This window comes from Macaca nemestrina, chromosome 6 (genome assembly GCF_043159975.1).
Source record: "Macaca nemestrina isolate mMacNem1 chromosome 6, mMacNem.hap1, whole genome shotgun sequence".
In the NCBI taxonomy this organism is placed as follows: Eukaryota; Metazoa; Chordata; class Mammalia; order Primates; family Cercopithecidae; genus Macaca; species Macaca nemestrina.
Window position 1 is genome coordinate 20400073 of NC_092130.1, and position 223982 is coordinate 20624054.

At 43.6% G+C, this 223982-nt stretch overlaps 1 protein-coding gene, 2 long non-coding RNA genes and 1 pseudogene across 5 annotated transcripts; 3 read left to right on the forward strand and 1 right to left on the reverse strand.

Annotated features, from left to right (window-relative positions):
- Positions 1-34048: 34048 nt before the first annotated feature.
- LOC105482341 (adrenoceptor alpha 1B) lies at positions 34049-91112 on the reverse strand. Of its 2 annotated transcripts, XM_024792980.2 has the most exons (3): positions 89713-91112; positions 81938-82045; positions 34528-35177 (listed from the first exon to the last, which is right to left on the reverse strand). In XM_024792980.2, the coding sequence occupies exons 1-3, from the start codon at positions 90659-90661 to the stop codon at positions 34570-34572; spliced, it is 1665 nt and encodes a 554-aa protein (XP_024648748.1). In that variant the 5' UTR covers positions 90662-91112; the 3' UTR covers positions 34528-34569. The 2 variants fall into 2 exon arrangements, with proteins under 2 accessions (XP_011740673.1, XP_024648748.1); XM_011742371.3 differs by lacking the exon at positions 81938-82045 and having other exon boundaries at positions 34049-35177; positions 89713-91106.
- LOC112426758 (glyceraldehyde-3-phosphate dehydrogenase pseudogene) lies at positions 55419-56403 on the forward strand (annotated as a pseudogene).
- Positions 69639-71400, forward strand: LOC105482345 (uncharacterized). The gene is made up of 3 exons (XR_987552.3): positions 69639-69839; positions 70197-70354; positions 71210-71400. It is a non-coding gene; the product is annotated as an uncharacterized lncRNA (long non-coding RNA).
- Positions 91113-103672: 12560 nt separating the features above from the next.
- On the forward strand, positions 103673-150601 carry LOC105482340 (uncharacterized). Of its 2 annotated transcripts, none has more exons than XR_011624513.1 (6): positions 103673-103903; positions 119787-119873; positions 120562-120660; positions 137442-137637; positions 139720-139927; positions 144061-150601. It is a non-coding gene; the product is annotated as an uncharacterized lncRNA (long non-coding RNA). The 2 variants fall into 2 exon arrangements; XR_011624512.1 differs by lacking the exon at positions 103673-103903 and adding an exon at positions 111713-112658.
- The last annotated feature ends 73381 nt before the right edge of the window (positions 150602-223982 follow it).

Genomic DNA, 223982 nt, shown 5'->3' on the forward strand with positions numbered 1-223982 from the left:
ATGTCTATCACTCAATCAGTAAGGTGTTGCCCACTTATTTTGTGGCCAGCTCTGTGCTGGAAACAGGATAGGGATTAGGAAGAAATGAGCAGGTCTCAGCGTAACTGGTAATAATGAAGGATAAAAGAGAAGGAGTCTCTTCCTCAAGGGTGGTCTTTTGGGTCACTAGCATGACAACTGGGTTGCTGTCTAGTATGGTTGTTAAGAGCATAGATTCTGGAATCAGACTGTCTATTACCACATATGTGATCTTGGACAAGCCATCAAATCTCGGTAATATAGTATGGATGTAAATAGTGATACTTATGCCTCATAAAGTTTCTTGAGGCTTAAAAGAGATAACAAACCTGAGGCTGGGCACAGTGACTCACACCTGTAATCCCAGCACTTTGGCAGGCCAAGGTGGGTGGATCACCTGAGGTCAGGAGTTCGAGACCAGCCTGGCCAACATGGTGAAACCCCGTCTCTACTAAAAATACAAAAATTAACAGGGCATGGTGGCACGTGCCTATAATCCCAGCTGCTTGGGAGGCTGAGGAAGGAGAATCGCTTGAACCTGGGAGGTGGAGGCTGCAGTGAGCCGAGATCGTGCCACTGCACTACAGCCTAGGTGACAAGAGCAAGACTCCATCTCTAAATAAATAAATAAAAGAGATAACAAACCTAAAACACTTAGTGCAGGCCCTGGCACGTGTCTTTAACTTAAAATAAATTGCTTTGCAGGAAGTCTGCAGGCAGAGACAGAAATCACTCCTGCCTCCCTAGTGACTTATGCATATACTGTGCAAACTTTTGGGAAACTCTGTGCAACTATATTCCCTGGAGTTAGCGATTTACACTTATGCTAGACTGACTCAGTCCTTTCCATGCTCAAAGTAGATATACTACTACCATAGGATATTGAGCCCAGTTGGTTTTGGGGATAAAACCTTACATTCTGGGACCCTCTAAGTCCTGAGATCCATTCTCTCTATTTCCCCTGGGGTTGCGCTTCTTGAGTTTGCCAAAAGAGGGTCTAAAATCCAGGAACAGTCAGGCATGCTAAAATAACTCCTTGAGAGTGAGATGTACATAAAAATAAATAAAGACGGGCATGGCGGCTTATGTCTGTAATCCAGCACTTTGGGAGGCGGAGGCAGTAGTATTGCTTGAGGCCAGGAGTTCAAGACCAGCCTGGCCAACATAGTGGAACCCTGCCTCTACTAAAATTACAAAAATTAGCTGGATGTGGTGACGCAGGCCTATAATCCCAGCTACTCGGGAGGCTGAGGCACAAGAATCACTTGAACCTGGGAGGCAGAAGTTTCAGTCAATTGAGACCACGCGACTGCCCTCCAGCCTGGGCAACAGAGTGAGACTCTGTCTCAAACAAAATATAAAATAAAATAAAATAAAAATAAATAAATAATTAAGATGTAGATTATGCATTCCTGCAGTGTTTCCAAAAGATGCTTTTGTTTCCCAGTTCCAATCTTTGAATTAAAATTTCTGATGAGACATAATCAAGAATTAGCATTCTGTGCATTTATATGTCTACATTTTTGTTTTCCCTTAGATCAGCATGCCCAATAGAAATACAATGTGAACCACATATGTTATTTATTTATTTATTAGAGATAGGATCTCACTGTGTCACCCAGGCTGAGTGCAATGGCATAATTCTAGCTCACTGCAGCCTCAAACTCCTGGCCTCAAGTGATCCTCTCATGTCAGCCTCCCAAAATGCTGTGATTACATGCATGAGCCACTGTACTGGGCCACACATGTTTTATTACTTTATCTGTATTTTGTGACAGGGTCTTACTCTGTCACCCAGGCTGTAGTGCAGTGGCACAGTCATAGCTCACTGCAGCCTCGACATCCTGGGTTCAAGCTATCCTCTCACTTCAGCCTCCCAAGCAACTGGGACTACAGGCGAATGCCGTCGTGCCTCTTTTCCTTTTTCTTTTTTTCTTTTTTTTGTAGAGAGAGGGGCTTGCTATTTTTACCAGGTTGGTCTTGATTTCCTGGCCTCAAGGTATCCTCCAGCCTTGGCCTCCCAAAGTGCTGGGCTTATAGGTGTGAGCCATTATACCTGGTCGAATTTTAAATTTTCTAGTATCGGCATTAAAAACAGTAAAATAAGTAAAATTAATTTAATATTTACTATTATTAAATGCAATTAATGTTTTATTTAAGAGAATATGTCTAAAATATCCCTTGGGCATGTGATCAGTGTAAAAATGTTATCAAGTTTTCTTTTTTTTTTTTTTTGAGATGGAGTCTCACTCATTCTGTCACCCAGACTGGAGGGCAGTGGCACGATCTTGGCTCACTGCAACCTCCAGCTCCTGGGTTCAAGTGATTCTCCTGTCTCAGCCTCCCGAGTAGCTGGGATTACATGCATGCACCACCATTCCCGGCTAACTTTTTGTATTTTTAGTAGAGACAGGGTTTCGCCATGTTGGCCAGGCTGCTCTTGAACTCCTGACCTCAGGTGATCTGCCCGCCTCAGCCTCCCAAAGTGCTAGGATTACTGGCGTGAGCCACCATGCCCAGCTGAAACAAGTTATTTTACATTCTCTTTTTCTTACTAAGTCTTTGGGGTCATGTGCGTATTTTATAGTATATCTCAATTTGGACATCAAATTTTCTTCCAAAATACTTGAGTCTGTGTTCACATTTCATAAAATCTGTACTTTAAAAAATTGATTCATATATCTAAGTTTTTTCAAACATGCTTCCCAGTAACTGAATTGAGTATCAGTTTTTAAATTTAAATTAATTAAAATTAAATAAAACGAGAAATTTAAGACTTTGGTTGCACTAGCCACATTCCAGATGCTTAGTAATCACATGTGGTGAATGGCTGGTATACTGGACAGGACAGGCTTAGACTTTCCAGAACAACTAACTATCATTCAGAGAATTTACATGCATCGGGGCTGTGCTCATTACTTTACATTTGTAACTTCAGGTAATCTTTACAATAACCGTGGCCTCTCTTGTTTCTTATAATCTTTTCACAAAGCAACAAAACCAATCTTTTCAAGACATGAATCACGGCTGGGCATGGTGGCTCATGCCTGTAATCTCAGCACCTTGGGAGGCTCAGGCAGGAGGATTGTCTGAGGCCAGAAGTTTGAGACCAGCCTGGGTAGCATAGTGAGACCTTATTTCTAAAAATTAAAAATAGCCAGGTGCCATTGCACATGCCTGTAGTCCCAGCTACTCGGAAGGCTGAGTGAGGAGGATTCCTTGCCCCCAGGAGGTGAAGGCTGCAGGAAGCCATGATCACACCACAGCACTCCAGCGTGGGTGACAGAGCCAGACCCTGTCTCAGAGATTAAAAAAAAAAAAAAAAAAAAAAAAAAAAAGGAAAAGAAAATATGAACTCTGTACAATTCTTTTACTGACTTCCCACCCTGATTAGAACAAAATCTAAAGTCCTTACCATGATGCATGAAGCCCATGCAATTGGGCCTCTGCCTCCCTCCCCGACCTCATCTCATGCCACCTTGCCTCTTGACACTATGCTACTGTCTGTTCCTAAAACAACTTTTTTTTTCTTTGTTTTTTGAGATGGAGTCTTGCTCTGTTGCCCAGGCTGGAGTGTAGTGGCGCAGTCTCGGTTCACCCACCACAACCTCCTGGGTTCAAGCAATTCTCCCACCTCAGCTTCCCAAGTATCTGGGATTACAGGCGCACACCACCATACCCGGCTAATTTTTGTACTTTTTTTTTTTTTTAGTAGAGACGGGGTTTCACCATGTTGGCCAGGCTGGTCTTGTACTCCTGACCTCAAGTGATCTGCCTGCCTTGGCCTCCCAAAGAGTTGGTATTACAGGTATGAGCCACCGCGCCTGGCCTTAAAACAACACTTCTTTTCCCATCCCCATACCTTTGTACTCAATGTTCCCGCAGCTTGATACCATTAACAGCTCTTCCCATGGCTATTGCTCATTCTCATACTTCAGGTCTTCCCTTAATGTCACTTAAGTGGCTCACTCTATTACATCACCCTCTATATCCCCTTCATATCATTTATCATCATCTGTAACAATCTTGAGTATTTATTTACTTGATTATTGCAGTGCCTTCTATTAGATGGTAAGATGCACAAGGATAAGGATCTTGTCTGTCTTATTTGCTGTGAAATTTATAGCTCTTCACAGTGCCTGGCATACAATAGGCACTCAAATATTTGTTATACAGGTGGATGAAATTGGTAAGTACTGTTATTGCAAATGATAAGACTGAGGCTCAGAGAGGTTAAAAGTTTTTCTCAAGGTCACACAGTTAGTAGAATGGATCAGAGACTTAAAGCCCAGTCTAACCATGAAGTCTATGTTCTTCTAAAGAACAAAAGTGCTGGGCAGATTTAGTAACCTTAACTGCAGAGAGGAGAAGTGGCTTGAAGGTGATCTATGTCTATAAAAAAATGTGGATATATATTTGGCAGGAAAACTCAGCTGTTTTTCAGTGTCAGGCAAATGGCTCAGAGCCTGGTTAAAGATTAGGCTTTTAATGCTGGTGTTGGATGGGTGGAGGGACCAAAACTGACAGTCTTGGAAAGAGTCATCCAGAGGCTGCCCAGGCAAGCATTCTGCTCCCACTCACTTGAGTACTCATTCCCCTTTTGCCCTCCACCTTGGTCTTCTGGACAAAGGAAGATAATTCACTGCCTCAACTACAATGGAATGGCTGACCTGGCTGACCTAGCACATTCCCCTCACTGCACCCCCCACCCCCGCACTCATCAGCTGGACCCAAACAGTTTATTCTGAGTTGTGAAACTTACTTCCAACCTTCACTTTGTTATATGAAATGTCAATGTCGGTTTTAAAGCATAAAGCATTGTGTCCATGATATACAAACCTTTGCAAGTTCAGGCAGGTGGCCAATTTTGGTCCAGCAGGTGGCAAGGGCAGGTGTCGGAAGGAAGGGGACGTTTGCTGAGTGTTGACTGGGTGCCAAGCACCACACAGAACACCTTCAGCTGTCATTCCCCTCGCTGAACTCTTCTAGACTCATTTTGAAGGGGAAGGAAATATTTTCACGCCAGAAAGGAGATAGGTTTCTTTGTCATCCTCTGTTCAGGTCAAAGCAGAGATAGTGGGTATTTGGGGAGCTGACTAAACTACAAATTTCTCAGCAACAAGCTCACTCTGGGGATTGAGATCTCAGTTTGGAAGTTCCCACTCTGGGGGCTCACATTTTAAAGAGGATGACTCTACCCTCCACCACTCCAGTTATCCACAACTGCTCAAATGCTGTTGTCACACAAAAGCAGCCACATACACCATGTAAATGAACAACAGTGCCTGTGTTCCAATAAAACTTTATTTATAAAAAGAGGCATCAGGCCAGACTTGGCCTATGGTCTGCAGTGTGCTGACTCCTGTTGTAGAGATGAACTGTGGTATCAGACTGGCCAAGACTGAATCCCAGCTCTGCTCCAACAAGTCCTATCACCTTCGACAAGCTCCTTAATTTAAGTAAGCTTCAGATTCTCTGTTCGTAACATGGAGATAATAACAGTATTTTCATCCCAGGGCTACTGGGATGCATAAATGAATTAACATATATAGAATACTCAGAACCTGTCTTTTAAAAAGTAACAGCTGGGTTTGGTGGCACATGCCTGTAGTCCCAGCTACTCAGGAGGCTGAGGCGGGAGGATCACTTGAGCCCAGGAGTTCAAGGCTGCAGTGAGCCATGAATGAGCCACTGCACTCCAGCCTGGACAACAGAGCGAGACCCTGTGTAAGGAAAATAAAAATAAGTGATCCACATGCCTCAGCCTCCCAAAGTGCTGGGATTATAGGTGTGAGCCACTGCCCCCAGCATAATCAGTTGATTTTAAAAAAAATATATATATATAAAAGTGGGCTTTTCAGGCCAGGACAGTGGTTCATGCCTGTAATTCCAGCACTTTGAGAGGCTGATGCGGGCAAATCACTTGAGGCCAGGAGTTTGAGACTAGCCTGGCCAATATGGTAAAATCCCATCTCCTCTAAAAATATGAAAATTAGTTGGGTGTGTTGGCAGGCGCATGTAGTCTCAGCTACTCGGGAGGCTAAGGCAAGAGACTTGCTTCAACCTGGGAGGTGGAGGTTGCAGTGAGCCAAGATTGCACCATTGGACTCCAGCCTGGATGACAGAGGGATGCACGGTCTCAAAAAAAAAAAAAAAAAAAAAAAAAAAAAAAAAAAAGAAAGAAAAAAAAAAGTGGGCTTTTCTTTTTTCTTTTTTAGTAGCATAGAAATTTCCTCAAGCCTGACTTTTAGCTGAATTGTTTATATGACTCAGACCCCAACATTATCCTGAAATTCTCTTAAAACGAGAAAAAAAAGAATAGCTTCCAGTGTGCAAATCAAACATCCTCCCCAACATAAATATCTCAGAGTATTTCTATAAATATTTGAAGAAACTGTATCAAAATAGTAGCTTGTTTAGGAACTATCTTGCTTGTCCATGTAGACTACCTTACTCACAGTACCCTGTGTCTTTTAGTTAAAGACTATGAAAGCATTCAGCAGTACTTCAAACATAATTTGAAGTACTTCCTTAAACATAATTTAACGAATGAGATACTCATAGCCTGGGCATGGTGGCTCGTCCCCCTAATTCCAGCAGTTTTGGAGGCTGAGGTGGGAGGATCACTTGAGGCCGGGAGTTCAAGACAAGCCTGGGCAACATAGACCCCATCTTTACAAAAAATGAAAAATTAGCGAAGTGTGGAGGCATGTGCCTGTAGTCCCAGCTACTTGGGTGGCTGAGGTGGGAGGATCACTTGAGCCCAGGAGATTGAAGCTGCAACGAACTTTTGATGTGGTTTGGATCTGTGTCCTCACCTAGATCTTGTGTTGAAGTGTAATCCCCAATGCTGGTGGTGGGTCCTGATAGGAGGTGATTGGATCATGGGGTCAGTTTCTCATAGTTTAACACCATCCCCCTTTGGTGTTGTGGTCACAATAGTAAGTTCTTGTGAGATCTGGTTGTTTAAAAGTGTGTGGCATATGCGCTTTTTTTTTTTTTTTTTTTTAAATGGCAAATCCACACTGTCAGATGAGACCCATGGCCTTTCTAGTGTTTTCCTGCACTGTCCTTAAAATGTGGCCATAATGTCCTTCTTCCAGGCAGGAAGAAAAGTGACAAAGGCAAAAGGATACATACATACAGGGCCAGGTGTGGTGACTCACACCTGTAATCCCAGCCACTCAGGAGACCAGGGTGGGAGGACTGCTTGAGCCCAGGAGTTTGAGACCAGCCTGGGCAACACAGCAAGATCCCCTCCTACAAAGGTAGAGAGAGTAAGGTATTTCTTTATAGCAGTACCAGAACAGATTAATACAGCTGTGTTCACATCACTAAACCCCAGCCTGGGTGATGGAGCAAGACCCTGTCCGTCCTAAAAACAAACAAACAAAAGATATTTGTAGATCTTTACTTGGCTATTTGAAACACTAATTATGGCCACCTAACCCGACTTTTAGATGAATATTTAATAAGTATTCACAGATATCCAAAGACACAGATTATGAACAAGATAAACCAACTTTCCTTATTTTTCTGTCCTTTGTCCAGTTATCCCTGTTTAGAAGTTGTAGACAAAATGACTGTGTTTGATCTGTAACTTAAAATCACAATACATTGACCCAAACTTTTCAAAGAGCCTAAGATAATTGGAGCTACAAGACCCATTGGCGAAATCTCGTTTTATCTTCTATTTTCTTAACTAGTTCCATCCAAGTGCACTTAAGATGCATTTCCCCCTTTATTATTGAATTGTATATGAATTCAGTCCTAAACTGGCACTGAAAGAAATACATCATTGTAGCAGGACATTCACATGGAAGTGACAGAAAAACATCAGCATCTCTGGGAAATAGGTCTAAAGTTGAACAATGTAGTAACACTCAGCATTCACTCAGCACTACAGAAGCCGACCCTGAATTGAATATGCATAAGCTCTGCATTTGTGTGTGGTTACATGTAGATTACTTCTGAGCTAGGCAAGGCAAATATTACTCCCGTTTTACAGAAGAGAAAACTGAGGAAATCAAGAACTGAGAGGACTTGTTCAGGAGGACCACGATAGCTTATGACAGAGTTATATTTATAGCCAGAGGGACAAAGAGATCTCTGTCCAGTTCTTTATCTCATTTGTTCTATGAACTCCTGTGGTGGGCTGCTAGAGCCTCTGGATCCCTTCTCAGAGAAATTTTTTTCTAAATGCATAAAACAAAATATACTGGAATATGAAGGAAATAAATTATATTGAAATACAGTTCCTATAATACTAACAATAAAATTAGCAAGATCTATATATCTGCATATCTATATTCTATCTGTCTACACACACATGCACACTCCTCCTTATTAACACATTAAATATAGCAGGTGTAATAACTACCACAATTTTGAAGTAGTGATGAGTATATTCAATATTTCAAGTCATCTGAAACAACTTAATATGCTCTGAAATATCTGATATTCTTTTGGTGACAAAGTCAAAAGCTCTGCTAATATTACTATGGCCTATTGGCTAAATTCATAAAAGAAGGAAAAGCTAAATTTCAGTTAAAAGTTAGAGGCCAGGCACGGTGGCTCATGCCTGTAATCCTAGCACTTTGGGAGCCCGAGGCAGGAGGATCACCTGAGGTTGGCAGTTCGAGACCAGTCTGGCCAACGTGATGAAACCCCATCTCTACTAAAAATACAAAAATTAGCCTGGTGTGGTGGTGGTCATCTGTAATCCTGGCTACTCGGGAGGCTGAGGCAGGAGAATTGCTTAAAACTGGGAGGCGGAGGTTGCAGTGAGCCGAGATTGCGCCAGTGCACTCCAGCCTGGGTGACAGTGCAAGACTCCGTCTCAAAAAAAAAAAAAAAAAAAAAAAAAAGTTAGTGAAGATAAGAATGTAATTTTTCCCCTGTCTAAAGTCATGACCCTTCCCTCTGAATTTTATCCATTGTCCTTTTAGGGGTTTGTAGACCCCAAGTTAAGATCTCCTTATCTAGTCCAATCTCTCATAAAACAGATGAACAAATGAGGTCCAGAGAGGGAATGTGATTTATCTAAGACATTTTAGCCACATAGCAGGGAGTAAACTAAAACCTAGAGGCGGATAATTCCTTCTCTACAAGGCTGTTATGAGGAATAAATGTAATAATATATGTAAAATCTTAGCACAGTACCAGTGACACAATGGGCATTTGTAGAAAACTGGCCACACAACACAGTAGAAGCAGAGAGATGAGACTTTCTGGAAATCTCTGTAACAGGGCAAACTCAGCTGTATGTGTCTTTTTGTTTGTTTTTATTTATTTTTTATTTGATTTTAAAAATTCTTTTTGCCACACTGGAGGAGAATGTTTGTTTGTTTTTAGACAGTCTCACTTTGTCACCTAGGCTGGAGTGCAACGGCACGATCTCGGCTCACTGCAACCTCTGCCTCCTGGGTTCAAGTGATTCTCCTGCCTCAGCCTCATGAGTAGCTGGGATTACAGGCACCTGCTACCATGCCCGGCTGATTTTTGTTTTTTAGTAGAGACGGGGTTTCACCGTGTTGGCCAGGCTCGTCTCGAACTCCTGACCTCAGGTGATCCACTGACCTCGGCCTCCCAAAGTGCTGGGATTACAGGCATGAGCCACCACACCTGGCCAGTTTGTTTGTTGCCCAGCCTGGAGTGCAGTGGTGCAATCACAGCTCACAGCAACCTGCAGCTCCTGGGCTCAAGTGATCCCCTTGCCTCAGTCTCCTAAGTAGCTGGGACTATAGGGGCGTACCACCAAGCCTGGATAATTTTTTGTTTTTAAATTTCTTTGTAGAGGGATCTTGCTATGTTGCCCAGGCTGGTCTCAAACTCCTGGGCTCAAGCAGCCCTCCCACTCTGGTCTCCTGAGTGGCTGGGATTACAGGTATGAGCCACCACACCTGGCCCTGTATGTGCCTTTTGTCTTTGTCACATTTATTCCTGCCTGGAAGAGGGACATTATGGCCACATTTAAAGGACAGAGTAGGGAAACTCTAGAAGGGCCATGGGCCTCTCCTGACAGTGTGAATTTGCCATACTGTCCCCACTGTCCCCAGACTGCCTACTTCCAGACTTCTCATATGAGAGAAAAAATAAACAGCTCTTTTTGATTTGTTCAAGCCACTGTTATGTGTGTTCTGTTATGTGCAGCCAAACTCACTCCCCTAACTGATACACAGCTCTTCCTGGCTGGATGACTTACTCTCTCTGAGCCCTGAGTCCTTCATTTAAGGTTTTTTGGTGAGGATTAGAAGATACAGAGGACTTAGGCAGTGCCTGGCACAGCAAGAAGCAGCTATTATTATTATTACTGTTTCAGTGGATTGCAGTTCAGTGCTCTTTCTACCAAATTGACTCACAGCTTAAAAATCACTCACACCGACTCAATATCCCATTAAGCCCTCCCCAGCCCCAGCCCCCCTTCTCCAGCTGCAGCTCTGGTCCACTGCCTCAAAGTCAGCCTGAGGAAATGCTTATAATGTCCCAGAGAGAGGAACAGTTTATGAAAATGCTGACACAGAGGAAACACCTAATAATTAGTGGCTGACGACCACAGACATGGAGGCAATTAGGAAGGTTGTATAAATTGAGGGGACTAAAGCAACTTCTCATTTATTCCTCAGATGTTTTGCCTAAGCCTCCGAGATATTTCTTCTGCCAGCAGTACTGACTTTACAGGAAGAAAGTGGGATGAGAAGTGGTGGAGAGTTTGTAGGAGCTGTGAAGAAGCTTTAGACTCCAGATGCCTTTCCTGTTCCAGTGGCCACTCTGCTAGGCTTTCTCCCATATGAGCTGGGGCCACGTGGGTTGTGCTGGGCATGCGTGAGCCCATAGGACTTACAAGGGCTCAAAGGGCAAGGATGGCCTGTGGTTCCCAAAGGCACACTTGGCCTACAGTTCTGTCGAAGGATGGTGCCATTTATCTACCTGGCTCTTTTGTTTTCTTTGACACTACTTCCTTAGCACTAATGGTTTAGGGACCACCGAAGATGCTAATACCTGCCAAAGTGGCTTCCTTCCATGTGGGGCTAAGAAGTGAGGCACATGTCTCTCTATACTGGGGGCTGGTTGGGTCCCCAGAAGTATACTGGGCAGGCTAAAATTGGGCATCCATTCTAATTAATATCCCTTTATCATCATCATCTTTATAAAAAAAAACACAATTAAAAAAATCTAGGCATTAAAATAAGACTAACTTCAAGCCCCAGTACCACTCCCCAGAAGTGATATTAACAGGAATGAAACCAATGAACTTTTCCTGTAATTTATCCCAGCGATGTTTTAGCATTTCTTTCAGATTCTCCCTCTCCCTTCCTCTGCCCGCAACCACCCCAGGGAGCTCTGGTTTGCTACTTAATCCAGCTGTCTATATGAAAACTTGGGGGCTCTCAAGGCATCAACTTGAAGGACATGAGGAAAACTCTCAAATTTCCATTTTCTTACCTAGGGAGATTTTCCTAAGGGCTAAGGCACAGTGAGTTGCTTTTGTTGTTTCTTATAATGAACAGCCCTTTAGATCTTAGATTTAGAAATGTTCATTTGGGATTCCTTAGTAATCACTGCTCTGGATGGCTCTTGGCATAAGATGAATGATGAGAGAAGGAACATGAAGGCTTGTGGGAGGTGCTCTGAGAGTCATCTTGACCACGCTTATTTCTTATAGGAACTGACACCGCCAGTAGCATCCCCTTGGAAGGATAAGTATGACTAGCAGTGTGAGCACAACTTATGAAGGCCTATTTCTAGAAGATTCTCCCACCCCTGCGGGATAGGTAAAATATGGGAGGCAGTGAGAGTGACTGGGCATTCTCTTCCCTGCCGTCCCTTTCCCTGCTGAGGGCTTCTGTGATGGAGTCACGTCAGAGTGCCCAGTTACTCCTAGGGCCTGCAAAAAGGTCTTGGACCTGAAGCCACCTTCTGTCTCCTCAGCTTTAGTTTCCAAACTGCAGGCCTCCCTGGCCCATTGCTGTTGCTCCATAAAGTGACACAGTGGGGTGGATGAAGCAGTTGGGATCTGTTTTTAGCCAAAGCTTTGTCCACAGCCTATAATTTCTTCTTTTTTCTTTTTTCGAGACAGAGTCTTGCTCTGTTGCCCAGGCTGGAATGCAGTGGCACGATCTTGGCTCACTGCAGCCTCCTCCTCCTGGGTTCAAGTGATTCTCCTGCCTCAGCCTCCTGAGTAGCTGGGATTACAGGTGCCTGCCACCACGCCTGGCTAATTTTTGTATTTTTAGTAGAGACGGGGTTTTGCCATGTTGCCCAGGCTGCTCTTGAACTCCTGACCTCAAGTGATCTGCTGGCCTAGGCCTCCCAAAGTACTGGGATTACAGGCGTGAGCCACTGTGCCCAGCCAACAGCCTATAATTTCCAAAGGACTGATGAGCTGTAAGTCCTACTTTCAGTTCCCAAGAAGTAGCATCAGTAATTGAATAGTGTACTGTTTCTCAAATATCAGTGATTAGCATATCTACATTATGATTTTTGCTATTTCTGCAGTCTTCTATTATTTAAGTAAATTTAAAAATCATTCCATCACTTTTTGACTCAGTAAAATTTATTTTAAGAAACTTTTATGTCATCTGTATGTTGAAATACTAGTGTCACTTGTGCTAAAGAGATGTTTTTAGTAGAAATAAGTAAAATAGAAACAAAATAATGTTATTAAAATTGAGCTTTGAGGTTGTCTGCTTAAATTTCTGAGCCTGAGGTCTGATATCTCTTTACTTAAAGAAATACATCCTAGCTAACACGGTGAAACCCTGTCTCTACTAAAAGTACAAAAAATTAGCCGGGCGTGGTGGCGGGTGCCTGTAGTCCCAGCTACTTGGGAGGCCGAGGCAGGAGAATGGCGTGAACCTGGGAGGCAGAGCTTGCAGTGAGCCGAGATGGTACCACTGCACTCCAGCCTGGGCAATAGAGCAAGACTCTATCTCAAAAAAAAAAAGAAAAAGAAATGAACAAGTTGGGGGTAGCGGCTCAGGATTGTAATCCCAGTGCTTTGGGAGGCCAATGTAGGAAGATCATTTGAGGCCAGGAGTTTGAGACCAGTCTAGGGAACACAAGGAAACCCTGTCTCTACAAAAAGGTAAAAAAGGAAAAAATTTTAAATAAACCACACACATAAAGAAAGAGATTAGCAAGTATTAGAGGGGTGTTAGGTGTCTACTAGTAAGACAGTTCTCTTAGATGGACCCAATTCTCCCCCTCATCTTGCTTATAGTTCTCAAGAGTAACTAAAGAATGTGCTGGGGATATAATATCCTGAGATTTGGAGGAGCCAACTGGAACAGCTTGGGCTTTATTTCAGTCCCTCCTAGAAACAAGATGTTCTTCAATGCTTTAGCTCAGTGAGTCCCATATCCGCTGGTATAAAACCCAGGATGAGCTGCTTTCCAGGGTCCTTCAGCTGTGGTGCAAGGGGGCATGTGCAGATGAGCCTTCATCTGCCCCAGGCAGCTTTTCCTGAGCTTTGAGGGACTGGCTCATTGTGAATCCTGGACTTCTGTTGTCCCTTGCTGCCTGTCTGTGAGTAATAAGCCCATTTCATGTAATGGGTTATGTGTGTGAATATTCTCTTAACTTGGCAAGCAATTGGTGCACAGTGAACCTGCTTTGCACTAGCACCAAGGCAAGACTTTCAACTTGACAGAATCAGAAAGAATAAAAGAGACTGAAAAGAGAGTAACTTTTTAATTCTGTGGTTTAATATTATTGTTGCCTACTTGGTACTCTACTTAAGTTATCCTATAGGTAGGCAGAATGCAAAGTACACTACCTGAGCAGTTTATGGTGTCTTAGAAAGTTAGAACCTGAAGGGCACAGTGAGCTCAACTTCCTTCTTGCATAGATGAGGGAAGTAGCATCCCAAGGGGAAGGTGAGGACAAAATAACTTAAATTTTTTTATTGTAGTAAAATACATATAACATAAAATTTCCTATTAGTAACATACAATATTCATAATGTTGTGCAACCATCACTATTACCAAGTTCCAGAACATTTTTATCACTCCAAAAATAAATTCTGTACCTATTAATAATTCCCATTTCCCCCTTCCCCCAGCTCTGGCAACCACTCCTCTGCTTTCTGTTTTTATAGATTGAATCTGGATATTTCACATAAATGGGCTCCTACAACATGTAGGCTTTTGTGTTTGGCTTCTTCTTTCAAGATTCATTTATGTTGTGGCATATAACAGTACTTCTTTGTTTTATGGCTGAATAATATTCCATTGTATGGATATACCTCATTTAAAAAAACCCTTTTATCAGTTGATGGACATTTGAATTGTTTCTACATTTTGGCTACTATGAATACTGATGCTATGAACTTTTGTGTGTAAGTTTTTGAGTAACCTGTTTTCAGTTCCTTTAGGGATATACCTAGAAGTGGAATTGCTGGGTCAAATGCTTATTCTATGTTTAACTGATTGAAGAACTGCCAAACTGTTTTTTTATAGCAGATTTACCATTTAATATCCCTACCAACAGGGCGCAAAGATTCTAATGTCTCCACATCATTGTCAAGACTTGTTATCGTTAAAAAAAAAATGATACCCACTTTAGTGAGGTGGATAAATTAACTTTAATGCAGCACAAACTCCCTCTCTCATCCATCATCCTTCCATCCACCAACCAGATTGATCTTTCCAAAATGCCCATCTGGATCACATCACCTGCAAAACTGGAAATTTTCCTCCCAGTTTCTTAGGATGAAGACAAAAATACACCCAAAACCCTCAAGATCTGCCTACCTTCCCAGCCTCCTTATGACTCTCTCTCCTTCATTCAGTACCATCCACACTGGCCTTTCAGAAAGCACCCTCCTTGCGAGAGCCACTGCCTGAATTGTTTCCTTTGCCTGCAATGCTCCCTTCCCGCCCCACCTCTAAAGCTCAGCTCAATCCAGGCATAATGGTGCACACCTATAGTAGCAGCTACCTGGGAGGCTGAGGCGGGAGAACAGCTTGAGCCCAGGAGTTTGAGGCCAGCCTGGGCAACATAGTGGGACCCCCATCTCTGAAAAGTAAAAATAAAAAAACTCAGCTCAAGCTCCATTCCCTCAGGAAAGTCACCCCTGAACATCTCCTCCCTCCCCACCTCCACCTAGGCCTGGGGCCTGGTGGTCAGCCCTCAGAGCACTGTGCATCTCTCCTTTGTAATACTTATTCTTTTCTGCAATTATACATTTATTCATGCCATTAATTGATTATATGGGAGAGCTCCACTTTCCGTCGCTTATGAGGCACAGAGAGACAATGAGGGCTTGGAAGTTGTTTGAATCTAAAGCAATGGTCTCCTCTCCTCTCCATTTGGTCCAATGAAGGCTCACTCTAATTTCTCCCTACTCCATGTTCCTTAACTCAAAGACCAACTGTTTCTCCCCATAAGATTCATCAAGCAAGCAGGGTTTTTGCTTTCCTTTTTTTTTTTTAGACAGGATCTGGCTCTGTCACCCAGGCTGGAATGTAGTGGCACAATCATGGCTCACTGCAGCCCCCAACTCCTTGGCTCAAGCAATTCTCTGGACTCAGCCTCCCAAGTAGCTGGGACTATAGATGTGCACCACTATGCCAGGCTAATTTTTAAATTTGTTATAGAGACAGCGTCTCCCTGCGTTGCCCAGGCTAGTCTCAAACTCCTGGACTCAAGCAATCCTCCTACATTGGCCTCCCAAAGTGTTAGGATTACAGGCATGAGCCACCACACTCAACCTGCTTTCTTTTTAAATAAAAAAATTACTTACAGGACAATAAAAAGTATGCACTTCATTGAAATTAAATATGCCTACTTTTCAGAAGACATTATTAAAGAAACAAAAGGCAAGAGAAATGAAAAGACTGGAAGAAAATGTTTGCAAAGCATATATGCATTAAAAGAATTACACATAATATAAATAAATAACTTACATCTCAATAAGAAGAGCAAAATTGCCAATAAAACTGAGCAAAATATTTAAACAGACACATCACCAAAGATGTACAGAGGGCGGATGAGCAGATAAAAAGATGTTCAACATTAGTAGGCTTTAGGGAAATACAAATTAAAGCCACAAGAGAGCACTACAGACCAATTAGAATGACTAAAAATGAAACAGAATCATATACTAGGTGTTACTAAGGATGTGGAGCAGCCAGAAATCTCATGCATTGTTTGGAGAAACATGAAATACCACAGCAACTTTGGAAAACAGTTTGTCAGCTTTTTTTTTTTTTTTTTTTCCAGACAGAGCCCTGCTCTGTCGCCCAGGCTGGAATATAGTGTGATCTGGGCTCACTGCAACCTCCATCTCCCAGGTTCAAGCAATTCCCCTGCCTCAGCCTCCCAAGTAGCTGGGATTACAGATGCCTGCCACCATACTTGGCTATTTATTTATTTATTTATTTTTGTATTTTTAGCAGAGACGGGGTTTCACCATGTTGGCCAGGTTGGTCTCAAACTCCTGACCTCAAGTAATCCGCCTGCCTTGGCCTCCCAAAGTGCTGAAATTACAGGCGTGAGCCACTGCACCTGGCAGTTTGGCAGCTTTTATAACATTAAACATACACTTACCATACAACCCAGCAATCCAACTCCTAGGTATTCATTCAAGAGAAAGGAAGACCTGTATGCAAATGTTTATGGCACTTTCATTTACAATCTAATGTCCATAAACTGATGAATTAATAAACGAATTATAGTATATCCATACACTGGAATACCACTCACTGATAAAAAGGAATGAATTACTGACACATACAACAACATGGATGAATCTCAAAGGCATTATTTTATACAGAAGGCTACATAGGGTATGATTTCATTTATAAGACATTTGGGAAAGGTAAAACTATAGGGGAGTTCAGTGATTGTCAGGGCTGATGAAGGGAGAGGAATTTGACGGCACAGGGGCCTGAGAGAAATTTTTGGGGTTATGAAAATGTTCTGTATTTTGATTGTGGTGTTGGTTATATGATCGCATACGTTTGTCAAAACCTATCATACACTTAAAATCTTACACTTAAAAATGGTGAAATTCATTTTATATAGTGAATTTTATTTTATATATATCCTACCCCCTCCAAAAAAAACTGACTTAAAAGACTTACTTGAAAATCAACAACAACAAACACAAATAAGTTGATTTAAAAAGTGGGCAAAGGACTGGAATAAATGTTTTTCCAAAGAGAATATGCAAATGTCCAATAAGCACATGAAAAGATGCTCCACATCACTAATCATTAGGGAAATGCACATCAAAATCTCTGTGAGATATCACCTCACACCCATTAGAGTGCTTACTATAGAACAAACACTAGAAAAATAACAAAATTGATGAAGAGGTGGTGAAAACTGGAACCCCTGTGTACTGTTGGTGGGAACGTAAAATGGTGCAGCCGCTATGGGAAACAGTATTGGGGTTCCTTCAAAAAATCAAATTATGATCCAGCAAGTCCATTTCTAGGTATATAGCCAAAGAATTGAAAGCAGGGTCTGGAAGAGATATTTATATGCCCATCCTCATAGCAGCGTTATTCACAATAGCCAAAAGGTAGAAAGCAGCCCAACTGGCCATCAGTGTATGGCCTCAAGTAATCCTCCTGTCTTAGTCTCCTGAGTAGGTAGGAATATAGGTGCATATCACCAAACCTGGCTAATTTAAATTTTTTTTTTTGTAGAGATGGGGTCTTGCTATGTTGTCCAGGCTGGTCTTGAATTCCTGGGCTCAAGTGATCCTCCCACTTCAGTCTCCTAAACTGTTGGGATTGCAGTCATATACCACCGTGCCCGGCCACTGATGCAATTTGAATTTTATCTTCCTAACTAGTTCTGAAACTCTCCAGGAAAGGGACTCAGATGTAGTTGTACCTCTGTGGCACAGGTGAGTTCAGTAAGGTCAGTTAGACTTTCTGTCTCTTGGTTGTCTCCTCCTGGAGAGGGGAAGGATCAGTGATACAGAGAATCTCAGCACTGTAAAGGACTGTGGTCTCTTACCACTTTTAGGGTCTGATGCCTGCTGAGATGCATATTAGCTTCCTAAAGCTTCTGTAACAAAGCACTACAAAGTAGTGGCATAAAGGAACAAACACATTGATTCTCTTGCAGTTCTGGAGGTCAGAAGTCTACAGACAGTTTTACTGGGCTAAAGTCAAGGTGTCAGCAGTGGGGTTCTTTCCGGAGGCTCCTGGGTCTGGGGAAGCTGTTTCCTTGACCTTTCAAGCTTTCAGAATCTGCCCACATCCTTTGGCTCACGGCCCTGTTTCCCCATCTTCAAAGTCAGTCGTGTGGCATCTTAAAATGTCTGTCTCTTTGTTCTCCTGCTTCTGTTGTCACATTGTCTTCTGTCTGTCTCCTTTTGTGTTTGTCTTATAAGAACCCTTGTGATATCAGGCCCACCAGGATAATCCAGGCTAATCTCCCCATCTCATGATCCTTAACTTGATCATATCTGCAAAGTACCCTTTGCCATAAAGGGTAACATTCGCAGGTTCCAGGGATTAGGATGTAAAGATATTTTGGGTGGTGGCGGGGGGTGGGGGAGGGGGGCGGCATTTTTCAGCCTACAAAGTCCACGAGGAGAAGTGACACATCTGCTTGGTCATCACATACCACCAATGGCTTGCACATTGCCTGGCACTTGGTCCACAGACCATATAAAATTAGACTCATGAAAATTGTGCATCCCTTTTCCAGAAAAATACTACATTGTTCATAGCATTTTAGAGAGCTCCCAGATTCCCTGAAGCCAGCGCACGGACCCCAGGTTAAGCAATCCTAACCTAGAATTCTAGACTATCTTGCTGCATCCATGGAGGGATAGGGGAAGTGCCGCAGGGCCGCACCAGCTGAATTGCCAAGCAGCCTGGTTTCTTTGCACTCCCGTGGCTTAGGCGCGTTGGCCAGCGGGTGGCGCGCGGGTCCACCTCAACGCCGAGCATGCCCCACGCCAAGCACCTGCTCAGGGGAAGGGGAAGGGGGCGTGGAGCGGGCTGGGTCACTGCAGTGTCTGAAGAGCTGCTTCCCAGTCTCTGCACGTACGGAGGAAGGATGCCCCGTTCCAGGCGGAGAGGAGCGGCCCCGGGAGGCTTCGTCTTCTTTGCTGCGCTCTGCTGGAGACGCCGCGGCGCCGGCCCGCAGAGCCCGGAGCAGAGACCCGCGCACCTGGGCGTCCCCGCCGCGGGAGGTGGATCGGAGCTCCTGGCAACGGCAGAAAACACAGAAACCCAAAGGCAAATATTTACGTGCCTGCAGAGGAAGAAACTGAAACCTCTACGCGTGATTTAAAAGGCATGATAACAGCTGCCGTTTGGTTTCTGGAACCGGGCTAGTCCAGCTTCTTACACCACCACCCTTTAGCCCGCAGGCCCGGCTCCCCTGCCGCTGGGGCCAGGGTGTGGACGTTAACCACCTGGGAAGTGACTGGTCGATGACAAGCTTACTTTCTCTGGAGTCATCCTGGGTTCTAGGGACCCTTAAGGCAGAGGGCAGGTAGAAGTTACATCTGGAAGCAGCACCATCAGAGATTGGGAAAGAGAGGAAGCTGCTTTTCCAACTCGGTGTTTAGCAAAGTGGACCCCGTAAGACAGTAGGCACCGTTGAGCGGGGAGTAAAACCTAGCCCTTATCTGGGCAATGTAAGACGGAGCACCCATGCTCCTGGAATTACGATGGGGCTAGGCCTCCAGAAACCCATCGTAAAGCCAATAAATCGTAAATTGAGCCCACCTGAGTCATTGACCGTCTGTACAATGCTTCTCAATATCTGGTCCATGGACCAACTGTATCATTTCTTTAAATGCAGATTACTGGGTCTTATTTCCATCTGCTAAATCCGTTAGAGGGGGCTGGAGGTAACTGTGAGTCTGTATTTTTAATTAGCTCACTGAGTGTTTCTCTTCTCTGAGTTTGATTATCACAGCTCCAGCTCTTGGTACTAAAAGCTGTCGGTTCAAATAAAAGAACCGGCCTCAGAGCACACACCTCTTTTCAAAGATGAGTCTCTCTAGTCTCAGAAGTCAGAGGGTGCAAATTAGGTCATGTGATTGTGAATAATCAATATTTTCTGTCTAGGTTGGGTGTACTAGCTTACACCTGTAATCCCAGTGCTTTGGCAGGCCAGGGAAGAGGATCACTTGAGGCCAGTAGTTTGAGATCTGCCTGGGCAACATAGAGGGGCCCTGTCTCTACAAATTTTAAAGATTAGAAGAGCATGGTGGCATGCACCTGTAGTCCCAGCTACTTGGGAGGCTGAGGTGGGAGGATCCCTTGAGCCAGGAGTTCGAGGCTGCAGTGAGCTGACTGTGTCACTGCATACCAGCCTGGGTGAGCATTGTCTCTTAAAAGAAAATCTGTCTACTGGTCCTCACCTGTCAAACTCAGGCCCTCCTAAAAGGCTCCCCAGATATTTCTGGGGGCCCTGTGGGTTCCTTTCTTCCCACCACCTTCTTAATAACTGCTTTCAGCAAGTTGCATTAAAGAGTAGTCACTGCTGCTGATGCTTCTGGTGCTTCTGTGAACTCTCCTCCTCTTTCGGGGCTATGCTGTGTCCCAGCCCTCCCAAAGCTGCAAAGCCTCGAGGGCTAAATGGAACTCTCTTCCCTTCAGGTCCCACAGTACCTTGTTCCAAGCAGAATGCTCCTCTTTCCAATGCAGGATCAGGCTTTGTCAGCAGGGCCCAGAGGCAGCACTGCTTGGCCTCTCAGTGATCCAGAGTCCTTTGAGGAAAGAGTTTCTTCCAAGATTATTTCCAGTCCTTTTCCAGACCCTTTGGTGTGCTGGTAAATAGCTCTACAAAAAAGAAAAGAAAAAGGAGCCCTGATTTGTAGTGTTTGTCAATTTCTGTGGTGTACATATTCCCATCAGCATATTTCAAGCTGTCATTATGTCACTGAAGGCAAAGTTGAACAGAGATGCTTATAAACTGCTCTCAGCTGGTACAAGTCAGCTTTAGCATGCTACTACTTGGGGCCTGGCCAGAGACCAGATATTAAGACATCATTCATTCATTCAATAAATATTTAATGAGTGCCTGCTGTGTGCCAGTTATTATTCCCTGATCTAGGAATCCAGAAGTAACCAAAGTAACTAAAGTACTTGCCAAGGTGGATTTCATATTCCAATGGAGGAGATAGCCCATAAAGAAATAAATAATAGATCAGTTCACAATGTATGCTAATTAAAAGGTAAAACCAGGTAAAGAGCTACAGAGTGATAGACGATCCGTTTTAGAATGGGTAATCAGGGCCTCTTTTAGGGGGTCTCTTATTGAGTCCTGAAGGGTGTGAAACCTGTAAATATCTGGAATGAGCACAGGCAGAGGAAACAGCAAGAGCAGAGGCTCTGTCCCTGGTGTGTTCATTAAGGGGACCCATGTGGCTGGAGTGGAGTGAGGGAGGGGGTAGTATCAGAAGAGGAGGTGGGAGAGGGGCAGACCATTGCAAAATGTGGATTTTATGGATGGGAAATCATTGGAGGGTTCCAGCAGAAGCATAGTCTCATTTGCTTTTCTTTCTTTTTTTTTTTCTTTTCTTTTTTTTTTTTTGAGATGGAGTTTTGCTCTTTTGCCCAGGCTGGAGTGATGTGGCCTGATCTGGCTCAGTGCAACCTCCGTCCCCCAGGTTCAAGCAATTCTCCTGCCTCAGCCTCCTGAGTAGCTGGGATTATAGACACCCATCACCTCGCCTGGCTATTTTTTTTTTTTTTGTATTTTTAGTAGGGATGGGGTATCGCCATGTTGGCCAGGTTGGTCTCGAACTCCTAACCTCAGATGATCCACCCACCTCGGCCTCTCAAAGTGCTAGGATTACAGGCGTAAGCTACCACGTCCAGCCTCATTTACTTTTCAAACAGACCATTCTAGTAGCTGGGGAGGAGGGGCAAATTGACCATTTTCTGAGGTGGAAGCCCAGAGTTTAGTTAGGAGGCAACTGCAGTGGTTCAGGCTGGAGAAGATGGGGTGGTGGTGGCAGTGGAGGTAGTGCAAAACAGATGGATTCTGGGTAGCTTCTGATGCTTGATGTGGGGTTTAAGAGTCAGAGAGAAGTCAAGAATGAGCTACGATTTTTATTTTGTGCATTCAGATGAACATTGGTCCATTTCCTGAGATGGGGGGCAGCCATTGTGGGAAAGAAACAAGAGGTCAGTTTGGGACATGTTAAGTTTGAGATGCCTATGAAAAGCCTGAGCTGGTGACATAATTTGGGAGTCACCATTTTGGATAAACTTAAAGTCATGGGAGTGGAGGAGGTGGTCAGGGAGTGAAGAGAAAGGCCTAAGGACTGAGTCCTGGAAACCTCAACATTTAGAGATTGGGAAGAGGAGAAGGTTCTCCACTGAGGAGTGGTCAGCAAGGTTGGAAGCAGTGTGAAAGAAGTGCTCAAAAGTGAAAAACCATGTGTCAGTCACACCAAATGTTGCTGAGAGGTGTAGGAAGATGAGGCCTTGGCTCTGGCAGCATCAAGATCCTTAATGACCTTGACAAGCAGAGTTCTCAAGGAGAAGTAAGGATGAAAGCCATCTTCAGTGGATGGCAGAAAGAACCCGGGGAGGGAAAGTGGAGTTGGGGAAAATAATGTGGAGTGCTTTAGTTAGGGGAAATACTGGGGTAGTTTGGTAGCTGGAAGCAACACAGGTCAACAGAGGAAGAAAAGGAGAGATCAGTGATGCTAGAAAAAAAAAAATATCTTGTCTCTCTGCCCCCAGAGATCCACCTGCAAAATTCCCCTTCTTGCAGAATCCTGTGACGCATGCATGCCATTTTATGCAAACAGATGTTTGGGAGGACCTGTGAGCCACTAATGCAGCAGACACAATCAAACTTCAAATCCCAATTTCGGTTCGGCTGGCACCCTTGCCACATTCCCACTGCCAAGGCAGTGATGAAGATCCTTGTTCATCACTGTATCTTAAGCGTGTCTGGCTGAGAAGAGGCCCCAGCGGCATGCGCTGAGTGGGTGTTGAAGGAATACCTGTCTCTGTTACCTCAGTAATGAGAGTGAGAGAGTGCGGTGCCAGAACACATGGGGTTTAAGGCTTGTAACGGGGGAGAATCCTAACAGAAGGCATCGGGTGCTCTCTGACATCTCTCTGCAGGTGTTTTCCAGGTGAGGGTTGGGGACGGTGGAGAGGAAAGCCTTGTCCAGGGTATTCTCTTGGACAGATCACAGCTCTGGACTGGCCAGCCCTTGGGGCTTTCTGAAGCAGCAGAGGGATCTGGCTGGGATAGGGAAGTCCTGCTCACTCTGCCCTGGTGGGGAAGCTACCAGCCTCTGCCTTTGGAACCCCTTCATGAGAAACCTTCAGGCTCATCCTGGGGTCAGGCTGAAGGGGAAAGAAGGTGGTTACTTTCAACCCTGAATTCTGCAGCAGGTGCTTCCTCATCAATCCCTGCACTACATAAGCTTTTGAGGACTGGCCTTGAGCAGGATTAACTGAACGTCATCCACATCAGATTGAGTCAGAGCCGCGTCCTGCATGTGTGTGCGCACACGTGCAGAGCATCTTAGTAACTGCCTTCGGATAGGGACTGATGAGACATTTAGGTAGTGAGTGACTGGATAATAATTTGTGATATTCATTCATATTTCTGCCCCCACCCATCCTTTCCCCAGATTCAATCAAGTAGCAGGCTTCGTGCCTCCCTCCTTCAGGTGAGGTGTGGGGGAGGGAGGGAAGCAGAAGAAACTTACAAGTTTTCCTGGCTTTTGTTTTCTAAAAGCTAGAGACCAGAAAGAGGGCAGAGGTAGGTGGGAGCTTGGAGAAGCAGGAGGGTGAGAGGAGCTTCCTCCCAGGAACAAAGGAGGATTGTCCAGGCTGGGGGTGTGCAGACCAAGGTTGGTTGGCTGCAAGACTCAAATCCTGGCTCTGCCACCTAGAAGCCATGTTATCTTGGACTAATTACCTTAACTTTTCTAAGCCTAAAAATGAGACAGTAATAATGCCTACCTCATTGATGTGTTGTTCTAACACTGTGGTTTTAGTCCCAATGTTCTGGGTTGTTGATATTAAGCTTTGGAGGTCCCCGAGACACAAAGCTGCCTACCTAATTGGATGGGAAAATAAGTCAAACAACCAAGCACATCTCTTCCTGACTTTATGCCCTCTGACTCCTTTGCAAGTCAAGACCAGAAGATACCAGACCTCAAATCTTTCCCATCATTTCATTAGCTCCGTCAAGACAGAACGGACATTTCTAGGGCACCTGTTAGGTGCCCAATCACTTATTATTGTTACTTTCATCACCATTATGGGGATTGGCTAGGCTCAGCTAGTTGATTTGCACTTAGGAGTTATTTACGTGTCTGGCAGTTGAGGCTGACTGCTGGCCGGAACCTTAGCCGGTAGGAACATCTCCATGTGGCCTCTCCGTGTGGCTTGAACTTTCTCATAGAATGATAGATGGGTTCCAAGGGTGAGCATTCCAAGAGGGAAAGATGGGTGGAAACAGAATCACCTTATATGACTTTGGAAGTCCCACAGGTCACTTCTGCTGCATTGCATGCAAGACATGGATGATTACGCTTCATCTCTAAATGAGAGGAGTGCCAAAGAATCTGCAGAAATATTTTAAAACCACCAGACCTTTCTAAGTATGCAACATTGGACAAGTTACTTGGCTTTTTAGAACTTCACTTTCCTCATCTGTACAGTAATGTTAATAACCATAACACCTTGTTTATAGAAACAAAGTGAGAACTAAATGAGTAAATCTGTGTAAAGCCCTTAGGACAGTGCCTATCACATAGTGATGGCTCAATTAGAGGTAGTGCTTACTTTAAGAATTATCTCATTAATGTCCACCCAAGCCTTTGAAATAGACATTTGATCCCCATTTTGCAGAGGATGAGACAGAGGTCCTAAGAGGACAAGTATCTTTCCCAGCCCAAACATCTTCCCAATTCCCAATAGGGAGTCTCCTCTGGGAATGATGGGGGACATTGGAAAACAGTTACAACTGAGTTCTTCAGGGCCTGGGATAAGTAGAAACCTTCACCTGAAATAGTGCCCCTCAAAGTATTGTTCTTACAGTGTAAAATTGAGTTAGTGGACCACAATTAGCACTATTATTATTTTTTCCAGGTGAGGGTTGGGGATGGTGGAGAGGAAAGCCTTGTCCAGGGTATTCTCTTGGACAGATCACAGTTATTATTATTTTTTGTAGAGACAGGGTTTCACCATGTTGGCCAGTCTGATCTCAAAGTCCTGGCCTCAAGTGATCCACCCACCTCAGCCTCCCAAACTTCTGGGATTACAGGCGTGAGTGACCGTGCCCATCCTCAAATTAGCACTTTTAAAAAAGTGACATCTAATAATACGAAATGGGAACTATTAGAGTACATTTTGTAAATATGGGTAACCTTCATGAAACTTTTGTTTCTTACATCTCTATCCATCAGTGGTTTTCATTTGGGAGCTATTTTACCCCCCCGGGAGGCATTTGACTGGAGACAATTTTGATTGTCAGAGCTGGTGGTGGGAGATGCTGCTAGCTTCTAGTAGGTAGAGACCAGAGATGCTGCTAAACATTCAGCAATTTGCAGGACAGTGCCTGCCCCCTGCCCAACAAGTAATTATCCAAATCAAAATTTCAATAGTGCTGGGATTGAGAAATCTGGATCTGTCTGTATTTATATCTGCATAGCTATATCTCTCTATGTATACTGGGTGGTAATGTAAAATGTATTTCATCCTGTGGGTTGCAGTTGGAAAGTTTGAGAGCCCCTGGCCTAGAAGTCTCTACATGAGTCCAGCTCCTGGACCTTGTTTTGCCCTCAACATTTGCTCATCAGCCCCAGTTAGCATCTGCCCCTGCTCAGATGATTTGGATTTATAATTTGTTTTCTTCTGGTTTTCTTTTACTGTGAGGTCTCCCAAAATAGTACTTATCTCAGGAGAGTTGAAGCGTCTCAAGAGAGAGTCCTCTAATACCTCTTACCCCTGGCTCAGAGAGGTTTGCGCTTTCCTGACGGCTAATTCGAAGACTCCATTTTCTCTGTTTCCTCACACTGGATAATGCTATCACTAATACTGTTGGCTATTAGTTGAGCATTTCCTATATGCCCAGTACGTCTCAGTTCCATGCATTGGCTCATTTATTTCTCATAGCAACTTTGTGAAGAAGATTCTGTTATTCTGCCAGTCTTCCCAATCAGGAAACGGAGGCTGAGAGAAGTTAAATCACTTGTCTAGGGCCACACAGCTGGCAAGTAGCAGAACCAGGATTTGAATGCAGTTCTTTCTGACCTCAAGCCCAAGTCCTAAAGACCAGGCTGTACTACTACTCGTCTGAGCTATGTTTTGGGCATCATAATCTGGGGTTGAAACCCATCTGTCACATAGAAAGATCTCGAAAGAGAAAAAATGTCTCAGTTGGGGCCAGGCAGTGTGGAGTCTTGTTCTGGCTCTCCCTCACACTAGCTATGTGACCGAAGAAAGAAATCTTTTAGAGTGTCATTTTCCTCCTCTTTCAGGTGGAGATTAGTGTACCTGTTTAGCCTGTCACAGGAAAACCGTAATGAGGCAACTCTATGGATATGGAACCTCTTGGGCCAGTTCTGTGGCCATCCACCCAGTCACCTTTCACAGATCTCACCTTGAAACTCCCTTCTTGAATCCTCATTGCTGGCAGGTTGTCAGGGCTCCCTAACCACCCTTCCAACCTGGAGTCCCTCCCTCCACCTTTCTCTCTCTTTTGCTGCCTGGTGGTCCCTGTGAAACACGACTTTCCTTCTTCTATGGCAAATCTGAGGCTCTCCTCACATGATGGTCCGCTTACATTGGTGGGGCTCCTTCTGCTGCCTTGATCTCCCTCTAGCTTCCTTTCCCAGCCCCATCTTCTCTTCCTCATCATGCTTTGTCTCCTCTGCTCTCCTTCTTGCCCTCTCTACTTGGCCACATCTTTTTTTTTTTTTTTTTTTTTTTTTTTTTTTTTTTTTTTTTTTACGGAGTCTTGCTCTGTTGCCCAGGCTGGAATATAGTGGCAAGATCTTGGCTCACTGCAACCTTCTTCTCTCAGGTTCAAGAGACTCTCCTGCCTCAGCCTCCAGAGTAGCTGAGTTTACAGGCATGCACCACCATGCCTAGCTAATTTTTGTATTTTTAGTAGAGATGGGGTTTCACCATGTTGGCCAGTCTGGTCTTGAACTCCTGACCTTGGGTGATCCGCCCTCCATGGTCTCCACAGTGCTGGGATTACAGGCGAGAGTCACCACGCCCAGCCGGCCACATCTTTTAGACCCATTTCAAAAGTTCCATGAAGCCTTTCTTATTCTGTGCAAGCGGACATGAACCCTTGGATTCCCAAAGCCCCTTACTGGTATGCCTACAATGGCTCTTAATAACTTCCACTTGCTGAACAAATACCATGTGCCAGGTATTGCACTAAACATGCTACATCCGAAGTGTGACTGATCTTCATGACAACCTTTTAAGACAGGTATTATTCTCATTTTACAGAATAAGAAAACTGACCCTCTCAGAGGATAGGTGACATGACCAAGGAGACACAACTAATAAATGGGAAAATCAGGATTGTCATCCAGTTCTAGCTGATTCTATGGTTCTAATACTTAACTCGTGTGTTACACAAACGTCTTTCTACCTTGTATGTAAGGTTTTCCTAAATTAATTTTTTTTGGTAGAGATAGGGTCTTGCTGTGTTGCCCAGGCTGGTCTGGAAGTACTGGCCTCAAGCAATCCTCTTGCCTCAGCCTCCCAAAGTGCTGAGATTACAGTTGTGAGCCACTACACCTGGCCATTTTGAATGACTGTACAATCTCCCCTTTCACAATGAAATTTTCATGAGAGCAAACACAGGTTTTGCTCAAGTTCTTGGCTCCAAGCTTTGTGTAGATGTTTAAGAATAGTTTGCAGAATGAATGAATGAAAAAACAAATGAGCGAATGAAGTACTGCACAGGTGTCAGTGGTTGGCTGGGTTTCAGATGGTGTTTGGTGAGGACATAGCATGCCTCTGACAGTAGTGGCTGACACAATATTTGAGAGCATTCACTAGGTTTTAGCGTTTTCCTCTGCTCCCAAGCAGTTTTGTAAATCTCTTGTGAAGATGCTATTTCTCTGAATAAGGCCATCAGCAAGGGCCAAAGCTGTTTGTCTTACTAATCCCAATGAAGTTGTCTCCAAAAATAGCTTATCTGAGGATTGTGCAATGAGGAGGGGAGAACAAAAGCTGAAGTGACAGATCTGCAGAGCTTAGCTATTGTCTCTGGCTTAGTACAGATAAGAGACAGAGCCTTAGAAAGGGCCAGGGAGTTAGGTAGGGGCTGAGCCAGAATCAGACCGTAGGCCTTCAGACTCCATCCCCACTTAGGGGCACAAGGGAGAGCACTGACTATGGAAACACCAGGGTTGCCGGGCAGTGAGTCCCAGATGACATTTGTCAGATGCCACTTCTTACAGGAAGCCCTCCCTGACCAGAACTGCTCCATCAATTTAGTGGTAGGACCCAATGCCATGTGCTTCCCACAGCACTCTGTTCTGCTACTATAGCATTTTCACAGTCATGGCAGGGTAATACACATTTCTTCATTCAAGAATATTTAGTGAGCACCTAAAATGTGTCAGGTACTACATGAAGTGCTGAGAAACAACAGTGAGCAAAACAGACAAATATCCCCACCCTCATGGAATATACACTTCTAGTGTGTGTGTGGGGAAACAGATAATACACATGTAAATAAGTTTGAAAAATATATGTCAGGCAGTGATAAGTACTATGGAGAAAAAGCGGGAAAGGGCAATAGGGATTGCTGGACAGTATTGGCAATAGGGAAGTCACTTTTAAATTGGACGGTAGGAGAAATTGGATGATCACTGAGAAGGTGACATTTGAGCAAAGAGGGGAAGGAGGTCATGGAGGAGGCCACATGGAAAGGAGGGGCTCCAGGCAGAGGGGACAAGAAGTGCAAAGTCCCTGAGCTGGGAGTCGTGAGGCTCCCCATGCCCCTATCATTTGAAGAGTAGCAAACAGGGATGGTAGGAAAGAAGATCAGAGAGGGAATAAGGGCAGGTCATGCCTGTGTGCCCCCTCCTCACCCCAATGCCCACACTTCAGTGAATTATCTTGGACACTAAACCTCTGACTCCAGCCAAGTCAGCTGGATGTCAGCCGCTCATTGCCCAAGGGAACGGCTGTCAAGGGGAAGCTAAAGAAAAAAGTGTCAAATTCTTGGCTCTTAACTTTCAAAAGGCAGGTCCAGGTATAAGCTGGCAAAACTGTGGAAGGATGCAAATTCTTCCAAATCCAACCAACCTTGGGGGGCAACCTCCTTGCAAGAACCTGGAGCACTTTACCATCACCGCCATCCCTCCAATGGGAGATGGAGCCTGACACTGGGGTCTCACCAAGTGAGAACAGTAGTGGACCACTTTCTATCTGTGATGCACTTGAATGGGATTGCTTGCTGACCTGCTGCCTCTCACCCAGGCTGAGTTCCCTGACCCTGGGTCTTGGTCTCCCTCCGTGTTGTGTTCACATGTCTAACACAGGGCCAGATTCCTCACTCTTGTATGTTCTCTTTGGCTTCTTCTGTATATTGAGGAAGCATATTTGTTAAGAAGTTTATAACCTGGGTTCCATGTGTCCTTTGGGAGATTTAGCAGGGCAGGAATAATAGGTGAAGTTTGAGCCTCCTGTGTTCATTTTTCTTTAGCTTTTATTAGATTCTTAAAGGAAATGCTGATCCAGGAAAAGTTGAGAACTGCTGGAACGGAGGATATACAAGGTCCCCCATAGTTAATAAAAATAGTGCCTACTCTGTGCCAAGCTCTTTCATATTTTGTCTCATTTATTGTTCATCCCAACCTTGTGAAGTAGGTGCTATCTGCATCCCCAATTTACAGGCAGAGTGGTTGGCCTCAAGAGGGTAAGTGCTTCACTTGGGTAGGAGAGCTGGGCCTTGAATTCAGGTGCATGCTTGGGGCCACTGTCCTGGTCCCCTCCTCCACCTCTTCTGTCACAGGATGTGCTAATCCTAACACATGTATGCTTCCCTTACCCATTTTGGTTTTGTCACCTGGAATGTCCTATAACTTTTATTAAATGTTTAAAGTTATTTTTAATTTTAGTTTGGACTGATTACCTTTTTGAGTAACGCGTCTTCATGCTGTAGGACAATTTTTGTTTTTTTTTGAGACAGTGAGATAACTCGCTCTGGGAGTTATCTCGGCTCACTGCAATCTCTGATTCCCAGGTTCAAGCGATTCTCCTGCCTTAACCTCCTGAGTAGCTGGGATTACAGGTGCATGCACTACGCCTGGCTAATTTTTATGTTTTTAGTAGAGACAGGGCTTCACATGTTGGCCAGGCTATTCTCAAATTGCTGGCCTCAAATGATCCGCCTACCTCAGCCTCCCGAAGTGCTGGGATTACAGGTGTGAGCCACCGCGCCTGACCAACAAAATTCTTTTACTCTGTGATAAACTTATGTCTTTCTTCTTCAGGGTGGACCCTAAGTCCTAAAACCTGGAATCTGACCCAAAAAACCTGAATTGTTTTGTCTTTATATTCAGATTTTCCAAATTTCATATATCCCAGTAAATAATTGAAGAATGACTACCTCCATTAATAGCTACTGTTCATGGGATGCTCACTGAGTGCCTGGCATGGTGTCAACTGTTTTAGCCTCATGATCTCATTTGATCCTTCCGATGTCCCTGTGAAGTAGTTAGTATTATTATCTCTATTTTATAGTTAAGGAAATGGAGGTTTAGACCCATGATGTAAGCTGCCCAATGTCACACAGCTACTACTGGCAGAGGTGGAATTTGAGTCCAAGTCTGGAAAATTAACTAGTATTCCACTTGCCAAACCACTGGCCTCTTGACTGGGGTTGGCAGATTTATTCCTGTGCATCCTTCAATGGTGACAATGGCCCAGCAGTCTGGGTGGCTGGAGAGGAAAAAGTAGGGCTGCTTTGCTGCCTGTTGGGAGATCAGAACAGAGAGGACCTGTCTGTCTGAGGGATTCTTGATGAACTCTGGGTCCTCCTGGATACAATGAGGTGACTTGGAAAGGCCAGCAAAATGTAGACTCTGGCGAGGGGCAGACCTGGACCCTAGCACCCTCTGGGGCATGTAAGCCACTGCTTGGCCAGTCTTCCTTCTGGAAAGAAACAGGAGGCTGCTACTGCCTCTCTGTGCTGCCTGGGTGACCTCCAAACCCCAGTAATGAATGAGATCATCAGAACTGAGCAGCTCAGGAAATGCCTTTAGTGCCTTGTGGCTTCAGATATCCAAGGTCCAAATTATAACTTGCATCTGCCCAGTGATTTGCATTTCGGTGTTTATACTTCAATGATCTCGTTGAATCCTTTGTGTGTCCTGGTGGGCTGTGATGATCGTGTCCATTTGCTAGACCAGAAGAGGCAAGATGAACTGCCCAAGGTCATGCAGAGCTAAGACTTGAACCCAGGCCCTATTGACTCCAAATCCCATTTACTTGCACTAGACCAGTGATTTTTAAACATCATTCTGTGGAACTCCAGGGTGAATGGGGCAGGCCAGAGCAAGGGTCTCAGGAAGAGGAGGAGGCTGAGGAGGCTCTGTCTTCTTCTCTCCACTCCACTATGAGCTGATCTTTTTTTTTTTTTTTTAAAACGGAGTCTTGCTCAGTCGCCCAGGCTGGAGTGCAGTGGCCGGATCTCGGCTCACTGCAAGCTCCACCTCCCGGGTTTACGCCATTCTCCTGCCTCAGCCTCTGGAGTAGCTGGGACTACAGGCGCCCGCCACCACGCCCGGCTAGTTTTTTGTATTTTTTTAGTAGAGACGGGGTTTCACAGTGTTAGCCAGGATGGTCTCGATCTCGTGACCTCGTGATCCGCCCGTCTCGGCCTCCCAAAGTGCTGGGATTACAGGCTTGAGCCACCGCGCCCGGCCCTATGAGCTGATCTTATATCAGATTTCTGTGTAAGATTTGTTAGAAGATTTGTGTTCCTAACAAAATGTTTTCAGAACTGCCCCAAATGATTCCTTCTTCTCTGGGAATGGAGTTGGGGTTTTTCTTTTCCTAGGGCCCCCTTTTCTCTATTTGGGCAAGAAAAGGACTGCTCTCTGTTGGAGGATATACTTAACTACAGGATGGTAGCACAGGGGAATGTAAAAGGTACTGGACAAAGAGGCAGAAGACCTGGGTTCTACAGCTTTGGTGTGACCCAGTAAAGTTATTTACCTCAGTCTTCCCATGTGTAAAATTGAGGGAGTTGGCCTAGATAATTACTAAAATACAGTTCAGAGCATATAAACCGAGGATAGTGAGATCTTACACAGGGGTATGGCATCTAAAATTGAATGAAAATATAATTTTTTTGGTATGTGCGTTTTTATGGAAAGAGAGTCTATAGCCTTCATCAAAGTCTTAAGGGGGTTTGTGATACAGAATCTCTGGCTTCCTAGGATTTTTTTTTTTTTTTTTCCTGATGGAGTCTTGCTCTTGTCACCCAGGTTGGAGTGCGATGGTGTGATTTTGGCCCACTGCAACCTCCGCCTCCTGAGTTCAAGCGATTCTCCTGCCTCAGCCTCCCGAATAGCTGGGATTACAGGTGCCCACCATCACACCTAGCTAATTTTTTGTATTTTTAGTAGAATTGGAGTTTCACCATGTTGGCCAGGCTGGTCTTGAACTCCTGACCTCAGGTGATCCACCCGTCTTGGCCTCCCAAAGTGCTGTGATTACCGGCGTGAGCCGCTGCGCTCAGCCGATTTTCTTTTTCATTTTTTGACAGAACTGCTGGGCAATCTTGTTTCTCCTTTTGGGGGTATCAGGTTGTAAGAATGTTGTGAGGAAGGCATTTTCAATAAGGAAACTAGGGCAATATACAAAGATAAGCAGAACTAAAAGATGGAAGCTACAGGAAGGAGAAAGAGACTGTGAGTAACTTGACAATCTTATTTGTGCCCCTGTATCCAGACATACCTGACACCCCTACACCTTTCAACTACATCAATCACTGGCTCTTTCCGCTTTAAGTATTTTCTCTCTCAATCACCTACAGAATGAATGGTCGATGTGCTAATATTATTGGAAGAGGTCCTTGCCATTTGCAAAATTATGAAACTCAACTCAGAAAAGCAAAGTAGAAAGAGAAAAAGGGATGGGATGTGGGAAGAGCGTTCCTCCTAGGCTTTTCTGAATCTCTGAAGAAAAATGTTTCATATTTCACTCACTGTCCTTTATTCTGTTTTCAAACTGGGGGCTTTCAGAGGCAGCAAAGACCTTAGAATCAACCCCACCATTACACAGATGGGGAACCAAGATCCAGAGAGGGGATGTAACTCTGCTCTTCATACAATAAATCAGTAGTAGGACTGAGACTGGAACCCAAGTTATTGACTCCAAAGAATGCTCCACCTTTCTGTGTGACCTTCCTCAGTGCTTTTTTCCAGGCAGGGTCACAAGTCAGCAGAGCTTGGGAGGGTTCTTGTGCTCCTGAGTGCTGCTGGGCCCCAAGGATCCACACCTTCTCCAGAAATGTCTGCAGTGTGGATGTCTTTTGAAGTTCTGTGGGCACAGGCAAACAATCAGTGGAGTGTTGGCCTGGGGATGCAAAGGGAAGGGGAAGGGAACCAGCCCCTCTCTCTGCCTGGGCTTTATCCTCTCTCAGGAAATAGGCCCATTTAGGGGACTGGCCCGGGAACCCCAGCTAGGGTTGGGGTTCTAGGGATTAGGGCCAAGCCAGACATTGCTCAGTGTTGGTCACAGCAGGAAGGAGCCGCAGGAGGATTCAGAATCTGCTAAGGGTCAAAAGCGGTTAAGCAGGATTTATTAGGCAAGTCCAGGGCGTCACGTTCAGCCACAGGGCCAGATTGGTGCAGCCCCTTAGGTCAGTAATCGCAAAGGCATAAATGGGACCGAGGGGAGCCAGCACTAATTGTCCTCAGGACGTGGTGAGAGTGGCTCTTCTGGGGTGGAGACTGAAGGGCAGGGGAAAGGAAAGCGAAGAAGGAGCCTAAGACCTAGGACGGGATCAAATCCGAAGCGGAAGGAAGGGGAAACGCAAGGCTCGGCCTGCCGCTCGTCCACAAACCACTCAAAGCCGCACAGGAGAAATGACCTTTAATGTCGACTTTGTTTCCAGCCCCACCAAAGTGCCATCCTTCAGTGAAGTACAAGGAGGGGCTTGAGAGGTACGAAGTCACGACACACACAACGCCCCCGGCTGCCTCCTGGGCGCACACTCGCTCCGCCCCCACAGGGCGGCCCCACGCGCACACACATGCGGAACACACGCACACCGCAAAGACACACTCACTTGCACCCACGGTTAAATACAAGTAGAGAGGGACTCGTTTATATATACACAGAGGGAGAGAGAGAGGTAAATCCCGGCGGCGTCGGGTCCCCCAGGCTCTCAGCATGCTCGGCCCGGCTCTCCGCGTGGTACCTGGCACCCATGCCCCTGCCAGAAAAGCAGCTGCCCCTGTCCCTGGCCCTCCCCCCCGGTTCCCCTTGGGGCGCGCGTCTACCCGGCGTGGACGCTCCCCTCCCCCCTCCACCCCGCCCTCCCCTCCCCCCCACGATGTTTTCCTCCCCAGGGAAAGGAAGCTGCGCACGGGGGCCCTAAAACTGCCCGGGCGCCAGGGGCATGTTGCTTTTGAAGCCCGGCTGCCCGTTGGCCACGTCGGCCGCGGCCTCGCAGCCTCCGTTGCTGGCGCCGCCGTCGGTCCCGGGGCTCTCGGGCTCGGCCAGGAGCTTGAAGGTGAAGAGCTGGCCCGAGTCGTGGCGGCCGCGGCGGCCGGGGGCCTCAGGCGCGGGCAGGCTCAGGAGGGCGCCGGGCGCCTTCCACTCGGGGAAGGCGCACAGCTCGACTGGCGGCGGCGCGCCGCGGCCCAGGTAGCCCGGGCTCGGCGAGGCCGAGGGCAGGGTCCGCTGGCTGCCGCTCAGGCAGCTGCCGCTGTCGTCCAGCGAGTCCTTGCGCGACTGCGAGCGCTCCAGCGAGCCGCCGCGCGTCCACGGCCGGTAGGTGTAGGCGCAGCCGCCCAGGCGACGGCGGCGACGGCGGCGTCGGCGGCCGCGGCACTGGCACCCGAGGATGCGCACGAAAGCGCGCTTGAACTCCTTGCTGGAGCATGGGTAGATGATGGGGTTGAGGCAGCTGTTGAAGTAGCCCAGCCAGAACACCACCTTGAACACGGCGTCGGGGGGCTTCAGGGTGGAGAACAAGGAGCCTGCAGTGGGGAGGGGGGTGGGCACGGGCAGAAAGACAGCAGTTTGTGAGTAGTCAAGCTCTCGCCCCAATATGCTCCTCAACATTGTCAACCCGCAGCGTTTCTGCCGCCAGGCCTTTCCCCGAGCCAGTTCCTTGGCCCGGAATACCTCCCTTTCCATTTCAAAATGAATGAATCCTACATTCATTTTTAGGGCCAGCCTCAGTAACTTCGCCTTTGTCCATGAAACCTTTCTTGATCTAGTTGAACAGCATCTAAGCTCCTATAATTTCTTCTGGTAGCCCTTGGCACCTTCTATCAAAGTGGTAACAATAATCGCCCACAATTGCACATCGCTTTTGGGTCAGGCACTGTGCTAGGTGCTTTCGCGATATTAGTTTATCCTTCACAAAACGTCATGAAGTAGATGCCGACTTATTTCCGTGGAAAGTAGAAGGTGTATTGAAGACCTAAATGTGAAAGGTAAAGTTTTAAAGGTAAAAGAGGACAACATAAAAGACTATTTTTTTGATCTAGGGGTGGAGAAAAACAGTACTTCAAAAGGACGAATCATGAGGCAAGAATCTGAGAAGATATTTACAATGTCCAAAACAGTCAAGCGATTGATATTTAGAATATGCAAGGAACTCTTACAAATCAGCAAGAAAAAGTGTTCCCAGTAGAAACACTTTTTGGGCAATGGAAATTAGCAGGAAATTTACAAAATAGGAAACTCAAGGGCTAATGAACATATGAAAAGATAATCAAAATATCAGGCAGTCAAATAAAATAAAAACCGCAAAGAGGCTGAGTGCAGTGACTCATGCCTGTAATCCCAGCACTTTGGGAGACCAAGGCAGGAGGATCACTTGAGCCCAAGGGTTTGAGCTCTGCCTGGGCAGCACAGGGGGATCCCGTGTCTACAAAAGAATTAAGCATTAACCAGGCGTGTTGGTGCGTGCCTGTAGTCCTAGCTACTTGGGAGGCTGAGGCAGGAGGATTGCTTGAGCGCAAGAGTTCAAGGCTGCAGTGGACTATGATCGTGGCACTGCGCTCCAGCCTGGGTGTCAGAGCAAGACCCTGTCTCTAAAAAAACAACAACGAAAATGAAAACCACAAAGGAACGTATCTGATAGGCTGGCAAACATTAGGAAGCTGGATGCTTCCAAGTTCACACAGGGGTGTGGCGTGTGGGGACTCGAGGAGCTTTGTGCGTGGCTGGTGGGGGCACAGGCTGTACACACATCCTGGAGATGACTCTGGTAGCACTTGGTCTAATTAACTATACATACATCTTGTGACCCAGCCATTTTGCTCCAGGTCACAGATCTCAATGAATTTTCACACAAGTCCATAAGGGTTCATATATGAGGGGGCTCATGGCAATATTGTTTGTAGGGACAGAAGGTGGGAGACAACCTGGATGTCCCTCCCTGGGAAAAGTAGAATGGGGTAGATGCATTCTTAGATATTATGCAGCATTTAGAGGCCCGGGGTGACATGTCCACATGACCACATGGAAAGATCTGAAATACATGGTTCTTTGTGAAAAAAGTAGGAAATAGAATGAGGTTTATGACATAATACTATTTAAGTAGCTCACCAAACAACCACATGCATTTTTGCAAAAACACACTCAAATTAACAAAAACATATTAAAGACAGAATGCCTAGGGGTGGAAGCGGAGGGAAATGGGTATGGGAATAAAAGGAAATAAATCAATATAATGAGACAGGCCTGGCATAGACTCATGATGATGAGATGTTACGAATAAGAAACATGATTAACTCACCCCTCTGAATTTGAGATCCCAAAACATTTTATGGCAATATTCAAAACAATTTCCATTTTAAATATAAGTCAGCTGAAACTTAGAGAGGTTAAATGACTTGCCCCAGGTCACACACATGCATGTAATATATCTGGGATTTAAACTAAATTCTATTTGAATAAAAATGTGTCTTTTTTTTTTTAAAAAAAAAGAAGATGCAATTAATAATCTGTGTAGAGATAAGAAAATATAAAAATGCAAAAAGAAAAACTATTTTAAAAGCACATATAACTCTGCAGTGCCAAAATACCATATTTTAGTGTCTATACTTTCAGATTTTTCCTCTTGTATATACAAATTTAAATATCTTAAGAAAATGGAATACTTTCTAGAACATTTTGTACCTTCTAACCGTGTCTTTGTCCCTGCCACCTGGCTTGTGGCATATTTTGTATTCCTGACTTCTCAGACTGAGCTTCCCAAGGGCCTCGTCTGTGGGATCATCACTGAATTTATTTGTTAAAAGAAGAGTCAACACTCTTAGAGCATATCTGAATGGGAGGGATCTTAGCAACTGCCAAGTCCAACCAGTTTGCAAGTGGAGACACCAAGACCCAGAGAGTAGCTGAAAATCCCTGAGGTGGTTGGCACAGATGCCACATGGATTCCCATCTTTGATTTTGGATTGCTCTTGCATTTCCTCTCTGTAGCATTTCACTTTCTTGATTATTTGAGATTTGGCCTGTTTCAAACCTCAAATAATCAAGAAGAAGAAATATAGGAGCCTGACTCCTAATTCTCTGCACAGTAACTCAGTGGTGGCTACTGGGGGGGCAGTGGCTGGGCTCTTGGTGCAGGACTAAGTCAGTCAGGAATTCAACTTAGAAAGAGGGTTATCCATACCTGGATGTAAGCGCCAAGTGTAAGTACTGACCTCTTTTCAGGTCAGGGGGAAATGTGGCAGTGGGATACTTTTTAGGTTTGGTCTAGGTGAGATAAGGGAGGGCACTATCTTGTGGCCTGTTTTGTGACAAGATTCACACCATTAGTTTGGGGTTTCACCATTGGAGCTACTCTTTTGGATTAAGACTCTGTACAGAAGGCCCCAGCTGAAATGCAACTATGGTATATGAACACCTAGTTATCCCCTGATGCGGGGAGTTGTCTCTGTCCACAGGGATGGGCTTATTTCTGTCACTGAGTCTGAAGAACATAGGAAACTGGCCTTGACAAAATGGGACACTGGGGGATAAATTTTGGAGAGGGCCAGACATGGTGGTTCACGTCTGTAATCCCAGCACTTTGGGAGGCCAAGGCGGGAGGATAGCTTGAGACCAGGAGTTCGAGACCATCCTGGCCAACATGGCAAAACCATGGACAGGATCTAGAGCAGGAAAGCATGTTTGTTGAGGACCAACTTGTAACTTCATTTGGTGCCAACCCTGTTGAAGGTGGTTGTGAAATAGGCAAATGGATTAATGAGGACACAACCTGAGAAACTGGCTCTTTTAAAGGTTGCACGAATATCAATAATGCTAATAGCTACGATTCATCATAGCCAACATTTATCTTGTGTGTGTGCTCTGCAGGTCCTGTGCTAACTCTTCACACCACTAGCTTATTTAATTTTTATAATTGGAATGTACCAGTGAGGAAGGTACTGTTGTTGGTCCCATTGTTTTGGATCAAGAGACTAGTATATGGTAGTCATAGTTATTTAAATTCTTATATGTTCATTCATGTGTTCATTCATTCATCCGTCCCACAAACACTAAGCTCCTGCTAAGTGCTAGGCATGAGGACAAGCTATGGGAATACAGAGATGAGTTTGGGGTGTGGTGTTGCACCATGGCAGCTAACAGGCCATTCAACAGAGCAAATGTAGCATTAGGAAGGGCATACATTTCACTTTCCCCCTATGTACGTGTGGCATATGTTTTTTGGTTGTTCTTCACGTCCATCACACTGGAAGTGCCTTGTCAGGGACAATGATGGGCTAGATTTTTGCCTTCGTTTTCTTACAAAGTACCCTCCAAGGACCATGGCCTTGAGAAGTGTTCAGCCAAAGGTGAGGGGGTGATGCCAACTTTTCTCATGGGCATTTACTGCCACATTTTGGATTTGGGCTCGTTACACTGTTTATTTGTCTGAGAAGAAGCAGCCAAGGGCCATTCTTTGCCCTTGGCTCATTATGATTAGGCAGTGTGGTCAAGTGGCTGGAACCCAGAAATTGGGATGACACAGACCCATATTGAAACCCCTCTTGAGTTATTAGCTGTTCAGCTTTAGAAGAGTTAATTAGCCGTCTCAGCCTCAATTTTCCCATCTGTAAAATGGGGACAATATCTGTGTCATAGAGTTACTATGAATACATGAAAATATCCATGTAAAATACTTGACACAGAGTCTGGCATCTTGAAAATAATAAGTAGTGACCATTTTCTAAATATACTTTATATCCTGGCCCATTCTTCTCGAGGAACTCAGCTCTGATTAGCCCCACCCAACTCAGATGGACTTCTTTATTCTGCACCCCATAGAATTCATACAAGCAGATCGTATTTTGTTATTTTATTATTTGCTTTTTCATGTTAAGCCATCCCAGGGCTGGCTGAATCCTGGTTCGTCACCCAGATTGTAAATTCCTTCTGGGAAGGAGCTATATCTTCATTTCTTTTCTTTTCCCTTCCAGATTTGTATATTTTTTTATTTCAAAAGTAATCCATGCTGAATTTAAAAAATACATATCACAAAAAGTCTAAGTCTAGAGTAAAAATACTCCACTTAAGCAGAAGGGATCAGAGTTAACAGTTTTATTTTGAATCCTTCCAGATTTTAAAAAATGGGGTCATACTGCACATTCCTTTCCCCAAATTGCTCTCTTTGCTTAGAGTATGTAAAAGATATTTCCCTGTCAAAGTATGTGGTGCTATTTCACTTCTCTCCCCGCCCCACAAGGGCTGCATTACATCCTACTGTCCGGATAGATGGTAGTTTTATTTAATGCCTTCTCTATAGGTGATTTCCAATTTTTGGCTATTATGGACTGCAGTGATGAAAAGCCACATGCATTCACTTTTTGCATGCACATTTGAGTGTTTCTGTGCAATAAATTCCACATGAGGAGTCACTGGGTCATCTCCACTTTTAAGCACTGTCAGCCAAATTGCCTTCTGAACTGGTTGTACTAATTTACCCACCTATCAACTGTGCCTGACTCTGACATTTTCCCTACAACTCCCCAGCTCTGGGCTCTTTCAGCCTTTTTACTCCTCACTTGTTTGGTAGGTGAACACTGGTGTTGCCCTCTTGTTCCATTTGCATTTCATTTTATTTTGTCCTCCTGCAGAGGAGGGCACCCTGAACAAGTTCTCAGTGACTTCTGACAGGGAGTCCCCTTTTTTATTGGAATGGGACTCCCTGGGATAGAATCCTGGCTCTGGCCATGTGACCTTGGGCCAGTTTCATACTGTTCCTAAGCCTTAGTTCCTCATCAGTAAGATGGGCTAATAATAGTACTAACCTCTCTGATTGTTGTGAGGATTAAGCAAGGTGAAAACATGTAGAGTCCTTATGAGCACTCTGGATCCCAGATGTCTGCCACCCAGTCAAGTCTGCATGAACAGTAATTAACTGAATAATAATTATTGTCCCTGTAAATCCCTGATTGGGCTGGAAATCTAATTTTAGGAAACATATTTGGGACCTATTTTACTAACTCCATGTATTATTTTGGGTAAACTGCTTTCCAATTTTGTGCCTGTTTTCCTTCTTTAATTGAGTGGTGTGAGGTGGGTCTTTTTCAGTGTTAAAATTTAGAGTTCTGGCCGGGTATGGTGGCTCACACCTGTAATCCGGCACTTTGGGAGGCCGAGGTGGGCAAATTACCTGAGGTCAGGAGTTTGAGACCAGCCTGGCCAACATGGTGAAACCCTGTCTTTACTAAAAATATGAAAATTAGCCGAAATGCTCCTGAACCCAGGAGGTGGAAGTTGCAGTGAGCTGAGATCACTGCATTGCTCTACAGCCTGGGCTGTCTCAAAACAAAAACAAAAACAAAAACAATTCAGAGTCCTCATGAAGTCAGAGACCAAAGCCTTGCCATCCCTGCTGGGGCGTGCCTGCTTCCCTAGACTCTCACCACAGCAGGGCAGTGTGGGTCAGGGACTGGACCGCCAGGCTGCCACGGATTCCACAAAATTTTCGGCCCCCTCCTTCCTCCTTCTTCCTCTGCCAGCACAGTAGCTGCTGGGATTAGGGGGGTCCCGTTTGCTGCACTGGCCTGCCCTGGTGGAAACCAAGAAGCTGTCGTTAAGTGACAAGATGCTGAGCCTGTTGGGCATGTAAGAGGATGTGTGACAGGGATCTTTTCTCCTGGGCAGCCAAACAGACCTGTCATTGGAGAAGAGTGTGGTGGGTGAAGCTGCTGGGAGAGGGGAGTAAATACAACAGGAAGTGTGGGTTCCTGGAAGGCCCAGACACTCTGTGCTGGAAGTCAGGGCTGCGCTGGGCTCTTTAACAATGCCATTAACCCCCTGTGCATGTTCCCGAGCCTGGCCCTGAGCCTGCCTCTGCTTCTCTTGCTCATGGAATGTTCCCGATGCTCCTTGGCCTGCCTCTTAGAATCATGGCTTGCAAGGCCTAGGAAGCCTCCTTCCTTAATGGAGGGTCAGTGAGGGTGAGGGGAGTGACTCACTCAAGGTCACTCACCTGGTGAATGGCAGAGTGGCCACCAAGACCTGTTCAAGTTTCCATTCATTTGCTTCATTAAATATTTGTTGAGGCAGTGGAGTTTAGTGGTTAAGGACCTGCTCAGCCATCACAGGTAGGTAGATCTGGGTTCAACCCTAGCCCTGGCATTCTCAGCTCGGTAAACTTGGAGAAGATCCTTAAGTTCGGTGAGGCTTGGTTTCCTGGAAAATGGGGAGGGTAATAATTCTTTTCTGTACGGATGAGGTAAGCTAAGGCTTGGTAAGTACCTGGCACATTGAAAGCACTTAATAAGTATAGCTATGATGACTGCTTTGAGCGCTGCTACTATTACAACTGCCAGTGCTGCTGTTACCACCGGTACCACTGCTACCGAGTTGAGGAAGGTGGTGAAGAGGATGAGGTCTTTGTGCTGTCTGGGCATTGAGACTTACCCTACTGCTCTTTCCAATACCAGCTGAGTCATGGGCTCCACATGGCTCCTGAACCTGCTAAAATTGTGGGCAACATTCCTACATTTTTCTTGGTGAGATTCTATAGCTGTCTTCATGGTCTTAAAGGGATCAGTAACCCTCAAAGGGTTGAGACTCACTCATCCCAGGTCTAAAGCTTGCTAAGAATTCATCATTCTGCCACCTGGACCACCATTTATTTAGTGCTTTCCTTTGCACCAATTAGCCTTTGGTATCTCAATTCTTTTGAGCTATCTATCACTATTTTAAAACTTGCATCATTTGCTATAAATAAAACATCATGGTGGAGAAAATAAGATGAAAACAAAACAATGTTTGTACCTACTGGATAGCTCCAGACTGTGGTGTGAATGAGGCCTGCTCCCTCTTTCTCCAAAAGGGAGATTAGCAGTGGTTGAGAGGTGCTGAAGACATTTTGTCCCTAAACTGAGAGGCACTCCTCTCTGAGGAACCTAAAGGATTGAAAGAGAAGTGAACAGGGAACCACTTTGTCTCTGGAGAGCTCAGGCCCTGGCACACATAGTAAGTGCTGAGCAGATATTTGCTCAGTGATGGCCTGACTGAATATGTGACTCACAGTGTCTTGTGCTATCTCTAGATGTCATTTCAATCTTGCACACCACCCAAATCCATAGTGAATTTCACCTGCTGTGTAGGTACAGCCCTGGGAAAGCACATGTGGGAGGCATTTCTATTATTTTATTCTTTTTTTTTCCGGGGTGGGGTGGTGAGGGGAGGAGGGATAAATTGAGGAACAATGTTGCCGTGAGCCCACCCACGTCACTTGGGCTTTGAGTGCCCAAGGGCGATTTAGAGGGACTAGAAGTGCAAGGATCAAAGACTCACATTGAGCAGGATATACACAGGGAAAAACATTTTTTGGCTGGACATGGCCCCAGCAGGTCATCCTTAAGGTGCCATTCAACAAATCTGAACAGTAAACAATGAACACTGGAGGTCTCAACCCTCTGTGAACCTCTGCTCATCAAAACCTCAGGGCATGTCTGTGGAATAGTGGCTGCCATTTAACAAGCTCTGACTCTGTGCCAGGCAATGGGCTAAGCGCTTAACTGCTGTTGGGCCAGTTACTCCTTCAACAGCCACTGTTCCCAGGGCAGCCCCTCATGACTGTGTTCTAGAAGGAACCATTCATACTGTCATTTGCAACAATTCTTGATGACTGTGTCCAACCTGCATCACCGGCCTGGGGGCCACGATTCTTACACATGGCGGAACAGAAACTCAAATTTGATAGGTAACTCAAATTTGATAGGTAAGTTGCCTAAGGCCACAGAGCTAGTAGGTAACAGAGTTAGAATTTAAATCCAGGCAGCTATAACGGGGCTCTTAATTACCACAATGCAGCTCACAGGAAAACAAAATATACATACTTATGTGTGGGGAGATATATATATATATATATATATATATATATATTTGTTGTTTTTTCACTGTCAAGTCTCAACATAATGCTCATGTATAGAAAGGTCTGGGAGGGTGTGCACTGGAATGTCAACTGTGCTTATCTTTGAGTGCAGGGGAATTATGGGTGAATTTTCCTTCTCTGTGCTTTTCGGTATTTTCCAAAAATGTTCTCCATGAACACAAATTCCTTCTGTAACTGGGGAAAATCCAATGAATGTTATCTGAAAGCTAAAAGACAGGCCAGGTGCAATGACTCATGGCTATAATCCCAGGACTTTGGAAGGCTGAAGCAGGAGGATTGCACGAGTCCAGGAGTTTGAGAACAACCCAGGCAACATAGATGTCTCAAAAAGAAAAAAAAGAAGAAGAAAAAGAAGAAATAAAAGCTAAAAACCAAACAAGCCAAAAAGGAAAAAAAAAAAAATTAGCCAGGTGGCGTGGCCCCCACACCTGTGGAGCAGCTACTGGGGAGGCTGAGGTGGGAGGATCGCTTGAGCTCGGGAGGTTGAGGCTGAAGTGAGCTATGATCGCACCACTACATTCCAGCCTGGGCAACAGAGTGAGACCTTGTCTCAAAAGAAAAAAAAAAAAAGAAAGAAAAAAAAGAAAAAAAAAGCTGAAAAACAAGCCAAAAGATGCTGTGCGTATTGGGTCCTCGTTATGTGCCTCCAACTTTCTTAGATCCTACTTCATTTAATCCCGACAATAGCTCCCTGAGCAGTGTGGGCTTCTCCCTACTTTACAGATGAAGAAATGGGTAGATGGCAGCACCAGTGTGAGGTCCCTCACAGGTGAGAGAATGAGAGGTTTAAAATGAAATCAGATGATTTGAGAGATTTGAAATGAAAATGAAATCAGATGATTTCAGAGGTTTGAAATGAAATCAGACAGATGGCAGCACCACTCAGACAGATGGCAACACCAGTCTGAGGTCCCTGAGAAAGAGAGTTTTTAAATGAAATCTTTTGTTATTAAGCCCAGTAACCCCCTCGTTAGTTCCTGGTGTGCCTGTGGTCCCCTGTCCCTATTGCCTTATTGTAGGGCATAAGTGGAGGAATCTTTTTAGTCTTTACGTATTCTTTTTTCTTTGAGACAGGGTCTTACTCTGTTGCCCAGGCTGGAGCACAGTGGTATGATCTCGGCTCACTGTAACTTCCACCTCCCAGATTCAAGTGATTCTCCTGCCTCAGCTTCCTGTGTAGTTGGGACTATAGGTGCGTGCCACCACACCCGGCTACTTTTTGTATTTTTTGGTACAGACAGGCTTTCATCATGTTGACCAGCTGGTCTTGAACTCCTGACCTCAAGTGATCCACCCACCTCGGCTTCCCAAAGCGCTTCTTTACATATTCTTAAATCCATTGGTCTTCACTCAATATTGGCTGAAGAAATGATGCAGTGAGTGGGCTCAGAGACTGCGGCGTGGTGTGGGGACCTAAAGCATCATTTATCTGGTCCACAAAATGCCAGCCATGGGCTGCGTGGTTTCTAACATTCCTCCGGGCCCTGACGTTCTGGGACTCTGGGATTATAAATTTGATTTGATTTATTTCACAGTCAGTGTCAAACAAGCCAGTGACCTCAGGGGAGTCAGTGGGTGGAGAAACTGTTTCGATCCTCTTGTAAATGGAGTGGAACTCCTCTCCAGCACGGCTCTTATTAGGGGCACTTGGCTACACCGTCAGCCAAACCACATTTCCTCAGCCGAAACAATTTGGTCTAGTAAAAACTGGAAAAATTTACAATAGTTCCTGCTTCTTTCAGCACCAGCTTTGTAAAAGGTTTCCTTGGATTTGGAAATTCCCTTCAAGGTTTTTCCAGTTTTATTTGCCACTTAACCCTGGAATGAGATCATAAACTTGTCCAATTAATACAATATCTTTGGGCCAATAGAGCCATGTTAAGTTTTAAAACAAACACTGAAAACAATAAAAATCACCAGAGTCACCTTTTACAACGACTCCATTCCCAAACCAGTTATTAAGGTACCACATTTACAAACATTCTCTATTGTTAATTTTCCAACAGCCCTGCTACTATGTATTTCATTTTACAAATGAGGAAATAAGGCTTAAGAGGTTAACAAGGTCACATGCGTAGTATGTGGTGGACTGAAATTAAAATCCAATTTTGAAACGTGGGTTTTTACTCGTTTAATAATAAGGAAAAGGAGCATTTATTCATTTCCTTAAACACTAGGGAATTTCTCCCTTAACTGGGAACACTGAATTGTCAAAGCACTTTTTCTGAAACTAAAATGTGGCATTTATCCCTTTCGACCTTGGATTACAATTGCTTAGGTCTATATCTCATCTCCTCTGATTTGACTGTGAATGAATAGAAAAGAGAGTTCATGTCTGACTCTTGTTTCTCTGCCCAAGGCCTACCTAGCACAGTGCCTGACATGTGAAAGGCACTCAGCCAACAGGTGTTGCATGAATAATAGTGATAAAAATAATAAAACCAAAATACATTAGTCTCTGGCTATGCAAAATGAAGTTCATGGATAAGCAGCACCTGAGTGCTGGTTAGACATGCAGAATCTCCCATCCAGTGCATCAGAATCTGTTTTTTTTTTTTTTTTTTTAGAGCTGGGGTCTTGCTATGTTGCCCAGGCCAGACTGGCCTTGATCGCTGGGTTCAAACAATGCTCCTGCTTCAGCCTCCTGAGTAGTTGGAACTACAAGCAGGTATCCTCATGTCCAGTTCAAAATCTACTTTTTAACAAGATCCTGAGGTGAGAAGTATTGCCTTAGCTCACATTACAATTTTACTTTTTTTTTTTTTTTTTTGAGACGGAGTCTCGCTGTGTCTCCCAGGCTGGAGTGCAGTGGCGTGTATCTTGGGATTCATGGGTGAGCAAAGGCCGGGCTGAGAGCCACCTCACTATGGGGTTGACTCTCTTGGCCCCGATCCTCCAGTGGCTCCTCTAGTTTATAGGATAAAGTTCAAACTGCTTAGATTAGAATACAGGACCTGTTCAATGTGGCTGCAACGGACTGATTCTCTGCAACAGCATTGACTTTTCTGGCCCCTTTTATTCACACTGTTCACACTGGCCTGAGATGCTCTTTTCTCTCCATCCTTTCCAGGCCTGGTTCACATTCTTTCTTCTCATAACCACTTTCCTCTGAAGTGTGAAAGCAGAGGGAAGGAATGAACAGCCCAAGAAGACCTGCTCAGATCCAGATGACTTACACACCTGACCTATTAATATTTTCATCTTCACAATAACACGGGGGGATGCCTCATGTAACGCCTTGGGTTCTGTAACTCCCAATTTACAAATGTGGAAATGGAAGCCGTGAGTGTATGGAACTCACCCAATATGACACAGATATTAAGTGGTAGAGTTATGATTGAAACACTAATCTTCCTGGCCTCAAATTAGTTTCCATAATACACAATATTATTTCTAAACTCTTAGAGTACTTCTGGGGTGGGGAAGGCCGGAACTAGGTACTTAGGCTTTTTTGTAAGTTTTTTTTACATTTTTAAACTTTTTATTAAACTAATATTATTTTGCTTCTACAAATGACGACTCCTAGAAGTAATGACATCTTCACATATATTTTATCTGGCTATTAAGATGCAAGTATCTAGAAGCCAGGGATTTTGTGCCACCTTTAACTTGACAATACTGGTTAAGCAGATAATTCAGTGCCGTGTAATTTCAGGGGCTCACAGGCCTGCTGAATCTCATCCACGGATGTCCAGGAAGTACACGGCCCCCAGCTTAAGAGTCTCTGCTCTTCTCGCTACAGATTTCCATCATAATAGTTGAACTTATTTAAGGGTTTGTCTTCCTTGTTCACAAGCTCCTTAAGGCCAGGGTCAATCTTACTCATCTTGGTTTCTCTAGCACCCAACATAGAGCTTGTCTTATAGTGAATGTGTAAAAATACTTGTTGAACACATAACCTCCTTTTCATGTGCCTAACTCAGTATTGGGTTCATAATAGATGCTGAATAAATGGCTGTTGCCTGTATTTGATTCCTTTCTCTTCTTTACGTACCTAAATGACATTCATGTGCCTACACCCAGCTCGGTTTCCATCTTCTCCCCAAACCCTTTCTGACTGCTCCAGACTTCTTTTTTATTTACCATCAAAGTCCATAGTACATGGATTAATCTAAAGTGCCATTGTTAGGGGGTGTGCCTCTTAACTCTTTGAGAACTGTAAAAGCTCCTTAAAAATGAGGTCTGTGTCTTGCCCTTGTAGCACAGGCCTTGGTATGCAGTCAGTGCCCATTGATTAGCACTGACTAACTGACTGACCCATTCCAACTTCCAGTAGGGGAGCTACCTTTTGGCTTAAGCCCAGAGTTGAAAGCAGATGGGATGAAATAGTTTCTGCAGCACTAAGGTTCCATCTTTGATGCCAGACTGAGTTTGTTCCATGCTTTGACCTCATTGGAAATAGCACTTTCCCTGCAGAACACTTTTAGAAACTGAGCATTGGTGGGACTTACTGTGAAGAAGCTATAAAACTTTATAAAGGGTCATAAAAGAAGACATCTATAAATGGAGATACATAAATTGCTTTTGTACAGGGAGTCTCTATCCAAGATAACTTCAGTTTTCCCCAAATTAATCTGAAAATTCAAAACAGTCTAATTAAAATCCCAACAGGTATTTGTTGTTGTTGTTGTTGTTGTTGTTGTTGTGTGGAGAGTTAAATGATCCAAAACCAAATTTATGGAAGAATATGGAATTTGGAAGAATAACCATGAGAAAAATATCCAGATCAATGGAAATAAAGAGGGATGGTAAGAGTGGGTATGAGGAAAATGGGTAAACTCAGCTCTATAAATATTAAAACCTGTCATAGAATCATAGTAATTTAAAAAAAATCCTAGGGCAGGAAGTGCAGAAGAAGGCAGAAGAAAGAAAGATCAATGAAATTACGTAGTTTAGAAAGAGAACCAAATATCCATGAGAATTTGATATGCCATTTCAATGCTTTTTGGAAAAAACAGACTGTAAGTGGTGTTGGGGCAACAGGATAGCTATTTAAGAAAGAAATAAGGCTGGATCTCCACATTATTTCTTACATTAAAATAAACTTAGGCAGATCCAATATTTTAAATATAGAAAAATTGTTAAAGTATTAAAAGAGGATATAGGTATATATTTTTATAAGTATGAAATAGGAAAGACCATTTTAAGCACAGTTAAAAGTCCAGGATTTGTAAATAACTGTATTGATGAATTTGTCTAGACATTTTTATAAGGCTGCAAACTTCAAAAACAAAAGAAGAATTGAGAGAAATATGTGTAATTCAAATGACAATAAAAGGAATGATATTTCTTTTCTTTTCTGTTTTTTTTTTTGAGATGGAGTTTTGCTCTTGTTGCCCAGGCTGGAGTGCAATGGCATGATCTTGGCTTACTACAACCTCCGCCTCCTGGGTTCAAGTGACTCTCTGGCCTCAGCTTGCTGGGATTACAGGTGCCTGCCACCATGCCCAGCTATTTTTTTTGTATTTGTAGTAGAGACGGGGTTTCGCCATGTTGACCAGGCTGGTCTCAAACTCCTCACCTCAGGTGATCCACCCGCCTTGGCCTCCCAAAGTACTGGGATTACAAGCGTCAGCCTGGCCAAGGAATGATATTTCTAATACACAAAGCTGTCTTTCAAATAAATAAGAGAAAACTCAATAGAAAACTAAATCATATGAATGAACAAATAACAAGAGTAAGTATAATTGACACCTAATGAATTAATGAAAAAATGTAACTTTTTTTTTTTTTTTTGAGACAAAGTCTCTCACTCTATTGCCCAGATTGGAGTGCAGTGGCATGATCTCAGCTCACTGCAGCCTCCACCTCCTGGGCTCAAGTGATCCTCCCACCTCAGCTTCCAGAGTTGCTGAACTACAGGTGCGCACCATGGCACCCAGCTAATTTTTGTATTTTTTTGGTAGAGATGGAGTTTCACCATGTTGCCCCAGGCTGGTCTGGAACTACTGGGCTCAAGTGATCTGCCCACTTCGGCCTTTCAAAGTGCTGGGATTATGGGAGTGAGCCACCAAGCCTGGCCTGAAATTTCTTTACAAAATAAATAATGCAAAATAAAAAGCAGCAAAATAAGACTGGGGACGGTGGCTTGCGCCTGTAATTCCAGCACTTTGAGAAGCCGAGGTGGGCAGATCACTTGAGATCAGGAGTTGGAGACCAGCCTGGTCAGTGTGGCGAAACCCCATCTCTACTTAAAACACAACAATTAGCTGGGCGTGGTGGTGCACGCCTGTAATCCCAGATACTTGAGAGGCTGAAGCCGGAGAATTGCTTGAACCCGGGAGGTGTAGGTGGCAGTGAGCTGAGATTGCACCACTGCACTCCAGCCTGGGTGACAGAGCGAGACCCTGTCTCAGGAAGAAAAAAAAAAAAAAAAAGCAAAATGTTAAAATATTTTAGGTATATTTTTGTGGAAGATATTTTAAAAAGTGCTTATGCTCAATATGGCAAGTGTGTGGGAAAACAGACATTGTCATACATTCTGGGCAGAGATGTAAATTTTGGGTGGAAAACTGGCATTATCTAATAAAACTAAAATAAGCATGACTTTTGGTCTAAGTATTTGACATTCAGGAATTTAGCCTACATAAGTATTCTTGAAAGAGAGCAAAGATGAAAGTATAAAAAATTGCAGTAATGCTTTCCATAAATAGGAAATAATTTAAAATTTTAACAATAGGGGACTGTGAAATAAACCATGTAGCATTTACATAATGAAAAACCACACGTTTATTAAAATGGTAAGCTGTCAACAATGGGATGATGTCCATAACAAAATTAAGTAGCAAAAAAGCAAATTTCAGGAAAGAATGCTTAGAATGCTTTGGATTTCTCTAAAAAAACCTCTGGGTGTGTGTTTTGGTATATTTACAGCCAACAAAAAATAAAATGTGGAAATCTGGGTGAGTATACACCAAACTCTTCATAGCTGTTATCTCTGGAATGTGTTTATGTGAACGTTTTCACGTTGTATTTAAAATTCTTTTTGCAATGAACATTTTTGTTTGTTTGTTTGCTTTGAAAAGGGTCTCCCTCTGTCATCCAGGCTAGAGTGCAGTGATGTGATCATAGCTTGCTGCAGCCTCAAACTCCTGGGCTCAAGCGATTCTCCTGCCTCAGTCTTCTGAGTAGCTGGGACTACTCAGTGTCACCAGGCCTGGCCAGTTGAAAACTTTTTTGTAGATATGGAATCTCCCCTATGTTGCCCAGGCTGGACTCAAAACCTTGGGCTCAAGTGATCCTCCTGCCTCAGCCTCCCAAACTGCTGGGATTACATGCAGGAGTCATGCCTGGCCTCAGATATTTATTTGGTTATGAGAGAGAGACTGAGAGAGAGAGAGAGAGAGAGAGAGAGAGACAGAGAGAGAGAGAGAGAGAGACAGAGAGAGAGATTGAGGGAGAGACAAAGGTTGAAAATCTAGGGATGAGAGAGGAGCTAGAAGAGGACTAGTAGCTGGTAGACCTTGAAGCTAAGTCATGGCCTTTCTGGACTCCAGTTTCTCCATGTGCAAAACAAGGGGGTCGAATTAGCTACCAGGGCCCCCTCCTTCTCTGACTTTTAGCCTTGTGTTCAGCCTTTAGAGGTAGAATGGAAATTAGGGAAGAAGGTGCAGATATTTCTCCAGCCAGAGTTTCTTTGAGCCTAGGACAAACAGGACACACAACACTGGATCCCTCCTTCCTAAGCAGTAGATGAACCTGCCGGCTGGCAGAGAGGCACAGGTGTCTCAGGATGAAAGGCTCTACAAGAGAACAGGGACAATTTCCAGCCTTGGGGAATCAGATGGTAAAACACTGAGATTGGACCACTTAGGCCATTAGGCTCCATGCAGTCCCTTTCATCTCTCCTCTCAGCAGCTGTGCGCTGATGTCCTTGCCCTCTTCTTTCTGACTCATCCCTTTGTTCTGTCCTTTCGCTGGTAAGCATTGAAACTTTTCCTGCATCCAAACTGATACGACAGGTTAAGGTTATGTCTGGAGCCCTGGATGGCTCTGTGTCACCTCTCACTTCCCCGGCTCAGTCTGGGACACATTCCTCCCTGAGGAGGCCACATCTGGAACTCATACCTTCCTTGACACTGGCAGCCCTCAGGGCTTCTCCAATACAGAGTGAATGATGCTGGTACACCGTCTCTAGGGTGTCTTGTCTTCTCACCAGAGCCCTTTCTTGTCTTTCTGTATCCTGAAGGCTAAGCACATTGCCTGGCATCATGAATATTGTATAATTAAATGATTAGTCTTTGCTGCTGAAGGCATGCCACTCTCCAGGTTCCAGCAAGATGAACCCTTATCTTGCTTCTCAGTCTAGGTCTACCGGCATGCCATAAATGACCCCGAAATTCCAGCCCTCAAAGGCTCCTTACAGCAGGGAAACCTTTCAGGTAGCAGTACAACTTGAAGATGTCCTGTAGGACACCCAGCTGGGTGGGCTTACTGTGGTCATACGAGAATGTTTTCTGAGAATCTCAATGAAAAAAGGTCTGAATGTGTTCAGTATTATTGCCTGTGATGGCTACATATGGTAGCCTGGATGCCAGGTGGAGGAGGCCTTCCTATTCCTTGAAAGTCAGGTGAGATTATCTCCTGTATCCCTTTCCCATAACCCTGGAAGTTCAAAGCCCTCCCTTGGAGTCTCCCAATTCCTGTTGTAGGGCAGGGACACTACCTTCCTTGTGGCCTCCCCTGACTCATGGGCTCCATTTCCCTTGGTGGCCTCCTCTGTTTGCACCACACAGAGGCAATGATTCCATAAGAGAAAAATCACCCATACCAAGTGCAATGGAGTGATTGTCCTCCTAAAATCCATTTGTTGAAGCCCTATCCTGCAAAGTGATGGTATCAGGAGGTGGGGCCTTTAAGAGGTAATTAGGTCGTGAGGGTGGAGCCCTCATGAATGGGATTAATACCCTTATAAAAGAGACCCTAGAGAGCTTCCTCCCCATCTTTCTCCCATGTAAGGCCACAACAGGAAGGCATCTGTCTGCAACTTGGAAGAGAGCCCTCACCAGAACCTGACCATACCAGCACCCTGATTTCAGGCTTCCAGCCTCCAGAACTGTGAGGAATAAATTTCTGTTGTTGATAAGCCACCTGATCTATGGTACCTTGTTACAGCAGCCAGAGCTGATTCAGACACCAAGCATGGAGGAGAACTCTTGATGCAGGTCTTCTGACCCCCTCCTTGTCCATTCCCATCTCTGCCCCTCTCCCTTTCCCTCCCAGTTTGCTCCAGGAGTTCCAAAGTCATATAAATGTCTTTTGTTACTTTTCTTATGTCTGTTTTCAGGCAAGCATTTCTGTCCTGTCTACTGGCAACTTTGGCGTCAGCCTTGTTGAGGGGCAGCCGGGGAGAGAGAGTTCGTAATGGTAATGGTAGAAAATGGCTTTCATTTTCTTTCTTTTTTTTTTTTTTTACCAGCTCTTTTTATGTAGATAAATGCTCCATTCTCAATTTGGCATAGGTTTTGGATTATTGCCCTCAGCAGGAGGTCCCCGAGCTTTGCTCCCCTTCACAGCAAGTCTGTATGGAACATCTCTTAGATGCCTGCATCTGATCAAGGAGATTAACACTGATTCGGGAGACAAGGAGATTTCACTATTATTCAGTCCTCACAAGCCTATAGGGTGGGTATAATTATTAGCCCATTTTATAGATGAAACAATGACAGCTCAGTCTGATTAAGGAACTTGCTCAAGATTACACAACGGTAGAGACAAGCTTCAGTTTGAGGCCTGACCAGAGCTACTGACCCTTCTACCACCGCAGTGCTGATTGCCACAGACTGGAGACTTGTGACTCCCTTGGAACATTCAGTGTGGGAGTGTGTAGAAGAAGATGAGGAGGTGCTGGTTACACACAGGGATGGAGAGATGTGTGGTGGGGATAGTTTGGAAAGGAGGAATTATTTGACATTGCCACTATCTTTTTTTTATTTTTTATTTTTTATTTTTCTGAGACAGAGTCTTATTCTGTTGCCCAGGCTAGAGTGCAGTGGCATGATTGGCTCACTGCAACCTCCACCCCACCAGGTTCAAGTGATTCTCCTGCCTCAGTCTCCCGAGTAGCTGGGATTACAGGTGTGCACTATCACTCCCAGCTAATTTTGTATTTTTAGTAGAGACAGGGTTTTGCCATCTTGGCCAGGCTAGTCTCGAATTCCCGACTTCAGGTGATCCACCTGCCTCGCCCTCCCAAAGTGCTGGGATTACAAATGTGAGCCACCACACCTAGCTCTTGACATTGTCACTTTCAAAGAAGGTTCCTATAAAAGTGATCACATATTCACATGTTTTGCAGACATAGGAGCTGGAAGGGCAGAAAATAGCATCCCCTCTGTGTAACTGCAACAGGGCAAGCGTGTTTCAGAAACCCTGTAATGTAAGAAGCTTATTCAGCTCTTGAGAGGGGACGCCTGGCTTCTTTTATGCGGTGTCCTGATTACAGAGAAGGTGGAGAATGTGTACTGATTCTCACAATAATTAGAAATGGACTCGGTCTTTTCGACAAAATCCAAAGAAAAATACAGAGGATAGTGGGGATCTGAATTTTATAACAGTAACAACTATAATAATAGTAGTTACTGTGTACGGAGAGCTTATAGGTGGCAAGCACTGTAATAACTCCTAACATGCACCTCTCATTCGTACCGAAAACAATTCTATGTGGGAGATGCAATTAACTGTCCCCATTTTACAGATGTTGAAATCGACACTTACATAAGAGAAGTAATTTGCTCAAAGTCATGGAGCTATCTCCGTTCAAACCATGAGCTCCTGCTCTCCCATCTGCTGCTGTTTTAACTTGGTGAGGTGGGCCACTAGGAAGCCAAGGACAGTAGTTTCCCCCTTATCCACAGTTTTGCCATCCATGCTTTCAGTTACCTGAGGTCAACTGCAGTCCAAAAATATTACATACAATAAGATGTTTTGAGAGAGCGAGCGAGACCATGTTCAGATAGCTTTTATTTCAGTATATTGTTACAATCGTCCTATTTTATTCTTCTTCTTCTTAATCTCATACTGTACCTAATTTATAAATTAAGCTTTATTGTAGACATGTATGCATAGGAAAAAACATAGTGCATATAGGGTTAGGTACTATCTATGGTTTTAGGCATCCACTGGGGGTCTTGCAACATATCCCCCAAGAAGAAAAAGGGCCTCCTGTACCAAAAGGCAGTTTAAGAAAGTGTATCAGATTCCACAGGGGACTGGAAAGTGCAGGGAATAAGCGTTTGACTGTGAATACACTAGTTTTCAGATAACTCATTTTCCCAGCCAAATCGAGGAGAAACTGTAATAATTTAGAATTGAAAAGTCATCCTTCTGCCATCTCCAGGCCTCGTGAAAGTAAGTTCTGGGCCTCCAAGAAGGTGGAGGGAGAAGAGATGCCTAACTCACAAATCCTTCCATGATCTGTGGACGAGCAATGCCAAGAACAAAAGTGAGAGGACAGAGCAAAGAGTGAATTTTCAAAGGATGGAAAATATAAGTAGGGATGAAAAGATAGAACTAAGCCAGACAATAAAAGGGCACAACAGCCCTTGCTTCCCTCACCACTCTGCTCCGTATTTCTGACTAGGTTGAGGTGGTTTTGTGCACAGTGAGACCCCAAAGGTGGCTATGGGTGGGTAGCCAGGCCAGGGCAGCTCAGGTTCCAGCCTGAGGAGCAGACTGCATTCTTTGCCCCTGTCTCACCGTGGTCTGGTCTATCTATCCAGACTGAGCTAAATTCTCCACTAGGGGCTCTCTGCTCCTCCCGTTTGACAGACAGCCACATCTTCTCGTGCATTGTCAGACACATCCCTGAGACACTGTGAAGGCTGGAGTCAATGGATTTGGACATATTGGTCACCTGGTCACCAGGGCTGCTTTTAACTGTGGTAAAGTGGATATTGTTGCCATTACTGACCCTTCATTGACCTCATCTACATGGTTTACATGTTCAAGTATGATTCCACCTATGGCAAATTCCATGGCACTGTCAAGACTGAGAAAGGGAAGCTTCTCATCAATGGAAATCCCATCACCATCTTCCAGGAGCAAGATCCCTCCAAAATCAAATAGGGTGATGCTGGTGCTGAATATGTTGTGAAGTCCACGAGCATCTTTTACCATGGAGAAGGCTGGGGCTGACTTGCAGGGAGGACCTAAAAGGGTCATCATCTCTGCCCTCTCTGCTGACGCCCCCATGTTTGTGATGGGCATGAACCACAAGAAGTATGACAACGAACTCAATATTGTCAACTGTACCTCCTGCACCACAAACTGCTTAGTGCCCCTGGGCAAGGTCATCCATGACAACTTTGGTATTGTGGAAAGATTCATGACCACAGTCCACGCCATCACTGCCACCCAGAAGATTGTGGATGGCCTCTCCGGGAAACTGTGGTGTGACAGCTGCGGAGCTCTCCAGAACATCATCCCTGCCTCTACTGACACTGCCAAGGCTGTGGGCAGGGGTCATCTCTAAGCTGAACAAGAAGCTCACTGACATGGCCTTCTGTGTCCCCATCACCAATGTATCAGTCGTGGGCCTCACCTGCCGTCTAGAAAAACTTGCCAAATATGATGACATCAAGAAGGTGGTGAAGTGAGCATCAGAGGGCCCCCTCAAGGGCACCTGGGGCGTCACTGAGCACCAGGTTGTCTCCTCCGACTTCAACAGAGACACTCACTCCTCCACCTTTGATGCTGGGGCTGGCATTGCCCTCAATGACTGCTTTGTCAAGCTCATTTCCTGGTATGACAATGAATTTGGCTACAGCAAAAGGGTGGTGGACCTCATGGCCCACATGGCCTCCAAGGAGTAACAGCCCTGGACTACCAGCCATAGCAAAAGCATGAGAGGAAGAGAGGAGCCCTGACTGCTGGGGAGTCCTGACCCACTCAGTCCCCCACCACACTGAGACTCTTCCCTCCTCATAGTTTCCATGCAGACCCCCTGAAGAGGGAGGGGCCTAGGGAGCCCCACCTTGTCATGTACCATCAATAAAGTCCCCTGTGCTCAGCCAAAAAATGAAAAAAATCTCCCCTAGGGTCGCCCAAAAGGGCAGATCACTTAAGCTTGCTAATTCCTCTGTCCACCTCCTTCCTTGCAAGCTGGAACCAGGTGTTTCACCCTAATCCTGAAATGTCACTGAACCTCAGTGGATTATTACAAAAAACTGCCCTGATGGATCATTACTAAAAACTGCCCCATTCCTCCCAGGGAACATGTGCTCTGGTCAAGGAGGGCTTACAGAAAGACCTGCCTGGCACAACAGCATTCAGAGCAGATGGACGGGCGAGGCTCTGGACCTCACTCTCTCTTCCCTGCTTGCCCTGATCCACTGCTTGTGACAGGAGGGGAGTGGGTAGGGTTGGTGGAGGTTTGACTGATCTGGGACAAGGCTTTGCAAGCCATAAAGGAGCAGGATGCAAGGGGAGATAATGAAAAACGCCAGCATGTGAAGAAGTGCATTTGGCAAGAGAATCCAACACTTACTCTTCTGAGGTTGCTGAAGTGCACAAACGGAGGCAGGCTGGTGCCGGCCGGTCCATCTGCTCTGAGATCTTGCTGATCTTAGTGGAGGACGGCACGACCTCAGGAGAGAGTCTTGACCTAGGTACCTCCCACTACATGGCAAATACACTGTTATAGTGCCTGGGTGTTTCATTCCAGTGTCTCCTGATCCTTCTTATGCTTCAGGATTGTTAAAAAGAACAATCTGGCAAAACCAGCATTTGAAGAATGAGTGTATTAGTCCTGCTTTTAGTTTTAGTTCTCATGTTGTTGATGCATCAATCCTCTGACAAGCCCAGAAGTTCTTTTTTTTTTTTTTTGAGATGGGGTCTCACTGTGTTGCCCAGGCTGGAGTGAAGTGGCAGGCTGGAGTGAAGTGGTGCGATCTCAGTTCACTGCAAGCTCCGCCTTCTGGGTTCATGCCATTCTCCCGTGTCAGTCTCCCAAGTAACTGGGACTACAGGCACCCACCACCACCCCCAGCTAATTTTTTTGTATTTTTAGTAGAGATGGGGTTTCACCGTGTTAGCCAGAATGGTCTCGATCTCCTGACCTCATGATCCACCCGCCTCGGCCTCACGCGTGAGCCACCACACCCGGCCAAGCCCAGAAGTTCTTAATGGTGTTTGTGAGCCACTGAAAAATAAAAGGTTATTTGATGTGCATATGTACATTTTCTGCGTAGCTGTTTCATAGCTTCCCTCAGATTCCCAAAGGCACCCATGTACCAAAAAAAGGATATGAGCCATTGATTTAGAGAAAATCACTGTTTTGATCAGGAACCATGTTGCATGCATGCTCTAAAAGCGTGAATGAGCTATCAGAAGATTGGGCTTCATTTTTCCCTAATGAACAATACAAATTGAGTAGTACCCCATGTTGGTGATGATGTGAGTGAATGGTCATTCATATATTGAGGGTGGGCGTATACACTGGAATATGCTTTCTGGAGGGTAATTGAGTAAGGCGATTCAAAAGCCTTACAGTTTTATATATTTAGTTTCCCTGAAATTACAATTTTAAGAATTTGTCTTAGTGGGTAAATGTGTTAGCTCTGCAGTCAGACTGACTTGAATTAAATTTGAACATCACTACTTATTATCTACATCACTGTGGGCAAGTTACTTAACCTCTCTCTAGGACTCAGTTCCCTCATCTATAAAACGGAGATGATATTATTTATCCATAGGATTCTTAGAAGGGTTAAATGAGATAATACATGCAAAACACTTAGTATAGTATCTGGGACAAAATAAATACTCAATAACTGCTATTATTATTTAGATACAAGGATTTTATTGGCACATTATTTATCATAAGTAAAAATTGGAAACAACCCCAAATATTCAACATAAGTGACTGGCTTAATGACACATACAATTCAACCAGGAAAAGTTAACTAGGTGAATATGATTAGAAACGTGTTCATAATATGTCAAAAGACAAGAACAGATTACAAAACAGTACATTTGATATCATGCCATAGAAAAATGGCTGAATAAATGTTTTCAACATTTCAGTGGTTATGTTTAAGGGGTGGCTTTTTATTGTCTTTTTTGTTTTTCTGATTCTTTTAAATTTTCTACAATGAAAACACGTGTATAACTTCTTGTAATAAAACATAACTAACCCAATAAAAGTTACTTTTTGAAAACATGATGACTGATCTCTGTTGAAAAATGCTTTGTGGCTTTGAGTCATCATATCTGTGAAGGTTCCTTTCTTCATGTTGAAATGAGAGTTATATTTTCTTTCCTTGTTGAGACACTAGGAAACTCAAATGAAAGGGTGAGCATAAAGTGCTTTGTGAAGGGCGGTGCATGGCATGTGTGAAAAGGTCCAACTTCTTAACCTGTGGAGCTTTCACAGAATAATCTGTGCTGTAATGCAGGAGAACTCTGGAAGCCCTGTTGTCCAGACTTAGAGAACATGCCTCCAGCTCTGGGTCAAAGGCCTGTTATGATTAACTCCAGGGAAGTGGTATGGATTGAGAATGAAGGTACAGAGACTTTCAGCTATGAAAATTGGTCTGTGGTCAGGATCCCAAGTTTAATCTCTGTGAAACCGATGGGCCAGTGTGGCCATGCTTACTAATTAGACAGCAGCAATGTAATTGATCAATTCCCTTCATGATGCAAACCCAAAGAATCCAGGGACAGCTTGAGCTTGGAAGAGCTTGCAGAAAGCCAGAGAATGTGAATCCCTCTCCCAGAGATGTTAGCATGGTTAATTCTAAATTGCTGTGCTAATTGCTGGCTCCTTTCTCAATAACGGATAATATGGTGTTGCAACGTAGCTCCCGTGTCCCTCACATGGCCAGACTCTAGGCTGGAGAGATTTAAATTGTGCTCATTCATTTCTTTCCTGGATTTACAGCAAGGATTCAACGTCATTAAGCTTAAAGAGTCTTTGCTTTCTGGAAAGAAGCAAAGTCATAGCCAGATCCCCCATTTCATTTATGAATAGCTTTAGCGTTAATTTGAAAGCCAGTGTATTGATAAAAAGAATGTAAAAGGGAAACCATTAAAAGAAATGAGGCTTATTGCAACAACCAAGTATTGAGGCCAACACTTCAATCTATTTCCTGCAGATCAAATGAAAAAAAGTGCTATAGAGGCTGCACTGGTTGAGTGAAATAAGCATGGGATTTGGTGGCAGACAGAGCTAGTTGCAAGCTCAGCTCTGCCACTTAGGAGCCCTGAGAACTTGGGTCAATTATTTTACCTTTCTGAGCCATGGTTTTCTTTTCTTTTCTTTTCTTTTTCTTCTTTTTTTTTTTTTTTAGATGGAGTCTCACTCTGTTGCCCAGGTTGGAGTGCGGTGGTGCGATCTCGGCTCATTGCAACCTCTGCCTCCTGGGTTCAAGCAATTCTTCCTGCCTTAGCCTCTGGAGTAGCTGGGATTACAGGCATCCACACCACGCCTCGCTAAGTTTTCTATTATTTAGTAGAGATAGGGTTTCGCCATGTTGACCAGGCTGGTCTTGAACTCCTGACCTCAGGTGATCTGCCCACCTTGGCCTCCCAAAGTGTTGGGATTACAGGCATGAGCCACACACCCAGCCAACCATGGTTTTCTCATTTGTACAGTGGAGAGAATTATGCCATCCTCAAAGGGCTGTGAAGATTAAATAAGATAACATGCTGAAACACCTAGCTCAGTGCTAGGGACATCATAAGTGCTCAGTAAATATTAGTTCTCCACCAGTGTCTTGCCTTCTGAACAAAGCCCTGAAATCATGTCTTTGTTCGATGATACAAACTCACGTGTCTTAATCCTACACTCTGTGCCATTGGATTTCTAGATGATCCTAGACAAGGTAACCTGCAGGCTTTCCAGAATCTATGCCATGTTTATGTGTAAGCTCTGATTCTTAAGAGAGGGCACAATAGAATCTGAGCATATTCGATATTATACTATAATTTTAATTGTTTTCATAATATACATCACAGAATACAAAATTCAAATCATCTTGGCTGGTGTTATCAGAAATCTCTGATTGCAGAAGGCATGCAACTTTAGGTTTAGAAAAAGAGGTCATGAGATAAGCAAGATTGAGAATATGGATTTACAGAATGTCATTGTGCAAAACATGTGTCACACACACACTTGGAATGCCAGAGATGGGCTGGAAGGAGAAATGGGGAGGCTTTGCAATTACTGATAATCTTTTCTTTCTTATTTTGGGTGCTGCTTACCGGGATGTGTTCATTTTGTGAGTATTGACACGGCCATCCCTTCTGATTGGTGCTCTTTTCTGTTTGCATGTCATACTTCATTAAAAAGTTTATTTAAAGAGAAATAAGTGTCACATAGTTTGTATGCATTCAGCATGAGGTGGGATAAATCCTGGAGAAGCCTCATGTCAATTTACCAGGGAATTCCCTGTAAATCCTGGATCAGGCTTTTTCCTGGATGGTCTAGATTTTCTTTTTTTTTTTCTTTTTTTTTTTTTTTGAGGCGGAGTCTTCACTCTGTCGCCCAGGCTGGAGTGCAGTGGCACCATCTTGGCTCACTGCAAGCTCCGCCTCCCGGGTTCGCGCCATTCTCCTGCCTCAGCCTCCCGAGTAGCTGGGACTACAGGCGCCTGCCACCGCGCCCGGCTAATTTTTTGTATTTTAGTAGAGACGGGGTTTCACCGTGTTAGCCAGGATGGTCTCGATCTCCTGACCTCGTGATCCACCCGCCTCGGCCTCCCAAAGTGCAGGGATTACAGGCGTGAGCCACCGCGCCCGGCCAGGTCTAGATTTTCATAGGTAAGAACAGAATGCAATCCAAAGTTACCATCATCTCTTCTGGACCACGGCTGCAGCCTCACAACTGGCCTCCCTGTGTCTACCCTTAAGCCTCTACAATCCATTCTCCACTTACCCGATGAAGTCTTTAAACACAGAAATCGGATTACATTATTTCTCTTTCCAAAACCCTCCTGTGATTTTCAATAGCATGTAGAGAAAATGCTGAACTTTCTATCATGACCTACAAGGCCTCACAGGATCTCCATGCTTCCTTCCTGTCTGACGCCCTCTGCCACCTCTCTCCTTCTCCCTCTGTGCAGTCCAGCACTCTGGCTGCCATTTTCCATGTCACCCATGTCAAATGCATTCCTATCTCAGGGACTTTGCATTTACTGTCCTTGCTGCCTGGAATGCTTTCCCCTCAGATTCCTGCAGGGCTGTCTCCTTCTAGTCACTCAAGTTTCAGCCCATGATCTCATAGAGCAGCTTTCTCTCTTTTTTCTTCCCTTAGTTTTATTTATTTATTTATTTATTTATTTATTTATTTATTTATTTATTTTTAGACAGAGTCTTGCTCTGTTGCCCAGGCTGGAGTGTAATGGCGCGATCTGGGCTCACTGCAACCTCCGCCTCCCGGGTTGAAGCAATTCTCCCACCTCAGCCTTCTGAGTAGCTGGGGATACAGGCATGCACCACCACGCCTGGCTAATTTTTGTATTTTTAGTAGAGGCGGGGATTCACCATGTTGGCCAGACTGCTCTCGAACTCCTGACCTCAAGTGATTGTCTTGGCCTCCCCAAGTGCAGGGATTACAGGCGTGAGCCACCGAACCCAGCCCTTTTTTTTCTTATAATTAATTATTTTCTTTTTCAATCAGCTTCCTCAGGTTGAGTTCATGCTTTTTTTTTGATCATCACTGCCTGCTCCTCTCTAGCACACCACTTCATCTTATTTCCTCTATAGTATCTGCAGTTATCTGATATCACATGTTTATTTAAATGTATGATTTGTCCATGCCCACCCCTCAGGACTGTAAGCTTCATGGAGGCAGAGGCTTTGCCTGTTTTTTTCACTCTTGTATCTGCAGTGCCTTGAAGAGTACCTGAGACGGAGAAGGTACTTAATAGATATCTGACTGTGTGATCTTTACAAGCCTCTCACTCTCTGAATTTCAATTTCCATATCTGTAAATTTAGGCTAATAAGCTTCTCCCCCCGCCCCACCTCCCCCAGGGTTGTTGTAAAGATTGAAGGAGGTAACATATATGAAGCACTTAGCACAGTGCCTGGCACATGGTACAAATGGTGGCTGTGTTCCCTGGGTGCTAACTGTAAGGCATTTTTAATTTTTTATGCCCACCAGAATCCTCTCATTCATTCATCATGAGCAAGCAATCATCTTTTATTAGGGGCCCTTTGACAAGATGGTAACACAGCCTGTCGAGAGACCAGGTTTCACAGCATCATTCTGATGTTTCTTTGGCTAAGTGTTAGCCTTTCTCTGTGTGATGTACAATAATTAACTGATTAACAGAGACCTTGTGCTACTTCAGATCGTTCTTTAAAAGGCACTGCGGATGGAATTTGTATCTAGAATAATGAGTAGCCTGCAGGACACTGCACCACGGTCAGACAGGTAATAAACGAAAGCACAGGAGCACGACACTCCGGCCAGGAGCCAGTGGCCGGCGAGAAAGCTCTCTGCTGTGACAAATGGGGCCATTTGTTCCTGGGGCATCCTGAGTAAATTGGTATCTTTAGAAGAGTTTTGTTAAAAACCAAAAAAAACTCTGTCTGAAATGTTCAGAAGGAAACAGGGCCTGCCACTTTAAGAATCTGAGTTCGTAAAGGTGAAAGTGGCCTCTGTAAGATATGATGTAAATAAATGCAGAAATCTTGGGTAAGGTACCTCATTGAATGGTAAAGAGGTATTGGTTTTAAAGGAGGAGAGAACCAAGAAGAATAAAACTGGGGAGTGAGAATGTGTGTGTGTGTGAGAGAGAGAGAGAGAGAGAGAGCCAATTGTGGTAGTCGGTCAGTCACCCAGGTAACAATATACTGATTGTAAGGAAATCATCACAAAATTTTAGTTACAAAATGGGAAAATGTTCCATTGTGTTCCTTTAAAATTTTATCTTTTCTTCCTATGATCTGAGGAAGAAAAGATTGGGAAAAAATCAAATGAAAAGCAAATCTCTTTCTCTCCCCAACCCCTGAAAAAAAAAATCCCCTAAGTAGGTCACACACAGTATCCTCAATCATCTCAGCGGAGGCTCAGCCTACAGCAAGCATAAAAGAATTTCGAGGCGTTACCTAGATAGATCTGATTAGGGAGAGATGCTGACGGGTGACACAGGGTAGAAGTCATTAGACTAATGATCTTTAATCAGGTTGGAGTTGGGGAGTTAGGGACATTCATGTCTGGGGTTCTTTCATCGGTGTCTTAAACTAGAGGAACTGGCCTCTTGGGTTTATTTGCAGCCCTAGAGAGTTCAGAGCTAAGCAAAGTTTAAGAGGTAAGTTTATTTCTTTGGGAGAATATGAGAGCTCAATTTACAAACAGAAAAAGTACCTCATTATAGTTAGGTAGTTTATATCATTGAAACTTGTTCTGCATTATATTTCTCTTTATCCTCCACTGAGATGATCTAATTTATTTATTTATTTATTTATTTATTTATTTATTTTTGAGACAGAGTCTTGCTTTGTCACCCAGGCTGGAGTGCAGTGGCGCAATCTCACCTCACTGCAAACTCCGCCTCTCGAGTTCAAGTGATTCTCCTGCCTCAGCCTCCTGAGTAGCTCGGATTACAAGTGCACGCCACCAAGCCTGGCTAATTTTTGCATTTTTAGTAGAGATGGGGTTTCACCATGTTGGCCAGGCTGGTCTTGAACTCCTGACCTTAGGTGATTCGCCCACCTTGACGTCCCAAAGACGATCTAATTTATGTTTTGATTTTAATAAAGAAAGCATTACAAATTATTAATTACATATGTAATAAATGAATACTTTTAAAAATTAAGAATAATTTTTTTGACTACCATCCCTAATTTCATATCCCTCCTTTATGGGGAACTGTTTTCATCTTTTTGGTGTATTACCTTTCAGTTTTTTTCTATGTATTTCCATACATATACTTATAGAAAATAGAATATTTGGGATTTAAAAAATGTAACATTTCATACTATATGCAATGCTCTGAAACTTGTTTCTCCCCCAACAATTTGTCTTTTTTATGTGTTTGTAGTGGTGGGGGTCTCACTGTGTTGCACAGGCTGGTCTGGAACTCCTGGGCTCAAGTGATCCTCCTGCCTTAGCCTCCCAGAGTGGTGGGATTACAGGTGTGGCCAGTCAACAATTTATCTTAAAGATCTTTTAAAATTAGTATCCAGATCGAATTCATTCCTTCTAACTGCTGTATCACAGTCCACTGTATGAATGTGTGAGAGTTTATTTCCTTATCTGCTTATGGATAGACATATAGGTTGTTTCCCAATTAGAACAGTATTTTTTTTTTTTACAAAAAGTCATATTGAGCTATATAATTCCCATACCATACATTTATCTTTTTTAAGTGTACAATTTAGCGGTTTTTAGTAACTCACAAAGTTGTACACCAACCCCACTATCTAATTACGAACATTTTCATCACCCCCTAAAGAAACCCAGTATCCGGCCAGGCACAGTGGCTCACATCTGTAATCCCAGTACTTTGGGAGGCTGAGACGTGCCGATCACGAAGTCAGGAGATCGAGACCATCCTGGCTAACACGGTGAAACCCTGTCTCTACTAAAAATACAAAAAATTAGCCGGGCGTGGTGGCGGGCGCCTGTAGTCCCAGCTACTTGGGAGGCTGAGGCAGGAGAATGGCGTGAACCTGGGAGATGGAACTTGCAGTGAGCCGAGATCGCACCACTGCACTCCAGCCTGGGCAACAAAGTGAGACTGTCTCAAAAAAAAAAAAAAAAAGAAACCCAGTACCCATTAGCAGTCATCTCATTTCCCCTTCTCCTCAGTCTCTGCGAACACTCATCTACATTCTCCCTCGGTGCATTTGCCTATTTTTAACATTTTGTTTTAACAGAATTATATGACAAAATGTGATCTTTTGTGTTTGGCTTCTTTCCCTTAGCGTATCAGTTTCAAGGTTCATCCGTGTTGCAGCATGTATCTGTACTTTGTTCTTTTTTCTTTGGCCAAATAACGTTCCATTGAATGGATATACCACATTTTGCATATCTGTTCTTCAGCAGGCGGACATTTGAGTTATTTCCTCCTTTTGGCCATTATGAATAATGCTGCTGTGAACATCTGTGTGCAAGTTTTTGTGTGAGGACATGTTTCCAATTCTCTTCTGTGTATACTAGGAGTGGGACTACCGGGTCATTAGGCAACTCTTTGTTTAACTTTTGAGGATCTACCAAACTGTTTTTTGAAGTGGCTGTGCCCTTCTACATTGCCATAGATGTGAGTTTTTAGAACAAGAACAAGGAAGAATATGTTCATGGGCCAAATGGATGTGTTTATTCTTGAGACATCTCAGCCATATTTGGAGCAAGCTGAAAAACAACTCAGCACTGTTCAGCAGAACTTTCTGTGATGATGAAAACGTTCTAAATCTGTGCTGTCCAATATGGTAGCCACTAGCCACGTGTAGGTGTTTAACACTTGCAAGGCGACTCCTGTGGCCGAGGAACTGCATTTTTAATTTTAATTAATTTAAATATGATTGTACTCATGTGTCCAGTGGCTACGGTATCGGATAGCTCAGTACTTATTCTCTCCTGTATGTAAAGACCAACAGAACCCAAAAGGTCACCATAAAGATACCGGAGAAGTGATCCACCTTCTAGTATGCACCTTGCAACTCCAAGTTAGCTCTTGTCACAGACATCACAGAGAAGAAATTCAGAGAAGAAATTAAACCAGAATTGAGAAGGAATTAAACCAGAATTGTACCACACTGAAATTCAGGTAACTCCCAACTTTTGCAGAATTATGCTTGGAAAGTTGGCATTTCATGTATCTCCTTTTAGCTTACCAGTTTAAAGAACTATCTTTATATTATTTTGTTTCTTTGTACAAGAGCAATTCATACTCACTACAGAGAAGCATGAAAAGAAAATAAAAACTACCACAGATAATTGCTGCTAAAATCTTGGGGGTGTGTGTGTATGTTTAACTGTGTGTATATGCATGTGTGTGTGTATGTGTATGTATGTGTGTGTGTGTGTATATATACTGTTAAAGAAAACGTTATTTAAAGATCCTTCTTAAAGCACAGTAGAGAAAACTTTATTTAGAACCATTGAGCTAGGTATAGGAACTACTGCAATGGGCTTTGCAGGGGGGAGACAGACTGGGCTCAGCTGTGAATACAGAATAAGCAAGTGGGAATTTATGGCCAAGGAAAAGGGTTGGGGGAAGTGGATGGAAAATTACTAAGAGAAAACATCAGGAGTAAGGGTGATTCTGGCTAATCTGAACTAACAGGGTTCTTGCTGAAGGCAGACCGGGGTAATCACATGTCAACTGGGGGGATGCTGGAGGATAAGAGGCCTGATCAGATATTAAGAGTGATTAGATATTGAGGTTGATTAGATATTTATGTGGGTGGTTCTTTCTGAACTGACTCACCATGGTTCTTCCCAAAACTGAGTTTTACAAATAAGTGCACAGATAAGTCTAGAAGAAGATTCAGGAGCTGGACTAAAGTTTCATCAAGCAATGTCTTTGTCAGTACACACAGAATTCAACTATATTTCGGCTTTGGTAGAAGAGCGGAAGTGACATTGGAATCAATCTTGTTCCTTCCTCACAGTTCCTCTTTACAGTTCTGATCAGATTTCATTCACTTACTGAGTTCTCCCTATGCCAGGCCCATGCTGGGTGAGACCCAGTCTCCTGGGAGAGATGGACATCAAAAAGCCCAGTGTGACAAGGCTCTGATGGGCATGGAGTGAGGACAGAGAAAGCACAGGAGAGAGAGTAGCCACTGCCTGAGGAATCGTGGAAGACAGCAAAGGAGATGTTACATTTGAGCTGGAGGAATTCACTGTGCAGAGGAGAGAAGGAAGGGTGTTACAGGCAGAGGGAATTGCACTGGCAAAGGCTTGGGGCATGACAGAGCCAGGTGTGTTCTGGGAGGGGAGAATGCTCGTGTGTGGCTGGAGGAGCAGTATCAGGGGCCACGTGTGATTGCCTGCCTTACTGTCTTTTAATTCTCTTATCACCCCCGTGAGGTAAGTAAAATGTCATCCCTGTCTTACAGGCAGAAAAAATGGGAGCTGAGAGAAGTTAAGTAACTTGCCTGAGGTTGCACAGCTAGTAAGGGACAGGGCCGAGATTCTGATCTGTTTGAGCACAAAACCCTATCTTGGGAGATGGGGTAGGTTAGATTCCATTTGTGAAGAGTCTTTTCTGTCACACTCAGAAGTTCAGAAGTCACCCTGGGGTAATTCAGCAGGGTACCAGCTTGAGCGGATCTGTGCTCTAGGAAGATCTTTGTGGCAGCAAAGCAAAGACAGTTTGTAAGCAGGTCAGCAATTCACCTTGGGCTGAACTATCCTCAGTGCATTGCACGCGTGCGCGCGCGCGCGCGCACACACACACACACACACACACTCTCTCTCTTTCTCTCTCTCTCTCTCTCTGTCCTTCAAAGAAAGGAGCCTCTGAGAATCCAGCACTCTTTGTTTCCCTCTTCCTTCTCAAATGAAAACCAGCAGCTCTGAGTTCTATGTTTATTCCAGATCACAGTGGAAGAAGATTAGAGGGGCTGGGGACACTGCCCCTTGCTGAGGGACCTTGGATTAATCGCTTCTCACATGACTTCAGTTTTCTTATCTGTAAAATGAAATTCTTGGTGTTTCCACCTTTACATGTCCTTTCCGTCTTTACAATTGTCGGATTCCTAAGAGTGGTGGGACCTATTAAGGGATTTCGCTCTGGCCGCATACTATGATTTTTGGAGAGCTAAGCTAGTTCTGGACTGGCTGCCCCCAAATTTAGATAGAGTCTCTTAGCATTTCCTGCATAAGGCCAGAGACTGGATTTTCTAGGTATTGCTGAGGACTTAAAGTCTTCTTTGGTTTTCAGGCTAGGCCAACGGCTGCAAATAACCTAATTAGGACCTCGCAAGCAACTTGCCCAGTGAAAGCTAATTTAATTAGGGTCTTATTAGTTGTTATAACTACTTTTTAATGAAGCTTTATTACATTCAACTACGCAAATCCTAAGCAATTGTTTTAAATGCTGGCAAATGACCCATTAGTTTTTGATTTCACTTCTGTTTTTGCATTGTTCACATCTATCCTGAGATTGAGATGCCTGTAGTTCATTTTTCCTCTTTGAAGCCAGGTGCAGCCTTGAAGGCATATTTTCTGTTCTAGTCTCATTACCCATTCTCTGGGATTCCCCATCCACTTACGCTAGTGATATGATATTGGAGTGATATGTGGGGTGGAGAAAGGCTGGGAAATCTCTTCCCAGTGGTCTTCCATATTCCCTAACGTTTCCATCATTAATCACTCCATGGTTGGAAGACTTTGAGGATAAGGGCCCCTGGTTGAAATGCAGATGTCATTTTGGAGACAAATGCAGAAAACCATTATTATGAATTAACACCTGAGGATTAGCTCATCATATTAGCTAACTGGTCAATACAAGAGACTTCAACAGAATGGATTCTGGATGGAGTAGTTTTGATAGTTGCTGGTGTGTAGAGGAGGATGAAAGAAAACCAAGAATTAATTCGTTTCTACTGTGCAACAGTCACTGGGCTAGGTACGTTCACATATATTATCTCATTTAATTCTTTTAACAACCTTGATATAAATGTATTATTATCACTGATAATAAGAGAAGAAGAGAAGAGTCAGCTTCATGTCACACAGCTAGTAAGAGGAAAAGCCTAGGAGAGCACTGAAGTGTGGGCAGCTTTGGCCTCCAGTGGGACAGTGTCATGACCCTGGGGGTTAACAACTTCAGAGGATTGCCTGAGGCCAGGCGAGCCCCAGGACCAGTGACTGAGGGTCACTAAAGACAAACTTGACAGGGCTCACAACTTGGCCTGAGCAGTGCTGATCTCTTTGTGTTCTGTTTCTTTTCATCCTCAATGGGCAGTGTGATGTCACAGTATGATGTCATCATTAAGAGACTAGGATCTGGGCTAGGCATGGTGGCTCACACCTGTAATCCCAGCACTTTGGGAGGCCGAGGCAGGAGGATCATGAGGTCAGGAGTTCGAGATCAGCTTAGCCAGCATGGTGAAACCCTGTCTCTACTAAAATACAAAAAATTAGCCGGGCACGTGGCGTACGCCTGTAGTCCCAGGTACTCAGGAGGCTGAGGCAGGAGAATTGCTTGAACCTGGCAGGCAGAGGTTGCAGTGAACCGAGATCACATCATTGCACTCCAGCCTGAGTGACATGGCGAGACTCCCAAGACTCCATCTCAAAAAAAAAAAAAAAAAAAGAGGCTAGGATCTGGCAGGAGGCCCACTGAGATTCACATCCTGGTTCCAGCCTTTTTGTGCAGGTATGACCCTGGGCCAGTTGTTTAAACTCCCTAAGCTGTGGTTTTCTCATCTGGAAAGGAGAAAATAGCAACTTCCTCATAATCTTCTGGAAGTTATAGAATATGTGCCAAGCATCTGACACCAGGCAAGTGCCAGTGAGCCGAGCTTCCTCCACATCTGAGCTGGTGTTGGAGTGCTTTGTAGCTACAGTGGGAAAACAGGAAGTACACACACAGGGAACGTGGAGACTGTTCTTATTAGGCCGGGGGTTCTTAAACTTAAGTGTGCATCAGTAGTACCCAGAGGGCTTGGGAAAACCCAGACTGCTTGGGGTGCACCTCCAGTTTCTGATTCAGTTGTTCTGGGATGGGGTCTAGGATTTGTCATCTATAACAAGTTTCTGGGTGATGTCAATGCTGCTGGGCTGAGGACCCCACTTGAAGACCCACTGGATAAGGCCACTCACAGTGTATGCTCTTTGACAACACAGTCAGCAGCTCCAGGACAGAGTGTTCCAAGTCCACCTGAGCCTGGGGTGAGTCAGAGAAGCAGAGCTCTGGCTGTTTTCCTCTTTCCCATTTTCTACCCTGCCTCTGTGGCTTCTTGAGTCCTTGAGAGCCAGTCCTTGTGAACAGGGGCCAAAAATATTCTCTTAATTTTGATTATTTACTTATTTATAGCCACGCCAGTTCCTGGGCCTGCTTAGGTTGAAGGGAATTTTTTTTTTTCTTTTTTTTTGGTGGTTTGAGTAAACTAATTTTGTGGCTAAAAGCACTGATACAATTTGTTTTTCACTGAGAGCAAAGAGAAGTTAGGCTCCAAGTAACAACTTCCAATTAATCTATCAGTCTGAAAGTTTACATTTTTAATAGGCTTATCATTTTGATTTAACAAATGGTATAGACATTGTCAGGCATGCAGAAAAAATAGTGCTTGCTGTCCATCATCCTTTTCATCAGGAAGGCGCAACTCACTGGATACCAGTGAGATAATTTATGTAAAATTGTTTAACACGATGTCTTTCAAAGGACAAATTATAATAATTTATGTTATTGTGTTTACTGAACAAATGTTTGTTGAGCCCTTATAAAGTGACAGCATGCTTGATGTCAGATTTTCTCCACTTCAACAGCGATTGACATCTTGGGCGAGGTAATTCTTTGTTGTGGGAGCTGTCCTTTGCATTGTAGGATGTTTAGCAGCATACCTGGCCTCTCCCAGTTAATGCCAGTAGCACCCCCAGTGTGACAATAAAAAATGTCTCCTGACATTGCTAAACGTCCCCTGGGGAAAAATTGCTCTTGGTTGAGAACTACTGGTTTACATGAATAATCTTATATTGCATCTTTGCAACACCCAACAAAATTAGCTGTTATTTGTTTTATTTTAGAGATGGGAGAAAAGAGGATCAGAGAGTTGAGCAATTTGCTGAAGGCCACACAGGTAGTCAAGAAGCAGGAGTGGAGTTTGAACCCAGGACTGACAATCCAGAGCCTCAGTCTCGACTACTATTCTTGCTTCTTAAGAGTACACATGTAAGAATGTATAGAAGAGGCTAGGTACGGTGGCTCACACCTGTAATTCCAGCACTTTTGGAGGCTGAGGCGAATCGATCACTTGAGATCAGGAGTTCGAGACCAGCTGGCCAACATGGCAAAACCCTGTCTCTACTAAAAATACAAAACTTAGCTAGGTGTGGTGGTGCATGCCTGTAATCCCAGCTACTAGGGAGGCTGAGGCCTGAGAATCGCTTGAACCCAGGAGGTGAAGGTTGCAGTGATCTGAGATTGCGCCATGGTTCTCCAGTCTGGGTGACAGAGCGAGACCCTATCTTAAAAGAAAAAAAAAGTTGCATAGAAGAAAGTCCACCCAATCACAGACATTGTGGTAATTGCCTTTGGGAAGGAGAGAGGTGAATGAGATGAGGGGTGGGGAGCCTTTTAGATATATTTGTAAATTTTTATTTCTTAAAAGAAGATGTATAGCAAATTCAGCAACATGTTAAATTTGGATGGAGGACTCATGGGTGTCCCAAATTACTTCTTGTACTTTTTGGAATGACCGAAATATCACAAATCTAAATATTGAAACAATTTGAAAAAGAGAGAAACATGACCATAAATGTTAGGCAAAGTCATCTGATTTTTTTTGACCATGTGATCATCATACCTGGCACTCTAAAAAAACTTTAGTTTTTTACTCTTCTGCCCTTTTTTAACAGAGGATTTTCCCAACTATTCGGTGAGGAGGAACCTGTCTCATTTTTGTTTCCTCAAAACACATAGCCCATTCATAGAATTTGTCATGATCATAATATTAACAGGTACTTAAATATCTCCTCTGAAGTGGATGCCATCTTAGAGGCTTCATGTACATTAATAGTTGACATTTATGAAATATTTACTAGTGTTTGGCACCTAGCTGAGTCCCTTTCATCCATTTCTCATTTATTCCTCACTACAATTCTTTGAGGTTGATGATTTTGGTCTCGTTTTACAGGTGAGTTAACTGGGGCTTAGCAAGCTGAGCAGAAGAGCCAGACAGATATGTCAGATTTCAAAGTTCCTGTTCTTTTTTAGTTTTATTTTTTATTTTTTTTTGAGATGGAGTCTCGCTGTGTCTCCCAGACCGGAGTGCAGTGGTGCAATCTCGGCTTACTGCAACCTCCACCTCCTGGGTTCAGGTGATGGATTCTCCTGCGTCAGCCTCCTGAGTGGCTGGGATTACAGGTGCCTGCCGCCACATCCGGCTAATTTTTGTATTTTTAGTAAAGACGTGGTTTCACTGTGTTGGCCAGGCTGGTCTCAAACTCCTGACTTCAAGTGTTCTGCCTGCCTCGGACTCCCAAAGTGTTTGCTAGGAGTATAGGAGTGAGCCACCGCCTGGCCTTCAAGTCCCTATTCTTTCTAGTACAGCAACTGAAGCAGGAGTCATTAAGAGCTAGCAAGGGTGTCTCAGAGAAGAGAAGGTGCCATCCCTCTTCCTCAAGATGAGGGGGTGGGATGATGGTGACAGAGGCAGGTGACAGGAAGCGCTTTCCTGGTCAGATTCTGGGAATCACCTGGTGAGCCCAGGCCTCTGGCTTAGTGGCATTCCCAACGCTGTGGCAAGTGGGTCAAAGTTCACCCAGCCCCTGCCTTGTCCTAATTGCTGGTTCCAACACCTCTGGATTTAGTAGAGTTTAAAGATAACCCAGTTTCTCCCTCTAGATCAGCAGTTCAAGGGTAGGATTAAATTATTCCTCTGACTGACCAGGGTCCATTGGTTCCCTCTCAAAAGGCCTCCTTCCCTGGCAGAATCTGCTCAAGCGGCCAGCTCTTTGCTTCTTGAGTGGTGCTCAATTGAATTTTCAGTTCGTGAGTCTGGCGTCTTCCAGGGCCAATCCAAATTTTGCAACTAAAATGTGGTGCATTTGCATGCCCTGATCTAAATATAGGCTGTCTACTGCATTCTCTCGATCCACACAGGCCCCCACGGTGGGGAGGGGGTGAGCTTAGATGCCTAGAGGAATCCTTCCTTATTAACTCATCCTTTGAGTGCCTCCAACTGGATTGTTTTCCCGGGGATGGCAACAGCGTTTTCTTTTATTTTGTTATGGTTTTAAATTGGGATGTCAGTCCTGGAGCCTCGAACCACTGATGTGGACCGTGGTGGGCCTGGCAGCCCACAACATGTGAAAGATCAAATCTGTTTATATGTCCTGGCTGACTGCTTTTTTTTCTTAGCTCCTGGATAAAATACACACATTCCGAGGCTGTTGTCTCCTCTGGCTCCTTTGATGGATGGGTGTTGCATCCCAAGAGGGCAGCTAGCTAGCCCTGAACTCTGGGAAACTGACACCAAATTAGCTGGAAGGATTTGAAGCTTTCAAGACATCTTATCACCTCAGGAGGAAGTCACGTAGATGCCTGAAAGTTCTTGTGCCTCAGGCAGTGAGAAGCTATCAGCATAAAAACTGGCTTCTTCATCAATGTTGAAACATACTTTGTGGATGTGCAAATTGCTACACCCTTTCCAGAGAGAAATTTGACAATATACATCTGAGGCCTTTCCCGGGAGTCTGCCTTTTGATTTAACCATTCAAAGTGGACTTTATCCCAACAAAATCCTAAAGGGCAAGTGCCCTAACGATATTAAGGAAAAGAATGTGTGCATCACAGCTAAAAACTGAAAACAAATTGCACATCAAGAGGGAATGGATTATTTTAAACATACGAAAAAATGCTTAACCTCATTCACAAAAATTCCACCTGTCAAGTTGGCAAAGATCCAAAAGTTTGATAACAGTTCTTAGTGAATGTGCGGGCACCCTCAAATGTCAGTTACTGAAATGTAAATTGACATAATCTCTACAGAAGACAATCTGGTAATATTTACAAACATGAAAACATTTACTCAGAATGGTCCACTTACAAGATTTTACAGATATATTTACTCATGTGGAAATTGGTGATGTATAAGAATATTGTTTTGTAGTAACAAAAATTCAAAATAACCTACAATGTCTTTCCGTGGAGATCTATCTGAAAAAAAAGAAATACTATGGAGCTACTAAGAATGAAGCTACTTTATTTGGAAATGGAATTTCCATTGAAATTGAAAGACCTTCAAGATACATTGTTCAGTGAAAAAAGCAAAATATAGAATAGTGTTTATGTTATTTCCATTAAAAAGATCATATAAATATATTTCTATATGCATAGAACATATCTGGAAGAATATATAAGAAACTGGTAGGAGTAGTTGCCTCCATGGAGGGGAATTGGATGACTGGGGCCAAGGAAGTGAGAGAGACAGACTTTTCACTCCACATTTGTACCTTGTAAAGTGATACCTTGTGTGTGTCTTATCTATTGGTGTAAATGGCTTGTTTACATAACTGGATTGGTTAAATACATTATGATACTTTCTATTATGGAATTCAGTGCAGCATTAAAAAGATGGGAAAGGCTGAGCGCGGTGACTCATGCTTGTAATCCCAGCACTTTGGGAGGCCGAGGCAGGATGATCGCTTGAAGCCAGGAGTTTGAGACCAGCCTGGGCAACATAGGGAGACCCCATCTCAACAGAAGAATTTACAAATTAGCTGGGTGTGGTGGTGCACACCTGTGGTCCCTGCTACTTGGGAGGATGAAGTAGGGGGATATCGCTTGGGTTCAAGAGTTCAAGACTGCAATGAGCTGTGATTGTGCCACTGCACTCTAGCCTGGGTGACAGAGTGATACTCTGTCTATAAAAACAAAAAAGAAAAGAAAAAAGGGAAAAACAAAAAAAATGAAAAGACTCAGATTCATCGATATGATAAGAAGTCAGGCAGGATGACTTGCTGATTAGTGAAAAAAGCACTGGGTGATCTAATTTGTGTGAATACACATAACGACACACAGAGAAAATTCTGCAAAGTTGCATAGGCAAATATTAAACATGGTTATATCAATGGTGCTATGGTCTGAATGTTTGTCTCTCCCAAAATTAGTATGTTGAAACTTAATCCCCGTGCAGTGGTGTTGGCAAGTGGGTCATGTGGAAGGCGAGTAGGTCACCAGGGCAGAACTCTGATGAATGGGATCAGTGTACTTATAAAAGAGGCATTCGAGAGCCTGTTTGCCCCTTCTGCCATGTGAGGACACGTAGAAGTCACCATCTATGAGGGGCAGGTCCTCACCAGACACTGAATGTGCCTGCTCCTTGATCTTGGACTTCCCAGCCTCCAGAACTGTGAGCAATAAATTCTGTCGTTTATTATAAATTACCCAGTCTAAGGTATTTTGTTACAGCAGCCTGAATGGACTAAGGCAGGTGATATGATTATGGATGATTTTTCCTTTCTTTTTTATATTTTGCTGTTACGTATAAATTAGTTTTTGCTACCAAGAAAGAGAAAATTGTTCTCATTTTGAAAAGAATAAAAAATCAACAACTTGACAGCATGAATTTGAATTGGGGGAAGAGCAGGGCTGTAACCAGCAGAGGAAAGGGCTGAAGTCATTTCTTTCTGTTTTTTTTTTTAGATGGGGTCTTACACTGTTGCCCAGGCTTGAGTGCAGTGGTGTGGTTATGGCTCATTGTACCCTTGACCTCCTGGGCTCAAGGAATCTTCCCCACTCAGCCTCCCTAGTAACTGGGACTACAGGCCCATGCTACCACATGATGCTAATTTTTATTTTTTATGTGTAGGGATGGGAGTCTTCCTGTGTTGCCCAGATTGGTCTCGAATTCCTGGTGTGATCCTCTCGCTTCAGCCTCTCAAAGTGCTGGAATTACAGGCATGAGTCACTGCTCCCAGCATGGGCCAAAGCAATTTCTAAGTGTTCCAGATCTGGTAATCACAGAGCATGAGATATATACATATATATAGACATATCTCTATCTATCTATCTATCTATCTATCTATCTATCTATCTATCTATCTATCCATCTATCTCATATACATGTTAAATTAGATTGAAAATGACTAAGAACAACAATCTTTTTTTTTTAACCATTGATAGTTTTTCTTCTAAAATTTTAAAAATGTTTAGTAGTCCCCACTGTAATTCTATTGAAACCCAATTTGTATTCTATCACATTTTCTTAATTTGATGTTCTTAATCACAAATAGAGTATTTGCTTATTGGAACATGTGAAATAATACAGAGGTTATGAAAAAGCTAATAACCTACTCCTCCTCACTCCATCCTACCCCTCGAGGTAACTAAACTAATAAATAGCTTTTAAAAATTGGGTTAGACATTACTCTATAACTTGCTTTTTTTTTACTTAGATATCATGAGCAACCCTCCTAATAGATTAGTAGATGTAGATCTAACCTATTTGTTTTGTTTGTTTGTTTGTTTGTTTGTTTTTGAGACGGAGCCTCACTCTGTCACCCAGGTTGGAGTGCAGTGGCGTGATCTCAGCTCACTGCAACTTCTGCCTCCCGGATTCAAGCAATTCTCTGGCTAATTTTTATATTTTTAGTAGAGAAGGTGTTTTGCCATGTTGGCCAGGCTTGTCTCGAACTCCTGACCTCAGGTGATCCGTCTGCCTCAGCCTCCCAAAGTGCTGGGATTACAGGCGTGAGCCACTGTGCCCGGCCTAACCTATTTGTTTTAACACCACTGTGCATTTTACTATATTTAAAATTTTTTATTACACATAATCAAGTTAAACCTAAAATACCAAATCTTCCTTGCCCCAGCCACTACATTTCTAGGAATTTATCCTGAATATGTAGGCACAGACATATATACAAGAGTATTCATTCAACATTGTTTGTAGTAAAAGACCAAAAATAACCTAAATGTCAATCAACTGGGAAATTAATAAGTAAAATAGGACACTTCGTATAATGGATTATTATGCAGCCATGAAAACCAGCAGTAACTCTATGCATTCTGACATAGAACTATGTCTAAGATATGCCGTGCTGTTGAGTGAAAAATGAAACTTTCACAGAAGTGTTTCTAAAATGACACCATGAATCAAAATAAACAGAGTGAAAACACACATATTCTACATGCAAAAACACTCAAACATACACATACACATATGGATATGTATGCTTACAAATAAATAGACTATTTTGGAAAGCATACACAATCTGGTAACAATGTTTACTTCAGGGGAAAAAATACTAGACTGTTGGGTGTGAATGTGGGGTAGGTAAGAGCAGAAGAATTTTTTCATTTTTTTTTTTTCTGATTCAAATAAGAATCTATGCATCATTAAAAAATAAACTAGTTGATTTTTAAAAATTGCTACAAGTAATCATGCAAAATAGTTACAAGGCGTGATGGCACAGTCCAAGTTCCCTGTGGTCCTAAGTCTAAAAACAGGCATTCTTTATAAAACATTGTACAGAAAAAAAGTATAGAAAATCTCATATCCTGGAGTACATTTTTGTAATGTCCCAAGGCAGGGTTCTTATTCTGGAGTTAGAGGGTCCATGAACTCGGGTGAGAAAAAAACCCTCTTTTAAAAAAAAATACAAAAAACAAAAAACCCCAAACTAACCTTTGGCGGAAAGTTTGCATTTCCTTTGATAGGAATGTAGGCAAGCAGCCACACTAGAGTTAGCAGGATTTGTCACCATTAGAAATCAGGTTTGTGATAGCACATTACATTTGTTGCAGATAATCTTGAAATATTTCCACTTGTCAGTACTTCAAAATTATAGTAGTTATTTATTTGACTTGCTGCTAGATCTTGTTTAATATGTTAAAGGACATTTTTTACTCTATAATAAATTTGTTTTTTCAACATTATAACTGTATTTCAATATAATTGGTTTTCTTTGAAATCCTGTGTCTTTTATCTGATGTGTCGACTGTAAGAAGGGGCTTCATCAGATTGCCAAAGGGGTCCGCAAAACAATGAAGCCAAGGAACCTTGGCGTTAAGGTAAATGCCAAAGGGCTGGGGACAAGGAATCACAAATGGGCGCTGTGGGAAGTGTCCCTAGAAGCTGGGAGAAGGGATCCTACCGCTTCCTCTTGATGCCGGGGGCCGATTAATGGCCTGAATATATGAATCAGAGATGTAATTTTTTGTTGCTGTTCCAGTTGGTGGATCCTCCTCCTCCCCAACCAGCTGCCTCCCTGGATCTCCGCCCGGCCGATGCTGGTGGTGTGAGCCCTGGGGCTGATGCCTGCGAATGACAGTGAGCCCGGCTTGCCCTTGGTCCCATTTTAACCTCCTTTTGGGGCACGGCCAGGGTGCTAAGCTCAGCCTCTAAGCAATGCATGTTAGCCTGGCAGGAAACTCTGTCTTGAAGAATTTCAAAAAGTGTGCAAAACTAAGCCCCAATTTCTTCCAAGCAGGAGATAGAAAGCTTAGGAGGGAGCACGACACTGTGGGCAGACACCCTTGGAAAAAGTTAAATGGAGCTCTAGGAGGAATGGGCCACTTGCATGTGCTAGAACATTCTGTTTCTGAACATTTTGAACTGAACTGCTTATTGGTGCAACTTTTATAGCACAATTGCTGCTCTCGCACCAGAGAGGGGCACTTGAGTGTTCGTTCAAAGGGTGGTCAGATGAGCTGCAGGTGGGTGTGCCCAGGAGTATGCTGTTGATAGAGTCCTAAGAGCAGAGCCTGTCAGTGTGGACAGATTCTACTGTATCCTGAGCTGACTCACGTGCTGTCATGCCAGGAGGGGTGATGATGGCTGGGGTGAAGATGGCCCTCCGCCTGCACTGATTCCAGCCTCACAAGTCCTTAAAACATAGCTCACTTTCCTTTTCCTCCCCCAAATCTTATTTCAGCCCACTCTTCTTTCTGTCTCCTCTGCATTCTGGAGGAACCCATCATTCAGATGGCACCACTTAGCTTGTGCTGAAATTGATCCATTCCTTCATTTAATCATTTATTCCCTAAGTATTTAGTGCTGGCCAGCCATAGATTCAAATCCCAGCTCAGCCACTCGCTTGTATCATCAGGGCAAGTAAAATAAATGAACTCTTTTTAAAAAAAATTTCAGACCCACATTTACAAAACTCCTGCTTCCCACAAAATACACACATGGTAAGTCACATTTTTCCTTCTTAAATGGATGATGACTTTGCTCTCTCATCATGAATCTTTCTCTGGACTGTTGAGGCTGTTCGTGCCAGTTTCTCTTTCCTCTCCATCTCAGGCTCTGGCATGAAACTGGGGTACTATTGGATGTCCACACTATAAACACCCTTATTCCAGGTTTTAAAACAGGGAGACATTTTTATTGTTCAAATTGAGACACTTTTGAAAATAAGAAAGGGTTATTGTGCTAATTATAATTATGCTTTGATAATAGGCATAAAAGGAGACCATCTCAGTGAAATGGGACATATGGTCACCCCGTTAGAGAACAGTGATATATTACCCAACAGAAAGACCCAGTGTGTCTTCAGAGCATTCACAAAGCTGGGGCGCCGGTATTTTTGGTGAAATAATTTGATGTTAAAGAAATCAAAGTTACCTGCATGGAAAGAATCAGAATATTGTTGGCCTTCCTTACATTTATTTTAGGGCTCTATGCATATGTGTGTGTTTGTGTGTGTGTGTGTGTGTGTACATGTTTTAATTTATAATTTTATTATTCCCTTTTCAATACCTTAGGCCTTTAGAGGTCTCTATCTGGCTCTGCTATAAAGTCACTGGAATAGTTTTCTCTTTTTCTGCTTCTGCAGGGATCAACTCTGACCATATCCCTCTCAGAGGTGAGAGGCAAGTGACCAGGGCTAGTAGGGTGAGGAAATGTGTGAGGGCCAATTGGCAATGGGACAATCTCCCCCAGAGGCAGGTGGAATGGCAGTCTTTTAATAAAGAATGAAGAGGCCATCCATTTTCTAGATCCTACCTTGTGTCCACACGGGTCTTCACCTAGCCAATCCCTCTTCACTGGCTTCATGACCAGGTCCAGATCGGCGTTTTGGTTTTAGAATATGAGTCTATGACAGTCTGTTTGTAATGAACTTGTGGTAGTTTCAAGGAATGATATAAACCACTTAACCCCTCTAAGCCCATTTCCTTATTTGTTTACCTATTAATTTAATTTTTTTTGAGATGGAGTTTTGCTTTGTCTGCCAGGCTGGAGTGTAGTGGTGCAATCTTGGCTCACTGTAACCTCCGCCTCCCAGGTTCAAGTGATTCTCCTCCCTCAGCCTCCTGAGTAGCTGGGATTACAGGTGCCGCTACCATGCCCGGATAATTTTTGTATTTTTAATAGAGACAGGGTTTTACCATGTTGGCCAGCTTGGTCTTGAACTCCCGACCTCAGGTGATCCATCCACCTTGGCCTCCCAAAGTGCTGGGATTACAGGTTTGAGTCACCACGGCCGGCCCCATTTCCTTATTTATAAAATGGGCAAAATGTGAATACCTATCTGATGGGCCGTGGGAGGTTCAAGTACTAGAAGAAGTCTGGTACACACTGTGTGAATCCTATTGGTCATTGCTTTTTTTTTTTTTTTTTTTTTTGAGACAGAGTCTCACTCTGTCACCCAGGTTGGAGTGCAGTGGCGTGATCTCTGCTCACTGCAAGCTGTGCCCCCTGGGTTCACACCATTCTCCTGCCTCAGCCTCCCGAGTAGCTGGGACTACAGGCGCCCACCACCATGCCCAGCTAATTTTTTTGTATATTTAGTAGAGACAGGGTTTCACCATGTTAGCCAGGATGGTCTCGATCTCCTGACCCCATGATCCACTCGCCTCGGCCTCCCAAAGTGCTGGGATTACAGGCATGAGCCACCGGGCCCGGCCAGTCATTGCTATTTTTATGGAGTTTACTATGTACACATCCCTGGGCATGAAGGACAAGAAGACAATTTGAACTTGGACCCTGCAAAGGTCTGCAGCCTGGCAGTGCTGCAAAAGTTGTGCACATCAGCCTTTATCCCCAGAGAGAAATGTGACAAGCACCACAAACCAGGGATAAAGGGAGTGATTACTGATGAGGAAAAGGGTGGGATCCAGGAAGACTTCACGAGAAAGGTGTAAACAGAACCACATGTTTACAGATGAGCAGGAATTGGATATTCAGAGGGTATGAGAAACACACTGGTGGGAGAGGGAACAGATGCACAGAAAAAAGAAAATGCAAAGTGTATTTGGGAAGTGGCAAATAATTTTCAATTGAGTGCACTCTTAATTATTCTTCTGGGCTCTGCAGTGTTCATTCATTCATTCAGCTTGTGTGAGCACCCGTGTTAGGCAGAGATTTGGTCACTGCTTAGAAGACGTTCACAGTAGGTAGAGGAGAAAGAGCAGTCAGGAGATTGCTGGAGAGAGCCCTGAGAAGAGTAGCCTTAGGGCTTCCCTCTTCATGGGACCCTATGCGGCCTCAGCAGGGGCCCTGCAATGCCCCCACCATGGCCACACAAAGTTTTCAGAAGTAAGGTGTATTAATGACATTGGTTATTCCCCTTATTTAAATATTATTCCCATTTCTCCTTATGTAGGTGGTTAATATAGGGGCCATGGACATTTTTGGGAACCAGCTAAGAGCCGAGTTAAGATAGATTTTGTTTGGGTTCTGTTGAATATATGTATGTGGTTTACAGTCTTTTCTTTCTGTGTAGCTAGGTCACCACTAGCCACAGGAACTGCAAAGTGAAAAAACAGCTTCTAGAAATACTCTCTTGCCCACGATGCCAACTCACCTGATCTTGTGGCATCAAGAGGCAGGACCAGAGGCAGATTCATGATGGAAGAGTGTCCCCTTGGTGCTGGCACCACACGTAGGTGGGTGGATGGTGGTGAATCCAGGTCTGAAATGTATGCAGCCAGAAACTAAACTGTAAAAAAGTGCTCTAAATTTTATGTGTTTCTCCAAATTTGATAAAAATCTGAAAAAGTATGTGATATTACCCATAAGTTGTGAAGCTGAAAAAAATCTTCTAAAGCATCAATAATATAAGAGAAATTTTGACTTATCTTGCTAGAGGAACGACCCAATTATTTTTATCTTCTTTATGGTCTCACCAGGATACGGTGCCTCTTGGTTGCTGAATGACGGGCAGCCACATGCTTTTTCTTTCCTCCTCAGAATAAACTCTGGCTTCCCCAGTTTCCTTCCTGCACTTCCTTAAATCAGGCTCAGAGCCCCACTTCTAGGAGAGCTCCAAAGATGAACCCATCTGACTGCCTGCATTGCATCCATGTTCTGTCACTGATCAGCTGGGTAACCTGAGGAAAATCACTACATCTCTCTGAGCTTCTGTTTCCTCATCTGTAAAATGGGGACAATACCAGCACCCACTTCACAATCCTGTGGACAGGTATGAATAAGGGAATACAGAGAAATAACCCCTATCCAGCATGGAGAGCACAGTAAGCCTGACATTCAATGAGACCTAATAAATGGTAGCTATTAGTATTACTATTATCAAATGTGGTTAGGAAGCACAGTGACTGCAGAAACATTCTGCAGATATGGCAGGAAGCAATTTCCCACTGCTGCCCGGCAGACATCAGTTATTTTTACTAGCCACACACACACTCAGGTAAAGGCATTTCCTACATAACATATCTTAATAGGCTCATCCATGATGGCACTGCAGCTACACACGCACCTGCTGGCATTTCTGTGAGCCGTTTTGCTCCAGCAGGGGTGGGTGCCTCTATGACGGGCCCCACCATCCTGTCGGACCTGGCAGGCATAGCTCTGCACACATCATTCTTCCCCTCCCGGCCCCTCTGCCCCAGACAGCCGAATCTCACGGCAAAGCTGAGGCTAACTCATTCACCCAGCCCTCCTTCCTTCTCTCTTGCCCTCACTTCTTTCCTTCCTCCTGTTTTCCTCACAAATATTTGTTGTGTCTAGCCGCCATGGTGTCTTCTATGATTCCAAGACTTTAGGAGACTCAGTAAAGTTTGAAAAAAATTTCTGAAAGGGACTGACATAGGGTACTAACTTTTAATTTTGCCAAGTAAGATATCAACACACACACACACACACACACACACACACACACATGCACACACATACACACACACACAAACACACACTGTTGCCACTAATTACCATCGTTCCATCAAAGAAGTGCTATTTCAGTGTCCCCAAATAGAAAAGACACAGTCTTTAGAAGAAAAAGATAATCGTGTATATGACATACATTTATTTTTTAAAGGAACACAACATTTTCCTAACTTTTTTTCTGATTTGTCATAAGCCAGTAAAATCTCTGGGTGCCAGATCTCAGATAAATGTTGGAGAAGAAGTTTACTGACAACAGGAATAATATAATGAATGTTTATTGAGTGCCAAATGTGGTATTTGATAGACTCTACCGTTTACTAACTGTGTGATCTTGGGCAAGGTACTGAACCTCTCTGAACTCTAGTTCCCTCACCTGTAAAGACAGGGATGACGATGCTTGCTCTGCAAAGCCTTCCAGGGGTTTCTAGGCACGGGGAGGACTTGTGTGGTGCTGGCTGCATAACAGTCGCCAGGGAAACTTGTTAAAACTAAGATTCTTGGCGCTACAAGGAGAGAATCTGATGCAAGAGATCTACAATGGGGCCCAAGGACCTACACCTTTAAAAACAGCCCCTCCTCCAGATGTTTCTGATGAACAGCTAGGTTTGGGTAGCTCACAGCCCCTGACTTTTGAGTTGGACCTGTCTACTCAACTTACGTGTGTGGCAGATTGTTCCTAGCATGGTGTGTTCAGAGGAAAATCTTGGGAGGTATCTTGTTTGCTGTGTTCAGCCTCCCCCCTCCCACTCTGTTCCCCTTCTCAACAAATGGTACCTCCATCTACTTAGAAACCCCAGGGTTATTCTGAACACATTTCCTCTCTCATGGACTCTCCTATGCTGTCACCAACTCATCCCCAGGTCCTTGAAGCTGTCTGCTTCTCCACCTCCACTGCCCAGCCTGGTCTAGGTCATCATCATCTCTCACTGCCACTGCAAAGCCTCCTACCTGTCTCGTCTGAAGTGTATGCTCCACACAGTGGCTGCAGTCACTTTTAAAAGATGTGATTCAGACAGTGTCTTTCATCTGCTTCAAACCCTGTTGTAGTGGCCAATGCACTTAAGATAAAAATCTAAAGTCCTTAATGTGGCCTAAAAGCCCCTGCATGGCCCGGCCTCTGCCCATGCCTCTGGCCCTGACACGCACCTGCCTCCCTTCTAATTCTCTGGGCTCTGTTAGTTCTCCACTCTCTCTGGCCTCAGGACTTTCAAGTGTGCCCCTCCTCCTGCCCACACCTTTCTTCCTCTATCAGCTGCCTTCACTGAATTAGCTTCTCCACACTGTTGAGGGTTCTACTTAAATGTCACTGCCTCAGGGACCTGTGATGTACTAACCCCTGTTTTAGAATTCTAGCAGCATCACACTCCTTTTCTTCAAGTCACTTGTTGCAATTTATGTTCACGTTTGTTTGTGCATGTGTGTTTCTCAATATATCTGTGTTCCCCACTGGAGCCAAATTCTATGAAATATTAACTATTTTGCTCACCATTATATCGTCAGTGTAATGCCTGGACACGGTACCCACTGAATAGATACATATTTATTCGGTGAATGGATGAATGAGTAAAGATGCGAACCCACATCACCAGAAGGGCAAGGTCTCTCCCACTTTTTCTTTCTGGTTGGGGTGACTGACAAAATGTCCAATCCTGAGAGACCCTTGTCATACACAGTACAGGAGAACATCGAGCCGTGAGCTAGAACATGGATGACCCACCCTGATATGTCACGGGTTGGTTATTTTTTCAGGAGTGAGCAGGCAGTGGAAGAAAGGCAGCTTTTGCAACAGAAGCATCGTTACTAGTTCTTGACAGTGTGGTTCTGGGTTTCCTGGAGAACATGTGCTACGAAAAAAGGTTGCTAAAAGACAGCAAAAGGGCAAGGCATTTCCTTGGTGTGGTGGAACAGGTATGGGTCTGTTCTGACAGTCCTGGATTCAACTTTTGGCTCTATGACTTACTTGATGTGTGACCTCGGACAGGAAGTTTTACCTCTCTGAGCTTCAGTATATTCGTCCATAAAAAAGGAACAGTTACTTTTGCCTGTTGGGGTAGCTGTGAGGATTAATGAGATAATGTCTGTAGGAGGCCTAGCAGAATGTCTGGTACATAGTGTGTATCCAATACTGAATACAATCTCACCAGGCTGTAAGCCTCCTTCAATCAGGGGCCGTGTTTGCTTTTGGCTTGATAACCCAGTATCTGGTGCAGTGCCTGGCATGTAGTAGATGCTTTAGGAAGTCCTTATTAGTGATTTAATACATGGTCAAATGGGTTTTACTTTAGCAGGATTTCCCTCTTCCAGGAAGGATTCCCATGTGTAAAAACTTCCCCCTTGCCAAGTACTCAAACCAATTGATTTCCTTGTGGGCAACTCAAATCCCTGTGTTTTGAAGTCTCAGAGTTGGAAGATGAATGTGTGTTTGTGGGGGTGGCTCTGTCTTGAGTCATCTCTGAGACCCTTATGCTTGCAGAAGGTGGAAATTTGTCAGCCCCCATTTGAATGAAAGGGCTGGAGGATCAGATCAATGGAGAAAGGGATTCCTATTTTGTTCCAATACTATAGAGAACACAACTGTTTCTTTGAAATTGACCTTCATTTATTTGGAGGGGAAAGCAGTTAGTTCAATAATGGCTTCCTGGTGCCTTCCAGCATTTTAAAAGACAGAAGAAAGATTTGGAGCAAGGCAAGGTTCCAGTGTTTTCTAAACAACTCACTAAGCCCAGCTACTGGTTGGCTGCCGAGCACTTCCTGCTACCAGCCCTGCATCCCCCAACTTCCCCTACTGCTGCAGTGCACATCCTCAATAGCTCAGTCACTTCTTGAGACCCTGACCAGGTCTTCCCCAGGTGGGCTGGAAGTTAGTCTTCATTCTAATGCTGGGCAGCTGAAGATTCTCTGACATCTTGCAAATGGCTCATGGAGTAAGAAATACTACTATATTCTATTTCAATTATTTCCTGTCCCTCCCTGGCCTGTTTCCAGGGGCCAAATAAAGAGGTCCTTGTTTGGTGGAGTCCATCCCTGCTCCTGAGTAAGTGAGCACTGGTCCCTGGTCCAACTTGGTCTGAGGCCACAGGGAAAGGGTGGGGAGGACATGGGGGAGGGTGTCCCAGGTGGGGAGAGGGCAGGAGGAGACAAGAGGCCCTGCTCTGCAGGCAGCCCAACCCTGCTCCCAGAAATAAAAATAAGAGATGAAGAAAAACAAATGAGGCCCCTGAACAGGATCCTGTAGGGGGCACAGCTATTTTCCCTCCTTCCCAGGAGAAATCCCAACCCTTCTCTCCCATGGAGAAAACAAACACAGCTATGGAAATCTTGTGCCATCCTGGCACCTGAAAGTCTATCACCAATTGGAAGTTGCTCCTACCTGCACTTCTCCCTTTGCCAAACACAGTCCTCTCCCACATCTGCTTCCTCCCCTTATGAGTGAAAAGGTTTTCATGGAAAATTTAGAATTTGGAACCTTCTTCAGATTCCAAAGAAGTTATTGTTCTATATCATGCTACTTTTGCTTGGGTGTTATTTCAACTCAGAGGAAGTAGAAACCTACATCTCTATTTTGCTGGAATGCTCTTCCTGAATCATTAAGAGAACAATAATTAAGTACCCTCTCTGTTTGAAGCTCTTGAGTACTTTTTGAAGCCCATCCCAAACCCAAGTCCTAGAGTTCACATTCCCCACCTTATCCATTCGGTTTTCAGGGAAGAAGGATGTTGATGGGGTTGGCTCAGGGACAAATCATTGGAAGATCTCTGGGAGATCATCGCATGATAGTCAAAGTTTTCATTGCCAGAAGAGAAACAAGATAGCATCAGGGTGGCAAGAACCTCTCACTTTCTATTGTGTGGAAGCTCAGGACCTGAGATGCTAGGGGGACAAGGTCTCAGAAAGGCACAGACAGAAAGGAGAGAGACGATGGGGGTAATATGAGTGAGGAGAAACTGAGGGTGGGCTTGATGACTTGAAGAGCAAGACCCAGAGAGAAGCCACATCATCTCACACTACGATGTGGCTGGGAAAGGTCTGAGGTTGGCAGCATTTAAAACCCTGGCTTCTAGGGTGCTGGGGCCTGAAGGAAACAGAGGCATTTTCTGGCCAGTGATTCTCAAAGCCTGGTCTGTGGACTACCTCTTCAGAATCATCTGGTGGGCTGATTACACCTTCAGATTCCTGGGATCCTTCTGACTTACTGAATCCTATTCACCGGGGGTTCGGCCCAGGCAGCTACCATTGTTTATTAAGTTTCACAGGTGATTCTAATAGTTATCAAAGTTTGAGATCCCTTAAGCTGATTCAATCCCCTCTTCACCAGATATGAGACCTGAAGCCCAGAGAAGCAAAGCAAAAAGCCTAGGGCCATAGAGCTAATTGATGGCAAAGCTCAAATGGGAACTCTGTTGCTCCTGATCACCGGAGCTGTGCTTTTCCCATTTCAATATGCTGGAAGCCTCCTTACCTGTTTGGAGCTATTTCCCCTGCCCCTAAAAGCCAAAGTCTGCACCTTTGATCCATTCCTGCATCCTGCTGAGGCCTTCTCCTTCCTGAGCATGCTCTGGTCACAGCCTCTGCAGGCTGGAGAGCAGGGGCAAAGGAAGAAAGGAGAAAGACTCAGTTCTCTTCCAAGACTTTAGTAACAGGTGTGAGATTGGCAAATGAGTAGAGAAAGAGAAAAGACACAGTTATACTGAAGGGGAGATTGGGGTTTGGTTTGTACTGCTCATAGCTAACTTACATTGAGCATCTGCTATATATCAGATACTGTGCTAAGTCCTTCCTATACATTAGTGCAAACTCCATGGAGCAAATATTAATTAGCCCCATTTTGTAGATGAAGAAACTGAGGCTCATACAGGAGTAGTCATTTGGCCAAGGTCATATGGCTAATGGGAGGCCAAATCACCTCCATCAGCTCCATGTACAACCATGATCTTTGTAATGGCCCAATGCCGTGTGAACTGTCATCCATTGTAAACCCAACAAGCCTGTGAAACAACCCTGAGACCTTGGGAAAGAAAAGCAAGCTTCCCTGCAATGGTATGTGATCACGCCTGGGGAGTAGAACTTTTTCAAACGCTTTCCACTTAACACTAACCACTGAAAATATTTCTGAAAGGCGTTAGCCTGCAGGCCTGCTTTAGAAAAGATGACATGGAGAAAAGGTTAGACGGCTTTTGAAAATCTTTTTCTTTTTTTCTTTCTTTTTAAATGGAAACGTGATATCCGTTTGCTTCCTTTCCATTTGCCTTTTTCTCTGGAAAGCATTGTGTCTTCAGAATTTATAGCTGCTTGAGGGATTTGGTTATATTTGGGTCTGACCTGAGACTCCAGTGTGATTGTAGGCATATGTGATCCGTGGCATGTAGCAGCTGTTACCACTCCTGATATCATGGCACATGACTGTGTCATGATAACCTCCCTCTCTTCATTTTCTGTAGTGTCCCCCAGGGATAGGAGAAGGAATCAAAGCAGATCAGTGCCTCAGAGGAAGGACAAGAGTTTCCCAGGCCATGTGGACAGCATGTGACAGATGCCCCCTTTTAGGGTTTACCTGCTAACCAGGCCTTGACTTCTTCCTTAGAAAACATCAGGTAACCTTTTGAACAATTCAGTTAGTGGGACCACCAAACAAAAAGAAGATGAACACGTTTTCATAAGAGGGGGAGGACGCACTGAATTCCATCTTACCAGGATTAGGTGTCTGTCAGCTAAGGTGAGGGGCAACTATAAATTGATTCTGGGCATTCCATAAATCACCAGAGTTAGAAATATTTTTGGGTAAAAACTAAAAATGTGTGACCCTGTAGTCATCTTCTCTTTCATATCTCAAGCTTTCAATAACTTAAAGTCTGCTTGGGGCTGTGTGGCTGTAAAATGCTCGTATTAACTGATAATGAATGTAGTATATATGGGTGATAGCTGTCAGTGAAGAGGGGAGGGAGAGAATGCAGCCTCTGCAAAGCTCTTGAGAAGCGTGGCTTCTGCACTAGCCCTGGAAATGCTGAATGAATGCTGCCTTTCTGTGTATGAGCTGCCTCCCTGCTTCCCAAATGCCGCATCTGCAGTAACTACAAACTATTTTGTATGCTGCATTAGTGACGCTGCCTTAGCCGACACATCATTACTACTGAAATAACGCCGAAGTGATATTCAAGTCCAGTGTCCTTTTTAATTATTAAACCGAGGCTGTTGAGTGAGTCATTCCCCATACCAGATTTTCCTTCTGTGGTTCTATTTCTAGAAGCTAGTACCTTAGCGTGTTCTACTAACACCTGAGTTGGTTTTTAGCCAGCTCCCCAGTCTGCAAAGCCTTTGCAGAACAAACAATATTATTCAATCTCCAAACACGCACAGACTGCATAAGAAACAAAACCCACAAAAAACTTTAGAGTAAGCTCATCAGTAAACCCAAGGTCCAAAAACGCCCAGTTCCCCTCCTGCTAGTCCCCAACTTACCAAGCGGTAGAGCGATGAAGAAGGGTAGCCAGCACAAGATGAACATACCGACCACAATGCCCAACGTCTTAGCTGCTTTCTTTTCCCTGGAGAACTTAAAAAGTTTGACAGCTATGGAACTCCTGGGGTTGTGGCCCTTGGCCTTGGTACTGCTGAGGGTGTCCTCGTGAAAGTTCTTGGAGTGGATCCTCAGGGTCAGCTCCTTGGAGTTGGACATCTCCTTCATGACTCCTGCCTCTAGGTTCTTGGTGGTTCTCTTGGCCACTATATAGACACGGCAGTACATGACTAGAATGACCGCCAGAGGGATGTAGAAGGAGCCCAGGGAGGAGAAGAGGGCATAGAAGGGTTCTTCGGTGACCCCACACTCCTTATCATCGTTGGGTGCGGGCTCCTTCCACCCAAGGAGAGGCCCGATGGAGATGACTGTGGACAAGACCCAGACGCTGAGCAGCGCCAAGATGGCCTTCCTCCGGGTGACCAGCGTGGGGTACTGCAGAGAGTAGCGCACCCCGATGTAGCGATCGATGGAGATGGCACACAGGCTCAGAATGGACGCTGTGCAGCACAGGACATCCACGGCTGCCCAGATGTCACAGAAGATCCGCCCCAGCACCCAGTAGCCGAGCACCTCTAGGGCCGCTGAGAAGGGCAGGACGGTGAAGCTCAACAGCAGGTCGGCCATGGCCAGGTTGACGATGAAGTAGTTGGTGGGCGTCCGCAGGTGCCGGTTGCAGGCCACAGACAAGATGACTAGGATGTTGCCCACGATGGCGAAGAGGATGAAGGCGCCCAGCACCAGGCCCACAGAGATGGCCCTGGTGATGTCCAGCTGGGGCAGTGTGGAGTTGCTCGAGGTCTGGTTGGGGCCAGTGAAGTTGGCATTTTTCAACTCTCCCCAATGGGCAGGTGCTGATGTGTTGTGGCCGGTGTCCAGATCGGGATTCATCTTAGAGTTCGCCCTCCATAGCCAGGGGGATGATAGGCTCGGAAGGGCTGCGGCGAAGGCTCCTCAGCTGCCCTGAAACTTTGCTTCCCCCGTGGTCTTCTTCCCAGAGGCGCCCTTCTGGCGTGGAGTCATCTCCCCCGGGCAGCCCAGCCCGGCAGCACGTCTCCTGCCTGCACCGAGCCGCGCGCTCGCCTGTCAGAGGGAGGCGGAGGAGAGAGAGGGTACGAGGCGGCAGCTCCAAGTTTAATGGTCCACGTCAGGCGCGCCTGGCCGGGCTCGCGGGGGAGCGGCGGGGAGGAGGGGGCGGCAGGGCCGGGGGCGCCCGGCGGTGCCCGGCTTGCGCGGGTCTGCGGACCGTGGCGCGTCCTCCGCCCAGCGAGCGCCGAGGAGGGTCTGCTTTCAATGAGCCGCCTCTGGGCTGACTGCACGGCGGTGACATCAGGCGGGGGAGCCCGGCGCCCTGACTCCGTGCGGCACTAGGGGGCAATGCGGGTCCAGCCAAGGCGCCCGCAGCCCCGACGCCGCCACCCGGGCAAGCCGGGAGGCCAGCTGCGTCCCCCGCCGCTCCCAGGGCGCGCCCCCTGCGGGGGGCTGGAGGGGAGGCAGGGGCCGGGAGGGCGGGACCTGGGCGTGGAGATCGCGGGTCACCCACCCCCTAGGCGGCCCGCTGGCGTTATTTTCCCCGCTAGTCACTCTTCCTTGTCAAAGGTGGGTTGGGGGCTGCCCCTGTAATCGGGGCTCCTGGAGTCAGGCCCCGGATTTAACGGGATATGCAAATTGTCCGGCACCTAAAAGAGGGAAAGAGAATTGTAGGGTTAGGCAGGTGGGAGGGACTTGAGTCGAATCTGAGGCCAGCACTCATCCTTCATCTCGCTCCTCTCGTCCCGTGCAAACTCTTTGGCCCCAGTAAAATCCGGCTTCTCTTCATCTTTTCATTCGCTCAGGCATTCACTCATTTATTCAGCCGATTGTTACTGAGTCTCCACTCTCTGCCCTGGCTCTAGGCGCTGTGGACATAGCAACTGAACAAAACAGACGGACTCCTGCCCTCTAGGAGTGTACCTTCTCCCCACAGAAGACAGACAGTAAACTAAATAAGCAAATGATGAGGTGTGTAATGTGATGACAGGTGTTAGGCTGAAATAAAGTAAGGAGAGGGAAATACAGTGAGGCGTTTGTAGGGTGGATTTGAAATGTTAAGTGGGTACTTGGGAAGTCACTGAAGTGATATTTGAGGAAACCTGAAAGGAATTGAGGGAGGAAGCGAGCTGCTATCTGGGAGTGGGGTTGAGGGAGGTCAGAGACCTGGGGAAGGGACATAGAGTATCTTGGTTATTTGTTAAGTTTTTTCCTTTCTGTCTGAGATCCAGGTTGGACATTCAGTCAAAGGGATGCACTCCTAAAGGTGGGTGAATGGTACTTAGAAGAGAAAGTATGGGGAAAGAAAGAAAGAAAGAAAGAAAGAGAGAGAGAGAGAGAGAAGGAAGGAAGGAAGGAAGGAAGGAAGGAAGCAAGCCAAAGAACTTTATGTTAGTTCACATTTATCCAACAATTATTATGTCCTAGACAGTGTGCTGAGTTCTTTTTGCGTTTTCTCATGACTCTCATGAGATAAAGAATATACTCTGCATCATTTCTATTTCATGGATGGGACACCAAATTACGGAGAAGTTTAGCTGTTTGCCTAAGTTCACAAAGCCATGGAGGAGAGCTGCTGGGAACTGAACGCAACTGTGGGGTCTCTCCCAAAGTTGGATACTCAGCTACTGTGTCACACTTTTCCCCCTGGGGCAAGGTAGGGGATGGAACCACTGTTGTAGATGGAGCTGCCTTTTGAGTAGTTAATTTTGGGGACTGAGTCATTGGTGCTGGGCAGGGACTCCCATGAATTGAGCGCTTACTGATACCCATGCATTTACTCATTTTCTTTGACTCTTTACAATTCTTTGAGAGAAGCATAACCATTGTTCATTGACAGATGAGAAATAGTGGTTCAGAGAGAGTCAGTTGATTCCTGAGGTCATAGGCTAGCAGATATACGGCAGAGCAATGGGTAGTGGCAGCTGGAGATTGAAAAGTAAAGCCTGATACCTTCTTTTACTCCAGTTCACAAGCCTGCATCTTGGGTTTCTCATCTTCTGCTCTTGATAGTCGTTATAACTTGATATTCACGGGTAGGGAAATCAGAAGTCACTCAGGGTGACTTACATCTAAGCTTCTCAATGTAGAGGTAAGTTCTTAACCTCTTTTTATTTTTATTTTTTGAGAAGGGAGGCAGGTGGTTATGACAGACCTTTCGAAGGTTTTAATTTACTCCCAGCAAAATGCACAGACTCTAGAAATGTGCAAAATACACAATTTCAGGAGGTTTCCCTCGGGTTAAGAAATCTATGGTAGAGACAGCCCTGAAAATAGATTTTTTTTTTCTATTATAATTAAATTGCCCTAAGCTGTATTTGAAAATTTGAAAATAAGAGATTCACAAGTTTATAATGATTTAGATCTTCAGACGCTCTCAGAACCCTGGTTTGCTTATCTTCCTATGTTGGAGGTGGTGTACTAGGGAAACGGACCTGGCAAGCCGGACAGGTGCAGAGCTGGTTAGCAAACTCTGTTTCCCTGGCCTACAAGACAGTGCTCCTTCTGCTACTGCAGCCACTCATGACCTACACAGTGGGGTGTGAGACTGGAATAACTTGGAAGCCCTCTGCCAGGGGTCTGTATTCAAAGAAGAGGCTGTCCTTGGTCCTGGGTGGCTCAGACTAGTCTGTCTGCAGATAGGAGCCAGCTTAGATGATTTTTGAGATCCTGTAGCTCCAGGTGGTCAGCTTCTCTTGCTGGATAAAGTGGCCCCTGAAGGCACCTGCTGTCCTTTCTCTCATGTATTTTCCAGGGAAGGGGTCAGAGTGAGGTATCATGAACTCAGTTCCCAACATTCCCAATGTATTTTCAAGTCTAAGATAATGGGGCTTCTTTTGAGGTGGTTTACTTACAAGGGGGGAGGGAGGAGGAAGAAAATACCAGTAACCTGGCATGTAGCTGGCATTAGCACAAAGACAGGGGTGTAGGGGAGGGTAAGGGTGGGATAGAATAAAGAGCAAGTTCCAAATCCACATTTTGATTGTGGTGGCCCATTTCCCACTTCCCTGGGCATTAATTTCACCAGCTATTGAACAGCCAGCAACACACCATTGAATTTACTGAGGCTGTGTCTACATAATCACAGTAACCAGCTGCAATGTGAAAACTCAGCCTATCAGACATTTTTCTGTGGTGGCAAAAGGCCAGGAGGAAAAAAAGAGCAAATCTGAGATTCAGAGATGGTTTATCCTCATTGTGAAAGAAAATAGTTTGTTACCTAGATGAGAACTTATGTCTTGATTCAGGTGTCAGGATGTGGAAGAAATTATTGAGCCAGATTGACAAGTTCAAAATCCTTGCAGGTTTCAGACTTGTTGTCATTTACCAGTGTCTTTCGTGAAGACAAAACAAAGATCTCATTGTAAGGAGAACAGGTATTAGCCTTAATAGCAGCCATGTAGCAGGACCCCACTCAGCAACCTTTGCTAATGGTGCTTTCCTTGCTGCTCCTCCCCTCCCTTTGCTGGAGATGCCTCTTAACCCCTCTGGCTGATTTTTGACCCATGGACTTGACCATTTGTTTAGGTGTCATGAGAATACAGACGATATTTCATTTTCTCGGTACTCCCTGGGGCAAAGCCAAGCACAGAGCTCTGACTCACTCGACGCTTGTGGAAGAAGAATCTTTTCATTATCCGTCTTATTGCATTAGAAACCTCTGATGTTGCAGAACTCCCGTTTCTGTGAACCCTCCAGGGGAAGCTGCCACTGAAGTTGACCTGTAGGGAAACTGAAGCTATGGGAGATTCAAGGATCTGCTTAAGATATCTATGGGAGGAGATCTGTCATCTGTGATCATGCAAATTTTCATGGTGCTCTCTCTAGCTTTCAATTTGACCAGGCTTATAGAGAAGCATGTACTCTGTGTAAGCACCATGCTAAGTACCGTGGGTGAATCAACACTGAGCTAGGTTCTGTGGGAGATGATGATAACGCTAAAGCACTTTTAAGAGGGTACCTACTGTGTGCCAGGCACTGTGTTAGGCAATCTATGCGCATTTCCTCAACTATTCACAACAGTGCAAGGGAGGAATTCTTTCCATTTTACAAATGAGGAAACTGAGGTTCAGAGAGGTTCTGTGACATGGCCAAGGCCATTCGGTGAGTAAGTAGCATTGGTATTCAAAGCATTGTTGTCTGGCTCCAAAACTTGCATCCTTCTCTCTGCACCAGACTGAGATTAAAACAAGAAAAAGGCAGCAGAAGGCTCAATGTTAGCCTGAAGGAAATAACAGCAGAAAACAGAATGTGACCAGGGTCCTGAATAAGGCAGAGGTCAGGGAGGGGAGGGCAAGGGAGAGCTGTCTGGGAGAAAAGGTTCCTCCGTGGAGCACCTTAGGTTAGTCTTCCTTGCCTTCCAGGCCAGCACTTGATCTGCTGAGGGAGTTGAGAGCTAACTTGGATTTTAACTGCACTTCTGTCATTTAATGTTTACTGTGACTCTGGGCAGGAGAGTGAAGTGATGAAGAGCCTGGATCAGACATACCTGGGTTTATGTTCCACTTCCACTAATTTATTAGCTGTGTGTTCTTGGGCAAGTCACTTAACCACTCTGGGCCCAGTTTTCTCACCTGTGAAATGAAGATCAGAATAGTTCCTAGCTCTACAGGGCTATGGTGAGGATGACATGTGAAAATGTGTGTAAAATGCTCAGCACAGAGTAATAGTAATACTATCTGCTAGGAGTTAGTGCTTGCTAGGTGCCAGGCGTTGGGCCCAAAGTGCCTTCTGTATATTATCTTATTTAATCCTAATGATAACATTATGAGGTAGGTACTATTATTATTGACATTTGATAGATGAGGAATCTGAGGCCCAGAGTGGTTAAATGACTTGCCCGAGGCCACAGGACTAACAAGTGGCACAGCTGAAATACAAAATACCCAGTAAATGAGGCTAAACCCAAAAAAGGAATTGGAGGAGTGAGGCATCTGCTTTAGGAGGTACACTAGGGCCTGTGGGGACTCGAAGGATAATTTTTGTCCCAGCTGTACCCTGGTGAGAGGATGAGATGCATTCTTTCTTCTGGGTGGGGTACATTAACTAGAGCAAAGCCTTCTCTTCTACCTCCGAAGGCAGAAGGTCAGAGGCTCCCAAGAGGGAGGAATTTCAGCTCCTTCTGGAAGGGACTGTGTTTTCTCTGTGGTCATTACAACTTGTCACTCTCTGGTGAGTATGCGTTCCCCCAACCCAGAACTTCCAGTCATACAGCACTCCCTGGTAAGACAGAGAGAGCTCAGCGGCAGCCCTTTGCAGCAGGCTGGTAAAGATCAATTGGCAAGTCACCCAGGGGCTGAAAGTCACCCAGGGGCTGAATGCACATCACATGTTCGGGGAGAGTCCAGGAGCTGGGGTGTGAGGCGGGGGCTGGGGTGTGAAGGCACAGGGTGCCAGAGGGAGAATCCCAAAGGCCTGCTGTCTCTGGAACTAGAGAGCAGATCCATTCTCTCTTATGCCTTCGTGCTATTCTGGTGGGACAGTGGAAACAGGCTGCCAAAACCCACCCATGCTGCTACAGAATCGAGGGCGAAGGGAAGTGTGTGCTGCTTTCTTGAATGACTCTGGCTGACCCTTGCTGGCCGTGGGCTTGCCACTGTCACTTTGCCCAAAAATCTATGATGCCTCCAGAATTTCTCTGGGAAAAGATCTTTAAGTTGCAGTCTGGTTTGAAGGTGGGCATGCCGCTGTTTGCCCCATGACCTTCTCAAGATAGATGTCATTGTCCACATCACAGATCCAGGGTAGGGAGCGGATAGAGATTTTACTGGGGCAAAAGTCCTCCCAAGCTTCCTTGGTATTTCTACTGCCAGGATCTGTTTCCCAACCACATGTCCTAAAGTCATCAAAGGTTAAAAAAACAAAACAAAACAAAACAAAAAAAACCCCAGCAAAAAATACCTAGGGCAATAGATTCCTTACAGCTGACATTTCAGGGCTTTGGCCCCTCTGGGCTGCACTGCCACAAGCCAGGATGAAAGACTACAGAAGTGTCAAAACTAGAAAACTCTAGAGATCATCTAGTCCAGAGTCTGCAAACTACAATTCATGGATCAAATCCAGCCTTGTGCCTATTTTTGCAAATAAAGTTTTACTGGAACACAGCTATGCCAATTTGTTTTCATGTTGTCTATGGCTGCTTTCAGGTTATAATGGCAGAGTTGAGTAGCTGCAACAGAGACTGTCTGTCCTGTAAAGCCTAAAATATTTACTCCCTGGACCTTTGCAGAAAAAATTTGTTAACCTTTCATCTAGTCTAACGCTCTTAATTTGCATATGAGAACACAGAGGCCCAGAAAGAGGAAGAAATTTGTCTGAGGTAGAGCCAGGGTCACTAGCCAGGAGATTTGACTCCATGCCCACAACTTGTTTTTGCCACCACTTTCATCTGTTTCTGCAGCATGGCACAGGCTCTGAGTTTGAATCTTGGCTTTAGTTGACCCAGATGTGTGACATTGGGCAAGCTACATAAACTCTTTCAGCCTCTTTATTTTCATCTGTGCCCAGAGGATAATGCTTTCTATTTCTTGAGATAATGCACATTCTAGGTGGTTGTGAAAATTAACTACATATAGTCTGTGTTGCTTAGGCCGGGAGCTGGCTCTTTAAAACACTCAACAAAAGACCTCTACTATTATTATATTGATGTTCTCCGTAATTTATATGTGTTTGTATGTATGTAGGATATGTATGTGTGTGTGTATGTGTGTATATATAAGTTGTGTCTCTCTCACTCCAAATTTCTGAAGGGAAAGGGCCTCCTAAACTAAAGGCCTCTTACCTGTAGTTCTTAAACTTTTGGGTTCTAGACCTGATTGAGAATTTGCTGCAAGCTGTGGATGCAGCTGTGGATACGTTCTTTACCCTCCACTTTTCCTGAATTCCTTATAGGGGCTTCCTCAGTGCCAAGTCCTTGGTAGGGCCCCTTGATCAATTGATTTCCATTTTGTTACTTCTTATTTTTGTTTGAGAAGCCTCTCTGTTGTAACTCTCTTTGTCTAGGCATAACCTCTTTCAATTTTGGACAATAGAACTAATTCAGTGTTTCACCATTTATCATGGAACAGAACTTGAACTGAATGTAGTGAATTGACGCTGGCCTTCCTTGTCCTCCCGGAGTTTATAGTCTAAGATGAATAACGGGAATGTGCAATGGAGGATGCATAGAGAATTGTGTCTGACATTGAACAGGGATGTGAGTTAAATAAGGAAATAAATAAATACATGACACAAATCTCAAATTTCTCCATCCTTTTTCTTCTTCCTTTTTTTGTGCTCTCTGAACCAAACCATCCAATCCTTTTGGGGGATTTTCACTTGTAGCTATCAAGTTCAGAAAAGTCTAAAGGAAGTGGTGGGAACCTTTTCCTTGGGGGCATCTAAAAATTGTATCTGGACAAAGTGTTAGAGCCCAGCTTTGGAGAGGACAGACCAGGCCCCAGGGGAGCAAGGTAAGGAAGTGATGTCAGAAGGCGGTTTCTGCCTCCTCATCTCCATTGTCTGGCAGAGGTGACAGCGTAGGGTCCTGGAATGAGTGTAGGCTTGCTTGGGAAATAGCGTGTGGCATGACTTGGGAATGGGGAGCATAGTAAAGGGGGGAGCAGGGTGAGAAAGGGGCAGTTTCCTTTGCCCATCTTCATCATGCATTGAGGAAAGCTGGGACAGGAAATGCCCAGCGTGTCTCTGCTGTTTACTGGACACCAAAACCAAAAGATATGGAAGGTTGCCTTGGGAGTCCTGAAAAGACAAGGGGAGAAAGAGGCAGTATTTTGGTTTTTTGGCTTCTTGTGACACTTCTTGAGTGAGTGCTCGGGGAATGGGGAAGATATTGTGGAGACTTTTAGACAGGAGCAGCCTGGTGTAATGGCAATTAGCTATGTGGTGTGAATTGCAAGTGCCTGGGTGGGCCCCAAATATTTCCCCTGCCCTTTGGAGTGCTACCCATTTACATTGCCTGCTTTCTTTGGTCCCATCTGAATTAACTCTGACTTACTGAGTGCAGTTATGCATGCAGCATTGTGCCAAGTGAATCCCTATGCATCATCTCATTTAATTCACCGAACAACACTTCCGTGGTATGTCTTAAACCCTTGCATGGCTGTAAAGGAGTCTCTGAAGCTGGATAATCTATAAAGAAGAAAGGTTTATGGGGACCATACAAGAAGCATGGTGCAGCATCTGCTTCTGGTGAAGGACTCAGGCTACTTCCACTCCATGGTGGAAGGGGAAGGGAAGGTGGCATCACATGGGGAAAGAGGAGGAAAAAGGAGGACGTGCCAGGCTCTTTTGAACAACCAGCTCTCACTCACTCCTGCAAGAATGGCACCAAGCCATTCATAAGGGATCCTCCCTCACAAACCAAACATGTCCCACCAGGCTCCACTTTCAACACTGGAGGATTGAATTTCAAAATGCGACTTGATGGGGCCAAGTAAAGCATATCCAAACCATAGCATGGTTGACATCATTAGCTCCAATTTACAGGTGAGAAAACTGAAGATAAGAAAGATTCATTATCTTGTCCAAGATTATTCAGAGATGGGATTAGAGCACAGACAGTCCAGAGAGGCAGAAGTTGTGCTAGGCTGTGTGCTACTGCACAACACAAATGTGTGCCCTTCTCCATGGTGAGGATTGGGAATTGAATCTCTCCTCCTAACACTTCCTGGGGAACCTTCAGTGAGTTTATATCAGGATCCTGCCTTACCTCTTCCAAGAAGGGTGTGAGACCTGATTCAATAATTGTCTTTAAGGAGGGCAAAAATTATTGGTCCCATGATGGCAACCAGCTCTGTGTGTGTGTGTGTGTGTGTGTGTGTGTGAGAGAGAGAGAGAGAGAGTGTGTGTGTGTGTGTGTGTGTGTGTGTGTGTGAGAGAGAGAGAGAGAGACAGAGAGACAGAGAGAGAACACACAGCTATAGATGCCAAAGACAAAGACAGCATGAGAAATGCCAGTTAGCCCTAAGGAAGTAGCTTATTAAAGAGCAAGCTGGCTTCATCCAGACAGATCAAATTCTAGCTCCTGCCACTTCCTGGCTTTGTGACCTTGGGCCAGTTACTTTATTTACTTAAGCTTCCATCTGTTTGTCTGTAAAATGGGGATTTTAATAGTATTAAAATCCACATGGAGTTGTTGTGAAGATAAAATGGAACTGTGCTTGGCACCTAGAAAGCTCTCAATAGATGTTAGTTATTATGGATATTTTTGCATAATCTTAAAAACACACAAAAGATTTCTCAGTATCTGGAGTATTTAGGTGCAGATTTTCTCTGTTAATCTCTCAGCTATCCTTACAGCCCTTTACTTGCCAAATGATGTCACCGATGCATTTTTTTTTCTGACATAAATTGCCCTGAACAAACAGCGGCTGGTAAAAGAACAACAGTATAAATAATAACAGCTAACATTTGTTGAGAACTTCTGTGTACTAAGCATCTGTTATATGCTTCACATGAATTATCTCATTCTAATACAAGAATCTTATCAGGTAGGGAGAAATAATATATCCAGCCTTTGAGATGCAACTTCTGAAACTGCCATATCCAGAGAGCCAGAACTTGTTGGAAATATTTCTATCCACAGTAAGGTTGGAGATCAAGCCGGTTGTGGGTATTGGTGAGCTTGGGGAATGGGGTGTGGCAGGCAGTTGGCCAGTGAGCTTGCTGTGCAGTGGGAGAGAAACCCAGCTCAGTTCAGCAGGCAGAGTGGCAGGTCCTTGGACTATAATTCATGGCCACTGGTGCAATTAGTGTCAACAGGAATTTTCCTTGTGTATCAGACCAAAGAGGCTCAAAGGCTATAAATCATCTCATTGGAAGCTGGCCATTCATACCCTAGAAGGGCAGGGAAGGCAGGGGGACTCATGTGAACCTCCATCTACTCCTAGATACTTATACAGAGGACCAGGTCCTCTGGGAATGGGATGAAGAGAAGGAAGCAAAGGCCAGTAAATTTGTATTTTCAATTAAATCCTGGGACTAAGTGGAAATGAAAAACAGGATTCAGTCTGGAGCTCTCAAGTCAAGCTGGGGAACTTGTCCCTAAAAGAGCTGGGTCATCTCCAGGTGTGAAAGTTTGGCCTTTTGTTATCACTTTAAAACTTTAGAATTTTCCTTTGTTCAGTCTAGGGAACTGCTCACTTTTCCCCTTCCTGGTCCTGCTCCATCAAGAGCCTGGAATTTAGAAAGGAATGTAGAGTGTTGAGTAGGCAAAGGTTTCTCCACATAGCCAGCTATGCTCAAACTTTACAGGGAATAAAAGTCACCTAGAGCAAGCCTTAAGATGCACATTCCTGGGCCCCAGCCCTAGATATCCTGATTCAGTAGGTTTGAAATGGGGTTCAGGAATTTATATTTTTGTAAGTAACCCAATGATTTGATTGTGGAAGACTACATTTTGAGAAACATCATTTTAGTCCAACATCCCCATTTTTACAGATGATCCAGTGGAGGTCATCTGTAAAATGGTTGGTTGAATGTTTCATATAGAGGGTTCTTATACACATAACTTGGTTGAATGTCTCATAGAGAGGATTCTTGGTTGAGTGTCTCATAGAGAGGAGCTAGGACTGTAGAAGTTGTGTAGCCCTTTCCTTATTTCCCAGGTGGGGAAACTGAGGCCAGGCAAGTTACTTGACCATGGTCACTCAGAGCCAGAACCAGAACTGAGGCCTCTAATGTCCAGCCCCATAGTCTTAAAAATAACTATATGCTATTTTCATTATTTAAATATTAAACAAATGCAAGCAGCTTTAAAAAAATTATCAAGGTAAATTGTGCTCATCTCAAAGCTATGGAAAGACATAGAAAATGGAAGGAAAATCACCCTCATTTCACTGTCAAGAGAACATCATTGTTAACATTTGGGCAAATCTTTTCTAGTATTTACACACACACACATGCATACGTGCACGCGCACAACACACATACACGTGTCTGTGTACAGACCAGGTGCCTTTTGTTTGGACCCCAGCCTATTTTTAGCCTCCCTTTGTAATGGAAGCTGTGCCCTGAGTCTTCAACCTGTCAGGCCCAGGCACACCCTCCCCTCCAGCTCTAGGGGTGGACTCCTGACCTAATCATAGCCAAGGAGTACCCAGGTACTCTTAAGATGTAGGATTTGAAGATGAGGGGATGTGAGGTTTGGAGCCAGGTCTGGAGGTGTTGTGGTTGCTATGCAGCCACAGTGAGAGAGCCTGTCTGGGTGTGAATGGAGCTGAGTGAATGTGGCCACCCTTCCCACACACTCCCACGGGAGTTGCCAGAATAATTTCTACCCTTTAAAGTAGCTACTTGGCCATTACCGGTGGATCCAATTCTTAGCTGAAGGACTTTGAACAAGTCACTTAACCACTGAGCCCAGTTTCCTCATCTGTGAAATGGGGTAACACTTGTAGGATCATAGTGAGGATAATATATCACTACTACTACTAATAACAAAAATAGTAGTTAAATTTACAGCTGCTTTTATTAATTGTTTGCTAGATATCAGGGCTATGCTAAGCAGTTTAATATATTGCTTCATTTAGTCTTCACACGGGCAGAGAGTGGAAGGAAGAGGGATTTGCTTATCCTTGCCTGTGTTTGGGGAAGGACTAAGATGCAGGGCCAGGTCCTAGCTGCCCTGGTTCCTGGTGTAGTCATTTGCTAACTGATTGCTTCTGCCTCTTTGAACATTTGGGGTGGGGACCTTGATGCTTTTCAGGGCCTGTTAGCTGGGGACTGCTTGGGTCCTCTAGAGGGACAGGATGCTGGTTCCAAACTGGAGAATGGGAAGGTCTTGCCGGGCTGTCGAGGGAGAGGTGGGGACACTGGCCAGAGTCCTCTCTGTCTGCAGAGTCCCCCTTCCTGGCTGGGCCCCAGAGTTCCCTAGGTAACCGCAGGAGATGCAGCACAGATTCATGGGCCTGCTGTTCCCAAGCAAGTACCTGACGTGTTCTGTCCGAGAGCGACAGTGTCTGATTCCTGTATGACTCATCAGGAGGGGAATAGACACACGCCGGAGGCATAGGAGGAAGGAAAACCCCCACATTCTCACCTCCCACCAGCAAAGGGATGAAGAGGAATCTCTCCACTGCACACACTGCTTAAAAAGCAGGTGTTTTCCAAATTTTATAGGTGGGGAAAATGACGACCCGTTACATCCACTCTTTCATTTGTTCCACGGACATGGGTTGAGCAAGGGCTTTGTGCCAGGCATCATGTTGGATTGTGTGGGAGACACAAACTTGGGAAAAACACTGACTCTACCATCAACTAACTGGGCTGTTGACTAAGATGTGGCAACAGGAAATATCACCCAGGGTGGGGCCTTGAAGAGTGGGAGGGTCCCAGGAGTTAGCATGCCAGTCATTTGTCTTTGAATAGGTTCAACTTCACCTCATGTCAAACATTCCTGTTTTTTAAAAACGGTGGTTAAAAAAACACGTAACATCTATTTACCCCTTTAGCAGTTTTTAAGTATACATTACAACATTGTTAACTCTATGGACATCGTTGTACAGCAGATCCCTAGAACTTGTTCATCTTACATGACTGAAACTGCAGACCCATTGAACAACAACTCCCCATTCCGCCTCCCCCAGCCCCATTCTACTCTCTGTTTCTATGAATTCAACTACTTACCTCATGTAAGTGAAATCATATTGTATTTGCCTTCTGGTGACTGACTTATTTAACTTAGCATAATGTCCTCAAGGTTCATCCATGTTGTAGCATGCATCAGAATTTCCTTTCTTTTTAAGGCTGAGTAATATTCCATTGTGTATGTATTGTGTATATATCACATTTTCTTTATTCACTCATCTGACATTTAGGTTGCTTCCACAACATTGAGGATAATGCTGCGGTTTCACCGTGTTAGCCAGGATGGTCTCAATCTCCTGACCTCGTGATCTGCCTGCCTCAGTCTCCCAAAGTGCTGGGATTACAGGCGTGAGCCACTGCACCCAGCCTTCTTTGTCTACTTTTTAATTGGGCTGTTTGTCACTGTAAACATTCTTTGAGCATCTACTTCTACCTGCTGAGAAGAGCTGAGATGAACAAGAAGCCCCTCAAGAAGCTTTCAGGAAGGCTTTTGGGATTTTTTTCAAAGCAACATATCTGGTTAGTTATAAGAAATTTGAACTACACAGAAATTAAAATGTGTAGTTCCTCTCTTCCTCCTCCTCCTTCCTCTTCCTCTCCTCCTCCTCCTCCTTCTTTCTCCTCCTCCTCCTCTTCTCCTCCTTCTCCTTCTCCTTCTCCTTCTCCTTCTCCTTCTCCTTCTCCTTCTCCTTCTCCTTCCTTCTCCTTCTCCTTCTCCTTCTCCTTCTCCTTCTCCTTCTCCTTCTCCTTCTCCTTCTCCTTCTCCTTCTCCTTCTCCTTCTCCTTCTCCTTCTCCTTCTCCTTCTCCTTCTCCTTCTCCTTCTCCTTCTCCTTCTCCTTCTCCTTCTCCTTCTTCTTCTTCTTCTTCTTCTTCTTCTTCTTCTTCTTCTTCTTCTTCTTCTTCTTCTTCTCTCTTCTCTCTTCTTCTTCCTCTTCTTGTATTGATCCTAGTGGGGTTCTATTTGGCTTATTTGACTGTGCTGGAAGAGCAAGGGGTGTACCTGCTGAGAAGTCCCCTCACTTCTCCCTCTGCCTTTATCCTCTGAGGAAGGCATGAGGGAGGAAAATGAGATTTCTCGGGGTTCTTCAAGAGAGTGGATTATCTTTGATCTCCACTCTTTGGGAGCTTGTTGGAATGACACCCATTTTACATAATAAATAATTATAAGTTAATGAGCGTACTTCAAAATAATAATACATATATTATAGGTCTAATATCTATAATATGTGTAATAGTAATAAATAATATAATGAATATATAATAATAAGTATACCCATAGGCAGGTTTTTCCCTTCAGAGTACTCACCTCAGGAGACCATGAGCTTGTTTTCACAATCCAATTAAAACTATTTTCTGTCCTCTTTCATTATTCTTCTCAAACCAGTTTGCACCTTCTTGTGACCATCATGGTGGAATTAAGCACTCACTCTTTGGGAGCAGATGTAATTTTCAGAAGCAATCCATAGTCCTTATGAAGACACTCTGAGCTGGTCCTTAGCCTGTCTGTCCCAAGTCCATTCAATGGCCTGTCTTGCACGGCTGTGGGGCTGCCCACCCCCCATCCAGGCTCCCTGTCATCTTGCTGCCAGCTGGGCTAGGTCAGCTGGAGGGATGGCAGAAGGGAGAGAGACAAGAGAAGTGAGGACATTTCTCCCCTTTGCTGACTCTCTCTCTCTCCCTCAGGGGCTATTTCTGATTAAGGTTCATCACTTTCATGGCTCCCACTACACCAGACAGGTCTAGCAGTACAAATACATTTATAAAAAAATCAATGGCTTGCTACACACCAGCATGAACTTGCTACAAAATATAAAAGAAAAGAGATTCTACTCACAATAACAACCAAATATGCAATGCCCAGGAATAACTTTAACAAGGAACATACAGGATCTATATGAAGAAAGTGACAAAACTTCACTGAAGGGCATAAATAAGGCCTTGAATAAACGGAAAGATGTATTCCACTTCTGGGAGTATAGTAAGGATGTCAATGCTTCTCAGTTTAACCTATTAATTTAATGCCATTCCATCGAAAATATCACTGGGATCTGGAGGGAATTTAATAAAATGATTCCAAACTGCCTCTGGAAGAATAAATGCTTCAGAATAACCAAAAAATTTCTGGAAAAAACGTTAGGTGGAGGGAATTTCCCTACCAGATTTAAAGGCTTGATAATGTGACTGTAGTTGAAACAGTGCTGCTGGCAGAGGGTCAGGCTGGCAGATTATTGGAATAGAATAGGCTATTTAAACTAGATTCAGTGACATATGAGAATTACTGTGTTGATAAAGGCATTTGTGAAGAAAGGAAATGTCACCTTTATCAATATATTAATTGGGTATTTGCAAAAAATAAAGTTACAGCCCTACTTCTCACCTTACATACACTATACATTCCAGATACATCTCTTGGCAGAGATTTTGGGGATCCTGTGGTCTAAAACAGTCATTTCACAGGCTATAAAACATACAGAAAGGAGAAAGAGCTTGCCCGAGGACACACAACACATTAATATCAGGGCCAATGATTCTTTACTTCCTATTTGGAGCTGTCTACCTTTTAAGGACCCATCTTTACAGTCCAGTTCATTGCCTCCTACCACAGTTTTCATTTCCATATGGCATCACAGGAGCAGGGCTGCCAGGTGCAATTGTGCAGGTTATGACTGTACCACTTCAGGGGGGTCCATTTACATCAAAATCAATATGAATGGTACCCTTTTGGAGCTGTGCAGAGCACAGTCAGTATGGGCATACTTAGGAGTCCTGCTCAGGAGGATGGATCTGGAATTCATTCTTCAGCAAGGATGACGAATACTTATGATATGTGGCGAAGCTTCTTTCTCCAGTATGCATGGCTGTGAATCAATTCTCTAGGCATTGGCTGTCAATCATTTTAGTCTTTCCCACTCGGCCCAGCCTTAATCTCAAAATCTTTCCAAACCCAATCCTGTAAGATATCTCAACACAGTTCTTCCACTAGTTGCCTTTCCTTGCTTCCTTCCTTCCTTCCTTCCTTCCTTCCTTCCTTCCTTCCTTCCTTCCTTCCTTCCTTCCCTCCCTCCCTCCCTCTTTCCTTCCTTCCTTCCTTCCTCCTTCCTCCTTCCCTCCCTCCCCTCCCCCCACCCCTGCCCTTCTCCTTCCTTCCTTCCTTCCTTCCTTCTACCCTTCCTCCCTTCCTTCATTCTCTTTTCTTCCTTCCTTCTCCTTCCTTCCTTCCTTCCTTCCTTCCTTCCTTCCTTCCTTCCTTCCTTCCTTCCTTCCTTCCTTCTACCCTTCCTCCCTTCCTTCATTCTCTTTTCTTCCTTCCTTCTCCTTCCTTCCTTCCTTCCTTCCTTCCTTCCTTCCTTCCTTCCTTCCTTCCTTCCTCCCTTCCTGACAGGGCCTCACTTTGTCACCCAGGCTGGAGTGCAGTGGCATGATCAAAGTTCAGTGCAACCTTAACCTGCCAGACTCAAGCAATCTTACTGCTTCAGCCTCCCACATAGCTGGGACTACAGGTGCGCACCACCACACTTGGCTAATTAAATTTTCTTTTTGTAGAGATGGGGTCCCACTATGTTGTTCAGGCAGGTGTTAAATTTCTAGGCTCAAGTTATCCTCCTGCCTCTGCCTGTCAAGTGTTGAGATTACAGGCGTGAACCACTGCTTCTGGCCTCCACTAGTTTTCAATTGTAGCTGGCCCTTGAACTAAATAAAATCCATTTGCTTTAACTGTTTTAAGTGAGTAGCTCAAATTTGTCCTCAGAAGGATCCCCCTTCCAAGTCTCTCCTCAGCTTCTATTCATTGATACCAACATAGATGTGATAAAACTGCCAACCAAAACAATCAATTCTGCCATGGTAACATTATAGGATGCTTTAAGGATTAAATGCAAAAATGCAGATAAAATCTTTAGATAGTGACTGCTAATAATTAGTATTTTCAAATAACAATGAACTATTTAAAAATCACCTTGTTGAAATCTATAAACATGTGTTTGTTTTGCTAATAACCTCTAATGTATTCTCAATCTAACCCTTAGGTTCCAAAAGTACATTAGAGATATAAACTGCTGAGTATTGTTGAGAATCAGATGTTTATCAGAGTTTCAGTCATCAAACACACACACACCCACTTTTGGGAATCAGTTTCTGTGATCCAGAAGCTGCTAAAATCTATGGGCGACAATTCTCTCTGCCCTCCTGTCTTACAGCTGTCTCCTGAGTGAGCCTCTCTCCCACTCTTCCTGTTCTCTGTGTTCGCAGGGAACCAGTGATACGCAGGGTTGTGGGGGCAACAGGGGTTAAGAGCAGCTTCAGTGGCTCCCTTTGGCATTCCAGAAGCAACCAAACACATTTGCTGGACCCAGATGCCGGCACCACTGATTCCTTTAAGTGGAATCATCAACAGAGCCAGCAGAGACACCATAGATCAGCCCTGCCAGGGCTTCTCTGCCTGTGGTTTGCCTGCCTGGCTGGGCAGGGTGAGGAGAGAGGAAGAGAGGGAAGGGGATGGGAGCGGAAAGTGGCAGGGAGCCCTATTAGCTATGGCAGTAGATGTGGGAGCTGTGCCAGCCCCGAGCCCTCTGTCATCTCAGCCTCTGGCAGGAACATTTCTGTTCTGACGCCAGTGCCCTTGTCCTTACCCTGCCATTGGACCTTTTATAAGTGGACAAGGAAAAGGTGGCCAAACCCCTTAGATGTCCCCTCAGGTCAGAATGACAGAGAATGTCCCGGCAGGAAGGGACTTTGAGGATCACGTGACCCAGACTCTTCATGTTACAGATGAGGGCACTGGGATTCTGGAAGCACCATCTTGACTCACATGTTTACCAACAAGGACAGGTCTGGGCTCTTTTAAAGACCCATACAGGACAACGCCATGGGAGGTTAGTAGTTGCGCCTGATCTTGAGGAGAAACGGACAGGGATTTTAGGAACCTTGGAAGGCCATTGGAGGAAACATTTTTGGAAGGGGGGAAATTTTAAAAATCACTCCACCTAAATGGCTACCTGCTTTATACCCATGGGAGGGACCAGTCCTAAGCACAGCCAGGTGAGTTAGTGGGAGAAGCAGAGGAAATGAGGAAAATAGTCGCTGGAGTTGAAAAGGCTGCATTTTCCTCCGACCTCTGTCATCTCCTTGCTGTGTGACTTTGGATCAGTTGCTTGGTTGTCTGAGCCTTGACTTTCTAGCCATTGCCAATAGGCCCCAAAGGATTGCTGGGAGAAAAGAATAAAAGATATACAGGCAATTTTTCCATTGTCTCATATTATATAAATAATTATTTGAGACCTGGGCAGAATTTGGTGACACGGAACTGTTTTACTTGTTTTGATGTACTGAGCATGGAGTTAGGTGCTTTTCCATGAGAATTCATTAAATAATATGCAACAATCCTGCATCTTTCTGACTTGGTGACTTGGAGAAATAAGATTTTTTCCCCCTGTGCTGGGCAGTACTCTCTGTCCTTGAGAATTTTGTCAAGGGGTTTGTTACATTTGTGATTTCAGTGGAGCGTGGCTGATGAGTATGTTACCCTGAGATGATCACATCATAAAAGAAGAATGAATTTGACAGAGGACCTAATATGCTCTTCAACATGGAATTCGTTTCACATCATATTTCGTTTCCAAACCCTGAGAAATACGGGATACCTGTGCCCACATTCACTAAACAATAGCTTTTTAAATGTTTCTTCTCTGAGCACACATCTTTCATCTGACTCAGGAGGAACACTTGAGAATTCCAGGAACACATTTAATCACTAAAAATTAGTTGTGCCATCAGTCTCAGGAGAATTGATACCAGAACTGGGAATTACAGTAAGCACACTCATGGAAGCATGTTCCCCAGAAGATGGCTCCACTTGGGCTCAGGTGTGATTTCACATCCAAAGGTTTTAAAAATTTAAGTTTATCTGAATTGATCTTTAGTAACTTCTTCCTTTACCTTCCTTCCTTTAGCTTGTTTATTTATTTTTAACAGAAGGAGGTCCCATTTAAAATTCATATTCTTCTGAATTCTAGAAAGTAGAATTTCAAAATCTTAGTTCTGCTTCATCTTCAAGTAAGAGGGCTGTCATTTATTGATTCAACAAATATTTACTGAGAACCTTCTGTGTGCCAGGCACTGTACTAGGTACTGGGAATACCAGATTTTTTGGTAGATACCAATATAGCTTTTCATCCATCCATTCACCAGCAAGTATTTATTGAGCACCTACTATAGCTGTCAGGCACAGCACTATGTGAGAGGGACACAGGTGAATGAAACAGAAGAGATCCTTGCTTTCATAGCCCCTGTAGTCCGCTGGGAGCATTGAACTCCTGACCTCAGGTGATCCACCCACCTCGGCATCCCAAAGTGCTGGGATTACAGGCATGAACCACCTCACCTGGCCTGGGGAGCACTGAATTTGGACCATACCTTCCAGGAGCTCACAGTTTCGTGTATGGGGCAGACATAGTACAAGAAATGCAAAACAGTATGTAAGGCCTTGAATACATTTGGACTTCAGAGAGCTCGGGAATGCCAAAGGGAGGATGAGAATGATTTTTTTTTCCTTGAACTTTTACTTTAAGTCCAGGAGTCCATGTGCAGGATGTGCAAGTTTGTTACGTAGGTAAACGTGTGCCATAGCGGTTTGCTGCGCAGAAAGAATGGGAACGATCTTAAGGAAGTGTGGGATTGTAAATACTGAGCACAAGCTTGTAAACCTGAGACCTGGGTTTGAATTCTGGCTCTGTCTCTAGTAACTGTATGACTTTGGTGTCTCCTTGTCTTAGTTTCCTGTTTTCTAAGAGGGTAGCAGTAGCATCTGGTTCCAGGTGGTGAAGCTTCAGTGAGGCATTGTTTGTAAAGAAAGCATGTAGCACAGTTCCTGGTGGCTGCTCTTCTGCTCTCAGAGTTAATTCTGATGAGGACATGATTTTTGGAAGGTGAAGATTCCACTGGGCCTGGGATGTGGTAAGTTGGTGAAATGGGTCCATATGATCTTTGCTGCCATCTTCATCTAGAAGGGCAGTGTCTTGTGAGAGGAAGAGCACGAGGCTCTGGCTGGCTCCGGAGCCTAGGTCAACCTTTCTCAGAGTGTGTGGGCTGCATAGATAGCGTTGAAGTGGTACAGAGGCAAGTGTTGAACCAACTGAAGAGCTGTGCATTTTCCTGTGTATAACAAAGATACCGTCTTTCCATTTACAGTAGTTCTATAATGCTTCCTTTAAAGATAGATTTATATACATTAAAAACATGATTTGATTTAGAGAAGAAACTTAAGAACTAGCAGAGGTATGTGAACATGGTAAAATCATGATGGTGCTTGTCTGATGCTCTGTTGTGCTCAAAGGAGCATAGGAAATGCTGGCCTAGAACAAGGTTCTTAATGGTGCCAGTTCTCCTTTTTCTTGTCTGTAAAATGACAGTGACAACGTCACCTTCTTGGGGCTAGAGAGCTGACATGAGAGAATGCGTGTGAGGGGCCCTGCATGGTGAGTGGCCCTCTCCCCTGATGTTGCTCTATCCCCACCTCGTGCATGACCATATTACCCGCTTTTATTGTAGCACAAACTAAAATTAATTTGTTTACAATTCCTCTCCATAACACTGAAATTCCAAACATTCTGAAAACTGAATGTTAAAAAAAAAACAAGTTCGGCACACATCAGTTTATTTTTGGTACAAATTTACAGTTTTCGTAGCAAAATTTGACTTAAACTGATGCAAAGCTATCTGCCTCCTTAATTTATCCCTCTAAGTGTAAATATTTACATGTGTGGAGACAGAACTGTGAATATGCTTGACTCTGATATGCTGGCCTGGATTCTATGGAGTATAGCATATTATATGGTATTTGAATTGCATAACCTCTCTAAAATGTGAAAAATTCTCTATCCCCTAAAACATCTGGTGACAAGCGTTTTAGATAAATATTGCAGACTTTTAATTGTTTGTTTTCCCAACCAGCACATAAATCCCAAGAGGGCAGGGATCACATTTGTTTTATTTAAGGCTGTAGCCTCAGGCCTAGACCAGAACTGGCACATAGTAGACACTTAGTAGATGTGAAGGAAGGCACTGAATGGGTGTCTCCCTGCGGGGCAACATGGCCTGTCTGTGGGGAAGGGGTTTCTGGCACTTCAGCAAGGTGTAGCTGTTGACCGCCTGGCCCCTTGCCAGGTAGGTAGATATTCTGGCCATGTGAGGGGCCAGCCTGAGTCTCCTGAAACTGGGTCTACCTTAGTGTTTGGTCCAAGAGTGATTAGGTTTACTTGGGGTGGTCCAGACTGGACACACTATCCAGAGAGGCCTTTCCAATCCAGGCCCCTATGGTTTCCTAAACTCCCAGAACCTGGTGCAGATTCAGGGCTTGTGAAGCTATTTGAACTGTGGGAAAAGCTTGCAAGTTTCCTCTTGCTTTCTGACCCATCAGGGCAGCCCCTAAATCTCTGGACTGGTATTTTCAAAAACCTTTTGATGACAGTTGAGCCCCTGACTGCCTGTCTGCCAACCTTCCACAGACAGCACCCAGTTCTCTGCTTCTTTTGGCACAACAGAGCATCTTGCATGCAGCAGGAACCTAGGAAATACTTATTGAATGACTGAACAAATGAAAGAAAGAAAGAGTTGCATCTTTCTTGACATTTGACCTTTTCCCTTCTTCCTGGCTTAGTACAACTCCTAGTCTTTGCCTTTGAGCTTCTTCCTGGCATGCATGTCTTGTTCTCCGTTTTGTTTTGCAACATACTCAGCTATCAGTCTTGGCTCCCAGGCTGTGGTTGCCACTTGGAGCCCCTCCTTCCAAGCTGCCTCTCCATTCTCATATTCATCCCCATTAAGCATTGCTCCATCACTTCCTATGGATAAGGTGCTGGGCATAAGCTCATTATCTCATTTAATTGTTTTATTCCATCTTTACAGAGAGGTGAAGTAACTCACCCAACATCTGGCAGAGCTGGGATTCAACCCCATGCTTGACTGGTTCTTCTGACAATCTTTCTACATAGCCTGGGTCTGTTAGAGCCTCTCCATTTTCCTCCTTTCAGTTGTTTCCACAGATTATCAAGATATACTCAACCTTTAGCTCAGCTTGCTTAGCACCGCAGCCCGAAGCAAACCCCTGGACGCCTGGCATTAACTGCTCAAGTCACCAAAGGCATGCGAGTTACCAGAAATGGGTTCTGCAGCTTTGTGGCCAATGTGTCAGGCTCTGGAATTCCACAGAGATGTTTTTCAGTCCCAGCTCTAACAGCATCTGCTTCAAAGGATGTAAGCTCCAGGAAACCATAATAGGTACTCAATGACATGTGTTTGATTAATTAATTCCACTAATTAATTAAGTTAAATAATGCTCGTAAAATACAAATCAAAATCACAGTGAGATACCATCTCATACCAGTCAGAATGGTGATTATTCAAAAGTCAAAAAACAACAGGTGCTGGCGAGGTTGTGGAGAAAAAGGAATGATTTTACACTGTTGGTGGGAGTGTAAATTAGTTCAACTATTGTGCAAGACAGTGTGGCGATTCCTCAAAGACCTAGAGGTAGAAATACCATTTGACCCAACAATTCCATTACTGGGTATCTACCCAGAGGAATAGAAATCATTCTATTATAAACATATGTGCATGCATATGTTCACTGAAGCACTGTGTTCACAATAGCAAAGACATGGAACCAACATAAATGCCCATCAATGATAGACTGAATAAGGATAATATGGCACATATTCACCATGGAATACTATGCAGTCATAAAAGGGAAGGAGATCATGTCTTTTGCAGGGACATGGATGGAGTTGGAGGCCATTGTCCTTAGCAAACTAACACAGGAACAGAAAGCCAAATACCACATGTTCTCACTTACAAGTGGGAGCTGAATGATGAGAACACATGGACACATGGTGGGTAACAACACACACTGGGGACTGTCAGAGTGTTGAGGGGGAGAAGGGAGAGCATCAGGAAGAAGAGCTAATGGATGCTGGGCTTAATACCTAGATAATGGGATGATCTGTGCAGCAAACCACCTTGGCACATGTTTACCTATGTAACAAACCTGCACATCTTGCACATGTATCCTGGAACCTTAAAAAATATGTATAATGCTCATAAAACTGTTAGTTCAGAGACTGGCACAAATCAAGCATCTTCAAAGGATAGCTGTTATTTTCTTTTTCTGAAAGGGAGTCTTGCTCTGTTGCTGAGGCTGGAGTGCAGTGGCGTGATCTCAGCTCACTGAAACCTCCACCTCCCAGGTTAAAGCAATTATTTTGCCTCAGCCTCCTGAGTAGCTAGGGTTATAGGTTTGTGCCACCATGCCTGGCTAATTTTTGTATTTTTAGTAGAGAGGGGGTTTCACCATGTTGACCAGGCTAGTGTGGAACTCATGACCTCATGATCTGCCCGCCTCGGCCTCCCAAAGTGCTGGGATTACAGGAGTGAGCCACCGTGCCTGGCCAGATAGCTGTTACTTTCATTTATCATGAGGAACCCCTTTCAAATTTCAGCACTGATGACTCAAGCTTTTTGACAGGTGCAAGTTTCTCCTCTACTGTAGCCATGGTTGAATCCTAAGGTGGCTCTCCCCTACCAAAATCAGGGCCTAGATTGAGCAGTCTAAAGTTTGTGCCCAATTCTGGTTTCTCCGCTACTACTTTGCCCTTGTTGCATGCAGAGTCAGGCCTGGCCTGCAGCTGAAGACCTGAGGGAGTAGGGCTGCAGGAGGGTGTTATGAAAATTCTCAACAATGAATCTCTGATGCTTTGCCTGAGGGTTAAAAGCACAGTCAATTTATTTTATGCCTTTCCACCTCCAATTCATCCAGCTCCTGCAGGATCCTTAGCTTGGAAACATTAACTCAAGTGTGCCAGAGCCTCCCCTTCCTACTGTGTAAGCCACCTTCTTACCTGCTTTTCCCTCCCTCATCAACCAGATTGCTCATGTGGAACCCTACTTCTTGCTGAGGTGTCAGTCCCTGAGGGGTGGGTTTTAACCAATGACATTGAAGTAGGTGGAAATTGAGATGGGGAAGAGTGGTGTGAGTGATTTTCAAGCCATGTTTGTACTTAACACAGTGTAGTTTTCTGTATTTACGATTTTCATCAGAAAAGTCATCTTGGAGTTTATTGATTTAATAAGCCTGTGCAAGCAAAAGTACTATAAAGCAGTGCGTAGCTCAGAGGGGTTATTGAAATCAGTATTGTTGGGTTAACATTTGTAGCAGGGAGCCCTTTTGAGTTGACATTTGCATTTGTTTATTTGTTTTTCTTCAGAAGAAGGAGCCAGAAGACCATCTGGAACTCACTGAGCATAGCTTCCCTCTTAGAGGGTGGGTGGGTGTAGGATATTCTGGACTCACTGAGGGGATATAGTTAGAATGGCAGGTGCAGCATGAGTTGCTATATGATCCAAGGAGGAATGAGTCCAAGGAAGTCTTTTAAACCTGGGAATTATTGAAGGTGACTGTGTCAGGAAATATTTCCCCAAGATAGCCACAACAATGTATTTCCCATCTTACAGGTTTGTTTTACAATGAGAAATTGACACATCACCTTTAGGGTAGGGGGTGGAGGATTGTTTCTGTTCCCTTCCCTTGAAATGGGGCAGGTCTTTGTAGCTGCCTTGACCAATAGAATGTGGTAGAAGTGATGCCACATGGATTCCCAGGTTAGACTGTAGAAGGCAATACAGCTTCTCTCTGGGTCTTAGAGCCCAGCCGTCATGTGTAAGGAAGACCAGGCACATGTGTGGGTATTTGACTTGATGGTCCCTGCTAGGCCCCCAGCCAAGGGCAAGCATCAACAGGCAGACATATGAATGAACGAGCCTGTAAGTGAGTGCAGCCTTCAGCCTTTGAATTTTCTTGTTGAGATCCCCGAACATTGTGGATCATGGAAACAACTCATCTAAACCCTACCCTGTCTGAATGCTGATCCCCAGAAATGATGAGAGGTAATAAATGACTATTGTTGTTTTAAGCCTCTATAGACTTTTTGAGGTGATTTATTATGTGGCAATAGATGACTAATTTAATAGATGATTATTTAGAATAGGAGGAGCAAGGCAAGTATCCTATACCTGGGAAAATCCTTGGCTGATATTGGAAGGAGGTTGGGGGTTCTGAATTTGCAAGGGAGTAGAAATCAATAATTTCTGACAGTACTTCCTAGGGCCATCTGTGGTCTGGGAGATGGCAGGAAATGCAATAGAACCAAGAGTTTCCTGGACAGGGTGAATCCTTGAGGGAGAGGCAGAAAAACACTCGGTGTCTACTACTAGGTTTGGAGCCTGACCCTCAAGGCAAGCACCCCTTGCCCATGGTCATATCTGGAGATTGCATGCTCTTACACCTCTGGAGGCTGGAGGCTGGCAGCATATCTTAGCACCTTCTGGAGGCTTCTGTGCCAGAGTCTATTTATCTGTCATTGTTCATTTCTTTTGGATATCATAGGAGATGAAGTTCCCTAAAGCCTTTGGACAATCATAAGTGTTAGGTTCAAGATGGAAGATCTCTGGTTACAAAACAAGGAAGGAATTTATAGTAGCCACGTTCTTGGTTGCAAGCAACAGACAGTTATTCTGGATGATTTAAGCAGAAAGTGAGATTATTGAAAATATTTGGGTAGATCTCAAAATCACTGGGAAGTCTAGAGGATAAGGACCAAATCACATGATGAACCTGTTTAGTAAGGACATGGATGCCACAGCCATTGGAGCCTGAATGTCATTGAACCCTAAACACAGCCACTGGCATGACCCCCATTATGGTCCTTTGAACCTGGATGTATGTGGCTACTTCTCTATCAGGATGGAACCTCTCTGTCTCTACCTCTTCATATCACTAGCTCCTCTGATTGATGGAGCCTCGGTCATGTGCTACTTCCTAGCTACAAGGGAAGCTGGCAAGTCAGGGATCTAGAGTTTCAGCTTTGGACAATGGGGAATTCCCTCCAAATAGGAAGAGGCTTCAAGCACTGGGCAGAAAAAAGTTACAAATGCCCACTACTGAGCTGTTGGGGACTTGTTGCTATATGGGTACATCAGTGTGTAGATGTGAATTTTTGGTGGGGAGAGGGAGGATAGACCTTGAATTGGAGAACTATGGAGAAATTGCTAGAAGGAATATTACATTTAGAAAATACAGTGTGGCGGCTACTTCCCTGTTTATTCTCAGCACCATTCTTGCCTTCGATGCTGTGCATCACAGGTCCTAGACCACTGCAAACTACAGACCCCAGCCTCCCTTGATAGATTCAGTCAGTGTGAAGCACTGGTAGGAGGTTGGAAGTTGAGAGAAGGCAGGAAGCAATGTTCTTTCTCTTTCACTGTTTCTCATGTGATCTTTGGAAGTGACTGTATCTCTAACAATTTCGACTTCAGTCATAAAATCTCAGTACTAGCTTGGAGCTTGGATGAGCCCTCTGTGTTGGTACTAGTACTGACTTGGTGGCTTCTCCTTGGTGGTTCCATCACCCTTCCTGGTGCCCCCAGTGGTGCAGTCATAAGTGCATTCCTGGGCTTAGATAATAACATAGTCTCATCTTTGTTCCAGCCCTAGGAGGGGTAGGTGCTTTCTGCAGTTCCTACTCTCTGGATTTCCTCTCCTTTCCCATTTTTTTGTTCTTCTATTATTTCCAACAATGTATAACTAGGTTTCAGGATTAAATCCCCTCTATTTGAAATACCTAATATGCTTCTTGCTTCCTGACTAGGCTTTACTGATATACATGGTAATTTGGTAAGAATAATATACTTTACATTTATAACATAGTTGTCAATTCCAAACAGGTTTCATGTTTGAAGGAGCCTATTCCAAATAGGCTCCATTACTTCCTCTTTCCATCTGGGGAACTCGTATGCACTATTCAAAACTTTGTTCAGGCATTAGTTCTTCCATGACGTCTTCTCTGATATCACCCCCACACTCTGTCCTCCTAAGCTCTAAGGTGCCAAATACAGTACCACATACTCATAGTAGGTATATGACAATAGTGTTTGTTGATGTTTACAGTGACGGTCATGAAGATTTGAAGTGTATGTTTGCAAAAAAAAAAATGCTTCCAATAGCTCTTTTTAGACAAGTGTGCTGATCTCTAAGCCTGGAATTCTAGTCTAGATTTTATTAGTAGCTAGCTGTGCAACCTTGGGCAAGTCTTGACTTCTCTGGGCTGCATATTTTTCTCCTGAAAAATAAATAGGTTCAATCAGGAGTGTGATTTACAAACTTCTTTTAAATGTTATGATTAATATTATTTGAGAGCCCAATATGGAAAACAGAAATAAGGGCACTGCTTGAAGTGAGGGGTGGGCACTCTAGAATTCTGTGTACTCTACTGCTCCCTCATCCCTTAACCCTTGTTGGCACTTCCACTGAAATGCTAGGACTCCATGGAGCACAGTTATAACTCTGCACTAGATGACGTCTATATATTCCATCTCTACACAGAGAGGCTGGCACATGGTGGGATGTGGGATGTTTTTGGCTGCAACTAATCAAACTTCCAGCTCAAAGTGGCTTAAAAAAGGAAGTATAATAGCTTCATGCAAACCACAGTTCAGGTAAACAAGTAGGTTTCCAGAACCAACCAAATATGATGCCCATGCATTGCTCAAATGATAGTCTAAACATGGCCTTACTTATACCACTTGATTTAGAAGTCTGGGCGCAAATCTTCCTCAAAATCATATCAAGCAAGACATGTATATTTTGGTCAACTGGATAACCACACCACACTCAATGGTAGATAGAGATGGAATCCTGGGGAGATATTTGAAGAAGGATAGTTGAAGTCTTTTCAACATCAGTCTGATAAGATCATTATAATAGCTTTGAACACTGAAGCTTAGTTGTCCTGTAACCAACATTCCCTATTGAAATTAACCATATCTGTGTTGATTTATATTTTCCAACTCCACACGTAGCCTAACTAATTGGCTTTACTTAGTTGAGCTGGATGTTTGCCATTAACATAGCTTGATATAATGGGAAATCATCTTTGTAATCAACCACAGAAGAGCCACTTGATGGTTTGGTTAAAGTTCAAGTGTACTGAATTGTACGTAGTCTGGTCTTTGTTAGGAGGGAAGAATCATGGTAACATGGGGCAAAATAGAGGCAGAGAGTTTCTTTGAATGAGCCTGATACCTGTCTTGAGTTGTTACTAAGGAGAATCTTTGACCATGAGGATTAACACATGTTATCTATCCACTCAATTTTTCATCCTGATCATTATCATCATCATTGAAGTCAATATCATTGTCTTTGAAGGCACTGAGCATTACTAGGTGCTAGATACTATACTCATCATATCTAATCCCCACAGCCATATATTTACAGAGGAAGAAACTAAATTCAGGGCAAGTTCCATTACTCTCTCTTTTTTCATCAGCTAGCAAGTAACTGAACTGAGAGTCAGATCCATATCTGCTTAATTATAAGACCATGCTCATAATCACAACATCCCACAATGTAAGAGTGGGCTTCCCATTCCTTTTTGTTATATTAGCATGATGACATTGCCATCATCAATATGTCCCCTTGCTCATGGACAATCCAAGGCCTATGAGGTCCTTATGGCAGAGCCCCCTGTGACTCATCCTTAGCATGAGGTAACTTCAAGTGTTTGCTTTCTTCCTATGCCTGGAACTGCTGGGCACTGCTGAGTTGTCACCTGGCTTGGGAGACTCACTGAATCAAGATGAAAGCAATTAGCATGGGAGATCTGCCAACTCATCCTCCATGCCCCCAGCAGACAGCTTAATTTCCTTGCTAGTGAGAACTCCTCATTGGCAAGGATCTTGCTCCTGTCGTGGGGGATTTTCCAGGAGATTCACATGTCTCTCTTTAATGGCTACAAAAAGTCAATTAATGAGCCGAAAAGGCAGAAATGAAGAAGAAGGTCGAAGCAAGATGAGCATAGAGAGCCAGAGAATGTGGTCAATGATTAGAAAAAAGAACCAGACATTTAAGGCAGACTATGGGTCCCATGAGAAAGGATACCTTGGTTAAAGGTGATGGCAGTGGCTACACTAGCTCCTGCTCTCCAAAATCATCGCCATTACTTAAGCATTGAAAGACCACTGGATGTCAGTTTTAATCCCTGAATAATTCTAACTTATTGTGCTTTTTGGTGCAAGTTTTTCCCTTTTCTGGATTGCATAGCATGGAGATTAAAGGTGCAGACCCTGGCGTCAGACTGCTTAAATTTTGAATCTAGTCTCTACCATCTATGAATTGATTCTGAGAAAGTCATTTAATCTCTCTGAGAGTTAGTCTTTTTAAACTGTGTAATGGGGATAATAATAATATTGTTCTCAGAGGGTTGTCACAGGGTTAAGTGCAATAATGCTTGTAGAGTTATAAGTACGGAAGCTGGCTCATGGTAAACACTGTCTAACTTGGGATGTTTTTTGTTGCAGCTCATCAAACCTCCAGCTCAAAGTGACATAAAAAAGAATGTGCGATACCTTATTTAAAAAGAAGTTCTGGAAGAGGATGTCTTCAAGGTTGGTTAAATAAGTGCCTCAGTGGTGTCATCAAGGACCTGGGTTTTCCCATATTTCTGTTTTGTGATCCTGAGCATTGGCTCCAACCTTAGGCGGATAGCAGGATGACTACATCACTTCCAGGAATCACATCTAGATGTGTTAGTGTTAATGTCCAGAGGAAGAAGAAGGATGTCTCTCCTGAGACTCTCTATTTGAAATGGAACTTTTTTTGTAGAATCCCATTAGCAAATACCTGCTTATGTCTCATTGGCCAGAATTGGGTCACATGCCTGTTGTGACCAATCATTGGTAGGCAGCATTTGACCTTTGACCAATGGAACTCATCCTGGAGTTGGGGGCTGCAGTCAGTTTCACCTGAGGCTATATGGAGGGAAGCTGATTGAGGTTCTATTTGGAAAGAAGAAGGATGATGTGGATGTTGGCTAGGCATCTGGCAAAAATCTCCAGAAAAATAAATAAATTTCATTATTATCATTTTTATTATTACTGTTATTCTTATAACTTTCTTGTTTGGACTGCTTGCTCTCCCTGTCTCTTTCCTGTTCTGATAGTCTGTGACTCTGATCTTACTCAGCATTCTCAGTGTGGGCCGGGCTAATTTGGTCCCTGCATCTTCTGATGAGAAGGCAACTGAAAAGTACAATTTCTGCTTCCAACTTTCTTTCCCCTCTTGCAAATCCTTCAGGTGGAATAGCCAAACACTCCCAGGTGTGCTGAGCTACTAAGAACCAGCCAAAGGAAATTAATTTCAAGATTCCAGGATTCCAGCCTGTCACTCGCAACAGTGAGTTGTGTAACTGAGCGGAGGATACAGTTGATTATGTGCCAAAGCATCTGCCTTTTCAGTCATATATATGGGAATCCTTTCTCTATTTGAGATGGCAAGTCCATCTCAAATAGAGTTTTGGATTGCAGGGTAGTAGATTTGAACATTTCTAGTTCATTTGACTAACTCCTCTGTGTTTTGTGGTCACAGATTACATAGTTAATACTTTTTTTTTTTTTTTTTTTTTTTAAAGAAGGACCAGTGTGGATAGATTGGTGAAAAACCACTCCCATTTTTGGAGAAACAACCTGTCTTGGTCTGTTTTGTGCTGCTATAACAGAGTATCACAGACTGGGTAATTTATAAAGAACAGAGATTTATTTTTTACAGTTTTGGAGGCTGGGAAGTCTAAGGTCAAGGGGCCTGAATCTGGTGAGGGCCTCCTTGTTGTATTATCCCATGGTGGAAGTTGAAAGGGCAAGAGAACATACACAAGGGAGGGGAAGGGGGACAAGCTCATCCAATTATCAGGAACCCACTTCCATAACAACAAACCCACTTCCTGGATAATGGCATTAATCCTTGCATGAGGGCAGAGCCCACATGACCTAATCACCTCTCAAAAGTCCCACCTCTCAACACTGTTGCATGAGGAATTAAGTTTTCAAATTTCCAGCATATGAACTTTCAAGCCATAACACAACCCCAAACATAATAGCATGCCATTTAGGGATTGGAAAAATATTCCTCACTTACATGGGACAGTCAATTATTTTTTGTATCCCAATCCTGAAGCATAGCTTAATTTTACATCCATAATTGAATTGATTTTTTTTTCTTTTTAATTTATTTTTGGCTTTAGGCCATAACAAAGGCTGCTTGTGGAGAAGATGGCACAGACCACTTCTCTCTGTTGCAAGTAGTCAGCTCATTCAACCATTGGCAACCCCTCATCCACTGGTCAATTGGCCTGGGTCAACTAGAAAGTGATGTGTTTGGTATTGAAGGTATGTATGAGCCTACTGCCTCATAGTGCAGATAACAATTTCCTCCAAGGGTCAGGTTAGACTCTGCTGTCTGATGTCATAAACTCCCAGGCAAGTGGCAGAAATTCAGCAGCACAGGAGTTCTCTCAAGAACCAGCCAGGAAGTCTCTGGAATCTGGCAAAGTGAATTATGGTTCATTGAGTAAGATGTTCATCACCCTCTTCTTAGAAATAAATTCCATTTGCATCATCAGGGAGTCACAGACTGTTAGAGCTCGAAGTAACTTTGGACATCATGTGTTTAAATATCTTTGCAGCCAAGTCCATGGGGAAGGCCTAATTTGTGTCCCACTGCAGGGACTGTGACACAGAGGTTCTGTTTATATGAAGTCCCTGTAGGCCTTCTAGGAGAACCAGTGGGGAACATGTTGGCACTGACTGTTGCTCTAGGATAAATTTCTTCAACCAAGGTGGAGGACAAGAGTTGCCCTTTAAGTCTTGTACTGAACTGACTCTAAGTTTGAGTCTAATTCTTGGATAGTCTGTTAGAGAAGGGGTAATTTTGGATTCAACACTTTTTGCATCTTGCCCTCTGTTTCAATCCCAAAGAATTCTCTCTGAAGTTCCTAGAAGAGAGAGCATGGTAAAAAATTACATGTGTGAGACAAATAAAAGAATCATCATGCCAGGCTGCAAGACATTGAGAACACAGGGAAACTCTTCTTGGGAGTTTGAAAAGAGGTGGGTCTTTTGATTATAGGAGTGGAGGCATGACAAAAACCAAGTTGGAAGGGTGAAAAAGAGAAGGAGCAAGAGCCGCTTGTGAGATAGAGAGCTTGCTTGAGTGACAAGTTAAGACTTGCCTCAAGGGTAACAGTAAATATGGTGGCTTGGAAAGCCTAGAACCAGCAACTGGCACAAGAGAATGTCAGTGGCCAGTAAAGAGCTGATCATGGGAACTGAGCTTATCCAGTCTGTCTCCCTCTCCTAGGACCTCGAATCTTGGGAAGATTGGTTGGCCTTCATTTATTCCAGCCATGGCATCTTGACATTGTCAGTTTGGAAAGCTTCTCAACATTCTCTCTCTCTCTCTCTCCCTCTCTCTCTCTTTGGTTAGAGTTGAGTTCTGTTGATTGAATTTGAATTGTCCTAACAGTTTCAGGGTCCCTTTGCCAATTAGCTAATTGCAAAATGAACAGACACTGAAGGAGCAAGTTTGGCGATTTAGAGAGCTTGAGCCCTGAAGCCACAAGTTCATCCCTGTTCTGCAGTTTGCATATTACCAAGCACAGCTGTATGATCAGGCTATTGGGTGATGGAAACATGTCAATAGTGAATGCCTGATGCTTTGCAGCAGGTGGAAGACACAGATGGCTAGCTCTCATGACAGTTTTCCTTGTCAGAAATCATTGTTCTCTTTTTGGTCTCAATATGACCTGTGCCAGCAGAAAGAGGGCTCTGGGAGTCAGCACAGCTGGAAACCAGCACTATCTGACTCTGGGCAAGTTGCTGTACCTCTCTGCAGTCAGTTTCCTCACCTATAAACCAGTGAAACAATACATAGCAACTCAACATATAAAATTAAGAACAGCAGGATTGCACTGCTGCCAGAGGATGCTGGTGGGTGGAATCCTGTCTACTTCGGAAGGATTCCTGAATACTTTCCTGCTACCTCCTCTTTTGGTCCTTGAGGTTCTTCTGGGGAACGCTCGAGGTCTGAGGCACACCCTTTGATGACTACATGGCTAGATGATCTGTAAGGGACTTTCTAGCCTACGAGTCTATTCATTTATTTTACAAAACAGTCAAACAAGTCTATTCATTTGTTTTATAAAACAGTCACATTTCCATAGTCCCTCCTCTTCATCCCCTCCCTACTGCATAAGCCTCAGCACAGCACACATACAAACTTTCTCTGTGCACACGGGGAGGAGGAAAATGAGCTATTTTTGTGTTCAGTGCTTGCGGATTGGACCTTCTGTATTTCCAGAGATGGCCAGGATCATTGACAACATGCTAAGGAGCCACAAATAGGGTAAGTGGAGTGGAATGTTCTTCTGCAAAAGGGAAGCCTGAGCCCTTTTCGGGCCACCCATGCCACTAGTCAGGCTTTCCAGGACTTCATGGCTCTGCATCAGAATTTCAGAGATGCAAGAACTTCTGAAAGCCTCCAGTCCCTAGAGCCCATGTCTGGACATCCTAAGGATAATATATTTCTCTGAGAGCATCCTGACCTCTCAGATCCATTTATAATATTGGTATTTAAAGGTGTACAAGAGATGTCAGCATTTCTATTCTATTCACTCATACTCCTTCCCAAAGATTCTTCCCTCCTCTCTAAGACAGCCTTCAAATCCTTGCTAAAAAGATGCCTAAATGCAGCCACATTTTGTACTAGTAGATTCCTCCCCACTGCCTGACAGCTACTGCTGATAGGTCTAGGAGTGACCACTTGACCAATCGATTCCTCTCTATTGGGACACAGAGCCTCTGTCATTTAGATGCTGACAGACATGAAGCTGTGTGGGGGTATGTCTTTGGGACAGCTGCCATGTTGAGCCATGTGCAATAGAGAAAATTGGCATGCCAAGAAGAGAAGGTAGTAGATACACAAAACGAAGGTAGATAGAGAGAACATGGGAGTGGGTAGGGGGAGAGGAGAAAAGGGCAGAAAGAGAGAGGGAGAGAGAGAGAGAGAGAACTTTCTGATAATTATTCTCATTCCACAAGACCCTGTAATCTTCTACATTTACCTGTCTTTAGAGTTGCCTGAATCCCTCCATCATTGCAGAATTTTTATTGAAGTAGCCAGAATAGACTGTTCCTGGCAACCAGGCAATTTTTAATTAAGACTAAAGACTTAATGAAACAAGTCATGGCACCATCTACCCTGAAAGAGCTCGTGTATCTCTTCATTCACTCAACTGATATTTACCTAACCTAGATGTGGCAGCACTGTGGGTACCAGCATGAAGGATACAGTGATGAACAAATATTTAGGGATTTGAAATAACTTCAAGTGTGGAATGACCTGGCTGGATAAGGAAATGGAAGATGACTTATTTGAAAGGCAGTGATAAGGAGGAGGAATTAGGCTTGCTTTATTAGCCCCAGAGGGCATAAGAAAACTTGGGTGGGTAGAAATAAAAAGGGGGCAGATTTGGCCTCAACATAGAGGAGAGCTTCCTGGCAGTTTGGAACTGTCTGAAGATGGAACCACTTGTCTTGAGGGTTGACTTTCTCCTACCAAGGGGCTAAATGACCAGTTTACATGAGCTTTGTAGGGTAGATGCAAGCAATAGATGAAAGTTTAGATGAGATGATCTGTAAGATTCTGCCCCAAACCCTTGAATTCACATTTCACCTTGGACCCACACGGTCTTTGTGATTTTAGGCCAGTTATTTAACTTCTCTAAGCCTGTTTTATCACCTTTGAAAACTGAGATGGAAAACTCTTGCGCTGTTGTAAGGAATGAATTATGTGGCACTTAGTAAGTGCCTGGTGTGGGGAAGAAGGAATTCAGTGAATGAGTGTTTTCTTTACTCTTCTCTGTTATAGGTGAGGGTTTTCTTTTTATGAAATGCTGCTTTCAACTGCTGCCACCACTTCAGGGATTTTATTTGCTTTAAGCAATTGTAGTCCATGAAGATGATAGAGTTTGTGTCTTATTCACCTTACTTAGCATAGGGTGGTGCCCTAAAAAGGCCTTCATAAATGTAGATATGATTTACTATGGAGCCTTAGCTAACAATCGCTACACTGAAATATCTATGAGAAATGCATTTCTTCTCTACTCTTTTTAAAAATTTTTAAATTTAAATTTTATTTATTTATTTATTTATTTATTTATTTTTGAGACGGTCTCGGTCTGTGTCTCAAGCTGGAGTGCAGTGGCGTGATCTCAGCTAACTGCAACCTCCGCCTCCCAGGTTCATGCGATCCTTCTGCCTCAGCCTCATGAGCAGGTGGGATTACAGGCGCTCGCCACCACGCCCAGCTAATTTCTATATAGTTAGTAGAGACGGGGTCTCACCATGTTGGCCAGGCTGGTCTTGACTTCCTGAGCTCAAGTGATCTGCCTGCCTCGGCCTCCCAAAGTGCTAGGATTATATGCGTGAGCCACTGCGCCCAGCCACTTTTCTACATTTTAAGCTTAAACACTGAGTCACAGGTAAACACACATGTACACATAGACACACACACGCATGCATATGGACTGCAACTAAGATAATGCACACAGCATGCAGGCAGATATGCACAGACGTTCATTCCCCCCTGCCCATAATTAAGAAGATGGAAGAAGAATTGGCTTGTGGAATGAGTCACAGAGGCAGCCAGGATGAAGGGCAGGATTCAGCATCCCCAGGGAATCTTTATTTATAGCCCTGGCTGCTGGAGAGGGGGCTGGAATTATTCCTAAAGAGTTTCAGTGATGGAGTGATCAGATAACCAAAAGATGTCATTCCCACCGTCGTGCTTACAGGCAGGCGCCTGTTGCTGCTGGAGCCAGCAGAAGCGCTGTGTCACTCCAGAGCTGTGGTTCATGGGAGGAGCCGAGCTGACTGCATTCCAGCTGGTCTATCGGCAGTCGCTGGGCCCCTTTCCCCAGTGCACAGACAATCTCTATGCTAATCCGAGCAAATCCTCCCAACCCCAAACAAACAGAAACCTCTGGGACAGCAGAGGCCACTGATTGCAGAGGATGCAGCTTAGATTCAAAATGATACAGTCTAATCCGTTGGCCCCACAGCCCTGCCTCTGTCAACAGTGTGGTTTCTGTAATGAGCAGAGAAAGTGGCATGAGGAATATGCAATAGGAGACCTGACCTATCTCACTCAGGGCCAGGGTGAGGACGGGAGGAGGCAGCTGGCTCTTTGCTAGGTTTTGAAGGACATCAGAAAAGTCTAGGGGTCATGAGCATTAAGTTCCTTGGGTGCAAGCTGTCTGTCTTATCCATTCTGGCACTCCTGGTGGCAAGCGCACAGGAGATATTAGTTGATCAATGGATACATGCGTAATCTATGCAATATCTCAGTGTGTGAAGACCCCGCAGTTCTGGTTCTTGAATGTGATACATGGTAGAAAAGGAAGAACAGTTTTTAGGGAGCTAAACAGACTAGGACTCCAATCCTGTTACTTCCTGTAGAAGACCTTGCACAGGTCACCTATTCTCTCCAAGCCTCAGTTTGCTTACTTGTAAAATGGAGACTCCCTATTATGTGCTATGTTTTGGGAATCATGGGAAGGATTAAAGATGGTGAAGTAGGTTACTTCACTTTATTATATGTGCTACCTAGGGGAAATGAGGTATTGTTATCAGCCAATAACACGTTAGCTGAATTAATCAGAAAGATTGCACGTGGAAAACAGGGAATCCAGAACTGCCTGAGATGGTCTGGTTTATTGACTCCTTATTTCCCAGCCTCCTTCCTTGGACTAGAGCCCTTCTCTGAGTGGGAGTTCTCCTCTCAGTTGGCTCAAGTGTGTGCCTGGAACTTTGTTCCCATTTGGGGCAGGAGGCCCCTTGGACTGGACCCCAGCTACCCAGTGCAAACCCTGTGCTCAGCCCTCATGTGCTCTTCCTCTTGGTCCTTGACCCTTACCTTGGCTCCTGGCCCTGACATAGCTTAGGTAACAGCTGCTGCTCATCTCTGGACTGACTGATTCAAGAGGGCAACTCTAGGTCTGCTGGGCCTGGCGTCCCAGACTGTTGGAGCTGCCTGAGACTGCCTCAGCATTTGGTCCTCTGATTCTTGGGCCTCATTCATCCCTGGAGTCCTGACAAGACCAAGCTGAAGAAACCTGAACCTGCTCTTCTAGGTTACAGAGCACCCAATCCAGCACTTGAATCTCAGGTTGTTTCCAGAAGAGGTCAGATAACAGGAAGTAAGGCTCGGGAGAGAAGGAAGAATCAGGAAGAGGATTTCAGGAGCATTCACTACAGCTGCCATCAAAACATTACTTCCTAGACTGAGAGAAAAAAGTAGTAGTTATTAAAAGCCCCAGGTGTTTCAGCTGAAGAGATCTGAGCTTAAAGCCTGCCTCTGTCGCTTGTGAACTGGGCAGCCCTGGGCACGCTGCACCTTCTTTCTGAGCTTTGGATTCCTTGCTTATAAAGTGGGGTTAGGAAGAGTACCTACCTTATGGGGCTGAGAGCACTGAGAGACATAATGGCTGCAAAGTGCTGAGCACAATGCCTGGTGCACAGTAGGGAGTCCATAAAATAGTGGCTATGATGACTGTGATTTGATGATTTTTGTGACCACTGCCCTAGTGGCTGCTCAGGGTCATCAGGAGGACCCGATGAGATAAGGGATTTGAATGTGTTTAGAAGGAGGCTGGAGAGCCTGATGTCAACATGGAGTATTGAAATCATTATTTTCTCAGTTTTTGACATTTGCCAACTGATGTGCTGTTGCACCCAAAGATTGGGTGCATGGCAGCCAGAGGGCATGAAGGACTTCCCCAGAGCTGGCTGCTGGCATGACCTTCCCATCTGGTGCAGTGGGAGGGAAGAGGCTTGGACAGAATTCTCCTATTGTCCCGGGTCTTCTGAGGCCATCAGCTTTGCTCAGTTCTTCTAGCTTAGCAAAGGGGTTTACAAAGGGTGGAGGGGAGACACAGGGGACCAGGAGCTGAAACTTTATTTGCTAAGTGTTTTTCAGAGCCCGCAGCTCTGAGAAGGTGACAAGGGGCCAGGCAACAAGCCTTGATTTATGAACTGAGGCTCCCATTCCAGAAAACACATCATCAGTCCTTGTAGTAAAGAGCTTCAACCAGAGGGGCTGCCCTTCTGACTGCAGGCCTGAGTCCCAGGACTGCTCTGAAAGGCAACTCTTTTTTATGCACCCCTTAGGGGAAGAAAATCCAGAGAACAAATTCTGGGCCCTCCGTAGGGATGGGAACTGCTCTCTGATGGCCAGGGAAGTACCTGAAACACAAGCGCCAGGCCCCTAACAGTGAAAGGGAGAGTGGTAGAGTTCTTAACAAAATGACCTTACTGTCAGCTGGTCATACATAGAGTCCAGAAGAAGGGACAAATTGTCCTTTACTTTTTACTTATAGCCCCAACAGATCCCACAGAGGCGGATTCCACTCAGCCACATGTTCAGTTCTTCCCCAACATTCCAACACGGAGCCACTCTAATAGAATCTTAGGATGCTACCTTTCACAAATGGTATGTGCAACCCATACCTACCATTCTCCCTATCTTCTTTTTCACAGAACTGTATCTGCAGCAGTATGCTAAGATGGAACCCCCTCTGCTGAATCTAGGGAATGAGCCATGTTTGGTCTCACTCAGACACGACAATTTCATTCCCATTTGCCAGTGATTGGTTTAGGGATGGTCATGTGGCTCAGTTCTGGCCAATGGGATCTGAGTCAAAGTCCTCTGGAATCGTCTGAAAATATTTTGCTCCTTGATAAGAAAGAGACATAGGAGGAGAAATCTCATTCTGTCTTTCTTCTTCTGCATGTCATTGTATGAGGATGTGGTGTTTGGCAGCCATCCTGCCACTGTGAGGAGAAAGCCAAAAACGTGGCACAGAAGCTGATTCAGAGCCTTCACATTGTTGAGCCACAGTCTAACCCTGGAACTGCCAACTTGTAGACTTTTGTTAAATGAAGTAATGAAAGTCCTTATTGTTTTGTTTGGAGACAGAGTCTTGCTCTGTCACCCAGGCTAGGATGCAGTGGCGTGATCTCAGTTCACTGTAACCTCTGTCTCCTGGGTTCAAGTGATTCTCCTGCCTCAGCCTCCTGAGTATCTGGGATTACAGGTATGCGCCACCATGTCTGCTTAATTTTTGTATTTTTAGTAGAGACGGGCTTTCACCATGTTGGCCAGGCTGGTCACGAACTCCTGACCTCAAGTGATCCGTCTACCTCGGCCTCCCAAAGTTTTGGGATTATAGGTGTGAGCCACCATGCCTGGCCCCTTGTTGTTTAAGCAACTTTTAGTCACATATGCTGTTCCATCTATACCAAAGCATCTGAACGAATCTATCAGGGAAACCTCTTCTCAGTTGACCCTCCCTTTTTCTTCTCCTTTCCCTGCTTTAATTCAGGTGACTCAAACCTGGATGCCTGCAGGGGCTGGAGCAGAACTATGCACAACTGTAACTTGTGTGGCACAAGGAAGGCGAATTACAGAGTGTGTGCCCCTTGTGAAGGGGCTGGTGCTGGTTATTGGGTTCCAGCTGGTTCTGGCTGTGCAGGAATCCTACCCAACTGTGGCCAGATATTTTTATTTTTCAGGAGAAACTGGAAAACTGGATTTTTAGGTGGACTCTCAATTTAGAAATGCAAGTTGAAATTTTAAAGTAAGAAACTGTATATGAACCAAACTGACATATCTGTGCACTATGTATGGTCTCAGGGTCATATATTTATGACTTGGGTTTAACCTCAGAGTTTCATTTTTTCCTTGAGCTTGAACCTTAAGGCTGTCAGTGACTTATTTCAGATTTTGCTGTTGGGTAGGAGCTGTGGTTGTGGGCTTGAGTTATATGGCAGTGGGGAATAGAAAAGGGGAGAAAAGAGAATAGAAGGATGTAACTGTGTCCTGACATTAAGGTAGGACATCTGCAAGCCAACAAGCCTTTATCCTGCAGGATAAACCTTCTCTTAGCAGAAGTCTTGTGTTTGATTTTACTGAAAAGGCCACTATTGTTTTCTCCACCATGAATTATGTTACCAAAGCCCCCTTCTCTTATCTAAATGTCAGTGTGGCTCAGGCTCTAAGAATTGGGCCTATACCACCAAACGACCATGAAGCTAGAAGTTTTGATGCAATTTCCAAGGAAATTGACATCCTGTTTGGCTTAATTAGTGCTGTGAAGACACAAGTTTTGTCTAGGAGCGTGAATTCTCAGTTCTCATTTAGCCCAATAAATGTTCAGTTCTTTTCAGCTAAAGAAAATATCTCATGGAAAATACAAGGACATACCCTTTTCATGCAAACTGCATTTGGGTGCATGAATAAATTCAAATGGGTCCCTGTAGGGAAGGCCTGGACTGCTGTGGACATTTTAGACCTTTGTTAAACTAACTTTCCATGGACCTGAGGATTCTGACCCCCAAGGGGGCAAGTCTAGGCTCCTTGTCCCTGCATGACCCACACAGGTTGTTTAATTTAATTCTTCAGGCTGTTAAATTGGAAATCTTCAGGTTTGCCTCCAGGTCATCAAATTAAAAATATTCAGAGTGCCTTTATTGCAAGGCATCAGAGAACAGCTAACACGAACTTCATGCCGTGTACTGTGTATAGCCCAGTGATGCCCCTCGATGACAAGAGAGGATGAGTCACCACCAGCTTCAGGGATTTGGAAGAAATGTCAATGAAGTCATGAATAATAGGTGCTGCACTGACACCTACGAAGGTTAAGGTCAGGAATTAGTTGGCAGGGAAGAAAATTGTGAAGGAGGCCACCCACAGTTCTACAGAGCTTCAGTAGCTTGTGTCATCTGATTGGATAGTGGTGAGCTGGGATAGCCAAGAAAATAAGGAATTTATTTCATTTTGAAGAAATAAAATGTGCATACGTTGGTGGTGGTGGGAGGTTCTTCCTAAGGGCAGAGAGGTGGACTTGATGGCTTCTGGAAGCCCCACCAAGCTTCAGGCCTTTATTGTGGCTGTAGGGGCTGGTATTAGAAATCAGTGGGTCTGAGAACTTCTCCAAGCATCCTGGGAATTTTTTAAAGGGAACATTTTACAGAAAGGCAGAAACTAATCTAGGCTACCTCTAGAGAGAAGAAAGACCCCAATAGCCCAGAAGGGCTGCAGAATGTTAGATTGTGTTTCAGTTCCAGTGGGAAGACACTATCAAGACAGTAAGTAGTTCAGACGATGTTTTCTGCCCTCTGCATAAAAAACAAAGAGGTGGGGTTAAAAAGCTGGTGGTTGTGCTTCCATTGACCTTCCAATCAAATGCTATTTTGGTGATTCATTCTGGGGGAATGAAGCAATGGATCATCATCAAGAAAATGATGGAATGCCTCACCATTTCATGGTGTCTCCACTTGTTTGTCTGTCTACATTAACCAGAAAAATTCCAGCGAGGACAGGCCTGCACACTGTCTAGAGATGGAAGGAGGTGAAATCACCTCCACGATGGTCATTGCCGTGGCTTTCACTCCTGTTGCCACCATCATCCAGTATATGTGTAGACTAAGAGAACTCTAAGACGAGCACAATGACAACAACAAGGCCTGTCGTAGACTGTCATAGTCAGGGTTTGTTGTTAGGGATCGGCACTTGGGGAAGGGAGAGGAAACAGGATTGGACAGAGGGAGAAGTTGAACTGTGATGTTTATCAGAGTTGTCCTCAGTGAGCTGAAAAGACTGAGTCTTTATCAATGATTGGATGTGTGCTGTCAGGGAAGGGTACTCTCCTGGGCAAGGTGGCTCTCTGCAGCTGAGGTCGCCAAGCTCAAGCTGACAGCTGGAGTGTCTGCTAATGGCACTTGCAGCAGCGGGCTCAGTGGGTTCTTCCCTGAAGGAGACTGGAGCACTGCAACTGTGTGCCATTCAAAAAGCCCAGATCTTGGGTGTATACCCAAAGGATTATAAATCATTCTACTATAAAGACACATGCACACTTAGTTTATTGCAGCACTATTTACAATAGCAAGGACTTGGAACCAACCTAAATGCCTATCAATGATAGACTGGATAAAGAAAACGTGGCACATATACACCATGGAATACTATGCAGCCATAAAAAAGAATGAATTTGTGTCCTTTGCAGGGACGTGGATGAAGCTGGAAATCATCATTCTCCACCAACTAACACAGGAACAGAAAACCAAACACTGCATGTTCTCACTCATAGGTGGGAATTGAGCAATGAGAACACATGGACACAGGGAGGGGAACATCACACACCAGAGCCTGCTGGGGGGTGGAGGGCAAGGGGAGGGAGAGCATTAGGAAAAATACCTAATGCATTTGGGGCTTAAAACCTAGATGATGGATTGATAGGTGCAGCAAACCACCATGGCACATGTATACCTATGTAACAAACCTGCACGTTCTGCACATGTATCCCAGAATAAAAAAAAAAAAAAAAAATCCCAGTTCTTCAATCCAGGGAAGGTTTTATTGCAGATTTCAGAGCCATGAAGCCACCTCTCAGCACCTTGGTCTATCTCCTGACCAAGCAGTCAGACAAAGCAAGTACAATTTCTATGACGGTAGTGAGAGCCAGGCAAGATGGCAAGACCTCAGGCTTATGATTCAGACAGACCAGGATTCAAAATCCACACTCATACTCACCAGTTGCATGACTCTAGGCAATTATATCACCTTCTCTGAGCTCCACGTCCCTTTCTGTAAAATGGGGATAATAGTGTGCTGGTCCAGGGCCCACTTGTCTTCCCATAGTGTCTTTCCCTTCCCACGTCTGTTCTGTATCACAGGGACCTTATCTCTGCAAGATGCAGCTCCCAGGCTCCTGTGTCAGCTGGATTCTAGCTGAGTTTGGCCAATGATAATTTGGGGACAAGAAGCAGCAGCTATTCAGGGCATTTCTCCCTCCCTGCTTCAGGTGGTGTCCCTAGCAGCAGCTGCATCTCTGCAAGCAAGAGCACTCATTAACATAGACATACTCAAAACTGCCACATGTGCAGTTTCTAACAATGTTGACAAGCCAGTGCCTTAATTATTTTATTATTTTAAAATAAGATTATTTTATTTGATTAATTATAAGAATATTTTAATCTTATAAGATTATTTTAGTTGATTAATCATCACTCATGTAGAGGATACGATACAAGTTGGGAATTTTGATTAGGACATGAAAAAGCATTGTTGAAGTTTATCAAGTTTCTCAAAGATTATTGTCCTGCAGGATCCCTCATGAGTACATAAAGTAGTGGGGAAGGGCTCCAGGGTGTCAGAGAGGAACAGTAAGGCAGAGGAGGAGACCCTGCAGAGAGATGTTTAAATAGCATATAAGTTGCCACCATCACAACTCTGAAGAGCACTATAACTTCAAAGTCATTCAAAATTGGCATTCAAAGTCTGTCAAAACAGGGCTTCAATCTACTTTTTAAACTCTCTTTCTTAGACTTTGTATTGGGTTGAATAGCAGATCTCCAAAAGATATGTCTAAGTCCTAACCCCACCCCACCACCCCGGTACCTGTGAATATGACTTTATTGGAAAGGGGGTTTTGGAAGATGTTAAGAATCTTGAGATGACATGATCCTAGATTTAGGGTGGGCCCTAAGCTCAATGACTGTTGTCCTTATAAAATAAAAGAGAGGGAGAGTTGAGACATAAGGACACAGGGGAGGAGCTGCAAGCCAAGGAATTAGAATCACTAGAGGCTGGAAGAGGCAAAGGATGGAATCTTTGTTATGGGAGCCTTATGAGACTAATATAGACCCCAACTTCCAGTTATATTGGGCCATTGAGTTGTTTCCTGAATAGCCCAGCTCTTTGCTGACCTTGGGTTTTTAACAATGTTGCATTGGACACATTATTACATTTATATTTAATGCATGCACAGTTAACTATTTGGTTGGCAAAAAATAACATGAATAGACTGAGAGAGGCTGAGAGCAGAGCAAATTGATGGCTAAGCTGCTAGGGACAGTTCTGTCTCCTTTTCCATGCTGAGTGGTGAGTGCTGCCCTGCAGGATGCGGGAAACATGGCCACGGCTACTCCTCACCACTCCCATGGTCTTCCCACAGGATGAGCATCTCATCACTTCATGTATGAGTCCATTGTGGAAGATTTCATGGTTTTCATACAACCTGGCCCCTCAAAGCAAGCTCATGAATTCAGCTGAAGCAACAACAATTGATTTCGGGACTACAGGACACAGTGACTGCATTGGATTTCTTGAGAGACAGTGTCATTTTCCAACACAGTGTCTCATAAGATATTTTTAAAGGAACTTTTGACTATCCTTTATTTATGACTTTTTTTGGCTTTATGCATTGATTTTAGAAAACAAATGCTGAGTAAGATTTGATTCCTTTGAGTTCACTTTGCTTAGAATCCCTCAGCATACTTCAACATGCCACTTTTTCCAACGACTTCTCCCTTCATATCCGTATTGGTGTTGAATTTCCAACTTCTTCAAAATTCCATAGCATTTCCCTCCATCACTCCCATGTATCTTCACTTATAGGAATTTATACACACATCAGCTTCCCTTGCAGAATTTTTTGACATTGGGGGCTATATATCTTTGAATCTCCCATAGGCCAGTGGATCATTGAATGAGTGGTTGGATGGATGGATGGATTTATTGATGAGTTTATAGATTTCAGAGAGAAATCAAATGGAATCTAATATCCAAAGCAAAGAGAGCTTGTCTACATTTACACTGCCAATGTGAGTCTTGATGCACATATTGGGAATCAGATTGCCAGGTGATGCCATACTGTTGCAGATAGATGGTTTGCTTTCTCTGTGGACTTAAAATAATTCAAGCGTGAGGGCACTCCTTTAAATCACTGGTACAGGGATGCATCTATACTGCAACTCAGCCTAAGTGTCAGTTCCTAAAGGAACTCTTCCCTGCACCTCCAAGTCTAGGTGAGTCTCCTTCCTCTCTGTTATGTGCTATCATGACATTCTCTTTTTTCCCTTCATAGCATTCTCACATTTTGAAACTCTATTTGTTTCTGTGACTTTTTGTTTACTATCTTTTACACCCTCCAACCTCTTGGCTGACTTTAAACTCAAGAAAGGTACGATTGATGTCTGTTTTCTTAACCATGGTAATCCAGTGTCTAGTTCAATGCCTGCCATTGGCTGCAATATATTATAGCAGTAACATATCACATATTACTGCTCCTAATATCTAATATTAATTGACTACGTATTATGTGCCAGGCACTGTTAAAAACTGCTTTATATAAATCATCTCCTTTTATCTTCACAATAACTCTCTGAAGCAGGAACGATCATTATTCCCATTTTGTAGATGAGGAGACTGAGATACAGGGACGCTAACTGGTTCAAGGTATCACAGCTAGGAAGTACCACAGTGGAGATTTAAATCCAGGGATGCAAGCCTCAAAGTCAGGAAGTGCTTACTAAATATATGTTGAATAAATGAATCAATCATGATCAATATTACTGTGTATCTTCTGGACTAATCACCTAGCCAATGCAAAGATGTCTTCTACAACTACTCTAAGAGTTAGTTCTCCAGATCCTTCTGAAATACTTCTGGCAGTGGGATTCATTAGCTTTTCCAGTTGGGCAACTCTAATAACTTGGATGATTTTCATTATGTAAAACTGAAATCCACTTCTGTGATAATTTTACCTGTGGACACCTGTTCTACTCTCAGTAGTTTAAAAGAACTTTAGTTCCTCTCATACAGCTCTGATAAGAGTTTTCACTTAGATGACAGCCTATGTTCCAGCTATATCTGCAGCTTCTGGCCAAACCATAGCGTACTGGTATACCTGTTAAACTGAGGCATCCACACCTGGATAGAAGGTTTTCCAGGCATGGTTTGCCCAGGGTGGAGTAGAGTAAGAATATGCAGGTCTGTAACCCTGGGGACTGACATGATGCTTGTTGAATTCAAATAAAATGCTTTCATAGTGATAATAATAATCCCTTTACTTTATAGTTGAAAATTATAAAATACATATGTGTGCCAAATTTCAGTTGATTTTTCTCTACAATATGTTGTTTAATCTCTGCTATGTTTTTGATTGAGGCTTCAGGATATTAGAGCCGTAAGCAAGGTGAGAGATGCTTTGAGGTCCAGAGAGGTTGAATGGTTTGCTTAGAACCAAGCTAAGTTTCCTTTTAAAACTGATAATTTCTGGAAACTATGTCCTTCTTACCATGATATCCCATGAACCTGGTGGCTTTCCTACCCTCTGGTTCCTTTCAGTATATTAACTGTGGTCAAAATAGTGTTGGCAATGAATGTTCCATCATTGGAGGTGTATGAACTGATAATGAGTTGGCTTTTGAATAAGGATGTTGTACCCACAACGGTTGAGACATCTAATGAGTATTGGTCTAAATTATCTTTCAGGTAATGTAACCTCAGACCTTATAAAAACTATGCCACCCATAGATTGCATAGGGATCAGGTAGAGTTTTAGCCACAAAGCTTTAAAGACTTCTATCAACCAAATCGTTTCTGAATATAGCAACCTAGTTTCTCACCAAAACTGGTAGAAGCCAAGATCATCATCCTTCAAGATTGAAACGCTACCAAAAATATATGAGTTTTCAACACTGATTCTCAATACCTTGTGGAAACTTCCCAAGATCTTTTGTCCCAATCCTATTTGTTCTTCACACCTAGCTCAACTCCTGTCTACTCTGAATATCCTTTCTCAATCCTCTAAATTAGAATGAATTCTTCCCTCCCATATTTCCCCATAGGTCATTGTAACTCGCCTATAAAACCTATCAAAATCTGCCTTATATTATGCATATTTTCCCATTTCATCGAGCAATCACTGATAAATCAGCAAATAAATCAGCAAACACTGATTTATTTGTACATAATTTATTATCATTATTAACCATGTACTACGCCAAGTACTTTACATGTTTTGCCTCTTTGTTTTGTCTTTACCTTATTTATTCTTTGCAATGACCCTTTGTGGTAGGTGTTGATAATATCACCATTTCACATATGAGGAAACTGAGGCTTGGAAATTAGTCATTTTCCTAAAATTACATGGTAAGTTGGTGCCAGAGCTGGGCTCACAAGTTCTTATAGAACAGAGGCCATGATTCTTCTCTCTCAGTCCCTAGAATTTTACTTTGTTTGCAATGGGTGCTTAACAATTTTTTTTCTGTTGCTTATAGACACAGATCCAGAACACGTCAGACCACACTTGCGATGAAGAAAGTCTGTGGTTCCAGAGAATCAAAGCCAGGTAGATAAGCTGGCAATTGGATCAAGGTGAAAGCAGTTCTTCCATTGAGTTAGGTGAGCACTCAGGAGCTCTATTATGCTAGGGACTCTCTGACATCTTTCATCATGTGGTCAAAGGAAATAATGGTAAGTAAAGAGCAGTGGTCTCCATCTTTGATCTCAGTCTTGGGTGGAGTAAGAGATGGAACACTTTTATTGTCTGAGCAGTTGGTTTGAGAATCTTTCTGAGGAGAGATCCACCTTGGTGGGGAAAAACCCCTTGACAAGCCCACTTACTATAAAATACTTACAGCAAGTATAGCTGTACCTGAGTGAAGAGGAAGAAAGGGAGAGGAAAATATGAGAGAGGGCGAGGGAGAGGGTGGTAGAACCAGCAAGATGGTGAATCAGCTGTACTGCATTGTACATGGTATAATCACTCCCCAGAACTGTGTGATCTTCAATGAATTCTTGAAAGCTTAGCAAAGGGCAGACATAAATAGATTTCTCATGGAAAACAGAGAAAGCCCTATGCCTTGGGACACGGGTAGAATGGAATTAGTGAGCCAACAAAAAGATTCTCAACACCAGAAAAATGCAAAGTTCTTGAGGACGGCTTAAGGCTTTCCCATGCTGTAGAATTCAGGGTTCAAGGCAATATCATGGAGATTTCAAGGATTTTGGGGGGGCCAGTGGGCAACTGTTTGACATTTGGTAACATACCCAAAAGAGGTCATATAACTCATTTAAATTCAATTGAACAGAGAGTAAGTAGATGTTTCTTGAGCACCAACCCAATGCCAGACGCTGTAGGTTGGACATCACTTCAAGGCTGCTGGGGAGAAATTACGAAGTAGATCTGTGGGAATACTTCCCCCATTTGTTCTGCTGAGAAATCTCTCTCAGTTTTGCTGGCCATTCAGTGGTTCCTGAGATAACTAACCTGACTTATCCCTCCAATATCAGAACCTCAGTTTGGGAGCTTTCTTTTCCTCATTTTCTTTCACCAAAATTTATTCATGTATAAAATGCAGTAGAGTGTTGTCAAGAGTGTTCTGAACTTAGACTTTGGAGACCTTAGACTTTGCAGAGAATTCTTGCCCCAGAACTTTCTAGCTGTTTGACGTGGGAAAAAACACTTAACTTTTGGGAGACATTCTCATTTTGGTTTATGTCTCTGTAATGGCTTTTATATGTTTGTCCCTCAGTACACTGTGAGCGGCATAAGGCCAAGTACCATTACTATCTTTTTTGTTTTGTTTTTTGTTTTTTTCTTTTTTTGAGACAGAGTCTCACTCTGTTGCCCAGGCTGGAGTGCAGTGGTGCGATCTTGGCTCACCCCAACCTCTGCCTCCTGGGTTCCAGTGATTCTCCTGCCTCAGCCTCCAGAGTAGCTGGGATTACAGGGGTGTGCTACCACGCCCAGCTAGTTTTTGTATTTTTAGTAGAGACAGGCTTTCACCATTTTGGCCAGGCTCGTCTCCAACTCCTGACCTTAGGTGATCCACTGGCCTTGGTCTCCCAAAGTGCTAAGATTATAGGTATGAGCCACCGTGCCCAGCCCATCTTTTTTTTTTTTTTTTTTTTTTTTTAAGACAGAGTCTCACTGTGTTGCCCAGGCTGAAGTGCAGTGGCATGATCATGGCTCACTGCAGCCTCGACCTCCTGGGCTCAAGGGATTCTCTTGCCACAACCTCCTGAGTAGCTGGGACTACAGGCACAAACCACCATGGCTGACTAATGGAAAAAATATATATTTGTAGACATGAGGTTTTGCTATGTTGCCCAGGCTGGGCGTTATTATCTTGTCTGTATCTTTAGAACTCTTACATAGTGCTTGGCCGTCAATAAAGTTTGTTCTAGGAATGAATTAAGGAATGACCACCCAACTCTCCTTGCTACTTATGTAAAGCTGAAATGAGTTAATGAATATGAAAGAGTATTTAAAAAAACATAATTTATCTGTTTATTAGAAACCTCATTGTAGCTAGCTGCCACATCAGAAATAATTCAGCTAAACCACTTTTATTAAGGTGTTGATGTTTTAGAGTTAGCTTTATGGGTTACGTCTGCCAGGGGCTACTTGTGTTTTTGTATGTAGGTTTTGAGGAAGCATATATTTCACGAAAAGAGTTTAATTGATCCATAGGTATTATGAACAGTAGTGACAAGCATGTTGTAAAAGGGATTTTTTGAACAAAACAGGGCTTTCTGGGTTTCTTCAAGCAGGAAATAAAAATCTGCCAGTTTGAATCGTTTCCAAAAATGCCGCGACTACAGCATCTTTTCTAAGACTCTTGGAAAAATGCAATGCAGTTGTGATAGGCTATATCTTTAACTCACTCTCCATTTAAAATGAAGCACAAGAAACTGGAGACAAATGACCAAGCTATATAGAGATTGCGAGAATTAGTGATCAGCGTTGGCTGCAAACCATGTGAGTTACGCTTTTCTTTTCGGTTTCACGCAGAAACTTCTCTCATTTCATTTTAAGTTGCATCTGCTTTGCACAGTGTGTGTGTGTGTGTGTGTTTTTCGCAAAGCACCATGAATGATTTATGACTTTCTGACGCCACATCCCACAAGATTACATAAGGAACAATGAAAAACAAGTGATTGAGCCAAACTTAAAAAAACCCCAAACATTTCCAAAATGGATTTCATCTTGACTGCAGTCAGCTAATAGTTTTTGACTCACCACAAGTGCTCCTTCATTCCAAAGTGCGCCCCATTTCTGTGAGGATCTCCCAGATTTTCTTTCACTGTTGACAGCACACTATGATCAACTCAGTCTTTTTTCCCCAGCAATGTCCAGGAACGTCCAATTTTCCCAAATCCTCCCCTTCTCTCTGAAAGTGAACTTTGCAGCTGGATTGCAGAAACAGTCTCATTAGTTTGGTTAATGATTGGACAAAAACCTTGATAGGAGTAATAGCTATCAGGCTTGTCATTTCTTTTCATCATAGAATAATAGGATTTCAGAGTTTGCAGGGGCCTGGGATTCCCTAGTTGTACCCATTGTTTGACAGATAAAGAAGCTGATAACCAGAGAGGTGAGGTAACTTACCCAAAGTCACACAATTAGATTACTTTAAACAGAGTAATGGACATAATTCAACCTCAGAGTGGTGTCGTCTGTGCATATTTATCAATAAACTTTCATCGCCCTACTTAAGTGAAGTGACAACATTAGATGTTATTTTTTAACTATAGGAATTTTAGAGCTTATGTGATGGACTTTCTGTCATTGACTTGTTTATGAAGCCAGAGCAAATCCATGCGGGGGAGGAAGACAACTGCTTGCAAGGCAAGGGCTGTGTTGAAGGCTAGAGTACTGGGTTGCTGGCTGCAAGGGGTGATGTGTCTTTCCAGAGTCTTGGTCAGAAGTGGCCAAATTGGGGTAATGAGGGTTTGTCTGAAACCCGAGGTCTGGATCAGTGGCCTGTATGAAGTTTCAGGTTTGAGGGGTTGGTGTGAGACAGCAAACTGAAGGTGAGTGAAAGATAAGGAGTCAAGGAGTCACAGAGGGCAAGATGGCTGAGATCAGTGTCCAGGGTGTGGGGCTGTGATCAAATAGAAGGACCACCAAATAGAGGAAGCACCAGTTGTTGGTTTAAGGGAGCAGGATTGGGTCACATTATTTCAAGTTTACAGATAAGAATGGAAAACCCACCAGGCCGGGTGTGGTGGCTCACACCTGTAATCCCAGCAATTTAGGAGGCCAAGGTGGGTGGATCACTTGAAGTCAGCAGTTCAAGACCAGCCTGGCCAACATGGTGAAACCTTGTCTCTACTAAAAATACAAAAATTAGCCAGGTGTGGTGGCATGCGCCTGTAATCCCAGCTACTTGGGAGGCTGAGGCAGGAGAATCGGAGAGACTGCAGTGAGCCGAGATCTGGGCAACAGAGTGAGAGCCCCGTCTGGGCAACAGAGTGAGACTCTGTCTCAAAAAAAAAAAAAAAAAGAAAGAAAAGAAAAAAGAAAGCCCACCACCTTTACTGATGAGAAAAACAAATTACAGAACAGAGTAATAGAGTGAAGAATGTGACTCCATTTATGCATAAATCTGTCTCAGCCTATGGAGTGGAGGGAATCATATAGTTTCCAGGTTAAGAGCACAGACTTAGGAGTTAGAAATTCTGAATTTGTTTCTTGGCTGCATTTTTCTAGCTGTATAATGCTGGGCAAGTCACTTAACCCTTCTTTGCCATCGATTTCTCAATCATAGAATAAAGTCCACTTTATTGATTTGCTGTAAAGATTTGAGATAATGTACACAAGGCACTTAGCATAGTGCCTGGCACATAGTAAAGGTATAAAAACTTAGTAGCTATTTTTATTTTTAGACTTGACCTTTGGAAATAAAATCTGGATTTGAAACCCATTTCTGTCACTTTACTGGCTGTGTACTTTTGGGCAGGTCACAACCTCTCTGAGACTCAGTTTCCAATCTGTAAAATGGAACCAGTAATCACCACATTTGGGATGTTGTGAGAATGAAAGGAGGCAATGTAAAGGGCTTCACCCAGTGTACTTAAAGAAAGGTGGTGCAGCCGGGCGCGGTGGCTCACGCCTGTAATCCTAGCATTTTGGGAGGCCGAGGCTGGTGGATCACCTAAGGTCAGGAGTTCGAGACCAGTCTGGCCAACATGGTGAAACCCTGTATCCACTAAATATACAAAAATTAGCCGGGTATGGTGGTGAGTGCTTATAATTCCAGCTACTCTGGAGGCTGAGGCACGAGAATTGCTTGAATACGGGAGGCGGAGGTTGCAGTGAGCCGAGATCCTGCCACTGCCCTCCAGCCTGAATGACAGAGAGGGACACTGTCTCAAAAAAAAAAAAAAAAAAAAGAAAGGTGGCGCTCATGAGAGCACTAGGATGAGGTTCAAACGCTTGGTGATGGAGTCAGGGAAGTGAAAAGAAGGGTGATTGTAAAAATGCTGACAGCTATTGTTAGTGTCTGTGCTGTTTGAAAAAAGATTGTGTTTACAGTCAGCCTGTTTTACTGAGGGCAAAAGGAGTGGTTAGTAAATAGCAAAATCCAAACAAACAAAGATGAAACCTATTGCTGGCTTTGTAGTGTCTGAATGCTAAGGATAAGAAGGTAAAGTCGAAAGAGACAAGCTCAGGCTGCGCCAGAGACATTCTGATGTCCAGAGGCTTCTCTCTTAGGTGGAAATCACTGTGGCTGTTTTGGACAGAAATAACAAGATTTTATAAATCACCTTATCAGGCTGAGTGTTTTTAGGGTATAGATATGATTATAGCCAGCAGCAAGGATATCCTGATTTTAGGTCAATTGATGTGATGAACTACAGAATTTTGGAACTGGAAGTAATTTTGGCCTAATGCTAGGCAAGCTCTTGAACTTCTTTTTGCCTTGGGCCATGGACAAGGGTCTGAGAACGCTCCAGGGAGGTGTTACTGCAACAGTCTTCTCAATTGCTACCAAATGTTGCTCACTTTTTAATCACCCTTTCTTATTCTGAACCCTGAACTGCATCTAGCAACCTCAACTTTCTATAAAGAAGACACCTTATCCAACATGCTTATGCGTGTACCATTTGAAAGATCTATGAAGACTGAAAAATGGATTAAAAAGAAAAGTCCTGCCAGGCACAGCGGTGTGCACCTGTAATCCCAATTACTCGGGAGGCTGAGGTGGAGAATCCTTTGAGTCCAGGTGTTTGAAACCAGCCTGAACAACATAGTGAAATGCCATCTCATATAAATAAAATACAATAAATTAAGAAGCCCCAACTTTTCCTCAGAAAGAAGATTCATTTACATATTCTTACAATACTTTATTCAACAAATATTAAATGAAAGTCTCTTTGCCAGGCACAGTGCTAAAAAAGTTTTAAAAATTTAAAAGAAACAAAGAAAGGAAAAGAGGGGAAAAAATGCAGAGCTAAAACAACAAAAGGTAGATTTTATTTAAAATTAGTTTAGAAAAAGAGGCGATGGACCAGGAATTAGAAAAAGCTGGCATTTAATTCCAGATCTTTTCTTAAATAACTGCAATCTTAGGCAAGTCACTGCTTTTTTGGGCCTCACATTTTCATCTGTGAGATGAGGAGACGGGGCAAGTTGTCTCAGGTGGAATGATCCATTAGTTTTCAACGTTGGAGAATAGACTGAGATGGCATGCTAATATCCACTGGGGTTCACACCAAGCCATTTTTATTATTTCTTTTCTTTTTCTGGTCAGCAGAGGGAATGCCGGGTGCTCCAAAGAGACTGAAGAAGGGATATGTTTCCCCTTGCATCCATAGAACTAGGAGGTGAACTTGGCTGCCTCACTTGATGTCCAGATAATGTCAAGACCAGAGGGAAGGCAGCTGGCCTGGGGCTTTCAGTGTTGGCAGCAAGAAACCTAGACCCAGGGGGCTGAATGCCATGTGTGTGATCCAAGCATTGCCACAGGAAGCCCAACAGGTCCAGCTCCTGGGGGTGAACACGCATCTTCCTTTCCACCTCTCTCTGCCTGTCCATGAGTGTACATTTCAATTTAGTGACCTCAAACTTGGCTTTCTAGCACAAACTTGTGTTTCTAATTTCTTTAGGATTTTTGTTCCCAGCCACCCCCTCAAGATGTGTCTGCCCAGCAAATCTTCCCAGGGACAAGGGGACTCAATTCCACACATGTGTGTACAAGATGACAGCCCCTCTGGCAGCTGTGAAAAGCAGATCCTGTGAGAGTGACAACGGATGGTGCTGACATACCCCTTGGCTACTAAGTTTGCTTCTGGAGCAATGGGACACAAGTGACATTGGACTTAACTGCTTATGTTCTTGGAGACAGTTGAGGTGTTATGATTTTACAATAATGCTTCTTCTTTTCCTCCAGTCTTGGGGAAGAACATCCCAGTCCTCAGCCAGGGCTTCCCACGTGCTTCCAGGGGAGATTCTTAGTCTGAGCCAAAGCCCAGGGTGGCACCCACCCTCGCTGGCCAACTCTCCTGGGCTACCTTTGATTTTCAGCACTAGCTCATGGTTTTCAGCTTTGGAGAACAGATTGAGACAGCATGCTAATATTCACCGGGGTTCACACTGGTGAACCAGAGACAGAGCACTCAATTGTCCTGTTTATAAAATGAAGCCAATGAATTAGACCAGGACTTTCCACCCTGTGCTCTGAGGTGCCCTGGATGTTCCTCACCGTGTCTGTAGACAGTAGAAGGAGGAGATGGGGCTTTGGTCCTTAAATCAGACAACTGTTCTTTCATCTCTTACATTTTGAATTTTGTTCATAAGATTTCCTTTGAAGAAAGTGTCCCCCTTTTAAAAAATAATTTAAAAAAATTTTGTAAAACAAATGGAATGAATGCATTCATTTATGTAACTTGGTTTTTTGACACCAGCTATGTTCCAGGCACGGCTATAGGCACCAGGGATTCCAGCTGTGTCGGCTGCTGTTACAGCCCTCCTTCTACCCACAGGCACTCATCTTTCCTTTACTCACCAGCTTCCTGCTGCATGCACCCAGGACTCTGCCACAGGGCTTTCTCAGCATGCTTGGTCAATGCTCAGGGCAGCCTGAGATCTGCAGGAGAAGCCTTCAGTTAACAGATGGGAGTTGGTAGAAAATATCCCTCGGTAGGGGCAACTCTGAGGCATGTGCTCCATTGTCAGCCAGAGGTCCCCACTGGGAATATGACTCAGTTGCTCATTAACACATCATGTTTTGGCTTCCTTCCTTCCATCTTACTTTCCAAATCGCCTACTGATGCTTTCTGGGATCACCTCCCAAATGAACTACTGGTGCTTGTATCCTTGGCTCAGGGGCTGCCCCTTGAACGGACTGGGACATCCTAACCTGTCCTGTAGAGCTTACAATTGTGTGTGTGCATGTGTTTATTAGACAATGGCTGGGGTCTTCTCTAGCTCCAGCTTAATCAAGGACACAGAGCCAAGGACCTGAAGCTGCCTTTGAGTGGAGCAAACCCCAGTCAGCCTTTTGACCAACCTCTTGATTGAGTTGCCAGATATTTACCAAGTGCCACTGTGAGCCAGTCCTGCACTGGGCTCTGGGTGGGGAGCCAAGCATTGGACTGGAAAATGGATCTCTGCGATTCCTCTTTTAAGATCCATTGGCATTCTCTCAATGTAGGGATGCAAGAGAAAATTCTGGCCTAGTAAGTTATAACTTGGAAAGAGAAGAAAAGACTTACCTATAATCCAATTTGAGAATAAAAGCAAGTTATAGGAGAGGAAGGTTCTTGGGCTGTATAACAGCGAAATATGCATACGATATATATGCATATAAACAATAGTAATAAATGCGCGCATGCATGCATATGCACACCTATCCACTCCTCCCTAAAACTGGAGAATAAAGGTACTAGTAGCAAATGGCTATCTGCCTTAGCCTTGGAGTCAGGGTGGGGCTTGGTTTCCTGAGCCCTAGCTAAGCAGGTTGACCTACAGAGCAGCCCTCTGGTTACAGGCAGAGGGTCCCTCTCCAATGAGCAGACCACAGAAGTCAGGGGCTACTATGCTACAAAGTGCAATGCAAGCAGCAGCACAATTAGGTCTAGGAGTGTTTGTTTCTAGGTCCTTTCAGTATTTGCAGGTGAAATTCCAATGGGTGAGGGTCTAACTACTGTAGTTGGGTCCAGCTCTAAAGAGCATTGCTGTCCACTGAGTTCCACAGAGTTTGGACCTTCATTCCACACAGTTATGTCTGACTCTCTCCTCCAACAGTCACATTGGCTCTTGGCCACCCCAGATGATTAAGTTGCACGTTTCATCAGCCCAGGCAGGCGTGCAAAGCTGTTATTTGAGAAACTTTGCTAAGCTGCAGAAGAATATGAAGGCTATGTTGTCTGGCACTCAAACAACTGGTCTATTCGTTCGAATAAAATGGGTCAATTCCTTTAAAGGAAACAAAGCCATTGAGAACGGTTGTTTGGCATGATAAAGACAAAACCCACTGGCTGAGAGAAGTCCTCGTCTTTCACCAAGAGGCCCTACAATGTGCCATCTCAGCCTCCCTATAACTACATTTGGTCAATTTTTTCATTTCCCTTTTTATTTTTAATAATATAAACTTCTGGATTGGACAGCTCAGATTGCAGTTGGCTGGAAAGGATTTCCTTTTTTCTCTTGGCTCCTGCCACCTCCTTCTGTCATTGATATTGTGAATGATCCAGTGACCAGCTGCTGGGATGGGGCAGGGGTTGCTGATTGGGATGGAGAGGGGTTGCAGCCTGTCCTTATTTCCAAGTCTAGGTCTGAGCCCCAGGCCAGCTGCAATGATGCCTCCAAGCCAAAAGGCTGTCCCTTTTTATTTCCCCATAGACCCAGGGAAAGGATTGCCTCAAGCACTACACAATATGGAGTTGTTGGAAATGGGAGAGGTATTGGTAGATGTCCTCCGTGTGAGATGTGGAATCTCCTGAGGGTCTGGACAGTCCCCTTGTAGAGATCAACTTGGTGTAACCCAATTCTCGCAGCCCTCGGAGACTAAACCCAAATACCAAGTGACGGCTTCTTAATCATTTGGCTCCCTAAGTGATCCTCTTTTGACAGACAGAAGATATCTCACTCTAGTATGGTGGCAGAGTGAGGGCCAGAAACTGGCTTTCCTGCCTCCCCATTAGGCTCCCTTTCAGTCCAGAGACAGAATATACAACTCCTAAGGGAGGTCTCAAGTGAACACCTAAGGAGGAAAATGGTGTGGTCAAAATTTCCCTTGAATGTCCCTCTGAAAGACTTCCTTGCTCTTGTCGGAGACTGATAAAATGCAGTCATTTTTCTCCCAACCTTGGACCAGATCACTACTGCTTCTTGGAGCCTCAGATGATGTAGCTGGCTCACACTTAGTAAAGTGTTTAAAGTGTGTCTTTAAACCCTAGAGTCACTTTCTGCATGCGGTGGTGATGATGTGTATGTGGCCATGGATGGACCATCAAAGAACATATTCAATCTGGCACTCACCTTGGAATCCATGGTCAGAGGGAGGAAGGACAGGTGGGATCACGTATGCTGTTCACTTGTTTTTCCCTCTCTACTTGTTTTGATTGTTTATTTGAATATATCTAGTTCAATTCATGTAAGTTACATGTGGCTGTAGGTAAATCCACTGTATACCACGGTTAAAGGCAAGAGCTCTGGAGTTATGCTGATGTGAGTTCAAATATTGGCTCTGTCCCTGCCTTGAGATTTTGTGCTACTTACTTAATTCTATTCTTTTTTCCTCATCTGTAAAATGGTAATACCTGCCTCATAGAATTCTTGAGAGATCTAGATGAGAAAACAAACATGTGTGACGTGTTAAGCACAGAACCTGGTTCAGATAAACACTCAGTAGCTGCCAGATAAACACTCAATAGCTACCAGCTCTGAGGTTGCATGTGAGGATGTGAGGATGATAATTTAATGGTTTTCCTGGGAAGTAGAGATTGTATATATATAGAACTTGCCTAATTTGGGATTTCATGGATTCTCTTTTCTCCCTCCTTCTTTATTTTGTCCCGATCTCTTTTAGTTTGTCTTGGTTTGATCTTCTATGAAACATTTTGACAATAAAAGCAAAAGCAAAATAACAGAATGTGAAAGTCATTGGGCTGTGCTGCAGTTCCTAGGTACAAGGTATATGTGTGCCTAAGTGAGGCTCTCCATGTGTCTGGATGTAAGATAGATATTTTTAGTCTATGTCTCAAAGGAGAAGAAGCATATTGGATGGAGTGTAACATTGATCTAATTAAAGACAGAATGGTTGTGTTGAGAATATTAACTATCTAATAGTTAATAATTTAAACTAATTTTTTTATGCTTAACAAACATTTGGAGACATAAAACCCATTCCTGTGTCTGGTACATACTCACAATGTATTTTTGGTCAAGTCACTTCTCTCTGGGCCTCAGCTTCTCTCTGGGCCTCAGCTTTTCTCTTTGTACAATGAAGATGTTGACTTATTTTTACTAGTAAAAAACAATTCATCAAGCAAAATGGTACATACAGCTCCTGTATAAAAAAACAGGTCAAAGTGGAGCCATTCTAGTTGAAGAGCTTGCAAGTTGCCTAGAGCTTTTTAAATTTTGGGTCCTCTATGTCTTCCTAAAAAGCTTCTTATGGGCCTTCAAGATGCTCTCAGGCCCCAAGAAAATAAACTCTTTGTTCTAAATTGTCTTAATTCAATGGTGTTCACATCTTTAACAGTCTAGAATCCTCCAAATCCCAGCAAATAAGAGAGTAGATCTACAGTGAAATTCTGGAGTGACCGTAGGAGCAAATGTATTATCTATCATTTTTGGACTGCTTTCTTTGAGAGAAGCACTGTGCTTAGCTTCTTGAAAAGATCATCTCATTTAATCCCGACAAATTCTCTTGAAAGTAGCTACTATTATTATTTCCATTTTGGAGCTGAGGAAACTGAGACTCAGAGAGGTTAAGAGGCCCAAGGCGACAGAGCTAGGATTTGAACCACATCTATCTGTCTCCAGAGCCCACATTCTTAACCATTTATCGAGCTTCCAGCTGCTGAGGTCAAGGAGAGAATTACTTAGTAGGCTTGAGGAAGCTCCTCTATTTTATTGTCTAGCTCACTACTTAAAACCACAGTCACTGCATTTGTTTAGAAGTGGTTGCCAGATGTAATTTTTGTTAATGGAGCCGTGTAAACTTGCATCCTACGAACATAAATAATTCACACCCTGAATGAGCATGTTTGTTGGTGCACCCTCTTCATCAACAATGAAGCCCTGGAAGGATTGTTTCATGTGTACTCTTGGAGACAGATTGTCGATTGAGTTTCACAGATAATCCAGTCATCCTTGGGCTGGATGGGAAAGGTTGCTTTTGCTTTTGGCTGCTATCTTAGCTGTCTTCCATCACTGGCCAAGTTAAGGAGCTCCTCCCAACTCAGTCATCCAGTCAGCTTAGTAAGAGTCAAACTTCCGGCTGGCCATGCACCTGTTAATCAGGGTGACCCAAGCCAAGGGCAAAGAGCCGTCTTGACATGTTAAATGATGCAGACAGCCTAAGAAACATGTTGGCTCTGCGCTGTCCTTCTGACTCACCACCTTCTACGTGACTGGACTCTCCTGTTCTCCACTCCCCATTCTGGGGTGTCTTTCAGTTTGCAAAGCATTTTAAGTTCTATTGTTTCATTTGATTCTCCCAATAACCTCCGGGAGTTAGATAATCTCAGTCCCTGTTTTCAGATGTAGAAACCAACACCCAGTGGGATTCATGACTTGCCCCAAATCTTGTGGCTGCTAATTAGCAGAGCAATGATTCAAACTCAGGCTTTCTGTCTCCAAATGATACGTCCCAACTGACTCAGGCTATGGGCTTTTAAATTCTCTACCTTTCTTTTCTCTCCTAGTTGGACCTCTGACTTTATAAGCTCTGGTTTGTCCATTGTTGATTCCATTTCAGTGGCTGATAGTTTCTGCTTCAGATCCTAGTCAGTTTTCCTTATGGACAACACAGTGACTCCATTTGTCTTTCACTTTATTCCCTCATTTTGTCATTTGTCCACAAAGATTTATTAAGCACCTTCTGTGAATCAGGCACCGTGAACAAGAAGAACAAGAGACCATCCGGACCTCTCTGCCATGTTGGATGCCATCAACTGGATTCCTTTCCTCTATTTCCTTCATTGGCTCCTTCTTCTTCATCAATGCCTTAAATGTTGGCCAAAAAGAAAAATAAAAAAACAAAGCAAAAAGCCCACATATACACACACAAACCAGGAGGTGGGCCCTAGCTGAGAAGTGCAGATGTAGTGCTCCAGTGGGGGTCAAGCTGGAGTGCAGATTGGGGAGTCACTGCTTATTCTTGGCATTTGAAAATCAGAGAGAGCGAGACTGCTCAGGGGAAGGGACAGAGCAGAGGTGCTTGCAGGCTGAAGCTGCACTCTGATGCTTGCGTTGAGCCTACACTAAATTTTGGAAAAAAGCAAACCAGTCACTGACATTTAAAAATCAGAGCAATTTACAAAAATCTAGGTTTCTGGCATTTCTTTAGTGATGAGAATATCTGGCAATACTGGGCCTACATCACAAGGTGACAGGTGACTGCAACTGAGTGGCTGCCACCCCTTTGGAGAGGCAGGTATGTTCCAGGTCCCCACTTTCCCTAGACAGCTCCCTCCATTTCCATTCCTTGCCTAGCTGCTGAGGACTTCCACATTTGTGATCCTCGTATAGAGTAAGGGGTGGGAAATACACCGAGGGAAGAACACTCACAGTCACTGGATAACTCCTAGGTAAACCTCTTTTTCTGGTTTCACCTCAAATTTTTCCATTTTGCCCAGATTCTAGTCAAAACACACGAATTCCATCTCCTAAAAGGAAGGAAGAACCTCTTCAGAGGTGGAGGAGTTTAATACATTGCTCATTGCAGCAGGTGCTGGACAGAGGTGGTTATTCATTCCTACTAATAGAATTAAGCCCACTGCCTGGTCTCTAGTGCACTTACAAGTAATCAATACCTAAAGTAAGTTGGAAATTAAAAGGCCCCCAGCCCTGCCTACTAACAAGAAAGAACTGGAGAGGGTTGGGAATTTATTGTTCCGTTTTGAAGCCAGGAACCACTCAGACAGGGCTGGAGAGCAATTTGTTTTTTGCTCTCCAGTTGCCACTGGACTGACTTTACCCCCGCGATGTAATCTTGTTATGCTATGGTTATACTGGACCACATAAATTCATCCTTTGTCCTCCAATGAAACAAATGTTTTCTTGCCTGCCCTTTTTGCTTTTATGAAAAAAGGTCATCACAGTATTTTCTGTTTTAGCCTGAATATGCTTTTATGAAAAAAATTAGGAACCAAAAGGCATATCTTACAAATGCTCCAAATAAAACAGTATCCTGAGTTCTGAATTGTTTTGTGCCTTGCCCGAATTCTTTGAAAACCCTGAAAATGATATTATTTCCTTTTTTTTTTTTTTTAAAAAAAAACAGTGAAGTGGCTCATTGTAGCTGAGGATTTCCATAATAATAGCTCCAGTACCAAGATGTCAAAGAAGTGATCACTCACTTCATGGGGTACCTTTTCATTTGTTCATTCTTAGAACACGATCAACTTAGTGACCTGAATACAGTGTGTTAGGTAAAACACTCAGCTGGGTTCTGAATTCTAGAATCACTTTGCTGCTAGCTTGCTGTGTGATCTTGGGGAAGTCACTTTCCCTCTCTGGGACTCAGGTTTTCATTTGCAAAATGAGTAAATTAGACTGGATCAGGCTTCCCAAAATTTAGTTATTTAAGTACCACTTTCATGATTTTTGCCACAATCTCATATTATCTGTTCTATTGTTAATACGCCTTTTTGGGGTGACTTTAAGTACATCTCTTACAAACATACTTTGTATTGCTATTAACAATGAAAAACCAGTATCATGTTCCCCAAGCAGAAAATAATCCTAAAAATAAGTACAATGAGAACAAAGCAATTATATTCAATTCAGATACCGTCAGCTGCCACGTACTGGTTGCTCACATCAGCGGAGTGACAAACCTGTTTCCTGTGAAGCTACTCATTGAATCCCCATGGTAAATCTATGAAAGAAGGACTACTATTAACCCCATTTCACAGAGGAAGATGCTGAGCCATCAAGAGGTTTATTAACGTCTCCAAGGCCACAGAGTGCCTGTGTGCTTTAGCAGGGATTTTTAACCCAGTCAAGCTGTGCTGTTTGCCTAATGGTGTGGGTCTGCTGTCCATTTGTTAACAAAGGGAGATTGTCTTGTGTCCAAGGGTGTTAAAGACACACTAACACAAAAAGAGATTTTCTTGCTGATGTCATCAGAGGTGGTGAAAGCGGATCGGAAGGGCGATTTGATGTCCTCTACCCCTTCACTCCTCCTGTGTGTCTGCTCTCTTCAGTGCCTACCTGACTGCACGAAGTTCTATTTTGTGATTCACTTGCTCTGTACTTAAATCCTTATCTTACTCATTTTCCATTGCTGAATATCACATTTTGCCCCTAGTTATTTTTCTTAAATGAAATTTTAGAAGAGAGACACAAAATGGGATTTTTCACACGAGGCGGCTCCCCTCCATTAGGAACACAAAGGGAGTCTGAGATTAGCGGCAATCAGCTCAGTCCTCATAATGTTCCAATAATGACTTGGAGTATCTTTTAATAGCAGTTAACACATCCTGGAGGGCCAGTGTGGCAATTGTCATTCACATCACCCCACATCTCTTTCACCCTGGGTTCCTGGGGGATTCAAGGTGGTGGCTGGTGACAGCAGGTAGGAGTGGAAGAAGGAGGGGTGGGAGGCAGGCAGGGATGGAAACCACAGCCTCGGGACAATCTCTGGAGTGAGTGAGCTGGGACTGCAAGACTGATTCATAGCAGACCTGGGGCCAGAGTCATGAAAAGTTGATCCAAACATTTGTGCAAAGCGCTTCCCTGATGTGCGATAAAGGGCCCCCATAAATGTGACACATTCCCCATTCTCTACAAGAAGGAGAGGCCGGGCGCGGTGGCTCAAGCCTGTAATCCCAGCACTTTGGGAGGCCGAGGCGGGCGGATCACAAGGTCAGGAGATCGAGACCACAGTGAAACCCCGTCTCTACTAAAAATACAAAAAATTAGCCGGGCGCGGTGGCGGGCGCCTGTAGTCCCAGCTACTCAGGAGGCTGAGGCAGGAGAATGGCAGGAACCCGGGAGGCGGAGCTTGCAGTGAGCCGAGATCGCGCCACTGCACTCCAGCCTGGGCAACAGCGTGAGACTCCGTCTCAAAAAAAAAAAAAAAGAAGGAGAGTCAAGCGCCTCTGGCAGGTGCAATAGCCTGAAACTTCCTCCAGAGTGCGAATCACTCACGCTTGCCCAAGCCCTGAAACCCTGGCGGCTTTTCAAGGCATCCAGGGAGAGTGTCAGGTGGCTGGGGTGGTGGGCTGATTTCACATAACAGGGGCTACAGACCTACTCTTGTTTTTACCTTAATAATCATACTAGAAACAGCTATAGAGCCTGTGCTGTGTATGCGACATTGGGCTAAGAGCTCAACATGCATGATTGCATTTAGTCCTCTTCAACACTGTGGAGTCGGTACTATTCTTATCCCTACACTACAGATGAGAAAACTGAGCCTTGGAGCAGTTAAGTAACTAGTGAGTGGTGAAGCCAAGATGGGAAGCCAGGCAGTCTGGCTTCAGAGCCAAAGCTTTAAAAACCCTGCGATATGCAAAAAGAAGAGGTTTATTAGATTCTAGGTGGCTCACAGAACAGAAGTGAGAGGAACGCTGGGTGGGACAGGAACCAAGGAAGATCTGGGACTGTTTCTTTAGGCCATTGCCATGGAATGACTCAGCCTTCAGGAGTGTATGTTCAGCAGCTGATTTTCTGCTCTGTGGTTTGGACTGGGAGCTGATCACAGAATGTGCTGTGTTTTATTACCTTCTGCTCTGGGCTCAGCTCTGGAGTTGGAGGTAGAAGGACTGTGTGCTGTGTGACCTTGGGCAAATAATTTAACCTCTCCGGGCCTTAGTTTTTTTTTTAAATCTGTAAAATAGGGACAATAATAGTATCAATTAGATAGAGGTATTGCAGGGATTATATTAGCAAATATCTGCCAAGCATCTAGCATGGTGCTTGATACTTAGCAAGCACACAGAATGATTGTTAATAAAGGTGGGCGGGGGCAGCTTGTTGGGCCCCTACAGCTGTGGATCCTGAACACCTCTCCCCTTTGTCTACTCTGTCAGCTCACCCTGAGGAATATGACCACTTTTTCTATATGGTCCGCTAGAGAACCTTGCTACTCAAAGTGCAGTCCGTGGACCAGCAGCAGCAGTGAACTGCTCACCTGTGAGTTTGTTTGACATTCAGAGACACAGGCCTCTCCCCAGACATCCTGAATCAGATGCATTTTACCAAGATCACCAGGTATTTTGTAGGCACAGTAGTTTAAGAAGCACAGCCTCAGAACTTTAAGAAGCAAATAAAAGAAGAAAAGAGGTCTAGAATCTCTTTATCATCATTAGAGATTCAGTATGAAGCATGTACTTTTGTTTTTCAAAGGTACAACCTTTAGGATAATAATAATTCCCATGATGGTAGCACTTCACAATGTGACTAAAAGGCCATCACACTCACTTTTTTGCTTGCTTTGCAGTACGACCTTGTATGGTTGGCAGAGCAGCCAATGTTTTCTTCCTTTTACAGATGTGAAAACTGAGGCAGAGTCTCAAGTGATTTTCCAGTGTTACCCTGCTACCAAATGTCAGAGCCAGAAAGCAAGCCAGGTCTTTCAGCATCCTAATTCAGGGCGTATGGCAGTTTCCATTCTGTTCATGAACAATGAGAGAATCAATGCTGGTTCTTCCTCCTTCTCAGTTACCAGGACATAGCCTGTCACCAAGTCCCATGACATTGTTCCATTAGGATGACTTGGATTCAGGCTTTTGTTATGATTTCCCTTGTTCTACCTTCAGCTAAGCTCTGGTGATAATAACAACAATATAAGTGATTGCATATTGAAGACTTATTCTGCAAAGAACCTTTCTCGTGTTAATTAACTCTTTTCATCCTCCCAGCCACTTTATGAGATAGGCGCTATTACTATTACCATCTTATTATAGATGGTACAACTGAGGTTGCAAGTGAGAAAGTTGTCCAAGATCAAACAATAGCAAGTAGTGGAGCTGGGGTTTGAATGTGAGGAACTGTTCACATCTCAATTCCTGCACTAGCTTCTGAGATGGTGTGTCTATTCACGGTCTGTAACATGGGTGTCTTCCTTCCCCTTCCTTCTCTCTTCCCCAGAAAGCCTTTTGTTTTTCAATAGCATGTTCTGATTGAAGCCACCCTCTTTTTGCATTCCCCAACGTGCACTAATACCCATTAGACTTTATCATAAATTACTTGTTAATTTCTTATTGCACTCATAAGACTATAACCTCCAGGAAGACAGGGGCTTCTTGGTCACAGCTGTTGTCCCATCACAGTGACTAGCACAGAGCAGGTGCTCAGTAAATGTTTTTTTTAAAAAAATATATAGAATTGGGGTCTTACTATGTTGCCCAGGCTGGTCTCAAACTCCTGGGGTCAAGCAATCTTTCCGCCTCGGCCTCCCAAAGTGCTGGGGTTATAGGTGTGAGCCACCATGCCAGGCCTCAGTAAATGCTTATCGGATGAAGACATTCTTTGCATTAGTTAGGTCTCTTCACCTAGGCTGTAGTTACATGTGGAGAGTATCCAAAACTATGTCTGTATCCCCCACTGCACCTCAAATGGTTCCGGAATGCCATACAGTTGATATTTATTGATGCAAAAACATGTGTTCCCCTCAGTGCATTCATCGAGGGCTGACACAGCCATTGGTATTTAGTCCTCTGGGTTTCTTATCTCTAAAACAAGGTGAGGTGAGGCCCTCACAATTACCTTGTTTATCACCACCAGGGTCCAGGTAGAGATTTCCGGCCAAGCAGGGCCTGTGGTAAGGAGACACCTGACTCCCGATAACACCACAGACTGAGCTCGCGAGGTCCCATGTAATCAGTGGCTGCATTGACTACAGCCTGAGCCCTGGACCAGGTGCCAGGCAGGGGCCTGTGGGAGGTCAGAGTCTGTCCCCTCCCTGGCCCCTTGGCACAAACCAGTGCCGATGAACTAAAGGAGGAATTCCTGCCTTTGAGGTATGAGCCAGCTGGGCCGCTGCTACCGATCAGCTAAGAAAATAAGTCATCCCAGCTGCCTGCGGTTCCCCCAAGGGCTGGCGCCAGAGTGGGAGCTGGGAAGGTCTTCCTGGGAGGGCTGGGAGCTGCTGGAGATATCAGTTGGGCTCAGGTGAAAGCTTTGTGGATGGGGAGGTCCAGACTCCAGAGTATAGGATTAACTCTTATTTTCAGGCTCTGGGCTCACAGTCTGCCTCTTGGCTTGTCTTCCAAGGGCTGAAGCCACAGCTTATGCATTTATGTGATTTGGGTAGGCAGGGACCCTCATCGGTGTCCCATGGGGTGGGAAGATCCTTCTGGTTGATTAGTTGGGGAGGAATGGGCCTGTGCTCCCTTCTACCTAGCAGTCTAATACTGGGAGTGTTAATTTCACCCACTGCTCACCACTCGCCCTTTGCAAGAGTCCTGCTCTTGAGGCCTGCCATTCTCATCACCCCTTAGAAGAAATCCAGTTGAATTCCCACGGAGGTAAGTATAAACAGTTCTACCATCAAGGTCTCAGAAGAGTGCCTTAAAAGCAGTAAAGGCAGGGCAGGGGGCAGCTGTGACCATGAGGAGGGAGAAGGGTCTCCTAGTGAAGGCTTTGGGGACATGTCCTACTAGATGCCCCCCATCCTGCCTCTGAATCTTTTTAGTCCCCCTAAATCCCTCTTCAAGTTCCTGCCTTTCCTCTGGTCCTCATTCCCTCCCATTCCCCTTGGAACCTTTTTGCACATGACAGTCGGCTCAGGCTCAGGCAGGAAGTGGGGGCATAAAAGGCATCAGAATGACATGTGAGGCAATAGTTTGTGATTTATTGGAATATTAATGTGTTTTTGAGCTCCCTCCATTGCCTTCCTCCTCCCCATGTTAATCAGGTAGCTTGGGCTTCTTGCTTCGGGGACTCTTGTCAGCAGAAACAATCTGCAGCCCATGGTTCATCTGGATCTTGTGAAGAGATGCTCTTAGGTGTCCTTGGGGAAGGAGAAAGGGGAGGCAAGGAGCAATTCTCTGGAATGGGAAGAAAAGAGAGGTCTGAGGCAGGGGCAGCCTGGGGTAGAGACCAGGGGATGCATCTCCTAGGCACATTCTCAAAGAGTGGCACTTTTTGCTCTCTGTGGATGTCTCTCTGGCTGTGGGAAGCTGTGAGCCTTCTGTGGCAGCTGCCTAAGGAGATGAAGAGACCCAATGGGGATGGCAGCTGGTGCCCCCAGGAAGGGGGGACCCTGGGGCTGGGGACCTGGGTCTCAGTGGAGTTCTGTCTCCCATGCAGGACATCAAAAGAGAGTAGGTCTTCCATGCAAGGGGTCACCGTAGAGGTGGACTTAGAAGAGTCAGGGGTTTCGTGATTGGCTGGAGGTTACAGACCCCTGTCTTGTTTCCAGACCATCACACAATTATACTGTGTTCTTATTTGCAGCTCGGAGAGGGAGGGAATGGGGTGCTCCAATAAGGACTTTATCCCTCAATCTCCATTGTTCAGGAATAAATTGATTTTAAATAATAAAGAAGGTGATATTCTTCTCAAACTTCAGTTGGAGGCCTGCAATTTGTACTTGCCCACTTGATTCCAGGGTGCAGACTAATTCAGGGAAAGGGGATTCTTTTCCTGTGGCAATATTTCCTATACCACTTGCACACATTGCTTTGGCACTTCCATTTATTCATTTATTTTATAAATATTAATTGAGGGTTTACTATATGTTAGGTACTGGGTTAAGTGTGGAGGATACAATGATGCATGAAGCCACCCGCCATTCCCTAGAGATCTCATAGTCTCACAGGGAAGACATGTGTTCATCAAATAATCCTACAAATGTGTATATATACATGCATATACTGGGATAAAGCCTTAAAGAAAAATAGCTGTTGCTACAAGAGTGAGTAGTGTCAGGTCTGGTGAAGTCTGGAGTTGAGTGGGAAGTGGAGGGGTTCAGGAAAAGCCGTACGTTCTGTTTGAGCTGAGGTTTGAAGACCCATATGTGTGTGGGTGCATGTGTAAATGAGAGCATGCACACAGGTATATATGTGCATACATGTGCATGTATGTGCATGCATGCAAGAAGGGTATTTTAATGAGAGGGAAGAACATTCCAGGAGGCCTTGAGGTGGAGGAAGAAGCCAGGTTCCTTTAAAGAACTGAAAGAAACCCTGGTGGCTGCACAGAGGTGAGGCCCGGGAGGGGGCAGTGAAAAGTAAGGTCACCTAAGGCCTGAGACATCGGGTTGGGTGGTTTGGCCTTTATCATAGGAGTAATGGGAAACCATTGAAGGTTTTTAAGCCTGGAGGTAATAGAATCTGATTTACATTTTAAAAAGATTATTCCGACTGCTGTGCTCAGCACGGATGATGGGAAGACAAGAGCCAAAATAGAGAGACCAAAATTTTGCAAGGATATAGGTTTATCTGTAACCACGGGGAAGAGATTCAAACATTATTAAGTGAAAAACAAAACAAAAACAAGTTGCAGAACCATAAGGATGATGTCATTTGTTTTTTTTCAAAGCATGCGCACATTTATGCATGTCCATTCACATCATAGCAGCTTGTGGATGCATGGCTTCTTTCCAGCCCTTTGCTATCACTGGCACTTCATTGCAGAATGGAAAACATCTTAGATTTGGGGGTCCCAAGAGCTTGGGATATTGTCACTCTTTACTGACTTAGGGCATGTCATTTAGCCTCTCGGTGCCTCAGTTTTCTCATCTGCAAAATGAGGGTATTGGACCAGATGAGCTTTAAACATGAATTCCTTCAACCTTTGGATTCTTGTGACTCTGGGCAGGAAGAAGGTGTGAATAAGAGAGGTTGCATACATTATGCAGGCAAATTGCCTACCCCAGCTCTGTTTTAACAGTGCAGGGTTAGGGTGACATTCTAGAAGAGCAGCAGCAGAACTTCGGAGAGTGAGAACATCTCCCAGGGCAGCCTGACAGCAGGAGGAGTGGGCAGCTGTCTCTGCACTGTGATTTACCACCTGCCTGGATCAAAATAGGCCCGTCTCTTGGCCTGCTCCAGGAAGCTCCTTCCTGGGAAACAAGGGATTAACTTACCCAGAGCTAGTGCTGGATCTACATCAAGCTATTCCCCTCCAGGATCCCATAAACCCAGATGAAGTAATTTTACTGGTAGAAATGAAAGAAGGGGACCAGAGAAAGGGGGAATCAAGGTCTAAGCAATTTTGAAAGACAGTGTCTTGGTGGCATCCTTCTTATGACTGGCCTGATTGGGGTGAAGGGGTAAGTATCACTGGGAGTAGAACTGGGGTATTGTTTCCATATGGCTGTACTTGGAACACAAGTTCTGCAGGATGTAAGGTGTTATTCAAAATAGGGATTCCACAGTCAAATAAGTTGGTGAGATACTGGCTTAAATAAAGTTGAGCAGGTTTTTCTACCATAGGACTTCTTAGAGCTTTACTAAACTAACTTCATCATGAATTCTTGAGAAAGGAGAAAATAATATACAGTGCACCCACCTGTTTACAAGCAACACTTTCTGGGATAGGTCTTCCACAGGTCACACGGTAAAAATGACAGACTAGGCTATAGGTTTGTGGGGAGAGAGGCTGGGTCTTATTTCCACCTGAGCACCCAGTACCTATGAGAGTGATGAGTCCATGGTGGGTACATGGACTGATGGCAAGTGAACTAAAAACTTCCAAATGAACTTTGCCAATTTTAAGATGTGGCTGGTACACCTGGATGTCTAAATTCTCATATAATATATCTTAGTTCTTATCTTAGAAGTCTCCTGTTAATATCAGTAGGGTGACCATAGTAACCTCATTAAAATGGCTGCCTCATTATCTTTAAGAGCTTTATCCTTTATTCCTGGTAACATTTTCATGTTCATTCATTGCAAGGTAAGTGGATGGCCTGAATGTTAGGAGACCTGAATTCAAGTTCTACTGATAACTATGAAATCTACTGATAACTACTGATAATTATGCTAACAAGTTAATCATCTAAAGTTTTAGGGCTTTGATTTCCTTATGTTTGAAGGTCAAGGATGGACTATATATTAGTTTTGCAGTGACAACAGATGATCCCCAATCTCAGTGACTGATGGTCTATTTCTTTCTCGTGTTAGCTTTGAACTGGGTCAGCTGCCTCTCTGCACTGATGACTGGGAATCTTCATTGTGGGCCCAGGTAGAAAGTGCAGCTCTGATGGAGGCATGCTGAGTTATGCAATGGCTCTTAAAGCTTCTGCTTGGACAGAACCTACTTCACATATGTTCATATCCCTCTGTCCAAAGCAAGCCACATGGCTGAGCCTAGCATTAACAGGGTAGGGAAGTACCATTGTCCCTCAGTATCCTCAGGGGATTGGTTCCAGAACCCTGTGTGTATACCAAGATCCAAGGATGCTCAAATTCCTGATTTAAAATAATGTAGTATTTGCCTATAACCTATGCACATCCTCCTGTATACTTTAAATCATCTCTAGATTACTTATAATACTATATATAGTCAATTATTGCTTAACGATGGAAATGTATCCTAAGAAATGCATCACTAGGTGATGTTTTCATTGTGTGAACATTATAGAGTATATTACACAAACCTAGGTGTGTACAGCCTCATACACACCTAGGCTATATGGGATAGCCTATTGCAGCTAGTCTACAAACCTGTGTGGCATGTTACTGTACTGGATACTGTTGGTATTTGTAACACAATGGTAAATATTTGTATATCTAAACATAGCTGAACACAGAAAATAAACAGTACCAATATGGTGTTATGATCTTGTGGACCACCCTTATATATGTGGTCTGTCATTGACCAAAATGTCTTTATGGGTGTTGCATGGTTGTACTATGTAAATTCTAGGTGACTAGTCATTATATTGTATTTTAAAATTTATTTTTTATTGTTGTATTGATTTTATTGTTTTTGTGATCTACAGCTGGTTTTTTTATGCAGACCATAAATATAGAGGGGTGACTGTGTGTATACCCCTCCCACAGGAGGGCACTGACAGTCACAAGACAGCAGTGAGGATGTCTGATTTTTTGACTGGGAATTATCGGTGACATGGACACAATCTATCATGGACTAGATGATAGTTACTGTCCTTTAGCCCCAGCTTTAGTATTTCTGGTGTTCTCCTAGAATGAATCCAACCCTGATGCACAGTATTGGGAAAATAATTTTTAGTGGACCTTAATGAAAGAGAGAAAGAACAGCTTTTCACTTGCTGACATCTGGCAGCAAAATTCTGGAATGGGTTTTTGCATAGAATGTGATGAGCAATTGGATTAAGGAGTAGTTTGTGCACTTCAGTTTCATTTCTAAGAGTCATGCCAGAAAGAACTCATTGGTCTTAGAGGGGTCGTGAGACTGGTGCTCTGGGGAGTGACATGCACAGTGAGTCTGGGTTTCAGTAGAACTTTGGCAACATCTCCTTTGGATACATGACTAGGACGATTTTTTTTTTTTTGAAGTTACCAACTGTATCTGGCAAGTAAGAATGAAGAGGTGGATGGGTTGCCTCAGGGCTTTGCACTCAGGCTTTCCTCATTTGGGCCATACTTTTAGCAACACTGGGTTGAACTCTAGTTCATCAGATCCATCCCGGGCACTAACCTGGGAAGGGTAAAAATACACAGTGTGATGAAACTGGTATTCTTAATTGATCATCACAGGTAAGAATCATGGGTAAGATCAGCAGGATGAAATTGAACAGAAGTAAATATTAAGACACCATATTTAAATTTCAATAATTGATTATATAAATAGAGTATTAGGGAGACCTGACTTGATAATTGGCCTTCTGCTACAAGATTATAAACCCTAGAAGTCTGGTTGAGAATAAGTTTAATATAAGCTAACATAAAGCAACTGCCATATAAAATACAATGTGGATAATTATATATATATTTGCCCAGACAGTTCCCAAACTCCCAGTCTCAAGAGATCCTCCCACCTTGGACTCCTGAAGTGCTGGGATTATAGGCGTGAGCCACTGTGCCAGGCCAGATAATGATTTTAGATTTTATAAATAGCGGTACAATCAAGTCTTATTTCTAGTCCATTGACTTGGATGGGACAGCTGGATTAGAGAGGGATGGATAGAGAGAGAGAGATATATTGAGAAAGGGAGAATTTAGCTTGCCTTACCACTCAGTGAGTGTATGCCCTAGGTTGAATCAAAGCTGGGATTTGTTAATCTGCTATTCCCTTTGCTAGTTTCATTTCCTTTATGCCTCTCTGAGTATGTATACTTCTCTGTGTTGAGTCTGATTCTGCTGTAGTTAGATACATATTTTAATGCCAAGTTTACAGTGCAAGTGGCTTCCTAAATGCAAGCAATTGATCATGTGATCCACTAAAGAGAGTGATCTAGCACTTGAGAAATCTGAAGATGTTGGATTTCTTGAGAGGTAATAATACTGTTTTACAAAGTGGCACCCCTTTCAAGGGCAATTTAGGTAATACTGTTTTTGCCTGGTGTGCTAACTTTACATTCCACTTTCTATGTGAGATATGACTCTACACTGTCAAGATCTATGGATGTAATGGTTCTGCTCTAGTTTGAGAGGATGTTAACAAGTCAGAGCTCATAAAAAGAAGCGTGAAATGTCACTAGAACACTTGAAGGAATTAGAATGTTTTGCCTATAGAATGAAAGCTTGAGAGAATTCTGAAAACTGCCTTTGAATATCTAAAGGGCTGTCATGTATCTGAATACATTCCTGTATTGTTCTGAGAACAGAGTCAGTGATAGTTCATGCAAGTTTTGCATGACCTGAGGTAAGGAAGATTTTTCTAACAATTTATGATAAAAGATGGAGTAAATGGCTTTCATAAGGTAGTGAGTTCCCTGTTCCTTGCAGTGAACTAGCAGAAGTTGATTGACCGTGTCTCTGAGACGTTCATAGGGAGATCTCATCTTTTATTTCGTCAGCTCTCATCCACCCCTCCAGAATTCTGTTGGTTATTACACCTGATTTTCCTCTTAGAACTCTTGTTAGGAACTCCAATTGCAATTCATATGTCTCAGATGAAGTGATGTTGACTTCACCTTTGGCTTCAGGGATCAGGCTATGAGGTTCAGGTCTGGCATGACATTCTTGGCTACAGTAATTATTAGTGATGGACATGGGACCTGATTCTGGCCAAAGAGAACTGCTGAGCAAGGAGCATGACTCTCTTTCCCTCTGGGTTTGAAGCAGGAAGGATGTAAGTCAGGGAGAGGGTAGCCCTCTTGACATCATGAAGAGCTTGAGAATGGAGAAATCATAGAGAGGGGAGAGTCAAGAGATGGAGGGGGGCCAGGCCTTGATGACCATCAAATCACGCCTAAAATTAGCGCCCCTGCAGGGTCACCTGGTCATGTGAGTCAGCATACTCCATTCTGTGGTAAGACAGTTTGAGGAGAGCTCTCCATAACTGGGAAACAAGAGTCCGTGATAGTTTCAAGATGTGCCATGAGGTTAGAGACTATAATTTTCCAGATGGTGAGTTACAATGTTGTTCACCTAGTTATCTCTCAGATGTGTCTGTGGAGGAACTAAATGCCATCATGAGTTTCATGAGCAAGAAACACATTGCAAGTGGCAGAAAACTGAGCACAGAGTTGGAGTGATTTCTCTTAAGTGCTTCTGGAAGCCTCTCCTCTTATGCTAGAGGTGGAAGCCTAAGTTGAAAAAGAGGAGAGCATTTGATTTTAACATTTTTGGGTGCTGCCAAAGTCATTTAAAAGTCTTAGTTCATACTTACTAATTTTGCCAGAAGTGACCTATGTAAGTGCATATGGTGGTGAGGATGGGGGTAGGAGAAGCAACTGTGATGTGGGAGTTTGCAATTGCAATGAAGCAATTTAATGAGCTCAGATATGACAAGAGCAGGGGGCAAAAAGATTATGAAGTCATCTAAGCCCACAGGTGTAAAAAACATCCTTGTGAATTCTAGGCATACGTGACTTGTGGTGTGGGTTTAGTACACTAGAGGCTCTGGGGTGCCCTTAGTCACTTCTAATTTCTTCTTCTTCTTCTTTTCTTTCTTGAGATGGAGTCTTGCTCTGTCACCCAGGCTGGAGTACAATGGCATGATCTCGGCTCACTGCAACCTCCGCCTCCTGGGTTCAAGCAATTCTCCTGCCTCAGCCTTCTGAGTAGCTGGGATTACAGGCACCTGCCACCACGCCCAGCTGATTGTGGTATTTTTAGTAGAGATAGGGTTTCACCAAGTTGGCCAGGCTGGTTTTGAACTCCTGACCTCAAGATACACCTACCTCGGCCTCCCAAAGTTCTGGGATTACAGGCATGAGCCACCGTGCCTGGCCTGTCACTTCTAATTTCAAGCTCCAATATCTTCTTGTCTTTCATCATTGGAAAAAACCCGACCAACTTGGAGTGTTTGTTTATTCATTCAATAAATATTCTAGATGTTGCCTGAGCATGTTTCAGGTGCTGGAAATTCTTCAAAGAACACCCTAAGTCCCTGCACCTCATGGAGTTTGCATTCTTTGGAGGAAAGGATATTAAGCGAAAATATGAAATATTAATATAGCATCAGTTAGTGTGTTAGTTTCCTGCTGTTAACATCACAAGTCACCACAAACAGAGTGGCTTAAGACAACACAGATGTATTAGCCTGCAGTTCTGGATGTTAGCAGTCTGACATGTGTCACACTGAGTTGAAATCAAGGTGATGGCAGAGGGATGTTCCTTCTGGAGTTTCTCGGGGAGAACCCCTTTCTTGCCTTTTTCAGCTTATAGAAGCGGCCCATGTTCCTCGGCTCATCCCTTCCTCATGTCACTTGAACCTCTGCTTTTATCCTCACATCTCCTCCTCTGACTCTGACCTTCCTGCCTCCCTCTTATAAAGACCCCTGTGCTTATATCGGGCTCATGTGGCTAATCCAGGATAATCTCTCTTTCCCAAGATCCCTAACTTAATCACCCCTGCAAAGCTTCTTTTTCCAGGTAAGGTAACATTCACAGGCTCCAGGGTTTAGGATGTGGACATCTTTGGGGGTTGTTATTCAGCCTACTAGAGGTAGTTTTAAGCGTTATGAAGAAAAAGAAAGCAAGGTGAAGGAAGAGAGAATGAGGTGGGAAGGAGAAGGCCCTCTGTGGTGGTGACGTTTGTTTTGAGACATGAAGTGCAGGCAGGAGCCATGGGAAAGCTGAAGGGAATGTCTTCCAGGTAGAATGGAGGCACAGGCATGGAGGTGAGGCTCAGCTTGGGGTGTTTGAAGGACAGCAAGAAGAGCTGGGTCGAGTGAGTGAGGAGAACAGTGGTGGACAATGGGGTTGTCAGGCAGGCTGAACCTAGAGTGGGAGTTTGCTGTTCCTGATAAAGGCTTTTGACTTGATTCCAAGTGTGACAAGAAGGTGTTGGTCAAGGAAATGACATGATGTGACTCAATGATGGAGGAGGCCCCTCTGGCGTTGTGTGAACAGACCATGGGAGCAGAAACAGGGAGAGGAGTTGAGAAACTCCTGGAGTTGTCTAGTGGAAGGATGATGGGCCACAGTGTTGGGTGGAGGTGGTGAAAAGTGGTCAGATTTAAGATGCATTGTGATGTTGGAGCTTGGAATTGCACAGGAAGTGCTGTGAGATTGGAGGTAAAGTGTGAGGGAAAGAGATGTGTTAAGGATGATACAGTTTTAGCCTGAAACTCTGGGTGAATCAGGTGCCATTTGCTACAAAGGAAAGCACTGAGGGAGGAGCATATACTTTTAAAAATGGGAGTGAGAAAGGGAAATCGAGAGTTTGATTTGGTTTGCACATACTAAGTTTGAGATGCCTGAAAAGATGTTCAAAGGGCAATGTTGAGTGAGAAGTTAGATAATCCAAGTCTGCAATTTAGAGGAAATGTCAGGGCAGAAGATATAAATTTGGGGTGAGGATATAGATGGTATTTAAAGCCACAGGGCTGGATGAGGTCATCAAGACAGTAAGGATAGAATTTGGAGAGAAGACCCAGGGCAGAGCTCAGGGGCCCTCCTATATCAACAGGTCAGGAAGATCTGGTAGCAAAAAAAAAAAAAAAAAAAAAAGAGACAAGAAAGTCCAAAGAGTTGATAGAGAAACCAGGACAGGGGTCCTAGATGTCTAGTGATAAAAACGTTACAACAAAGTGGGGTGTGATTGACTGTGCCATATGCTGCTAGCAGCACAGGTAAGAATTATGGGGGCAAAGCACTGGTGACCCATTGGATTGGTGACAAGAATTGGTTTGGTACTTTAAGAGGAGATCTTTCAGTAGAGTAGAGGATTGGAAGCCTTGCTGAAGAAGATGGCAAAGACAATGAGTGGGGGAGGGATTGAAGCTGGCAAGAAGAGACAATTTTTTTTCATGGAAGTTTGCACTAAGGGATGCAGAGGAAAGAGTGTGTTAGCTGGAGGGGGATGTGGGTGTGAAGGTGATGGGAAATATTACTGTGAGTCTCTATAGGCCTAAGGAATGATCCAGCAAAGAGTGAAAGGCTGTTCATATAGGAGAGAATGGGGAGAAATATATCAGCAAAGTCCCCAAGTAGGAGAGAAGCAATGGGGTCCCCCAGCATGGAGGGAGTCATTGGCTTTAGTCCAAGGATCAGCGGGGATTTGAAATTTGTGGCCTGAAAGTTAAGGTGAGACTACTCAGCTGTGTCTGTCTTCTTTTGTAGCCACAGTGTGAGCTGCTAGGGGTTCTGGGAAGTGGAATTTATTCAGGGTTGGGGTTTTGCCAGCAGACAACAGAGTGGGAGCCGGCAAGGAGTTGTTGAGGGTGTCTGGATGGAGCCCAGTATGAATGCAGCTCGGGGCTGTGCAGACCCGATGAGTCTCTATTCCTCTAGTCTTCCTCTGGCCTTGTTTTCCACTCCCCAAATCCAGATGGGGCAGTGTTTCTCAGTGATCGCAGAAACACCTGGTGCTTGTTAAAAGGGCAGATTCCTGGGTCCTATCCCCAGCTTACTGAACCTAGATCTTTGGGATGGACCCAGTGTCTCTATTTGAAACTTTGAAGCCAGGGTCCCAGTGGGCTTAGCCTCCCTGGGGTTGACAGCCAATGCTTTGGGAGCATCAACTTGCTTTTATAAGGAATCTTTGCTTAATTTTCTGTTCTAGGTGATATTTGAAACTAGGTTTAGATAAATGCCAGAAATTTAGATTCTTCCATCATTCTTCCTTATCATCAGCATTGCAACTTTCCCCTTTTAAAAAAATTGTACCTCCCTTCCATCCTGACGTGCTACCACTGACCACTGCCTTTCCGGTGGAAAGATGCTAATATTTGGTATCTGAAGGTTCCTGGGGTGTGGTGTGTTTGGCTAAGAAAGCAGAGCTTTGTGGACTTATATGAATAAACTCAAAGGACGTATTCTTCTCTCCTTGAAGTTTATTTCCCAACAAGAAAAACCATCTGTTTTTCCACCACCACTTCCCTCAACGCCACAGTATATGAAAGCTTGTCTGCCCCTTCCTTTTGGCCATGATTATATTCCATGTGGTCTCACAGAGGTATCCATTATACTCAGAAAGTTACTTCACATGAGATGTAAATGTTTAAAATGAAGGCTAGCAAGATACATGTTCAAATGAACTTGTCCCTTGTCAATGGGTCATGCCAGTTCCTATGAGAATGATGATCTCTGCTCCACTGATGCCCCAGCTACCCTGTTCTACTTTCAGTTTCTTTTTCTGACCAGGCCCTTCCTGCCCCAGGGCCTTTGCATGTGCCATACTTCTATATGCAAAGCTCCTCCTTCCACCCCCATTTCACATGGCTGATTCCTTTCCTTCTTCAGGCCTCTGTTTAACTATCACCTCCTCAGAGAAGCTTCTCTGACTACCGTAGCTACCGTAGGTTTTCTGATCACTACTACCTCCCCTATTATCTCAGTACCACATGTGTTTCCTTTATTGTTCTTGTTACAGTTTGTAATTGTTTGTTTAATTAATAATCACCTATACCCTACAATATATTGTAAGTAATAAGAGGGCAGGATATAATCTGCATTGTCTCTTATTTTGTCCCTAGTGCCTGGCATCTTATGGGTCCTCAATTTGTTGACTGAATAATTTGAGTGTGTCTAACATGGCACTGGGGTGGTGTGATTAAAGCACATTCTGGTTTGTATTCCTTCTCTTCCAGTTAGGATTAGGTTCAGCAGCAGGTGACCCAAAACTAAGAATAGAGGCTTGAGCAAGATAGGGCTTTATTTCCTTTTCTAATATGGGGTGGTTCCATGGCAATCAGGGATTCAGGTTTCTGGCAGTTTTTAGCTCTCTTTGGCCAAGAATGTGGCCATTGTACTCAGTGTTCAAGATGGCAGCTAGTGCTCCAGCCATCACATCCACATTCCAGGCAGAAGTTTAGAGGAAGAGGTTAAACATGATGGAAAAAAGAGCCAATGCCAGCTGCCTTTTCAGAGTTTCTCAAAAGCTGCCACCACAACACTTTTGCTTTTATCTCATGGTCCAGTACTCGGTTGCATGGCCATATCTACCTGCAAGGGAGCCTGGGAAATGTTGTCCTTTTTGGGGGGCACATTTATGCTCTAAATAAAACTGGAGGTTTTGTAAATAAAGATGATGGGGAATATATATACTTGGGTAGGCAACTATCAATCTCCGTCACATATTTCCTGCTCAAAAACCTTCTATGATTCCCCAGTATTTATGTCAGGGGTTATTACTACACAAATAATGAAGTTATTTGTGTATTTGAAACACTTTGGAAACTTTTTCAAAGGCATACGCTTGGGGTTCAACCCATGAAATTGGGTAGATCTGGGGAGGGGTTTGTTGTTGGTGCTTCAGGGCCAACCACAGCTTTTTTTTTTTTTTAGATGGAGTCTCACTCTGTCACCCAGGCTGGAGTGCAGTGGCGCGATCTTGGCTCACTGCAAACTCCACCTCCTGGGTTCCTGCCATTCTCCTGCCTTAGCCTCCCAAGGAGCTGGGACTACAGGTACCTGCCACCACGCCTGGCTAACTTTTTGTATTTTTTAGTAGAGACAGGATTTCACTGTGTTAGCCAGGATGGTCTTGATCTCCTGACCTTGTGATCTGCCTGCCTTGGGCTCCCAAAATGTTGGGATTACAGGTGTGAGCCACTGTGCCCAGTTGCCAACCATCGCTTTCACCACCATTGCAAGCCTGAGTTCTGAATCACTTGAGGAAACCACTTGAGGCAAGTGAGGAACAAAAGTTCACCTTCATTCTTTATTAGGCTGCTTGGAGAATGCAGCTTTTAGGTGTACTGGCTAATCGGGCTTTTTAATAAAGCCACCCCTGAATTAGATTTACCTGGTTGCAGAGTGAGACCACTATGCGCTTTGCTGTGGGGAAGACCTTTGCCTTTGATGCCATGGCAGGGTTAGCTCAGAGCACAAATGCTCTGCAGTAGGCAGGTCCCCAGAGACTGAGTCAGCCACACTCTTTCCTCCTCCCAAACCCATCGGTCAGATGAGTTGTACCAATTTTCCATTTCCTTCCTGAGGCAAGGCATGAGTAAGGAGTTGGGCAAGCAGCTAGGAGGGTTATCCTGGGAAAGCTGAGAATCAAGGAACAATGTGAAAATCTCTAACCTGTATCATAAAGCCCAAGTTACTTTGCAAAGCATCTGAGCACCTTCATGATCTGCCTGGGATCTGTAGTTCTGCTTTATGTCCTTCTTCATATTCTCTTTGCTCCAACATCTTCCTTCCTCAGTGCCTTTGCTCTTGCTGTCTTCCTGCCTGGAGGATACTTCCTTTTTTTTATTATTATTATACTTTAAATTCTAGGGTACGTGTGCACAATGTGCATGTTTGTTACTTATGTATACATGTGCCATGTTGGTGTGCTGCACCCATTAACTCATCATTTCCATTAGGTGTATCTCCTAATGCTATCCCTCCCCGCTCCCCCAACCCCATGTCAGGCCCCTGTGTGGACACTTCCTTTTTAACTATGCACATTAGACCCCAACCCCCTTTTAAGGTCCAGAGCCAATATCTTATTCTCCATCAATCCCATTATACCAAATCCATTTCTCTTTGCTCTTGTTCCCATGGCACCTCATTTATGCCACTCACGCTATCTTCTCATTCTTTATGTATGCTTCCACGTAGACAGACACGACACGTTGCTTAGCAGGGAAAACAATAGGAAGGAGGCTTGAATGAAAGGACGTAGGGCAGTTGGAAGGCAGGGAATGGAGGGAGGGAGAAATGTGAGGATGCAAAGTGACTGTCCCCTCCAGACCAGACCTGTGCTCTCTGCTCACCACACCCTGCCACATATCCTAACTACATCACCTGCCTGGACTTTGTAGGTGTTGGTCTTGCGACTGGTGTTCTACAGCCTCCCCTGGAGGTGGCTGAGGCCACTTTGCCTGCTCCAGAGACTGAGAAATGCTCTTGTATGGATCAGTTCATTGTCTTGCAAACAACGCCCTTAGTCTTCCTGTAACCTGCACTCCGGGGCCCCTGTCCTGTCTCTTGGGTATTGCACAGATTATACTGACTGCCTCTTGCAAGTGACAGTCCCTTTGACATTTAAAGTTTGATGTGTTCCCATTGTTTCCATCTCCTCTCAAAAGTCAATGTATCATAACTATTGGTTTTTTTTTTTTTTTTTGAGACAGAGTCTCACTCTATTGCCCAGGCTGGAGTACAGTGGCCCAATCTTGGCTCACTGCAAGCTCCGCCTCCCGGGTTCACGCCATTCTCCTGTCTCAGCCTCCCGAGTAGCCGGGACTACAGGCATCCGCCACCATGCCTGGCTAATTTTTTGCAGTTTTAGTAGAGACGGGGTTTCACCGTGTTAGCCAGGATGGTCTCGATCTCCTGACCTTGTGATCTGCCTGCCTCGGCCTCCCAAAGTGCTGGGATTACAAGTGTCAGCAACCGCACCTGGCAGTTGTTTTTATAAGTGATGTTAATAAATGATGTTTTGACTGATTGTTAAATGCCAGCTATAAGCTTTTAGCAAGTGAAGTAGGCAGCGCAGCAGAGGCAAATCAGAATGTCAGAATTTTATGGGCATTTTAGAAATCTTTAGGCTAGGGATAATAGACAGCCTCATGTGCCCATTTTGATAAATGGAGAGTGGCTGCTCAGAGCACAGTGTTGCTTCTAGGACCACATCTGGGTTCACTTGGAAAGGTGCTGGGATGGATCAGTGATGCTGCCAGGAGGAGGAAGGAAAGGGTGGTGGAGGGAGGTCAGTCATTCACCATCCTTGATTTAACCCAATTTTGAAGGCTCAGGGACGTAGACAAAGTCCCACTGAAGGAAGGAACAGAATGGGATCTAGAATTCCTGATTTCTATTCTTAAGTTTTCTTCCTTCTTACCAAACTGCCTCATTGTTGTTGGTGTCTTCCAGGGAAATTCAGATTATCAAGAATTTAGATTGTTGTTTTTTCTCTCTCATTTTCTTACCTCCTAGCGGTCTCAACTACCTCCTCCAGAGGCCGACTTTTACGGTAATCTGCCTGTGCATCTCCTTCCTCAGTTAAATAAAAAATAATCATCCTGCTTCTTCCACTGCCGTTCTTTTTGGAAAGCACAATAATCAGTCTTTAATGAGCTTGTGACTCTGAACCGAGGTATAATAGTTCCAGTGACTCTGCAGCTTCCGCGGATGGAAATATGTTTATTTTAGAAGCTGATGACCTGTGGGAAAAGGCTATTATTCTAAATACCATGATGAGGTCATGGGAGTTGGTGGAGGGCTTGGGGAGAGGGAAAGAGAGGGAAGAGGACCAGTGAAATTAGAATTGCTTATGAATGAAAATAGACTGCTTTCTATTCTGAGCAAGAGATCCTAGTTTCGTGATTTTTTTAGGGATATTGAAGCAAAATGTACAGAGATGGGAGAAGTTTCTTGAGCCTGGCTCAACCCTTTGCCTAGAGTTCCATTAGGTGACATGAAAGATGGTAGGTGAGGTCAGCCTTAGGTCCTAGGACGGAAGACTAGAGGGTGCTAGGAGCAGGAAATGGGATAGTTGGTGAACATGCTTCACATTGTATCTTAGACTTTGTTCCTATATTGAAATTTTACATAAAATACCATACTTTTTAATTATGTAAAAGGTAGAGAAACAAAAACAAACAAAAATGCTTGTTATCCATAATCCCACCCCAGTCATTACCACTGAGCAGATACAGTATGTGTACACACACACACATACATACACACACATATGTGTGTATATATTATACATATACATATATGTGTACATGCATATACATACATTTTGTAAGATGGGAATCTTCATAGACATACTCCTCTTCTTTAGCTTTTCAGTGTATAGTACATTGTGATTATCTTTGGTGGTCAAGAAATACAGATCTGTGATGATGTATTGGACTTTCATTGCTTGTTCTCTGAACAACTATTCCAACTTTGTCATTTCTTAACAGAACACAGAATTTCCAAACCATATAGTTTGCATAAGTCATCCTATCCTAGCTCCAGGGTGCACTTTGATTAGCTTTGCCAATCAGCTTATCTTATTACCTATACCTTGGCAATTGGTTCAGGATGGACACTTGACTCATTTTGGATCAAAGAGGAAACATTTGCTGAGGACTTCTGAGATAGAAAGTTTCTCTCTCTTGGCCGGGCATGGTGGCTCACGCCTGTAATCCCAGCACTTTGGGAGACCGAGGTGGGCAGATCACAAGGTCAGGAGATCAAGACCATCCTGGCTAACATAGTGAAACCCCGTCTTTACTAAAAATACAAAAAATTAGCCGGGTGTGGTGGCAGGTACCTGTAGTCCCAGCTACATGGGAGGCTGAGGCAGGAGAATGGCATGAACCCAGGAGGCGGAGCTGGCAGTGAGCCGAGATAGCACACTGCACTCCAGGTGGGGTGACAGAGTGAGATTCCATCTCAAAAAAAAAAAAAGTTTCTGTCTCTTTCATGGAAGCTTCTGGAATGGGTGCTTTCTCTTGCTTTGAGCAGTATGCCATAAGCAGGTGGGATAGGAAGTTCAGTGGTTATTGTTACTAACAGAAAAAGGAATAGTTGAGGCTGAAGCAACACAGAGCAGAGTTGCAGAGTTGAAAGTATGGCGGGAAACATGATTCAGAGCCCACACTCCCTCAGGAACCTCTGGGTCAAATCATGCCTGAGATCTGGACCACTTCTAGGCATTTCAGTTAAATGAGCCAATCTTTTTAAGGATATTTGAATTAGATTTTCTGTTACTGGCAACCCAAAGCAACCAAAGTAATACAACCATTCAAATAATGGAATAGTATTCTTTCATATATGTGTGCTGTAAGTATTTTCATGTGTACCATCCTATTTGGTATTTAAGTAGTCTTATAAGTTAAATAAGTATCTGTTTGGCAAGTGCAGAACTAATGCCCAGAGAGACCGATGGACCTATCCAAGGTCCCTGACCTGTCTAGCATCATGTAGCCAGTTAGTGGCAGAACTAGGTTTTCTGATTTTTGAGCAGAATGGCTTCTAATCAAGCAGAGAGATTAGGGTCCAGTGAATAGAATGGTTCTGAAGGACGAGACCACATTATTAGGTTAACAGTAAGGGTGTAAAAGGGACTTGTCATGTGAATCAGTTGCAATCTAAGATGTAAGACATGAAAAGGTTTAGAGATTAGGCCAGCAGTTCTCAAAATGTAGACTGCGGAGGTCTTTCCAGGAGGTGTGTAAGGTCAAACTCTTTTCATAATAATGTTAAAATGATATTTTCCATTTCATTGTCAATCTTCACAAGTGTACAGTGGAGTGTTCCAGAGGTTACATGTTATGAGACACACAACAGACTAAATGCAGAAGGAAATGTGAGAACCCAGCTGTCTTCCAAAAAGCCAGACACTAAAGGGATTTGCAGAAATTTCAAACAATGCCACTGTCTCACTATAGACAGATCCAACTCAAAATCTGTTTGAATCTTTAATATTTTTAAGGTGTTTTGAGCCTAAAAAGTTTGAGAATCACTGGATTAAAGAATAAATATGATTTTCAATTAAATTTCTTTCAGAAGATTCATTCAAGAAAGTCTAGTTTTCCTGTTGGCTTCTAACACCTGGACTCAAGGCACAAAATATAATGTGAATTGGAAATTAGGAAATTGTGAGGTAATAGAATCAATATGGTTTAAACCAATTTGTACCACTTTGGCCAAAAGTTCACTTGGGGATCTAATGAATTTGTTGTTTATGTTAATGAAATTGATCAGAAACTGGCCAGCTCTTTTCATTGCTTTGTAGTTTGTAGACATGCAAAGCCACTAGAGTTCTGTGTAGTGTGAGGTTTCTCTCTCTCTCACTGATACAGCACATGCCTGTCAGGTTTTCTGGGAGCAAGCAACAGAAGCTGACTCTGGCTGATTGGGCAGGGAAGGAATTTATTGAAAGGATATTGAGAGCTCTCAGAATCGTCAGGAGAGATGGAGAGCAAGGTCTGAAGGTAAACTTAAGGAACAATGAAAACACCGCTCCATAGAACTAGACTGACGGAGGGACCATTACCCCTGCTGTTGTCCCACTAAGCCCTAGAAGCAACCACCACTGTTGCTGTGCCAAGATCTCATTCTTGCAAACATTGTCACCCCAAAAGCCAGACTTCTTGCTGCCATCCTTGCCAGCACAATGAATCTCTGGAAAGTCTCTTTCCTTGAGTTGCTCTCTTAGAATCAAGGTCTTATAGGAATGTGTCTGATTGTCCAAGCCTTGGACACCCTTCCATCAAATCTGCAAGGGAGACTCAGATTTGACTGGAATCTTCTGGGTTTTGCTTTGGAGTAGTAGGATCCACAGGGCTAAAACTATTCCAAACATAGCAAAGGCATTTAACAGGAGCCGAGAGGTCAGAAAATAGGACTGATGTTTGCTGCATATGGTGTATGAAGTCACAGAGTTACAGTTATGCAGAAAGTTTCAGAGTCAGGCAGAATTGGAAGTCAGTTTCAGACTGGCTCGATGGCCGCTAGCAGCTGTGAAATCTGAGGCAAGTCAAACTCCCAAAGCCTTAACGGTATCACCTGCTTCCTTGGGTAGACGTGAGGGTTAATTTCTTGGATCCAATAATATGTAACATAATATTATGTGTACATAGTAGGAACCCAATAAATGGTAGCCATGAATATGATCAATTTTCAGACTCTGCCATAGACACTTGCTCTCTAAAGGAGTAAGGAGGAATCGGGCACAGGGAGACCAAGGGGCTTGCCTATAATTTAAGCAACAACTCATGTCGGGATATGCTTCTGAACTCACTGATTCTGGGTTCAACTCCTATCCCAGTTCCTGAGCCTCATTACCTCTTGGTGTAATCAAAAGGTGGCAGAAGTGACTGGGCACAGTGGCTCACACCTGTAATCCCAGCACTTTAGGAGGCTGAGGTGGGTGGATCACTTGAGGCCAGAATTTCAAGACCAGCCTGGCCAACATGGCAAAACCCCATCTCTACTAAAAATACAAAAATTAGCCATGTGTGGTGGTGTGTGCCTGTCATCCCAGCTACTTGGGAGGTTGAGGCATGAGAATCGCTTCAGCTTGGGAGGCGGAGGTTGGAGTGAGTGGAGATTGTGCCACTGTACTCCAGCCTGGGCAACAGAGTGAGCCCCTGTCTCAAGAAAAAAAAAAAAAAGTGGCAGAAATAATAGAGTAATAAAGAAGTAACCCACATCAGCTGGTTAATTTAGGGTAGGAAGATTTAAGGTGAGTTTTACTTATCTCCCTTATTCTTTTCTGTGTTGTTGGAAAATTTACTGAGTACATAGTATTACATATAATGTTAAAAATTTAAAATTAGCAGTAAAGCTGTTTTTATCCCAGGAACAACCATCTGTCTCAATTTGGGTTTTCCTCAAAGCTGAGCCTAAGACAGGGATTTGGGAGCAGGTAAAAAGTGATCTAAGTCTAAACCCTGGTTCTCTAATGTGCACTAAAGGGGTTAACCTATGTGAGCATTTTCCAAATGTAGATCAGTGATCAAGAGATTGCTACCAGGGAGTGCCCAAATAACAGTGTCCATAGTGAAATGACTCTGGAAGATGCAGGGACAAACATCTATGGACACCCAAATAACAGTGTTCATAGTGAAATGAGTCTGGGAGATGCAGGGACAAACAGTAAAGAAAGGCTTCTTTACTGTGCAACTTCTCAGGACCTTCCCTCTGCTAATGCACATTGAGAGTCTCAGAGAGGGACTCACACATCCAGCCCTCCTTTTTATCCCAAGGGGACTTTGTAGGATTAATATTCTGGTGAGCACACTCTGGGAAATGTTGGATGATCTCAGAGGCCACTTCAGGCTATAAATTTGGTGATTTCTATGATCTCATTTAATCTTTTCCCCAAGTAAGCAAGAGGAGAAACTGTGATCAAAATTACTCATCGAAACCAAGCAGCCAGTTATTGGCAGAACTGGGGCTCAAACTCAAATCTTTTGAGCTCCCATTTTTTCCCCACTAAACACAGTGTGAAGAAGGCAGGTATTATGCGTTGAATTGTGTCCCCCCAAAAAGGTACATTGATGTCCTTATCCCCAGTACCTCAGAATGTGACCTTATTTAGAAATAGGACCTTCATAGAGGTAATCAAGTTAAAATGAGATCATTAGGGTGGGCTTGGATCCAAAATGCCTGGTGTCCTTATAAGAAGGGCAGGTACAGTGGTTCACGCCCATAATCCCAGCACTTTGGGAGGCTGAGGCGGGCGGATCACTTGAGCTCAGGAGTTCGAGACCAGCCTGGGCAACATGGTGGAACTCTGTCACTATGAAAACTACAAAAAATTAACCAGGTATGGTGGTGTGTGCCTGTGGTTCCAGCTACTCGGGAGGCTGAGATGGGAGGATCGCTTGAGCCTGGGAGGTGGAGGTTGCAGTGAGCTGAGATTGCACCACTGCATTCCAACCAACCTGGGTGACAGAGTGAGACCCTGTCTCAAACAAAACAAAACAAAAACAAACACTGTGGGGGAAATTTGGATACAGAGGTAGACATGCACAGAGGTAAAGCAGGGAGAATGCCAAGCAGAAAGTGCAGAGCCTGGAGTGATCCTGTCTCACAACGCCTGGTGCTACCGGAAGCTGGAAGGGGCAAGGAAGGATGTTTTCCCTACAGGTTTCCGAAGGAACGTGACCCCACCAACACTTTGGTCTTGGACTTCCAGCCTCCAGAACTGTGAGACAACACACTGCTGTTGTTCTAAGTCACCAGTCTGTGGTACTTCATTATGGCAGCCCTAGGAAACTAATCTAGCAAATATGACATGGGCTTCTATGCTCCTTTTAAGCCAGACCCAAGTCTGAATTCTGAGCAGAGCAGTTCATAGTCTGCCCGTTGGGAAAGCCGCTGGCCTCCACCCTGAGGAGACAGTGCTTCTGTTCCACAGCTGGGAACACGGAGAGTCTCCACCCTCCCTTTAGACCTGGTCTCCCTGCTCTTCTCTCCTCTGCCTTGGAGGCTCATAAGCCTTTTAAAAACAAGCAGAACCCTTAATGTCCACTATTTCTTGTGTGTGGGCAGGGCTGTTTCCTTGTGCTGGGCTGCTGGGCCATGGAATGTGACCTCTCTCTGTGGAAAGAGCCAAGAGAGAGGATTGCCAGCAGAGTTGGCAGGTACCGAGCTACCCAGGGTGCAGACACCTGTTGCTTGAATCTATTTGTGGAAACCTGCTGAGTGCTCACTGCCTACAAGAAGGGCTTGGGCAGCTCGACCACGTGAGTCACTTCTGCATTGTCATAAGAAGACTTTACAGTTATGTGCCCATCCCAGGTTCCTGGGGCCTCAGGGGCACACCGACTGATTTAGTGCCTGGACTGACTCTGTAAGATAGACTGGGCACCCCCATTTTACTGATGAAGAAACTGAGGCCCAGGCAAATGAAAGGACTTTCCCAGGGTAATAAAATTAATTAATGATGAACTGAGACAAAGCAGCTACGTATCGGAAGAACTGGATGCTTACGTGATAAAATCTAGGTGCAGGGGGCTGGGTACCTGAGGGGGCAGTAGGAGAGGCAGCTCCCCAAGGGAAGCACTGGGAAATGGGAGACTGGAGGGCCAAGAGGCCTCAGCTTTAGAATCAGAGCCAGGTTTGCATCCAGGTTCTGCCACATACTAGCTGTGCAACTGGGTGGGTTTGCTCTGCATGCCTCAGTTTATCTGATAAATAGTTATGCCTCCTTTGTGGGTTGTTCTGACCATTAGATGAGAGGATACATGTATTTAACTTGGTGTCTCCTATCTGTGAATCATTCCCTAACTCACTAGTAGTATTATCGTGGTGGTGATTCACAGCCTCGAATTACCCTGTGCCTTTGCCTGGAGCTGACCTGCGGCTGTGGCCTCCTCTGTGGTAGGAGGGGCCTGACAGGGGCAGGGAGTGGTTGGTCAGGGAAATGGGCCAGGCGAGGCCCTCCACAGCTGTTGGGAACTGGAGAGCCGTCAGGAACCAAACCCTCAGAGGTGATTTCTGTTGCTAACTTTAAGAGCCTGTGAACAAAACAAATAAAACCTGGTAGGAAGTTTTTCAAAATGTTCTCAGGTGCTGCCAAGCCTCAATATGTTTTCTGAGCCACACCAAGGCAGCCTCATTCCTCACTCCCTGTAGAGGCAAGGGACTGTGACCCTTTCAGGGTAAGAATGCATCTGAGCAATGTAGCAACTTGGGCAGTACTTGTTCTTGATCCCCCAAGGAGGCCCCTGGCTCTCTCGTGCACTCTTCATGCTGAGCTGCACCCAGTGGCAAAGAAACAGGGCTAGGGTAAAATGAGGTCCGGGAGGTCAGCTCTGCAGAAGGTGAGTATTAACTGTGGAGCCCCTCAGGTGTTAAATAAGAGGGCAAAGTTCCAGATGCTTCACTCTTTTCACATAGAAGCATCTATTCCCTGCCTATCCCCCAGCATAGATCTGACAGTGACTCTTTCCTGCTGAAATCTTCCATTGCTCCCTATTGCCCATACCCTACAGGATGAAGTTGAAATTTCTTACCCTGGCATTCAAGGGCTTTGAGGATCTGGCCTCAGTCTACTTCTGAAGCCTGTCCCTTGTTGGGTTCCACATGAACCCAGACTCCAGCCATACCCAGGACTTGCAGTTCACCCAGAAATTCTACCCCACTGTGTCTTTGCTTATGACTGCGGGATAGACTGGTGTAATGGAGACATGGTAGGCACTCAATACATTTTGCTGAATTGGTCATACTTTATTTTATCATCTTGTCATGTTTAAAGAACAATTCCTGACAAAACTGTGAGCAAAATAAAATGGCTATTTTAAGCCACTACATTTTAAGGTAATTTGTTGCACGGTAACAGGGAATCAGAGCATCAGATTAATTTAGTTTTTAAAAAATAATCTAAGTATTAGTCATCCAGTATTAAAGACAGGAGACAAGTCTTGATTTTAAAAATGAGAAAAGCTTCATCATCGAGCTTTTTGATGACAGAATGCTCAATTCACAGGGAGAGTACATTCAATATCAGCTTTGACAGGGAGAGAAAAGTGAGAGCAGGCGACTGCAGCAATGGTGGCGTTTAATCTGCTATGCTCTGCCTTTGTCTTGAGGTGTTGGGCTGGGACCTCTCAGTCTCTCTATGCCGGAGCTGCTGGCTATTTTCATTTCCTGCAGGAGATGCCATGATGAAAACAAGATACTTAGAAATAAATGAAATGAATTAGCTCAGGAAGTCTTTTCTAGCACAGGACCAAAAAGTCTGTCTTGGGATGGAGAACCATACTAATTATTCTAGAAACAAGAAAAGTGCTTGCTTTCTCTCTTTCTCTCTCTCTTTCTCTCTCTCTCTCTCTTTCTTTCTTTCTTTCTGTCTGTCTGTCTTTCTTTCTCTTTCTTCTTTCTCTTTCTTTCTTTTTCTTCTTCTTTCTTTCTTTTTTCTCTCTCCCTCTCTCTCTTTCTTCTCTTTCTCTCTTTCTCTCTCTCTCTCCAACCTCCACCTCCTGGGTTCAAGAGATTCTTGGGCCTCAGCCTCCCAAGTAGCTGGCATTACAGTCATGTGCCACCACACTGGCTAATTTTGGTATATTTAGTAGAGATGGGTGTCTCACCGTGTTGGCCACGATGGTCTCAAACTCCTGGCCTCAAATGATCTGCCTGCCTTGGTCCCCCAAACTGTTGGGATTATAGGTGTGAGCCACTGTGCCTGGCCTCCTTCTATTTTTCAGTGATTAAAAGTATCTAAGTGGCAACGCAGGCTATAAACATGACTCTGTGAGGCCAGAGTCCCCTCACCAGGGTAAAGTCTGTTTCATCATTCTGTTCTTTCAGATCCCTGGGATGAGTTTTGCTAGGATACCCATTAGCTCTTCATTAGGATCTGCCAAAGATCAAATTATTCCCTATCCCCTTCCCCACACCCAAATATTTTCAAGTTCTAACCTGAAATATGATCGTATTAGGAGATGGGGCTTTTAGGAGGTAATTACCTTAATTAAGGTTGAATGAGGGCTTAAAGGTGAGGTCCTAATCCAATAGCATTGGTGGCTTTATAAGAAGTGAGAGAGAGGAGAGAGATCCCTCTCTCCCTCTGCATGAGCACACTGAGGATAGTCTGTGTGAGGACCCGGTGAGAAGGCAGCCTTCTGAAGGCCAGGAAAAGAGCCCTCACTAGGAACCTTGATCCTGGGCTTCTAGCCACCAGCACTGAGAGAAATCATTTCCACTGTTTAAGCCACCTAGTCTACGCTATTTTGTTGTGGCAGCCTGAGCAGGGTAACATGGCCTCCCATTTCCATTTGGCCTTTTGGTAGTCCATTCCTTATACAATAGCCAGAGGGTATTTTAAAATTATAAAGTCAGCTTCTATCCATTGGCTTCCCACAGCAAAAGGAATTACATTTGGATTCCTTACTCTGACCTATGAGACCCCAAATGATCTGGCCCTTGTTCACCTCTCAACCTCATCTCCGAATTTCTTTCACCAAAATTCCCTGTCCTGCAGCCATATTGCTAATTTTTGTTTGTTTGTTTCTGCCTCAGAACCTTTGTACTTGCTGTTCCTTCCTGAAATTATTTTCTCAAGAGTATCTCATGACCCAGCTCAACTGGAGCCTGCTCAGAGAGGGCTTCCCTGTCCATCTAATAGTCACTATCTATGATAATCACCTCATTTAATAGTCTTCATAGCATTTAAAAGTATCTGAAATTATCTTAGGTATTTGTGTACTTGTCTGTGTTCCCTACTGGAAGCTAGGTGGCATGAAGGCAGGACACCTGGCTGTCTCATTAATGCCTATATCCCAATGCCTAGGGTGACGGCGGGCAGTAGGAAGCTTTCATCTTTGGTGGATGAATGAATGGCTGAAGCCCTTGTTCCTTACCACTTATCCCCATCTGTTCAGTGCCTATCCATCCTTCACTACCTGTCTAAATCCCACCTCCTTAGATCTATGTAAGTCCTTCCTTTTTTGACTCCTCCTAGCAAGTACTTCATAGCTCTGATAGACCTTTTTTTTTTTTCTTTAAATGGAAACAGTTTGTTTACTGAAATATGCTATGTACACATGTTTGAGCCCCAAGTTCTCTACCAGGTTCAGTTTGTGGATCCAGACATGGTCAAGAGCAGTAACATGTTGCTGCTTTTGCAGCTTTGCTCTGCTGCTTTTGCTTTTTGTTCTGATTTTCCCACAAGCTTTTGCCTCCCTGGATATAAAATTTCTTGTCTAAAGCCGGGAGTGGTGGCGGGCACCTGTGGTCCCAGCTACCCGAGAGGCTGAGCTGGGAGGATCACTTGAGTCTAGGAGTTCAAGGCTACAGTGAGAGCCATGATGCTCTGATAGACTTTTATCTTAATCTGTCATACGTTTGAATTTTATGAGTTTTGTGTGTCCCTCCCTGCCCTACTGTAATCTTTTTGAGGACAAGGACTGGGCTTTACTAATGGTTATATTTCATGGTTCCCCTCTGCCAAAACCCTGCCATCCAGACTGCGTAGAATGCAGGGAGCTTTATTATCCTCCAGCATCTTCAGGGTAGAGATGCAGACTTTGGGAAAGTAGATTTCACACCTAGTGAATTCTCAAACAGACAAGCGATTGTTAAGGCAAGAGACTGTTGAGTCAGGTTATTGTTTGAGCTCCTGTAAGTGTATATTCTCAGCAGAATATACACTTCTGCTGAAGTGTCTCTTCTGCTGAGAACCAATATACACTTTGGTTCTCAGCAGAACCAAAGAAATTATGAAAGAATCAGGAGAGAGCTGCAAATGTTGCAAATTTCCATGCTATCAACGAAATGTAGTTTCTGATCTTCGCACAGTTGCTCTTCTAAGCTAGGTCTGAACAATGTTCTGAGACTCTCTTTTACTAGAATAATTCCACCTAAGAATAGTAAGCATTAAACTCAAGAGTTAGAGCTAGACGGGATATAATCCAGCCTGACTCTCCTTAAGAAGAGAAGAGGAATCTGAAGCTTCAAAGAAGTCATATTCAACATCAAACAGAGATCAGGGGTGAATGTGGGACACCCACAAGAGGAATCTGAGGCTTCAAAGGAATCATATTCAACATCAAACAGAGATCGGGGCGAATGTGGGATGCCCACAGAGGCCTCCTGACCCTGCACCAGGGCTCCTACCATCCAGCATTAGTCCCTTTGTGCTAGCCACACTCCTGATGCTGTCATATAACACTTTTCTACCTGTAAACTTCAAGTTTCAATTCTTTATGCATCCTCGCTGATGGAATGGGGACTTGCCTCCATGGCCTGATTTCAAGGACATCAGAAAATTTCTCCTCCTGCTGTCCACCCTAGTCTTCTACCCTGGCCTGTGCCTGAAATTGCACCATTAGAGACAAGTCATTTTATGTTTTTCTTTAGACCAAAGGTTGCAACCCAAATGTTTATAAGGCTCAAGCAGATAATATAAATGGTGAGTTTGCACAGGTGGGACTGTGGGGTACCGAGGGGCACAGGCCCATGTCTCCAGGGCCTAAAGGGGCAGCTGCCGCTCCACCTTGGCCCAGAGGGACTGTGTCTTCTGTGTTTTCAAGGGGAGCCAGAAATGTGTGTGTGTGTCTTTTAAAATTTGAACTCTTCTCTGAATTTTAAACATCGTCAATACATTTTCAAAAATTAAAGTATTATCTGGCCAAAACCAAACCAAACCAAACCAAAACCTCTGCAAGCTGGATTTGATCTTTCACATATGTGTGTAAAGCCATGTATAGATTCTTTCCAATAGCAGTTTGGGACCTGAGGTGAGAGACATCAAAGAAATAAAGTATTTTCCCAGGGATCTGCATGGAAAGCTGGGTTTGAGTGGTATGCCCAGGGCTCTCTGCAGGGTAAGGGGAGTGAGATGCCATGGGTGCAAAATGTAAGGTGCTTGCTTTCAGGATGGACCCTGAACTTGCATGACCCAGAGGGTGAGCACCTCCTTAAATTTTGTGCCTGGCGTGGTGGCTCACTCCTGTAATCTTAGCACTTTGGGAGACCGAGGCAGGCAGATCACTTGAGCTCAGGAGTTTGAGACCAGCCTGGGCAACATAATGAGACCCCTGTCTCTACTAAAAATGCAAAATAAAAGAAAATTAGCTGGTCATGGCCACCACCTGTAATCCCAACCCCCATGGGAGGCTGAGGCAGGAGAATCGCTTGAACCGGGGAGGTAGAGATTGCAGTGAGCTGAGATCGAGCCATTGCACTCCAGCCTGGGTAACAGAGGGATACTCTGTCTCAAAAAAAAAAAAAAAAAAAAAAAAAGAAAAGAAAAAAAAGAAAATAAAAGAAAATAAAAGAAAAAGAAAGATAGAAAGAAAAAATTGTGCTTCACTGGCCTCACCCTACTCCCAACCCTGATTGTGGAGGGGGAGGATCGGAGAGGGGAGGGCCAGGTGAGTTGGGAGAACCATACCTAGAGGTCAGATTGAGTGCTGTATAAAGCAGTGTGAAGATGAAGTGGTGTGAAGGCCAGTTTTGCAGGGTGCATGCTTCTGCTGTGACCTCCCTGCGGTGGAGGAAGCTGGACACAGTGCGTCCTGTGCTCACAGCTTCACTGTTTGCTTCCCTGTTATTTCCACACCCTCTGGAAGTCTTGACTCAGTCATGCCCCAAGTGACCTCGGTGGAAAGTGTGAGAAAGTAAGGAGCAGCAGTTGTTTTTATCCCCAAACCAAGCAAGGAAAACAGTTGTTGACATAATGCCTGACTATCAGCTCTCTGCTCTCCTGACTGTCCAGGGCCCTGGAGCTGCTGGAGACCACTCGTGGCACACGGAGCAGTGGGTGTTAGTTGACCCAGAGGCCTTAGGAGTGCAGCCTCTGCCTCTGCCTCCTGTGAACCACCCCCCACCTCCCACCCCTAGGAGGAGAGCAGCCTTGTGACCCTGGTGGTGCTGTCCTGGTTAATTCTGAGGATGGGGAGGCTGGGCCTTTGAGGAGCACTGGCCTCCCTGCCTCTGGAGTGGAGCTTGGCAGGAAGTTGGAGGGGCAAGATTCTGAGCAGTTCCTCCTGCTGCCTCTTTGGCTCTGCAGCCAAACGCCTAGCGTTGGGGACAGCTGGGTTTGTTTTGGTGTCCAAACCGGGGCGTAGGGGGAACATGGTTTTAACGTCGAAAAAATAAATGTTTTTAAGAGAGAGAAGGCTTCCAGCGGGAGCTTCCGAAGGCCTCTAACCCCGCCTGCTCCCCCTGATGTCAGAGAATAAATGCCTAACAGGAGCCAGCAGTTAGCAAGCAGCCCTGCAGATATTATAAGCAATGTTGTGGGAGTGGGACCGATTACCTCTAAGATGCTGGGAGGGTCCACATAGCCTGGGCGCAGGGATCCTGGGGACTCCCTCATTTACCCCGATCCTTGCTGTAAGTTGCTTGCTGTTATTGATACCTGCAGCAGGTGTCTGGGCCTGCAGATCCTGGGGGGGCTGTTGCTGGGGCCAGCGGGGAGGACAGAAATGTGACAGCTGTCTGCAAATGTTGGATGTTGGAGAAGCTGTCATTGGGAAGGGAGCAATAGGCATCTCTGGAGTCCCAGAATATGTAATTAGGACTGGGAGCAGACCTAAAGGAGACCACTTTCCTATTATTTAAAGAAAAAAAAAGAAAGTGTAAAGATCAGGGTGTCTGCCATTGTGTCTCAGGTCTCAGTCACCTCCTCAGAGTGAGCTTCTGTTGAAGCTCTCTCTTTCTCCAGCGAAAGTTGATCCTCTTCCCAGTGATTCTGTCTCATCAATCTGTTTCGTTCTTGCAAATTACTTATCAAAGTCTATACATATCATGCTTCTTGCCTGCCTCCTTGTTCATTTTCTACACACCAGTCTGGGTGATGAGCCTCCTGGGGGCACAGGGCTTTGTGCCTTGCTCATTACTGCTTCCTCAGTGCCTAGCACAGTGACTGGCACATAGTAGGAGCTCAATAAATATGTGTGGCTTGACCAAATGAAGAATGAGAATGAGTTAATACTGCAGGAGGAAATAAAGTCCCCACCGCTGGAGGATTTAAGCAGAAGTTGAGCGGCCAAAAGTCAGAAAGTCCGCTAGCCCCTGGTTTGGTTAAAGTTATGCTTGATGCTGGGACTAATGGACTATATGATGGTTCACTTGTGAAAGTGAGTTAGTTTTGCTCATGTAAAGTCCTAGATGGGTGTTTCTGATGGGTAGGCAGCTCTCCTCCAGGAGATGGCTCAGAAACTCTGGCATCTTTCATCCTGTGGCTCCATCATTTTCTGTCTGTGGCTTTTTTGGTCACCATGCTGAATTGTATCAAACAGTTTAGAAAAAAGGTAGTGATTACAGACCAAACCTAGAAGAGGTGCACATCCCTTCCACTCACACGCCATGGGCTAGAACTCTGTCATATCTAACTACAAGGTTTGGGTCATGGCCCAGATGGAAGTGGAGACCAGTTTGGTTCATAACCTCCCAGGCTCTGACATGCCTGCACTGGGCAGGAGGTGGAAGCCTCTTTAGCATTTGCGTTGAAAGGTTTTGTGTTTCCCTTCTGCAACGACTTAGCCTTAGTACTTGCAAGTACTAAGGAGAAGTAAGGTACTTGTCACCCCTCTTCCTTTTCTAGTTTTGCAGTTTTTTTTTTTTTTTTTTTTGAGATGGGGTCTCACTCTGTCACCCAGACTAGAGTGCAGTGGTGCGATCTGAGCTCATTGCAACCTCCACCTCCCAAGCTCAAATAATCCTCCCACCTCAGCCTTCTGAGTAGCTGGGACCACAGGCACGTGCCACCATGCCCGGCTAATCTTGGTATTTTTAGTAGAGACTGGGTTTTGTCATGTGGCCAGGCAGGTCTCGAACTCTTGAGCTCAAGCGATCTGCCCATCTTGGCCTCCCAAAGTGCTGGGATTACAGGTGTGAGCCACTGCACCTGGTCAAGCAATTCTTTTTTCTTTTGCTCAGGAATTTCCTTAGGTGTTTCTGGTATGTCATTATGGACAGTGAGAACATCTACTTAGGCAACCACAAAAATATCCAAGTCAGACAGACCTGTCTAGGAATCCCAGTTCTATCATTCCCTAGGTATGTGGCATTGGGCAAGTTACTGACCCTATCTGGCTCTCAGCTTTTTCCTCTGGAAATGAGGATAATAGCTATAATAGTACCTACTCTGTAACACTATGGGGCTTGAAAGAGCAGAGGTATGTACCATTTATGGTGCATTGACTCTAGATTGTTGTCCTTAGCTTTATTTCCATCATTTTAAAAAGTTTTCACAGCAACTCTATGGAGTAGGTCTGTTTTTAGCCCTAGTTTCATAGAGGAGAATGCAGAATTGCTGAGAGATTAAGCAGCTTGCTTAAAGCCATGCAGCTAATAGGTTGGGAATCAGGACTTGAATGAAGTCATCCAACTCTGCTGCCCACAAGCTGCACAATAGACAGTAACAGTTATGAGGATGAAAAGGACGATTTTGTTGTTGTTGTTACTGTTATTTGCTTTAGAGGCTGAGCCGGTCCTAGGCTTACTTATATATAAGCAATGATTTGCAAAACATTTCACAGTCCACAAAGTGTCTCTATGGCTCATAGCTTGATAGTTCGTACAATAATTTTGAGGTAGTTTTACTATTGCGTCCCCTTTATAGGGGATAAAAATGAACCCCATTTTGGGAGGCAGAGGCGGGTGGATCACAAGGTCAGGTGGCTGAGACCATCCTGGCCAACATGGTGAAACTCCGTCGCTACTAAAAATGCAAAAATTAGCCGGGTGTGGTGGCATGCACCTGTAGTCCCAGCTACTCAGGAGGCTGAGGCAGGAGAATTGGTTGAACCTGGGAGGAGGAGGTTGCAGTAAGCCCAGATCCTGCCACTGTACTGTAGCCTGGGCAATAGAGCAAGACTCTGTCTCAAAAAAAAAAAAAAAAAAAAAAGTGAGCCCCAGAAGGCATGAATCACTGGCTGGGGTCACACAGCCAGAAACTGGTGAAGTTGACTTTCAGATTCTGACTTTGGACAATGCCATTTCTCTAGTTAAATTCAAGTGAATATTTGTTAAACGCTTAGGAGGGTGTCTGGCACATAGTAAGCATGATATGAATGTTTATTTAAAAACTAAATTAAATAAATAGCATACTTCACTTCCCTCTTCAACAACTATTTCTCTAGTACCTGCTAACACCTGTAAAGTTAGGGTGGCTATGACTGGAGCCTGGGTCTCCTCTCACTCCCACCTTGTGCCCAGCCTTCTCAGATTACCCCTCAGGTTGGCTGGGCTGGTCTGCTCACCTTCTCCTTTCACTCTAGTTGGCTCTTTTTGGCTGGTCCCTAAGATCTGGGCTTCTCCCCGTAATAAAACAAATATGGCTACTTATTGTTCCTGCTTTTCAGGCCCCTGATTGCTGGTTTCATGGAATCATCTTGTAGAAAGGTGTTGTTAACTAATAGAGATCTTATGTGTCATAGTGACCTCTCCAATTTACCTTCCAACGGGCGGGGGGGGGGGGGCTTCAATTAACCCAAAGGAATCATTAGTGGCAGAATTTCAGGCATCTACACAGGCCAATGGGGGCGACATTTTTGGAGGAGAGGGCTTGAAATCACATCACAGAACTCATGAAGGAGGGAGGGCTGAGCCTGCTCTGGGTTTGCATGAAGTCCATTCTGCCCGCTAGAAGACTGACAAGGCTTCTCTTTTACTCTGCCCCCTTTCATAAAAGCTTTTCTTTAAGTGGTTTTAGAAAATTCCTAACATTCTTTGTCAAATTGGGCTCACAGTTATTTCTACCTCATGTTTTTAATGGAACAGACCCAGAAACTCCCAAACAAGGAGGAAAACAAATTGGGAAGCATGTAGACACTTATTCAACAAGTTTCATTGAGCCTTTGTTGTATGTCAGGGACCATTTCAGGTGCTGAAGGCAAGGATGAGCAAGCTGGCCAAGGCCACTTATCTGAGGCCATTTGGGCTGTATTAATAAAAATGTCCTAAACTGGTGGTTTATAAACAGTAAACATTAATTTCTCACAGTTCTGGAGGCTGGGAAGTCCAAGATCAAGGTGCCTGGTGAGGGCCCATTCCTCATAAATGGCACCTTTTAGCTGTGTCGTCACTTGGTGGAAGGGGAATATGAACTTCCTTGGGCCTATTTTTTATAAGGGGACTAATCCCATTCCTATGATGCAATCACCTCCCAAATGGCCCCACATCCCAATACCATCATCTTGGAGGTTTGGTTTCAACATATGAAGTTTTTGGGGGACACAAACATTCAGACCATAGCATTTTCCCCTGGCCTTCCGAAATTCATGTCCTTCTCACATACAAAATACTTTCATTTCATCCTAATAGTCCCCAAAGTCTTAACTGGCTGCAGCATCAAGTTTTAATGTCTAAGTCCAAAATCTTATCTAAATCTCATCTAAATCAGAAATTGATGAGACTTAAGGTATGATTCATCCCAAGGCAAATTTTTCTCCAGCTGTGAACTATGAAAACAAACAAGTTCTGTGCTTCCAAAATACAATGGCAGGACAGGCACAGGATAGACATTTCCATTCCAAAGTGAGAAATAGGAAAGAAGGAAGGGGTAAATAGATTTCAAGCAGGTCCAAAACCTTAAGTCTCAAGACTAATCTTTGAGTCCAGGCTCTGCCCTCCAGGCAGGAATTGGGCCCCCAAGACTCTGGGAAACCATGCCTCCATGACCTCGGGCTTCCCTGTTCCCCCACGGCTCTCACGTGTTGGAGTCAAGTGCCTGCAGCTCTCCCAGGCTGGAATCTCATGCCTCTGGCTTTACTGGTCTGGGATCTCCGGGGCATCCCCATCCCTAAACCTCCAACAGACTTTGCCCTAATGAGGTCTCTCTGCAGTGGTCGTGCCCCTGTGATTGTTCTCTGCCTGCCTGAGGCTCTATGGGTCATCCTTTTAAATCTAAGTGAAGACATCCACACCCCCTTGGCTCATGAGCCAGCAGACAGTATCTTACATATATCAAGATTTACTGCCTGTACCCTGAATGCGGAGGGGCAGTCACCATGGCTCATGAACAACTGGGTCTGCTGGAGCCAAACCTGGGGCAGCCCAGTAGCACAGCCACCTGCTGGAGCAAAACTTTGAAATTCTTCTGCCCCACAGGCCTTGGCACTCTTGGTCTGTAATAGAAATGCCAGCCTTGTGATCTCTAAAAATGCCTTTGGGATCGTTTTTTCATTGTCTTGATGAGCAGCACCTGGCTTTCATTGACAAGACCCATCCATATTAAATCTCCTTGTCAAAAAGTCACTTGGTCACAACAGGCTTTCTCATTTTATCCAATATGAATAGGCTGAGAGTCCGAATTTTTATGTTCTATTTTCTTTTTGATTAAGAATTCTGTCTTTAAGTCATTTCTCTCTTCCTGCATTTTGCTATAAGCACTCAAGGGAAGCCATTTTGCATCCTCAGCACTTTGCTAAGAAATAGCTTCGCTAAATATCCGATTTCATTGCTCATAAGTCCTACCATTATATAATGAGGATTGCCTTTCCTCCACTGTCCAATAACATGTTCCTTGTTTCCATTTGAAACCTCATCAGAATGGTCTTTACCATCCCTATTTCTACTAACAATCTATTCGTGACTATTTAGATAATCTCTAAGAAACCTGAAGCTTTCTCTATAGCTCTCCTCTTTTTTTGGTTTCTCAGTGCATATGAGTTATGTTTACACTATACTGTAGTTTATTAACTGTGCAACAGTATTACGTCTAAAAAACAGTGTACATACTTTACTTAAAAAATACTTCATTACAGCCAGGCATGGTGGCTCATGCCTGTAATCCCAGCACTTTGGGAGGCCGAGGCGGGCGGATCATGAGGTCAGGAGATTGAGACCATCCTGGCTAACATGGTGAAACCCTGTCTCTACTAAAAATACAAAAATTAGCTGGGCGTGGTGGCAGGCGCCTGTAGTCCCAGCTACTCAGGAGGCTGATGTAGGAAAATGGCATGAACCCAGGAGGCGGAGCTTGCAGTGAGCTGAGATGGCACCACTGCACTCCAGCCTGGGTGACAGAGCAAGACTCCGTTTCTAAAAAAAAAAAAAAAAAATCCTTCATTGCTAAAAAATGCTAATGATAATCTGAGCCTTCAGTAAGTCGTAATCTTTTTGCTAGTGGAGGGTCTTGCCTCGATGTTGAAGACTATTGACTGATAAGGGGTGGTGGTCACTGAAGCTTAGAGTGGCTGTGACCATTTTCAAAAATGAGACAACAATGAAACTTGCTGCATCAATTGACTCTTCTTTCCATGCAAGATTTCTCTGTATCATACAATGCTGTTTGATAGCACTTTACTCACACTAGAACTTCTTTCAAAATTTGAAGTCAAACCTCTGAAATCCTGCCACTGCTTTTCAACTAAGTTTATGCAACATTCTAAATTCTTTCTTGCCATTTTAACGATGTTTAAAGCAGTGGTGTCCAAACTTTTGTCTTCCCTAGGCCACATTGGAAGAATTGTCTTGGACTACACATAAAATACATTATCACTAATGATAGCTGATGAGCTAAAAAAAATTGCAAAAAAATCTCATGATGTTTTAAGAAAGTTTACGAATTTGAGTTGGGCCACATTCAAAGCCATCTTGCAGCCCCTGGGCCATGGGCCATGGGTTGGACAAGCTTGGTTTACAGCATCTTTACCAGGAGAACATTCCATCTTAAGAAACTACTTTCTTTGCTCATCCATAAGAAGGAACTCTTCATTGACTCAAGTTTGACTGTGAGATTGCAGCAATTCAATCATGTCTTTAGGCCTTACTTCATTTTTGTTTTTTTTGTTTTCTTTTTTCTTTTTATTTTATTTATTTTTATTATTATACTTTAAGTTCTAGGGTACATGTGCACAACGTGCAGGTTTGATACATAGGTATACATGCTCCATGTTGGTTTGCTGCACCCATTAACTCATCAGTTACATTAAGTATTTGTCCTAATGCTATCCATTCCCCTGCCCCCACCTCATGACAGGCCCCCATGTATGATATTCCTCACCCTGTGTTCAAGTGTTCTCATTGTTCAATTCCCACCTATGAGTGAGAACATGCAGTGTTTGGTTTTCTGTCCTCGTGATAGTTTTTCAGAATTATGGCTTCCAGCTTCATCCATGTCCCTGCAAAGGACATGAACTCATGCTTTTTTATGGCTGCATAGTATTCCATGGTATATGTGTGCCACATTTTCTTAATACAGTCTATATCATTGATGGACATTTGGTGTGGTTCCAAGTTTTTGCTATTGTGAATAGTGCCGCAATAAACATACATGTGCATGTGTCTTTATAGTAGCATGATTTATAATTATTTGGGTATATACCCAGTAGTGGGATCGCTGGGTCAAATGGTATTTCTAGTTCTAGTCCTTGAGGAATTGTCACACTGTCTTCTACCATAGTTGAACTAGTTTATACTCCCACCAACAGTGTAAAGACCATGTTTTCCATTCCTTTATGCAGCTGGGGGTAGCTATGTGACTAAATTCTGACCAATGATATGTGAGCAGAAACGTGTGCAACTTCTGGTCATTATCTTAAAGGGACAGGACACGCCCTTTCCACATTTCCTCTTCTTACTGGACAGAGTGAGGATTTGGTGACCAGCCAGCGTGGCCATAGGGATAAGGGCAATCTCCTGGGGACAGTGGATCAACAAGATAGAAAGAGAGATGTAAACAGCTTTTTTGCTTGTTTGTTCAAGCTTCTGATATTTGGGGTCTCCATTATAACACCCAATTCATTTTATCAATTAGTGAGAAAGTGGAGTTATAATTTCCTATGATTTATCGATTTATTCTTTTGATTCTGTCAACTTCTGTTTTATGTTGCTTGAAGCTTGTTATTAGCATTTACATATTTATAATTACCACATCTTCTTGATGAAATGACCCTTGGTTATTTTGAAATGTCTCTCTGTTTATCTCCGGTATTACTTTTTTTGGTCTCCAAATATGTTTAATTTTAATTGAATATATTAAATTAAAAACTAGTGGCTACTCTAGTCTTATGTTTATTGTGTGCATGGTATACCCATACACACCATGGATATGTATGGGACATCTTTGTTTTCAATCTTTATGTGTCTATATGTCTAAAGTATGTCTCCTACAGAGAGTATATAGTCTAGTCTTGCTTTTATATCGATTCTGTTAATTTCTGGCTTTTGGTTGGTGTGTTTAGTCCATTACCTCCTTAAAAATAGACTGTATATTTTATAACAGTTTTAGATTTGCAGGAAAATTGCAAAGATACTTTGGAGAGTTGCCATATATCCCACATCCAACTTCACCTATTATTAACATCTTAAGCTACTAGTCCATTACCTTTTAATATGATCATTGACATGGTTGGATTTATGCCTATCATTTCAATATCTGATTTCTGTTTTCCCCTGTGTTTTTGTCTTCTTCCGGATTTTTGAATATATTTTAGAATTTTCACTTTTAATTTTAATTTCTCTATTGGCTTTTTAGCTATGACTCTTTGTATTATATTTTTAGTAGTTAGGGGACGGCAAGATAACTTTTTAAAAAAATTCTTAGAGTTTAATTAGAGCTAATATTGTGCCACATCACATAAACTATATAACACTTGCAGGAATATAGTTCCATTTAGTTCTGCCCTCCTACTCTGCATTATTTATGCTATAGTTGTTATAGGTTGTCTATCTACTTACAGTATAAACCCAGCAAGTTAATACTGTAATTTTTCCTTAAAACTGTCAAATGTATTTTAAGGAATTTAAGAGTAAAAGTAGCTTTTATATTTATCCAGATATTTACCATTTCTGATGCTCTTTCTGGTTATTTGGTTTCCCACTGTATCATTTTCATTAGGTTTCACAAACTTCTTTTATCATTTCTTGTAGTACAAGTGTGCTACTGAAAAGTTGTCTTCATTTTCTTTTGTATGAAAATGTTATTTCAGCCTCCTTTTTGAAGTGGTTGGATACAGAATTATGCCCCAGAATACAGCATGATAGATTGATAGAGTTTTGCTTGTAGCACTGTAAAGATGTTGCTCCACTATCTTCTGACCACCCTGATTTTTGGTGAGAATTTTGTGGTCATCTCAGTCATCGGTCCCCTATATGTAATGTGTTGTTTTTTCTGTCTTCTTTCAAGATTTTCTCTTTAGGTTTGCTTTACAGCAATTTAACTACAATGTGTTAGACATATTTTTTTCCTCTGTTTGGGTTCTGATGAGTATTTTGAATCTGTACATTTATTTATCTCAACCAAACTTGGATAGTTTTCTGTTGTTATTTCTCTACATATTTTTTTTTCTATTCTATTATTTTTTCCTTCTTTTTCTAAGAAACTACTTATCCATGTTTTAAAGAAACTACTTATACAGTTCTCTGAGGTGATGTGTTGTTCATTTAAAAAAAATTTTTTTCTTTTTCAGATTACATAGTCTTCATTGCTCTGTCTTTAGTTTACTGATGCTTTTCTGTCATTTCCCTTCTGCTATTAAACTCATCCAGCACTTTTTATTTAAAAAATCAGATATATTTTTCAGTCCCACTTTTCCTCACTTTCATTTATCTCTCTTTCATTCATCTGACTTCCAAAGTATTTCATTATTATTAAAAATATTCGTTTTTAATATTTTAATTTAAAAATATTAAAATATTTTTCAGTTATCTATTTAGGTTTCCTATTTTTAATTTATTACAAGTTTTTTTTCCTCTTATCTTATTTAGCAAGGTTTTTCTGCTTTGAAGTCCTTGACTGATAATTCCAACATCTGGGTCATTTTAGAGCTTGGTCATCCCTAGAAAATGATTCACATTTTTTTTGGTTCTTCATTTATTGAGTAATTTTGAATTGTATACTAGATATTGCAAATGATACATATGCAATGATATCATAAAAACTGAATTCTTCTTTCTAATTATACTTTAAGTTCTGAGGTACATATGCAGAACATGCAGGTTTGTCACATAGGTATACACGTGCCATGGAGGTTTGCTGCACCCATCAACCCATCATCTACATTAGGTATTTCTCCTAATGCTATCCTTCCCCTAGTCCCCCATCCCCCAACAGGCCCCGGTGTGTGATGTTCCCCTTCCTGTGTCCCTGTGTTCTCATTGTTCAACTTCCACTTATGAGTGAGAACATTTGATGTTTGGTTTTCTGTTCTTGTGTTAGTTTGCTGAGAATGATGGTTTCCAGCTTCATCCATGTCCTTGCAAAGGACATGAACTCATCTTTTTTTATGGCTGCACAGTATTCCATGGTGTATATGTGCCACATTTTATTTATCCAGTTTATCACTGATGGTCATTTGGATTGGTTCCAAGTCTTTGCTATTGTGAACAGTGCTGCAATAAACATACGTGTACATGTATAAAGACTGAATTCTATTATATTTCTTGCAGGAGGTTTGATGTTTTTGTTTTAGCTGACAATTAACTTGGTTTGACTCTAAGTGTAAACTTTTGCCTGTGATGGCTGGCAGCTTAAATCTTGGTTTGGTTTTAGCTGCCATAGGGTACACCCAGAGACTTGGACAGGATTTTAAATAGAATTGGGTGCACCCTTTTCTGGACCTCTCTTTTCTGGGATTTTTCTCTTACTGACCAGTGGCTATGCTTGCCCAGTCTCTTGTATTCTGGTTCTTCTGGTTAGAAAAATGATGGATTTTCTTTGGAGTTTTAGCTGCTTCATGTTGTGCTACTATTGTGGTCTCACATAAGGCTAAAACTACACAAACCGGAAACTCACTCTGTACTGGTCCCTTCCTTCAAGTTTTAATTTTCCTCTGAAATACGTCTGCTTTTGTTCATTTTCTGTGGCCTTCTGATAGTTTTTTTTCCCTTCACATGTTCTCCAGAGTTTGTAGTTATTTACAGAAGGGTCAGTCTGTTAGCAGTTTAATTTACCATACCAGAAATGTATTAACTCTTTATACATATCTCAAACTGTTTGAAAGAATCTGAAACTCCTGAATTTATGTTATGGGACTTCAACTTTATAGCATATTATGCAGTCATTAAAAACAATTTAGACCAAATAGCAACCAAGAAACATACTTATGATTAAGTAACATTTGTATGATACCAAATCATATATTCACTTTCATTGTAGCTGTGTAAAAATTTGTGAGTATATGTAAACAAGAATTGGAAGGAAACTTGGAAAAGAGTAAAAGTATTTTTTATTTTAAACGTAGTTCCTATTTTTCATCTTTTTAAAAAAGCAGTTCTGTTATTTGTGCAATAAATTTCAATGCATTAAAAATAATTAACCAAGAAATAGATTCTCCCAGCTCACAGACTGCCTTTTTATTTTGTTGATTGTTTCTTTGCTGCTCAGAGCTTTTTTTGCTTGATGTAGTCTCACTTGTTTATTTTTGCTTTTGTTCCCTGAACTTTTGGTGTCATATCCAAAAAATCGTGGTGAAGGTCAATGTCAAGAAGTTTTCCCCTTTGTTTTCTTCTAGGAATTTTATGGTTTCAATTCTTACTTTTAAGTCTTTAATCCATTTTGAATTGATTTTTGGTAGGTGTAAGATAAGGGTTCAATTTTATTCTTTTGTATGTTGGTATTCAGTTCTCCCAACATCATTAATTAAAGAGGCTATCCTTTCCCCTTTGGGTATTCTTAGTGCCCTTGTTGAAAATTAGTTGACTTTGTATATTTGGGTTTATATCTCTTTCGTTGGTCTATGTGTCTGTCTTTATTTCAGTACCATACAGTTTTGATTATCATAGCTTTATAATTATTCTTTATAATGCTATTGTAAATGGGATTATTTTCTAGATTTTCCTTTTTGGGTAGGTAGTGGTTGATGTAAGGAAATGCTACTAATTTTCGTACGGTGATCTTTGTATCCTGCTATTTTACTGAATTCATTTATTAGCTCTAACAGTTTTTATTTTTTAATTTTTTGGTGTAGAGTCTTTAAAGCTTTCTACATATAGAATCATGTCATCTTTAAACAAGGATTTTGCTTCTTCCTTTCTGATTTGGATATCTTTCTTTTCTTTTTCTTCTCTGATTGCTCTTAAAATTAGATTCAAATACTATAATGAACTTTGAACAGAAAAGGGAGATAAATTCCAGTTCTGGGTGTTGAGAGAAATGACACTGTGCTGAGGCTTGCAGGAGAGGCGTGGAGAAGCAGACACCAGCCAGGTTTGGAAACCACATGCTTTTTGTGGCTTGGGACTTGGAACACACCCCCTTTCCTCTGAGGCCAAGTCCTCTGCCCTTATGAAAAAAATCTAACTTCCTATTTTAAAGACAAGTAGCTCACAGCAACTCCAAAAGTCATAGACTTTAAATGGCCTCTGAAAACATGGTGGTAAGTTTGGGAAGTGAATCAGAAACATATGAATTAAATTTTGCCTGAAATTACATAGAGATTTTAACAGAGAGAGAAGAACATTCTTAAGAGAACGAGCATGTTTTGGCATTTCTTACACAAATCCCAAACATTTGAGAGATGCCTTTGAATAATTTCGTTAAGAGTAAAAGCAAAACAAACAAAACAACCCCCTTGAGACTCAGAACTTAAAAAGTAGGCTGAATTATAAATGTCTCTTCCATAGCTTATCTCCAACCACGTTTTCCATATAGCAGAGTATGTTCCTGGTATAATACCACCTCAGCAGAGATCAAAGGAAAAATCAGGGCCTGCATTCAAGATCTGTCCTCTGCCACTTGTCACCTCTGGGAATAAGGGAAGTTGTTTTAGTTGCATGAGTTTAGTTTTCTCATGTGTAAAATGGGCTATTATATCTTTGCAGAGTTTTAAATAAGAGATAAAACCCACAATATCACTGTATAAAATTTCTGATTCATAGTTAACCCTTGATAAGGCCCTGGAAATTGTTATTATTACATTGTTAAATAAATCTGCTTATCCAACATGGGATTTTTCTTTTTAACATGTAGTAGTTATAAAACTTAAATTACTATTTAATTTATTGCTTGCATTAGAAGAAGAGAGAAGTTTAGGATTCAGCTACAGAATTGGCTAAATATGCTATTTTAAAATACTCAAAACTGGGTTCAAATTCTGCCTCTACTACATATTGACTATATGACATTGTCAAAGGAATTAACTTCTCTGAGCCTCATTTTTTTTTCGTTTGTAAAATGGAAGCAGTAGCAGCATTTACCTCTTAGTGTAGCTATGAAGAGGAAATGAAACAATGGATATAAATTCCTTGGCATGGCACTTTCATGTAGTAACTGCTCATAAATGATAACTATCATCGTTATCATCATCAATTGTATATTAGAGGCAAATATTCTCTCATTTCATTACTCCTTCCTACCTTATATCCCAATCCACTTAAATACCAAAAATCGCCATCTAAAATGAAACACTATGTGCAAATATCCTGGATATGTAGCTTTTTTCTTTATTCTCTTCTGGGGTCAACTCTACTTCATGTTACTCTTCAAATTTGCCCCCAGGAAGCATTTGCAGCTACATTTTTGCTGGAGAGACAGTGTCTAGCCATAGATTCATTGCAATTAAATTAATTACTATCCTGGAATTGCAGGGTTTTGATGTCATAGTGAATGATCACTGAATGAACCAATTTTGTGCTTCTTAACTTGAAACCTGGGATTCTTGGGCCATGATTCTACAAAAGAAACAGATGACTCTAGTTACAAATTTACATTCTGTATCTCCTTAAGGAGAAGTCTGTTGGAAGTAATTACAGTGTGTAAGTCCTGGAAGACACCTTGGAGGCAATCTTTTGACAGGTGTTTATCTATCACCTGCTCTGAGCCCAGTGTTGTGCTAAATGCAAGGAATAAAAAGAAAAATGTCTAAAGTAAGATTAGGGAGGTCACAATGACCGTAGGGAGCTCACAATGCAATTAGAGTATTAAAGGCTACTAAAATGCAAAATTTTCCCAAAGGAGTAATATCTTAAGGAGATATTAATTAACTTGCCCGAAGGAACACAGAAGAGAAAGATCTAGTAGTGTTTTACATGAATTATTTCATTTAGTTTTTACAATATCTTGTGACACATGCACTTTATTATCTTAATTTAACAGATAAAGAAACTGAGACCCAGAAAGCCTATATAATCTCTTCCACTAAAAAAGTCAGACCCAGGCAGAAATGATCCTTCTATTTTACAGAAAAAAAAAGCAGAACAAGCTTTTCCACTTTGTCTATCTGTAAAATGGGTTAATAACTACTATCAAGCAAGGAACAAAAAAGACAAAGTAAGATCCTCTATAAGAAATATATTTCTGGCTGGGAGCGGTGGCTCATGCCTGGAATCCCAGCACTTTGGGAGGTCAAGGTGGGTGAATCACGAGGTCAGGAGTTCGAGACCAGTCTGGTCAACATGGTGAAACCCCGTCTCTTCTAAAAATACAAAAATTAGCCTGGCGCGGTGCTGGGTGCCGGTAATCCCAGCTACTTGGGAGGCTGAGGTAGGAGAATTGCTTGAACCCAGGAGGCAGAGGTTGCAGTGAACCGAGATCACGCCACTGCACTCCAGCCAGAGCAACAGAGCAAGACTCCATCTAAGAAAAAAAAAAAAAGAAATACATTTTTTTCTGTGACTGAAATCCTAAAAAATATTACAGTTTATACTCAGTTCTAATTGCTAAGCTCTTTCCTCTTCCTGCAACAACTTCCCTAAATCAAGTTGGCTTGTAAAAGAGTACTCGAAATGTAGTAAAACATCATCTCACTTCACATAAAACACCAGCCAGGCTACGTGCAGATCATTTTTCCAATAATGTTTTAGTGACAAAAATCAACAAGTTTCTTGTTGGAACATCTTGGTCATTAAAAATACATTAACAGCTCATTATTCAAGACTCTGTACTAATTCTACTCATTTCCTGTTGAAGCTTATTAAATACTAAGAGCCTAATCAACCAGAAGTAGGGTTCAGTGGCCACAAAGAGTATGCTCCATTATAGGAAAAAAAAGACTTATGGCCAAAATAGTAATTATAATACATCGTATTTATCTGGCACTGAGCTCCTCTAACAGGTTGAGTAGCTTTGAAATTCATACAGAAAAAGGTTGAGGATGCAATTCATTGAATAGTAAGATTAAAGAAGGGTGTGTGAATGTGTTTACAGAGACAAGCAATGAGGTCTTAAGGGCTTTTCAGAATTCTTCAGAAAAGAAAGCCTGCGAAAAGTACTTGTGCAATGGATTTTTAAAATCTATTTTACTATCTACATATCTAGATTATAAGAACCAATTCTGAGCCACCTCATAACCAGAGTTCTCCACTCTACTAATTAACTGCACATTCTTAACATTTTGTTTGACCTCTAAGTTTGACTATCAGGTTTGAAGTGTCATTCTCTGGTATTCAGTAAAATAATATTAAAATAAATATATCATACTTTGCATGGGTTGTACTAAGACTTAAGATTAATGTATATGGAATATAGGCACATAGTAGACACTCCATAAATGTTAGTATTGCTGTTTTTACTCTGCTAAGGGAGGATTTTTAAGGGCGGGGGTTGTATCATATACAACTTTGCATCCGTAACACTAGCACTGTGTTTGACATGCAGTGGATATTCAGGATTTGTTTGTTGCACTTAAACTAAAGTCTCAAATCTGGATCTTTAAGATTTCTCTAAGCATCATAGCATCTTGTTCTCTGTGGATGCCCAATAAATATTTGCTTTTGACTAATCAATAAGAATATATTGATTATTAGTTAGATATTGAGTTCTGTTTTCATGAATGAGCTTATACTTGATTTGGGAAAAGCAAGGTTTATACATATGAAGTAATGGGAGAACAATGCTTACTATAGATTTTCATTTTTTCCCCCCGCTCAACATCCATTTCCTCTTTTTCTGACAACAGACTGTGGTTTTCCTTGGTGGAATCACCACTCCCACACTCCATGCTCTTAGGAGCTCTTCAGTGTTTTCCAGAAGAAACGTACTATTAAAAAAAGCCAACACTATAATCGTTTCTGCCTTGTGGCCATGTGCAGTGGCCCAGGTAGTCATGTGAACCAGCCCTGAGCAACTGGAACATCCCATATCTGTGGCTACAGTGATTGGTTCACAGATGAGGACGATGTCATCAGAAACTTGTCAAAAATGCATTTTCTGAACTTCACTCTTACGGAAGTTACACATTACTCTGATAAGCTCAAAGGATATATTATCGGCAGACTATAGCAGGAGACAACAGGCTATGGGATGTTCAGAGACTTCAACTTTTTGAGGGGCTCCAATTCCTCTTGGAAGATGCTCTTGGGTTGGTGGTGATGAAATTGTCCCTGTAAGGCAAAAGCTGCTATCAGCTTTCAGGAAGCTCCCTGTGAGACATCATACTATAAAACTTCAGCATTATGGTTGCAAAAACTGACTTTAGCAAGTCTTCTCAGTGTCTCAGTTTGCCATTAACACCATCATGCTACATTATCCACAAGTCATAAATAATAACCAAGTGTCCTTATACTGGCACTTTAACCATTGGATGATGACAGTTATCTCCCAGGTCCAGGAGGAGGTGAGCATAGTCGGCTAACAGACACATGACCCAGTTTGAGCCAATGAGACTCTTCCTATGTGGGAATTCTGTAGAACTGCTGGGAAAGAGAGAATCTGCTTCCAGCTGGAGCTGTTAAGATGACAAAATTCTACGTGGAGCTTCCTGAAGCCATCTTGCTCTCCCAAGGTGGAGACCCTGCCTAAGAAACAGAGAGGTGGAAAAAATAGTGAGGCTGTCGTCCTAGCTCCAGGATCCTGTCATGCCTGAAGTGAGATCCACCCCTGGACTTTTCAATTTTGCAACTAACAAAAGATTCCTTTTTCTTATTGCTTAAGACAATTTAAATTGTAAATTGTCACTTGCAAGATATAACACAAACAAGTGCATGACTCAGATTACAAATGTGGTGATTTGGGTGAACAAAGCAGAAATTATGCCTAGAGTAACTGGGGTAACTTCTTCAAAAAGCACATGGACTAGAGAATGGTCTTTGAAAGTGAGGGAGCATTTGCGTAAGTACAAAAGGGAGGACCCCACGTGCAGGACAAATTAATAAAACCAACATGGAAAAGGATAAGTGAAGAAAGGGAATATGGAAGTGGTCTGGTGTGATGGAAAGGGTGCTGTTCAGATAGTCAGAGTTCTAGTCCTTGTTCTGCCACCAACCACATGACCGTGTGTGGAAAGACGGCTCTTCCGTTTTGCAACTCAGTTTCTCCTCATGCCCATGCACAGAATTAGACTTGCACTGTCTCTAAGACTTTCTTCAACTCTACCTTCGGTGAGCCTATGGAATCTTGAAAGGCTGCTCGTAGTCCTGTATGTTTAAACATCTCCAGAGTTACTTGTCACCTTTGGAATATAGATTCTCTTTGATTTTCTGCCTTCCCTTCTATCCCCCATTTCTTATTCACTTGGCAAAGAGTAATCTTTTCCCCTCATGTTCTGAATGGAATGGAAATGGACAAGCTACATTCACTGAAAACCTGTGACTTTAAAGCTGTGAAAGCACTTGATTGTGCCCTGAGAAGACTCATTCTGAGTGAGAGTGATGAAAGCGGTGGGAAGGGACTGCCTGGTTAATTACGTTGTCTGTGGAGATGAAAGAGCAAATGAGGAACTTTCAGGCACTTTGCTGTTTCTGAGCCATCTTTCACTGCCTTATTACCTTTCAGTGGAAAAGGCTTTGGCACCCAGGTCTAAATTAAGAACGAAGATGCACTGTATGCAAATCAGGTACTGAACTAGGGCTGTCACTGTGCAGCCTGTAGCATTTGCTGCAGTAGTGTCAAGTGTCCCCAAAAGAAATATTTTTATGTTTGCAATCCAATGAAGACCAGACACCAAATCTCATCTGGGTTCACGTCCTCAGTTAGAATGTGTTTTTGGGTTAAAACCATTGCAGAAAAACTTGTAAAACTGATTTGAAATCTTCAGATTGGGCTTAAATGGGAGACTTACTCAGACATATATCCCCAAATTCTGAATTCCCACATCATCATCTAATCCTACTATGAAAATATATTCATCTATTTGCTGTTTGTCACCACCTTGAAGGCAGAGACTTTATCATATTTACCACAGTATACACAAGCCTGGCATAGGGTAATTGATCAATACATGTTTATTGAATGAGTGAATGAACAAATGTGAAATAATAGGAGATTGATGTGAGCTCTTTTATTGAACCAGGAACATAAATAGGTGTCTATCAGAGTTTTTGATCAGCGTGAGAAAACCACAGATACTACACAAAACTGATATAATTTTAAACCCCAAACAGACATCTAACATTGTATATACCTTCACTGAAAATAAATGTGCAGAATTTATCTCACTTTTGGAAATACTGACAACAGTTCATGATCCTACGGGTTTATAAAACCCAGTTTTGGTATCTTTGATCCTTTTAACCTCTATATTTTGGATGTAAGGTATAGAAAAAGATTTGTTTTCTTAGCCAATGCCTGAGGCTACCATTTAGAGAGAGTGCTGTGTGTTGAGACCATGTTTGTTTGGAAAAGCCTGCTTGGGCAGGTGAGTCCTTGTAGTTCATGAATGTTGACCAACCTTAAGGCCTCTGAAAAGGGGCCAGTGCTGCTGCTCTGAAGACATTTTTGGGGACTTGGGAGAAGGAGGGAGAAGGGAGAAGAGTTGAGAGAGTCAGGCAGATGGGGTGGGGTGAGGATGAGGCTGAACCGTGTGCTGCGATTCCTCCTGTGAATTCTCGAATTGTTTTCAAAGTCACTAACCCCATAGACTCCTTGTTGCACTTTTCCTTTTTCTTTTTCAGATGCATAGGCCTGAGTTTCTTATCTAGGAATGCTGCTGTGGAATGGATAGGGACAGTTCTGTACTTGCAGATCCGAAGTCAAAGACACCCAGGATAAAGCACATCCTTGAAGATTTAGAGAAATTATGGTCTGCCACAGGAAGTGGATGAGATGATGTCTGAGTTAAGGTTATTTAGATATCTGAGGGATGGGAGGCTTCAGCTGACACTAGGGTTGCATGCTGATGAGGAAGCTACGGCAACAGGACATTGGTAAAAACAAATAAAAACAAATACACTACAATAAAACAAAAAAGATTTAGGTTCTAGGCCAAATGCCCTGTAATTGAGATTGAATTTCAGCTGTTCTATCAGTTCCATGGCCCTATGCAAAAGCCCCCAAGCCTCCATTTCCTCAGTCCGCATTCTCACACAGGAGGATATTTGTGAGCTCTTAACACAGAGCTCAGCAAGTATTATCATTATTTTGAACTTCTTTGCCCAAAGCCCCTAGACCAGAGAGTGCCAAAGCCAGGACTAGAACCTGACCCTCCTGCCACCCCGTTGGCTGCCCTTTCCCCAGATGCTGAAACTCCATCACTGTTTTCCAGGTAACAACATAGATAGAAGCGCCAGCTTTGGGTTTTGTAAAAGCCCAGCTGCTACTTGATAAAAAACATCCTGCCCAATGTGGAGTTATAAAAGCCAGGACTTGATGACTATTTCAAATAATAGTGAATTATGACTTCCTTTGTATTTATTAGGACAACACTATAAATGAGAAATTGTTGTGATGTCCTTGGGAAGATGCAGAATTTAATTCCTTGGGAATCCCATTGTATCCTCCCATTAGGGCTCCTTTGTGAGGAAGAATTGCATTTATCATCTGACATCTAACATGACATTTATAGTTTTGTTGAAGCTGTTTGCAGTGTTGATAGGTTGCGGGCTAGAGCTGTCTGAGCCTGGAGCTTTAGCAAGGCAGTGAAGCAGGGACTCTGGCTGCACAGGGAGTCCAGTTATTTGGGTTCAAGAACCAACCGAATTTTTTAAATGGTCATAGAAGGGCCATTTCCCATCTTGGGGCCTCTAAGTTCATAAAAGCAAAGAGTTTAAAGATTGGGCTTAGACAAATTTCAAAGGTCCTTCCAGCTGCAGCATTACATTATTCTAATAATTGAAGCCTATTTTATAGGTGATGAAAAGGGAAGTAGGACCTTCACTGACATGTGCTTTGCATGCTTTCTGTGTAGGACTTCCTTATGTCTGCATGCTGACTGCACAGTAGGCAGCTTTCCATTTTCCAGGTGAAATTTGAGTCAGTTGAGCTCTCAGTTAACAATTTAAAATTGTCAGCTTTGTCTGGTCACTCAGGATTCTCCTCCTCATTCTGTCCTCCACCCCTGAGAGCTGCCTGGGCCTGACCAACCACATTCAGACTTACATGGAATTCACATTAGGTCTTCTTTGAAAATGATAGACTTTTTGGGGTCTCAATGAGGAAAATGCTGGACATCATGTACAAAAACTTGTACATGTTCTAGATGATGTCATCCTTCTCCCAAGAAGACTTTATTTAATTCCGGCCTCTAGTTAGAGTGGGGACAGATCAAGCTTACCCAACCAGTGACTGAGATGGTTCTAAGCTGGGAGTTAGTGAGCATTGGTCTGTTTCCAGTTTCTCCTTATTCTTGGTCTTAACTGGAAGTTTGGCGTGTTTACCAGGGCCCCTCCTTCGTAGCATCTGTGAACTCCCTCCAAATTTTGTCTCTCCTGCTCTGTGAGAGTTTTTTTTAGCCCCTATGCAGATGCCCTCCACTTGGTTTCTTGGCCTCTCATTCTCACTCAGTTTAAGATTCAGCAATGCCTTAAGGCAGAAAGTGGACCTAAATGCCAGGCTCGCTTCTCTCTGAATCTCTTTTCTCTGAGATCTTGTGTCTTCAAGTCCTGGCTACCTTGGTTGTTCTCTGATGTTGTTAAACAGACTCTTTTTTGTTATTTTACTTTAATCCAGCGTTTATACTTGTTTTCAGTAGGATGATGGTCTGAATTAAGCTACTTCATCCTAATCAGAAACAAAAGTTATGGAATGGTTTAATTTAAATTACGGCCTTCAAGAGGTGATTCCTGTATGTTATGGTAGAAGAACCTCAGACATATGAAACCTAGCTTGAATACCGGCACTGACTTTCATGAATTTATTCAACAAATACGTATTGCATGTCAGCAATATTCTAAGCACTGTGTACTCAGCACTGGGGATACAATGGAGACCCACACATGAGGTCCTCCTTCTCATAAAGTCTCCTCGGGAAGTAGTATAGAACACCCTTGACATAAGTGACACCATCTTAGAAAAAGACTCGATTTTTACATTTCAAAGGGCATTATGCCAACAGGGACAAGATGTTCACTTAATCAATAGAGACAACATCCAACCAGATAAGGGCATAACCCTTTACTATCAGTCCTCACCAGAGGACTCAAGGGCCTTAAAATTAGCAGGACTTCGCCAGCTCAAGATGGTTGTTTTGACCAGCCCCATCTAGCTGTCACTCATGATTGGCACCTGGAATTTGCTGCAGAAAATGACTGTCAGGATCAAGTCAGGACACTCTCCTTGTCCATGTCACTTTCCTGGGACTGCTTCCTAATCCCCCTTTTTTTACTATTCCTGTTTTCTCTTCATGTTAAATATCACTCTGTTTGGTGTGAAATTTTAATCTCCAACATTTATATATTGATTAGTTATACTACTACGTATGATTTGCAATACAGATTGACCTGTGGAATGGTTTGAGCCTGTGTGCCCATGGCTCTAATACCAAATGAAGTGGTAGTGTTGAGAAGAATTGCCTCTTTGGGAATTCCATGTAGCTTGTGGTTTTTATAATTGAGATAGCATCAATTGAGATAGCATCAATAAAAGTCTGACCTTGGCCAGGCGTGGTGGCTCACACCTGTAATCCCAGCACTTTGGGAGGCAGAGGCAGGTAGATCACTTGAGGCCAGGAGTTCAAGACCAGCTTGGCCAACATGGTGAAACTCCATCTTTACAAAAATACAAAAATTACCCGGGCATAATGGCAGGTACCTGTAATCCCAGCTACTTCGGAGGCTGAGGCAGGAGAATTGCTTGAACCTGGGAGGCGTAGGTTGTGGTGAGCCAAGATCGTGCCACTGCACTCTAGGCTGGCGACAGAGTGAGACTCTGTCTCAAAACAAACAAACGAACAAGCAAACAAAACCACACAAAGTCTGACCTTGTGGAAAGACACAAATATGTATGAACCTGGTTATGTCTGACCTTGTGCCACTCATGACAGAAGTCTTTACGTTAAATAATGTGTTGATATCCAACTGTCATCAGGTCTTTGAAGAAAAAAGAACATGGTGCCCAGTCGGAGAATAACAACATGGAAATCACTTAGAGGGTGGTTGTGTCCAGGAAAGGTCTCTTTGAGGAACATTGAGGTTGAGAGTTGAAGGCTACATTGGAGTTAGCTGAAGGGAAAATATGGGTGGAAGGTGGATGGAGAAGCATTCTAAGCATAAGAATCAGCATGCATAAAGACCACGAGGTAGCTAGGAGCTTGATCCATCCAGCCTGAATAACCAAAAGTAACTGAGTGTGGATGAAGCACATAAGTTAGAGGTAAAATTAGGTAGGATTGGCATAGAGACTAGGATTGCTGGCCTTGGCAAAGAGTTTCGGTTTTATCCCAAGAGGACAGGTGAGCCTTTGGAAGGTTTTTAAGCAGGGGAGTAATGCGATCTGATTTATTTGGTGAAGATTACCCTGACGTTTGTAAGAGAATGGATCTGAGTTGGGCTAGGCCAAGAGTCAGGGAAGCCTGATTCAATGTGTTTGTGCTGACCCAGCTGAGAGATGATGGGAGCTTGGACCATGATGGTGGCAATGGAGATGGAAAGAGGTGACGTATTTGAGACACCAAATTGACCTGTGGAATGGTTTGAGCCTGTGTACCCATGGCTCTAATACCAAATGAAGTGGTAGTGTTGAGGAGAATTGCCTCCTTGGGAATTCCATGTAGCGTGTGGTTTTTATGATTGAGATAGCATCAATTGAGATAGCATCAATAAAAGTCTGATGGAAGGAAGAAGGAAAAGCATCAGTGGGATTTTGCCATGGATTGGATTGAGGAATAAGAGAGAGAGCAAGGAATCAAAAATAACTCCCAGGTTTCTGGCTTGAATAACTGAGTGGCTATGTGTGTGTCCACAGTTATTGCATTAGTTTGCTAGGGCTGCCATAACAAAGTACCACATACTGGTGGCTTAAACCACAGAACCTTATTATCTCCCAGTTCTGGAGGCTGGATCAAGGTGCTGGCAGAGTTGGCTCCCTCTGAGGGCTGTGTTGAAGAATCTGTTCCAGGTCTCTCCCTAGCTTCTAGTGGTTTGCTGGCAATCCTGATGTTCCTTGGCTTGTAGTCACATCACCCCCAATGTCTGTCTTCATCTTCACATAGCATTCTCCCTTGGGCACCCCTCTGTGTCCAAATTTCCTCTTTTCTTAATGACAACAGTTATAATGGATTAGGGCCTACGCTCATTACCTCATATTACTTAACCCAATCATGCCTGCAATGATCCTATTTACAACTCAGGTCACACTGTGTGGTTCTCGGGGGTTAAGACTTCAACAGATGGGCTTCAGAAGATACAATGCAACCCTGAATAGCCTCAGTTTTTTCACCTGCAGATTGGGAACAAAAATACTTACTTCACAGGGAGTAAGGAAGAATAAACATGGAGACGAATATATTTAACATGCCAAGGACAGTATTTGGTACATAAGAGAATTCAGGAATTGTTCGTCCCCTTTCTGCCCTGTTGCCTAACCTAGAGAGAATGGAGAACTTCAGATTAGAAGGGAGAGGAGAACCCGTTAGGGAAACCTGTGGGGGCACCTGTGGTCCCAGGGCGTCCCTGAGATCACCCAGCTCTAAAGGAGCATGATGCTGCAGGGGTGGGCTTGCCCAAAAGTTGGAGGAATGATTAAATTGCACCAGCCAGGGAAATAATTCTGGCCTGGGAGTCGGGACCCCTGCATTCTAATAACTGCATGAGTAACTCTGGGCAAATGCCTGCCCTCTCTGGATCTGAGATTTCCATTACAAGCATCAAGTCATTCATTTGGCTAAACACTTTTTGAATGGCTAAATTGTAGAACCTCTAATGGGTGCCAGGCCCTGTGCTGCAAGGTGTATATCCACAGTTTAATTTAATTCTGTCATTAGTCCTGCGAAATTTCATAGGTGGGGAGACTGGGCTTTAGAGAGGATTCAGTCATTTGTCTAAGACCACACAGGAAGTGGTGGATTAATAGCAGGTCTATTCTCCCTTACAATCTGGGTTCTAAACTACGATTCAGCCCAACTTCCCTCTTCCCTGGCTTCAGTATTCTAGTGCCCCAAACATCTCCTGGGACATGCTCACAGCTCCTTCTTGGCCTCTAGTGCTCCATTGTTGAGTGTCGGTGCTGGCACAGCACAGTCACTTGAGGGAGAACCCCACACCTGGCTGCTGCACTGGGGCCCGCTCGATCTCCCAGTCTTACCCGGGAAGCCCATTCCGCGTGAAAGGAGCAATTAGAAGCTGCAATCAGCGGCATATGAATCAGAGATTCTTTCCTTTTAAATATTTTGACTCACTTGCCATTTATTTGAGCTCTAATCTATACTTATGTCTCTGTCTTTCTGAAAGGGATTTCAGAAGGAATGGGAAGTGGGAGGGGAGATGGAAGCTTTTCTTTTCTGGACAATTAACAAGGACTGTTTCCTGGAGGTTGATTTTACCGTTGGGTAATTGTGCAGCCCCCGCCCCGGCCCCGCCTTCTTGTTGTTGCCCCTAATAACATTACTTATGATTTTAGCTGCCGATATTTGGGCAGCCCCCTGTAACAATGAGGAATTGTGTGATGATTCTGAGGCAGCAACTGTGGCAGTACAGTTTGAATATTAGAACCTGAAAGTTGCTTGCATGGGGTCCCCAGTATGGAATGTGACTTTCATGGGTGTGGAACCCTCATTGTGCCACTTTCCAACAGTGGGAAGGGAACCATAAACATAACAGGTAGGGAGAAAAGGTACAAAGGACAGCAGGAAAGGGGTAAACGCTTGGGTCTGAGCTAGGGAGAATACACCCACAGTCTCAGAACTGCCTTCTTAAAATCAATCATCACAATGCTTTGAGTTTGCTGTAAGGTAAGTACTGTCATCATCCCATTTCATAGATTAAAACAATGAGGCTCAGTGACATTACATAATATGTCCCAACTCACTCCTTGGTAGATAGCAGATCTGGGGTTCAATTTCAAGCTGTCTACAGCTAGTCTTAAGCTCTATAGCCAGAGCTCATATACACTTGATCACTAGAATTACAAGCTCAGGTTTGCAGAGGAAAGTCTGCTCAGGCCACAGAAAAGCTGATTGGCATCTTGGGTAAACAGCCCTGCCCCTGCCTTGATAATCCTAATCACGGCCACAGCCGTGTATCTAGGGCTTACGATGAACCACCTCTGTACTCAATAAATACTTCAATACATTCTTTCATTTAATTCCCACTATGTTCCTAATGAAGTAGGTACTATTTTACAGGTGAAAACATTTAGATTCAGAAATAAGGAATGATGTGCTTGGGTCATGCTGTTAGTAAGTGGTAAGGCCAGGATTCAAAGATGTATTTTATTTCATTTTCATTATTGCACTCAACATCAGTGACTTGGAAATTTCTTTGTCAGCTGGAGATTTAAGTTGAGGGCATTTTCACAAATCTCAAAGCAACATTCCTGTTAGTAAAGCTTTTGCAGTCTTCTTTGTAGGAATATGTTTCAAGGAGTGGGTTTCTCTTTCGTATCTTAAATCCTATAGCCCTGATAATCCTATACTTCCTGGCAGGTGCAGCGCTTTTGCTAACTCTAATTTTCTTCCTTTCTGGGTTCAGCTCACGCCATTCTCACATCTTCAGATCCTACAAAGGATGGTTAATCCAGCATGGCTTAAATGGAGCCCTTTGCTGCATCCTCTTCTGCTCCTCTGACCTGGGCCCTTGCTTCTTTTAAACAACCCTCTTTACACACCAAACTGTCATCGGGATCCCCTTCCGCCTTCCTTCTCCAACTCTCACTTATGCTGTCCACACCAATAACCCTAGTGTCCACTTTTACCCCCTGACTTTAGTGGTGCTTCAAAAAGAAGCTCATGGTCCCTTGAAATCATAGTTGGATTATTTCATTCATGCCTGGAAAGGGTCTCTCATTCCCCTCCAAAGGAGCAGAACAATGTAGAAAAGAAAAATGGCTGAACACCCTGTGTGATCATGGATAAAGGGAATAGTCAGTAAAATCCTTTCCTGATGTACATGGTAAAACCTGGAGTAAAAGAAAGCAGCAGACTGTGGGATTCGGGGTAATGGAATTTTCTGGATAATTAAGAATTAATCTTTCTACAGTGTACGAGTCCTCTTTCTTGCATCTGTAAGAGTAGCACTACAGCCATAATGACAGTTTTTTGATTGAAGGTTTTGCATAGTTGCATGGTCATCGTTCTGGGCAGGCATGGGCTTTCATGGTGACGGAGGCAGACCCAAGGCTGGGATTTGCCTCCCCTCTGAGATGTGTCACATCCAAAAGTTTTCTCCTCTTTTTTCATTGCTGGCACTTGAAGGTTCTCTCTTGATTTTTCAATAAGGCCAACACATTTTCTTAAAAATTAAAAATAATATCAGTCTGAGATTTCTAAGGTTGAAAGTGCAGGGCTTCCTGCCTCAGTTCACACTGCCCTCTTGACTAGATGTGGCTCCTGTGTCTCCAGCTAGTGTTCAGCCATCAGGGTGTTAATAAAGGTGGAGGGCTCTCCTATTTTAGAGAATTTGTCCAATACCCATTTAACTGAAGTGAGCAAGAAGAAGTAACATGGGTGATATGTATACAATGGAATACTATGCAGCCATAAAAAGGAATGAATTAACAGCTTTTGCAGTGACCTAGATAAGACTGGAGATATTATTCTAAGTGAAGTAACTCAGGAATGGAAAACCAAACATTGTATGTTCTCATTTATATGTGGGAGCTAAGATAAGAGGACACAAAGGCATAAGAATAATGTAATGGACTTTGGGGACTCGGGGGGAAGAGTGGGAGGGGGGCGAGGGATAGGAGACTACAAATATGGTGCAGTGTATACTGCTTGGGTGATGGGTACACCAAAATCTCACAAATCACCACTAAATAACTTCCTCATGTAACCAAATACCACCTCTACCCCAAAAACTTACGGAAAAATAAAAAAAAAAATTCCTCATTAAAAAAAAGAAGGTAGGTACTTAACTTATTAAGTGCTTAGTACTTATATCTTGTAATCCTGATAACAAACCTGAAATACGGGCATTTGTTTTCCACATCTTAGAGCCTGGGGAAACTGAGGCTTACAGAGGTTCCCGAAGTAAGTTGTTCAAAGTCAACAAGGTAGTAACTAAGGACTTAGGATTCTTTACTTCCCATATGTTTGCTCTTCCCACTAGCCCACATTGGCTAGGATGCAGTTCAAATCTGGAAAACTCATCCCTCCAACTTGTAGCAGTCACTCTTTTTTCGGGTGGTGGCCTTGAGCAAGTGTGGGCCATTGGGTGCCTGGCAAAGACACATTTTGGAGGCCTCATCCTCTTTCAAGGTCTAATGGCACCAACACTGTCATTGGCCCTAATCTAGTGCATCACTCCATTTCTTGAGCTCTTCCACCTGCCCACCTTCCTCCCCAGCAAACAGACTTTCCTGTAGTAAGGTCAACCTGGGAGCAGTTTTCTTATCATCTCAGATGGGAGATCACTTCCCAAACCACAGTGTCTGGTTATTCAACTTAGCCAAATCTGTTAACATTTCTGAACTTAATTTACCTATCTGTATATAGACATTAATAATTCCTCACTTTAGTTGACAGTGTCCAAGCATGTCACCATTACTATGTTTTATTTTTTTCTCCAGGAAGTTAAATTAATTTTTAAAAAAGAGCTTACAGTTATTGAGCACTTTTTTACGTGCCAAGAACAAAATATCTTTATATTCATGTTGTGATTTACCCTCACAACATCTTTATGGAGTAGGTATGTCATTATTCCCATTTTAAGGATGAGGAAACCACGATGAAGTAACTCATCCAAGAAGTAAAGGGACCTGTCTGAATGAAGGGCTCAAATCCACCACTTCTACCCTCTAATATAGGGGAATAAAATATTCCTTCCATTGTTCAGGGACGAGGACTAAGGCAGGGGGGCCCAGAGACATGGCCAAGTTAACACATCAGCAGAATAAGGATAAGAACCAGGGTGGGCTTTACTTTAAGGATGGGGCTTTTATGATACAATCTTAATCTCTGTTAAAACTCATAAGGATGTGGAGACTCAGAAATGCAGTTCTAGGTGACTCCATGAAACAAACTATGTTGGGATGACACCCTACTCCCCAGCAAGGTCTGGAGGCTGCCCAAGGTCTTTCTTCAAGCAGTCCTTTCTCCTGTTGTCCCTGCTCCTTAGGTGAGTCTGCTGGCTCTGTGCCCACACCCAGGCCTGGGGTTTATAGCCTGGGCTGGCCTCACACCCCTGGGGTGACCTCCTGTAGCCTCCTGACCCTGGGCTGTGGCCTGAGGCTCCATGGACCTGTCTTTTTCTGGAGGCAGTGCTCCTTGCCAAGAAGGTGCCTGCTTGGGGCAGGAGGGGAATGAGTAGAGAGACAACTTGATTCTGTGCCCTGATCTTGGTTAGGAGAGGTCTTCAGGGGAGTTTGAGTCCCAGTGACCAGCACCAGAAGCTTTCAGGCATTTTAGATTCTTGACTTGGCCCCAAATAACCCCTTGCTGGATCTGCTGGTGTCTCCACTGCCAAAAAGCCTAAGGAGGACATGGAAGCCTCCCCCATAGAGACCTCCCACCCTCAGCCCTCTTGGATGTGCACACTGGAGCCTCCTCGCAGGGACATGACCTTCAGACGGCGTGCCTCACTCGGGAAGGTCGACTGAGGCTGGAAGGGCAGCTTGGGGAAAACAACATCAAACTCTCAAGAGTTGATGGTTCTGTTTTATACTTCAACTTTCACCCCCTTTCCTTCCTTCGACTTCTTAGTTCTTTCCTTATCTCTCTCATGAAAGAACCAGTAAATTCCGGGTTCAAATACCAGCTCCCTAATCATCTTTGTGACTGTTGGAAAACTGCATAACCTCCCCCTGCCTTGGCATTTTTAAACCTGTAAATTAAGGATGATAAAATCTTTGCAGTTTTTAAGAACCACAAATAGAGTATACTAAATGCCAAATATTTAATAAATAGCAACAATGATAATAATACTTTAGTATACCACCATATGGTCTGGTAAAAAAAAATTAGCTAAAGGGATTTTATTTTATCTCTAAGAATGCTGTGGACCAAGACATTTAGGAATGGGTCCTTAATCAAGGTTCAAGAGACTTAAGAATTAAAAATATAGGCATCTCAGCTATAGAAACATGTTGCAGAGGTTGTGTAAGAATCAATGCCACAGTCATGTCTCTGAGTGTCAAGATCTCTCTGTTACTCTGATCTTTCTGTCTCTCTAGGTCCCCATATACATGTCCTTGTCTCCTTTTACCTGTCACTGGACAGCATACACACACTCAGAGCCTACTCCTGCCTTGGGCCCTTCAACCCGGAAGAGAACAGAAAAATGGATTGTGAGTTGATTGGCCAAACCCATGGGAAAGCAAGGAATCTGCTACGATGATGGCTGGGCTTGGGGTCCCTGTCAGCAGAAGACTCTATTGGCTGATGAAGCTGATGGCAGGGCCGTGTTGGAGGTACACCAGTTCCTAGGGAAGGCTGATAGCAACAGTTCCTGGTGGGTATTTTACTGTCCCAGATTAGAGCCTATCCACATGGCACTAGGCCTCCCACTCTCCCACTAAGTGATTCTCTGTGAGTCACATGCTAGCAATAGATGACCAGATCCTAAAACAGGGACATCAGAAGCTTAGCTCTGCAAACTGAGGGCCTTTACGAGGTCAGAGAGGAGGGTGATAACAGATCAAATATCCAGTGCAGGAGACGACAAATAGGCTGCATGCTCCACACGTTCAAGGCTAATTATTTGAGCATGCTGCTAGATTGGGAATGGAAGTTAAAAAAAAAAAAAAAAAAAAAAAAAAAAAGAAAAAAGGAAAAAAAAAGAAAAAAATAAAGAAAGAGTAAGAAAAAAAAAAAGCAAGCTTCTTATCTGAAATTGCAATCCTACCCCTGAAGAAGCACACATCTGGAATTCATTCCCTGCGGCAGTGAGCCATGGACCAGCTCTGTACCAGGACCCGGCCCAGCCACCACGTGCTGGTGACTGAGCGCAGGCTGTGCTTTGCAAGCAGATGATAGAATTTTTCTTGGATAAATATTCCTGCCAAAGTTAGTTTTTGAGCCATGGCTCGTAAAATACAGTATTCCAGGGAAAAAGTACAGAATGTCCTCCTGGGGTTGACAAGCAAATAGTTTCATAAATAACCCTCTTGACACGTGTAAGATGTTAACATTTCTGAGGTTTTGGGCAGGGGCAGATGTGGATTTAATTGCTCAATTCAGTCTGGAGCCACAACTGGACTTGGATGTTACTTCTTGGGGGCCCATGAAAATGTTTTTTTTTTTTTTTTTTTTTTTTTGGCTTGCAAGCCCTTGTCCTGCTTGTCAGCCCTGAGGACAAAGGCTTCCTCTTGGAAGATTCTGGGCCAGTGCAGGGTACTGTGCAGGTGAATCTGACCAGACCAGCAATCAAGAAGACCGGCAAGGGACATCTGATACATACAATCCTTACTCAACAGGAGGGCAGGACTGAGCCACAATATTGACTGTTTGAGAGGCACCAACAGTGCTCAGCCTGGGGACTGTTTTCATAAGAGGCAGAAAGTTCCTAAGAAACCTCCTATTTTGACAGTTTTTTTTTTTTTTCTTAATGGCAAATTTTGGACAGATCCTGAATGGGCTAGATCAAATACTATGTCTATAGGGATTTTAGTCAAAAGCCCAACTGGATCTTTAATCAGTTACTGGGACAGATTGGGGTTAGTCAAAAATGTGTTTCACATTGACCCTATCATATTTCTAGAATTCTACTTTTGAAAAGGATTGAGGTTCAACCTATTCACATGCAGAATGTTATCTGGGCAAAAGAGGTGAAGACATTACACTCTTGAGATCCTTGATGATCATTTATATGGCGCTTTAAAGTTTTCCTGAACCCTCCCACATCTACAACTGCAATTGAACCCTAGAATAACACTGTGACACCTGATCAATAGGACAGCTGCCAGCATTCCCATTTTATAGATGGGAAGCAGAAGTCAGATGAGAGGAAGATAATTGGCTAAGGCTTCCTGGTAGTAAATGGAAGAACAAGGATTTGAATTTGAGCCCCTGGCCTTTTGAAGCTATGTCAACAAATGGCTTGGTTTATCAGACAGGCTAGGAAAGCAGAGAGCAGGACGTGAGGAAAGGAGCTCTGGGATAAGATTTTGAGGCAGGAACAATGAGAATAGGGCTCTGAGCATTTTGGGGACCCTGTTCCACACCAACAGCGTCTGATTTTTATCATGCCTTAATCAGGCATTGGGAAGATAACCAGCCACACCTATCCTCGCATGCTACCTTCCTGGGGCTGGAGCTGGTGGCAGACACAATGTCACCATGATGTTCCCAGGTGTGAGAAGAGCTCTTGCAGGTCTCAGTTACAATACATTGACAGACTGCACGGCAACCTGATTCTGAAGATGGTTCCAAATTCACCTGCGAAGACAGGAACGTAAAAAAATTTAAAAACAGGGTAAGAAGTCTCTCTACTCTCTCATTTACTAGGTATATTGTATTTCTGTAGATTTACTTAAAAGGTCTAAATCCACCTTCAGTGAAAGTTAAGATAAAAATAATGGTAATAACTGCTGTCATCTGACTGCTGAGCCATGTACCGGTCCCAGAGTTAAGCCCTTGATATGTGGAACCAGTTTATTGAGTGGACTGAACACAACAGCGACACAGACAGGAAATGGATTTCTCTTTCCCTCCAAATGCTGCACTTCCAAACACTCTGCTAACTCCCTCCAGCCCCTTGATGACATATTGGGCAGATTCATACTTTGATTTCTCATCAGTTTAGGTTAACAAGTACTGTTTTTGTTAGGAACCAAACTTGGGTCTGCTTGCCTGGCTTAGTAAAACCAGGTATCTACCCCAAGGTTTGCAGTGATGGAACAAAAGGCTTTTATTGTAGGGGACCAAGTGAGGGGGATCAAACAGTTGAATGTTTAAATCCTGACCTTCCTGATGGCTTGTAGCAAGGATTTTTAAGGCAGGGGTAAACTACAGGTAAGTGAAAGTCACAGTATGAATCATAAATTAATACATGAAGGTTACACGTTGGTTTAGACCTAAAAGGGTGAGATATGTTGAAGTGGAGCTGACAAGTCATAAGTGGATTTAGACTTTATGATTTGTAATTGGTTAGGGAAGAAAAACTTTGTTTAAAAATTCGGAGTCAGTGGAAGACTGTTAATTGGCTAGGGGGTGTGACTTTTTCTAAGCTCCCCCAGGAAGAAACTTAGAATAAAGAATGATGGTTAAAGTTTAGTCATTATTTTCTCCTTATCTGAGATCTACATGTCACTGGATCTGTTCAGTGGGGGTTGAGTTTCTGAAAGGCAACTCAAGGACACATGTTAAGACATTATCTTGAGGTTCTATAGGGAAAGGAAACATCTCTTGGACAGTAATTTTCTTAGCTATTGTTTTAGGCTACTACTTCTTTTTTGCTTAAGAAATTATTTGGGCCGGGCGCGGTGGCTCACGCCTGTAATCCCAGCACTTTGGGAGGCCGAGGCGGGCGGATCACAAGGTCAGGAGATCAAGACCACGGTGAAACCCCGTCTCTACTAAAAATACAAAAAATTAGCCGGGCGCGGTTGTGGGCGCCTGTAGTCCCAGCTACTCGGGAGGCTGAGGCAGGAGAATGGCTTGAACCCGGGAGGCGGAGCTTGCAGTGAGCCGAGATCGCGCCACTGCACTCCAGCCTGGGCTGGGCGACAGAGCGAGACTCCGTCTCAAAAAAAAAAAAAAAAAAAAAAAAAGAAGAAATTATTTACTTCTGGGACTAGCTAGGTACCTGGGATTTCCCCTGAAGGAAATCAGGATTTGGGATCTGCAGGCTCTTAAAAAAGAGGGTCCCTATTCTGTCTTACTTTTGTCATTTATACTCAATTTCAGATGCTAAATGGCCCCTCAGACCATACCAAACCTCAATCTCCCATCCTATTCAATGTCCCCCCAACCCCAACCCAGGCTATAGGGATCTTTTGTGGGTTGGGAGGGGGCACATGGTCTCTTTTTTCACTTGTGCTGAACTTTCTTTCATGTTTCTGTGGCTGGCTCCATCAGAGTCAGGGTAGGATGGGGATTAAGGAAGAAGGGAGTCCCTTGCAAAGATGCTGGCATCAGCCATCAGTGCTACTTTGGGGCAGTTGTCCATTTGCTGGCACTCCAGGATATACTCGCAGATTCTCAAAAGCCTTGAATGAATATTCAGGGACACCTCCTGAGACACTCTTCAAATCTGCACCCCATTATTTTTTTTCTAATCATTGTCATTGATTAGCTTAAAAAACAATATCCCAAAGCCTTGATTTGGGTGTGTGTCAGTGGTGGGGGTGGGGCCAGAGCAGCTGACTTAATTCACATCTTGTGAAAACCCAATCATACCAGCCTAATTGACAAGTACAAATGGCTCTGGCGAAGGTGAGGGAGCCAAATGCAAATGACAATGCCATCAGAGTTGACAACAGAAGTGTGATTAAAGAGCGTGCTAACCAGTGTTCCCTGCATGAGGTCAGTCCTCTCACTGATCTACTTATAGTCAGATTAATAAATGTACTCTACCTGCAAACACAGATTTTCCATTTCAAAATGCATTCACATCTGTGATCGCTTTTATTCAGCCCCCTCAATAAGGCAGTCGCAGCAAGATCTGTATTACTGGCCCATTTCACATCAGAAAACCGAGCCCTGTGGAGATGAAGGCATTCCTGAGTTCCCCCAGCAGGTGAATGGCAGAGTAAGAAATGGAAATCCCATCTCCTCCCTCAGAGTCCTTAGCTCGAGTGAGACTCCTCAACAGTATATTCAAAGACACATCAAAAAAGACCAACTGTCCTTGGTTGACTATGAAGCTTGGGTTCCTGCTGGGCTGCTTCTACAGGCAGAGAGAAGAGCTCTTTCCACGGCCTGAGTCTTGCTTTTGTCCAGGCTTCCTGTGGGCATACTCAGTGCATGTGTTCATTTCCTTGCATATTTCTTTTCTTTCTTTGGGGAGAAGGTAGAAGACAAACTGAGGGGGTTTCAAACAGATAGGGACAATCTTGGTCCTGTCCTTCTATCTCTAGAGCACCTGAAGGCACCATCTTCCACATTCCCTTCCCCTCTTTCTATGAGAAGCACTAGGAGAAACAATAATTTCAGTAGTAACATCTATTTGTTAAGCACTTACAATGTGCTAAGTATGGTAGTAGGTGTTTTTCATGCATTTTTTTTCCCCTCACTCCTTCCAACTACTGGAGAAAGAGACATTTTAGGTACATTTTTTTTTTCTCCAAAACCACTGAGGTCAAATGTGTTTCAGAATTCAGGATTTATTTTAGTTTTTAGGAAGGTAACATGGGGTAGGTACTGTACGTAGTTTCACATCCTCAACAGAATCTGCAGCAGCATCTTGCTATCAAACACATTCACTTTTCTGTGGTAAAACATAGAAATAGTCACAAAAGAAGGAAAAAAGTCACAAATGGCTTCAGGTTAATGCAGGTTGACTTTTGCACCCAAGTCAATGCATACCAACTTAATAAAGAAACGTCTTTTTAAAAGATCTTTGGACTAGGGAATTGCAGATGAGGGATAGTGGGTCTGTATTATTACGCTCATTTTACAGATGTTGATACAGAGGTTCAGACAGTTTCTCATCCAAGTCACATGGCTGCTAAGTGACAAGGCATGGAGATAACCCAGGACTCTTGACTTCAGCACCTGCTCCCTTAACTACGAGGGTTCCCTGAAACATTCATCTCTGGACGCATCAGACATGAACATCTCTACTAACAAGCAGTTGTAACTTTCATTCTTTGAGGGTGGGGGCAGCAGAACTATTGGAATCTCTTGATCCAGTTTTAAGAATACATATAATGGACCATGTCTGGGCGCTGCTTACTCTAAATCCTTGCTACTAAAGGGTGGTTCACGGACCAGCAATATTGGCATTACCTAGGAGCTTGTTAGAAATGCAGGATCTCAGGCCCTACCTATGACTTGCTGAATCAGAAATGCATGTTAACAAGCTCCTCAAGTGGCTCACTGTTGCAGCCCAGTTTGAGCATCTCTGGCCTAAAGCTCTTCCCTTGTGTGATCTCACTTAGCAATCCTCACAACAACCCCATGAGACAGGCACTAAAACGAGGTCCAGAGAGAGTAAATGTAGTTTCCCGATACAGGCAGAAACTGAATCCAGAAATACCCTCAGGGGCTCTGGATGGGCCTGCTCCTCTTGATGGGTAAGGAGAGAGATGAAACTCAAGTTGCAAATTAGTGGCTCAAAAGGGGCTTTCCCTCCACTGTCTGCCGTGCATCCTCCCTCAGCTCCTTTATCTCACTATAGTAGCCATGGAGCTGTTTGCACCAATTTTCATTCTCCTCCTTCTAGGCACGTGATGTGATTTCACTTTCTTATTCCACTTAAACACAAGCAAGGTCATGTGACACACATCAGCCATTGGCCAATGATGTGGGGGTGGAAGTGACATGCATCACTTCTGAGCATTTAATTGCCAGTGCTGGATGTGTAGCACCCGCTGTCCCCTGCCACAGAGGTCCTAGAAGCACGTGTGGAAATGAGGCCTCTGCCAGCCTGGTCTCTGAGTGATGACAAGCAGCAGAGCCCCCTCCAGCCCACACTGGATGTGTAACACAAGGGAGAAATAAACTTGTGCTTTTAAGCCACTGAAATTTGAGGGGTTGTTTGTTACCCTGGCATAACCTATCCTATCCTGGCTGATTCTCTGACTCATCTTCCTTCCTTCTGGAGGGACTGATTTACTCTGTGGGAATGCCAGCCAGCAGCTCTGTGGGTGGGAAAAATGTACCTGCTTTTATGTGCCCAAGCTAATAGGTTCTTTCTCTCTACTGCCTGTGAGAGCTCATCTTTCTCCCCGTTTCTTTCTCAGTACCAGATTTATTTCTGATTTGTTTTTCTTGTTGAACCTCTACAACTCCTTATTTTCCAAGGCTATTTTTAGTGGCTCCATTCTACCCTGAAGGAAATAGTTCACATCTTGGTGCCCAGGGCTTTTTTAGCTCCTTTTAATGGGAGAGGATAGCACATATCAACAATTCTTTAAGCCAGCATGTCATTTCCCCAAGAGTCTCAGTGAAGAACAAAATGTCTCCATCAAACGAGTTTTCGATGTTAGTCTCCAACCTTCTCATTGTGCATGATCCTCTCTGGTGCAAATAGAGTGATCTTAACTTTCCATTGCTTTCTTCCTTTTGTAGGTTAAGCCTGTTTCTTAAGCCTGGTGATTTCATAGGCCTCCTGAATCAGTCTTTGGGAATGGTGTTCAAAAGCTATGTTTTTCACAAGTTCCTCGAGTGATTTATCTACGGACTACTTGAGAACAGGTGTTTGGGAAGTCTTGGCTATATATTCTACATACTGAACTGCATGTTTGTCATAACTAATCCCTGCTCATTAACATGTCATCATCGATAAGAACTATAATTTAAAAATACATTCCTCATGGATGTTTATAGCAACTTTATTCATAATTGCCAAAACTTGGAAGCAACCAAGATGTCCTTCAGTAGGTGGACAGATAAATAAACTATGGTACATCCAGACTATGAAATATTATTCAGTGCCATGAAAAGACATGGAGGGAACTTAATGCCTAAGTGAAAGAAGCCAATCTGAAAGGGTTATGTACTGTGTGATTCCAACGATATGATATTCTGGGAAAAGTAACATTATGAAGACGGTAAAAGGATCAGTGGTTTCCAGAGGTTTGTGGGGAGGGAGGAATGAGTAGATCGAGCACAGGGGATTTTTAGGACAGTGAAACTATTCTTCTGTATGACTTTGTAATGTTGAATATATGTCATTATATATTTTCCCAACCCCATAGATAGAATGTACAACACCAAGAGTGAATCCTTATGTAAACTATGGACTTTTTGTGATAATGATGCGTCAATGTAGGTTCAATATTTGTAATAAACATACCACTTTCTTGGAAAGTGTTGGGAGTAGGGAAGGCTGTGCAGTGTGTGGGTAGGAGGTATATGGGAACTCGCTACCATTCCACTCAATTTTGCTGTGCCAGCCTGGGCAACATGACAAAACCCCATCTCCATCCCCCCCACCCCCCAAAAATACAAAAATTAGCTGGGCATAGTGGCTGTGGTCCCAGCTACTCAGGAGGCTGAGGCAGGGGGATGGCTTCAGGTCAGGAGGTCGAGGCTGCGATGAGCCAAGATCAGGTCACTGCACTCCAGCCTGGGCAACAGAGCCAAACCCTGTCTCAAAAAAATAATAATTAAATAAATTGAAGTGAACCTAAAAGTGTTCTAAAAAATAAAGTCTATTTAGAAAAAGAAAACAAACAAACAACATTCTCTTCCATGCTTCTGGAGGAAATGATGTCTCCCTGTAAGCAAGGGTGAAGGGAGGAGTTGAGTATTCCAGATCCTCTATGGATTTTCCATTTACCATTCAATGTCTTCCTCCTTACTGGGAGGGCCAATCAAGACAAAAGGAGGATCCAAATGGAGTTGTCATCACATGGCTCAGGCCATGGACTGGAATAACCAGGATGATCAAGGCCTTGTTTGCAGCAGGTTGTGATCCATTTCCTGTCTCGCAATTTGCAGCCAGACTTCTACACTTTCTCATCCCGAGGGAATGTCTGGGAAGCGAAAGTTTTGTATTCTTTGTATTTCTTATGCAGGAGCTACAATCACTATAGCTTGTGGAGATCAGGAAGGAAGCTAGGCCTTGGGAAATCAGACAAAAGGGGTAGCATGTATTTGGATGGGAAAAGATCCAAACAGACTGGGCAAAGAGTCAAGCAATACACAGAATTAGAAGGTAGAAGATCAGAAGTCACATGAATAGACTGGGCCATGGAGAGGAGGCAGGAGCACCTGACCGGTGGAACAGCCTCTTAGCAACTTTCTTCTGGGGGGGAGCAGGTGTGAGATGAAGACAGCCATCCTAGGGTCTGGCTTCAGGAGTGAAGACCCAAGTGGGTCTTCCAGGGTAACCTGGCTGTGATGGGAAGGAAGTGCTCCCAGTTAAGGATGCTACTGGTGCATCAGGTGAACACATAAGAGAGTTTAACCAGTTTCCACAAAGTCCTCTAGGATGTCAGCTGCTGAACTGAGGATTTCCCATCCCTGGGAAGGAAAAAAACTGTTAAAAGACAGTCAAGGAAGTAAGTGGCTTCTTTAGACCACAATACTTATTTGTGCTTATAATTCACACACTCATGTGCTTATAACCCCAAAGAAATCCTTTCCTCTTAGTCCCAATTCTATTTAAATTTACTGGCCATCTAAACCTTTCCCTTTGGTACAGCTTGTGAATATTTTAAGAGAACATCTGTTGACACTTAAAATGAATGAAAACCAAAGGATCAGCTTGGTTTGTGGATAGCTGTGAAAACATAATTGACAGTCAAGCTTACATTTCACGAAAGAAGCTGAAATTTGTTGGACATTTGTTGAACTGGTGTTCATACAGCAGAAACAATACTAATGGTAATAGTAGGAGTGGTAGTTTTAATAGTAGAAATAGTAATGATACAAATCTATAACTGTTGAGCTTCTCTACTAAGGTCAAAGATTTGCTGCTGGGCAGGGTTAGCAAACCTGGATTCTCCTGTGGGTTTCCCAGTTTTCTTTTCTATTTATTATAACCCACTTTCAGCATAGGATCTGGTATAATTTATACTATAGTGTAAAAAAATTTCAAGGTCAATGTGATGACTGTTTTAGAGGAGGTACTCTCTGTATCTTATTTTTCTTTCTTTTTTGTTTGAGATGGAGTCTCGCTTTGTCACCCAGGCTGGCGTGCAGTGGTGCAATCTTGGCTCACTGAAACCTCCACCTCCTGGGTTCAAGCAATTATTATGCCTCAGCCTCCCAAGTAGCTGGGATTACAGGCCTGTGCCACCGCCCCCAGTTAAGTTTTGTACCTTTAGTAGAGACGGGTTTCACCATGTTGGTCAGGCTGGTCTCGAACTCCTGACCTCAAGTGATCCTCCCACCTCGGCCTTCCAAAGTGCTGGGATTACAAGCGCGAGCCACTGTGCCCTGCCTCTCTGGATCTTATTTTAATGATAGAATTAATGTTTAAATCTTCTGATGTTGGACTTTAAGGTTGAGGGTGCAAGTTGCGGGGGTTGGGGGTGTTAATTTGGGGTTGGGGTAATATTTGGGAGGGTGCAACCTGGATGATGCTGGGGCTTGTTAGTGGCTCTTCCAAAAGTCCTTGAAATCATACAAGTGAAAACCTCTGCAAACTGTAAAAGGCCATTAGATACCAAAACAGATTATTTTTCTTATTACAGGTGACCAAGAGCAGATGCTGATGCCAGGGGAGGACAAGAGGGAGCTGGAGAAGTGAAGGCAAAAAGATGAATTATTAATACTTTCTAA

Coding starts and splice junctions, on each gene's coding strand:
- LOC105482341 (XM_024792980.2), bottom strand. CDS start 90,661: ATGAATCCCGATCTGGACACCGGCCACAACACATCAGCACCTGCCCAT. Junction 82,046..89,712: donor CTTCATCGCTCTACCGCTTG/GTAAGTTGGGGA, acceptor CATACATTTCAG/ACCTGGATTCACCACCATCC. Junction 35,178..81,937: donor TCTTGATGCCACAAGATCAG/GTGAGTTGGCAT, acceptor TCCCCACTGCAG/GCTCCTTGTTCTCCACCCTG.